The 288,358-nt window shown below is 37.7% G+C and overlaps 2 protein-coding genes across 6 annotated transcripts; one reads left to right on the top strand and one right to left on the bottom strand.

The window, feature by feature from the left end:
• The first annotated feature begins 129,576 nt into the window (after positions 1–129,576).
• On the top strand, positions 129,577–267,132 carry LMNTD1 (lamin tail domain containing 1). Of its 5 annotated transcripts, none has more exons than XM_064376732.1 (9): positions 129,577–129,661; positions 226,835–227,067; positions 229,802–229,976; positions 237,408–237,594; positions 238,143–238,262; positions 244,849–245,066; positions 245,703–245,875; positions 259,627–259,689; positions 265,649–267,132. In XM_064376732.1, the coding sequence occupies exons 2-8, from the start codon at positions 226,899–226,901 to the stop codon at positions 259,665–259,667; spliced, it is 1,083 nt and encodes a 360-aa protein (XP_064232802.1). In that variant the 5' UTR covers positions 129,577–129,661; positions 226,835–226,898; the 3' UTR covers positions 259,668–259,689; positions 265,649–267,132. The 5 variants fall into 5 exon arrangements, with proteins under 5 accessions (XP_064232802.1, XP_012312543.2, XP_064232803.1 ...); XM_012457120.2 differs by lacking the exons at positions 129,577–129,661; positions 238,143–238,262; positions 265,649–267,132 and adding exons at positions 223,451–223,669; positions 223,749–223,867; positions 263,414–263,558; XM_064376733.1 differs by lacking the exons at positions 129,577–129,661; positions 265,649–267,132 and adding exons at positions 223,451–223,573; positions 229,008–229,134.
• On the bottom strand, positions 186,942–187,378 carry LOC135275282 (elongin-B-like). Its single transcript, XM_064376735.1, has one exon. It carries the CDS (start codon positions 187,341–187,343, stop codon positions 186,987–186,989), a length of 357 nt encoding a protein of 118 aa, XP_064232805.1. The 5' UTR covers positions 187,344–187,378; the 3' UTR covers positions 186,942–186,986.
• Positions 267,133–288,358: the final 21,226 nt, after the last annotated feature.

Genomic DNA, 288,358 nt, shown 5'->3' with positions numbered 1-288,358 from the left:
TGTGTCAACACATTATTTAATTAAATAGAGTACATGGTAGTGTGAAAGCAAAATTATAATGTGCAATAGGATAATGTGATTGAAAGCTTCAGCTCTGATGGAATGGAGAGAGTAAGACATGAAAGAAAAATGATACAGTCCTGGGGACCACACCATGGACTTGGGTAGCCAATGTGAAAAATAAAACAAGAAGTAAGATAAAGAAAATGGTATTGTATTATTCAAGAATACCTGTCTATTTAGATCAACCCCTTGGGTTTAAAATAAATTTAAAAGCAATTGAGATTAAGCCATCATTTTAGATGAGCCAAGGGTCAGAAGGAGGCCTGAAAGTGGCATTAAAATGGTGTCAGGATTTGTGCCATCAGCATAAAAGTGGCAGTTAGAATTAGAAGCAGAAGTGAAATGTCTAAGATGTATAAAAGCAAGAAATGAACAGATGGTCAAGGCATTCAGCCTGCTAGGGTGCTAAAACCGGATATATTTTATATTTCATTCCAAGTTAACAAATATTAGGACATTAAAGTGCATGAATGTGGTGTGTTTTCCATCTTGCCATGTTTTTATTACCAAGTTAGAAAAAAATGTAGGCTGCATGGAATGTATGCAAATGCATCAGTCTAAGCAAATGCAGAGTCATGGAGATCAGGAAAGTCAGCTGGATTTCAATATCCTTCAGAGCCGCCTGGTTAATTGTATCCTAAGCTTCCTCTGTCCAGACAGTCCTAAGTGGCCACCTAGTTCCAGAAAGACTACAAAGAAGGTTAGATTGCTGAATGACACTTTTTAAAAAGGTGGTAGTAGCTTCCAATGATCTTTATGCATTGAAGATGTTTTTATTGAACTTTAGTATGTCATTCACCCTAAGCAATCATTAATACAAGGTAAGGTCACTGTCATCAGTGGAATATTGATAATACCAGACTGTCATTACAAGACTTATTTTTAACAGATTTTTCTGTGGAGCCTGGAGTTTTCTCTGTAGACTGATGCCACAGTTAAGCACAAAATTTTCATTGGTTTGCAAACTTACTGATTAAGGAATAGGAGTATATTTAGAGTCACTGATCTCTCCTGAACTTCTTTGTTTGATCTCAGCCTATGTCTAGGGTTTTGTAACCAGATTGTAATGCTGAGTCCCTTATGGAAAACTTGTCAAATTCCTTTTTTCATGATTTTCAATTTCTAGGCTACCAGATTCTCTTCTCTGTCTTCAGAATACATAGCCATGCATTTCTGAAAATGAAGAGCAATTTCTCCCTCTCCACTTTTCATTTTTACCTTGACTAAAATTGCACTATATTCATTCATCCAGTCAGTCACTTAATCTATATTTATTGAGTGCTGATTACGTGGTAGGTTCTGAGCCAGGAATTAGGGAATGATTTCTGCACTTATGTTTAAAAAGAGATTGACTTTCTCACAGCCTGTATTTATTAACTTTGACTCCCTTTGACATAATCTAAATGCAGTGGAGAAAAACATTCAAACCTAACATCTATGGAGGCTGAAGCTATACATATAAAGGAATACCAAAGGAAATGTGTGCCCTTCCTCTATTTCTGTCTTCTGCCCTGCTCCAAGTTATGTTCTGGAAAATACTATTAGGTTGGTGCAAAAGTAATCGCACCAACTAAATATGCACACAAAAAAGTGTCTGTGAACAACATCAATTTGCTCTCAAGTTGGAGGGGTCATTGAGAAAAGAGCATTTAGCTTCCTCTAGTACCATATTAACATCCGGAAGGAATACAACTTTTGATCAAAGAGAAAGAAACAAAATTGCGTGTATATTGTAAGATTAAATTATTTCACATGAACATATAGAAAGATGTATGTATATGTAGATGTGAGGGTCATCTGGCTGAGACATCTGTCACCCTATTGATGGCCAGGGTTGATTCGGCTGATCTGGCCGGCTAGGTGGGTGTTCCCTTTCTCACAGCTCCATGTGCGTCTCTCCTGAGGCTGCTTGGTCAAAGAAGATGACTTTCCTTGATAGAGGAGGATTATTCTTCAGTCAAGTGTATTTAAGTCTTTGTGCTCTCCTGCTAGGACCTCCCAAAAAGATATGTGTGTGTAAATTAATATGTATATATTTGATTATATATGTATAATTTAGCTATGTGCAAACAACACAAAATAACATATACTTTTTTTTGAGACAAGGGCCTCACTTTGTTGCCCAGGCTGGAGTGCAGTGGGGCAATAACATCTCACAGCAGCCTCGACCTCCCAGGCTCAAGCAATCCTCATGCCTCAGCCTCCCAAGTAGCTAGGACTGTGGGTGTGCACCACCATGCCTGGCTAATCTTTAAAGTATTTGGAAAGATAGGATCTCACTATGTTGCTGAAGCTGGTCTGAAACTCCTGGACTCAAGCAATCCTCTCACCTCAACCTCCCAAAGTGCTGGGATTACAGGTGTGAGCCACCACACCTGGTCAACACATACATTTTTAAATATGGTTAAGGCAACCCTTATGGTAGCCATGGACTTGAGGAAATGCTGTGTATGTGTGTGTTTGGATAAGGATGGAGGCTAAGGCAGGGTAGAGAGACTATGAGAAGAGATGCAGAGCACAGAAGCACAGAATTCCTTAGTGTCTTCTATCATAATTATTGAAGGGCTATGAATGATACAAGAATCGTGTCCAGTAATGATGGTGGCAGAAGGGGGAGGATGGAAAGAGATGATGATTTGAATATGGATCAGAGAAAGATGGTACCTTGAGGCCAGGTGTGGTGGGTCATGCCTGTAATCCCAGCACTTTGGGAGGCCAAGGCAGGCAGATCCTGAGGTCAAGAGATCGAGACTATCCTGGCCAACATGGTGAAACCTTGTCTCTACTAAAAAATACAAAAATTAGCTGGGCTTGGTGGCACACGCCTGTAGTCCCACCTACTTGGGAGGCTGAGGCAGGAGAATTGCTTGAACCTGGGAGGCAGAGGTTGCAGTGAGCCGAGATTGTGCCACTGCACTCCAGCCTGGCGCCTGGCGCCTAGCGCCTGGCGACAAAGTAAGACTCTGTCTCAAAAAAAAAAAAAAAAAGATGGTAGCTTGAAGATATTAATAACATATCCTGCTGCTAATTTAATATATAATATAGTGATATATATGTACACATATGCATAAATAATATATAATAAATAAATTATGTACCATAGTAAATAGAAATGTCCTCCATATTTCCAAAGTTTAGAAACTAGTGATAAGTTTTCTTTATATGGTAGCAGAGTAAAGCCAGCTTTATTTATAAACTTAAACTATGTGTCAAAGGTAATTTAAAAAGCTATCTATATAAAATTTGGTATAAAGAATGAGTATAGTTTAAAACTGATGAAATATGATATCCATATGATATCCATATTTCATCAGTTTTAAACTATACTCATTCATACCCTGCTGTTGATTACATGATTTTTTAAAAGCCAATAATTATTTCAATATTCACCTAAAATATTCTGATTAAATGAAGAGATAAACAAATCTGCTATTATAAGATGAAAGGAATATGTATATGTAAAATCATCAAAGAATGTACTTTGGAGAATTACACAAATGCTTGAGGAAAAATTATGTAAATATTATTTCTTAGAAACATGAATGTAAAAAAGTTCCAAAAGTGGCATACTATTATATCATAAATATGTATTATTCTAAAGGAAATACTGAAGGCATTAAGCATTTCTCTTTAGGATAAACACTATTTAATGAAAATAGAAAACATTTTCAAAGTAGCTTGATTGCTAAGTGTTTATTATCAGCTACAACTGTTTCAGTAAAAAATAAACATAGATATTTAGGTAGAGAAAGTAACTGAAGTATACTTTTTTTTCAGAATACATGGCCTAAGGATTCAATATTTTAAATATGGAAATAATTTTAAAGGCTTAAAAATAAGACCTATGTAGTTGACCAACAGACTCTATTTTCTAAAACATTTAATAAATATAAATCCCTATCATCAGCTCTGCAGTTATTCTTATTCTTGAAATTGTGTCTTCCTGGTGTTAGAAAACAGAGAACTGAGACCCCGTAGGGTCATGAAAGAGACACCGGACTCTAGGGTATTGCACACCTACTAATGCTAGGAACTTAAGATAAATGTAAAAGATAAATAGCCAATATTGAGTGCTTACTATGTGCCATGTGAAACCTGGTTTTCCTTCATTTAAAAAATTTAATCTTTCCAAAACACTATGATAAGTAATATTTATTATCCCCACATTACAGATGAAGAAACCAAGACTTAGAGTGGTTTATGTTAACTTGCCCAAGGTGAAACAACTAGAAAATGGGAAAGCAGGACTGGAACTTAGGAAGCAATGTCTTTAACCACTGCCCTGTACAGCCACCCATATTAAACCCAACTATAACTCTATATGATTAATTTTATCTCAGGAAGTCAGAGAACTGTAAAATAACCTGCCCAAGGTGTTTTTTTTGCAGATTAAGTGTCAGAGCAGGATTTAAACCTGAGTCTGACTTCAAAGCCATCTTCCACTGTGCTTTGCTGCCTTCATCTGAGATATTGCCAAGTACCTGTGCCACATCCCGGCACCTGTAGTTTATTAGACTGCTGGCATCTAGTCAAGGATCCTCACAGGGTGCTAACGCAGTGGTAGGGACCAGAGAAGGACTTCTGCCAAAAAGTGCATGCAGGCCTGTCCAGCTGCAAGTCTGAATCAGTTAACTTTGTGCCACGGTGACCCCTCATGGGGTCTACATCCTATACAATACAAAGCTGACTACCATATTTCAAAATGAGTAAAAATGTGTAAATAACCATAAACATGAGTGATGGAGTAAAAGGTAAAGTCAAACTAGATATATTTACAATAATAATAAGATGGACATAATAGAAATATTGAAGGTCTTAGGAATTAAAGGAACATTAAGAAATGCATCTGAATACATATGATCTATTATGCAACTAGAACTTTGACTATTGTTTAGGATCAGATTTTAAAATCAATGTAGCTTTATATGGATAGTTATCACAATACTATCCATAGTCATGTGTAGTAATTAAAATTGACATTATTCCTCAGAAAAAATATACAATGGTATGTGCTCTCTTATTGAAAAGGTATTCTGCTTTAATGCTAATTATGCAGATCTGCTGGAGAATTTCTTCAAAGTGACCCTTGGGGATCTGGACTCTTAAAATGTATGTGCATGTTTCACAATTGCTTAAATTGAGTATGCTGACAATGGAAATAAAAACTTTGTAATTACCAGAAATGAACCCCTCCAAATGGATCATTTTTAGTGAGTACAGAGGCCTTTTGAACTTTGCTAAAACAGGTGCTTCATGCAGAGAAGGCTGCTGAGACCAAATGCTAGGATTATTAAGTAATAATTAGAGAAATTCTAGGTAGAAAGCGTGCTATGGAAGGACAGACTTTGATGAGACAGATGACCTTTCAGTGTTGCTAAGGTGTTCTCACGGTGGATTTTCCCATTCAACTCAACAGCCAGCAAATAAAGCAATAAATTAGAACATGCCCAACTACTAGGAAGTCATTTCTCCTTCTAAAAGGAGTCATAATAGGAAGCAGAAGTCAGATGGTGGAGTTGATAGTGTTCTGCTCCCTCAGGGCCTATTTCTCAATGGTGAGAGCTCCCAAGAGCTTCATGGCTGATAAACTGCTCACGCTGGAGTCCTGCCCCAGCTGGTGGACATTAAGCGACCGGACACAGAGCAGACCTGTCCCGCTGCATCCGCCAAGCTCACCCTTCTTTCCCAGACAGGAAGGGACTCCAGGGCTGTGAATGTAGGTCTGATATGTCTCTGATATGTGACTTCTGGCACACACTTCTCTTTTCCCTCCATCTGTTGATTCCTTTAAACTTGAAGAGATGGAAAATATCTCTGAAGAAGTGTATGCCCAGCACCAACTTATTTTGTGCCAGGAAATACTGTAATTCAAGAAAAGTTATTTTTTCTTCACTAAGGAGTGGATGTTACTTTGATTATTTTAGGGCTGTCTGACAAAAACAATTCTGATAAAATACTTGCCACAGTATGTGGCAAAAATCAAATAAATATGTAAATAAAATAAATAAAGCCTTGTTTAATGGGTACATTAAACCCAGTATTCTCATCATGAACCAACCTACCATTCTCTGTAAGTTACTGTACTATTAAAGTCACCACCAAGTAAACTGTTACTAAGAATACAGCTATAGCTGAAGTCTGGGTCCTAGATGAAGTGTTTTGCTTTTTCCTTATTCCCATAACTTCATTATTCTGTCCTTTCAGAAAATCTAATTTGATTAGCTTTGTTGAGTTGCCTATTAAAGAAATTTTATCATGCTAAAACATGATGGGAAATGTTCTATAAATGATTTAGTTAAACCTGTAAAGGTTCTTAAATAATAGAAGAAAAGGCTGGTGAACGTCAAGTGAGATTCTTGAAGAATTAATTCACTATTAAAGCTACTATTCTATTCATTATCCACATGTGGTTATCAGGCAAACCTTCCTTTCAGGGTCCACTTTCAAAGAGTCACCACATAATCTTGCTCAGTGTGGACAGAAATAAGATCTCTGTTTGCTAGAGGCAAATGCATTACAACCAAAGCCCCAAGAAGAAATGGCATGAAGCAGTGTGTTTTCAGGAAAAACAAAACCCAAACAACAACAAAAAATGCCCTGTTTCTAATGAGGCTGATTCTTTGATCCATTGGAAGGGGCTCCTCAGGTCAACAGGGGTGGAGTTGATTGGGTCTGGAAAAGCTGGAAGGTCAACTCTGCGGAGAAACAACCTGGGGTTCTGTGCTGGAAACCAGGAAACTTGGTTTCAATCCTGCATTTCCCAGTAACTTTTTGTGTCACCTTAGTTTGTTATTGTACCCCTCAGGGTTATCGTTCCTTTGCTTATTAAATAAAGAAGGAGAGGGCTTATGAGCAGACCTTCATGGAAGTTGCCAGCTTAAAATCTCATGGCCTCAGATTGCACTTGAAATACCATGAACAGCTATGTCAGAAATATTGTTTAATATTAATGGGAAATTTACCTTTCACATCTTCAGGGGATGATGCTGTGTATATATATGTGTTTCTTTTTTCTCTGCTTATTTTGAAATAATCATGAATTAGAGTGTCAATTTATTTTTAGTTCTAAGAAGGAACAGATGTAGGATAATTTGGGCAAGTTCTGTATTTAAGGCAGGAAGTCACTTTTACTAAATTCCTACTTAAAAATCTTAAATGAAATATTATATTTCCACAGCACTAATAGTCATGCTAGATTTTATAGAATATTCCTAAACTTTATCCAAAAAGAGGTCTCATTTGAAATCAGTGAGAGTCTTTCTTAAAGTTATTTTTCTACTTTTTTATTTTAAATAAAGCAATAATCTAATTAACTTACTAATTTTCACCTTTTCTGAGTGCCTACTAGGTGCAAATCACTGGGTTGGCAACTGTAAAGATTAGAGAAATAAATGACAGCTCCTGACCTCTGGGAACTTGCTATGGATAAGTATAGGATTATAATTCCAGGCTTCCAGGCTTCAGCTATTCAAAGAGCTAATTATATCAGTTATTTCCATATTATGTTTCTTTTGTTTGTTTCCTTTCTGGAATTACCTAATTGTCAAAGAGGGGAAATATACAGATGAGGCCAAGAGCAGTGGCTCATGCCTGTAATCCCAGCACTTTGGGAGGCCACAGTGGGTGGATCACATGAGGCCAGGAGTTTGAGACCAGCCTGGCCAACATGGCGAAACCCTGTTTCTACTAAAAACACGAAAATGATTAGCTAGGCTTGTTGGTGCATATCTGTAATCCTAGCTACTTGGGAGGCTGAGGCCTAAGAATTGCTTGAACTCAGGAGGTAGAGGTTGCAGTGAGCAACTCCAGCCTGGGAGCCACAGAGCAAGATTCTGTCTCAAAAAAGAAAAAAAAGATTAATAATAATAATAAATGAAGTATACAGATGATCACAACTTAAGACGGTTGGACTTATGATTTTTGGACTTTACCATGGTACCTATACAACCATTTTGTTTTTCACTTTCAGTACAGTATTCAATAAATTACATGAGCTATTCAACACTTTATTATAAACTAGGCTTTGTGTTAAGTGATTTGCCCAACTACAGGCTAATTGAAAGTGTTCTGAGCACATTTAAAGATAGGGTAGGCTAAGCTATGATGTTCTGTAACTTTGATATAGTAACTGCATTTTCGACTTCTGGTATTTTCAACCTACGATGGGTTTATGGGATGTGGCCCCATAGTAAGTGGAGGAGCATCTGTATACCATTTTTGTAGGGAAACGCTTTACCACTAGAAAGAAAGTTTGTATGGTGCAGCAGGGAGCCTACAGTCATCTTTTGTTTGGCAATGCTAGGGTCGATATAATGCAAACCATGTCAATTTTGCAACATATCCTGCCCTAATCCCCGGGCATCATTCATGTCAGCTTGCTTTTGAAGGCTGCATCACAAAGCAGCTGGAGGGAATACTTGTGTAGGTGTGGGAGCCATGCTCTTACCTCCACTGTGACTGCTCCAAGTCTTCCTTTCATGCGTGCAAAGACGAGGGTGTGAGAGACATCCAAGCGCAGAGGGTCTGGGACACTGTGATACTGGATAGGAGTCATTTATTGTGCCCCTGGGGTGTGGACAAAGAATCCTAATCTAGAATTTCCTCACTATCCTATTTTTCACACCTAACTGCATCCAGAAATTGAGTAGCTACAACCTGCAACCTTCAGCTAGTGAAGAATGGCTTTAATTTGCACAGTCAAGTGCAATAGATTGTGGCCACACTTAGTTGTAATAAGGGGCTCGTTTCACTGTTTTTTGGTGGCAAGAATTGACTTCAGGAAACAATTTGGAGGGGAAAGGAGACAGGTTAGCAAGTAGAGAGTTTCCCAACTTTTAAAATTGTGTGGTCATGGAATTGGTCACCCATCAGGTATTCATCAACTCAGGCAAACTAGGAATGTGTTACTACATGTTGGGGATGTGGGAAATTACACAGCCACTGAAAATTTGAGCTGTCATGCATCTGTAATTCTGTGAACCAATTGTTTTACTTTTTAGAAGGTTTTTACTGAAGGAGAATTCAAGGCAGATTCATATAGTACAGATTTTCCTAAATTCTGTCCTACATGACATGAGTCTTTAGAGATTTAAGTTATAGCAGAAATAATGGTGTTCTGTAACAAAAACAGTTTTGGAAAATGTGAGACATTGGACACTAGAATCCTCCCTTGGGGATTCATAATGTACATTACCAGGGCATTTTGAAAAAGTGAAGAAATTGATTTAAACTTTGTTTAACCTAGCATTTCTTAAACATATTTATTCCAAATGTAGTATTTTTTTTTCATTTTTCATTTTTCTATTTTTTTTTTTCTTTTTGAGACAGAGCTCTGGCTCTGTCACCCAGGCTGGAGTGCAGTGGCATGATCTTGTCTCATTGCAGTCTCTGTCTACCAGGCTCAAGCCATCCTCCCACCTAAGCTTCTTGAGTAGCTGGGGCTACAGGTATGTGCCGCTTCAACTGACTAATTTTTTTTTTTTTTTTTTTTTTTTCCAGAGACAAGGTTTCAACCATGTTGCCCAGGCTGGTCTCCAACTCCTGGGCTCAAGTGATTCACCTACCTGGGCCTCCCAAAGTGCTAGGATTACAGGTGTAAGCCACCATGCCCAGCCTCAAATGCAATATCTTTTATTTTTGTATAAAGCCAGTGTTCCAAAGTCCACCACTTGACAATTGTCTTGTGGTAAAAAGAACATGACCAACTTGAGTGACAAGTCTGAGCTTGAACAAAATTTTTACTCTTTCAAGTTTCAATGTCCTCATCAGAAAAAGGAGAACTACTTACTCATGCAGGGTCTTATGAGCATTAACATATGTCTTAGAGGCCAGGTGCAGTAGCTCATGTCTGCAATCCCAGCACTTTCAGAGGCTGAGGTAGGAGAATTGCTTGAGGCCAGGAGTTCAAGATCAGCCCTGGCAAATTAGTGAAACCCCATCTCTACCAAAAAAAAAAAAAAAACTTAAAAAAAAATTAGCCAGGTATGGTGGTGTGTACTTGTGATTCCAGCCTTCTGAGCTCAAGCAATCCTTAGGAGGCTGAGGTGGGAGGACTGCTTGAGCTTAGAAGGTCAGGGCTGCAGTGAGCTAGGATTACACCACTTACTGTGTCCCAGGTGACAGAGGGAGATTCTGTGAGAGAGAGAGGAGAGGAGAGGAGAGGAGGGGAGAGGAGAGGAGAGGAGGGGAGGGGAGGGGAGGGGAGGGGAGGGGAGGGAAAGAGAAAAGGAAGGAAGGAAAGAAAAAGAAAGAAGAAAGAAAGAAAGAGAAAGAAAGAAGAAAGAAAGGAAGAAAGGCAGGCTGGGGGCAGTGGCTCATGCTTGTAATCCTAGCACTTTGGGAGGCCGAGGCGGGTGGATCATGAGGTCGGGTGGATCATGAGGTCAGGAGTTTGAGACTAGCCTGGCCAACATAGTGAAACACTGTCTCTTCTAAAAATACAAAAATTAGCTGGGCATGGTGGCAGGTGCCTGTAATCCCAGTTACTTGGGAGGCTGATGCAGGAGAATAGTTTGAACCTGGGATTCAGGAGGTTGCAGTGAACCAAGATTGCACCATTGCACTCCAGCCTGGGTGACAGAGTGAGGCACTATCTCAAAAAAAAAAAAAAAAAAAAAAAAAAAAAAAGTTCCTAGATAATGCTGGGCCAACAGCAAGTGCTGAATAAATGGCGACTATTTCCATTAGTTACTAATTTTAGGACTTTTTTTATTCACCCGAGTACCTAATCATTCCTCTTACAGTTTAAATCTGCTTCCTTCTGACTGTCTTTGATGGAAATAGGAAACCGTGTCATTAATCAGTAAAATAACAACTCCAATTATGTGATTTGGTGAAACAGCTGAGGCTTCATTGCCCAGTCTTCTCTCATGGGACAGAAGGCCTCAGCGACTGTGATCCCCAGTACCTAATTTCAGGGAAGAACTTGTCTTTTAATCACTTTTCCTTAATAGACCTAGAGCCTATGGGCACAGTATTATAAAAGGGTGCCTACGCAAGGTGCTTGAAGGTTGAACACCTGCACAAATAGTATTTTCCTATTTTGAACTGCCATAAAATGTTGTTTGAATTCCAGTTATGGGGACTAACATTTTAAGATTGTGGCGGATTGTGTACGTAATGCCTCCTGCACCTACATTTGTGGAATTTATTGTCTGTATTTTACATGTTAAATATTTGTTGTTCTGAATGCAAAGATGAACCTTCCTGGCAATCCATAATCTAGGTCCTCAGGTTTAGCCTCAGAACTTGGGCTGTCGTCTCCACTTTTGGCCTTCTCAACAAATTCTCATTGAGAAAGCCTGGTGCTGCATATCTTTTCAACAAAGCTTTTCTTTGCAGAACATGACTTCTTCCTGAAATGATGGGAGGCAAAAGAAAAAACTCTGTTATCATGGTAATGTGGTCAGGAGAATGCCTCAAAGTGGGTGTCTAATTTACTGTGGGGCTTTCAGTGGCCAGTGGTTGAGGTGGAAATTGAAAAATGTCTTACGTTGATGATCAGTCAGCTCTTGTGATAGCGCTCTTCCCTTTTTTTTTTTTTTTCTTTTTTTTATTTTGCCAAGGGCACTTTCTTTTGAGAAAGTATGGTTACTAAGGGCACAGATGGAACTGGTTCAAGTGGCCTTGGACAAGTTACCTTATCAGATCCTCAGCTCCCTCATCTGTATTAGGGGATAAAGATCTCTTGGGATCATTATCTAGGGATATTGTTAACAATAAATGTGAAAATAAAAATGCACATATAGTGATTGATATCCTGAACATATTCAAAGTCAGCTATTATTATCTTTTTAAGTTTATTTCTTAATAAATAATCAGATGACTATCATTATATAACTTCATATGTGTATCATTTTATTGGATATTGCAAGACGATTGATACATAGAAGGCTTTGTTTCCACTAGGAGTTTACCATCTTCTCTAAATGCAATGCAGACATGAGTCACTTCTCTACACACAAGGGAGGAGAGTGATTTTCTTATTTGGCTCACTAAATCTTTATCCTCTTAAGAAATCCAGAAGTCATATATCATATAACCTTTCCCATCAGACAGAAATTTAATCTATAAGGAGAGATATGTAGAAATGGCTATTTTATAAACTTCATGTTAATTTTATATGAAGGCACTTTATTCATCAGATCACATTGGTGATTATAAAATATTGTTATCCTCAGACTTTTCTATATAGGAATCAACATTTTTTTTGCATGAAAGAATGCATGACTAAAAGAAGTTGGTGATTTCTGGGTGACAAAATATATGGGCATATCTTTGGATTGTTTTTCTCTAAAGAAAAGTTTTACAGCAATAGGTAGGAGAGGGAGAAGTTGATGTTGGTAACGATCCAGATATAAGATGATTAGAGATCAGCTGATAGTGAGGAAAAAGAGACCTGGTGGAACCAGTTAGAAAGGGTTTGCAAAGGCCGAGGGCAGTAGCTCATGCCTGTAATCTCAGCACTGAGAGGTTGAGGTGGAAAGATTGCTTGAGCCCAGGATTTTGAAATCAGCTTGGGCAACATAATGAGACCCCCATCTCTATAGGAAAAAAAAAAAAGTAGCTGGGCATGTTGGTGTGTGCCTGTAGTCCTAGCAACTCAGGAGGCAGAGGCAGGAGGATTGCTTTAGCCCAGGAGTTTGAGATTGTAGTCGGCTATGATTGTACCATTGCACTCCAGCCTGGGCAACAGGGTGAGACCCTGTCTCTAACACATAAATGAAAGAAAGCAAAAGGAAGGAAGGAAGGAAGGAAGGGAGGGAGGGAGGGAGGGAAGGAAGAAAAGAAAAGAAAGGGAGGGGAGAGGAAGGGAGGGGAGGGGAGGGGAGGGGAGGGGAGGGAAGGGAAGGGAAGGGAAGGGAAGGGAAGGGAAGGGAAGGGAAGGGAAGGGAAGGGAAGGGAAGGGAGAGAAGAAAAGAAAAGAGTAGGTTTGGGTTTGCAGGGATGAGTTTTCCTACCACCATCACTACCAAATAGCTCTTTGGATTTTCACACCTCTGGGCTTTCCACTTTGAGGGAGAAATCATTCTATGTCAACTACAGCTTTTCATCGTTTCTAAATTTAAAAAACAAATGTAAATGGCCCTTAATTATTGTAATTTTTCTATAAGCCAAAATATAATGTGAGCTGTGGATGTATCTTTCGTTTTACTGATTTCCTTTGAAAATTACATTGTTTGCATTCTATTAGGGAAGTTGGAAAGATTTGTGGCATCTGGGGTCACAAACAACATTTGATAGCTTATTAGGCTAATATTGCCCATTTATTTTCACATTATAAACCACATAGAAATCCCAACTGTAAATATCTCAAAAATGAATCCATCCTGAGCTTCATTTACCCAGTGTAAGAAAATTATTTCCCATTCCCTTCAAAATATCCACTTTCCTCATGCTCCTGAACTCACATATCTTCCAAACTGGGTATCAGAACTCTTCAGCTAAAAATTATACATTGATTCTGACTCATACATCAAACCAAACTCAGTGCTTTCTCATACAGACAGCATACTTAGAGTGATTCCATATGTTTTGTATCTTTCTCAAAAGTTTGAGTTAGGACAGATTTAGCATATCTAGCCATACTGCAAAGATTAATCAGATTATTTCACCTTTTATTTTTTCTTACCCCCTACTTTATTTTTTCCTTTTTTATATAAAAACTTGCTGTTTCAAAATAACTTTTTAAAAACTATAGGTATACAATAAAAATAAAAATAATGTCATTAAGTTCTTTGGTAATAATAGGTCCTGGCAAGGATATAGAACAACTAGAACTGTCATATGCTGCTGGTGGGAATGCCATTTCAAAAAACCACTTTTCATTATGTACTAAAGCTGAAATGAGCATATACATACCACTGACACAGCAAGTTTAAAAAATGCATAGATATTCACAAAAACACATGTATAAGAATGTTCACAAGAGCACTATTCCTACTAGCCAGAAGCTGGGAACTACCCAAATGCCCATCAATATTAGAATGGACAAGTAGATTGAAACTACAGAGCAACTGAGCACCACACAGCAATGAGACTATACAAACTACCACACTCAATCACACAAATGTAGATGAAGCTCAGAAATATTAATATGTTGATTAAAAGAAGGACCTAATGGAGTATTCTATTTACATAAAATTCAAAAACAGGCAAAACGAAGCCAGGATAGTGATTCATTTTGGGGAGGATAGTTTGGGGAGGGTCTGATAGCCAGAAGAGGGCACAGAAGTGCAGTTCTGGGATGCTACACATGTTCTGTTTCTTGATTTGGGTGCTAAGTATGTGAACTGTACACCTCGTGAAAACTCATACAGCTATATACTTGTTACTTATGAACTTCAATAAAAAGCTTAAGCAATGTGCTGGTGTCAAAGTCAAGATACTGGACAGATGGCATCCAAATAATGCTATCTAAATTTATATGCAAATTGGCCATACCTTTTTTCCAGAAAATTTTTAATTGATTTAGTATATTTATGATTTAAGTGTCGTGAGCTTTTTCTGTTATGCTGAAATCATCCTGGACATTTCAAAGGTCTCCTTCAATGTACTGTGAATTACTCTGTTTTCTATCTAGCTGTGTATCTGCGACATAGCTCCCTGAGGTCAAGTTTTATAACTTTTGTTTACCAGCAATACTGAAAGGTCATGAACATGCATTTTCTCAGTCTTAGTAGAGGTAGAAGATAGAAATGATGCTCTATATGAGCCTATCCTAGCTCGGCATTGCTATAAGATAAAATGAGATACTGTATATAAAAAGTGCCTTGTAAACTTAGTGCAATACAGTCATTTGATGTGATGTGTTCCATTATTTGAAAATGTTTTTTAGTAAATACATAATATTAAGAAATCAATGAAAAAACAATAAATTTACTTACAATGAAAGGATCAACTATAAGATAAATATCTACACAGTGCCTATTCACGTACCTGTGGTGAAGGTGTTTAAACATTTAAAATAAGCGTGAAAAGAAGAAAACACATGTTCTTATTAAGTAAAAATTACTTGCCCTTTCTGGGTCTTAATTTGCATGTATGTGAGATGAAAGTTTGTATTATTGATATCTAATCTTTCAAGATCAAGTATTTCTGTTTCACAAAATGTTATTTATGTACACAATTCACAATTTCAGCATGGTATGAAGGAGAGAGCACCATACTCTAAAAGTTCTTTGCACTCCAGGCATGGTTCTATTACTAACTGGAAGGTCTTAAAAAATAATTTAGAATGGCAGAAAATCAGAGATGAAAATGACCTTAGTCACAACCGACCATTTTGCAAGTGAGGATGCTAAGACTGAGAAATATTGGGTGTTGCACCTAATTACAAAATGTTTCTTAGTAGTGGATCCAGGCCTAGCATCCAGTTCTCTAAAATCTAGTATACCATTTTTATAAAACATTTCCCAAATAAATCAATTGTGTTTGTTCCATAATGTGAAAAAAGTGAAGTCAAGTCAATCTCAAAGCATTAAAACTTATACCTAGCTTTGTTTTTTTAAAAGCACTTAAACATTCTATTTTTATAGTTCATCTCCATTTGACTCTAAACAGTTAATATACAACTATCTAGGCTTTTTCTGCTCTGCATAAAAGCACAGCTTTCTCCATATTAGAACTTAGTGCTGTATGTTGCATATTTACACAGATACAAATGTATTTGCACATGTGTTTGTTGAGCACCTTTCACTTCTTGTAGTTGAGATTTCCCATAATTTTGAACCATAATCCACTCTAGCAGTAAAGCTCAGCGCAGAGTTGAGGATCATGGAAGGACAAGTAATATGGGAGAACTACATGGTTTTTTTTTTTTCCGGATCTCAAAATTTCTTATTTACATAAGCCTCATTCTTCTCAAAAATAGAAAGGCAAGTCCCGATCTGTTTCATTGCACAGGATGGTCAATTCTTTCACTACTTTGAAGTCGTAAGAAGTTTAATTGTCAACCAAACAGAGAAACACATAACTTTTCTTGGCGTAAGAGAGGAAATAATATGAGAATAGTTTAAAATTAACGTTTTCATCTGGGCCCTTAATATGTAGTTCTTATCCACGAGATGCATGCCTTTGTGATATCTACATAATTTGAAGGCTCAGAAGTAGTGAAAAGAACAAATGGGAATTGGGTTTGAGATAGTGTCAGCCACTTTGTGATTTGGGGCAGATCACTTAGTCTCTCCTTTGCAGGTTTTTTGAGACTATTAGGTAAGATTACATCTGAGAAAAGTGCCTTGGAAAGTAGAGAGCATTGTACAATTTTAAGATGTTAGTTGTGTTATTAACTCAATATATGTGCCTGCTAAAAGGTTGATGCCTTTTTAACATTGCTGGAAAGTTTCATCTATTGTGCACCTTCCTACCTTCCTTCTAAGTTTTCTTTAGGATTTTTTGCAAGAACATCATCCTGTATGGCCCAACTTTACCACTTAGTAAAAGAAAAGGATGGATACTTAGCATTTACAGAGGAAAATAATTAATTGAAATGAGAAAATCATTGCAAAGTTTTAGGAGATCTCATCAAAACCTTCTTGAGTGAGAAGAAAACCTAATCCCTAAGTCATAGATCTACCCACAGATATCATATTGTAATTATGTCATCAAAATACCATCTATTTTGAGAGAGAGATCCAAGATGGCTGATCACTAGCAGCTCGGGCACCTAGCTCCCAGTGAAAGCACAGAGAACGAGAGGACGCCACACTTTCAGACAAATATTTCTTGCTCACGGACCAAGAGATTCCCAGCGGAGGAGCCCCACGGGTCGTGAGAGCGACTCTTGTGGCCGGCACGGCAGTTTTGCTGGCGCCTTAGAGTGGCAGTTCTTGGTGCAGAGTCTGGAGATTCCCGGGCAGAAAAGCACCATCAATCTTAATACCGCTGTTTTGGCCAGCGCAGTGGATTGCTCAGATTTCGGTGCTGGGAATCAAAAAGTTGGACGTCCGCTCAGAGACCTAGTTAGAAGGTCGGTAATTACAAAGATGACAGAGGGATAAATATATAATGAAGGGACGAAAGCAGCCTAAAAAGGCAGAGAACACTCAAAATCAGAATGCCTCTCCCTCTACAGGGGATCGCAATTCCTCATCAGTAACGGAACAAGGCTTAATAGATTACGAGTGTGTTCCAACAACAGAAGCAGGTTTCAAAATGTGGGTGATGAGAAACTTCTGTGAATTAAAAGAACTTGTTCTAACCCAATGCAAAGAAACTAAGAACCTTGAAAAAAGGTTTGACGAAATGCTAACGAGAATGGACAATTTAGAGAGGAATATAAGTGAATTGATGGAACTGAAAAATACAACACAAGAACTTCGCGAAGCATGCACAAGTTTAAACAATCGAATTGATCAAGTAGAAGAAAGGATATCAGAAGTCAAGAACCAGCTCAGTGAAATGAAACAAGAAGACAAGAATGGAGAAAAAAGGATGAAAAGGAATGAGCAAAGCCTCCAGGAAATATGGGACTATATGAAAAGACCTAATTTACGTTTGATAGGTGTACCCGAATGTGATGAAGAGAATGAATCCAAGTTGGAAAATACTCTTCAGGATATCATTCAGGAAAACTTTCCCAATCTGGCAAGGCAGGGTAATATTCAACTCCAGGTAATACAGAGAACACCACAAAGATATTCTTCAAGAAGACCAACCCCAAGGCACATAATTGCCAGATTTATTAGGGTTGAAATGAAGGAGAAAATACTAAGGGCAGCCAGAGAGAAAGGTCAGGTTACCCATAAAGGGAAACCTATCAGACTTAACAGCAGATCTCTCAGCAGAAACCCTACAAGCCAGAAAAGAGTGGGGACCAATAGTTAACATCCTTAAAGAAAAGAACTTTCAACCCAGACTTTCCTATCCAGCCAAACTAAGCTTTATGAGCGAAGGAAAAATCAAATCTTTTGCGAACAAACAAGTACTTAGAGACTTTACCACCACCAGGCCTGCTTTACAAGAGCTTCTGAAAGAAGCACTATACATATAAAGGAACAACCAATATCAGCCTTTCCAAAAATATATCAAAAAGCAAAGAACATTAACACAATGAAAAATTTACACCAACTAATGGGCAAAACAGCCAGCTAGCATCAAATGCCAGTATTAAACTTATGTATATTCTAATTGGATAAAAAGCCAAAACCCATCGGTATGCTGCATCCAGACCCATCTCACATGCAAGGATACACAAAGACTCAAAACAAAGAGAAGGAGGAAGATTTACCAACCAAACAGAGAGTAAAAATAAACAAAGAAAAAGCAGGAGATGCAATTCTCACCTCTGATAAAGTAAACTTTAAAGCAACAAAGATCAAAAGAGGCAAAGAAGGACATTACATAATGGCAAAAGGATCAATGTAACAAGAAGAGCTAACGATTCTATAGATCAACGAGACAGAAAATTAACAAGGACATCCAGGACTTGAACTCAGATCCGGAACAAGTAAACTTAATAAACATTTATAGAACTCTCCACTTCAAATACACAAAACATACATTACCACCTCACACCTATTCCAAAAGTGACTACATAATTGGAAGTAAATCACTCCTCAGTAATCATATAGCATTTCATAGGTTTAAATGAAATATTGGTTGGCTGTTTGTTTGTTATTTTCTTCCCTTATTCCTTCCTGACTACATCATTAAGTATAATTATTGGTATAAAAGAGGTTTTCAATACCCATTACTAAATTGCATTCCAGCCTGGGCAAGAAAGCAATACTCCCATTCTCTCTCTCTCTTTCTCTTCCTTTTTCCTCCTCTTCTTCATTCTTTTTTTTCTTTCTTTCAAAAAAAAAATACCATCTATTTTGTCACTGATGGATGTTTAAGATGTCATATTTGCAAGACACTCATGCATTTATTCAAGTAATATTGACTAAGTGCCTTGGCAAGGCATTATGCAAGATGCTATAGGTGCTACATATTGTATAGGTAATGGAGCACAGATTTTTCATTCCACAACATTCCTTCATATCCTTACTAACTCTATGCTCTCCATCTTATTCCTGACCTTCTCATTTGTTTGATTTAATGAGAAATCTGTCTAATTTCTGGACAGGAGTCCTGTTTTAAAGTGAAAAGAGGGAAATGATGGGAGGAAAAAAAGAACCTATTGGAAAAAGTCTTGGTAGAGAGAGAAAGAATGAAACTAAGACATTAAAAACTACAAGAAGGAAGTTATGGTACTTAGCATGATTAATTAAATTAATGATCCTATATTTAAGACAATATTGTCAAGATGCCAATTCTTTCCATCTTGATCTTTAGGTTCAATATCAAAATCCCAGGAAGTTGATTGGGTGTTCTGGCTCATACCTGTAATCCTGGCACTTTGGGAGACTGAGTAGGGTGGATCGCTTGAGGCCAGGAGTTTGAGACCAGCCTGGGCACCATGGAAAAACCCCATCTCTACCAAAAAAATATAAAAATTAACTGGGTGTAGTGGCATGTGCCTCTGTTCTCAGCTAATTGGGAGGCTGAAGCTGGAGAATTGCCTGAACCCAAGAGGCAGAGGTTGCAGTAAGTCATGATCACACCACTGCACTCCAGCCTGGGTGATAGTGAGACCCTGTCTCAAAAAAAAAAAAAAAAAAATCCCAAGAAGTTATTTGGATATCAGCAGACTTATTCTAACATTTATATGGAAAAGCAAAAGACCCAGAATGGCTAACAGATTATTGAAGAAGAACAAAATTAGAGGACTGACACTACTGCCTTCAAGACTTACTATAAAGCTACAGTAGTCAAGAAAATGTGGTATTGGTAAAAGAATCAGCAAAGATATCAATGAAATGGAATAGAGAACCCAGAAATAGACAAATATATTTAACTGATCTTTGACAAAGGAGCAAAGGCAATTCAATGGAAAAAGCGTACATAGTCATTTCAACAAATGGTTTGGAATAACTAGACATATACATGGAAAAAAAAACTGAATCTAACTACAGACCTTATACTCGTCCCCAAATTTAACTCAAAATGGATCATTAGACCTAAATGGAAATCCAAAACTATAAAACTCCTTGAAGATAACAAAAGACAAAATGTAGATGACCTTGAATTTGGCAATGGCTTTTTAGACATCCCACAAAAAGCATGATTCATGAAAGGAAAAATTGATAAGTTAGACTTAAATCAAAAACCTCTGCTGTGCAAAAGACACTGTTAAAAGAATGAAAAGACAGGCCAAGAGTGGGAGAAGATATTTGCAAAACAGATGTCTAATAAAGGACTAGTATCCAAAATACATAAAGAGCTCTTAAAGTTCAACAATAAGAAAATAACCCAATTTAAAAATGGCCAAAAGATAAAAACAGACAACTTAACAGAGGATATACAAAGCAAAAAGCTTATGAACAGGTGCTTATCACTATATGTTATTAAAGAATTGCAAATGAAAACAAGGAGACACCTGTACACACCTATCAGAAAGGCTAAAATTCAGAACACTGACAACACCAAATGCTAGCAAGAATGTTAAACAACAAGAACTCTCAGTCATTGCTGGTGGAAATGCAAAATGGTACAGCCACTTTGGAAAACAATTTGGCAGTTTCTTACACGACTAAATATATTTATATCATATGATCCAGCAATTGCACTCCTGGTATTTACCCAAATGAGTTGAAAACTTATCTCCACACAAAAACCTGCACAAAAATGTTTATAGCAGCCATATTCATAGTTGCCAAATCTTGGAAGCCACCAATATGTCTTTCAATAGATGAATGGATAAAGAAACTGTAATTCCTCTGTATAATGAAATATTATTCAGCAATAAAAGGAAACAAGCCAACAAGCCATAAAAAATGTGGAGAAAACTTAAATGCATATTGCTAAATAAAAAAAGCCAAACTGCAAGGTTATATACTGAATGACTCCAAATATATGACATTGTAGAAAAGGGAAAACTACAGAGACAGTGAAACAGGTCACAGGTTGTGAGAGGCAGGCAGGAAGAGATGAAATGGTGGAATACCTGAGATTTTTAGGGCAGTGACACTATTCTGCATAAACTGTAATGGTGGACACATGTAATTTTGTTTGTTGGTTTGGTTTTTTTTTTTTTTTTTTTAGAGACAGCGTCTCACTCTGTTGCCTAGGCTGGAGTGCAGTGGTGCCCTCACAGTTCACTGCAGCCTCAAACTCCTGGGCTCAGATGATCCTACTCCTTCAGCCTCCTGAGCAGCTAGGACTACAGTTGCACACCACCATGCCTGGCTAATTTTTCTTTCTTTCTTTCTTTTTTTTTTTTTTGGTAAAGACATGGTCTTGCTATGTTGCCCAGCCTAGTCTTGAACTCCTGGGCTCAAACAATCCTCCCACCTCAGCCTCCCAAAGTGCTGGAATTATAGGTGTGAGCCACCACACTCGGTCTAGTCAAAAATTTTAATAGTTCATGAAAAGAGAGTCTTAAGTTCTTTCCACATCAACTGTATTTACTGTTAAATCATCACATGTCTTCATGCCAGCATTTTCCAAATAAAAAGCCTGATGAATGTTAATCCTACGAAATCATCTTGGAAGCATTTCTGATCAAATTAGGGAAATACAGTACTCAATAATATTTCCTTATTGAAATTTCACAATGCATATTGGCATATTAAAAATCTCCCAGAAGTCCTGCCCAAAACAAATCTATTAACTACATTTAGTTTAGTCCAGACTATTTCAATTATTAAACCACAGATTCTTCTTTTTCAGTAAAACCTATTAAAATCTGTGGGGCATTAGTTCTGAGTAACATACTTAGAAAAGTGCTGCATAATAAGATTACAAAATTTTTTATTTCTAATGAATTGGATCCAATTTTGTTTATAGCTTTGTTGAAAATATTAATTTACAATAAATCACACATGTTTAAAGGGGGTAATTTAATGACACCTATTTATACATCTGTGAAACTATCATCCCAGCCAAGATAATGAAGACATCCATCAACCCTCCAAATTTCTTATCACTTTGTAAGTCTTCTATTCCATTCTTCCTTAACCTTATTCCCAGGGAACTTTTGGGTTGGATTCTGCCACCATAGATTTCTTTACATTTTCTAGAATATTTTATAAATGGAATTATATAGTATGTTCCATACTGAATGTTTGCATTCTAATAAAATTTATAGGTTGAAATCTCAATCTCCAAAGTGATAGTATTGGGAACCAGGGCTTTTGGGAAGTAATTAGATAATGGGATCAATGTTCGAATCAGAGGAGACACGAAAGCTTGCTCACTCTGCTCTGTTTTCTGATGTGTGAAGATGAAATATGAAGACAGCCATCTGCAAATCAGTAAACGGACCCTCTCAAGATATCAGATCTCATGGCGCCTTAATCTTAGACGTCATAGCCTCTAGAACTGTAACAAATAAATGTTCATTGTTTAAGCCACTCAGTCTATGGTAATTGGTTATAGTAGTTTGAACTGAGTGATATAAAATATGTCCTCTTTTTGTTCCAACTTCTTTCACCCAATATAATTATTCTGAGGTCCATCCCTGCAGTTGCATATATAGTTCATTCTTTTTCATTGCTGACTATATTCCATTTTATGGATATACTATTATTTTCATATCCATTAACATATTAACAAACATTTAGATTGTCTCTGGTACTTGGCTTTTATAATAAAGCAGCTATGACATTCAGGTATAAGTTTTTGTATACATATATGTTTCATTTCTCTTAGGTAAATATAGAAGTAGAAAAGCTGAATCATATAGTAGATGTGTGCTTCGCTTGTGAAGAAGCTGCAGACTGTTTTCCAAAGTGATTGTACAATGCTCTAGTCTCACAAGCAGGGTATAATGTTTGTAGCTCTTCCACATTCTTGTCAATACTTGGTATGCTAAGTCTTGTAAATTTTTTTCATTTTAGTATTGTATAGTGGTATCTCATTTTTAAAAATTTCTATTTCTCAATTACTAATGACATTGAGCATCTTTTCATATGCTTATTTGCTACTTGTATATTTTCTTTGAGGAATGTCTATTCAAATCTTTTGCCCATCTTCAAGGCACTGGGTTGCTAGAGAGTTCCTTAAATATTTGAGATACAAGTTCCTTACCAGATATGTCATGTGAAGACATTGTCACCCAGTCGGTGATTTATCTTTTATTTTTCTTCACACTGTCTTTCAAAGAGCAAAAATTTTTAATTTTGATGAAATCCATTGGGTTGTCCTTTTGGTTTTGTACGTGTTGTATGAGAAATGGATCAGAGTTTTTGTTTTGCTTTGTTTTTGCATGCAAATGTTCAATTTTCCAGAATCATTTGTGGAAAAAACTCTGTTTTATCCACTGGATTGCCTTTACATGCTTGTCAATCAAGTGTCCACCTAAGTAACCCACAAAAAACTATTAGAGTTTATAAACAATGTCTAATTGTGATTGTGGAGTTACCTCTTTCTCCTTGCAGTTCCATCTGTTTCTGATTTAGATATTTTGAAGTTCTGCTATTAGAGGTCTTAATGTTTAAGATTGTTATATCCTCCTGATGAATTTACCCTCTTTATCATTATGAAATGCCTCTCTTTAACCCCTGTTATGTTGTTTACTCTGTTGTTAATGTAAATACTCTAGCTTTATTTTTATTCACATTAGCACACTGTATCTTTTTATATCCCTTAATTTGAACTTATTTGTATCTTTGTAACAAAGCATATAATTGGATCAGTTTTATTTAATCTGAGAAGCTCCGCCTTTCGTTGGTATGTTCAGATCTTTTACATTCAATGTGATTATTATAATCTACCATCTGCTATTTATTTTCTATTGTCACATATGTTCTTCATTTCATTTCCTCTTTCCATTATTTTTTATGATTCTAGTTCATTTTCTTTGTGTATTAGCTATAAATAATTTTTTGTGTTAGTTTATTTATTGTTTGGGGGATTATATTATACATTCTTAGTTTATCACAGTTTAACTTCAAGCACTACTACATTACTTTAAGTATAAGACTCCTACAAAATAAACTTTCTTTTCTTCTCTCCTGGTCTTGGCGCCATTGTCATCATACATTTTACTTCTGTATAAGTTATAAACTCCATGATGCATTATTAATATTTTTGCTTCAATCTGTTGATTAACTTTTAAAGAGAATTAAATAATAAGAAAAATATTCTTTATATTCACAAGAGAGTTACCACATCTGGTATTCTTCTTTTTCTTTTTTGTATGTCCAAGTTTTTATCAGTATCATTTCACTTTGCATGAAGGGTTCCTCTTGACATATTTTATAGCTATGTGGTCTGGTTATTAATTCTTATATGTGTCTGAAAAAGTCTTTATTTCATCTTTGTTTCTACAAAGTATTTCCCCTGGGTAACAAATTCTAGGTTGACAATTATTTCTTTTAGTATTTTAAAGCTGTTGTTCCACTACCTTCTAGCTTGCATCGTTTCAGTAAAAAATCTGCTTTGATTTTTGTCTTTTTTCTTTATGTAGCACTTCTTCCCCACTCTGCATCATATACACAAAAGTGGCTTTTAATATTTATCTCTTTGTCTTCAAGGAACTTTATTAAAATTCATCTTAGAGTAGTTTTCATTAATTATTCTAGGAGTTTGTTGAAATTCTTAAATCTGTGTGTTTATAATTTTTATCAAATTTGGAAAACTTTCACTAGTATTTCTCCAAATATTTTTGCCAACTTTATTGAAGACTCCAATTACACATACTTTTGGCTACTTAAAATTACCACATAGTTCACTGATGATTTTATTTTTCTCTTTGTGTTTCGTTTTGGATAGTTTCTATAGCTATGTGTTTAAGTTCACTCCTCTTTTCTTCTCAAAATGTCTTACCTGCTCTTAATTTCATACAGTATATATTTTATCTCAAAAATATAGATCTCCTTTCTAAAAGTTTAATTTTTGTCTCATATATATTTAATATGTTCAGTCTTTCTGCTAGCTTTTTTATAACATATAGGCTATCATTACAGTAACTGATTTAATGCTTCTGTCTACTGTTTCTATCACCTGTGTTATTTTTGGGTCAATTTTTATTGACATTTCTTCTCGTTGTGCATTTTATTTTTCTCTTCCATTGTTTGCCTCGTGATTTTTAAAAATTGAGTGCTAGACATTGTGTAATTTGCCTTGTGGGGTGCTGGGTGTTTTTGTGTTCCTATAATAGTTGTTGAGCTATGTTCTGAGACATGGTTAAGTTACTTAGGAACAATTGATCCTTCTGGACCATGCCTTTAAACTTTATTAAGAGGGACCAGTGCAATGTTTAGTCTAGTGTTAATTATTTTCCTTACTGTTGAGGCAAAACCCTGTTAGTATTCCAACTGAGGCCTCATGAATCATGAAGTTTTCCATCTTGGCTGTTGGAATTAAGTATCATTCCTGCCCCTTTGTGAGCTTCTGACACTCTTCCCTTAATAATTTCTACTGGATCTTTACTCAGCCTTGATAGTTTCCTTACACACGTGGCTAATCAGTACTCAACTGAAGACTTATGGGGACCTTCTACAGTTCTCCACAGTTCTGTCTCTGTGCAACTGTCTCCTCTCCTGTACTATGCTCCGAGAACCTCCACCTTGACTTCCCCAGACTCTCAGCTCTGTCACCTTACCTCAGGCAGACTGCCAGACCCTGCCGGGGTTTTGCTTCCCTATGTTGTGGACAGGCCATGTTCTCTAAGCAATTGCTGTGGCAATCAGAGGGCTCACCTTGCTTTTTCCATTTGTTCCATGATGTTGTTTCCTATATTGCATCCATTTTCAAAGTTATTTTAGGTGGGACGGTAAATCCATATCCTTTTACTTCATCTTGGCTGGCCATGAAAGTCAGAAATAACTATATTTAGAAATAACTATATTTAAAAGTGTTAGTTTCTACTTTCTTTTCAAAGTTTCTGTTTTCCCTTGAAAAGAAAGTAGAAACTAACACTTATTGAGGGCATCCATGTTTTAGGCACTACATCCTGTTATCATTATCTCAAACACCAAATGAGATTAATACCATGAACTTAATTTATAGTTAAAACAGAGCCTAGGATATTTCATACAAGTCATCCAGCTAGTAAATAGTAGAACTAAGATTTAAATCTCAATCTGTTGGCACAGTCCAAACTGTTTTCTTTTTAAATACATCCTCATACTAAACATTCCATACAGACTTCTCTAATGAATTTGCCTTCTTAAAAGTTTATTTACTAGCCTGCCATCAAACAGAATTCTATCGACACCTGTGAAAGGAGCTTGTGTAATATATGATTTTCCTAATTAAGCTCAACATCTCACACTGGTCCCAAAGAAAGGATGAGTAAGAGATGGCAATGTATCTCCACCTGACCAATAAATAAATAAATTAATTAATTAATTAAAAGTCAAAACCTATTTCCTACTGATGATGCTTTACTAGTACCATCTATATACTCAACAGCTTGCATATGTCATTTTTATGATGTATGCTATAGATAATTTTTACTTCATAGTCATGTGCACATTTGTTGTTAGAAATCAAAGTGGCATGATAGATGTCTTAGGTGCCATTTAACGGAAGAGATGTCAGGATCATAACTATTCCAAATAATCTCTGGATGAAATGTTCCTGGATTTAGAATCACCTGAGAATGTAGAGAATGTATTTTATAACTGCATTTCCCTTATCATGGTAGCCTTGTACTCCCATAGGGCAGACACAGGGTTTGGCCTTACAGAATGACTCATGGGCGAGTCTCATGGGTAAAACATCATTACCATCACTCATGGGTGGAACATCACCTGGGTCCCTTGTTCTCTCATATACCTTTCCACCCATGTGACAAAGCCTGGAAATCATTTCTTCTCACTATCTATTGAAGTGCGACATTCCCGAAATTTTAATGTAGTCCTTATCTACTTATCATCTGGAGGTGAGAAACATTGAGATGAATTCTTTTTTTTCTTCTTCTTCTTCTTTTTTTCTTGAGATGGAGTCTCACTCTGTCATCAGGCTAGAGTGCGTGGCATGATCTTGACTCACTGCAACTTCTACCTCCTGGGTTCAAGCAATTATCCTGCCTCGGTCTCTCGAGTAGCTGGGACTACAAGCGTGCACTACCATGCCCAGCTAATTTTTGTGTTTTTAGTAGAGATGGGGTTTCACCATGTTGGCCCGGATGTTCTCGATCTCTTGACCTCATGATCCACCTGCCTCGGCCTCCCAAAGTGCTGGGATTACAGGCATGAGCCACGACACCCTGCCAAGATGAATTCTTAATAACGGGTGATTGTTGAACAAGTTCTAGTAAATTTTTCCTAGACGAGCAAAGTCTTTCTTGAATATTTAAATTAGTGAACAAAGATATCTTGTGTGCTAGTCATTTATACACTAACTTATACCTTCCTTTATAGCTGAGTGCATCCATATCTGGCAATTAAAAACATGCCACTTGGGGATGGGTGGGGAGCTATTGAACACAGGGTTTAGGTCAACTATAATGTGGAAATGTTCAACATTAAATAAAAGAGTTGGGAATTACTTGTCAGGGCCAATTTTCTCTCAACGACATTCCTAATGTATAAATGCAATTGTTTGCCTAATTCAAACAATACTCGTCCATTACATCTGCATGATAAAATCCATGGCATGAGTAAACTCCCTGAAAGGACAGCCCCAGCAGCCAGAGGTGCAGTTGGAACACATGTTTCATTCATTAAAATTACAAACCTTTAAATGTCTGTGAGTGGGTCCAAAGGGAATGTTTCTACTTATTCTGACCAGAAAGTTTTAATTGGGTCTGATTTCTCATCTTCTCATTTTGACTAGAGATCTTTAATTGAATCTGTTTTTAACCTCAAATATAGAATAGAGTCACATCTTACCTAAGAGGATAAAATCTTAAGTTAGCCAGCAATCCAATAATTAATTATAATCAAAATTGCCCTGGAGAAACTCCTTAAAGCATCCACAAAGTATAATATAAATGACTTTGTAAATACAACCCTATATAGTAATTATTTTTATTTTTATTTTTTTTGGCAGGGGATGGAGGGAGACAGGATCTTGCTCTGTTGCCCAGGCTGGAGTGCAGTAATATGATCATGGCTCACTGCAGCCTTGACCTTCTGGGCTCAATTTATCCTCCCACTTCAGACTCTCTAGTAGCTCCGACTACTAGAAAGCTTGGCTAATGTTTGTATTTTTGTAGGGACAGGGTTTTGTCATGTTACTCAGGCTGGTCTTGAACTCCTAGGCTCAAGCAATCTGCCTGCCTCAGCCTCCCAAAGTACTAGGATTACAAGCGTGAGCCACCATGCCTGCCTACTAATTCTTAAGAACAATAAGAATCACCAAGAGCTCTTAAAAAAAAGCAAAAAGGAGAGAGATCCAAGATGGCTGATCATTAGCAGCTCGGGCTCATACTTCCCAGTGAAAGCGCAGAGAATGAGAGGACGCCACACTTTCAGACGAATATTTGTTGCTCACGGACCAGGAGATTCCCAGCAGAGGAGCTCCACGTGTCGCCAGGGTGACTCTTGTGGCCAGTGCGGGGGTTTTGCTGGTGCCTTAGCGCGCCAGTTTTTGGTGCAGAGTCCGGAGATTCCCGGGCAGAAAAGCACCATCAATCTTAACACCGCTGTTTTGGCCCGCGCAGTGGATTGCTCAGATTTCGGCGCTGGGAATCAACAAGTTGGACGTCTGCTCAGAGACCTAGTTAGAAAGTCAGTTAGAAAGACGGATAAATATATAATGAAGGGAAGAAATCAGCGTAAAAAGGCAGAGAATACTCAAAATCAGAATGCCTCTCCCTCTACAGGGGATCGCAATTCCTCATCAGTAACAGAACAAAGCTTAATAGATTACGAGTGTGTTCCAATAACAGAAGCAGGTTTCAAAACGTGGGTGATAAGAAACTTCTGTGAATTAAAAGAACTTGTTCTAACCCAATGCAAAGAAACTAAGAACCTTGAAAAAAGGTTTGACGAAATGTTAACGAGAATTGACAATTTAGAGAGGAATATAAATGAATTGATGGAGCTGAAAAACACAACACGAGAACTTCATGAAGCATGCACAAGTTTAAACAGTCGAATTGATCAAGTAGAAGAAAGGATATCAGAAGTCAAGAACAAGCTCAGTGAAATGAAACGAGAAGACAAGATTGGAGAAAAAAGGATGAAAAGGAATGAGCAAAGTCTCCAGGATATATGGAACTACGTGAAAATACCTAATTTACGTTTGATAGGTGTACCTGAATGTGATGAAGAGAATGAATCCAAGTTGGAAAATACTCTTCAGGATATCATTCAGGAAAACTTTCCCAATCTGGCAAGGCAGGGTAATATTCAACTCCAGGTAATACAGAGAACACCACAAAGATATTCTTCAAGAAGACCAACCCCAAGGCACATAATTGCCAGATTTATTAGGGTTGAAATGAAGGAGAAAATACTAAGGGCAGCCAGAGAGAAAGGTCAGGTTACCCATAAAGGGAAACCTATCAGACTTACAGCAGATCTCTCAGCAGAAACCCTATAAGCCAGAAAAGAGTGGGGACCAATATTTAACATCCTTAAAGAAAAGAACTTTCAACCCAGAATTTCCTATCCAGCCAACCTAAGCTTCATAATCGAAGGAAAAATTAAATCCTTTGCGAACAAACAAGTACTTAGAGAGTTCACCACCACCAGGCCTGCTTTACAAGAGCTTCTGAAAGAAGCACTATACATATAAAGGAACAACCAATATCAGCCTTTCCAAAAATATATCAAAAAGAAAAGAACATTAACACAACGAAAAATTTACACTAACTAATGGGCAAAACAGCCAGCTAGCATCAAATGCCAGTATTAAAGTTATATATATTCTAATTGGATAAAAAGCCAAAACCCATTGGTATGCTGCATCCAGACCCATCTCACATGCAAGGATACACAAAGACTCAAAACAAAGAGAAGGAGGAAGATTTATCAACCAATCAGAGAGTAAAAATAAACAAATAAACAAAAAGCAGGAGATGCAATTCTCGCCTCTGATAAAGTAGATGTTAAAACAACAAAGAGCAAAAGAGGCAAAGAAGGACATTACATAATGGCAAAAGGATCAATGTAACAAGAAGAGCTAACGATTCTATAGATCAATGAGACAGAAAATTAACAAGGACATCCAGGACTTGAACTCAGATCCGGAACAAGTAAACTTAATAAACATTTATAGAACTCTCCACTTCAGATACATAAAACATACATTACCACCTCATACCTATTCCATAAGTGACTACATAATTGGAAGTAAATCACTCCTCAGTAATCGCATAGCATTTCATAAGTTTAAATGAAATATTGGTTGGCTGCTCGTTTGTTATTTTCTTCCCTTATTCCTTCCTGTTTACATCAAGTATAATTATTGGTATAAAAGAGGTTTTCAATATCCATTACTAAACTGCATTCTAGCCTGGGCAAGAAAGCAATACTCCCAATCTCTCTCTCTCTTTCTCTTCCTTTTTCCTCCTCTTCTTTATTCTTTTTCTTTCTTTCTTTCAAAAAAAAAAAAAAAGAATCACCAAGAAAGGAATAACGCTTTTAGTAATTTACATGCTGTTATTTTAAAGAGAAGTATGACATGGAATGGAAAATTGGTACAAAATATTCTAAAATACAGCATTCACTCTATTCTGTTAAAATAGTAAACCTCTGTGTCCTTAAGACATCTTGGTAGATGTGCATATTCCTATGAGGAATAAATAGGAAAATTTATGTGAAAGCATCTAGCATAGCACCTTGCATAAAGTATTAACTAAATGTCCACTAGATTTGCATCAAATATAGGTTAGTCATACCCAGGAATGATACACTTTTTCTGGAAACATGGAGAACTTGACCACTTGCCTACTGACTTTCCAGGTGGTGGCCTCACTGAACAACTCTTACTTCTATGCCTTAGGGCATTATACTTTTGACCCTTAGAGCAAAATTGTTTCAAAAATCAGTGTGAAAGTTAAATATCTGATCATCAGCAGCCAAAAGCTATTTTCCAACACTTGAATTATCCACATTATTATGACTTAAAACTTCTCTAATACTACATTAGAACAGATTGAAACAGTTCATCAAGTTGAAGTAAAAACTTAAAACCTCTTTTCAGTTACATGCAATAGTATAGTCGCTCCTTAGATGTGAGAAATGGGAAATAGTATTTCCATTCACCTTTTAGGAAAATGACCAACAAGTAGAGATGGAAATATATTTACTAGTTGATATCAACAACCATGACATATGGTTGCATGTAGGTAGCAGGTTATTAAGCCAGTGACCAAGTCTAATTCGTGAACAAATGAAAATGCATGGGTGATTCCTGGATATTCCCGAGAGGCAGACTTTGGACTTCTTATATTCAAGTAAGTAGGGGTTGGAGGCATTAGGATTAGGAAATTGAGATTACCCATTGACTGTCTTAGATCATTTTTCCATATCTGCACTGTCACTCCTTCAATTTTTTCAGACCTCTTTGCTTAAATGCCCCCTTAATAGAGAGGTCTTTCTTGATCGCATTCTGTCTCTATCACTATATATATATCTCTCTCTATCTCTGTCTCTCATACATCTGTCTTTATTGCTATCTCTTTCTCTATTTAGCTTCTGGCTCTGCATTGGTTTTCATTCTTTTTCCTTTCTCTGTTTTATTTTTCTTATGAACACTTATACCACCTAACATACTATATATTTATATTGATTAGTTTATTCCACAAGAGCAGGGACTTTGGTTCATCAGTTTTCATATCTCCAACAGTTAGGACAGAAGCACATAGGAGGTGCTCTATCAATTCATCAATCAATGTTAATAAATATAACAAAGTATGAATGAATTATTATTTATTTAGCACCTGCTCTGAAATAGGTAGATAGCATAAAACCAGAAGTTCTAGATTCTGGCTGTGTTCTGGAGTTTATCATCTTGTAGGATGATCAATAATGTCAGAATTAGACAATGGGGCCTAATATGCTTAGTTTTCTCAATAACCTCTCCTTTTATTCTCCCCTTTCAAAACTAGCACTACTGCCAGGGAAATAGTGCTCTTCCCAGGTTCACAGCTCCTCAGGCTGTCTTTATAACTTCTTTTGAACTTCAAAGCTGCCTTTGATCTTCATTTTGGTGTATAGAGAAAACTAGCACCTGGTGAGTTTTGCTTTCACTTCTGGTTGGCTGATCTTATTGTTCTGTGCTCTCTAAGGCTAGAAAATAAATAAGAAGCACTCCTGTAACTCGGGTATGGAACATTTGCCTGACTCTTCCCTCTCTCAGGGCATTCCTGTCCTGGCTTACCTAAGTGCCTTGGATCTGGGCCTACGCTATCCCATGACACAGTCTGAAAAATATTTAAGCAGTATTTCAGAGGCAGAGTCTCTTCTCTTCCTCAACATCACTATTTCTTCCCTACAAAATACAGAGTACAAATTATTCCACATGGAAACAGGAAAGCTGTAGGCCAACTGGAATAGAATCAGACTGATGGGTGAAAAGCAGAGGTTCTGTCCTGCACAGTGGGGAATAACTTCAATGGAGAGGCCAGAAGGCAAATATTTCAACTTGGTTCCACCACTCACCAGCTCTCTAACCCTGGGCACCAAACCTCTCTAAGCTTCAGATGCTCTGCTGAATAAATCTAAGCATAATAGCAGTACTTATTGCCTGTGGAAGTAGTGAGGGTTATATAAGAGAATGCTGTAAAGTGCATTTAGTACGTGGCACATAGTCTCATTTAAAATATTCACATTCAACATTAGAATAAGAGCTCAGACTTCTACATATTAGGCATTTAAAGTAAAGCATCATGTAGATAGTAGATTCTAGACTAACTCAAGCAGCATCTTCACTTCACTTTCGATTGCAGTGTGAAAAATGAGAGATTTGTGTTTCATTTTCCATTGCCATGTACCAGCACATGTCTGTAGCTACTCTTTCTATGTGAATATTTGCACATTTTTTTCTGCATATATGTTAATGAACTGATCAGTTGACCAACAGAGGCTTGTAGTCTGATGCTCCCAACCAAGTAGAAAATTCCCCTGAGATTTATGTATCTCTCATCTTGCACTTCTCCACACCTCAGACCTCACGAAGTGCCCTTCCTGCTTTCCAGAACTATGAAGACAGGGACTTTGAATTCCGCTGTATTTATACAAATTATATCAAAAGAAGAGGAAGTCAAATCTCCTATATTTTAAGGTTTATTATTTTCTGACTTGAAGTGCCTAGTGTCTCTTTCTTATCAATTACTGACTTGAAGTCACCAGTGTCCCAGAGAGAAGAAAATGTAATTTCCATGACTGTACCTCAGTTCTAGGATGGGGTACATATGATGTTTGTTTATGTGAATTACTTTGTGTTAAAAATAAATTATCAAAAAGGGAGAGTCACAGCAGGCACAACCTTTGCAACCTCTCACTGTTTAAGTGGAACCAAAATAACATTCCAGGGTAGAGAGTGTACAGAGTGCATTCTGCATTCCTGCTCTCTGGTCATCAGAGATCAAGAGTTTCTTAAGGCTGACAGAAGAAAGTACTGAAAGTTGTGTGGGATAAAGTAAATAAACTAAAGGTTGAGGTGGACATGAAGAAATATGTAGAAATATTCTTTCCTTGCTGAGCAAAGTCAATGTAGGTGATGAGGGCTTGGATCTGGCTGCTGGGAGGTACAGCTCTGCTGCAAGGTCTCTCTGTGACCTTGAGCAATTCATGTAACCTTCCTGTCTGAGTTTCCCATTCTACAAAACAGGACATATGAGCTAGGAATATGGGGCCTAGGAAAATTAGCACTTATGAAGCTATCAGAATGTAAAATAATTCTTGATAAATGTTACTTTGGTTATTTATATTAGAGGAAAAAGACTGAAAAGACGATTTTTAATCAGATAACTGGCATTTCTATTATGTATTGGAGGTTGATTTAATATGAAATCCTACTCTCCCCCCAACTTATTTTAGGATTTATGATTGAGAAGATGACAATGTTCTTCACCAGTAAATCACTGAATTTGGGAATCCAAAGACTTGAAGTTAAGTTCTTATATGCTAAGACCATGGGAAAGCCATTTAACCTTTCCTCATCTTAAAAATGAGATGTCAATTCCTCTCTCCCCCAGAGAGTTCTTGAGAAAACTAAATGAGATAATTTGTGTGAGAAGGTTTGGTATCATTTGGTGAAACAGGAAGTACCCACACTTTAGAATCAGAGAGACATTATTTCAAATTCTCCTCCCATCTCTACTTAGCCGCAAGATGCTGGGGACATAAGTTACACATTGTGAATCTATTTCTTCACCTGTAGAAGACAGTAAAGCATCTACCTCAAAAGTGGGTAAGAAGAGGCCAGGCGCGGTGGCTCACACCTGTAATCCCAGCACTTTGGGAGGCCGAGGTGGGCGGATCATGGGGTCAAGAGATCAAGACCGTCCTGGCCAACATTGTGAAACCCCATCTCTACTAAACTACAAACATTAGCTGGGCATGGCGGCGCACGCCTGTAGTTCCAGCTACTCAGGAGGCTGAGGCAGGAGAATTGCTTGAACTGGGAAGCAGAGGTTGCAGTGAGCCGAGATTGCACCACTGCACTCCAGCCTGCCACCTAAAAACTCCTTGTATGTATTTGGCCTCGGAAAATTCACTCGTCCTAATGATAAAATACTTACCTGTAGAGTTATAATGGTACAAGGAGCCTCAAAGAGACAGCTCCTTTTAAAAAAACTTTTAAAAATTAAATAATTAATAACAAGAAAATAATATTCCACATTTGTGTAAAATATTAAGAATAACAGGCTGGGTGCAGTGGCTGATGCCTGATTAATCCTAGTAGTTTGGGAGGCTAAGATAGGGGGATTGCTTAGCCCAGGAGTTCATTACCAGCCTGAGCAACATAGTAAGACCTTGTCTTTACAAAAAAATTTTAAAAATTAGTCAGGCATGGTGGCATGCATCTATCCCAGCTACTGAGGAAAATCATTTGAGCCCAGAAGTTTGGTACTACAGGGAGCTATGATAGTGCCATTGCACTCCAGCTTGGGTGACAGAACCGGACCGTGTCTGTTAAAAAAAGAAAAAACAAAGAATAAAATGAACATCTGTATACTAGCTAATCACATTACAAATATCTTTGGGGTCTCCTATGAGACTGTACCCAATCCCTTCTCATCCCCTTCCTGTAAGGTAACTGTAATGTGAATTTAGAGGTGCTCTTTTTATAACATATACAAGTATTCTTAAATAATACAGTTTAGTTTCAAAAACTGTTAAACTAATGGATTTTTACCGCATGAACTTCTCTGACTTTTTGACTCAACATTATATTTGTGAGATTCATTATGTTTTTTAGCTGCAAAGCAGTCATTTTAATTACTTTATGTTGTGTCATTATATAACTACTGTTTATTTATCCATTCGTCTACTGATGCACATTTGATTTGATTCCATTATTTTGGTAATGCAAACAATGCAGCTATGTATATTCTTATATAATCTTGTGATTTTTCTTTAGGGTATATATCCAGGAATGAAATTGCTAGTTTACAGTTTATATATCTTCATCATTACTAAAAATGTCAAATTTGTTTCAAAAGTTGCACCAATTTATACTCTCAAAAACAGCATATAAAGAGTTTTTACTGATCTACAATCTTGCTAAGATTGGCATTGTCAGTGACAGCATCTCATTTTTATTTTAAAGTGCATTTCTCTGATTACTCATGAGGTTGACTATATTTTCATATGTTTATTGCCCATCTATAATTTAGCTGCTGATATTTTAAAACTTGCCCTTTCTACATAAATAGCATGACTGACTCAATGTGCAAGCAATTCACCCTGAATCTTGTAGAAATTCTTATAAGATGAAGTCATCTTTAAGCATTCCAGTAGACTTTTCATAAAGAAGTTTGTAACATGTTGCTTTTGAACTCTCTCACATTGCTTTTAGAATGTTATAGACTAAACATCTAGCAGTTTCAGAGCATTCATTGTATACAATCAGAATATAATAAGTTACCAGTCAGGTCAAGGTTCTTGGATGCAAACATGAATGTGAACTTTCCAGAGGGAGAGGGATTCATATTTTTACAAATTATAAATGACAGTTTTGCCTCCTGACTGGCTTTATGGCTTATCTTCATAGGAGAAGTTAAAAGATACAGTGGAATATTTTACCTGTTGCAATTAGAAAAGTGAGAATAAAATCAATTTCTCTTACTCTAGGCCTGACATCAATTATTCTAGTTTAGGATGTAGTAGATAGTAGCCTACTGTAGATAGTAGATTCCAGACTAACTCAAGCAGCGCCTTATATTAGAACTACTAATTATTTTGAGTCAACCCACAAATAAAAAAGAATTACATGGTTTAGTATAAATGTCCAAAGATGCTGCATTCACTTTCTTCATCTTCTTGAACAGTTGAGTCAATTTCATTAAACTGGGCTTAGCAAAGTAGGCTTTGGGGATTGAAGTAGGCAAGTGGTTCTAGGATGGTCCAAGCAAGCATGGTACTGTCATCCAGATAGGATGAGGAGGGAATCTGCATAGGGGCAGCTGGGCTTAGAGTTTTGGAGTGAGAATATCTATGTCAGTAGAGAAGAGGGGCAGTGGTGAGAAATTGATTACACATGGATAACTAATCCAATAAGTAAGTATATTAAAGATAATGGGAGCCAGCTTCCTTACTGTTAAAGAAGGAAAGTAAAAAGAGGAAAAGAGAGAAACTAAGAGAAATCTATGGTATGAAGTGGAATTAGAATTGCCTGTTTGGACTCATTACTTTCAATATATAGAGACAGAGATAGAGAGACATATGTGTATATGTATTCATAAAGAGCACACCTAGCACTAGGGGCACCTTGGAAAAATATCCAATCCCCAATTTAAGGCAGGAAAAGTATTACATGATTCTGGAACACGCTTTTGTGCCAGAAACAAGAATGTGTTCAAAGGATGATGGGCACATGTCAAAAGGACACAGAGACCAGATTGAAGAGGCTCCTGCTGGCCAAATCTATGACAATTTGAGCTTTAAAAGAAATAATTATGGCTGGGTGTGGTGGCTCACTCCTGTAATCCCCACACTTTGGGAGACCGAGGTGGGTGGATCATGAGGTCGAGACCATCCTGGCTAACACGGTGAAACCTTGTCTCTACTAAAAATACGAAAAGTTAGCCAGGCATGGTGGTGCAGGCCTGAAGTCCAAGCTACTCAGGAGGCTGAGACGGGAGAATCGCTTGAACCCGGGAGGCAGAGGTTGCATTGAGCCAAGATTGCGCCACTGTACTCCAGCCTGTGCAACAGAGCAAGACTCTGTCTCAGAAAAAAAAATTACAATAATGGATTAAAACCAATAAATAACATATGAAGCCATAAGTCCATACTGATAAAAATAAATAAATGAAGTTGATAGTTTGATGAAGAATGGGATATTTACATAGTGTCAAAGTATCTTCCCATAAAATGCTTACTAATTTCAAAGGAGAATAAAATAGTTCTACAGTGGTGAAACCTGACAGACACTTTACTCAAGGTATTTAACACCATCAGTGATGAGATAAATAAGAACGGTGACATTCCTGCCAAATAAGGTGAATCTAAATATGAGGAAACATTGGATATACCCAGATTGAGGAGCATTCTACAAAATAACCAACTATTTGTACTCTGCAAGATTGTCAAAATTATGAAAGTCCAGGAAATACTGAGAAAAGTTTCAAGGTGAAATGATAACTAAAGGCAACATGTGATTCTGGCCTGGATCTTTCTTCTATAAAAGACATTATTGGGACAATTTGCAAAAACTCCAGTGGGGTCTGAGGATTAGTGTTAGTAAAGTGTCACTGTGAATTTCTTGAGTTTGATGGTTTGTTGTGGTTGTATATAGGAAAATATCCTTACTTAGATAGAGCTACAATATAATATTTGAGAGTGATCAGACATTCTAATTCTCAAATCAGTTCATGAAAAAGTTTTTGTATTGTTTTTGCAATTTTTCTCTAAGTTTCAGGTTGTTGGAAAAGTAGTTAATAAAATAGGGCCTAACACTCAAAGAGATAACGTGAATACAATCAAAATAAATTATTTTAATTAAACTTGTTCATAGTATTCAAAGCCCAGTGCCTAGCAAGTGCATGTATTTTAAACCAATTAATTAAATCACATCAGAGATGAGTAGAAACAGAGATTGAGATGTACTTACTGAATATTAGGTCGAGGAAAAGGAAACTATATATTTAAGTGTAGGCTAGGCAGCCAGATCATCTGGGTTCAATGTCAGTCCCATCGGTTACTAGCAATGAAACCTTGGGGAATGAATTAATCTCTTTGAGCCTCAGTTACCTTATTCATAAAAAGGGAAATGATAATAATGTTCCTTTCCCAAATATTTGTGAAGATTAAGGAGGAAAACCTTAAGTCATTAGCATAATGTCTAGTGCATTGCAAGTCCTTAAAATGATAGTTCCTATTAATCTTATTGTTTTATTTATTTTTGTACCCCCACTTTCTCTGTCAGGAAAACTTACCTATGCTTGCATTGTTCTCTTTCACCTCCCAGGTTCTGAATTTGGGGGCAGAAAAGATTATTTCCAAGTATTTCTGAACCTAGAAAGTGGTGTAAAGAAGAAGTAACGATAACAATAACCAAATCAACATGTAGCATGCATCATTTCATTTAATCATTTCATCTATGAGGCTAAAAATACTCCTTTGTATGTGGGGAAACAAATATTTAATAGTCAGTAGTTTTATGACCATCATATATAAATGTCACATAACAACCAAGGCTATATCCTTTGACTCAAAAATTTTACCCCTCTTTCTCAAATGTAAGTATGTTTGCCCCCAAAAACTGCTATTTGTTTCCAGAGATTTTGGATAGCAGTGACAAACAAAGCCTGATATGCAGTGGGAACTCCAACAATATTCATTGCATTGAATATTTATTGTGTTTAAAGTGTTAACAATCTATGTTACATATCATAATATGGATTACTTTAGCAGATATTTTATCGAGGTAGATTTGGTATGGAAGGGAAAAAGATAACAAGTGTCTCCGGTGCTTTGCAGAATGGGAAAATATGGTTATTGAATTAGTGAAGAAGCACAAAAAGCCAAAGAATAGAAATAAACCTTTCACTGGACAATTTTCTGTAGGTCTGGCATTACTGCCTACCTTTCTTTATGATACATCTAACTTGACTATCTCTTTAAGACAATTTGTATATAGTTATTTTCTATTAGTATTTCCTTGTATCTTAACTTGACTATCTCTTTAAGACAATTTGTATATAGTTATTTTCTATTAATATTTCCTTGTATCTATTCTCAATACAGAGAGAGAGAAAGAGGAGAGAGAGAAAAAAATAGCTAATCATCTTTCTCTTTACAACTAAACTTCATTTCACATGCTTGGGAACCATGTGTGAGCAAGTCCTTTCTTTTCTAAGCTAAACAAGGACAGTTGCTTTCCCCATCTGATCCACTTCTCAATAATTGAAAATGTTTACCATTTTCCTTTGGGATTGCTTCCAGACCTCCCTCTTCTTTGAATGTGAGATTCCAGACTGTCTCCACTATTCTAATAGGAGCCTTTCTCAATTCTAAATATAGGGCTTGGAGGAATAATCTGTCTTTATTCCTATATACATCTCATTACAATGTGAGCAGCAGATATGGTTTGTGATTTATCTTCAGATAATTTTGTTAAGCATCTGTAGGTGCAATTTGAACATGCTGGGGCAATATATAACAAATAAATGCATTAAAGACTTCCTTTCTAAGAAGCAAAAATAAATCAGATGGTGTGATTTAAGGGCCCCAGAAAAAAAGTAATGAGAAATTTTAAATGGTATAGAGGTAATAGAGTAGCAAACCCCTCAGTCAAGAAGTTACTGATATTAAGTATAATATGTAATTAGATATTTGTCTTCTACCTGTAACAAATAACTTTCCTGCTTCGTATAAGGATAGTTCATATTAATAAGAATGAATGATATTTGAAATACTGTCTTAAGCCATTGGAAAATAAGAAAATTAAAGCAATATTCATGAAATTGGCTTATCACGATCTTTTCTGTTTCTAATTTATTTCACAAGGAAAACACTTCATCAATGTATAAGAAAGGTTTAAAGAAATGGTTATAGTTACACATTTTAATGATGACTTTCTGAATAATAAAAATATTAACATATTTTAGATAGGAATTTCTAACAGGAAGTAAAACAAAATAAGGTCTTCTATTGTTCAAAGAAATATTTTATTTATGTTGCCACAAAGAAGAAAGACATCCTAAACCCAAGGTCACTGAACACTTGGATCTCACTTAAATGATACTAAAAACCCAAGAAAGAGAATCTACATTGTTGTAAATGATGACTTTGTTGGGATGAACTCATTCCAGGTTTTGAAGTTCAAGATACAGAGAGATACCTTGTCCACAGCAAGAATATTTCACATACACACACACAAAAACTATGCCTGTGTCCTTCACTCAATTGAAATCTAGGGTAAAGATCCCAGACAGTTAATTTTAGAGTAATAAAACCCATTTGTGGAAGTAATGAGCAATGTCATGATCATAATGTGCTAAGAAAATAATCTCTCTTTTTTTCTCTTGAAAACTGGCACAAGTGGCCTGTGAACCTTCTTGACGGGAGAAGGCATATTTAATCTGGATGTTCATTTGTAAAACATTTAGCTTAAAAGGCAAAGAAAAATTATTCCTGGGTAATTGTTCCTTGGAGAAGATTTATTGTGAATTTGAATAGACAATTTGTGTTTGTGTGTGTGTGTGCATTTGGTAGTGTTGTTTTCCAGGCACATGCAGAAGACAGATTGTTGACAGCCAATGTTTAGTCAAGGGTGAGAATATTTTTGTTTTAGTTATAGATCTTCTCTACCAGACAGATGATACGTTCTCTTTTTAATCAGTGCCACAGAAGCTTTTGTGCATTATGAGAGTGCTGCTAAATATGATAGATCAGATGCATCTCTTAATTTAGTCCCACTAGGAGAATAAGCTATTCTTCTTTTACTAGGCAACAGAAGGGGACTTTTTATGTTACTTAAAGCTCAGCTGTGTGAAGCCTTTGAAAGATGGTGTGATCACGTTGAACTTTCTTAAATCTTTTACCAGAGGCAAATGGCTGTCTCCATTTTTCACAAAGCATTGCTGTTGAATTGGAATGTTCTTTGGAAATGAGCCTGTATAGTAAACATGTACACATTTAGGACATTTTTTTGGCTGGCATTATACTTAATAGGTGTGATGGAACAAAAGTAAGTAACATTATGAGGAAAGCTCTGGCTTGGCCAACTCATTCCCTACCCTGTCCTGCACACAGAGGAAGGCTCCACCATTTCCAGACAATTCTTTGAGCTTTTATGATACAAAATTGGTGGAAGGAGGGAAGGCTAAAAAACCAAAAGCAAGGCAGATGGATCTCTGACAGAAAATCAAAAAGCATGGGGAAAAACCCTATAATGTCCAGAGGTTTGTAGGCAAGGCATATAGTTTGCTGGGGGGCTCCAGGAAGAAGTGATGAACCTCATGAAGAGAGAAATCTGGACGATGCAATGATGTGAAAGCATGAGCAATTCTGGGATAGAAAAGTGAGAAACTCCCTGGGGTTGGAGGGAGTTTATATTTATATTATAAAATTAATTTATAAGATTAAAAATATATTTTAATTTTATAAAATATTTATAAAATTGAAAGGAGAGAAATTTATTTATTCATTCATTCATCGATTCCTTTACTCATTTATTTATTTATTTAGAGACAGAGTCTCGTTCTGTTACCCAGGCTGGAGTGCAGCAGTGCAATCTTGGCTCACTGCAACCTCTGACTCCTGGGTTCAGGCAATTCTCCTGCCTTAGCCTCCTGAGTAGCTGGTACTACAGGCGCCCACCACCACACCCAGCTGATTTTTGTATTTTTATTAGTGGGGTTTCACCATATTGGCCAGGATGGTCTTGATCTCTTGACCTCATGATCCGCCCATCTCGGCTTCCCAAAGTGCTGGGATTACAGGCGTGAGCCACTGTGCCTGACCAAGATGAGATAATTTTAATGTTTTGTTGCATCCTCTTTAAGGATGTTGAAATATGTACATAAATACTGGATGTCCTGTCCAGATGGTACTTCTCTGAATGTTAACAGCTCTCTGGGACTGAGCCACATGATCAGTGCTTCCTGGGGATTATATCAGCATGCGAGTTGTAAGCTTTTATAATGGGCATTTTCTGCTTGTGCTTCCTGCTGCAGACACACTTTGAAACATTGAAAAATTACCAATAATGATAGTTTTTTGTGAGTCCCTGAATATCTTTGAACTGATAGACTTATTTATCTGCAAGGCCATTTTAGATACTCACGAAATACTCCCTGTGTTACGCAAACGGTTTGTTTGCTGGCAGTGCTGCATCATAAACTAAGATTTGTGATACTGTTGGCGGTACAAGATGGTGAGTGATGATGACTGAGTACAGCATCTTAAGAGCCTGAAGGTGAACTGGAAAAAATTAAAATCAATTTTCAAGAGATTTATTTGGCAACATAAGTCTAGAGAAAACTTTACGGGATGTGTAGAAAAAAGTAAATATAGAAGTGAGGTACCAAGTGGCTTAAGACTTCTTTTTGTTCAAAATATTTCTATTGGGAAGGACCCTGATCGCTTGGTGAATGTTTTCTTGAATCTCTGAAGTTTTTCTGGGACTTTGGCTTTACAGAAATAACAAAAGATTTTCAAAGGAAAAGCTAAATATCTCTCAAGAATGATTTCCCTTTCTAAACATGCATCTCTGATTCTATATGATTTAACTGGTTTTCTGACTTTTCAAGTTTCCTTTCCTGGCCACTTGCTGTAGGAGGCACGAAGCCTTGTTCTCTGTATAAGGTCCATTCATTGAGAGAAGCAAAAACCCATCTCTAGTCCATAATCAAACTTTGATCATCTGACATCTGCCTACCTCTCTGACTTCATTACCATTCACTCTCTTTCTTGACTGGGCACACTATCTCCCTCTTCTTTCTAGAAGATCCCAAGAGCAATCCTGCCTCAGGGCCTTTGCATTTACAGTTCCTTCTGCCTGGAATGCTGATCCCCTCATCTGCTGGACTCAGCTTAAATGTGACCTCTGTGGGAGGCCTTTCCTGAGGACCCAACCTAAAGCAACTTTCCCAGTTAATATGGTTTGGCTGCATCTCCACCCAAATCCCATGTTGAATCGCAAGTCCCACCATTCCCACATGTCATGGGAGAAAACCGGTGAGAGGTAATTAAATCATGGGGGCAGGTCTTTCCCTTGCTGTTCTCATGATAGTGAATAAATCTCATGAGATCTGATGGTTTTAAAAACAGGAGTTTCCCTGCACAAGCTCTTTCTCTGTCTTCACCTGCTGCCATCCATGTAAGACATGACTTGCTCCTCCTTGATGTCCACCATGATTTTGTGGCCTCCCCAGCCACGTGGAACTGTAAGTCCATTAAACCTCTTTTCCTGCATAAATTAGCCAGTTTCGGGTATGTCTTTATCAGCAGTGTGAAAATGCCCTAATATACCAGTTATGCTGTCTCTCATAATCCTGTTTTACTTTCTTCACAGAACTTATAACTCTCTAAAACTATCTTACTGATTTAGTTGCTAATTTTCTTTCTTTTAAACTCCATAATAATAATAGTTACTGACTTACTATGAATCTAACATTATTCTAAGTGCTCTTTGTAGATTACTCAATCTTTACAATGATTTTATGGGATAAGTACTATTAATATTCCCGTTTAATAATTAAAGGAACTGAAGTATAGAGAGATGAAGTAACTTGCCTAAGGGTACAGAGATGGTGCCAGGGTTCCAGCCTAGGCAGTCTGACTCCAACATCTATTTGTAACCACTAGGCAAAGCCTCCTTTCAACAAGGTCCTTTCCAAATGAGAGAACATGTCTGTCCTATGTGCCACCGTATCTACCCCCAGCACCGCACACAGGACTTGGCTCAATTAATGATTGTTGAACTTTGTGTGAACAAATTTGTTAAAAACAACATGACCTTGTTTTATTTTCTATAAACAGAGAAGCAAACGTTCACTTTCCCATTTAATAGAAAGGACAGAGCCCAATCTCTTGTTACAAGAGTAACTGGAGGCCGGGGCCTACCCAGGGCTGCTCCAGAAATCTGGATAGGGAAAAGTGGATCCTGCATGAAGTCTTGAGAAAATTTCTTGGGTGGCTTTTTACGAAGTTTCTGAATTAATCACAAAATAGGAAATTCAGCATCAGTTTAGCAACTCTAAAGGGAGCAAAATTCAGACACAGAACCAAAGCATAGCATGAAATAACAAATCTCCTCACACCTTCTCCATATCAGGTGCGGACACAGAAAATTAAGCTGTCTTGGATTATACATCTATGATTTGCAGCTGGGTACCAGGAAACGTCCTCCTCCCATAGTCTACATCTCTCCTATACCTCCTCTGGGCTCCCACAGCTTTCTGTGCAAACCTGTATCTCTGCACTTATCACATTACATAGAATTTAACTAGCTTTCTGTCTCCTTTCCTCTCTAAATGGTAAAGTCCTTGAACAAAATACCATGCCTCCTTTATCACTTACATATCATAGCACAGTTTATAGCATATACTTGGTAAATGTCAGCTGAGTCTGTCTGACCTGCTTTAGTTACTTCTCTGAGAGTGAAAGAGATGGTTACACTAGATGCTTGGAAGTTACCTTCCAGCAATAAGTGTTGGACTGGTCAGGCAAGGGCTATGCATTGATCTGTTTGGGAATTGAGCCCAGCTACAAAAAGATATTTCTTTGTCTATACACACTAACATCTGGTTGTGTCCCATCTAGTTTATAACTGGATAAACATGCCTTTTCTATGTCCTGTTCCTAATTTCCCATTATCTCTTCCTTGCACTGCCAGTTATTTATATATTTAATATGCAAATATGGATGCACCAGCTCATACATCAGAGGCCTGCCCTGGCAACCATGAGACCTATTAGAAGCAGATCTATGCATCTTGATTAGAACAAGTCCCTTTGAGGCCATCCATTCATCTGGGCTGGCTGTGTTTATCATCTGGGGCTGCTCTTTTTTCCTCCCCTGTTGTATAACTGATATTTGTATAACCACTATTCAATTCTCTTTTTCTGTATATAATTTCTCTGGATATTTTTTGTCCAATCAATCACAAAGAGAAACAAAACTAAACATATCAACAACAATAATCATGTTCTCCTAAATTTCAGGAATTCAGACTTATTTCTACAGAAGACACTATGATTTGTATCACTTATTTATTCTATAAAATCAACTTAATGTATTGGAAGCACTAAATAAATTCTATGATTTTCTTAATGAACTATTTTACTATTAAAAACAAACACAACACCTGAATAACCACATTCTTTACAACATTAATCTTAATATTCATGAGCTAGGTAAAATACAATTAGTTCCCTGAGTCCCTGATCCATCAAATCTTTGTTTCTTCTTCTTGCAAATTTATTCATTTAACAAATACATATTGAGTACTCTATATGTTGGAGAGTAACACAGAAAAGCCTTGTTTTTTCCTAATATTGAGTCAATTTGTTCAGTGTCTTTCAGTTGTCTAAATGTATTTGAATGTATTCTGTGCATTGTTACAACCTTTAGTCTCTTCTTTCTTTCTTTAAATGTCAGATCCAAACAATATTCCTCCATGCCCAGCACAGAATGCATAGAAAAGAGGCTTAATAATGTATCTCATTGGAGAAATGGGAGAATATTCATTTTCTGGCACATAGCAGATGATTGACAAGGAGTTATTGAATAAAAATGAATAGATGAAGTTAAGTTTAAAATACAAGTTTTCAATTGATACTGCATTAAATTCCTATTTTCTTTTTTGTTACCAATCCTTCTTCATTCCTCTTACTATCAACAGAACTATCAACCTCTCTGTGAGCTGAGAACATTTCTGTCCCATTTCTCTCCTTGTGCCCTTACAACACTGATCTTTGTGGCACTCTAGGAAAAATGTTCTGAAGCTTCTAGAAATAGAAAAAGCCTGTGATCATGGTGATAACTTTGTGCTCATTTCTTATAATACTTCTAATGAAGAACAAGTGTAAGGAGATGAGAAGCCTAAGAAGAGAAGAAAGAATAATTTGATTCAGCAAATATTTATGAAATATGTTGCATGTATCTCTGTTCTAGATGCTAAAGATAAAGAGGTAAACAAGATGAACAACATTTTCTTATAATGGAAAAAAAGACTAAGCAAACTACTATATATAGAAAAATATCAGAGAAAAAGTATTTTTGGAGAATTAAAATATAATAAAATATTGTGACAGAGTGACTGCTAATCACTTCAGTTTGGGAGATCAGAGAAAGACTCTTTGGTGGGGAGGGGGTAATACTTAAACTGAGATCTGAATGACAAGAAGGACCAGCCACACGAACATCAGGGTGAGAGCATTCTCACTGATAAGGCAGATACCTGAAACTTGGTAAGATCAAGGGACAGATAGGAGGTGTGTGTACCTGGAGTAAACTCCTCTCTCACTTCCTGCTTTTCTTTTAACTCCCTGACAACCATTGATCTCTGATACTCTGCAGACTCCCAAAAGCAAATACCTCTCCAGAAGTCAGATGTTCCACCATGCCTTTTATACAAGTCAACACTTGTATAAGTGGACAAGTGATAAGAGGAACTGAAAGTCCATTAACCCCTTTCCCATTGAGAAAAAAAAGATGCAGCTCGCTGCCCATGCTCATTTAATTTTACATAAACACACTCTGAGGCTGAAGCAAATCTGACTGATTTTCAATGTGAAAATAAAATATAAAAACTGTTCTTGGAGTTATTTCTAAACAGATCTATATCAGAATCATCTATTTGGGAAAACTCAGATTCATCAAATCAATCTTCAGCCAACAACTGTTTGAGAACAATGTTAATATCACACCTAGGAATGCTTTGCTTTCTAGGATTTGACATTTTCAGCAACAGGGTTATTACATTTTGTAAATGGAAATACCACTACTAAAAACAGAATGATGTCTTTTGTTTCCAAAGTTGATATACTAGAGTGATGTGAAAATGATAATAAAAGCGAGATATTTTGTGGGTTAAAGTAATTTACACTGAGGTGTGAAAGAATCACTGCCTAATGCATTTTCATTGAAAGAGGAAACATTAACTGAAACAAATATCTTAATCAGTCATACTCAATGGTTTTCATGTCTTGACATTATTAAAATACCCAGCACACACTTAGCAAATACATCTCTCATTACACTCGGCTTCTAGTGGGAGTGAAGTGCTGGGTGTTGTCAGGGAACAGACAGTCAAAGAGTACCCAGCCAGAACCACTGTCATCTCAGAGTAACCGTGGGCCTCAGGGAAGTATGGGATACCATTGAGTGCACCAACATACACGTAATGAGAGTACCAGAAGGAGAGGAAACAGAGAAAGGAGATTTAAAAATATTTAAATGAATAATGGCTGAAAACTGATAAAATTTATTTTAAAACACTAATTTGTAAATCCAGGAAACTCAATGAATTCCAAGTAAGACAAAGTTATCTTCAAATAGACACATCATAGTAAAACTGCCAAAAGCCAAAGACTTTGAGAAAATCTTGAAAGCAGCAAGAGAAAAATGACTTGTCATTTACGAAGGAACCCCAGTAAGATTAACAGTTGACATATCAGAATCAGTGGTGGCCAGAAGGCAATAGAATGATATATGTGAAATGCTCAGTGAAAACACTGTTATTCAAGAACCCTGTATCCAGCAGTCATTTTTACAAAATGCATGGAAATAAAGACATTCTCAGATAAACAAAATTCAAGTGAAATTGAATTGAATTGCCGGCAGAATCACCTTACAAGAAATACTAAAGGTAATGCTTCAATCTTAGAGCAAGCAAAATCAGATGGTAATTCAAATCCATATATTAAAAAAAAGGAAAGCACATTTATAAAGATAATTATGCAATATGAAAGACAGTGCAAGTGAATATTCCCCTTTCTTCTTTTAAGTAATTTAAAAAGCTATTGTATAAGATAACACATGTATAACATATTTTGGGGCCTATAACATATAGAAATGTAATATACTTGCCAATAATAGCATGAAGAAGAATAGTAGGAACAAAGCTATTTTGGGCTATAGAAATGACTTCATTTAGTAACTCAAATTTCTAGGAATAAATAAAGAAAACTGAGGATGGGGCCAGGCGTGGTGGCTCACGCCTGTAATCCCAGCACTTTGGGAGGCCGAGGCGGGTGGATCACGAGGTCAAGAGATCGAGACCATCCTGGTAAACAAGATGAAACCCCGTCTCTACTAAAAATACAAAAAATTAGCTGGGCATGGTGGCGCGTGCCTGTAATCCCAGCTACTCAGGAGGCTGAGGCAGGAGAATTGCCTGAACCCAGGAGGCGGAGGTTGCGGTGAGCCAAGATCGCGCCATTGCACTCCAGCCTGGGTAACAAGAGAGCGAAACTCCATCTCAAAAAAAAAAAAAAAAAAAAAAAGAAAGAAAACTGAGGATGATGAATATGAAGGTTAATATAACAAAAGCTGTAAGTATGTGTATATATATATATGTATATATATACACACACACACATATATATAACTATTTGTTTTCCTCTCACTTTTTTTAAAGATAATATGTATAGAATAATAATTATAACAATGTAATTTTGGATTTATAACATTTTAGATGTAAAATGAATAACAATAATACAACAAAAATGTAGAAGTGGATTAGAAGTAACATCTACAATTAGGTTAATATGAATCTGAATCTATTTTTTTTAATTGCATTTTAGGTTTTGGGGTACATGTGAAAAACATGCAAGATTGTTGCATAGGTGCATATGTGGCAGTGTGATTTGCTGCCTTCCTCCCCTTCACCTATATGTGGCATTTCTCCCCATGCTATCTCTCCCCAACTCCCCACCCCCTGCTGTCCCCCCCACTACCCCCCAACAGACCGCAGTGTATAGTGCTCCTCTCCCTGTGTCCATGTGTTCCCATTGTTCAACACCCATCTATGAATGAGAACATGCCATGTTTGATTTTGTGCTCTTGTGTCAGTTTGCTGAGAATGATGGTTTCCAGGTTCATCCATGTCCCTACAAAGGACGCAAACTCATCAATTTTGATGGATGCATAATATTCCATGGTGTATATGTGCCACATTTTTCCTGTCCAGTCTATCATCGATGTGCATTTGGGTTGGTTCCAGGTTTTTGCTATTGTAAACTGTGCTGCAGTGAACATTCGTGTGCATGTGTCCTTATAGTAGAACAATTTATAATCCTTTGGATATATACCCAGTAATGGGATTGCTGGGTCAAATGGAATTTCTACTTCTAGGTCCTTTAGGAATCACCACACTGTCTTCCACAATGGTTGAACTAATTTACACTCCCACCAACAGTGTAAAAGTGTTCCTATTTCTCCACATCCTCTCCAGCATCTGTTGTCTCCAGATTTTTTCATGATTGCCGTTCTAACTGGCGTGAGATGGTATCTCAATGTAGTTTTGATTTGCATTTCTCTAATGACCAGTGATGATGAGCATTTTTTCATATGCTTGTTGGTCTCATGTATGTCTTCTTTTGTAAAGTACCTGTTCATATCCTTTGCCCATTTTTGAATGGGCTTGTTTGTTTTTTTCTTGTAAATCTGTTTTAGTTCATTGTAAATTCTGGATATCAGCCCTTTGTCAGATGGGTAGGCTGCAAAAATTTTTTTCCATTCTGTTGGTTGCCGATTCACTCTATTGACTGTTTCTTTCGCCGTGCAGAAGCTGTGGAGTTTGATTAGGTCCCATTTGTCTATTTTGGCTTTTGTTGCCAATGCTTTTGGTGTTTTGGTCATGAAGTCCTTGCCTACGCCTATGTCCTGAATGGCTTTGCCTAGGCTTTCTTCTAGGGTTTTTATGGTGTTAGGTCTTATGTTTAAGTCTTTAATCCATCTGGAGTTAATTTTAGTGTAAAGTGTCAGGAAGGGGTCCAGTTTCTGCTTTCTGCATATGGCTAGCCAGTTTTCCCAACACCACTTATTAAACAGAGAATCCTTTCCCCATTGCTTTTTTTAATCAGGTTTGTCAAAGATCGGATGGTTGTAGATATGTCGTGTAGCCTCTGACGCCTCTGTTCTGTTCCATTGGTCTGTATCTCTGTTTTGGTGCCAGTACCATGCTTTTTTGATTACTGTAGCCTTGTAGTATAGTTTGATATCTGGTAGTATGATGCCTCCCGCTTTGTTCTTTTTGCTTAGAATTGACTTGGCTATGCGGGCTCTCTTTTGGTTGCATATGAAGTTTAAGGTGGTTTTTTCCAGTTCTGTGAAGAAGGTCATTGGTAGCTTGATGGGGATAGCGTTGAATCTGTAAATTACTTTGTGCAGTATGGCCATTTTCACGATATTGATTCTTCCCTGAATCTATTTTTGATAAGTTAAGTTCTAGAGCAATCATTAAAGGTGTAATTTAAAACTTTTTAAAAAGTATCGAAAACATTATTAAAGAAATTAAAATGCTACATTAGAAAATATTCACTAAATGCAAAAGAGAGCAGTACAGGAGGAATAGAATATTAAAAAAAGAGACATACAGAAAACAAAAAGCAAAATGTCAGATGTAAATCCAACTGTATCAATAATTACCTTAAATGAGAATGTTTCAACTATATGCTATCTACAGGAGACACACTTTAGATTCAAAGATACAAATAGATTGAAGTTAAAAGGATGAAGAAGATCTATCATGCAAACAGCAACCATTAGAAATCTGGAGTGTCAGAAAAAAACAGAATTCAAAACAAAAATATTAGCAGAGATAAAGGGGAACTTTTGTAATCATGAAAGAGTCAACCTATCAGGAAGATAACACAATGATAAACATACATATATATCTACTTAACAACAGCGTGCCACAATACATGAAGTGAAAACTCAAACAGAAAATTCAAAAATAGTAGTTGGAAACTTCAATAGCCCACTTTCAATAATGGATAAAGCAACTAGGCTAAAAATCAACAAGGAAATAGAAGACTTGAACTACAGTCTAAACAAATTATACCCAACAGACATCAATAGAACACCTCGTCCAACAACAGCAGAATATGTATTTGTCTCAAGCATACATGGAACAGTTCTCAGACCACATGCTAGGTCACAAAACAAAACTCAATAAAATTAAAAGAATAGAAGTAATTTAAAAATACCAAATATATTCTCTGACCAAAATGGAACAGAATTAGAAATTGATAACAAAAAGAAGTTTGGGAAATCTACAGATATGTAAAAATTAAGCAACACACTCCTAAATAACTAATGATTCAATTAAGAACCAAAAGAGAAATTATAAAATACTTTGAGAGAAATAAAAATGAAGATACAGCATACCAAAAACTTATAGAGTGAAGCTAAAGCAGTGCTTAGTAGGAAATGTATAGCTGTGAATGTGTATATTTTAAAAAAGGATACCTCAAATCAAAAACCTAATCTACCTGAAAACTGAAAAAGGAAAATCAAACTAATCCTAAAGCAAGCAGAAGAAAGGAAATAAGAGATTAGAGAGGAAATTAATGTTATATAGAAAAACAATAGAGAAAGTCAATGAAAACAAAAGCTGATTCTTTGAAAAGATGAGCAAAATCAGCCAAACTTTAGCTAAACTGACCAAGAAAAAAAATGAGAAGACTGAAATTACTAGAATCAGAAATGAAAGAGGGAATATTACTAGCAACCTTAAAGAAATAAAAAGGATTGTAAAGGAACACTATGAACAATTGTATGGCGATAAATTAAACAACTTAGATGAACTGGATAAAGTCCTAGAAAGACATATGGTAGTGGAAATAGGTAGACCTGTAGCTATGAATGGCAAGAAAGGACGGTGGCACAACGAGAAGGATTGCACTGGATGTGGTGAGAAGTGGTCAGTCTGGATATACTTGGGAGGGAGGACCAATGAGACCTCATAGGTTAAACATAAGAGGGCATCAAAGATGATGTCTTGTTTTTTTCCTAGAAGAACAAACAGGGTGGCTTTTCCACAAACTGATAGGGGAAAGACCATAGGTAACATTGTTTTAGGAGTGTGCAGGATATCTTTTACTTACCACTATGCAGGCACTCTCTACCCACCCTCATTCTGTTCTGTACCCTGGTAAGCCTACTGTGGAGTATGATCTTGTGTTCTCTGGGCCTCCAGTGTATGTTCAGCCGATGGGGAGCCCTGGTATGAGATTTAAAGAAAGGAAGAGTTGCTCTAAGCTGGTTACAGTCCCACAGGGGGTCACAGCTCCTGTCAGTTACCTCTATACCTCTGTCTGTCTGTCTGTCTGTCTGTCTGTCTGTCTCTCTCTCTCTCTCTCTCTCTCTCTCTCTCAGTGACAACTGCTTCCTCTCTTCACCTCTTTTGCCTCCAAGATTGGTGGAACAATAACCACTTTATTAGCACCGGGGCACTGCACTATCGTCTGTGGCTTCTCTACACTCTGTAAATAGACTCTTTATTAAACTGTCCTCAAATTATCCAATTAAATGGTGCCATTTGTTTGTCTTGCCAGAACTAGGACTGATAGGAAAGGAAGATCTGATATTTGGTTTTGGAATTACTGAGATATGAAAGAAGAGAGGAGAATGGGCAGTAGGATATTTGAATCTGGAATTCAGGGGAGAGGCCTAGAGACAGGAATTTAGGAATCACTAGCAGAAAGAAGATAGAACCAGAAGACTTGATGAGATCACCTCAGGAATGAGGAAAGAGAGAAAAAATAAGACTGAGACCTGAGCTCTAGACACACCAGTATTTTTTTCTTTTTTGGTTGTTGTTTTTTAAATTAAGTTTATGTTAACAATGTTAAATTTTTAGATATTTAGGGGGCAAAAGTGCAGATTTCTTCCATGTATATATTGCATAGTGGTGAAATCTGGGCTTTTAGTATACCCATCACCCAAACAGTGAACATTGTTGTATCCAACAGGTAATTTTTCACCCCTCACTCCCCTCCTATCTTCCTACCTTTTATTTAGAGATTCTGATGTTAAGAGATTGGATAGAGCAGGAGGAACTAGCAGAGAAGACTGAGGAAAGCAGAAAGGGAGATAGGAAGAAAACCAGAGGAGTCGGTCCTGGAAGCCAACTGAGGAAAGTATATCGAGGCAGGAGAACAATCTGCTGTATGAAATGCTGCTAAGAGACCAGTACAAGTACAGCTGAGAGCTGACCATTGCACCCAGCAATGTGGAGTTTATCATTGACCCCAGCAAGAGTGTTTTCAGTAGGGTGGGGTAACAAAAGCCTATTTAGAGTCAGTTTTAAAGAGAGTAAGAACTGGAGTGAGCAAGTATAAACAAGTCTTGAATTTTGCTACAAAGGGACCAGTATATGGTCAATGTCTAAGGAGGAAAGAGAAAATTTGTTTTTGTGTTTATTTTGTTCTATTAAGATGGGAGAAATAGCAGCATGTTTGTATGCTTACAGACATGATTCAGTAGAAAGGGAAAAATAATAATGCAAGTGAGAAATGGGAGAATTGCTGGAGGATGCTGTTGAATAGGAAAGGGTGGGATCTAAGGCACAAGGAGTGGGGAGATTGCCTGATGTAGGTGCACAGGGTACAGATAGATGGTTCATCTACAGTAACAAGCAGGAAGGCACAGTGTGAGGATTCAAATTTCTCTTCTGATTACATTTTCTCAATAAAGTAGGAAGCAAAAAGATAAACCAAGAGTGAAGATGGGAGGGAGGGGTTGAAGTTAAAGGAGAGGTTGTGAGTGGTTACCTACAAGTGAAAATGTTAGGAATTTAGGAAAATGTAGTCTGAATATTGGCAGGATCAAAGGATCACATGAAGTTCACTGTCATGAATTTAAAGTGGTACCATGTTCAGCTGGAAGGAGGCAGTTACAGAATAAACAGACAGTTCGATTCAAAGGGGAGTTGGGGTTTTACTAAGTGAATATGACAAAGCTGTGTGGCCTTGGACAACTTATTTAACCTCTCTGAATTGTAATTCCCTCATGTGTAAAATAAGCATAATAATACTTATGAAGAATGCTATATGCATTAAATAACACAAATCGAAACTTATCAAGTGCCTGGCACATAGCAAGTGCACAGTAAATTTCTGCTAGATTTATTGTTATCGGAACACCTATTTGGGCTATGAAAATTTCTTAAGTGCAAATATTTGTTTTAATCATATTTGCTATTACTGAATGCTTCTCTGGAACAAGTGCTGTTCAGTTCAATTTAGCACACATCAAAGCACATGTCTTCTCAGCAGGTGGGGGCCTAGAGACTACATTTATATTGCCCTTGTCTCACATCATTTTACTTCAGTGGGGCATAAGCCTGCAACAAACTGGCTTGGGGAACCATTTAGATAATTCTGCAACGCTTCAATTCCATTGTGGAACAACATGTGGAAAGCCGAGCCCTTTAGTTTGTTAGAGAGACTTCTAACATTTAATCTTTTTGCGAAATTCTTGGCAACAGCCTTAAGGCAAGTAAGAATTGAGTTGCTTAGATTAGTACAACTTTGAAGTTATTCCTCTGTTTCTAGCACTAGTACTCTAAAAATAGAAATTCCACGCAAGCACAGATAGTTTGTATGTCTTGCTTGCCCTTTCAGTCACCATTGCTTTTATTCTGGACATTGATTATACTTGATTAAGTGTTTATATCACATTACTTTGGCTATATTTACTCTATTATATTTGGCTATATTTATTCTATTACATTTACTGCAAAGATTTTGCTTTAAGAAATGGAAATTATCCACTGGTACATTCCTCAGGGGAACTGACATTATCTTTGCTGAGATTTTCCTTTTTCAATTGTTTCAAGAGAATTTGTACTTAATTGTTGAAGCATTTTTCTTATGCTGATTTAAACCTTCATCACATAATTCCAACATCTGATTCATGTTGAATTGGCATCAACTGATTGTCTTTGCTCATTCAAGTTACGATTTTCTTGGTTCTTGGTATGACGGGTGATTTTTTGTTGTATCCTAAACATATTGTCTATTATGTTAGGAGACTCTGAATCCTATTTAAATCTTTTTATTTTAGTAGGAAATCACCCCATTTAGATTTAGCACATGGAATTTTTTTTTCTTTTTTTTTTGAGACGAAGTGTTGCTCTGGTGCCCAGGCTGAAATGCAGTGGCACAATCTATGCTCACTGCAACCTCCGCCTCCCTGGTTCAAGAGACTCTCCTGCCTCAGCCTCCCAAGTAGTTGGGATTACAGATGTGTATCACCACACTGGGCTCATTTTTGTATTTTTTTTTTTAAGTAAAGCCAGGGTTTCACCATATTGGCCAGGCTGATCTCGAATTCCTCAGGTAATCCACCTGCCTTGGCCTCCCAAAATGCTGGGATTACAGGTGTGAGCCACCACGCCTGGCCAGCACATGGATCTTGACCTACTTTTGTGTATTGTGCTTTGTATGATATTTTAATTTTCAGAGACTTCATGGCATTATTTTGGTCTGCTTGGTTTGGTGTTGATGGGGTTTTCAGTGGTCCCTACAGGTGCTTCCTGAGAGGGTTAAGAGGTTTCCCTAGGCCAAGCCACTGTGTGTCACTTGGTCTGGAAGAGGTATAGTGGGATTTCCTCAATAGGTACCTCTAAGATGTCCCAGTATCTCAGGACAGGGAAGGAGAGTCTGGAGCCTGTGGGAACACAACCTTCCTGGGTCAGGCTCCTTGCTGAAGCTAGGTCTCTCTGGCCGGTTTCAACCTGAATGTTTCTGGGCTGTAAATAGAGTTTTGAAATATAAATGATTCTCCTTTTTCTATGCAACAAAATTTATAATTAATATTAACCCTGAAAATATCATTACACAAATAAACATTTGAAAAGCACTTTAATATTTTTATTTTAAAAGCTTTCAAAGTCACAAAGTCCGATGAATAACACTGAACGCTTACATACACCTATCTGGCTTCACCTACTGTAGTGTTAACAGATAAAATATAGGATTCCCAGCTAAATTTGAATTTCAGATAAAAAGCCAAATAATTTTTAAGGTTGTGTATGCACACAATATTTTGTACATACTTGTATTGAAAAATTATTTGCTGTTTAAGATTCAAATTTAACTGAGTATCCTGTGTGTTTCTTTGGTGACTCTGACAACCCTAACTTAACTGCTGACATCTGGCCTCACTCATTCCAGTTTTTTCTCTACATATACTTTTCCGTTGCCAAACCATCTGGGGAACACTTTAAAAATAAAATCACAAGAAGGTTTCATATGTGTATATGAAGCAGCACTGTCTGCCTTGGCTTTTTTCATCTAGTACTTGAAACTGCATTTTTCCATTGGTTATTATGTAGCACTAATTCCCCACTCTTGCCCAGACTCTAGACTAGTTCTGAGTGCACAACCATGATGTAATTACAGAAACACTTCAACTTTCATGTCAAAAAGCCAGATGCCGTCATCAATGAAACAATAATCAAAAGGCCTCTCTCTGAGCACCATCCTTCTAGAATTGATACTAAAACCATTTCAAGCTAGGGACAAGCATTCTGTGAAAACTCTCATATTGACTAAGCAGCTACCATTGCTTAGTTCTTGAAGATTTTCCAGCTTTTCTCAGTTTCTTTAGTATGAGAAATCTCACCCAAATTCTACTTTATGTGGACATACCCATATTTGTAGGTAACCATTGTAACTTCATGGTTAAGAGCACAAGTCTAGGTGTCAGGCAGTCGTGGACTGAAATCCTATCTCCTGTAGTCATGACTAATTAAAGGAAGTGATTTCTCTCATCTGTTAAATGGAGTAAAATATCTACCCCATGCATTTGTTGCAAGACTTAGGAGAGCACTGTGCTTGGCACGTAATAAACTAGCAATCATCATGCTGCTCTCCACCACAATTTATGACTTTCACCAAAGCCAATTTTATGTTACGTGTTCCTGATCTTTCCCTGGAAATAATTTCCACACTAGTTTGAAGACTTCTAAACCACAGCTACTGCTCACAATTGTCTTATTACAACGTATTTGAATACGGTAGTCATGTACAAAAGCAGAATGGAAGTGAAAAGGGATGAGGTCTCAATTGTATTCTTAGACCCCATCCACACAGATATGAGTCAGGGACCACCAGCTAGATAGAAGCATAGTAGTACATTTGGCTCCATTGATGACCTTGTGGTATGAAGGTGTTTGTCTGTGTGCATGTGTGTGTGCTCTACAAATGAGATGATATGAAAATATATGTTTATGTGTCATATATGGGAAATGATCTTTCCTTCATACTTCATGTTAGTCAGATACTTATCAGATTAATATGTGCAGTTTGGGTCATGAGACTCTTTTTTTTTTTTTTTTTTTTTTTTGAGACAGAGTTTTACTCTGTTGCCCAGGCTGGAATACTGTGGGGCAAACAGGGCTCACTGCAGCCTCCTCAACCATCTGGGCTAACGTGAGCCTCCTACCTCAGCAGGAGGTAGCTGGGACCACAGGTGCCTGCCACTATGCATGGCTAATTAACCAATTTTACAGAGATGGGGTCTCACCATGTTGCCCATGCTGGTCTCCAACTCCTGGGCTCAAGTGATCCTCCTGCTTCAGCCTCCCAAAGTGCTGGGATTACAGGCATGAGCCACTGGTGCCTGGCTCAAACCTTTAAAAAAGTGTGGAGACACTGGAACAGATTCAAGAAAAGAGAATTACAAACATGCAAATATGATCTGGCAAAAAGTCAAAATAATTGAAATTGTTTAGCTTTAAGAAGGACTAGGATAAATTGATTCATTTTCAAGAATAGGAAAGGCTTTCTAGGAAGATCCAATTCACTATTCCTGTGTTCACCAAGCACCAAACAAAGTAAAATGATTACATTGAAATTGTGTACATTTTTATTTTGTATAAGGAGGAGGTTCTAGGAAATTTTGTGGAAGTTTTGCCTTAAGCTTTGTGTATAATCACCAGTCCTGGCTATTTTCAATTTGGCATCTCCCTGAACCCAGGGGCTGTGGTCGATGAATGTGAAGGTTCTTTCTAGCATTGAAATATAACTAGGAAGAGCAAGGAGTTGCATATGGAAGATATGTTACACAATTAAAAATCTGTTAAACAATTACTGAAGAGATGGGTCAGCCACAATGCAGTGATGAGTATTTTGGCATGCTCTGGTTATTCACAGACAATTCCAGGTCAGCCAGACTGACTGGATTTTTAGTGCTGATTACATTGGATTTGCATTTGCTATTATGAAAGAAGATAACTGACAATTTCTTAGAACATAAATCATTGTGCGTGCCTTGACCCATGACTGGAGAAACAAACTTTTTAAAGGTTGCCATTGAATTAAATGTTCTCAGTATGGATGGGAATGTTTCTTTTATTAAATTCAGAATGGATTCACTCTAGGAACAATTTTGGTGTAGTGGCTCTCATTTATTATAGATTGCTGACTTTCAGTGCTTGGCTGCCAAAATACTTTGGCTCATTCTCAAGCCCCAGCAGTTGAATAAATTTTTCCTCTCCTCCTGCTCCAGAGCCATTAACAATAGTTCTAGATGTCTTTTCTTCTTATTTTATCTACTACTTTTGTCTCAAGTCCCCTAGGAATTTCTGTCTACTGTTTATACTGCAATATTTTAATGATGATTCATAGCCATGTATGGATTCTTGTGATCCTCCCAATACTGTGTGCCTTTGTCCCCCTACTTGGTTTCTGTGTCCCTCTACTTGGTTCTGAAGGTCCGTATTTCTCCTCTCACCTACACATGGACTGGCATGGATATGCTTAAATGAAATGTGTATTTTTCAATCAATGTTTATTGTCTCTGACCAGATCTAAAGGCCTTGGTTGACTGCATGAACAAAACAAAACAACAATAATAATAATGAGACAAATCAAAGCAAAAACCCTGTGATTAAATAAGCTCGAACTTTATCTTCCACCTGCAAGCAGTCTGGAAGTGGAAAGTTCGGGGTTGGCAAGGCAGCTCTAGTGTTACAAAGGTCATGGACGCTTTCCCGGCCTCATGGTCTAGTGGGTTTCCTTAGCTTCCATCATCACATCCACATTCCAGGAAGCTGGGTGGAGAAGGACATGGGAACAGGGCAGATTCACCTCTTTCAAGGAAATTTCCTAGAAGTTCCACACAACATTTCTAGTTGATTCTCATTGACTAGGACTAGGTATGTGGCCAGTCCCAGACTCAAGGGAGGCTGGGAAGTGTCATCTTTTACTCCAGATGACAATGTGGTCTACTAAAAACAAGGATTCTGTTGTCATGGAGAAAGGAATCAATAAATGATGAACTAGACAATGAACAATGTCCACCACGGAGCCCACATCGGGCTTTGGCAAGAGAGCTTCAATTCAGATTTAGTGATTTTAAATGCCAGTGTGATGTGGACATTCCCCTTTGGTAACAATACACCAGGTCCTTTGTTAAGTGCTTCATCATAAAGTCCTCATGAAAACCCAGGAAGAAGGTGCCATTATGTGTCAAAGCGAAATAGTTCCATTTCATAGATGACAAGACTAAAGTCCATACAGGATAAAGCCATGCAATGAGTTTATAGTAATTAAGTTACTATGTTCTTTACATAGTTCATATTGAAGCTGATGATTGAACCCAGGAAGTCAGATTGCTGAACATACTAGTAACCATATTCCTGTGTTGCCAGTGAAGCAGAATGGGAGCATTGCCTTTCTAAGAATTTTAGAGCATAAACTCTGGCAGAACTCTCAGGAATTCTGTGATGTTGCCTTTATTATGCTCACACAGATGTACACACACACAGAATCCCTGCATGTGAAAAAATTAATATCTCTGCTTTCATTTGGACATGATAGGCAATTTTCAGGAGTTGCTATGAACCCTTACACTTAGTTGTTGGTGCCATCCTTCTTCTACCTCATCTTTCATTTGTTAAGTGTTGTCTTTATTTTTCTGATTATAGAAACATGGAACTGTGGAAAGTTTATTTTAAGTGAGCTGCTTGCCGCAGTACATTCATTCTTTTGAAGCACTTTATTCCTATAGCTATCTAAGACAGTTGAGATCTAGCCATTATTCAAGATGGGGCTGTCAGTCCATTTGACTGGGGAAATGGCCAAACCTTTGTAAAGCCTTGTCAGTTTAGGCACAGGATTGATGACAGGGTCATTGTAGAAAATGAGATTAAAAAGATTTGGGGGACTGATTTTGGTCTAGAGAAAGATGCTCTATTGTTTTTGCAATTTTGATTAGCAAATTGGAAAATAGAACTTAGTCCTACTGAATGTCAAACGAATGAAATATTACTGTAAGGGAAAATAATTTCAAAACAATCTGCATTTTTAATCTATATTTTTTTCTAACTCAAACATTGTATTCCCTTCATATGAAGTAAAAACCTTCTAGTCAAGGGTCCATTACATAAATACTTCATGTCAGCTGATGTGAGAAATAGTCTTCTTTTAAAATAACTGATGAAGAGTAGAGATTTAATGCTTTCTAATTTATTATTATTTCACACTGTTCTGAAGAGGGATTTTTATAGTTCATTGTTTCCATAAGTCATCTTAGAGTTTTCCAAAAAGAATTGGAAAAAAATGGGATAAAGATATAGCCAGCTTTTAAAAAAGTTTATTATAGAAATTGTCACATGTATTAAAAGAGTAGAGACAATAGCATTGTGATGTTCCTTGTGATCATTACTTCACTTCAGCAGTTACCTGCACACTGCCCTTATTTAACCTCCACCTCCACCTGCATATCCCTACCCATCTACACACTGGGCTCTTTTGAGTAAACCTCAAACATCATCTCTCATATCTGTAAATATTTCATTATGAACCTGTGCAAGTTACAAGATTTTCTAAAAAACATATGCCCAAACATATTATCATGCTTGAAAAAAGTAGTAATGGTATTGAGACTATTCTATGCGTCTTCCCTCTTCCTTTATAAAAGTTAGTGTGTGTAAATTTGTTTAAGTTCCTTGTAGATTCTGGATATTAGCTCTTTGTCAGATGGACAGATTGCAGAAATTTTCTCCCATTCTGTAGGTTGCCTGTTCATTCTGATGATAGTTTCTGAAACCAGAAACCATCATTCTCAGCAAACCAACACAAGAACAGAAAACCAAACACTGCACATTCTCACTCATAAGTTGGAGTTGAACAATAAGAACACATGGACACAGGGAGGGAAATGTCACACACAGGAGACTATCAGGGAGTGGGGGGTTAGAGGAGGGATAGCATTAGGAGAAATACCTAATGTAGAAGATGGGTTGATGGGTGCAGGAAACCACCATGGCACATGTATACCTGCACAAACCTACACACTCTGTAACAAACCTGCATATTCTGCACATGTATTCCAGAACTTGAAGTATAATTTTAAAAAATTGGCATTTGGCAAACAAAAAACAAAAAACATTGTTGTTGAGTTATTCAGAAAAGACTGAATAGATGAATGAAATAGCTAAGAACAAGTATAAAACAAAAGAAAAACAAAAACAAAAAAGGTTAATGTGTGTAGATCAGGACCCTAGCAGGTTCACATATTACGTTTGGTTGTCATGTCTCCAGTGTTCTTGTAATATATAGGTTCATTTTTCTTCCTTTTTTTTTTTTTTTTTTTTACAATTTACCTATTGAACAAATTCTTCTGGAGTATCTACCACATTGTAGATTTTCATGATTTGTTTATACCCCTGTGGTGTCATTTATTATGTTCTCAGTCCCTTGTATTTCTACGATTTAATCAGATTCAAGTTTGATTTTTTAAAATTTTTGCAAGAATATTTCGCAGATGATGCTGTGTACTTCTTATTGGATCAAAATATTGTATTGAATCAGGAGGATCATAATTCTTCCTATTTTATCACATTGGGAGGAAGATAATGTTAAGTTGTCTCCCTGTTTATGATTTTAAGATTGATCAATTTTTGATAGGTAATATCAGCCAAATCTTTCCTTATAAATTTCCTCATCAGCTTTTTCCCTAATAAATTTAGTTGCTGTTCATGGTCACCACCTAAAATGATTAGTTCACTGGAGATTACAAAATTGACATAGTCCAATTCTATAATTTCTTCTGCATTAATTAGCTGGAATTCTTTTAGAAAAAATGGCTTTCCTACATTAATTATTTGGTTACCTTAAAGTGCTCTTCGTACAGAAAAAACTATAAATGCTTGTTTTTTAAAAATCAAATTTTAGAATCATGAGCATTCCTTAACAACTGGCAGAGTTCACCAATGAGCTTTTTAAAATTATTATTGTAATCAAACAATTTTAAACATATTTAATATGCTAAATCCTCAGCTGTTATTATTCTTTTCTATAATCAAATTGTCCTGACTTCAGAAGCCCTAGATCCAGAATCAAGCCTTTCTACAAAGTTCCTTTTAATGGAGAATGATATATATTTTTTTTAATTGCATTTTAGGTTTTGGGGTACATGTGAAGAACATGCAAGATTGTTGCATAGGAACACACATGGCAGCATTATTTGGTGCCTTCCTCGCCTTCACCTGTATGTGGCATTTCTCCCCTTGCTATCTCTCCCCAACTCCCCACCCCCCGCTGTCCCTCCCCTATTTCCCCCCAACAGACCCCAGTGTGTAGTGCTCCCCTCCTGTGTCCATGTGTTCCCATTGTTCAACACCCGCCTATGAATAAGAACATACGGTGTTTGATTTTGTGTTCTTGTGTCAGTTTGCTGAGAATGATGGTTTCCAGGTTCATCCATGTCCCTACAAAGGACGTGAACTCATCGTTTTTGATGGCTGCATAATATTCCATGGTGTATATGTGCCACATTTTCCCTGTCCAGTCTATCATCGATGGGCACTTGGGTGGGTTCCAGGTCTTTGCTATTGTAAACTGTTTAGAATCCCCATTATAGTTGCTGTGTTGACCAGGGTCTCCAGATCTTTTCAGTGGTCTAAAGTGGAAAAATAATCCAGGAGTCCATACTAAAACTTTCAATACCAATTTTGGTTACAGGCTTTTTACTTATTTGATTTATATTTGTATCTTTTCTTTCCTTCACTGAATGCCTTTGTTCAATGAAATAATATAAATATTTATTTGCTTTTTATTATACTAGTATCAGAATGATAATACATTAAAATTAACCTTGTGATTACTGAGAAGAGCTTTGATTACTGAGAAGACTTTTTTGCACTTCCTTTGTTCTTAGAATGTAACCCACTAGTGATATACAGCAAAATTACTGTTTTAAAGTCACTTTGAAATAACCCTTCTTTGAGTGGTTAAGCCACCAACTCAAAAATAGTTAGGTTTATTATTTTCTTTTAGCTTTCTTATTCTAAGAATTGATTTTTAAGTTTTTATTTTTTGGATGATATACATATATTTCCAGGGTAAAATCTACAAAATATTTTTTAGAACTAACTGTCATATTCATCCCCTCACTCAATTCCCATTCTGACTTAAAGATAGCCCATGCTTTTAGTTTTTAGTTCATCTTGGCATTTTTAAAGTAAGTCACTGTGTGTGTGTGTGTGTGTGTGTGTGTGTGTGTGTGTCCTTCTTCCTTAGCTGGAAGATGGCATAGCATACACACACCATACACACGGCTGTTCTCATTTAAAAATATATCTGTGATTACAGCTGCATAGTGCTCCTTTTGTGGTGTAACCTCAGTTTATTCAATTTGTCCACAATTGGTGGGCATTTGGAATCTTCCTAGTCTTTTGCTATTTCAGAACTGTTGCAATAAGCAGACTTCTTCACCATTACAATTTATTTAACTAATTTGTTGATAATGGTATGTGGGTTACTTCAGAGTTTTTCTTTTATAAACCAAAGTGTGATAAACATCCTTGCAGATGCAATCTTTGTTATCTTAATAGATTGAAGCTTCCTGAGAGCAAAACATTTTATTTCTGCTATATGCATAATATGAAATGCATCATCAGTTAAAAGGCATTCCGGAATTCTTAATAAATTAAACTAAATGAATCATGAAAGAGACATTAGGAGAACACATTCACATTTCTGGAAAACATATACAAATCAATGTATTACTAATCTTCAGTACCAACAAAGTAAGAATGCTTTTCTGCCAAAAGGATTTATATTCATATTTTGTTTATAGGAAAGTTTCCTTAAACAGAAAATGTCTCAAATAAACACTGAACAAAGTTAAAGGAAGGGAATATGAGAGGGGGTAGTATTATTTATTGAGGAGCTGCCACACTCAAATTAGTCAAACAAACCACAAAAATTAATTGAGAGCCTGCTGTGTGGCAAGCTACTGATCCAGGGGCTGCAGGTCGTGTTAAATGAAACATACTACATTCGTACCTCAGGGAGTTTGTTTTCTAGTGGACAGGCATAAGTGGGAAGGCACAGATAATGAACACATGGAGAAACATGTAATGTATCTTAGGAAACTGACAATGGTTGGAGAGAAATACGTGGGAAAGGGAATAGAGTAGAATTCAGAGACCAGGTGATGTAGACAGCTTTTAGATAAGAATGTGGGCTGGTAGATTAGGGACAGGAGAATAGAGTGGTCCCTTTAAGATTGCATATGCTTCCCCTGAGAAGAATGCAGGGAGAGTGGGTGATGAAAGGATCCTGAAAGAAGTGAAGTAATTGATTTGGAGTGTGGGAACATAAAGTTATTAGAAGAATGTCATTGATACTGTGCTTGGGACTTCACCTATGAGAAGTTCTGTCCTGCTAAAAGAAATATTATGGCCTATGGTCTGGCCAAGGTGGTTAAGAACATCTTCCCTCCATTCCCACTGTTGTAGAAAAAAAAAAACAGGTTCTTGTCACATGACCAGGAAAGATTAGGCTTGCAGACACATAGAAGGGTGAGAAGAGGAATTTATTGGGCAAAAAGGAAAAAGGGAAAACAACTCAGCAAGGTAAGATGCAGTCCTGCTAACAGGCTCTCCACCTCACTGACTGAATCCCAGATTACCACCTAGGAACAGGAGAGGCCGGGCTCCTCCCTGCTGTAAACGGAGTGAACTTCCTGAGTTTCCACTCCGTCCTCCCAGTGCTCAGGCCAGTTGAAGATTCTCTGGGGAACTTCCACCTTATCTGCCTCCTGTATCTATCACCACTAAGCTGATTAGAACAAGAATTAGCACTGGACTTGGTAGGCAAGCCATAGATTGCCATAGCTAGTGTGTGGCATATTACCTCCGACGTGGGCATACAACGAACAAACCATCAGCTTTCTGTTCTTAAATTTGGAATTGGGAAACGGAGAGAATGAAGCAATGAGAAGACAATGCAGGTACTGAAAGAGTGTAACAAGGGATGCCACTAGAGAGAGTTGGGTCCATGGCACACAAAAGTTGGAGAAAGCAAAAATTACGCTTAAGCTGAAGGAATCTTCCAGAAAGAACAGAAAGGATATAGGGAACTAGGCAAAGAAGGAAGGGCAGGGGATTAGGGTCTTTAGAGTTTTCTCATTCCTGAAAACAGTCCAGGGCCAGTTCCAATCAAGACATTTCCTCAGAAGAAATCCACTTTTACTTGAACTAGGTTGGGTGGGTACAGTGGACAGCTGCCATTTCTGTGCCCAATATCTATTTTCTCTCTTTTTGCTAACAGCACATTTACTTTTGTCTAGGAAATCTATTCTTTTTCACTAAGATCCATGAACGGTGGCTATTATTGACCCATCTATTCATTCCATCTGTGGGCACATGACCTATGTTTGGTCAATTATCACTTTCTTGACATAATGATTGATTCAATGAAGACCATAGAATTTAATAAGAGCTAGTAAAATTCAATTTGGGGGCCCTTAGAACACTGAGAAAAAGACCTTTCATTGTGATTGTTGAGAAGACAGAATAGTGGCTATTTTGCTATAATGCAAAGAGATCTCAGAACTGAGTCAAAAAGAACAAAACTGAGGTGAGAGAAGAAGGAAGCAAGATGAAATCAAGATGCTGTCAAATAAATCCCTGACATTCATATCAGATGCTGAAGAACACAACTAAATAAAGTATGGAAAGCACACGTCCCATATCACACTCCTAAGCCATACAGATGCTTTTGGTTAGAAAAATGAGATGTAAATAGTGAGAAGACCCAGATTCAGAAGCCAAAGGAGGAAATTGACACAAAGCCAATGGGACCTTATCTTTGAACCTCTTCTTCCCACAAAGTTTCTGACATTTCAGATTTTCTATATCCTCTAATAACTTCTTAAATACTCCTGATTATTATTTGCTCCTGAGTCCCTTGTTTTCCTTTGTTGGAGAGCAGATAGAGAGGACCAAAGTTTGCCATTTCTGAAACTTACCTATCCCTCTAACTGTAGTGTTGTATAAAGTGTTAGACTCTGCTCCTCATCTGAGTGTCAGGAATCATGCCTCTGATCAGCCATGTGACCTTGGGTAGCTCATCTTCCTTTTTTACCTTACTGCAACTTTCTTATTTGCAAAAGAGGAGTCACCAAAGCTGACGTCCAAGGCAGGAAGAGAAAACACCTGGTAATTGTGCTGCCATTTCCCCTACACACCCACCCCAGCCTGGTCCATGCATCACTGCACCTGTGTGGAGTCTTATATCATTCTCATCAGAGATAAATCTTGTTTGCCTTATTTGCTTTGATGTTTATTGAAGCCCTGAATTCTGGGTTATTTCTGAAGAAGATTGTGATGCAATTTAATATTTCAATATCTTTCTGTCTTTGAACTGAACAACTTCTCATAAATAACTGGCAGCATTCGTAAAATAAATTTAATCTTAGGACTTTTAAGTTTTGTCTAAAAACTTAATATCAGGGTATAGGCTGTATAAATAAATTCTTACAGATTCTACCATTAAGTACTGCTAGAATAAGGAAATAATGCAATTATCATGAATAATTTGCCAAATACTCTTTCCCTGCAGCTTTGAGATTTGAAATACAAGTCAGAGGGACTCCATCACCTTCTTGTAGTCCTTAAATATGCCGTCCTCTCTGCTGCTCTTGCCATTGAATCAATCACCAAGACCTTTGGCTACATCTGCTCTCTCAGACTTTTTCCATTGCCACCAACCTGGCCTAGGCCCTTATTATTTTGTGCCTAGAGCATTGTAGGATGGTTATAGTTCATCTCTGTAATATTTTTTCACTTCCTTCATTTGTACAACATGCTCATACTGATCTTGCTAAGATGATTAATTGTCACAGCATCTCCATGATCAAAACCCAAAATCCATGTCTCTGCTCTATGAACCTTTATGATTTTGCCCATATGTGCTTTTCATTCCTCCATAGGAGCTTTCTTCTTAGTTCATTAAATCATATGGTTAGCAAGTATTTGTCGGATTGTTATCCCATAACAGCTTCTATACTATGGCTAGATATGAAACTGTGAATAAGACACTTTGCCTATTGTCCCAGAGCTAATAATATTCTACTAGAGCAGTCAGACAGGTAAACAGATAAGCTACACCTGGGTGACCTGGACCATGGGAGAGAATGTGGAGAGTTACAGGAACTCAAGGTAGAGGTGACTCACCCAGCCCTGGAAGCCCTGGCAATGCTTCCTTGAGAAGATGGCATCTCACTTGAGCCCTGTAAAACAAGTAGACTGCTCTGCTCATTGGCCCTACATGTTGGAAACACCTTTCAAGGCCTAGCTCAAACTTCAACCTGTGAAGTAGGTCCTTAACATCTAGTTAGTACCCACTGGTCTTCTCTCCATGCTCTAAGCTACTATGGCATTCATGAATTCATTCTTCAGATATTTCTTGTCTCAAACTCCCGACCTCAGGTGATCCACCCACCTCTGCCTCCCAAAGTGCTGGGATTACAGGTGTGAGCCACCATGCCCGACCTTCTTCAGATATTTATTGTGTCCTATTATGAACTAGAAACTGTCTAGATCAAGATATAGCAGTGAATAATTAAATCCCTGCTGTCTGGAACTTACATTCAAATGGAGTGAGGCAGACAATAGCAAACAAACAAAAAATATATAATATGTCAGGCAGTGGGTAGGTCCTGTAAAGGAAATAAAACAGGGTAAGAAATTTTAGATAGGGGAAAGCCTCCACCGCTAAGGGGGCATTTGAACAGAGAGATGCATAACGTGTGGAGAGCTAAGGGATAAAGTTTCCAGGCCAAGAAAACATTGAATGAACAAGTCATAAGACCAGGAGTGTGTTTGAAGTTGTAGGAATAACATGGATTTGGTATTACTCATTTGACTTCTCCTTGGACATTTGCCTTGATTCATCATGGACCTTTCACATGAGCCTGAGTAGTTCTTCCCAAAAATGATTTTGGTTTATTGAGGCCAAGAATTGTAACTTCAGTCTCTTCATGATGTTGTTACTATTGTCTTCACCCCCAAATCTCCTGCACTAAATTCAGCATCTTTATAAGGCTATCAAGAGATGTTTGTTGATTGAATGTGAAGTGAGTTGCATTCATGTTCTTGATGAATTACATGTGCTATAAGGCACTAGTACTTCCTTTTTCTGGCTGACTTTAAAAGAGAACAATACTTCATAACCACTGAAGGAAAAGGGTGTGGTGGGGAGGGAAGGTGCAGAAACATAGAAAATATCTCAGAGAACTAATTTCAGGGGCCTCTGAGTCTGCTTCTAGGGCAAAAACTAGAATATTTCTGGCCGTGTTTCTGTAGGTTTTAATGTAGTAGGGGAGGACTGGGAACAGGATTGAATGGATAACTCCAAAAACGTGATTTCATGAATTGTAGTCTGTGGGTTGGTTAAGTATTGATCAGTGACCCAGCCCGGTTCTGAAACAGCCTCAGAACTACCCTGTGAATAAGCCATAAAGCAAAAGAATTGGTCACTGATTCTCATTTGGGGATGCTGTGAAATCCTTCTGAATAAGTTTAGAAAGTTTGAAAATTCACTTAAATATTTAACTTTTTAAAGAGCAGCACTCCCAATATCACTAAGACAAATACAATGTTAATTAATGAACAGATGGCTCTGAAAGCACTGAATTCATTCTTGTTTGAGACCCAGGAAGTGCCTGAATCACATTTCATTAGGTCGTTTTAGGGGATAAGTTTAGCATGTAAATTCTTTAGGTGCCAAGTTTGAATCGATATCACATTGTAGAGCAGCAGTGTGGTCTGTGGACCCCTGGGGCTCCTGTGACATCAAAGTTATTTTTATAATGATGCTGAGATGTTATTCTCTACTTACTGTGTTGACATCTGCATTGATAGTAAAAAGCAACGGTGGGTAAATCTGCTGGCGTCTTCGTGGGAAACACGGAGGTGACACTAAATTGTCTTCTTCATTGTCATGCACTCAGTAAGTCTCACTTAATGATGTCCTTGATAAAACCGTGAAAATATATTAAATCTCAACCCTTGAGTACACATATGTTTAATATTCTATACACATTAAGCACTTCTGCATGCCAAAGTACAATGCTTGTCTATAGGAAAAAACATTGTTTGAGCTGCAAGCTGAATGACATTTATGCTTAAAATAATGGCTATAGTTATTTTATGAAAAATGAAGTGAACCTGTCACTTCTAGGAAAATAACAGGCATTTATTGCCAATGATAAAATTCAAGCTTTCCAATGGAAATTTGAGTTTTGGAAAATTTGTGTCTACCACTGTGAGCTGGAAACTTCCCAAAACTTAAAAAGACTTTAATTATGAGATCTGTATTTATTACGTGGATATAACAAATATGGTATTTTGATGTTTGAGGAAATGTGTCAACATTCTGAAGATCTGCATAACTCAATAAACCGATATTTTTCAAATGACCAATGCATCATATTACAAAATTATACATGAGTAAAAAATTCATTCAAGGTATAACACAGACCAGTGTATTTTAATGTAACACAATATAAAAGTTCATTGATATGGTTTTGGATTTCACATTACAATAACCATTAAAAAGCTAGTATTTGTAAAGTTTTGGTATAGTATCAAAGAAGAATTATTTCAAAGGTCATTAAAACATTTCTTCTTCTACCAACTAAGGTGTGTAAGGTGAGATTGTCTCTATAAACTTCGACCAACTTAACATATTGCAGCACGTGGAATGTGGAAGGAGATACATGAATCTACCGTCTTTGATTAATCCAATCATTAAAGAGACTTGCACAAATGTGAAAAAAGACTCTCTTTTTTTCCTGAAATGTTTGTTCTGGAACAAAACAGCCAGGAACTGTGAAGTCAGAGCAACTACAACAGCCTTCAGGTGTTTTATGTGACTAATTCCTGGCATGAGGCTTTACATTTTTCTCTGCTTTTATCCTTATTATTAATGACCATGTCATTCTAGAAGCACTAACAGAATATCAGAAATAGATGAGCATTTTTAATGGGACTTGAAGAAGTCTGTCAAATGGAAGACCAACCATGGGATTTATTTCTTAATTCGAAAATCAAGCTAAATTTAATTGATCCAGATTGTTTTTCATTATAAACTCTTGCTAACTTCCTTTCTTAGAGTGATTACAATCACTTACTTTTCAGATTGGGTGCCTGGGATAAAGCCAGATTAACTCTGAGCTGTGAATTTTACAGATGCTCTTGTTTAACATCTAATCGATTTAAATAGAGCCATTCTACAAAATGCAAACATGGTAATTGGTGAAATTTTATTTTTTCTCATGAAACAGCATACAAGAATATGCTTGCTTTGACTTTTTGGATCTCTGCACAGTCAGAAATCTGGCAGAATAATCACTGAAGTTCAGATTAGAGCCCCAGATGGAAATGAAACAGGGGCCACCACTGTGCCTTTTTCATGCTTCGAATCTCAGTTCTGGATGAAAATGTGTTTTGAGTTAAAATGTAATCATTTCCCATTCCTTCTGATCACTGGATCATATATGAAAGAAACAGCCTGAGGACTGTGATTGCTTTTAATTACCACTGAGTGTTGATTGAAATGATCCTTTCCTCCCTATACATTTTTATTTTTATAGAACAAACAAGAATAAAATAAAGATATGGCCTTTTAATATTTTACATATATTTTGGGAATGATTTTGTTGGACATTACACTCTTTGGAATAGAGTTTCTTTGTCAGGTTCAGATTTTTCCAGTTTTCTTTGCTATGGATCACAGAAAGGATAAGGTCAGTTTAATATACTTGAATGGTCAAGTTTTTGAATTTGGTTGGCTTCTTTTAAAATTCAGTAAGGCTCGAGAGTTCAGCACTTCTCTGATTATATCTTAGACAAGGTTCATTTTAACTTTAGTATACTTCTACCTCCCCACCGTGTTTAAAAAATGAATGCACTCTCTGGGAGGCCGAGGCGGGTGGATCACGAGGTCAAGAGATCGAGACCATCCTGGTCAACATGGCGAAACCCCGTCTCTACTAAAATTACAAAAAATTAGCTGGGCATGGTGGCGCGTGCCTGTAATCCCAGCTACTCGGGAGGCTGAGGCAGGAGAATTGCCTGAACCCAGGAGGCGGAGGTTGCGGTGAGCCGAGATTGCGCCATTGCACTCTAGCCTGGGTAACAAGAGCGAAACTCCGTCTCAAAAAAAAAAAAAAAAAAAAAAAAAAAAAATGAATGCACTGAAATTATTGAGCAGGACAAGTAAAAGCAAAACAAAACAAAATAACTCTCTGCTTCACACTAAAATCTCATGGAATATTCAATATTTGGAATTTTATATTGATTTTGATCTTTATATGTTATGGAAGTGTTATAAATTACAATTATTCCTCTTCTTAGCTGAGACCTGAGCAAGTAGCCTAAAACCCAACAGTGAACAGTGGTACCCAAGTCTCATTCAAAATATGAATGGAGAACACAAAGATGTCACATGGCCTCCCATGATTTATTCTCCTGTGTCTCAATTCTGAACAACCATGAGACTAAATAAATGTATTTTGCTACTCTTCTGATTATTTTAAGATTTCCAGTACAAATTGGAGAAAGATGTCTTAGAAAGTTAATTCTGTTGTAGAAATATATAATCTATAAAATGAATCCTGTATTTGGGTTTCCCCAGAAGCCTTTGAAAGAAAATTTGTATATGTGTCCAGTAAAGTCTCATAAAGCAATATGTTTAACCAATCCACAAAATGTTAATTGATAGCATAAGCTGTAGAGTCAGACAAACCTAAGTGTTTCCAATCCACCTTACTAACTCTTCTAACTGAACTTCTCCATGCTTACATGTTCTCACCTGATAAGTAGCTAATTATAGTCCCTCCCTCAAGAGTTCTGGGGTGAGTTAAATAAGATAAAATGAAGTGTTTGGCACAGTACCAGAGACATAGTTAGTCTTGAATAACAATGATTGTTACTATAGTTAGCTATATGGCAATACATAAAAAGGAATATCACTGAGGTTTTGACATACATACATAAGAAGTTAAATATACTGCAAATCAGAATATGATTCAGTGAGTCTAGTAAAAGATTTAGACTTCTAGGGAGAGGAAATTGTTGTGGAATATAGTGGCCTAATATGACTTTAAGGGAGAGAAAGATTTGAACTGGAGCATAAATGAAATGTAGGATTCAGATATTGACAAAAGTGCAGTTCATTCCAAACATGAGCAGTGAAAAGAAACAGTTTTAGGCATAGGATTTTGGAGGACACTTCTAGACCAATGAATGTGTGTGTGTGTGTGTGTGTGTGTGTGTGTGTTTGGCAAGCACAGAGTTGTTCTTGTGAGGGAGAGCATGAGAGTATGCAGAAAGATGAGTTTGAATGTCTTTAAGGTCTTGGGTATTTTTGAGTAATAAAATGAGATGATTCAACAACAATTAAGGAAGACTTATTTGATTGTTTCTTGTTGAATGGATTAAAGGAAGGATCTGATAGAGAAAGGGATATAGGTTAAGAGGTAATTTGTGTGTGGACTAGAATGGAAGTTGTATTAAGCCATTCTTGCATTGCTATAAAGAAATGTTCAAGAATGAGTAATTTATAAAATAAATTCCTGGACACTTACACCCTCCCAAGACTAAACCAGGTAGAAGTTGAATCCCTGAATAGACTGATAACAAGGTCTGAAGTTGAGGCAGCAATTAATAGCCTACCAACCAAAAGAAGTCTAGGTCCAGATGGGTTCACAGCCGAATTCTACCAGACATACAAAGAGGAACTGCTACCATTCCTTCTGAAATTATTCCAAACAATACAAAATGAGGAAATCTTCTGTCACTCATTTTATGAGACCAACATCATCCTGATACCAAAACATGGCAGAGATACAAGTAAAAAAGAAAATTTCATCCATGATGAACATTGATGCAAAAATCTTCAATAAAATACTGGCAAACCAAATGCAACAGCACATCAAAAAGCTTATCCATCATGATCAAGTAGGCTTCATCCCTGGAATGCAGGGCAGGTTTAACATACGCAAATCTATAAATGTAATCCATCACATAAACAGAACCAAAGACAAAAACCACATGATTATTTCCATAGATGCAGAGAAGGCTTTTGACAAAATTCAACAGCCTTTCATGCTAAAAACTCTTAATAAGTTAGGTATTGATGGAACATATCTCAAAATAATAAAAGTTATTTATGACAGATCCACAGCCAATTTCATACTGAATGGGCAAAAACTGGTAGCATTCCCTTTGAAAACTGGCACAAGACAAGAGTGCTCTCTCTCACCATTCCTATTCAACATAGAATTGGAAGTTCTAGCCAGAGCAATCAGGCAAGAAAAAGAAATAAACAGTATTTAATTAGGAAAAGAGAAAGTCAAATTGTCTCTATTTGCAAACAACATGATTGTATATTTAGAAGACCTCATCGTCTCAGCCCAAAATTTCCTTAAGACAATAAACAACTTCAAAGAGTAGTAGAATAAAAAAAAAAAGAAAAAAAAAGAAGAGATAATAAGCAACTTCAGCAAAGTCTCAGGATATAAAATCGATATGCAAAAATCACAAGCATTCCTATACACCATTAACAGAGAGCCAAATCATGAGCGAACTCCATTCACAATTGCTACAAAGAATAAAATACCTAGAAATACAACTAACAAAGGATGTGAAGGACCTCTCCAAGGAGAACTACAAACCACTGCTCAAGGAAATAAGAGAGGACACAAACAGATGGAAAAACATTCCATGCTCATGGTTAAGAAGGATCAATATTGTGAAAATGGCCATATTGCCCAAAGTAATTTATAGATTTAATGCTATCCCCATCAAACTACCATTGACCTTCTTCACAGAACTGGAAAAAACTGCCTCAAACTTTATGTGGAACCAAAAAAGAGCCCACATAGCCAAGACAATCCTAAGCAAAAGAACAAAGCTGGAGGCATCACACTACCTGACTTCAAACTATACTACAAGCCTACAGTAATCAAAACAGCATGGTACTGGTACCAAAACAGAGATATAGACCAGTGGAACAGAACAGAGGCCTCGGAAGTAATGCCACACATCTGCAACCATCTGATCTTTGACAATCCAGACAAAAACAAGCAAAGGGGAAAGGATTCCCTGTTTAATAAATGGTGTTGGGAAAACTGGCTAGCCATGTGCAGAAAGCTGAAACTGGACCCCTTTCTTACACCTTATACAAAAATTAACTCCAGATAAATTAAAGATTTAAACATAAGACCTAACATCATAAAAACCCTAGAAGAAAACCTAGGCAATACCATTTAGGACATAGGCAGAGGCAAGGACTTCACAACTAAAACACCAAAAGCAATGGCAACAAAAGCCACAATAGACAAATGGGATCTAATTAAACTAAAGAGCTTCTGCACAGCCAAAGAAACAATCATTAGAGTGAATCAGCAACCAACAGAATGGGAAAAAGTTTTTGCAAGCTACCCATCTGACAAAGGGGTAATATCCAGAATCTACAAAGAACAAAAACAAATATACGAGAAAAAAACAAACAACCCCATCAAAAAATGGGCAAAAGATATGAACAGACACTTTTCAACAAAAGAAGACATTTATGTGGCCAACAAACATATGAAAAAATGCTCATCATCACTGGTCATTAGAGAAATGCAAATCAAAACCACATTGAGATACCATCTCACACCAGTTAGAATGGCAATCATTGAAAAATATGGAGGCAATAGATGCTGGAGAGGATGTGAAGAAATAGGGACAATTTTACACTGTGGATGGGAGTGTAAACTAGTTCAACCATTGTGGAAGACAGTGTGGCAATTCCTCAAGGATCTAGAACTAGAAATACCATTTGACCCAGCAATCCCATTACTGAATATATACCCAAAGGATTATAAATTGATCTATTATAAAGACACATGCACATGTATGTTCATTGTGGCACTGTTTACAATAGCAAAGACTTGGAACCAACCCAAATGCCCACCAAAGATAGGCTGGATAAAGAAAATGTGGCACATATACACCATGGAATACTATGCAGCCATAAGAAAGGATGAGTTCATGTCTTTTGCATGGACATGGATGAAGCCAGAAACCACTATTCTCAGCAAACTGACACAAGAATAGAAAACCAAACACTGCATGTTTTCACTCATAAGTGAGTGTTGAACAATGAGAACACATAGACACAGGGTAAGGAACATCATACACTGGGGTCTGCTGGGGGTTGGGGTAGCAGGGGGTGGGGAAATTGGGGAGGGATAACTTAGAAGAAATACCTAATGGAGGTAACAGAGGGGGGGATGGAGGAAGCAAACCACCATGGCATGTGCATACCTATGTAACAATCCTACAAGATTTGCACATGTACCCCAGAACTGAAAGTAAATTAAAAAAAAAAGGTTTAATTGACTCATGGAGGGGCTCAATATAAATTTATATTGTCCCATATAAATTTATATTGGTGCTAAACCATATAAATGCACCCCTCCCCCTAAATTTCTTGTCCTCTTAACTCACTTCAACATAAAGTTGAAAATCCTAAATCTCATCTGAGATTCATCTCCTTCCACCTATGAGCCTACAAAATCAATTTATTTGCTGCTCATATACAATGGTGGTACAGGCATTAGGTAAACATTCATATCCCAAAAGGGAGAAATTGACCAACAGAAAGGGGCAATAGGCCCCATGCACATCTGAAACCCAGCAGGGCAGTCATTAAGTGTTAATGTTCTAAAATAATCTCCTTTGACTCCATGTCCTTTGATTCCATCCAGGGAACATTGGTACAAAGCATGGGTTCCCAAGGTCTTAGGTAGCTCTACCCCTGTGGTTTTTCAGGCTATAGCCCCCACAGTTGGCTTCATGGGTTAGAGGTGAGTATCTGCAGCTTTTCCAGGTACAAGGTACAAGCTGCTGGTGGATTTACCATTCTGGGTTCTGGAGGACATCAGCCTTCTTCCCACAGCTGCACAAGACCGTGCCCCATTGGAGACTCTGTGCGGGGCTACAACCCCACATTTTCCCTCCACATGGCTCTAGTAGAGGTTGTTTATGGGGCTTCCACCCCATAAACAAAAAGCAGGCTTCTACCTAGGCACCCAGCCTCTCTCACACATCCTCTAAAATCTAGGCAGAGGCTGCCAAGCTACATTTACTCTTGACATCTGTGTACCTGCAGGCTTAACACCACGTGAGAACTGCAAAAGTTTATGGCTTTCATTCTCTGAAGTGGCAGCCTGAGCTGTACCCCTTTGAGACACAGCTGGAGCTGGAGCAGCCTGGATGCAGGGAGTTTGTCCCAAGGGTGTGCAGGCAGCAGGAACCTGGGCCTGGCCCAGAAAACCATTCAGTCCTCCTAGGCCTCAGGGCCTGTGATGGTAGGGGCTGCATGGGAAATCTCTGAAATGCATTTGAGGTCCTTTCCCCATGGTCTTTGTTATTACCACTTGGCTCATTTTTAGTCATACAAATTTCTCTAGCAAGTGGTTGCTCCTCAGCCTGCTTGAAATCCTCTCTTGAAAAAGCATTTTCTTTCTTTGCCACATGGCTAGGCTGCAAATTTTCCAAACATTTATGCTCTGATTTCCTTTTAAATACAAATCCCAACTTTAAGTCATTTATTTGCTCCCACATCTGAGCATAGGTTGTCAGAAACAGCCAGGCCACATCTTGAATGCCTTGTTGCTTAGAAATTTCTTCTGCCAGCTACCCTAAATCATCACTATGAAGTTCAAACTTCCACAGATCCCTAGAGCAGGAACACAATGCAGCCAAGTTCTTTGCTAAGGCATAACATGTGTAACCTTTGCTTCAGTTCCCAATAAAGTGTTTATTTCCATCTGAGACTTCAGCAGCCTGGACTTCACTATCAGCATTTTGGTCACAACCATTTAGTTAGTCTCTAAGAAGTTCCAAACTTTCCCTCATCTTCCTGTATTCTTCTGAGGTCTCCAAACCCTTCCAATCTCTGCCTATTGTCCAGTTACAAAGCTGCTGTCACATTTTCAGGTATTTTTATAGCAATGTCCCACTCCTTGGTACCAATTTTCTTTACTAAGCCATTCTTGCATTGCTATAAATAGTTACCTGAGACTGCATAATTTATTTAAAAAAAAAAGAGGTTTAATTGGTTCACAGTTCTACAGGCTTTATAGGAAGCATGATGCTAGAATCTGCTTAGCTTCTAGGGAGACCTCAGGAAGCTTCCAATCATGGCAGAAGGCAAAGGGGGAGCAGGTATATCACATGGCAAAAGCAGGAGCAAGAGAGAGAGAGTTGGGGGAAGGTGTCACTTTAAGTGACCAGATCTTGTATGAACTCAGAATGAGAGCTCACTTCTCACGAAGGGGAAGGCCCAAGTCATTCATGAGAGATCCACCCCCATGATCCAAACACCTCCCACCAGGCCCCACCTCCAACATTGGGGATTACATTTCAACATGAGATTTTGGCATGAACAAATATCCAAACTGTATCAGAGGTCATAAGGTTGGAAAGAGAAGGTAATGATAATACCAAATTAGATAATGTAGTCACCTAGTTTAATCTCTCCTATAACCCTAAAGAATAGATACCATTATTTTAACCATTTTATTGATGAGAAAAAACCAAGGCTTTCAAAGCCAAGCAATTATTCTGATAAAATACAGGTAGAAAGTAAAAATGATGAGATTTGAAGTCGGATTGGTTTTCTAATTCCAGAATTCAAGTACTTAACCATTGTGGCATACTGCCCACTACATATGAGAAAAAAAATGGTTTCAGAAAATAACATGTCTTCTTTCTTTCTTTCTTTACCAAATACAGTTTATTTTCAGATAAAATGCTACCTTGATAAATAGTGTGGAAATAAAACCAAATGAGAAAAGCCAAGGTTATTTGCTCTGAGCTTGCTATAGTAAAGCAGTTAGCCATCATTGCTTGCACTTTGGCAGAAACTCAAAGGCAGGCAGGGGGGTGAGAAAGCTTTGTAGCTGAAAAAGGGAAAGCCCTGATTGGAGCCTGTTTCATGGGAAGCTGTAAGCAGGCTAGATAGGGGTGGGGCACCTTGTGTGATTGGTTATGGGCGCGTATTTAACTTTCTCTGATTGGTAATCACTTGGAAATTAAGTGGCAGAAATTAGGAAAACTGTCAGCTATTAATCAAGTCCTGGCCATTTTGTGTTGATGTTACAAAAGTTATTGTTTAGCTTCCTAGTTCGTCACTGGAGATAGCAATGTAGCTTCCTGTGAATTTGACTTTTAGCAGGCTGGCTTCCTGGGTTGTTTATTGCATGTAAAGGGGTTGGTGTCCTAAGCAGGTTGATGCAGATTATGGGTCAAAATTCTAATTTTGTATATGTTCTGGCTATTGCCTGTTTGAATGTTCAGTCTTAATACTTTTTTAGGGCTCAATGGCCTTTAAACTTCTTAAGATACTTTTTGATTCTGGTGAAAGAAACAGTAACATCATTCAAAATATAAATGTTAGAAATGTAATTGAAAAATATATTTGGGAGTGCAAAATTGAAACTGAGTATTTGAGGTTTACAACCATATAATATTTTACCCCAGATGCAAAAATATGCCTAATACACACATATCTAGGCATATATTTCAACTTAGCCTGTGGCCACTTTTCCTTGCCTTGCAGGGGAGGAGCCTGGGAACTACACTTCCCAGAACCCCTGCCCAGCAGGTTGTAGATTAGATTCTCTGATGTTCTCCCTTGAAATATAGAAAGAAGAAAAGCTATGACTAGTATCATTTCTTATTTTTCTTTATCTTCCCAATGTTTAGCATAAAACCTAGCACAAATTAGTCACTCAATAATGACTGTAAAATAAAATCAAATTAAATAAACAGATGAACAGATAAAGAAACAGGAATTTTGAAGCAGAGCAACACAGAAAAGTAGTTGATCAAAAATAAAAGTAAGTATAAGAAAGAAAATAAAATCCTAAGTGATTGTTAAAATACATAGCCTGCCAATAAGGCCCTTCCATAAAGAGAAAATTAAGGACCAAAATATTAATGAGGAGCATTCTTAGAATTATCTTACGGTTTATTTCTGTTGTATTTTGCCTTTTAATGCTTTCCTTACATTCCTTCATTTGTTTGCTCTTAACTCTTTTCAAGCTAATCTCAAATCTGTTTGCTTTTGGCCATCTCTATTGTTACTATCTTAATCCAAGCAACCCTTATCTTTCTCAGGGACTTCTGAAGTAACCTCTGAACTGGGATCTGCTTCCACTTCAGCCCCCTCCAGTTCATTACATTGAGCTTGTCTGTCTAGTATGGTGGCCACTGGAAATGCTGCTAGTCTGAGCTAGGAAGTGCTGTAAGTGTAAAATATACACTAAATTTCAAACACTTAGTATGAAGAAAGAATAAGATGTCTTTTTTTTTTTTTTTGAGACAGAGTTTCGCTCTTGTTACCCAGGCTGGAGTGCAATGGCGCGATCTCGGCTCACCGCAACCTCCGCCTCTTGAGTTCAGGCAATTCTCCTGCCTCAGCCTCCTGAGTAGCTGGAATTGCAGGCATGCGCCACCGTGCCCAGCTAATTTTTTGTATTTTCAGTAGAGACGGGGTTTCACCATGTTGGTCAGGGTCAGGCTGATCTCAAACTCCTGACCTCAGGTGATCCACCCTCCTCGGCCTCCCAAAGTGCTGGGATTACAGGCGTGAGCCACCACGCCTGGCGTAAGATGTCTTAATAATAAAATTTTACATGGATTATATAATGATACAATAATACTTTGGGTATGTTGGGTCAAATAAACTATATTATCAAAATTAATTTGGTATGTTTCATTTCCCTTTTTAAATCTAACCAATAGAAAATTTTAATTTTCAATGTAGCTTTCAAAATATTTCTATGGGACAGCTCTGCTATGAACAAAAATTAGTGATCTTTTAAAAGGAAAGAATAGTTGATATTATTACCCTGCTTTAAACCTTGCATTTAGGATAAAAACCACCCATATGTTGGAGGCGGTGCCTGGTGGGAGGTGACTGGATCATGGGAGTGGATGTTGATGCTATTTTCATTATAGTGAGTGAGTTCTCATGTGATCTGGTCATTTAAGAGTCTGTGGCACCTTCCCCCAATTTCTCTGTTGCTTCTGCTGCTCTGGCCATGTAAGTCCTGCCTGCTTCCCTTTTGCCAACAATATGGTAGAACAATTGTTCTACCATGATTGTAAGTTTCCTGAGACCTCCCCAGAAGCAGAAGTACTATGCTTCCTGTAATCATGAGTTGATTAAATCTCTTTTCTTTACAAATTGCCTAGTCTCAGGTATTTCTGTATAATAGTTTAAGAGTGAACAAATACAGCATTTTTATTAGGTTAATGTAATTTCAGACAAACAAGGAATATAAGCTATCACCTAGACAAATATTGTTGCTTTAGATATCAAGAAATTGATACAGTTTTAATTTCAGTAAGAAAGGGGGGAAATTCTCTTTTCTATGGTTTGTATATTATGGAGGTAGTATTGAGAAACTGTAACGTATGATACATAAGATGAGATGATCCTTCCACACCCCTGTGAGGAATGCACAGGTTTGCCACCTACCATCCTATTGTTTGGTATGAACCCACGCTGGGGCGCTATGTGTGAGAAAAAGTGGGAGAGGATGAGGCTATACATTTCAGAAAAGCCTGGGCCATCCTTTGCTAATTCCAAGTAATGCAAGTGTTCATTTGTTTTTTTTTTTATTTCAAATAACGTAAATTATATTAAGGGAGTGAAGTCAATTGCAGATGTGTTATTTTTCATCTTTGAGAAAAGACTTTTTTAAGGGCTGATTTCTGAAAGATACTTTCACTGTTTATAGAATTCTACGTTGACAAGTATTTGAAAGATGTAAATTGTTCTCTTTCTTATCTTTGTTTCTCTGTATGTTGTCTGTCTGTTTTTCTTTGGCTGCTTTAAAGATTGTCTGTTTTTTTTTTTTTGCTAGCTGTCACAAACTTGATTCTGATGTGACTTGTCGTGGTGTTCTTTATGTTTATTCTGCTTTGGGTTCATTGAGCATCTTGGATCTGTGGGTTAATAGTTTTCAGCAAATTTGAAAAATGGTTAGCCATTCTTTCCTCAAACAATTTTTTCTGCTCCTCTCTCTCTGATCTCCTCTAGTAATCTAATTATGCATATACTAGGCTACTTTACTGTCTCATTGGTCATTTTCAGTTTTTGAAAAATCTTTATGCTTAATTTTGGATAATTTTGTTGTGATGTCTTGACACTGATTGCTTTTTTTCTTTAGCAAGGTCTAATCTGCTAAAACTATACAATAAAGTTTTTCATTTCAGATAATGCATTTTTTAATCTCTAGAAGTTCTATTTGAATTTTTAAATATCTGCCACTTCTCTCCTTTTCATGATTATGTTTTATTCTATCATTTTCAACATATGGATGACATGTATACTAGCTATTTAAATATTCTTGTCTGCTGGTTTCATCATCTCTGGGTCTGCTTTCTTGATTGATTTTTCTCCTGGTTAATCATCCTTTTTTGCTACTAAAGAAGTAGAAAAGAGCATATTGGTAACTTTTAATTGAATGCTAGAAAAGGTGAATTTTACAGTGTTGGTGCTGGATTTTGTTGTAGTTCTTTAAATAGCATTTGGTTTTTATCTGCATATAATTAACTTAGTTGGAATCAGTTAGTTTCTTTAGAAACTCATTTTAAGCTTAGCTAGAGTAAATTCTGAGCAGCCTTTGGTCTTGGATTAATTTAGCCCCACTGCTAAGGCCTTCTGATAATTCTTCTTAATGCTTCATATGTATGGCAATCTTTTTACTTAGACTGGTGGGAACGCAAACTATTCCCAGCCCTGTGTGAGCTCTAGACGTTGTTATGTCTATTCCTTTCCTTTCTTGTAGCTTGTGCTTTCCCTAGCCTTGAGTATTTTTTCACATGCATGTACTGATTAGTACAGAGCTAAAAGACTCAAAGGGAATGCTCTGCAGATTTCTAGAGCACTCTTTCTCTATTTCTCTTTGCCTCTCTCTGTGTCTTCTGTCTCTCTCTCCACTCTGGCACTCTGTTTCATAAATTCTAGTCGCCTTAGTCACCCGGAACTGTGATCTATGTATCATCAACATAGCAAAACTACCATGCTATGTTAGATCTATCCCTGCTCTGTGTCTGGGACACCTTCTGTGGGCAGTAAGCTAGTGCAGTCCTAGGGCTCATCTGTGTCCCTTCTCACAGGGAACATAGTCCTTCGGTTTGGTTTGTTGTCCAATGTCTGAAAACTATTTTCTCACATATTTTACATTTCTTTCTTTTTTTCTAGAGAGTGTTTTGCCCTATCGCCCAAGTTGAAGTGCAGTAACACAATCTCAGCTCACTTCAGCCTCCACCTCCTGAGTTCAAGCCCCTCTTGTGCCTCAGCCTCCTGAGTAGCTGGAATTAGAGATGTGCACCACCACTCCCTGCTAATTTTTGTATTTTTAGTAGATATGGGGTTTTGGCATGTTAGCCAGGCTTGTCTCAACTCCTGCCTTGGGCTCCCAAAGTGCTGGGATTATAGGCATGAGCCACTGAGACTACATTTATTTCAAGTAAGGAAAATCAGTTCCTTGGTACTTTGCTTTGGCCAGGAACTAATATCTCCAGTTGTTTGTTTTCTTTAGAGGAAACCATGTCTTTTGCACCTCATAGTCTCCAAGAATTTTATAGCTCACGGGACTCCTAGTCTAATTGATGTCATTATAGGTAGCTGGTAAGTGATACTCATGGAGGAAAAAAACACACAAAAATATGGCTTTATGCTACACAGGGAGACATTTTACTCCAGCTGTGTAAATAACAACAGTCATAACACAATTATTAAATAGAATTGATCAATGATGACATTAAGGTAGTGTAAGAATGTTCTGGGCATTGTCACCAGTTACACTGTCTTAGGAGGTTCTAGTAATTATCTGTATAACAAGATGTTTCTCCTAAAGGGTTTAAAGAAGAACAAAATCACAGTTTAGTTCTGTTGGCTGCTAGTTTCCATTTCCATCCAATGTTTGGGCATAGGACTCCTTTCCCTTTCCAGGAACCATTTAAGTAATTGGACAACTCCAGTCCCCGGTTGCATTCTTGCTTCTTTTTACCTTTACAGAGGTGCTGGTGATATTTTACTGGTGCTTATCTGCCTGCTATCATAAAAGTAACTTCAGTTTGGTTTAAAATGCACCTGAATCTAAAATCTCTTTACTGCTAGTCCTCCTTGTTCATTACCCTGCTTCTTACCAGATGGTATTCTCTTTAATACCAACATTTTTGAAAGTTTGAGAGCAGTCTGCTAAAGTGAAAACTGGAAACCTGAGACTGTTGTCAAATGCTCATACTAAAAGGGTACTGAAACTTGGGATGGCCCTACTCTTTCTTTTTTTACCATAGAAACTCCATGATGCACAATGGACTTCTATTGCAATCCCATAAAGAGCTTATTAGTAGTGTATGTTTTCCATTACTAAATATATATATATATATATATATATATATATATATATATATAATGGTTTAAGATGACTGCAAAGAATTCCAATAGGTTTTCTAATTCTTTCCCAATCCCTGCCTTCTCTTTTCCAATATGCACAGGTTTTAGAGTCAGTTATTGTCATGGTATCATTTTTTTAAAAAAGAAAGTTAAAATCAATGAGGAAATGATGCCTCCATAGTTTTGCCTATTTTTCAACCCCCACCCCTTTTAAAATATTATTTCGATTACTCAATTGAAGGACTTTGGGGAAAATTCAATTAAATTATATATTAAGCCACTGTTATAGTTATTAAGAACAGGTAGTTTAAACATGAACATTTCAAACAGTTTCTATCCACCAGCAATGTCTGAATTCATGTGTTTTATTCAGAATGAGTGCCTCTTGAGCATAATGTACAGCTAATCTTGTTCATCACCAGTGACTCACCTCTTATCACACAAACAACATCTCTTTTTAGACCAAAGTATAATGTTGGTAAAAGAAGTCTTGTCATGTCTCTGATTGTCTGTAATACATAGTGTCAATTTTAGAGATTATGCTGTAACACAGAATACCATCTGGGGTGCCTGAAAAATGACCATTGTACATGCTAACACATAGCTATAATGCATATTTTAGTCTTAAGAGTTGGTGTGCATTTTGAACACATATCTGTAGTCTGCTTATGTGCATGAATGTGTTATAAATCAGAACTGCAAGTATACATATAGCCTGAAATTTTCAAAACTCCTGCATGGGGTTAAGTTTTAGCATGGGAGATTGTCCCTTTGTCACAACCTAAAATGCTAACAGGCCTTGAGGCATGGAAATGAAATTCCTGTCCCTGGAAAGGGATAAAAGAATGAAGCGATCCCCATCTGTGGATCTGAAGCAGTGAGGAAGACTAAAATCTACTTGCATTATATATTCTTCAAGTTGGATATTATTTATAAGTACCCCATCTTTTTAATAGGAAATTTCAGGCCAACTATTCTATTATGTTTTTTCTTTGCCAGTTTTCCCCCCTTTCAATATAGTTGTGGTTTTGGCTTTTCCATGTAGTTTCTTAAATGAATTGTCAGCAAGATTTGCTCTCAATTGCTTCACCCCTAAGCACTGTTATAACTCTATTTCTCTTTACTCCATCTCATCACAAAAACCTGTACTAGTGACCAAAGTCTATTTTCATCATTCATCATTCTATCAGCAGTCTTTTGATGACCTAAGGGTCTAACTGTACTACACAGACATAGATCCTAAGCTGTTGGTCCCACTGTGGAATCTGCATCAAAATATTCCAGGAGGCAGATACAACCTCAAGGTTAAATGGAGCCAGAACAACTTGGTACAACCAAGAGCATTATTATGCTCTCTTTTTAAATATACAGCCAAACAACTTGGTATAACCACTGTATAAATTATGTGCATATCTGCCATCAAATAGGAAAAAAAAGTGTTCTGATTATTTTAAGAGTCAGAAAATTATAATATTTGGGTTTAAAATTAATATATATTATATATTATATAATATATTTATTAATATATATTATATATTTACAATATATTAATGTATAAATATATATCATAATATATTAATTTATAAATATATATTATAATATATATTTATTTATATATTATATATTAATTTTAAACCCAAATATAATTATATTTATGTATTAAAATTAATATAGATAATATATAATTTTAAAATATATATTAATATATAAATATAATATAAATATATACAAATATATATTTTAATATAAAAATATATATTAATTTTAAAATTAATATATATGATATATATTAATTTTAAACCCAAATATATATATTATATATATATAATTTTAAACCCAAATTTTGTAATTTTCTGACTCTTAAAATAATCAGAACACTTTTATTTCTTATTTAATGGCATATATATATTTATATATAGAGAGAGAGAGAGAGAAATTGATGAGGTCTCCCCCTTTCACCCTTCACCCAGGCTGGAAGGCAGTGGCAAACTCTGCTCACTGCAACCTCAACCTCCTGGGCTCGAGTGATCCTCCCACCTCAGCCTCTTGAGTAGTTGAGTCTACAGGCGAGAGCTATGATTCCTGGCTATTTTTTGTACTTTTTTTTAGAGACAGGGAAATTTGTCTCCAAAAAATTCTAAAATTTCTCCATGTTGCCTAGGCTGGTCTTGAACTCCTGGGCTCAAGCCATCCACCCACTTTGGCCTCTCAAACTACTGGGATTACAGGCATGAGCCACTGTGCCTGGCCAGTGTATGTTATGCTGGGTCCTTCTAGATGTAGATGCCACAACAGCTTAAATCGTTAAACAATATATAATATGGGAAATGCCTGCAATGGGAAAAAGGAAAGAACCCAGAGAAGACTGAGCCTTCCGGCCACAATGTAAGCAGAATGAGTGAGAAGGAGTGAAGAGCAGATGCAAGTGAAATCTAAGGAAGGTTCAGGAAGGCCAACAGGGAGTCCTCAAGGCAAAGTTGACTGTCAAAGCGGAGTCTTGGGTCCCAGGAGTGGACTGTCTTAGTGCCCCTGCTGCACTCAGTCCTCACCTGGGAGCAGCCAGTGGGAAGGACAGCTTCAGTGCAAACATAGGAATGGATTTCAGTGAAAGGCAGCTGGGGCCCTTATCAATTTAACTGTAGTCAGAGGTCTGCAAGGTGCATCCTTATAAGTACCACAATTACGCTCTTAAAATATTAAATATAGCTCAGAATTCAGGAACTTGTTTCATATGAAATATCCAAGTGCACCTAATTATAAGTTCTATCATAACAGGACTTTGTTATAATTACTTTAAATAAGATTTGACACAATATGAAATACATCTAGGTCTCAAAACAACATGTACTTCATATATCTGGAGCAGAGGAATTTCGTTGCCAAGGTCTCAGTGATAATGCAATTTCATTTATACTTTGAATCTGATTATGCTTAGCAGCTTAGGCAAAAAGAGGAACACATTTCTTTTTATGACAAAAGAAAGTCAACTAATTTAACATCAGAGGCCATCTTTTTTGCTGGAGCTAAACTCAAGCTGTAAAGTGTTACTCGTTCTGCTTGTGCAATGAACACTCAATAACATAATTGGTCATATCTCCAGTTGCAGGTTTACAAAAGGATCAGAAATGCAGTTCAAGGAGATGATTCTTGCCTTGACCTTCTCTAATGGTAAAAGACACAACATTAAACTGCAACTCAGTCAAGGAATTTCTATGTCTGGCTGTAAGAATATGACTCAAAACCTATCCCTTCAAATATAATACTTGGACAGAAATTAAAGAATTTAGGGGCCGGGTGCAGTGGCTCATGCCTGTAATCCCAGCACTTTGGGAGGCCGAGGCAGGTGAATCACCTGAGGTCAGGAGTTTGAGACTAGCCTGACCAACATAGTGAAACCCCATCTCTACTAAAAATACAAAAAATTAGCCAGGCACGGTGGCAGGCATCTGTAATCCCAGCTACTCGGGAGGCTAAGGCAGGAGAATCACTTGAACCTGGGAGGCGGAGGTTGCAGTGAGCTGAGATTGCGCCATTGCACTCCAGCCTGGGCAGCAAGAGTGAGACTCCATCTCAAAAAAAAAAAAAAAAAAAAGCAATTTAGAAGAGAAGCTTGCTCCTTAGAATGGGCTAGACTTTCCCCATTATGTAATATCTTAGAGAAATCTTTGGCCAATCCTTGAAAGTGGTCAATTCATAGCAGAATTTGTAATCACTGTGGTATGCATATCACTCATATCCCAGCAGATGTTGGAAGATCAATGAAACTTTTTTATTTTTATAATTAAACTGTTACTTTACTATGTTCTAGAAAAAAAATATAACTAGCCTGTTGAGTTCACAGATAAGATGAAGTAAAAAACTTTTAAGATAGATATTAAGCAAATGGTATTAATAGCATATTGGTAAGCAGACACAGCAAAAATCAAATGATGAGGGTGATGTGGTAGATTAGATAATGGGCCCTGAAAATGTCCACAAACTAATCCTTATGTGATGAAGGAGACATTGCTGATGTGATTAAGTTAAGGATATTGAGATGGGGAGATTTTCCTGGATTGACTGGGTGGGCCCAGTGATGTAATCACAACGGTCTTATAATAGGGAGGCAGGAAACTCAAAGACAGTGGGATGGGAGTTTTTGGTTTTTTTTGTGTGTGTTTTTTTTTTCTTGATACAGAGTCTTGTTCCATTGCCAGACGCCAGGCTGGAGTGCAGTGGCTCAATCTCGGCTCACTGCAACCTACGCCTCCCAAATTCAAGCAATTCTCCTGCCTCAGCCTCCCGAGTAGCTGGGACTACAGGTGTGTGCCACCACGCCCAGCTAAGTTTTGTATTTTTAGTAGATACGGGGTTTCACCATGTTGGTCAGGATGGTCTCAATCTCTTGACCTCGTGATCCGCCTGCCTCGCCTTCCCAAAGTGCTGGGATTACAGGCCTGAGCCACTGCACCCAGCCAGGAATGGGAGTTTTGATGAGGGAAGCAAGAAGGTTAGAGTGATTGAAGGAAGAGGCCACAAGCCAAGGCATGCAAATGTCCTCTAGAAGCCGAAGAAGACAAACAATAAATTCTCCCTTAAAGGTCTCAGAAGGAACCAGCTCTGCCAATGCCCTGATTTTAGCCCCGTAAGACTGAACTTTAAATAGCCATATATGACAAGCAGCTACCCTATGGGATAGCACTCTCTAGATGATGCTATCAGATTGATCAGTAGTGAGTTGCTTTGTACAGCAGCCCCAAGGGACACACACTGGAAAGTATATAATTGCACTTTTGTATAAAACTCAACCCAGCAGCTTTATATCCTGTAACTGCTGTTATACTGACAAGGCTGTATAATGAGGTTATCCAGGAATATTGATATGATCCATCTTTATCACACTCAGGGGATCAAAAAAATAGAATCCATGATGCCTCTCAGAGAAACATATTATTTAAGTTATGTTTTAAGTCTGAGTTTCAGGAGGCAGATAATTACATCCAAATGAAAACCCTCTAGTAGTTGGTTCTTTGTGGTGTTCCTACTGAGATGTAAGCAGCTGTGGGTTTTAGGTGTATGAACAATGAGCCCTTTTGACCTAGCATGGTGTTTTAGTGAAGTTAGGGATATTTTATCAAATTAAGTTTCAACTTGGAATGAGAACTGTTGTAAAATTTTCTGCTTTAAGAGAAACCCAGGGAACTGAAGCTTGCTTTATTATATCAAAGTAAGCAGTCAGCAGAGAGAAAAACATATTACATCCTAAAGGAGAAAGAGAATTTTCTTGAATTGCAGAATGTTGACACCACACATCTGTCTGACATCAAAGCTGTAGGTTATAAATCTTGCAGATAACTGATCATCCCAAATCCACAAAGGCAAAAGTTGAAAGAGAAGTTGGAACATCAGAAAAGGCACAAGAAATTCCGCAGCCCCTGAAGGAGTTGAAGCCGGTTCCAGTGTGACATATATCATGAGGTTTCTGTAGGACTTGGCTGTCCATTTAAATGCTAATGTGCAATTCTAGCATATCCTCGGAATGAAAGTGCTGAAGCAAGCAGCAGCACTGGAAATTTCAGAACGTTGTTGAATATTCAGTATCCATGCACTAAAGAGCTCAGGTAGACTTTTAAATGTCAGACGACAAACCGCAGTTCTCAATTCCATATGCTTGCCTAAGAATTCTTTGGCAACATGCTATTTTTTAAAGAAAGGGTGAGTGAAGTTTTGCATTTTCAAGTGATTTTTTTATGAAGTCAATCTGACAAGCAAAGCAAGAGGTCATCGGCTACAATTCATACATAAGGTATATAATAAAAGGAAAATTCAGAAGTTCTTTCTGGTTGTTTTAAGTCTCAGTCGTATTCAGCTGTGAAAACTGAACATTGTCAGGCATTGGAGGCAAATTTCAAGATTTTGCCTCATTTTCTTACTCTATTTATGTAGTGCATCAAACCATATTAATATAACATCACTGAGCCCACCATAAGCAGGCACACTGAGAGGTAGTAATAATTGTTATTGAAATTGATGCCTTGAGAAAAAGAAGAAGCTATTCAAAGATGGGGAGTGAGTTTCCAGAAGGACAGTTATGTCGGAAACTTTCATTGCTATGTGGATATTTACTACAATCTCTAGAAACAATCCTAGTATTAATTCAACACATATATAATCTTCAGGTGTTAGGCATTAAGGAAGGTGCTGGGGATGTACTAATAATAATGGTGAACATCAATATACTGATTTTCCTGTAAATAGCACTATGTAACTGTTTTACATATACAGTAGTCCATAGTCCCCCCCTTATTCACTGGGGATATGTCCAAGACCCTCAGTGGATGCTTGAAATAGCAGATAGTACTGAACCTTATATATACTATGCACACATTTTATTTCGCTTTTCACAATTTTATGGATAGAAGATTTAGTCTTTCTATAAATCACGGCAACCTCAGCATTAGAGAACTTTTACCTTTTCACTTAAAGGAAGTATATGGACTACTGTATATGTATCTACTGTATATGCATCTGTATTTATATAGTGCATCAAAGCCATATTAATATAACATCACTGAACCAGTCCAATAAACAGGCACACTGAGGGGTAATAATAACTGTTATTGAAATTGGTGTCTTGAGAAAGGAAGAAACTATTCAAAGACGGAGAGTGGGTTTCTGGAAGGACAGTTATATAGGAAATGTTAATTGCTATATGGATATTTACTACAGAAATTTTACACCAGTGTAGAGTTTCTCTTTGGCATATCTAAATTGCCATCATCACTACTCTTGTGCTTTGGGGCCATTATGAAGTAACATAACAGTTCCTTAAACACAAGTACTGCTTTATTGTGACAGTGGACCAGATAACTGAGACAGAGACTAATGACTAATGGGTGGGCAGTACCTACAACAGGGATATACTGGACAAAGAGACAATTCACAACCTGGGAGGGCTGGGCGGGATAGCTCCAGATTTTATTACACTATTCAGAACAGAGTGCAATTGAAAATTTATGAATTGTTTATTTCTGGAATTTTCCATTTAGTTTTTTCAGACTGTGATTGACCACAGGTAACTGAAACCGTGGAAAGCGAAACCATGGATAAAGAAGACTACTGTATTAACTCATTTAATCCTATAAGGGTATAATCCTGTAAGAGTGTAAACACCCTTATGAGATAAGTATTTATGAATGGGGAAACTAAGGCACAGATATATCTGTAACTTGACAAAGGTGACACAGATCATAAGTGATGGGAAAAAAAATTCAGACTCAGAAGAGACTGAACCACAAGGTATGCTCTTAAAACCACTATGCATGGTGACTTAATCCCACTTTCCAGTGACATTTTGAACAGTCTTCCATTTGAAATTTCTTTAGAAATTTACAAAAATAAAAGCCTGCCTCTCACTAGCTTATAAATACCTTGAGGTTTTCCTCACTGTGTGGTGGCTTGCCCATATTTAATGTTCCACAAGTGTTTGTGGTGTAGGCAGTATAACAGCAAAGGTTTGGGGACTGAGGAAGCTGAATTGGAAACTCTGCTCAACTGCTTCCTCAAGCGGTAAACTCAGTTTCTTCAACTACAAAATGGGAATCATGGAGTTATTGTGAGCACTAAACCCTACAGTTAAGGAAAGTAAGGGCCAGTCACACTAGAACTCTGACCATCTCATGTCTACTCAATTTTCTTTATCCAAGAGACCTTCTCTCCTTTCCTTCATCTTTTCCCTCCTTCTGTTACTTTATTCACTCATTCAATATACTTTTTATTAAGTGTCCACTTTGTCCTGGGCTCTGTGATAAAAATAAAGCAAGTGGTAGGTTTCCAATTCTGACTCAATTTCTGCTCTAGCAGTAGCTCTTGGAGCATGGATCCTGGACAAGCAGCATCAGCATCGCTTGGTGTGATGGTTCATTTTAATGTGCCAACTGGGCCATAGGATATCCAGACATTTGGCCAAATATTATTCTGAGTGTGCCTGTGAGGGTGTTTCTGGATGAGGTTAACATTTGAATTAGTAGACTGAGTAAAGCCCATTGCCCTCCCTCATGTGGATGGGCCTTATCCAATCAATTAAGGACCCAAATAGGACAAAACGGATTTGGAAGAGAGAATCCCTCCTACCTGCTTAAGCTAGAACACTAGTCTTTTTCTGCCTTCAGACTCAAACTGAAAAGTCATCTCTTGAGTCTTGAGCCTGCCAGCCTTCAGATTGGAATGTGCACCATTGGCTGGTTCTCAGGACTGTGGCCTCTCCTAGGTCTCCAGTGTGCTGACTGCAGATCTTGGGACTTCTCAGCTTCCATAATCGTGCAGGCCAGTTCCTTATAACAGATCTCTTTAATACTCTGTGTATCTCCCATTGGTTCTGCCTCTCTGAAGAATCCTGACTAACATACTTGAGCAGTGAGTTCAGGCTCCACCCTGAGAGTGAGGCCCAGCAAACTGTTTTAGCAAGCATGCCAGGTGACTCTGATGTTCCCTAAAGCTTGAGAACCACTCTACTTGAAATATTCTTGACTGGCCTCACTAGTGAGAAACACAGCATTTCATCATCAGCAGAGTTAAACTCCTGAGTCATGACTTCTTTTCAGATATTACAACTGAAGGTCAGTTCTCTGAATGAGTTCACTTTGACATCATACCTTTCCTACAAGAGCAAATAGGAGGCCCTGGTTGTCCAATCTCTTGATGAGCTTGGATTATAAATATAAATGTAAATATGCTGGCTATTCATTGTTGTTGCTCAGCATAACTATATTCTAAAGACTGACTGAATCAGGTGAGAAAGCTCTCCTCAAACTCTTCAAGGACTATAATTACTTCCCGTGGATGATGGACCTTATCTAAAGAAAGCAAGCTACAGGGACAATAAAACATTTTTACACTACATTGCATCGAGTGGAGTCTGCCAGAGTTCCTCTGCACTCCCTCCCCAGACATCTGATCTCTATTATTTTTTCTCCATGATTAAACGGGTAGGTCTGCTTTCCAGCTCCTCAGGGACATTCAGAGGGGCTGCAGGAATTCACATTCTGCTGTTCCACTGTGAAAACACACTGTCCTCAGGGCTAGTCATGATTCCTGTGAACCGTGGGTGGTGAATGTTTGCCATCTTCATCCAGAGTAAGATCAGTAATGAAAGTCAAGGGCTTTTCTTTTTTTTGTTTTTTTTTTCACCAGGGGTAAGGGCGGTTTGCTTCAAGAAAGATCATCTAGAGATTCATTTCTTTCCTATCAGTAGGGGAACAGGAACAGAAAACAGACCTTTTGTTCCAAATGCATTGTACCAGTCAGTACTTGATCCAGGTATGTTATTCCCCTAGAAGTGAGACAGACCTCCAGTCAGAGAGCATGCTCTGGAATTCTTTGAGGCAGAGCAGCAGTCTATTTTTTAGTAAACTCACACAACAAATGGATTATTACATGTTATGAGTAATTAATCAAGTAGTTCAAACATACATTTATTATCTGTAAATATTCATTGAGTGCTACTATGTACTAGCCAGTGTCTGATGGCATGGTAAACAGATACACACAAAGATATTAAATAATCACCGTAATCACTTGCTATATGGTGAGGGCCTACTGTGTACAAGCTAGTGTCAAGCTAGTGCCATAGGCAATTGTGCACAGACACACAAAAAATAAAAAGCTATCTATTGAGTACCCTTATATACTGAGTGCTTTTATTAAGACACTGTATTAATCCATTCTCACACTACTATAAAGAAATACCTGAGACTGGGTAATTCATAAAGAAAAGAAGTTTAATTGGCTCACGGTTCTGCAGGTTTTGCAGGAAGCATAGGGGCTTCCTCTTCTGGAGAGGCCTCAGGAAACTTACAATCATGGCAGAAGGCAAAGGGGAAGTAGGCACTCCTTACATGGCAGGAGCAGGAACAAGAGAGATGGGGGGAGGTGCCATATACTCTTAAATGACCAGATCTCGTGAGAACTCATTCACTATCATGAGAATAGCACCAAGGGGGTGGTGCTAAACCATTCATGAGAAACCACCCACATGATCCAATCACCTCCCACCAGGCCCCACCCCAACATTTGGGATTACAATTTGACACGAGATTGGGTGGAGACAGAGCCAAACCATATCAAGCACTATATGTATCTCTTACTCATCACGGCCTCTCAACATCACTATGAGGCAGGCAGTACTGTCACCATTTTATAAAAGAGAAAGTAATGTACTGAGATGTTAAATAATTTGCTCAAAATCACTTCGTTTGTGAAACGGAAGAATCAGATCCTAAATCTATTTCTTTCTAAATCCAAGCGCTGTAACATTTTTTTCTCTGTGCTTCCAGTTTTTCTCTAAATGAGAAGTCAGAACACATACATTTAAAAACTTCAATAATAATGTAAATCTGCAAATACCAAGTGGCAGGAGTGGGGATATGAAAAGTAAGCATTAAAGAAGTAGAGATGGATATGGGCACTGTTCTACCAAAGTCCAGTCAGGAAAAACAGAAAGGATACCAGGTATTCTAATGAAGAGATTTGTCCAATGGATATCTGAGCACTGAAAGTATGAAAGGGAGCCACAGGTAACCGTAGGAAGCAGCTCCCTATCCTAGACTGTGGGAGCAAAGACAAGGGGTTGGGGCTATTAGGACTTAGCTCGGAGGAGGGGTCCTGCCAAGTTGAAAGCCAGTCTTGTTGGTGGGGCGATGACTGGCAGGTGATGGTAATTCTGAAATGGTCTGCTCAAACTTGTCCTGGAAAGGTGAGTGGGGAAACCTGAAAACTGCAACCTCTGGAACAACTGCTGAGGGTGAAAAAATGCTTCTGATGAGACACTCAAAGGAATAGGAAGCCACTAGGATGCTAAATGGAAGCAGATGGAGGAACAAGTCCCCTTTTCCTCCTTCTGTCTTCCAGGCTGCCTCTCAGGCCTGCTATTGGCAGAGCCTGGCATGGGTCCAGCTGGCAGAGCAGCAGTGTCTGCTTTGAAATCCTCACTGCTCCTGGCTAAGTCCACCCCTAAGAGGAGGGTAAACCACACACCGCCGCACCTCTGTACTGATTAGTTCATGAACTGAAGGAGAGGCCCCGTGTGTGCAGAAGTCACTCTCACTTATACACTTGGCTCCATTTGGTGTGACTCTACTCATGATCTTTGCTGATTTCACTCTCGTGGGCTCAAGAAGGAGCATTTGCCAGGTTGTCCACCTCAAAGGCAGAAGTTTGTCAGGTTTTCCGGGACTTAGTGACTAATATGTGAGTCCACTGACTTAACCCTTTTAATTTTATTAGTTTCTCTGGAAACGTTTCCCCCTCTAATAGAATGGATTTCACCTCCATTTAGTACATCTCCCTGATTTTCATCTCTCTATAAAGAGAATTCCACCTCTGTTTATTTTTTCCTTTTCCCCATTACTACCTTCTGATTAGAACTACTCATTCTTATCTCAAGTTACAGATGAAATTCCTGTGAGATGGGATTTTAGAAAGGTAGTTCCAGCAAAAATAATCCTCAAGTAAAATAAATCAGTGTTCCCCAGACCTGGGAACGGTCCTGGTCCAAGATGAAGTTTTCTCTAGTGCAAAATAAAAGCAATGCCAAGAACTATAAGAAGCAACAAGGTATCAGGGTTAAGGGTAAGGGCTATGGAGCCAGCCAGCCCTGTATGAATTCTGCCTCCATGATTTTTTGGGAAGTTATTTTATATCTCTGTGCCCCAGTTTTCTCATATTCTCTTATTATTACAACGAATCTACAAATTAGTCATTAACAATCAGTCATTAATAAGCCCATAGACCACTAAGTGCTCAATAAAGACTAGATAATATTATTTTTGGATAGTTCAAGGATGCCACCTGTCCTTTCATGAGAAGGATTGAGCTATATTCAGAGATGACATCAGTCTTAATTTTTAAAATTTGAAAATGCTTCCTTTATAAAATGGCATTAACAGTAAATGCAACAAAACCTAAAGGTCTGAAAACACTGCTATAAAAGATTCCTAAATCATATAAAGAAATGTATTAAAAAGCCAAACAAGTGTTTTATTAAGGCTATTGAGTTTATAAAAGATTAATTTACTAGTTCAACAAAGACATGTTAGGTGCCCACCCTGTGTGGGGCCCTGAGACGGTGCTAGAAACGCATGATGAGTAGGTGTCTGTCCTCAGAGAGGTGATACCTAGCAGGGCTTTTCACATAACTTATTTAATTTGATCCACATAATCAGCTTTGGAAAGGGTATTATTATTATTACCTCTGTTTTAAAGAGAAAATTGAAGTCTCATGAAGGGAAATAACATTCTTTGCATCGTACGGCAGACAGTTTGGGTTCTTTTCCCTGTAACACAATGATATGCTGTATGCAGGCCTAGTTCTTCTCCCAGGAATTACATCTCTGCTCTTATAATGAAAACTGTGGGGAAAATGTGCTTAAGAAACATGTACAAAGGCTCACTTTTTGGAACACACCTAGTCTGTGAAACAAGACTGGGTATAGGTTTAGAAGCCCTCCATCCCCCAGGTAGAATACTTAACTCAGGAATTTAACAATCAGATCTCTAATCTTTTTGCTTCTTCTCATTTGTTGAGTATAGGGTGTGAACTGTACTTTTAATGCCTCTAGCCTATCTTTCCACCCTCTTTGTGACCTTTTTACTGATCTATTCCCCAAAAGGAAACTTTACTATTGTAATATGCCTTGTAGGTCTTTAAGTAGGAAAACAAAGCAAATATTGTTCCTCTGTCCTTCTACTCAGTTGTTTTTTCTTCCATTATCTTTGAAGCAATGTGTGCTAAGGGTTCATTTGATAACCGTTTAAGACAACAAAAATGTTAAGTCTTAAAGGAAAGGAACTGTGAAGGGATAGGCAAGGGCATCAATGATTTTATGTATGTACCGTCCTCAAATCATAGCACGCATTGGCTTCCTGCTTTTGGTTTTAGTCTTGTTCCATTGATCTATTTCCACTGGAGTGAGATTTTCACTATGATCTTTTGAGGTAGTATAGCAGGTGTCTTTCATGCACAAGTTTATAAATCCTTACAACAATTCCAACAGGTAGGTACTTGCTATACAAAAGAGGAAGCAGAAATTGCCTTTAAATCCCTCATCTCAGCCAGGAGCAGTGACTTACGCCTGTAATCCCAGTACTTTGAGAAGCCGAGGCCAGCGGATCACAAGGTCAGGAGATTGAGACCATCCTGGCCAACATGGTGAAACCCTGTCTCTACTAAAATACAGAAAATTAGTCCAGCGTGGTGGTGCGCAGCTGTAGTCCCAGCTACTCGGGAAGCTGAGGCAAGGGAATCACTCGAATCTGGGAGGCGGAGATTGCAGTGAGCCAAGATCATGCCACTGCACTCTAGCCTGGGCAACAGAGCAAGACTCCATTTCAAACAAACAAACAAAAACTCTCATCTCCTCTCCATTTTTTAAAAAATAATAACATAGAAACTTAATTAAAGAATTATAGATAGGTTAAGCAAATTATCCAAGCCACTCAGCTAAGAAGCACTGGAGCAAAGATGTGAATCCAGAGCTCTCTGGCACCAAGGTCTGTGTTCTTCTGTTTACTAGCACTTCCCAAACTTTATACAGCTAGATGTAAATTTTACCAGGTATTAACGTTATCCCTCCAAAGGCATCCATGATCAAAGATATTTGGGAAATAGTAAATATACTTGATTCCTCTGAAGTTCACACTGTATGTATATTTAACAAATTAAGACTCTAAGAAGCTCTGAAGAATGGGGAAAAAAACCTGTTTATTTGGCTTAACTTAGCATTTGGGTTTCTGCTCCTTTCCTAGGTTAAGCACTTAAAACAATTGCTGTAGGTTGGAGAAAATGAGACACTGCAGTACATCAGTCAGAACAGTGAGAAAATCAGGATGACTGCTAGACTTGGATAAAAGACATCTCCTTGGAGCCAGAGTTGCTGTCTGGGACAAAATGACCCGCTTGATTCTAGAAAACAGTATTAAGAACAGTCTCAGAAACAGAAAATGTCATATGGAGAATAGAAAAGGTTTGTTTTTTTTTTTTAAAGGGAGAGAGGTCTAAGTAGAAAAGACCCATAGAGCTGGAAATATTGTGTAGTTACGGTGTGTATGTGGGCAAAAAGAGACTATAGTTAACAAAATATTATCAGGTTATAATTTTATATATAGTAATAATTGAGTCCTTTGTCATTTTACAGATCAATGCCATTGAGAGAGATGAACTCATTTCCAAGGCTAACCACCCATCTCAGTTTGCAGGACTTTCAGTGCTAAAATTGAAAGACAATTTACTAAAACTTGATTATTTGCAAAGATTTTTGCTAACACTGAGGTACCACATCTATGTGATCTTAACACATTTTTAAAGTTCCTTTGATACATTAAAGGAAAGTTCATTACACAGATTATTGATAGTGTAGTTTTGATGTAGAGTGAAGCATTCTTGTGCATTAGATGTTAATAGTATGGTTTGGGATCTATCAGAGACACAACAAATATTTATTCTCAGCAAATCAGAGCAGAGGGCGGTGTTGTTAATCTGATATTCACCCCTTAGTCATATAGGCTTGGCCCAAGAAGACCTGTGCCAATTCTAGGTCTGATAGGATGGATCCACCCAGGAGACAGAAAACACAAAGATTCAAAGTTGTAGCTGCCTCCAGCAAATGGGCAGCCAGTGAAGTCCATGATGCAAGTCTAGAGAGATTAACAGCCTGCATCCAGTTGGCCTGTGTAGAGGAGTTAACGTGCATGCAAAAGGAACTGTGGTTTTCGCTTTGTTGGAATTTGCCGTTTTATATTAGAATGCATTCTTAAATAAATGTGCTTATGTTATACATCATTTTAATGGGCATGCCTCCCTTTATGATTTTTAGCTAATGACCTACTACTTGCTGTTTATTTTATGTTTATTTTTGACTATGGAAATAATGTTAGACAAATAGCAAATTCAAGTGATTTCCTTATTCAAGTTCAAAATGGGTTGTAAAGCAGCGGAGACAGCTTGCAACATCAACAACGCATTTGGCCCAGGAACTGCTAATGCACATGCAGGGCAGTGGTGATTCAAGAAGTTTTGCAAAGGACACGAGAGCCTGGAAGACCAGCATAGCGGCTGACCGTCAACAATGACCAATTGAGAGCAATCATCGAAGCTGATCTTCTTACAACTACATGAGAAGTTGCTGAAGAACTCAACATCAACCATTCTACGGTCGTTTGGCATTTGAAGCCCATTGGAAATGTGGAAAAACTTGATAAGTGGGTGCCTCATGAACTGACCTAAAATCAAAAAAATCGTCATTTTGAAGTGTCGTCTTCTCTTATTCTACGCAACAAGAAGGAATCATTTCTTGATCAGATTGTAACATGCAACAAAAAGTGAATTTTATATGACAACCAGTGATGACCAGCTCAGTGGCTGCACTGAGAAGAAGCTCCGAAGTGCTTCCCAAAGCCAAACTTGCACCAGAAGAAGGTCGTGGTCACTGTTTAGTGGTGTGCTGCCCATCTGATCCACTACAGCTTTCTCAATATTAGTAAAACCATTGTATCTGAGAAGTATGCTCAGCAAATCAATGAGATGCACTGAAAACTGCAATGCCTGCAGCTGACATTGGTCAACAGAAAGGACCCAATTCCTCTTGATGACAACGCTCAAATACACATTGCACAACCAACGCTTCAAAAGTTGAACTAATCGGGGTACAAAGTTTTGCCTCATCTGCCATATTCACCTGACCTCTTGTCAATCGACTACCAATTCTTCAAGCATCTTGACAACTTTTTGCAGGGAAAACACTTCCAAAACCAGCAGGATGCAAAAAATGCTGTCCAAGAGTTCGTCGAATCCCAAAGCATGGATTTTTAGGCTGCAGGAATAAACAAACTTACTTCTTATTGGCAAAAATGTATTGGTTGTAATGGTTCCTATTTTGATTAGTAAAAATGTGTTTGAGCCTAGTTGTAATGATTTAAAATTCAGTCTGAAACAGCAATTACTTTTGCACCAACCTAACAGAAGGGACCTTGGCCCTGAATTGAAATGCAGGGCAAAGCTTTAGTTCTTAGGTTGTAGAGTCAGCAAGAGCAAAAGCAAGGCAAGTATGAGAAGGCCATTGTCAGAATAGAGACATCACAGAGGAGTGAGAGGCAGAGTGTGGACCACTATGCTGGGGTCTTGCACCATGGTGGAGGGCAGGCAGTGAGACAGTTACCAACATAAAAACAAGCCAATGGACCACATCCTGGGACATTTAGCATTACATCTTTCCTGAGTTTGAAAAGATCAAGGGCCGCAGGTCCTTTAAATACTCTCTATCTGGGAAGGGTAGGAGTGAACATCTATGCGGGAAGATCATCAGAACCAGCCAGAGGAAGAGGGGAAGACAAGAAAAGGCAAAGTGGGATTCACTAATTGCCAGGTGCAACAACCACTCCTTCAGTTCCTGAGGGCTTGGGAGTTCTGAGAATGGAAGAGCAGAGAGGCCAACCCTGGGGTCACAGGAGACTTCCACCCACTCACTCAGTGAGTTATGTATATGGAGTAAATGTAAAATACTGCATTGACACACGTCACCCTTATCCACTCCCCAACCTCAGTTCTGCTGGACAGCAGGCGCTGGGGGTAGGTAGGATTCCTCACGGGACAAGGGCTCGAAGGCTGTGAGACTTGGGCACAGAGCTCCATGTCATCTGACATGATGGAGGCAAATATCAATAGGTTTTTTATCCCTAAAGGGAGAGGAAACAAAGGGACTTGGCAAGGCTCTCATCCTTCTTTCTCATCAAGTAGAATCTCTTTTACAACAAGGTCAGCAGTCTGTTTATTTTCCCGTTAACAAAAAGTTTGGGGTGGGGAGGAAGGAAGCTGTGCTTTGTAAAATTTCAGTCTTGGGGTTCACAGTGCTGTGTATTTTTTAAACCCACATAAAAACATCTGATTTGAAGTAGGCCAGTGTTGAATTATGATGCTGTGAACCGCACCACCACACACGAAAACCTTGTGAGATAAAAGGGCCTGTAAAGTCCCAGTTAAAATTCTATGTTTTGTACAAGGGCATCTTACAGAACGTTTCAAATGACTGGAGGGGAATTACAGAGATTAATCATTTTCTAAGCACCAATTAATGTGACTCTATGTTATTGGTGTCTCACTGGGCAATCAATTTTTAAAAAGAAAGAAAAATTTCTGGGAGTTACATTGCTACGCCTTAGCTAGTGACTGTTCATTATTCCTTGGCTGAGCTACTTGCTGATTTTTATCCTTAAAACAGAATCCTTACAATTGTTTCCTTTATTTGGAAATCCAGTTGCAGATTTAATACTCTGCAGTCAGTTTTCTTAAAGGGAAGATCTAGAAACAAAGATTAATATAATTTTCCAGAATCAACTCTGTAGATTAAGTTTTAAGTGTATATTCTTTGGGCATCTACTTCTCCAGATTTCCTTTCACCCCCAGGCTTCCCTTGTTTCTCCAGTGTCCTGCACCTTTGCTACTCCTTTAAGGTAGACAATCCTGGGGTGTTACTATCTTTTTTACTCTCTTCATCTGCTTTCTCTGGACCATCTACTCAACAGCCATTGCTTCAGCTAACATCGCTAAGCTGATGACTCTAAATTTATAGTTCTACCCTAGATGCTCTCTAAAGCTCTCAGCTGCCTTTTTAACACCTTCCCTGAGAAGTGTCATTGGGACCTGAAATTCAACATGTCCAACACCAGACTGGTCATCATCTATTTCTCTTTTATTCCCTATTTCATGAAACGACGTCACCACTTGTTGGCTGGCCAGGCCAGAACTTTGTGAATTGTCTTAGACTTTATCATCTTTAAAAAAATAACTTTCGATAACAAGGATTTTTTTACAGTCCACAGTGAGGGCCTCATAAGAGGTCTTGCAAATCCCCTCCCACCAAGTGTGGCCCCTGATCCTCTTCACACTAAAGCAGTAGTGTTCTTGCAGTGCTAAAGCACTCTCTGGGTCATGGTGCCTTAGAGAGATATCAAAGTGAAACTTTCTTCCCCCACCTCATTTTCTTCTTTTCTTATCCAGATATGAGCTCATGAGGACAGAGACTTCTGAGGATAGCCACCAAACTGCATGCATAATTATTCCTCTCTTCTAACTGCAAATGTGCTTCTTGATCAAGCTGATCATTCTGACTTTTCTGAAAGATGTTTTAGGCTGTTGCTTTCTCACACATGTGCAGAATGTCTGAACCCAGTTTGGGTTCAGGCTGGGATGTCAATCTTGGATGTAGATAAATGACAGGTGTACTTTGAGGCTCTAGACAGCTCCTGGATATTCACGTTTACCAGATATGGAACTATGATTCAGGGACTGGTTGGAAAATGACATTTACCTGTCAAATAACAGCAGTTCTGGTAGATTTCCTCACAACAACAATGCTTTGGCATCTTACATCAAAAAATCCGAAAGAGGCTCCTTTCCCAAGAGCCCTGGAAGTACGGCTCTTTGCTAAGCAATCAAAGTCATTTTAGATGCAGTTCTTTAGCGAGCTCTGTCCAGTAGAAGAAAGGATTATGAACACTTACTTCGTATGATGTGGTCTTAGGCGGCAGTAACTTATCCCTAAGGCTCTGTTGAACAAGGGCTGTGTCACCCACTAAATAGGGAAATGTGAAAACAACTATTGCACAAAGTGATTTCACTTTGAGTCATTGCTGCATTTCAACCAACTTTCAAGTGACTTTTTTGTTCTTCAACAACTACCCTAAATATTACACTATTGTCATAAAACAAAAGACCTGAGAATCCTTTCTGGCATTTTTGTATGAAAGTAATTTAAACTTTGCAGAAATCTGTGGCCCTTTTATATTAACAAATATGTATCATCTTCAATACCTCAGTCATGTCACAGCCATATTTTGAAATATTCAACTTAAGATATTTCTAATTAAATGGATGAAAACTACGGATACAACTAACTAAAAATTGGTTTTTCTCTGACAACTTCACTTGAATCACAGTACTTTCAAACAGAGGTCATTTCACTTTTCCTCCCTGCTTCTTCTATCAAGTTTAGGAATCTATGTCAGCATTTTTTTCCTTAAATTCGACCATTTCCTCCTCTTTATCTGAGTATCTCTCTTCCTTTTGAAGTCCATGGTGTTTGATTATATGACACAGCCCCTATCTTTGCCTCTGTTGGTCCTTTATCATTTCCATGTTTTTGAAGAACAAGAAGGCCATGTGCTCACAGAATAGAGAGTGTATTATGCCAGGTAAGTTGGAGATGTTGGAGGGCTAGATCATAAGGACCTGGTGGGTTGTGTTGAGAACTTTGGTCCTTATTTTAAAAGCAGTCAGAAACCTTTTAAGGGTCTTAAAAGAGTAAAATGATACCTGATATGATTTTTATTTTTATTTTTTTCTGAGACAGGGTCTTATTCTGTCTCCCAAACTGGAGTGCAGTGGTGTAATCTCGGCTCACTGCAACCACCATCTGCCAGACTCCAGTGATCCTCCCATTCTAATTGCAACACAAAGTAGGAATTGAGTAGGGTAGGAATGGATGTGGGGGAGCAATCCGAAGTCAAGGCTATAAACAGAGCAAGAGGATGACAGTGGCTTTGACAAAGGCAGTAGCATCAAAGGTGTGCAGTGTTGGGATAAAACATGGGTGGAAGCTGCAGATTATTGAGATGGGGTTCAACAAGGAGAAAGAAGAATCTAGGATGACTCCAGGGTTTCTGCAAGGAGGAACAGAGGGTGTGGTGGTGATTGCCTAAGATGGACAACACAAGAATGGAGCACCTTCTCCTGGGAGTGAGGGCTACCTCAGAGCTCCTCCCCATGAGCTCACCCGATACCTGCCTGGCAAGTGCTAACTGCTGCTGCTGTTCCCAGACAGGTAAGTGTCACCAGGGAAGATAATGCAGTAACTGGCTTTATCTTGTCTATACATCATGTCCAATGCCAGCTGGGCCTCCAGGCTCTTTGGAAATGTTTTTACCAATTTCAAATTAAATCTTACTCTATTTCCTATGTTGGGTTTTAAAATGTTTTTGCTCTTCCCATATTTCCAGTCCTATTTTTCCTTCTCAGTTTTAGCCAACCACTATGTCTCTTAGTTTACTGGAAAAAAAGAGAGACCAAATGATGTGATTTTCTCAAATTCTCTTATCCCCAAATTCTCTTATCTCAAATAAATAAATTCTTTTATCCCCAAATTCTCTTATCTCAAATTCTCTTATCTTCTCTTAAAATTTTTTGGAACTGTTAATCATTCTCTTTTCTTTCCTGTAAGAGATGCATTCTTTTCCCCCTTTCAAGCCATATTCTCTACCTGTTTCTGATAGTGCTCTATTCCATTTTTCCAGTACATTGTTTCAGAGACCATCCTCAATTTCTTTTTTAATTTGTTTTTTCTTTTTTTTTTTTTTTTTTTTTTTTTTTTGAGATGGAGTTTTGCTCTTGTTGCCCAGGCTGGAGTGCAATGGCACAATCTCAGCTCACTGCAACCTCTGCCTCCCGGGTTCAAGAGATTCTCCTGCCTCAGCCTCCCGAGTACCTGAGATTACAGGTGCACACCAATATATCCAGCTAATTTTTGCATTTTTAGTAGAGATGGGGTTTTGCCACGTTGGTCAGGCTGGTCTCAAACTCCTGACCTCAGGTGATCCACCTGCCTTGGCCTCCCAAAGTGCTAGGATTACAGGCATGAGCCACTGCACCCAGCCGGACCATCCCCAATATCATATCTCATATGGAAGAAAATAGTTTTTTCAGAACCCAGTGTTAATATACTACTTGTAGAAAATTTGAAAGGTACAGAATGGAGCAAAGATGAAAACAAAAGTCACCTACAATCTTACTTTACAGAGAAAATTACTTTTCATTTCTAATTATAAAAAAAAATTCTCTTTCCATTGGTTCCCTTTCTCCAGCCTGAAAACATGTTTAGGTCTTCTTTTTTCTGAAGAAGACACCCCTCAGTTTTGCTTTCCTTTCAAGCTACCAGGAGAGCTCTTTCACAGCCCCCTACTCTCCTAGCACTACCTGGAGAGCTTTAAGATGCTTCTGGAGTGAAAAAAACCTGCTCCAAGCTCTGGAGTCTGAGCTATGACAATGAGAAAGACATAGGTAAAACTCACTGAATCACCTAAACCTATATCTTTATCTCCTGGACGTGTCCTGTTTCCTTACTGCTCCAGCTGGTTCCTACTGGATCTGAGATTTTGCCTCATTTGTGTATGTGACTGTGCCTGGCCATTACCAGCCCTCTGTGTTCCTGCTCCCTTTCCGCCCCATCCAATCCCTTCTCATATCTTCCTTTATATTTATATATGGGTGATATCAAATTGGTATCACTAGCCAAGACCTCTCACTGGAAGCCAGAAAAACATTTCCAGCTGTGCTCTGAATGCCTCAATAGGATGTCTCACCAGGAAACTCAACACATCTAAAACTAACTTTATTATCTATTCTGCCAAGCCTATTTCTCCTCTTGTATTTCCTATTTCCATTAGTGGTACTATATAGTTTTTTCAACCAAAGTAGAAAATGTGGTGTCATCTTTGACTCTGCATTCTCCTCAATTCAACATCAAATGCTATAATACTTTCTTAATCATATTAATTACTTACTTGTTTCAGGCACATTGCTAAGTATGCATGAGGTACATTTTCTCAATTGATTTTTCAACCACATGCTGTGTTACTCTTATTTTACAGATAAAAAGGGTTCACAGCTAAGTGATGAGGTCAATATTTGACTCAAGCCCGTTTGTTTTCAAAGCTAGTGTCTTGATATGTCTTTTCAATTTATCCTCTCCTCTCTGTTTCCATTGCTGGTGCCCTAGTTCTGGTCGTTATTGTAGAAGCTCTGTCAGCAATCCCATTATTCAAGTCACCTCATTAACTACCCTCCCATCCTCTTTCACACTCATCACTGGAGGCTGGTAGAGAGTGGTATGTTGGGCTTTCCTGGGTCTATCAATTCAGCTGTGAGTTTGCAAAGAAACACTTGTATTTTATTTAGAAACTGGTCTATGCAGTTGTACTTATTATGTTACAAAATTTTATTATTATGTAAAACAATACATATGAATGTAAATGAGAGTTGTTCCTTGAAAATTAAGTGGAAGACTTTGGAGAGACTTGAAGAGAGTGAGTGGCTTAAAATATTATAATCCAACTAAGTATTGGGAAAGAGAAACCAAAAATGGTTGAGAAAAACAGTGTAAAAATGTCTGGAAGATCTTTCACTTGGATTGCCTTTGGCTGCAATTTAACAAAACAGAAACAAAAACATGAATGTAGCTTATACAAGAAAAATGGTAGAAAACTCCAAATAGTAGACCTGTATTCAAAGTAAGATTCTTGGCATTCTGTCATATAATTACTGGATGAATGTAGCCATATATGTCTTAAGTGAAAGTATAATGTGTAAGATATGTATTATTTTATTCCCTGTTTTAACAATTTTTACAAATGACTGACCACATTCAGTTCCCAATTTCATTTAATGAGAGACCTTCTACCTTATTTTCCATTATCTTCCAGACAGTAACAGTACGTTTTATCTGAACCTCTAGTCTTGAGTCATCATTTCTCCATTCAGTTAACAAATATTTTTAGCAGTCTACTTTGCAGACACTTTTAACCAGAATTACCTGCTTAAAACTCAGATGTATGACCATCACTCCCTTATTCACAAAAACCAAATGACTTCCCATTCTCTACCATGAAGCTAAAAGTACTCAGAATATTACAGACCGCAATGATCTGATTTCCCTCAACCTTTTTGGCCTCAGCTCTTAAGACAGCACTCCATACGCATTGAGCTTCAGTCATTCATACTCTTGCTGTTGCCCACATACACCATGCCTTTCAGCATTCATTCAGAGAGCGCCTGTGGAGACCTCCACATTGGTATCTCACATACTCTCACTATTGAAAATAGTAGTTTATGGTGGGAAATATATTGTTCATAGAAATTATGCCTTACAGAAAATGCTGAAAGCACTGAATAAATTTAATTGAATAAATTTCAAGTTGTAATGTCAAGAATATTGCACAACATACAGGGTGGGGTGGGGTGAGGAAGTGCTAACTTGTCTTCAATAATCAGAACTTTGGATTTTCTTCATACTCAAGATAATTAAGTAAAGGTTTCAAAGTCTGCAGGGAATGCTCCCTGGATTGCCTTTATCCAGTTGTCCACTCAGGTAAAGTGTCTGGTTCCTGGGTGACAGATATCAATGGACTGTTGTGTCATCATCCTTATAAGTCTTCTCTTGCCCTCGTTCATTCTTACCCGAGGAGGCCTTTGCTTGTTGATGGTCTTCGCTGCCACTGATGCAGAGAGCTCTTTAAATGCCATCGAGCCAGAGCACGTTTGCTAGCTCTATCCTTCTCTTCCAATTTGTTTTGTATATTTTCACTTGGCAAACTGTCATCTAACATTCCAGAGTTTAAAAGTGAACTTCCCCAGCAAACTCATCTTCCTCTGCTTTCTGTCTGTGAAACGGTCATCTCCAAGGTGTTGGAGTTATCTATGGCTCTTGGGTGGGGAGCATGATTTGCTCTTTGCTCTTCCTTAGCCCACGACTAGTTGCCAGTTATTTCTTCCCATAAAAGCTGAATGTCTAAGGGCCTTGAAAACTGTAAGAGGACTTGCCCCCTTATGGTCAAAATATTTGTCTACACTCATTGCATCATTTTGCCTCCTGTTTACATCTTGGCCAAAGTAATATGACTTCTGTTGCATAAATTTTACTGAAGCTGTCCTTATCAAGGTCTCCAATCATTTTCTTAGTGCTAAATTTAGCAGCCGTCTTTCAGTTATTAACCTAACTTGTTGTGGAGTTAGATATTTAGACCAGTCTTTGTACTTGAAATGAATTCTGAGCCTCTATGACACCTCTTTACCTCCCAGGCTGCTTCAACATACGCACTTCTTTTTAGGTTCCTGTCTTCTGCCCTTTTGAAAAATGTATCTGGTCTTCACAGCTCTAATTCTTCTTGTCTCCTCCCTCTACACACTCCTCTAGCAATCTCATCAGTTTCCTGGGTTTAATTCCCACCTCTATGCCAATGAGCACTGGCTCTGCGTCTCCAGCCCTGTTATCTACCTGACCTTTAAAATGCAACTATCTAACTGCCTGTGGCCGTCTCCTTTTGGATGTTGCACAGGCACATGGATTTCAATCTATCTGAAACTGAATTTACAAAAATGCAAGATGCTCTTCCTCTTATTTCCCTATCTTAGTGAATGCTACCATTGATTATCCATTTGTTCTAGTCTAAAACACAGATATCAGTCTTGACTCCCCCTCTTCCTCATCTTCTTTCCAATCAATATCAAAGCTGTGTCAATGATAGTTTGAAAAATTTCTGAAATTTATCCACTGTCTCCATCATTTCTACACTATTATGGTTCAGCTACAATAATATCTCCCATAGATTTCTGCAATAGTCTTCCAAATGAGCTCCCTGCCTCCATGCTGGCCTCTCCCCAAACTTTTCCACACAGTGGCAAAATACCTCTGTCTTAACATACACATTTAATCACATCGCTTCCTACCTTTTCTGTTCCTGTCTCTGCACTTCCCTCAGAGTTAATTCTAATCTCTTTCACACAATTTAAGGAGCCCTTTGGAATCAAGCCTGCCCTCCCATTGAGACCCTCTCTTGCCACTCTCTCACAATCTGTGATGCATCTTAAGTTCCCAGACTGCTCGACTTCTCTGCCTGTGGACTTTGACTGTCCCCATGAATCTGTTCTCCTTTATCAGGCTCTCCTCTCTGCCTATGGTCTCTGCCACCTGCCCCTGCAAATTATTCGTTCAACCCGATTATGTCCCAGATACTGTTCCAGGACCTAAGCCCACCACAGAGAGCAAAGCAGGCCCATCACTGTACTCATGAGGCTTAGTGTCAACTGGACAGATGGACAAACAATCTTAGGTCATTGCAGATCTTCATGATAAGGGGAGATGGGGGACCCCCACAAGCTTGGATGAAGGTGTCTCACTCAGGCTGAGAACACAAGGCTGCTTCCTAAGGGCAATGTTATTTAGAGTGTTAGACTTGAGACAGAGAAGTAGAAAGGCAAGAAGCCAGTAACTTTAAGAAAGACCTTAAAATGTAATCATTATGATTACTTTAATTTTTTCATTTTCCTTCTCACTCTTCTTAAGTCTTGTCCCCTTTACCTCCCACTCCATAAATAAACACTTCAGTTGATTCTTAATGTATCCCTAGAAATTAACTATTTTTTCTTCATTTGTAGCAACCATGTTCATACAAGCACTCCCTGGTCTGTGGCAAGCCCACCAGCTCTCTTTCTTCAAGTCTCTCTTTAAGGTGAAAATGAAGAGACTTCATCAAGTATAACAACCACATCATCTTCCATCTCTTGAAGAAAGATGTCCATTAACTTATAGCTAACTAGGGTCATGCACAGATGTTCCTTTCCTTTTCATTCTTCTGCTGTACCCATTTTCCAATTGTCCATCTGTCTTTCCACATTTTCAAATTGTCTACAATGTCAAATTGTCCAAATAATTTATCTAAGAGGTAGACAACCCATGATATCCTCCCTTGGTCCAAAATGATACAGCATAGATCAGGTTTAAGAAGCCTTTCCATATAGCTTTGAAATTCACATCACACGTCAGGCTCACCAGAGTAGCATAATGGTGAGACTTGCAGAATTTTTTGAGCTTTATTCTAGGCTAAGCTTGTCTAACCCACGGCCCCTGGGCTGCATGCAGGCTTTGAATGTGGCCCAACACAAATTTGTTGACTTTCTTAAAACATTATGAGACTTTTGTAGCTTTTTGTTTTGTTTTGTTTCTCATCAGCTATTGTTAGTGTTAATGTATTTTACATATAGCTCAAGACAATTTTTCTTTCAATGTAGCCCAGGGAAGCGGAAATTGGACACCCCTGTACTAGGCCACAACAGCACCTTTTACATATGGTAAAACTTATTAATAAACTTATCTCGCCCCACAAATCTCTTACCCTTTCTACTTTTAAGAAGACATAGCATATTAAAAAAAAAAAAATAGTTCCCTGAGGAATTGTTAGTTTACATAGCTCTCCCAGTCAAATAGTGGTCCCCATTTTAAAAGATTTTAATAAAATAAAAAATATCCTAGGACAAATTTTCAGTCACCCAACCTCTTATTCTTCTGGTGGTAAAGAAGGTGGCGGGCGGGTGGGGAGGGGTTGGCCAGGCACCATGGCTCACTCTTGTAATCCCAGCACTTTAGGAGGCCAAGGTGGGTGGATCACCTGAGGTCAGGAGTACAAGACCAGCCTGGTCAACATGGCAAAACCCCGTCTCTACTAAAAGTACAAAAATTAGCTGAGTGTGGTAGTGGGCGCCTGTAATCCCAACTACTCAGGAGGCTGAGATAGAAGAATTGCTTGAACCTGGGAGGCAGAGGTTGCAGTGAGCTGAGATCACACCACTGCACTCCAGCTGGGGCAACAAGAGCAAGACTCCGTCAAAAAAAAAAAAAAAAAGAAAAGAAGAGAGTGGCCTTACCTGTGATTGGTCAGTGGCTGCAGGTGACTCTGCCTTGCATGGAGAAGGTCATTATTTTCCTCAATCACTACTTCCTAAAGATTCTGCAGCAGTGAGGGTGCTTATGTATAGCAGGAAGCTAATTACTTCATTTCATTCTTTCGTTGACTCATTTTCCTACTCACTTGCAAATAATCTTCCCTTTTCTTTAACAGCTTCTCTCTGAGGAGATCAACAATAGCATATTCATCAAAAGAGCTGCAGTAGGAGCCCAGGAGACAATGGAAGGCTGGAACCAGGGAAGCCAAGCTAGAGGTCAGCGTCCACGTCCACCGCTGCTCTCCAAAGGGAGCTCTTAACAGAGGTAAATGGAGACCTCCATTTAATTCCTTGTATGTAAAAAATATAAGTAATATGTAATTGTTTCACTCATAAAAGGAGCCATGTTTTTATAACAATGGCAGAATTCAGAGCATTCGAGAGTCATTATTGCTAGTTCTTGGGGACTTTATGAGCAATCATTTCCTTGATCTGAAGCAAGAGAAAAAGAATCAGAACATAAAGCTGCCCTTAAAATGTTTGTTTCGGGGGTAAAAAAGACTGCACCTGAATTTTTTAGCCAAAGGCATCTTTGTGATAACCCCAACACAAGAGGCTCTGTGCATCCATGACCTGTAAAGCCAGTAACACTTTGGCTGTTTCGGGTGCCCTTTCACAGAGAACTTAGTCAGTAAAGACAAATCTTGGCAAAGGCAGTTAATAATACCAAGAGGCAAATACTTTTAAATACTATCTGGCAACTGTTGATACTATAAAACAATGGGACATTTCAAAAAAAGGCTTATTCATTCTGAGACAGAGTCTATGCATATTGTTCTTTAACATTTCTAGTATACATTTGGACATTTAAGAACAGAGCTGCCAAGGATGGGATTTCATCAGAGAAGTGAGTAGGGGTGAACAGGGCCCAAATCCAGCCAGTGTCCCCAACAACAATTTCCATGGCCTGACTCCCTGTAGTGCATATGTATTGACTAGTGAATACTACATTTAAGAGACTGAATACTAGAAATAATCTAAATAATCCAAATATCCAATAATAAGGTACTTGTTGAAAATATGCATAGAATCTTTAAATGTAATCATGAAAACAAGGGTATATTTGTATATAACTAAATGAAAAGGCAGGTTATAAAATAAAATATATGCCAGGCATGGTGGCTCACACCTGTAATTCCAGCATTTTGGGATGCTGAGGCAGACGGATTACCAGATGTCAGGAGTTTGAGACCAGCATGTCCAACATAGTAAAACCCTGTCTCTTCTAAAAATAATTATAAAAAAAAAATTAGCCAGGCATGGTGGTGTGTGTGCCTGTAATCCCAGCTACTCAGGAGGCTGAGGCACAAGAATCGCTTGAACCTGGGAGGCAGAAGCTGCAGTGAGCCAAGATCACACCACTGCACTATAGCCTGGGTGACGGAGTGAGACTCTATCTCAAAAATAAAAATAAAATAAAATAAAATATATAACCCCATTTTGTAAAAGTATATGTAAACACACAGAAATATAGACATAAACATATGTATATGTGTCTGTGTGTAAGTATACACACAAAATTTCTACCATCTGCCTATTCAGGGGTAAAAATGGAAGAATACATACTAAAATGTTGACTGCAATTAACACTGATTAGTTTGGAGTGACTTGGCTTTTTAGTTCTTTTGATTAAAATGTACTGGTTTCATTTGTGTGTGTGTGTGTGCGTGCACGTGCATGTGTGTGTGTGTGTGACACAGTTATTTTTATGTAATAAAAAGTAACAAGTAATGATTGTTACTTTAAAAGAGATAGGTACTATGAGCTAAAAATCTGCAATAGCTTTTAAAATCATCTGGGCAAGTTATAAGGGCAGTCAAAACAATCCAAGGACAGAGTATTATTCACTGTTTGATTTGGCCAGTTTTCCAACTATAATTATTATAGCTTTATGACAACACTTTCATAAGCCAAGAATAGGTGTTAAAGTGAACCATCAATTTAGAAAAGTAATTATAAAGTAATTCTACTCTGATATTGATTGCATTTAATAATCCCATTCTGAAGAGTAATACTATACTTCCTTCACTGTGAGTGATTTGTTACTATTCTGTCCAAAGAGATATGGTATATAAAAGTTTTAGGCATTTGGGACTCTACCTTAATTTTATTAGGAAAAAAAGCAGTGTAGATGTGGCTTGTATTCCCTAACTTCTCTCTTAGGGATAATTACATTCTGGTTAATCCTTGAAAAAGAGGCCAAGGTTAATATTCACCAAGCACACATTACAGTATTTTTGGGGCATTGTGCTGGTATATTTAACAGTCACATGATCCTGTGAGGCAGGTTTTTACATTTTAAGAGACTGAGGCTCAGAGAGATTTCTAACTTCTCTATGGCCACAAAGCCAGTAAGATAGTGATACCAAATTCAAACTCAAGGCTTTCTGACTCCAAAGATTCTGTTCTTTCCAATCGGTCAGAGTTGTAACATCCCATGGTGATAGATTGTACTATTTTTCAGAATCGTGATAATTGTACTATTTTTCAGAATTATTTAATCTCCCTTTTACCATAAGAAGATCATATCTCCTGTCTCATTTACTCTGAGCATGGCCATGTAACTTGCTTTGACCCTTGGAGTGTGAGAGGATGTGATGAACAGCATATCATTTTAGAGGCAGCAGCTCACTTGCTCTTTTCCCTGTGCCATATGAATTAAATAATTCTGAAAAATAGTACAATCTATTACCATGGGATGTTACAACTCTGACCGATTGGAAAGAACAGAATCTTTGGAGTCAGAAAGCCTTGAGTTTGAATTTGGTATCACTATCTTACTGGCTTTGTGGCCATAGAGAAGTTAGAAATCTCTCTGAGCCTCAATCTCATAAAATGTAAAAACCTGCCTCACAGGGTCATGTGACTGTTAAATATATCAGCACAATGCCCCAAAAATACTGTAATGTGTGCTTGGTAAATATTAACCTTGGCCTCTTTTTCAAGGATTAACCAGAATGTAATTATCCCTAAGAGAGAAGTTAGGGAATACAAGCCACATCTACACTTCTTTTTTTCCTAATAAAATTAAGGTAGAGTCCCAAATGCCTAATACTTTTATGCTAATACTAGCATATATCATTTACTGAGTGCTCAACGCATGCCAGAGGTTGTGTTAGGCACTGCTTTTCGTATATTATCTCATTTAATTCTCATAAGAGCATTTAAGATGACAAAAATCAATGCTTAAAGAGATTTAGTAACTTTTCCAAGGTGGACCAATTAGTCAGTGGTGGAGGTGAATCTTATACCCATGTCTAACTGATTACAAAGTTTAGTCGACTAAAGGAGGCCACCTTGCCTTGGTTGTTCCAAGATGATATTTCACAAAATCCTTCTTTATGTATCTACAACTGACATTCCAGGGAAAATGCAAACCCTCAAAAGTCATATGGAGCCAATACAATCCTTAAGTAATATTCATAAACTCACAAATTTTAAGGAATTTAGCTGTATACAATGCAACTCTACAGAGTTTTGTGGGTTTTTTTAAAACAGTATTCTGAAACAACATTCTATCTTCTGACTTTTATATTGGGGAATTAAAGTTGTGGCTCTTTAATCTTAGGTGCAAAACAAATTCCAAAATCTCTGAGTTATGATATAGCTCTTCACATGAAATATTTTCTAAAATTAAAATATGGTTCCATAGTAATTATGTGAGTCACATTCAAACTGAGGACTCTGTTTAAATCCAAACCTGTATCTAGTAAATGAAATTTTAAAAGTTGGTCTTTGCTATTTTTATCAGGATAAAAATGTGACAGCACTTTCCAAGTCTACAATGAAATTAAATTCAGGAATATGAAACTGCTATACATTGTAGAATATAAGAGACATTTACCAAAAACAATGAGCTTCTATTTTCCAGGTGCTCAGATACTCCAGGAATAAGCATCAACACACCGGAGTTTCCTGGGTGTGAATTATAAACTAGTATGAGCTGAAAAGGAGATATCAGTATTTTTTGTTGTTAAATCATAAAAACATTTATTTCCCAGATGTTATGAAATGTTTTCTGTGCCCTGTGTAAACAGTACCAAGTTTTCATATCCACAAAATATGATTTGAGGACAGATTGCTAACAACATCTGTTAAAATGAGAGAGAATGTGCACTCGAGCACACAAGCACATACTTCCCAGGGGCAGAATCTTACCTACTAATAGGCAAAAGACTGGCAGGTGTCCTTCAGTTACAGCACTGCGAAACAGAACATTCTCCATAGAACCTCTTGTTAGCTGCATTGTATTGGTGCCGAGCAGCAGCTCTGGAGAACTACAGGAAAATGTTAGTTTTGGCACACACTGCTAAAGACTTTGGGGGAAAAAAATCACATCTGAAAGACATAAAGTTTGGAATTACCCAGACTTTGCTCAGTTCGGAACTATGAGTAGCCAGAAGCAAAAGGGCAGTGGAAAACGAAGCATTTGCAAGTTTGTCAAATTGCTATTTACGTATGCATCAACATACGGACTTTTTGGCAATTCATAAATATTTTTGAGATTATATATTTTTGTAAGAAATGGAGAGGACTAAAAATGTTTCCCAGGATGACCACAATATATTATTGTCACACTTGACAGATCATGAAGTGGGTAAAAGTGTGATTTGTTTAAACTATTGTTCACATTCTAGACAATGCCAACTAACATTATGATTGTTAGTAGCTTGGTAGATATAGCTTATCTGACTGAACAACACCAACCATCCTAGTTTTCTTGGGACTGAGGGGTTTCCCCAGGACAAGGGACATTCCGTTCCACTGAAATTGCCACTAAACTCGTACAGTTCCAGACAAATGATGGGTGGTGACCCCTATAATAAGACAAAATGTTTTAGTTTCTGTTTTACATGCCAAATTCATATGAAATTTAAAAGTGCAAAGGAAAACAAAAACCTTACTCTATTATTTTTGAGTCACAAACTTCTTCTGTTAAATTTTTAAAATTACAAATTTATTTAAAAAATTTAAGTGATTGTTTTAAAAAATAAAATAATGCAATAAAATATTACTTTCTTTAGTAAACTGAAGATGTTTTTCATAGCTCATAAGAAACAGAATCATTTCATCGCTCTAAAGAGTTTTAAAACTTTTGCTTTAAGAATAAAGTAACAAAAAAAGGGTGAAATAAAATGACTCCTGAAAATGAATAGAGCAAAGGAGAGGCTATAGTGATATGAGCCAGAGTCAATGCATTGGTAAAGCTGGTGGTGATTTTGATTTGGGCTCTGACCCAGGATAGATTAAAAAGAAGGTCTCAAAGAGGCTTTAAGGCATTGTTGTATTTGGGGATAGAGAAGATAGCTGTATATGTGAATTGCTGAAAAAAATGATGGAACAGAATGGGATGAGCCACTCTGTGCCACTTCCTTAAACTGAAGGCTCCTTGACAAAAGGACAAGCCACAACTGAAGTGGAAAGAAGAGGTCAATAGAACCTCAGTAAGATTCACCAAGACCTGAAGATCATCCTCTTTTTGTACATAAGAGCACAGCTTCAGGCATTTCTGTTTATTGCATCAGAGCTGAATAATAGCTGAGTGGTTTGAAAAAATACCTTTTAGAAGGAACACTGCACATGTTTGTGATTAATTCCAATTTAAAATATAAGGTGTTATATATATATATATATATATTTTTTCTTTGAGATGGAGTCTTACTCTGTCACCAGGCTGGAGTGTGCAGTGGTGCAATCTCGGCTCACTGCAACCTCCGCCTCCCTGATTCAAGCTATTCTCCTGCCTCAGCCTCCCAAGTAGGTGGGATTACAGGTGCCTGCCACTGCGCCCAGCTAATTTTTGTATTTTTAGTAGAGACGGGGTTTCACCATATTGGCCATGATGGTCTTGATCTCCTGATCTTGTGATCCGTCCGCCTCAGCCTCCCAAAGTGCTGGGATTACAGGCGTGAGCCACTGCACCCAGCCAGGTGTTCTATTTTAATTCCTTGCTTTTATGTTGTGTCTGCTGTGGGAAAAATGGAAAATGACTAACTTTTATCAAATGAAAGAAGGTGGATGCAAAGCCATATGGCATTTGAGACTTTTATTTTTTTAAAGTGTATTTTATATACACTGAGAGAAAAGAAGTAAATTAAACATATCAAATGTTATTAATGTAAGTTATTTCTGGGTGGCAAAATAATAAATTTTTATTTTATTTTTTATTATGTCTAATTTCTCTAAAATAAATTATTTTTAGAGTAAAATAATAATTTATCAATGTAATAATAAAGTATAAGTAATAATTTACCAAACATTATTTTCCAAGGAAAATAAACCACTGTGATTACTTTCAATATCTATTAGGAAAGCGAGCAATTAGTAAGCATTTTTTGACTGTTGGGTACAAATAAAGAAGAATGCATGACCCATACTCTCAAAAAGTGTAAAATATAGCAAGGAAAGAAAAAAATCATATATATTTATGATGATAAAGGCCAATGTGATTCATTTTGGGATTACAAAGGCTATTGTCATTCAAGTTTATGTATTAAAACATTAATTTTAATATTCTTTTGTGGCATACACTACTTTATATATTCATTGAAAGTATCACTGATTATCAGAATCTGCCTAGAGTATGAAATATATTTCAGAACCCCCTTCCAAAAAAAGCTTTATGCATAGTTTTTCAAAATAGCACTCAGTCCAAATGCATCCAGTTTGCCCCAAACATTTATGAATGCTCACCTCCCTTCAATCACTTTTACTCTCTTCATTTGTTACTCATCTTACTAATAGACATCTATGTTGAGCCTCCTTATTTTATGGAGTCATTGGAAAACTGAACTAAATGGGAAGAGAGAAAAAGATTATACGTGCAAAGCTTTAAAAGTCACTTTTGAATTCTAACTTAATCCACTGTGTCTATAATTCCAATCATTGGATTCAGTCATTTTCATTTTAGACTGAACTAGACTAACCATGTGACATTTTTCTTTACTCTTCTGTAAAATGGGAATAAAGCTGATTATGTCTCTTCCTTAAGGAGCTATCAAATGAAGGTGATGTTGTTTTCCTCTTGCTGATAAAGGGTATCTGCTCTAAAACAAAGCTTTGTTAAACATCAGGAGATTTATAATAATTGGACACTACGTCTTTTAAGGATAAGACAGTCTTTTCTTCTGCATGAAAAAAATACAAATATAAAAAACAAGAGACCATTTTCTCAGTTTTCAACTGAAAGAACTGAATTCTTGCCTTGTTAGAAAGAAATCAAACTTGCTATTGTTACTATGGCAACACATTGTCAGTATGAACACTAGAGTTTCTCTGGCCTGGTTGATCACTAAACAGAAGGCAACAGAAGAACAATTTATTAATTTTTTAAAAATTAAAAATGTTTTGCTTAAGAATCCATGTCTGTAAGATCTCCAAGATTAGGAATACAGGTGCAGTAGTAAGAACCACGTTGCAAAAGTAAGTTAAGCCAGAGGACATCAACCAAGTGAGTTAGCCATGGCGTGTGTATGCCTATGTAACGAACCTGCACATTCTGCACATGTACCCAAGAACTTACAGTATAATTTAAAAACATGTGGTATGGCGAAAAGACCATGAACTTTGAAGTCAGAGCAATCTGGGTTCAATTCCAGCTTCACCATAGACCTGCCGTTTAATCTTGGGTAAGTTGTCTAATTTCTGTGAAATCTAGGTACCCTTATGTTAATAAAACTGCTTATCTCAAAATATGAAAAGTGAGTTAGACCTTGGGACACCAAGTTTGCCGTTTGTAAACTGTTGGTGGCTGGGCTGACACCTCTTGTTGGCCTAACTGGACTCTGATTTCCTTTACTCGGCCTTGTTGCCCTTTCTCTGATATTCATATCTCAACTGGGGAATTCTGGGTTGGTAATAATATGTAGATAAAAATCCATTTATTCTTTAGAACCTAAAGTGCAATAAAATATAAATAAATAAATAAAAATAGTACTTCTAGTTTAAAAACTTTAAGGAAGCTCCATACTGTTTTTTAAATATATATAATGGCTGCACCAATGGACATGCTCAGCCATGGTGTACAAGTATTCTCTTTTCTCTGCACCCTAACACTTTGTATCTTTTGACTTGTGGATAATACCTCTCGGAATACCACGATAAAGTAATATTGTATTGTGATTTTGATTTTAATTGCTCTGCTAATTAGTGATGTTGAGAACCTTTTTATATGCCTGCTGGCCATTTGTATGTCTTTAGAAAAATGGCTATTTAGATATTTTGCCCAATTAATCAGGGAATTAGCTTTTGTTTTGTTCTGCTGTGAGGTTGGTTTTTTTCCCCCTGTTTATTAGTATTACATACATTTTGGATAGAAACATATTATCCTACATATGGTTTACAAATAGTTTCTCCCATCCCATATAGTATCTTTATATTTTGATGATTTTCTTTATTGTTCAGAAACTTTTTACTTTGATATAGTTCCAAGTTTTTAGTTTTGCTTTTGTTTATTGTGTTCTTTATGTCTAATCCAAAACATCATTGCCACATCCAGTGTCAAGAAGCTTTTTCTCTATATATAATTTTTAAAATTACAAACTTTTTTTAGAAGATTCATGATTTCAGTTCTTATATTTAAGTCTTCATATTAACCTCATTTTTGTAATGATATAAGAGAAGGGTTCACTTTTTCTGTGTGCATATCCAGTTTTTCCACACCATTTCTTGATGTGTTTGTCTTTTCCTAATTCTGTGTTTATCTCAACCTAATTCAGTCGACTGAATATGTGTACATTCATTTCTGGGTCCTCTATTCTGTTCCAGTGGGTTTTATGTAGATATTATACTATTTTGATGACTATAGCTTTGTAATCTGGTTTGAAATAAGGAGGTTTCAGGTTTTCAGCCTTTTTCTTCTCAGTATTTGGCTATGTGTGGTCTTTTGTGGCTCTATACTAATTTTACAATTATTTGTTCTACATTTATTTTAATGACATTAAAATTTGATAGAAATTTATTTAACTCTGTAGATGACTACATGTAGTATAGCTATTTTAACAATATTAATTTTTAGAATCTATGAACAGAGGATATATTTCCCATTTTGTATTCTTCAATTTCTTTCATCAACATTTATAGTTTTTAGTATGCAGATCTTTAATATTCTTGGTTAAACTCATTCTATTTAATGAATTAAATATTTCATTCTATTTGATGATATTGTAAATAAAATTGTTTTCTTTTTAAAAAAATCCATTTATTCATCAATTAACAAGTGCTTGTTGAGTGCATGCTGTTTACCAGGCAATATTCAGCACCAGGTGGCACAGTGTCTGAACAAAGAAACAAAAATAATGCCTTCATGGACTCACATTCATGTGAGAGACACAGGCCAACGATAAACAGATAAATCCATACGTAATGTCAGATAGTAATAGCTGCTATAAAAAAAAAAGCATATGAAGATAGTTGTAGAAAAATGTTTGAAAGAACAGAGAAATACTAAATCTTACACTATTTTACCTTACCTATAACTAGGCCTGATAGACATAGATTACATGTGAATATATTCATTCGTTCATCTTTCTAAATAAATATGGACTGGATGGGAGTCTTCCGTTTGCCAGACATTGGGATCACTTCTGGAAAGAGGGAAACACTGACCTGGTTTCAGAGACTGAAATATCATGAGCCCTTAATAAGGCTAATGAAAGCCTTAAATTTGAGACGTTTGATTTTTTTCAACTCCATATTTTATAACTTTCTTGAGTAAATTCCTTGACATGTTCCAAATATGCTTTATTGCTCTAAAAAATGCCCGTGGAATATTTTAATGCAGTTTCTTACAGAGAAAAGAAGGCTTAAACATTTTGCTCTCTGGCTTTGTGGAACCCATGACCTCAGGTGGTAGTCATGGAAGAAAATGTAAATGGATTTGGGGAGAATCTGTTTATATTTTCATAAATGGCAGAGCCATTCCAACAACTAAGGGGAGCTTAAAGGTTTGGAGTGTGTATTCTGCTAAGGAGCAGAATTTTGTAACAGAGGCCCTGCCATGAGGTTAAGAGAACTAAGAAAGGCCCTCCATTTAGGAGGGATTACCAAGCCCTCCCTTCCCTGCTGAGGCTGGGCTGGCAACAGTGACTGATTTGCATACCCTCTGGACCACCCAGCATGACAATTCCTGTATTCTTCCCAGGTTATATTTATTTTTTATTGTCTCGTAAAGAGCCTGGCACTGACTTGGGAACTTTGCAGGACAGCATGTTAGCATTATATTTTTGTGTTGCCGGAAGCATCTCCAATGATTGTGGTAGAGCAGGACTGCTCTTTTTTGATGATCAACATTTAGCATGGATTATAATTGAACTGTTCACTTTCTTTACCTGGATTTAAGATCACATTCCGTAAATGAGTCGAAGGTGCTTTATAAATATGAGTGCAACCATATTAAAATGTTGGTTTTTACAGTAGCCAGGATTAAGTAAAACAGTGCAGGTTGATCACACAGAAGTCTTCGGAAGTCACATAGATGAATCTCTAAGGATTACCAGCTGCTTTATCCTTCCTCTAAAAGTTGTTTTGTTTTGTTTTTAGTTTTATTTTAAGTGCTTGTTAATCTTCAGAATATCAGAGTTATGCTGTCTTGCCCTTGGGTTAATCTATACCTAGTTGGAACTCAACTCTATTGTGTCAAGTGACCTTGAAGACCTCATCAAGCTGAACAGTTGACAAAACGACACCCATAGAAGTTCTGATGAAACATTAAAAAACAATCTGCAGGATATTGGCAGTGGGTGTACCATCACATTAGCATGAGCCCTTGGTGCTGGAACACCTTGTTTCAGCCCATTTTTCTTGACAGTACAGCCTGCATCAAAACAGGCAGCAGGAGCCTTTTGGAAGATCCGTTAGTGAGTTAATTAGTGGCAGAGCTCAGATGTGCTCCAGGGATTTTATGACATGTCCTTTCTGAAGGGTTATTTCTATTCACATTCTAAGCCTTAAAAAATTGAAGTCAAAATGTTAATAAGCTAATAAGCCTGACTGCAATTTTTTTCAGGTTTAGAAACAGATTTTTCTTAAAACTGCAGAATTAACACATTCTCCCTTTCATTTCAAAATTAATTAGTTTATTTTGAAATACCATTTTTAAAAGGGCATAAGTGGGTCTTTGGAGTTCTAACTGCAGCATGGAGATCGCATAAGTTACAATTCACACATCTCAGCATTGCCCTGTGCTTGCTGTGGGCTTACAGCATTTATCTGCTTCTTTCAAGTTCTCTTTGTTTTCCTTAATTTCCAGCTTAGCCTGCATGTGGGCTAATTTGCCTTTCTCTTTTATTTATTCACATTCCACAATCCACACTAAGGATCAGCTATTTCCCTTAACTGCCATTCAGTCCTCAGAAGAGCAAGGTTCTACCTTCATTTTTGAAATATTTTGTCTGTCTTTAATACTTTACCGGTTTATATTATTGTGGTCAGGTTATCTTGACATTCGGCATCATTTCTTTAGTTGTTTTCTTACATCCTTGCCTGTGACTCTATTTGACTAGATATAAATCACAAAGTAATTTGGGCTCACATATGAACAAAAACCTGTGTGTGTGTGTGTGTGTGTGTGTATTTGTGGTAAAGGATAGTAGTGGGCTAAAGGGGTAAAAGAGACATGTTGGGGTGGAAATCTCATGCTGGTGGTATCAGCAGATTTTCCCAATCCAAGGAGGGATTTGAAATAATCCCTCAACCCTGAGGAACTCCATAATGTACCTGGGCAATTTCCCACGGGGATTTCCCAGGAAACAGGGAGGTTCCCTGAGAAACTGCTGTACAGGCCAGGCTAGGTTTCTTCCCAAATCCAGAGAATCTTGGGGCTGCATGGCAAATAAAAGCAAAGAGAGTTCTGGAAATAGGCATTTACTTTGGTAAAGCCCAGTACCCATCCAGATTTATTTTTTAGTTGTCATGCTGGTAAAAATGGTTAATCTAAAAAAAAACATCTCTGCAAGAGCCTATTCTGTGTGTGGAGGAGGGATCTAGTAGACTGATGGAAGAATTATATAGATATTTAACTGTTATTGACTTGAGAAGTAGGAAAGTGAGCAGGTCAAGAGCTTTCTTTTCACTGATAGCATATTGAAGCTGAATGAACTGTACACAGACACTCAGAGAATGTTTGTTTGTTTATTTTCTTAGTAGATACAGGGGTCTAGCTATGTTGCCCAAGCTGGCCTCAAACTCGTAGCCTCAAGTCATCCTCCCACCTGGGTCTCCCAGAGTGCTCAGATTATAGGCATGAGCCACATGTTTAATTAAAAAATATGTTTATTGCTTACTAAAAAGGCTTCTGGTGTGTATAAAAATATATAAGCTAAAATATTTTTAAAGTAGCCTCCAAAGCTCTGTTAGCAACAATTAGGCAGAGAGATCTACTAACTACTGTTCAGCAGGCCCCAACAAGGAACACAGGATTATCCTGTTTGGCGAGTTCTTCAGAGGTCACCAGCTGGCTGGTGAACTGGAATCTCCCATGTTCCTTTTTAATTTCGTTCTAGGACCCCAGGCTTTGAAGGGTCACCATGAAAGGTGATCCATGCCCCAGGTGCCAGGGTCGCTGACCTGGCATGACCCTTCCCACACCTGCTTGAGCCCCTGAGCAGTTCCAGGTCCCAGTAACTGAGTCCTGGCCAGGTTTTGCCTGCAGGCTGGCATTCTTATTGAGCCACACCTGCCTGTAGTGAGAAGCGAGGCAGAAGTTATTTCTCTTCTGTCCACTTCTAGGTTCCTTAGCCCCTCTCCTTTGTACTCACAGAAGCATTTTCCTTAAAGAGGTAGCCTGGCCCATGCCAATCAAACCAGGACAGAGAGAAGCTGAGGAGTCCTTGCCCTCTCCTACTCACCAGCCTCAGCAGGTGAAGTTTGGAATTAGTCTTGCAGGTCTAAATGAGAGATCCAGAAATCTAGGGCTAATCTCTAGGCTGTATTGTGCTGCACTGGCCCCTTCTGTATGACTGCGTTTATGCCTTGGACTTCAACTGAACACATCAGTTCCTGAAGTCTTCTTTTCTCTTATGGACTGAATTGTGGCCCTCCCCACCACCAAATTCATTTGTTGAAACCCTAACCCACAAGGTATTAAGGCTGGGTGCTGTGGCTCACACCTGCAATCCCAGCACTTTTGGAGGTCGAGGTGGGTGGATCGTTTGAGCTCACAAGTTCGAGACCAGCCTGGACAATATGGCAAAACCCTATCTCTACAAAAAATATAAAAAATTAGCTGGGTGTGGTGGCTTGCACCTGGAGTATCAGCTACTTGGGAGGCTGATGTGGGAGAATCACTTGAGCCTGGGAGGCAGAGGTTGCTGTGAACCATGATCACACCACTGCACTCAAGCCTGGGCAGTAGAGCCTAGGCAATACCATTTTCCTCAAAAAAAAAAAAAAAAAAAAAAAGGTAATCAAGGTTAAATGAAGTCATAAGGATGGGGCCCTAATCCCACCCGACTGCTGTCCTTATGAGAAGAGGCAGGGACACCAGGAGTGTGCATGCACAGAGGAAAGGCCCAGAGAGGACACAGAGAGGGCGCCACCTACAGGCCAGGAAGAGAGGCCTCCAAGAAACCAACCTTGCTGCACCTTGATCTTGGAATTCCAGCCTCTAGAACTGTGAGGAAATACATTTCCATTGTTTACACCCCTTGGTCTGTGGCATTCTATTATGGCAGCCTGAGCAGACCAATACAATCACATCTCAGCTTACGTGGCTACCCGGGCCCTGCTACTCTCCTAACTTTTTTTCTTAGCCCTGTGGCTGTTGCTCAGACCTGTTGCTTTGTCTACAGTCCTTAAACAGCCTGATAGATCCATTGCCACAGGAGACTGCTCTTCATCTGACCTCAAGAGTCCTCCCTGCCTGGAATCCCACTGAATACCTATGTGGGCTAGAATCAGACTTGATTTGGCCAAACCCACTTTTTGGGGATGAGGCATTATTTTTTAATTATCTTTATTTTCCCAATCCTACAGTATAAGCTCTATGAAGACAGAGATCTCTTATTCCATTCACCACTATATTTCCAGTCCATTTTTTTAAGTTCAGGGGTACATGTGTAGGTCTGTTACATAGATAAACTTGTGTCACAGGGTTTGTTGTACAGATTATTTCATCACACAGGTGTTAAGCCTAATGCCAATTAGTTATTCTTCCTGATCCTCTCCTTTCTCCCACCCTCCACTCTCAGGTAGACCCCAGTGTGTGTTGCTCTTCTCTATGTGTCCGTACACTCACTTTTGCCTGTGTGTTTGGGCCATTGCTGGGAGGCAAGAGCCACAGTTCTTGTTTCCTCTTCCTGCCAGCTGGCATATACAGGCAGCATGCATGTGTTCATCGCATCTGTGTCTTAGATGAGAGGACACTTCCTGCTTTTCTGCTTGTTAGTGTCATTACCTTGACCCACTGCCCAGACCTCAGGCTGCCTCATCTCTGCTTCAGTACTTCCCAGACAGACCCTCACTCCCGCCTGGCTGGTCCCTGGTGCCAGCCCTCCTAGCTGACCCTTTCCTGGAACTAGTTATGTTCTGATGACAAGAAGTCCTTTCAGGCCGTTGTTTTCTTCATGATTTTTTCATTTACCATTAAATGTCCTGATACACTCCACCGTCTTTACATAACCAGATGAATCTGGCCAAGCTATAACAGGGATGTCAGTGCTCAATAAAGATCCATTGCCACTGATTTGATTTGATTTGATTTGCCAAATTTTAGAGTGTCTTGTTACAAGTCAGGCTGTCTCTAAGAAAACTCAGTGAAAAACAACTGAACTAAGACAAATGAATTGCATGAGTTAATTGGTTTAAAATTGAATTATTTATGGAAAAAACCCAAGTGTCCCTTCATATAGAAGCTTCCCGGCGCATTTCTTAACTACTGAGAGCGACAGAGGGACAGAGAAACAGTGTTAAGAATATTACTAATTGAAAGTTATGCAGACCTAAGGACAAAGCATATTTAAGCAGCAGAGTTTAATTTCCAAAGTTCATTCAGCCACAGCTATCCAGTAAGAGCTAGATTAAAGTAAAACTACATGAGAGATTCATTTGTATATATTGCAGATGAGAATTTCTAGTTTCCTAAACCTTCAGTTTCATGTCCTCTTAATGCCAGGACCAAAGTAAGCCTCTACCAATCTCACCCTACATTTCTTTGTCTATCCTACAGTCTGTCTCTCTCCACCAACTCCTCAGCTTTTTTGTCTGGGAGACAGTGTAGCAAAATGGAGAAAAATCATGGGTTTGGGGCCAAAAATTTTGTATCTGTCACTTATTAGCAGAATGACATATTAATAAATTATTTCAGCATAAAATAGATTTGCTTAAAGACTTCTGTAAATCGAGGACTACCATTTAACTCAGGATGCTTGTAATGACCAGTTGATGAAATCTACTTACAGTGCCATGCAGAGTGTCCAGCTCAACAAATATTTCTTATTCCTTCACTCCCCTTTTTTCGTCTTTTTTCAAAGGAAGGGGAGTCCATCACCAAGGCTGTTGTGCCTCTAGCGCTGACCTGTTGCTTCCGGCTCTCCCACATCTGTTCCCTCACAGGTTTGCCCTATCTTCAGTATGAGCAATATCTCCCTCTTCCTGGGCTCCTTCTTTTCTGCCATTGATGGGCACCATACATTAGATTCTGGAGAATAATTTGTACCTATTGATTTTCACATCCTAATGATCTTCTTTTCAAAGCCAATATACTAAAAAGAGTGGTGTGTTTTCACCACCCATTTTCTTACCACCTGTCATCTCTTTTAATCTTAGCAGCTTGCAGATTCTTTCAAGTCCCTTCAGAAGGAAATTCCCAGAGTCTGAAATGCTGTCCTTCTGGCTTGGTAGGATTATCCATAAGTGAAGCATCCTCCATGCTCATCAGGCTATAGGAGTGCTTTCACTGTGTAGGAAGTGAAGTGTGTTAACACTATTGCACTGAAAAAGCTGCCCTTCAAAAAAAGGAACACACAAGAAATTCAGGTAATAGAATTTTTAAATTATGTAATTATATATTTTCATCAACACTAAGAATAATTTTTTTGCTGCAAGATATAATCTCTCAATTGCCCAATACAATATCCTATAGGAAGGGAACTTTAGATATAGATTATTGAATTGTGTTAGTGCCTCTTGAAGAAACATCTGTTATTATTTTGACCTGTGTTGCATAGACTGAAACCCTTCCAGAAGCCTCATACATTATACATTTGGTAAATTACAGCACTTTTACCTAATTGCTCCTTTAGGAGTTAATGACCCCCTTTGCTGCTTTGTCCCAGACACCTGATGCAATCAGCATGGAAAAGGTTTGCTCAGTCTCATCTGTTGCCTCGTAAATTCATATTTAGTTGAAAATTAAGTGCAATTTCAAGGTGTTTATTTTAATTTTAATCAATCTAGTGTTCTGTAAGCATTGCTTAAACTTATACATTTGCTAAAATTTGCGAAGGTGACTTTGGTGAATGAATTTCGGCCTTTAAATAGATTCAGCTTGCTGTATATGCAGAATAACTTGTGCAGAATCAACCATGGAAATTCACTGAATATGCCATTTGCTCTCATAATATTGAAAATCACAGCATAACTTGGAGGACCTTGTTCAGTTAATAAATCAGTGTGTGATTTATAAAGGTACAATATAGGAACCTGGTAACCATTGGCTGGTATGTTTCTGTATTATTATTTGTAGAGGGAGATTTGTAGATTGAATTTTCTTTAATTTCTGAAAATAAAATAAATGCATACTTGATTTCTTAGCCAATTAAAAATGTGTAAGGCTAGGCGTGGTGGCTGATGCCTGTTATCCCAGCACTTTGGGAGGCCGAGGTGGGTAGATCATGAGGTCAGGAGTTTGAGACCAGCTTAGCCAACATGGTGAAACTCTGTCTCTACTAAAAATATAAAAATTAGCCGGGTGTGATGGGATGCACCTGTAATCCCAGCTACTCAGGAGGCTGAGGCAGGAGAATTGCTGGAACCTGGGAGGTAGAGGTTGCAGTGAACTAAGATCATGCCATTGCATTCCAGCTCTGGCCGACAGAGCAAGACTCCATCTCAGGGGGAAAAAAACAATAAATAAATAAATAAATATGCGTAAGCTTCATATGGCTTAAAATAATTTTCTACAAAAATATGAATAATGTAGTTTAAAAGCACCCTCTAGTCTTAAAAATTGGAGTTGGAAAGCACCTAAAAAATAATATATTCCAACTCCCTTATTAGACAAGGGAGCAAAGACAGGCCCAAGGCCCTTAGCAAGTGACATGCTAAGGTCTGTTTTCCCTGCAAATTGATGACTAAAATAGGACAAAAATTGAGTTTATGAAAGACTTGATTTTATGGAAAAAGAGAGGCACAGACACACTTATGACAAAATTTTTAAAGAGTTAAAAAATAACTTTGCCCATTTCCTAGTGATATAATACAGAAGAAAACAGATATACCATGGAAAAGCATTGTTCTAATCAGCTGATTTTCTGGATATATAAATCCATGTAGCATTCTTTTTTACTACATTTTGCATTTGTTGTCATATTTCTTTTAAATGAAAATGAGTAAATCAAGAATTCTCTTCATTTGGAGTTTCACAAATTGGAGATTGAATTAGTTCCATTGATAGAAAAGAAATTTATGAAGCAAGTATGATGTTTGAAATTTATAATGGGAAAGTTTATCTACTTAATCTAATCATTTGCAAGTGTTCTCTGTTTATATCTAAATATGGCCACAGCCACAGAGGTGGAAATCCAGCAGTACTAAGGTGGCTTGTTGGTCTGTTATTTACAAACTACACTTATCTATTCATTATAAGAGATTTTCTACTATGCTTGTTAAACCTAGGTTTTGTGGATGCTTATAACTGAAAATAATGAAAGTGGTGGAATTCAATATAGACTATTCTTGATTCTAACTTTACACTCATACCAGTCTGTATCACAGACATATGACAAGTAGTTGGACTGAGATTCAAAATTATCAAGAAAATTATTGAAATATGGATTTATATCAACTGTCATTAATGAGCCCTAAGTATATGTACTGTGCTTTCAAATATTAACTGACAATAGCACATATTACTTATTATTAATGCAAATATATGGAGTGATTGTTTTAAAATGCTTCCTATAATGGTGGACAATTATAGCAAGTTTGGGGACTTTGGAGGCCTGCCTAGACAACGAGCATATGCTATTCATCACTCTCTTCCTAAAGCTTATCTCCTTAAGCTTCCTTCCAGAATAGTTTGGGTAATTACAAAACCATCACAAAAGAGAATTATCAAAAAATTTGGAAAGATGGATCCAATTTTATAGATTCAGAAACATAATTTATTAACAGCCATGATATTTTCTTAGTATCTCCACCAGCACCGTCCAGTGGAACTGTATGCAATGACGGAAATGTTCTGTGTCTGTGCTATCCGGTATAGTAGCCACTAGCTACATGTATCGAGCACTTGGAATGTGTCTAGTGTGAGTAGGAAAGTAAAGTTTTAATTGTATTTAATTAATTAAAAATTAATTTAAATAGCCACATGTGGCTAATGCCTACAGTGTCGGGCCAGTCAGTTCTTGAGAGAGATTACAGAGTCCCTTCTAAGATCCCCTAGCACTTAGCACAGTGCCTGATACATATTAGCAGCCAGATGAAATGAAATCAGGAAATATAGCATATATACAAGAAGATAAAAACCCCTAGGCACACACACGTGGTTGCAACGACACTAAACTCATTAACCTAATATGGAATGTAGAAGGGATTCACTTAGGAAAATAATCATCGAAAGTTCTTCGCTTGCTGGCTAATTCATATAGGGTAAGAGTAAAAAAAAAACAAAACAAATTTTCTGTATGATTAAACTGGGTTACCAAGCAGATAAGAGCCTATAAAACCCATAAAAGCTTGTTAGATCCCTGCCAGGGCATGAGATCTGTAAGCCCATGGAGTGACTTCCTTTTAAGGCCACAGCTCCTCTGTGTGAGATAGAAGCCATTCCCACCTCCTGCTGTGTGTTCCAAGCCTCCTCCCTGAATCAGTGGTAGGCACTTTGGGGCAGCGTCCTGTCCTGTCACTAGTGTGCAGCTAAGGAAACCCAGCTGAGTGCGTTGTTACCATGGCTCCATGTGCCAGGTCTCCAGGGCTGAGCATAACAGAAGAAGCCTAAGGAAATTACATGCAACAGCCAGCGAGAGCAGGAGGCATCAGCGTTTCCAGGGTCCAGACCCACCAGAGTAAGTGAGAAATGAATGTGGATTTTCCCTATCAGGCAATTCACCGGCTCACCTCATTTTCCTTCTGTACTAACACCTGACACTTTAGAAAGTGGTCATCTTTGTCATCACTGAGATATAAGAACAATATTCTTTCACAAATGTGAAATTTCTAAAGTAATAAAAAATGGCATGAATTGAGATGCTGTTTTTGAGTGAAACATTGTGAAGTGAAAAAAGAATGTTTAAATGGTATGTGTACCATGAGCCCATGATTGTAGAAATGAGCATGTATGTATAGAATACACAGGAATGACATATTAGTGTGTAAAAAGAGGTATCCCACAGTAACATTTTCGGTGATTTTTATTGTTTATCATTATTATTATTATACATTAAGTTCTGGGGTACATGTGCAGATTGTGCAGGATTGTTACATAGGTATACACATGCCATGGTGGTTTGATATGCTGTTGCATCCATCTCCCCCATCATCTACATTAAGTATTTCTCCTAATGTTATCTCTCCCCAATCCCCCCAACCCCTGCTATCCCTCCCCTAGTTCCCCAACCCCCAACAGGTTCTGGTGTGTGATGTTCCCCTCCCTGTGTCCATGTGTTCTCATTGTTCAACACCCACTTATGAGTAAGAACATGTGGTGTTTGATTTTCTGTTCTTGTGTCAGTTTGCTGAGAATGATGGTTTCCAGCTTCATCCATGTCCATGCAAAGGACATGAACTCATCTTTTCTTATGACTGCATAGTATTCCATGGTGTATATGTGCCACATTTTCTTTATCCAGTCTATCTTTGGTGGGCAATTGGGTTGGTTCCAAGTCTTTGCTATTGTAAACAGTGCCACAATGAACATATATGTGCATGTGTCTTTATAATAGAACGATTTATAATCCTTTGGGTATATATGTCAAGTGGGTCAAGTGATATGTCTATTTCTAGATCCTTGAGGAATCACCACACTGTCTTCCACAATAGTTGAACTAGTTTACACTCCCACCAACAGTGTAAAAGTGTACCTATTTCTCCACATCCTCTTCAGCAACTGTTGGCTCCAGATTTTTTTATGATCACCATTCTAACTGGCATGGGGTAGTATCTCAATGTGGTTTTGATTTGCGTTTCTTTAATGACCAGTGATAACGAGCATTTCTTCTTATGTTTTTTGGCCACAAAAATGTCTTCTTTTGAAAAGTGTCTGTTCATATCCTTTGTCCACTTTTTGATGGGATTGTTTGTTTGTTTGTTTGTTTGTAAATTTGTTTAAGTTCTTTGTAGATTCTGGATATTAGTCCTTTGTCAGATGGGTAGATTGCAAAAATTTTTTCCCCATTCTATTGGTTGCTGGTTCACTCTAATGATAGTTTCTTTTGCTATGCAGAAGCCCTTACGTTTAATTAGATCCCATTTGTCTATGGTGGCTTTTGTTGCCAGTGCTTTTGGTGTTTTAGTCATGAAGTCCTTGCCTATGCCTATGTCCTGAATGGTTTTGCCTAGGTTTTCTTCTGGGTTTTTATGGTGTTAGATCTTATGTTTAAATCTTTAATCCATCTGGAGTTAATTTTTGTATAATGTGTAAGGAGTTTTTCCCAACACCATTTATTAAACAGAGAATCCTTTCCCCATTGCTTGTTTTTGTCCAGATTGTCAAAGATCAGATGGTTGTAGATGTGTGGTGTTACTTCCAAGCCCTCTGTTCTGTTCCATTGGTCTGTTTTGGTACCAGTTCCATGCTGTTTTGATTACTGTAGCCTTGTAGTATAGTTTGAAGTCAGGTAGCATGATGACTCCAGCTTTGTTCTTTTACTTAGGATTGTCTTGGCTATGCTGGTCTTTTTGGTTCCATATAAAGTTTAAGGTGGTTTTTTTCAGTTCTGTGAAGAAAGTCAATGGTAGCTTGATGGGAATAGCATTGAATCTATAAATTACTTTGGGCAGTATGGCCATTTTCACAATATTGATCCTTCTTAACCATGAGCATGGAATATTTTTCCATCTGTTTATGTCCTCTCTTATTTCCTTGAGCAGTGGTTTGTAGTTCTCCTTGGGGAGGTCCTTCACATCCCTTGTTACTTGTATTCCTACGTATTTTATTCTCTTTGTAGCAATTGTGAATGGGAGTTTGCTCATGATTTGACTCTGTTTGTCTGTTATTGGTTTATAGGAATGCTTGTGTTTTTTGCACATCAATTTTGTATCCTGAGACTTTGCTGAAGTTGCTTATTATCTTAAGGAGATTTTGGGCTGAGAGGATGGGGTCTTCTAAATATAACAATCATGTCATCTGCAAATAGAGGCAATTTGACTTCCTCTTTTCCTAATTGAATACCCTTTAATTTCTTTTTCTTGCCTGATTGCTCTGACCAGAACTTCCAATACTATGTTGATTAGGAGTGGTGAGAGAAGGCACCCTTGTCTTGTTGCCAGTTTTCAAAGAGAATGTTTCCAGTTTTTGCCCATTTAGTATGATACTGGCTGTGGGTTTGTCATAAATAGCTTTTATTATTTTAGATATGTTCCATCAATACCTAGTTTATTGAGAGTTTTTAGCATAAAGGGCTGTTGAATTTAGTCAAAGGCCTTCTCTGCATGTATCAAGATGATCATGTGGCTTTTGTCTTTGGTTCTGTTTATGTGATGAATTCTGTTTATAGATTTGCATATGTTGAACCTGCCTTGCATTCCAGGGATAAAGCCAACTTGATCGTGATGGATAAGCTTTTTGATGTGCTGTTGCATTTGGTTTGCCAGTATTTTATTGAAGATTTTTGCATCAATGTTCATCATGGACATTGGCCTGAAATTTTCTTTTTTAGTTGTGTCTCTGCCAGGTTTTGGTATCAGGATGATGTTGGTTTTATAAAATGAGTTAGGAGGATTTCTTCTTTTTGTACCATTCAGAATAATTTCAGAAGGAATGGTACCAGCTCCTCTTTGTACCTCTAGTAAAATTTGACTGTGAACCCGTCTGGTCCTGGACTTTTTTTGGTTGATAGGCTATTAATTGCTGCCTCAACTTCAGACCTTGTTATTGATTTATTTAGGGATGCAACTTCTTCCCAGTTTAGTCTTGGGAGGGTGTCAGTGTCCAGGAATTTATTCATTTCTTCTAGATTTACTAGTTTATGTGCATAGAGGTGTTTGTAGTAATCTCTTATGGTAGTTTGTATTTCTGTGGAATCAGTGGTGATATCCCCTTTATCATTTTTTATTACATCTATTTGATTCTTCTCTCTTTTCTTTTTTATTTGTCTAGCTAGTGGTCTATCTATTTTGTTGATCTTTTCAAAAAAACAGCTCCTGGATACGTTGAGTTTTGGAAGGGTTTTGTGTGTCTCTATCTCCTTCAGCTCTGCTCTGATCTTAGTTATTTCTTGTCTTCTGCTAGCTTTTGAATTTGTTTGATCTTGCTCCTCTAGTTCTTTTAATTGTGACATTAGGGTGTGGATTTTAGATCTTTCCTTGCTTCTCATGTGGGCATTTAGTGCTATTCTAGACACTGCTTTAAATGTGTCCCAGAGAATCTGGTATGTTTTATCTTCATTCTCATTGGTTTCGAAGAACATGTTTATTTCTGCCTTCATTTCATTGTTTATCCAGTTGTCATTCAGGAGCAGGTTGTTCAGTTTCTATGTAGTTGTGTGGTTTTGAGTTGAATTTCTTATTTCTGAGTTCTAATTTGATTGCGCTGTGGTCTGAGAGACTGTTAGGATTTCCGTTCCTTTGCATTTGCTGAGGAGTGATTTACTTCCAATTATGTGGTCAATTTTAGAGTAAGTGTGATGTGGTGCTGAGAAGAATGTATATTCTGTGGATTTGGGGTGGAGTGTTCTGTAGATGTCTATTAGGTCCACTTGGTCCAGATCTGAGTTAAGTCCTGGATATCCTTGTTAATTTTCTGTCTCGTTTATCTGTCTAATATTGACAGTGGAGTGTTGAAGTCTCCCACTATTATTGTGTGGGAGTCTAAGTCTCTTTGTAGGTCATTAAGAACTTACTTTATGTATCTGGGTGCTCCTGTGTTGGGTGCATATATATTTAGGATAGTCAGCTCTTCTTGTTGCATTGATCCCTTTACCACTATGTAATGCATTTCTTTGTATCTTTTGATCTTTGTTGGTTTAAAGTCTGTTTTATCAGAGACTAGGATTGCAACCCCTGCTTTTTTTTTTTCTCTCTCTCTCTCCATTTGCCTGGTGTATCTTCCTCCATTTGGCTTGCCTATGTTTTCCAAATTTCCTCCAATAAATATGCATTACTTTTATAATGAAAAACTTTATATTTTTAAAAACTACATTCTCTATCTTGACTAAATAATGCTTTAGTAATAATAATAGTAACATAGTAATAGAGCAGGGAAGGAAGGAAAGGAAGAGAAAGAAAAAAATCCTCAGTTAATTTGTCCTTAAGTCTCCACTTTTACCAGTTTTAAATATTATTTGACAATTCCTATGAAATTGGCTGTTTTTATCAATCTGTGAGAGTCAAGAGGAACCATTTTGGTCAACTAAAGACAGATTATCCAGTTTCAAGATTTCAAATGAAATAAATTTAATTCAATATAATAGCAAATGCTTCTTTGTATGTAATACTGAGAAGTCAGAAGATGATGAATTAATAATTGATGTATTAATGTATTTATTCAACTGGTGAGTGTTAGAAACTGTGCAACATGCTAAAGATAATAGCATGAACGAATGAACACAGATTTAACTATATATTTTATTTTTTAAACTTATATTTTAACTACTTCCAAAAATGATTTATGCTATATTGTAGAAATTTTATTTTTTCATGTTTTATTTTTATTTCTTTTTGAGACAGGATCTGGCTCTGTCACCCAGGCTGGAGTGCAGTGACTCACTCTCAGCTCACTGCAACCTCTGCCTCCCAGGCTCAAGCCATCCTCCCATCTCAGCCTCTAGAGCAGCTGGGACTACAGGCACAGGCCACCATGCCCAACAAATTATTTTGTATTTTTTGTAGAAATGGGGTTTTGCCATGTGGGCCAGGCTGATCTCAAACTCCTGAGCTCAGAGCAATCCGCCTGCTTTGGTGGGAATTATAGGTATGAGCCACTGCACCCAGACTGTAAAAATTTTTTTAGAAAAATGTTTATTATTGTAGACAACACAACATTATTAAATAGTCAAATGATCTATTAGATAAAAAGGCATCAAAAACCTATTCAAACATTTTAGAAAATGACATTGTAAAGATTTGAGAAGTCACCAGAAGAAAATCCAAATTATTCTCATCCCAGAATACAAGGAAATACATTTTAAGAGTATACCATTTTATTTTTGCTTTTTTTCAGTTGGTAGGTCTTAGACAAGGTATATTGACCACATCTCAAATTTAATAGATTCATGTCATAGAGCAATTTTCATATTATTTGAATTTTGAAGTTGAAAGACTAAAATGCAAATAAGCTGAAAGCAAAATTGCTGGCAAAAAGCTGGTTTGCATTTACAGTTTCTAAGCTCCAATAGATCCTTATGTACCTTTTAAGGATTTTCTAAGGCCATCAGGACATTATATTTTTAAACATTGCAGCTTACTACTGTTGGAATTTTGTTCTGGCCACCTCGTGGTGACCTCTCTCTGAACTATCGTTGATGCTTCCTTTCTGCATACTTTCAGGCTACCTTTTACTTCAGCAGTAATCAAAACCAGGAAGTACTGAAGAACCAGAGACTTTGGGATAACACACTTGAGTGGCAGACATCACCCCTCTCAACCCAGCTGCCCATCTAAGGGGCTTTGAGAAAATCACAAGAGAAAAAAAAAATGATCCTGGGGCTAGGGTGGATACTGGGAATGCCTCAACAGGAAAGCAGAAGACTCTTGAAAAGGGAGATCAGATGCTGGAAACCAAGATGAATCTAGGAAGACAGAGTAATCAAATGACAAATCAGGTTAGAGGCCAGAGTGATGGGAGAGGGCCAGGAGAGATGAGAGGGACCTGAGAGGAAGGTAAAGACTAGGATGGTTTCAGAACACATTTAGGGACACTGAGCTCTACTGTCCATAAGCTTCTATAAACAACAGTCTTGTCCTTGCTGGGCAAGGGGTAGGTCTTCCATCCCATACCATCTTGAACAATGGCATGTCTCCTAGCATGGGGTTTACTATTTTTTTCTTGAAAAATTAACCCAGGTATTGTGATTTTATTTTGACCTCTATACTGTCAATAGCCAACAAACAGGACTTCAATCCTATCATCAGAACTGTTAGATACAATGCAATAACCAACTCAGGATTTGCCCTCACCCATGAGGTCCCTACAAAGAGAGTCCTTTCATTGTCCTTCTGGTGTCACACCCCTTCAACACCTACACGCTTCCCAAAATGACTCCAAAACTGTCCTGCAGCAGTAGGAACATGGCTCCTTATTTTCACAGTAATTAATATTTATTTACTGAGAACCTATTATTTATAGGCACTTTACATACATTATTCTTCTTCGTATGCCTAACAACCCTGTGAAGGAGGTAACCATAGTCCAGTTTAAAAGGATAATCCAAAAGGCAGAGGGGCTCAGAAAGTCTGAGACACAAACAGCTGCTACATGTCACGGCTGGGTTTGAAGCAGGCTCCAGCTCTTTTCCCTATGCTGTGATGTTGCTCTATTGTTCAGATCTAATGTTTTGTGGCCTGTTTTACCACAGCATCACTGAAGTAGCACATTATCAATTCCCTAATCACATGGCTGCTTCTTAGCCACACATAATTCTACTCTTATGTTAGCAAGCTGGGCTCAGCAGTAGCTTTGATATTTTTAAAAAGGCTGCAGTGACTGCCAAGTAATAATGTATGAGCAACCTAACCTTTCAAAGTGGAAATATGTCTAATGGTCCTGACCACCTCTCTTCTCAGCTCCCTACCCTCACATCTCCATTGCAATTATTCCTTAATTATTGAAGCCTCTAGTCCATTGATGCTGTCACTCTTTCACAATTTTCACTACTCTCCTAACCTTGCTTCTCTGTTTGCCCAGCTTACAATTCATGACCCATTGCTAAAATCATTTAATTGAAAACATGCTGAATTTTCTGGCCCCACATCTCCCCGTACCTGGCTAGACTCCAACTCTTCCTGAGCCCAACTAGCCATTTTCTCTATGCCTAGATATTAATCACATCTGTTGTCCTGGCTGCACTTTCAATTTGTAATCTCAGGCCTCAAATAGGCCCTTAGTACTATGAAAGAGTCCTATTAGTTTTCCTAATTAAGTTCCTGTTGAGTCTTTGAAATGACTATTTCACATTTCCTCTCTCCCCAAACCTCCCCACACTCTCTCCCTCCTATTCATAGCTGATGACTCATACTTCATTGAAAAATAATTGAAGATCAGACAAGAGTGCCTTCATCTCGTCAAATCTATGTACCTCAGTCTCTGTGCCCATATTGTCCCTGCCTTCCCTGTCGTTGAAACAGGAGAAATGTGTCTGCTTCTATCAGAGGTGAATCCTTCCAGTCCTACTCTGATCCTTCTCATCCTCATCTTTCCAAGGATTCTTGTTCTTACAGTTAAACTATTTCTATTCACAGCATCAAGGCTTTCTCCACATGGTGTCATTCTAGACAACATACATGCAAGTTCTGTGAACTCCCAAATTACAAAAACCAAAAAAAAAAAACCCCTCAAAATACTTCTTGGTTTTCATCATTCACTCTTTTGGTTACTCTATCAGGATTCTGGTTTGTTTTGTGTTTTTTGTTTGTTTGTTTGTTGTTGTTGTGGGGGGGGTTGTTTGTTTTGAAACAGGTCTTATGCTTCCCAAGCTGGTATGCAGTGGCCGCCCCCTACAGCCTCAACCTCTTGGGCTTAAGCAATCCTCCTGCCTCAGCCTCCTGAGTAGCTGAGACCACAGGTACATACCACCACGCTTGGCTAATTTTTATTTTTTTGGAAAGAAAGGGATCTCACTATGTTGCCCATTTCACTCTTGAACTGCTGGGCTCAAGTGATCCTCCTGCCTTGGCCTCACCAAGTGCTGGGATTACAGGCATGAGCCACCACACCTGGCTTCAAGCTTCTACTTAACCACTCACTGAATCTGCTGTGAGGGCCACCACAGTCTCATTATTGCTGGATCCTATGTGCACTTCTCCTGTTTTCATTGTACTCACCTTCTTCACAGCCACATCTGATCCAACCGTCCAGTTCCTTCTTGGAAAACTTTCTCTCTCGACTTTTATGATGAATGCTTTCCCATATCTAGCTCTGGCCAATCCTTTCTTTATTTCTTTTCCTTTATCTGATCTCAAAATACTGAGATATGCTAAAGCATATCTCCATACTGGACTGACTTCTAAATCTCTATGCAATCTCTCTAGGTGATCTTGTATAGTTCCTGACCGTAAATGTCAGCTATGTGCCATTTGCCATTAATCCGACACCCTGAATTACGGACTCAAAATCAACTGTCTACCTGGTACCTCCACTTGATAACAAACATTGATTTTTTCTGGCACTCTCCATCAGGAGCCTGTACAACAGCCACTCCTATCTTCTTCTTTGCCATCAGAACCTTGATTTTGTGCAGTTCCCAAGGGGCCATAGTCTTTGGGGTGATCGGTCATCGAAGTGACACTCGACTAGTCATGGCTCCAACATGGTAGCTCCATTCCTATTGTCAGCAATTGGTTTAAAAATTGGCATGTGCACGTGACACAATTCTGGCCAATGAGTTGAAAGGAAAACCTGGTACAGAACTTCCTGGGATATTTTCCTTGCTATTAAAAAGGAATACATAAGTCTCTTCCTTGTTTATCTTATATCCTACTCTCTATAAAGCCCTCTATCATCAGGCCCTTGCTAATCTTTTTCATCTCATGCCATTCTTTCTTTGCTTACTCAGCACACTGCCCTCCTCTTTATTTCTCAAACACACCATGTGTCAGGGTCTTTGGCCTTGCTGGTTGCTTCTTCTGAAAGCCTTTCCTCCAGTTCTTTGCATGGCTCGCTCCTTCTTGTCATGCAGGATTCAACTCAACTGTCATCTGTTTAGAAAGTCTTCCCTTGCTCATCCCATTATAATCATAATGTAAATTATATTTATATTTCTATCATGACTTGCCATATAACTCTTATCACAATCTAAAATTACCATTTTATATGTTTATTTTCTGTCTCACTCACTATAATATAAGGTCCTAGAGAAGCATATTCTTAAAGGACTGTTAATCATTCTTCAAGGCTATGATCTTGTGCTATATTTTCAATGCCTAGAACAGTGCTTGGAATGTTGCATTAACTGAATTGTTGAATGCATACTGACCTCTAATATTTAAAATATATCATAGACATGGCACGATTAAATAGAAGATTTGAAAATACAGTCCTGAGAAATCTGACCTGTGGGACGTATATAAAATTCCAGTTGGCTGTATTGAGCTTAGGTTGGGGGTGTGGCACCAGAGTGAAGTTAATCCACTGAGCATCAGCTAAGGCAGCTCTGACTCAAAATAATTTTCTTAAGAATCAGGATCTCAATGCTTTTTTTTCTTCTGAAGTGAGGAGAAAGATGATTAAAAGAGAGGTTTGTTGTTTAAATATTTTTTGAAAGGAGAAGGAAGTTATATTTGGAGAACAAAGCTAATGTTTATTTTTTGGTGCCTTCAGTACTAAAGCAGAGATGGCCAAAAAGAGATGGGGTGTTTTAGTCCATTTGGATTATTTTAATAGAGCATCACAGACCAGAAGGATTAAACAACAAACATTTCTTTCTTACAGTTCTGAAAGCTGGGGAGTCCAAGATTGGAATGCAGCATGGTTGAGTTCTTAGTGAGGGCCCTCCTTCTGGTTCATAGGTGGCTGTCTTCTCATGGCATCCTCACATGGCAGAGAGAGAGCTCCAGTCTTCTCATCCCCTTATAAAGACATACTTAATCACATCATAGGGGCTCCACCCTCATGACCTCATCTAAACCTAATTACCTCCCAAAGGCTCCACCTTCAGATACCCTCATAGTTGTGATTAGGGCTTCAACAAATGAATTTTGGGGGAAAGATCAAACATTCAGTTCATAACACTCATAATGAATTTTGGGGGAAAGATCAACAAACATTCAGTTCATAACATGGCAGTATTGTGAACAATAAGCCTCTTTCTCTCAAGGCCCAAAATAAAAGTATAGCTCCTTACCTGGACTCTTTGACATATATTATTTTTTAAATGGAATCTAAATCATAAAATTCATTCTACTAACTTTGGGGAAATGTTTTTTAAAGATTTGGATGGAGCATGGTTGAATTAATGAGGAGACTGTACAGTAAGAAAAGCTCTTGGGTTGCTGAATTGAATTTTAGAATGTCTGATTGCAAATTCACACATTTGTTGTAGTATAAATAATTTCAAGCTACTTTTTAAAAAGTGAAAAATCCTACTATGGTTGAAAGTAATAGTATAAATAATAATGATATATTTATTATTAAGAGTAAAGAAAAAATTAGAATGGGAAAGCAGAGAAGCCTAAATGAATAAGACCAGGTTTTCAGCAGTTGTAACACAATTAACATCCAAATTGTGTATCCTATATTATATTCTGTGGAACCTCAGAGTTTCATAATGTTTATTTTATTATTTATTACAAAGTTTGATGTACATATTAAATATATATTTTAAATGTTTACCCTTATGGATAAATAATAGTACAAGCAGTTATTACATTACTTTTATAAAAAGTGAATCTATTTGAAGTTAAGCTAAAGAATCATAACTTCCATTTATTGACCATTATCCTGCTTTCTAAATATGCATTATTAATAATCTTACCAAGTAGGGAAGATGTTATATTATTCCCCTTTAACTGAACAAAGGCATAAATAACTTATTTCAGGTCACATTGGTAGTACGTGCCAGAGACAATATTTGAACCCATTATTTTTTTCCTGACAATAAACCCCAGGACCTTTCCATGGCACGTAATTTACTGTATCAGTCAATAATTTTGTTATTGTGTTATTGCTGTTCTTTTTTTTTTTTTTTTGGCCAAACTGCTGCTTTATACATTCACCTTATAAAGGAAAGGAAATCAAGGCATCATTGTTACCTAGTCTTGGTAAAGTTCAAATTTTGATACATTAGTACAGCTTTATGAACATCAATAAAAACAGAACAATACTACCTTCTTGCACTTACCAGATCTGTTCTATAGTCATACATCCATCTATCCAAAACATATTGGTTGAGTACGTACCATATGCCAAACACAGTTTTAGTTGCATAAATTATTTTTCATCTGAGTATTGCTAGTACCAAGCACTTTTCGATGTCCTGTAAATGTTTGTAGTATGAGTAAATGAACAGAAAAAAAACTAAGTATACTTTAAATTAAAGACACTTTTCTTCAATAAACTGGTTTTTTATTATAATTGTAATGTTGTGGATAACTGATAAACTTTTAAATAACATTATTTAATGCAATTAATGATTCTTAATATATTCACAGAGTTGTATGGTCACCACAACATATTTTTAGATTTTTTTCTTTTTTTTTTTAAGACAGAATCTCGCTCTGTTGCCCAGGCTGGAGTGCAGTGGTGCAATCTCAGCAGACTGCAACCTCTACCACCTCAGCTCAAGTGATTCTCCCACCTCAGCCTCTTGAGTAGGCTAGGGCTATAGGCATGCCATGCCCAGCTAATTTTTGTAGTTTTTGTAGAGATGGGGTTTTGCCACATTGCCCAGGCTGGTCTTGAACTCCTGGACTCAAGCGATCTGCCTACCTTGGCCTCCCAAAGTGCTAGGATTACAGGTGTGAGCCACTGCACCCAACCTTAATGACCTATTCTATTTTCTATCACCTCTAAAAGAAACTTCGCACTCATTAGCAGTCACTTCCCATACCCCTCCCCCAAGTCATCTAGCTTGAGGCAATCGTTAATCTATTTTCTGTCTCTTTAGATTATTTGCCTAATTTGGACATTTCACATAAATTGAATCATATAATTTTTGGTCTTTCGTGACCATCTTCTTTCACTTAGCATGTTTTCAGAGTTCATCCATGTGGTAGTATGTATCAGTAGTTTCCTCCCTCCCTCCCTCCCTCCCTCCCTCCCTCCCTTCCTTCCTTCCTTCCTTCTTTCCTTCCATCTTTCTGTCTTTCTTTTTTTTTGATGGAGTCTCCCTCCGTCACCAGACTGGAGTGCAGTGGCACAATCTTGGCTCACTGAAACCTCTGCCTCCCAGGTTCAAGTGATTCTCCTGCCTCGGCCTCCTGAGTAGCTGGGACTGCAGGCATGTGCCACCATGCCCAGCTAATTTTTGTATTTTTAGTAGTGCCGGGGTTTCACCATGTTGGCTAGGTTGGTCTCCATCTCTTGACCTCATGATCCATGTGATCTTAAACAGAAAACATTCTGTCTTTCTGCGTATCACAAGATCAAGAGATGGAAACCATCCTAGCCAACATGGTGATCTCTCACCTCAGCCTCCCAAAATGCTGGGGTTACAGAGTGAGCCACTGCACCGGGCCAGAGTAGTTTATTTCTTTACTGCTGAATAATACTCTGTTGGATGGATATGCCATATTTGGTTATTCATTCATCAATTTATGGACATTGGATTGTTTCCATTTTTTGGCTATTGTGACCAGTGCTACTATGCATGTTCACATGTAAGCTTTTGTGTGGATATGTGTTTTTATATTTATAGTGTATAGATCTAGGAGTGGAATTGCCAAGTCATAGGGTAACTGTATGTTTAACACTTCCAGAAACTGCCAAACTGTTTCCCAAAGTAGTGACACCATTTTAAAATCCCACAATGTACAAGGCTTCCAATTTTGTTCACATGCTCAACAAGACTTGCTATTTTCTATCTCTCGAAATTATACCCATGCTAGTGTTTGTGAAGTAGTATCTTATTGTGGTTTTGATTTCCATTCCCCTAATGATTAATGCTCTTCTTGTGTGCTTATTGGCTATTTGTATATCTTTTTTGAAAAAAATGTCTATTTGACTTCTTTACCCATTTTTAAATTGCATTGTTTGTCTTTTTATTGTTGAGTTGGGGGAGTTCTTTATGTATTCTGGACATGTGATCAAATGGACATATGTCCAGGTTGCTGCAAATGCTGTTAATTCATTCCTTTTTATGGCCTAGTAGTATTCCAGTATATATGTGTGTATATATACATATATGCCACAGTTTTTTTATCCACTCATTGATCAAGGGGCATTTGGGTTGGTTCCACAATTTTGCAATTGTGAATTATGCAGCTATAAACATGCATGTGTAAGTGTCTTTTTCATGTAATGACTTCTTTTTCTCTGGGTCGATACCCAGTAGTGAGATTGCTGGATCGAATGGTAGTTCTCCTTTTAGTTCTTTAAGGAATCTCCACACTGTTTTCCATAGTGGTTGTACTAGTTTCCATTTCCACCAGCAGTGTAGAAAGGTTCCCTGGTCACCGCATCCAAGCCAACATCTACTGTTTTCTGATTTTTTGATAATGGCCATTCTTGCAGGAGTAAGGTGATATCACATTGTAATTTTGATTTGCATTTTCCTGTACATTAGTAATGTTGAGCATTTTTTCATGTTTGTTGGCCATTTGCATACCTTGATGGGATTGTTTTTTTTTTTTAATCTTACTGATTTGAGTTCTCTGTAGATTCTGGATATTAGTCCTTTCTCAGATGTATACATTGTGAAGATTTGCTCCCACTCTGTGGGTTGTCTGTTTACTCTGTTGACTGTTCCTTTTGCTGTGCAAAAGCTCTTCAGTTTAATTAGGTCCCAAGTATGTATCTTTGTTTTTATTGCATTTGCTTTTGGGTGCTTGGTCATAAAATCCTTGCCTAAGCCAATGTCTAGAAGGGTTTTTCCAGTGTTATCTTTTAGAATTTTTATAGTTTCAGGTGTTAAAGTCCTTGATCCATCTTGAGTTGATTTTTGTGTAAGGTGAGAGATGAGGATCCAATTTCATTCTCCTACATGTGGCTCGCCAATTATCCCAGCACCATTTGTTGAAAAGGGTGTCCTTTCCCTACTTTATGTTTTTGTTTGCTTTGTTGAAGATCAGTTGGCTGTAGGTATGTGGGTTTAATTCTGGGTTCTCTATTCTGTTCCATTGGTCTATGTGCCTGTTTTTATACCAGTATCATGCTGTCCTGGTGACTGTGGCTTTAAAGTATAATTTAAAATCAGTAGTGTGATGCCTCTAGATTTGTTCCTCTTGCTTAGTCTTGCTTTGGCTATGTGGGCTCTGAATTTTAGAATTGTTTCTTCTAATTCTGTGAAGAATGATAATGGTATTTTGATGGGAATTGCACTGAATTTGTAGATTGCTTTTAACAGTATGGTCATTTTCACAATACTGATTCTACCCATCCGTGAGCATACGAGTGTTTCTATTTGTTTGTGTGTCGTCTATGATTTCTTTCAGCAGTGTTTTATAGTTTTCCTTGTAGAGGTCTTTCGATTCCATGGTTAGGTGTATTCCTAAGTATTTTATTTTATTGCAGCTTTTCTAAAAAAGGTTGAGTTTTTAATTTGATTCTCTGCTTGGTCACTATTGGTGTATAGAAGAGCTACTGATATATGTACATTAATCTTGTAACTGGAAAATTTGCTGAATTCTTTTATCAGTTCTAGGAGCTTTCTGGAGGAGTGTTTAGGGTTTTCAGTGTAAACAGCTATATCATCAGCAGACAGTGACAGTTTGACTTCCTCTTTACTGATTTGGATGCCCTTTTTTTCTTTGTCTTGTCTGATTGCTCAGGATAAGATTTCTAGTACTATGTTGAAGAAGAGTGGTGAGAGTGGGCATCCTTGTCTTGTGTTAGTTCTCAGATGGAATGCTTTCAACATTTCCCCATTCAGTATTATGTTGGCTGTGGGTTTGTTTTAGATGGCTTTTACTACATTGAGGTATATCCCTTGTATGCCATTTTTGCTGATAGTTTTAATCATAAAAGGATGCTGGATTTTGTCAAATGCTTTTTCTGTATCTATTGAGATAATCGTGGGATTTTTGTTTTAAATTGTTTATGGGGTGTATCACATTTATTGACTTGTGTATGTTAAACCATCCCTGCATTCCTAGCATGAAACCCATTTGATCATGGTGGATTATCTTTTTGATATGTTGTTGGGTTTAGTTGGCTAGTATTTTGTTAAGGACTTTGGCATCTATGTTCCTCAAGGATATTGGTCTGTAGTTTTCTTTTTTGGTTATGTCCTTTCCTTGTTTTAGTATTAGGGTGATGCTGGCTTCATAGAGTGAATTAGGAAGGTTTCTTTCTTTTTCTATCTTTTGGAATAGTGTCAATAGTTTTGGTACCAATTCTTTGAATGTCTGGTAGAATTCTGCTGTGAATCCATCTAGTCCTGGACTTTTTTTGGTTGGTAATTTTTTAATTACCATTTCAATCTCACTGCTTGTTATTGGTCTGTTCAGGGTATCTAATTCTTCCTAATTTAAGCTAGAAGGATTATATTTTTCCAGTAATTTATCCTTCTCTTCTAGGTGTTCTAGTTTATGTGTGTAAATGTGTTCATAGTAGCCTTGAATGATATTTTGTATTTCTGTGGTGTCAGTTGTAATATCTCCCATTTCATTTCTTTTTTTTTTTTTTTTTTTTTTGAGACGGAGTTTCGCTGTTGTTACCCAGACTGGAGTGCAGTGGCACAATCTCAGCTCACCGCAACCTCCGCCTCCTGGGTTGAAGCAATTCTCCTGCCTCAGCCTCCCGAGTAGCTGAGACTACAGGCACGTGCCACCATGCCCAGCTAATTTTTGTATTTTTAGTAGAGACAGGGTTTCACCTTGTTGACCAGGATGGTCTCGATCTCTTGACCTCGTGATCCACCTGCCTCGGCCTCCCAAAGTGCTGGGATTATAGGTGTGAGCCACCGCGCCTGGCCTCCCATTTCATTTCTAATTGAGCTTATTTAGGTTTTCTCTTTTCTTGGTTAATCTTGCTAATGGTCTATCAATTTTATTTATCTTTTCAAAGAACCAGTTTTTTATTTCATTTATCTTTTATACTTTTTTGTTTCTATTTCATTTAGTTCTTCTCTAGTCTTGGGTATTTCCTTTCTTCTGCTGGGTTTGGGTTTGGTTTCTTCTTGTTTCTCTAGTTCCTTGAGGTGTGACCTTAGAATGTCAGTTTGTGCTCTTTCAGTCTTTTCAATGTAGGCGTTTAGGGCTATGAACTTTCCTCGTAGGATGGCCTTTGCTGTATCTCAGGGATTTTGATAGGTTGTTTCATTATTGTTGATTAGCTTGAAGAATTTTTAAATTTACATCTTGATTTCATTTTTGACTCAATGCTCATTCAGGAGCAGGTTATTTAATTTCCATGTGTTTGCATGCTTTTGAAGGTTCCTTTTGGAGTTGATTTTCAGTTATATTCCACTATGGTCTAAGAGAGTACTTGATGTAATTTTAATTTTCTTAAATGTTTTGAGACTCTTTTTATGACCTATCATATGGTCTGTCTTGGAGAAATTTATGTGTGCTGTTGAATAGATACAGTTGTTCATGAAATATTCTGTATATATCTGTTAAGTCCATTTGTTCCAAGATGTAGTTTAAATCCATTGTTTCTTTGTTGACTTTCTGTCTTGATGACTTGTTTAGTGCCGTCAGTGCAGTACTGAAGTCCCCACCATTATTGTGTTGCTGCCTATCTCACTTTTTAGGTCTGTTAGTAATTGTTTTATAAATTTGGTCTTAGGTGCATATATATTTAGGATTGTGATATTTTCCTGTTGGACCAGGCCTTTTACCATTATATAATGTCCTTCTTTGTCTCTTTTAACTGCTGTTGCTTTAAAGTTTGTTTTGTCTGATATAAGACTTGCTACTCCTGCTCACCTTTGGTGTCTATTTGCATGAAATGCCTTTTTCCACCCCTTTACTTTAGGTTTATGTGAGTTCTTATGTGTTACATGTGCCTCCCAAATGCAGTGGGTAGTTGCTTGGTGAGTTCTTATCCATTCTGTTGTTCTGCATCTCTTAAGTGGAACATTTAGGTCATTTACATTCAATGTTAGTATTGAAATGTGAAGTACTATTGCATCCATTTTGCTATTTGTTGCCTGTGTACTTTGGGTTTTTTATTTTTTGTTTTTGCTTTTTAACTTGTATTTTTGTTTTATAGGTCCTGTGTGACTTGTGCTTTAAAGAGTTTGTCTTCTGATGTGTTTCCAGGTTTCATTTCAAGGTCTAAAACTTCTTTTAGCAGTTCTTGTAGTGGTAGCCTGGTAGTGGAGAATTCTCTCAGCATTTGTTTGTCTGAAAAAGACTGTATCTTTCCTTCATATATGATGCTTCGTTTTTCTGGATACAAAATTATTGGCTGATAATTATTTTGTTTGAGGAGGCTGAAGATAGGGCCTCAGTCCCTTCTAGCTTGTAGGGTTTCTGCTGAGAAATCTGCTGTTAATCTGTTAGGTTTTCCTTCATAGGTTACCTGGTGCTAGTGCTTATGTTTCACAACTCTTAAGATTAATTCCTTTGTCTTAACTTTGGACCACCTGGTGACAGTGTGCCCAGGCAGAGATCTTTTTGCACTGAATTTCCCAGGTGTTCTTTGTGCTTATTGTATTTGGATGTCTAGGTCTCTAGCAAGGCTGGGGAATTTTTCCTTGTTTATTCTCCCAAACATATTTTCCAAGCTTTTAGAAGTCTCTTCTTCAGGAACACCGATTATTCTTAGGTTCGGTCATTTAACATAATCCCAAACTTCTTGGAGACTTTGTATTTTCTTTTCCTTTTTTCTTTGTCTTTTCTTTTTCTTTGTCTTCGTTTGATTGGATTAATTTGAAGACGTTGTCTTTGAGCTCTGAATTTCTTTCTTTTACTTTTACTTTCTTGTTTTGCTTTTACTTTTTTTTTTACTTTTTTTACTTTGCTTTTTTAACTTTCTTTTTACTTATCTTTTTTTACTTTTACTTTCTTTTACTTGTTCAATTCTATTGCTGAGACTTTCCAGAGCATTTTGCATTTCTATAAGTGTGTCCAATGTTTCCTGAATGTTTTATTGTTTTTTCTTTAAGCTCTCTACTTCCTTGAATATTTCACCCTTCACTTTTTGTATCTTTTTTTGGATTTCCCTAAATTTTTATCTTTTTTGGGGGGGTTTCCTTAGAGCTTTGCCTTTCTCTAGTGCCTCCTCGATTCACTTAATAACTAACCTCCTGAATTCTTTTTCAGGTAAATCAGGGATTTCTTTTTGGTTTAGATCCATTGCTGGTGAACTAGTGTGATTTCTGTGTGTGTGGGGGGGTGGGTGTTGAAGAGCCTTGTTTTGTCATATTACCATGGTTGGTTTTCTGGTTCTTTCTCATTTGGGTAGACTCTGTCAGAGGAAAGGTCTAGGACTGAGGGCTGTTATTCAGATTCTTTTGTCCCATGGAGTGTTCCCTTGATGTAGTATTCTTCCCCTGTTCCTATGGATTTGGCTTCCTGTTAGCCGAACTGCAGTGATTGCTGTCTTTCTTCTGGGTCTGGCTACCCTTCAAGTTTACCTGGCTCTGGGCTGATACTAGGGGTTGTCTGCATAAAGTCCTATGATGTGAACTGTCTATGGGTCTCTCAGCTGTGGATACCAGTGCCTGTTTCCAGGGAGGTGGCAAGGGGCAAATGCAATGGACTCTGTGAGGGTTCTTAGCTTTGGTGGTTTAATGCTTTATTTTTGTGCTGGTTGGCATCCTGCCAGGAGATGGGGCTTTCCAAAGAGCATCAGCTGTGTTAGTATGCAGAAGAACCAGTGGTGGGCAGGGCCGTAGAACTCCCAAGATTATATGCCTTTTGTCTCTGCTACCAGGATGGGTAGGGAAGGACCATCAGATGGGGTCCTTCCCTATCTGTCTAGGGCTAGACATGTCTGAGTTCAGTCTCCTTGGGCAGCTCTTGCTGCAGCTGCTGTCGGGGGAGGTGGGGGTTAGTTTCCCAGGTCAATGGAGTTGTGTACCTAGGAGGATTATGGCTGCCTCTGTTGAGTCATGCAGGTTGTCAGGGAAGTGGGAGAAAGCTGGCAGTCACAGGCCTCACACAGCTCCTGAAGGGCTGGTCTCACTCCCATTGTGCCTCCGCTAGGAACCCTGAGTCTGTTTCTGGGTGGTGGGTGAGCCAGGCTTGAGAAATTGCCCCAGGATACCTGTCTCCCAGCTGTGAAAGTAAAAAGCTTGGTTCTTCCCCTGCCTGTGGAGTCTGCTCACTGGATTTGCGCCCTCCCCTGAGTTCTGGCCACGAGGCTTCTTGCCCTCTTCAAATTGTTACAGAGTTCAGCTGGAGATCTCCTTTTCCCTGTGGAGTTTTATGCCCCCTCCTCCTGCTCCTCTGGTCACCCTCCTGATGGATCCCTGTGGTGCCAGGCAGGAATGGCCTGATTGGTGGCCCAGTGAGCTCCAGGACCTTTCTGCTACTTCTTCTACCCTTGTATTTCACTCAGCTCTCTAAATTGACTCTGCTCCAGGTAAGGTTGAAAACTTCTCCTGCAAACAGACCTTCAGCTTCTCCAGTGGGTGTGTGTGTTCAGGAGAGGAGGCTCTCGCTTTCCAATTTTTGCATTTGGGGCACTCAACAGTGTTTGGGGTGTCTCCTGGGTCCTGCAGGAGCAGTCCATTTCCTTCAGGGGGTCTGTGTGTCCTCTTGGGATTGCTGGTTTGTGCTCACAGTTGATGCGGAGCTAAAATTCACAGTGCGAGCCTCCGCATGCTGCTCTGTCTGTCCCATTCAGAGCTGCAATGTTATCCTCAAAAATGGAACATTTTAGATAATCTATTATAGCAACTCCATATACTGATCCTCCCCCAGGGCTTATTGTTGTTGTTTACTTATTTGTTTGATTAGCTTGTTGGATTAAATTTCTTTTTTCCAAAGCTTTTGGATGCTCCATAACCTTGAGCATGTGCCGTCACCCTGACCACTACTGATTTCCTCTTACCCACAAAAGTGGCAATGGTTTTAGCCAGAATCTTTTTTTACTGCTTATTTCCTTTATATCTGTATTAAGCTTCTAGTTGGTTGGCTTCTATAGGTAGCATCCACGAATTGCTTGCTAATTACTCTATTGTTTATGGCTGTGTCCTGGGTCACAAATTACTTCACAGTCTGATCTAATTAAAGTCAGGTTTCTTTGGGGTGAGTTTTGTGGCTTACTCCAACTCCATCAAGACTCTTTTCAACTGTCTCCCTCTATATATATTTCTCTCTCTGTTAAACTTCTACCTGGTCTGTCATTTGTTTATTGCTATCATGGAGTTAATTGCCATGATAGCAATAAACTTAATTGCTCAGTATCAAAATTTCCATTATTTTCAGTAGAGCACTTAGGCTTGAAATTCTTCACACTCTGTTCCAAATAAAATCAATCCCCTAGAGAGAGATACAGAGCTCTGTTTTTACAGTCTGCCTAATCCCCAGAGGCATAACCTCTGCATCACTTGATTTGGAACTGGAGGAGGGACAGCATTGACTTCCCTTGGATTGACACCAGAGTCTATGAACAGGGTACTTAGTGAGGGTGGTAGCCACTGGTCCTCTTGGACTACTTCTCTTGGTATGAAACTTTTTATCCTAAAAGCAACTTGGATAGAGTCTGATTAGGACTCAGTAGTCTTGACTTATCAAACCCGAGGTACAACTTCCACTTTACAAGTTAGGGACTTGGTGAAGAACAGGAGCCCCAGACCCCTTGTTTGCACTTATCTAAAGTAGAGTTTCTGCAGTAAGGAGATAGGAGAGAGTAAGAAATATTGGTGGCCTGGGCCACTCTGTGAGAAACTGTAACTCTACCATCGTCTAGAAGAAGAAAGAACTCATGTTCTTGGCCATGCCCAATAGAACCTCCATCACATTGAACTTGGAGGCAGAGAGCAAGTTATGGCTCAAAGGCCAAAGAGTCACTTTTCTTTTTCTTTCCTTTTTTTTTTTTTTTTTTGAGATGGAGTCACGCACTGTCTCCTAGGCTGGAGTGCAATAGCATGATCTTGGCTCACTGCACTCTCCACCTCCTGGGTTCACATGATTCTCCTGCCTCAGACTCCTTAGTAGCTGGGATTACAGGTGCCCATTTTTCTTAATAAGATTGAGTAAATTTTGGCTGGGTGCAGTGGCTCATGCCTGTAATCCCAATACTCTGGGAGGCCAAGGCGGGTGGATCACCTGAAGTCAGGAGTTCAAGACCAGCCTGGCCAACACGGTGAAACGCTGTCTCTACTGAAAATACAAAACATTAGCTGGGTGTGGTGGTAGATGCCTATAATTCAAGCTACTCATGAGGCTGAGGCAGGAGAATCTCTTGAACCCAGGAGGCAGAGGTTGCAGTGAGCTGAGATCGCGCCACTACACTCCAACCTGGTCAAAAAGAGTGAAACTCTGTCTCAAAAAAATTTAGTAAATTTTCTTTTCTTATACATATATATATATTATTGCACTTCAGGTTCTGTGGTACATGTGAAGAACATCTGGGATTGTTGCATAGGTACATACATAGCAGTGTGGTTTGCTGCCTCCATCCCTTGTCACCTCTATCTGGCATTTCTCCCCATGTTATCCCTCCCCGACCTCCCTACCCCACACTGTCCCTCCCCTAGTTCCCCACCACAGACCCCAGTGTGTGATGCTCCCCTCCTTGTGTCCATGTGTTCTCATTGTTCAATATTCGCCTATGAGTGAGAACATGTGGTGTTTGATTTAATGTTCTTGTGTCAGTTTACTGAGAATGACGGTTTCCAAATTCATCCATGTCCCTACAAAGGACACAAACTCATCGTTTTTTATGGCTGCATAGTATTCCATGGTGTATATGTGCCATAATTTCCTTGTCCAGTCTATCATCGATGGGCATTTGGGTTGGTTCCAGGTCTTTGCTATTGTAAACAGTGCTGCAATGAACATATGTGTGTGTGAGTAAATTTTCTTTAATAAACATTTTTACATCTTTAGTATGTTGTTAGGATACTTTCCAGAGACTTTAAATGGTTGTTGTTTTTATACTTTTCATTATTTATAGTTGTTATGCTGGGAAGACTGTCCATAGAGCTTCTCATACCACCTTTGGGAAGTGCATCTCCCTAACATGGTAAATTAGCTTTCATGGCTGCTTTAACAAATTACCAAAAGCTCAATATCTTAAGACAATACAGATTTATTCTCCCACAGTTCTGGAGGTCAGAAGCCTGGAATCAGTTTCACTAGGCTAAAGTCAAGATGTTGGCAGGGCTGGTTCCTTCTGGAGATGCAAGAGGAATTCATTTCTTGCCTCTTTTAGCTTCTAGAGGTTGCTGGTATACCTCAGCTTGTAGCCACATAACTCAAATCCTTGCTTCCATTGTCGTGTGGCCTTCTCTCTGACTCTGACTCTTCTTGTGTCCCTCTCATAAGGACTCCTGTGATTATGTCAGACCCACCTGGGTAATTCAGGAGAGTCTCCCATTTTAAGATTTTTTAACTTGATTACATCTGCAGTTTTCCCCTTGCCATATAAAGTAGCATTCTCGGGTTCCAGAAACTAGTATGTAAACATCTTGGGGGAAGTGATTATTAGAATCTACAATTTTAATGTTTGGAAGGTGATTTAGTCTTGGTAGATGAAAAAACCATAGCTTGGATTGGTTACAAGCATACTGAAAATCATTTAGCTAGTGTGAGGCACAGCTAGATTCAGGCCTCTGAACTCCTGTTTGGGGATATAGTTTGAATGATCCAAAAAATAATAAAATCTGTATTATTTATGAATTCTAATCCATAGACATAGATATAAAAATGGTGAATTATAGAGGCACAGAGTGGTTTTTATCAAAACTAACTACCTGAAGTCAACCTAAAGTAATATATACAATTCAATCACTGTATTCAAATTTCACCTTTTATAACATCCTTTGCCTTTTAAAGAAAAGGATTGGTGGCAAGAAAGATGTTTTCCCCAAAGTTAATTTAATTCATGTTTATGAATATATGCAATAAAATGTAGTTATTGCCACAAGTGCTGTGGAATAAACATGCACATTTAGATAATTTATGGATAATGTGTCCTGTGGTGATACCAGATAAGAGAAAACATCCACACGTTCAGAAGGAAACTGGAAAATTTAGGTGAATTTACCGTGTGTGACATGTGAGGATCTCTTTCCCAAAATGTTTTCACTGATTTGAGTTTACGAAGTGTGATCCCTTCCAGCACTTTTCTCTAGGGTTGTTTTTTCCCCCAGCACCTGAAGGACGTTCGGGCAGGCTAACATTTCTCTTGTGACATAAAATGATCCAAGAGAAGAACTGATCATTGATTACACACAGTACTTTGGGGAAAAAAGTCATCATGGAAGTTGAAACAGCTCCTTTTCACAACGTCTGCGCTTAGAGTTTTTCAAAGTCATTTCACTAAAAACAGAAAAAATAATAAGCGAAAGAAAAAAAGAACAAACCTCCCTCCATAGATGACTTTCAGAGGCTCATCATCATCATTGAATAAGAAGGTGAACAATAAGTTATTGTGAGTTATAAACAATAGTCACAGAGAAAGAATCTGGCCCTTGAAAGGGCTAGATTACACTGCCAAACAGATTTGCTCCGACCGTCTTGTTAGCATGTACAATTCCCTTCGTGGTATCAGCTCAGAGAGTGGAAAAAAAGGTAGTATAAAGGTGTTTTCTGGGTGTAGAACTGGTTTATGTGGAATAGATCCTTTTTTATTGTAGAATGCTCTTTGCCTGACTTACTGATTTACTACTATTCTATAAAAATAGTGCAAGAGTGCATCAAACGTTTTCTTAAACGACTGCATTTAAAGGCCCCCTTTAAAAGAATTTTTTCTTTTTAATCAAGAAAAAACATTATTTAATATATTCTTAAGTGATGGTCAAGTTCATTGAGAATAGGTTTTTGAGGTTTCAGCTTGAGTAGGAGCAATCTTTTATGTTTATTCTGCTGAAAGTTCTATCAACTACCTAGAACTCCCCAGCCCAGAAATAAATATGTAGAAATAGTAAAGTGCAAAACATGCTAAAAAAAATTATAGAACAAGGTTTCCAATCTCCATTGTACCCTATCTGATAAATAGTTTGTAGATTCCCTTTTCAGGAAAGGACAAAACTTTTAGCTTCCACCGAATACTCTTAGGAAATTCAGCCTAAAGAATCACTAGGCATATTAGTCGAATTATACTGAATTCAGTTGACAAAAAAAGTCATACCAATCCCTTCTCTTATGGAAGTAAGAGTTATACTTACTGTTTAAGGTGCATAAGGGAAAAATGTCATTGATAGCCAGCATTTTCAAATCATGGTCTGTTCACGTAACTTTTAAGAAAGTTTTATTGAGGGATAATATTTATATACAAAAAATAGCGATATCATGAATATTCAGGTCTGTTAATTTTATCAAACTTGACATATCTGTGGAACCAGCACCTAGATCTAGAGACAGCATCTCAGGAGCCTCCTTCATTAAATCTTTTAAAAAGGAATTTGATGTTGATTTTTTAGAAATGTGCAAAGCTAATCGGATAGCTGTTTTTCTGACACATTTTTTTTACACGGTTTAGAGAGACCCAAAGTATGTGTCATACACTTTCAAAGAGATGAAAAAGTACAGCCCCAAGCTACCTTTTATTTTCCCTGAAAGCAAAGAAGAGATAAATGTAACACTACTTTTTTATTCAGTAAAGAAGGAAGAATTTATAGAAAACCACAAGAGAAATAACCGATGTGTGAAGAGGCCCGAATTATTCATTTTAAATTGAAAGTCCCTTTAAGTCTGTGACCTTAAGGAACAGGGCTGTGCACAACCCAGGCTACAGGAGGCCACCATGGGGGGAGGCAGAGGTGCCACCCCAGGCTCTGGGGCTGTCTCTCCAGCTGTCATTTGGGCCTGTCTTGGTGGTGGTGAGACCAAGGCCCAGCAGTTGTGGGTTTCAACAATCCCCAGCCAGGCAGGGCTCTGGTAACCACCAGGTCAGAGAAAGCTTTTGGGACAAAGAAAGTCCTCTACTTAGATGATGACAGAAAGATAGTAGTCAGCCTGGGAGTCTGAAAAGAACTGGCTGAATAGGCTATGCAAGACCTGAAGGCACTTGAGCAGGGAGCTCAACTGGAGAAGGCACAGAAGGTTCTAGAACCCCCCAGAGACAGCAGACCAGCTGTGAGGTGTAGGACCAATGATTGTTCAGTGATCACCCTGACGTCATAGATACAGAAACACAGGCCTAAGGGATGTCCCCAGTTGCAGGGGTGTCAATGGTGAAACCACCCAGAATACCAATTTCCTGGCTTTTAGAGCTTATTCTGTTCTTTTTATTACTGAAATGGAATCATTTTTACCATTTGGTACTAATGTGTTGTGGTGGAAAGATGTTATTTATAATTTAGGGGCCTGAAAAATGCAAGTTGAAACCAAGGATGAGGCAGTGTTGAAAGCTATTGGTTGAGTGAATTTTGAAGGATCAGTGTGAAATCATGGTCATATTATTACTCAGAGTTCATCATACTCACTTTATCCTCAGTTGATAAGAAAAAATGAGGAGTAAGTGAAAATGAAAAGGACCTTGCTCCAGACCTATGCCTGTTAACACTGCCCATGTGTGTGCATGTCTGTGCCTGGTATATGTGTGAATGTGTGCATGTGTATACATGTGTGCCAACACTCTTAGTTCTATTGTGATCATTGTAATGTAATTCGCTTTTGGTCTACAGGACTCGGTTTTTCCATATAGCAATGAAAAATAATGAAAAGTTTACATTGCAAGAGCAGTTTGTGAATGCCGGGATGCTTGCTTTTGTATTTGCTTTTAGACAGAGGATACCAGGAACTTATTTGTAGAAGTGATTTTGTGGTCTCCAGGTATTTTAAAACCCAGGTCATATGGTTAAATGTAATTAATCCTAAGCTAATGAGTACACAACTAAATAATGCAAATAATAATAGCTCAACCTCCCTTTACCTTGAACAACAATTATAATAACTTCAGAAACTTATAAAACTTACCAAAAACCTTATACTCTATTTGAATGTGCCCAGTTTATATTAATGACTCTACACCTACTCAAATGATAGGCAATGACTCCTAAAAGTTCTCTAACTTAGAAGTAGTACTTTATTTTCCAAATAAAAATGAGTGATGTGGGCTGTTTATATAGCTCCACACCATCAGGCTCTCTAGCTGTGGCTAGTGAGCTCTTTTTTTCTACTTTAATAGCCAAGGTCATTGGTTTAATCCTTATATTAATACTTTAGCTTTTCTTTATATCACAGTCATGGAATGTGTGCCTTTTTCTAGTTGTCTGTTTCATAAATGAATGTTTCTGAAATAAGGAAAACCAGTGAAAATCATGAGAGTTTAGTAGCTTTGTAGGCAGTATTTGGATTAAGACTAACGGCAAACTTTAAGGATTCTTTTAACTCTAAGATTTATGATTCTATGAGTTAAATACTTCTTAAAAGAACAATTATATTTGAGAACAGTTCATCTTGCATCCCTATTGATAGTACAAGGGTTGTGTCTTTTTCATATGTGAACGGTGTTTTCAGTACATGTTGAATATCAGAACAGTCAATGAGCAGTCCTGGAGGTCCAATCCAAGTATAAGCCAAGTATAGGCCAAAGATAGGTTGGGCTCTGAGGCACACAGGCCCAGGGGGAAAGGATGATTAACACCTGATGTGCACACATCATACTCAAGGTATGATGAATTCTGAGCACCCAAGGCAGAACCAGGGAAGCCGAATTCTGCCATCAAGTTGAACCTGTGAGTACAGGGAGCAAAGGGCAGGCCATGGCAGTCAGGTTCAAAACTGGCTATACCCTGGAATGCAGATGGGAGAGAGGAAGGAAGCAGGTGATACAAGAGGGTCTCTGTAAGCAGGAAGACATGTCCAGTGGTGTGTTTTTAGCATCTGTTGGCCATAGGTATGGCACACAGATAAGAGTGTGGGACGGTAGCAGATATCCAATGTTATTGGAGAATGTAAGCATTTCTCTTGGGTGAACTTTCTAAATCCCAGAACAAAATCCTTTCAAATGAATATATTCATCAATTTCAGGGATGCCTTTTGAGTGGATTGCATGCTTTCTCTCCTTTATTTTTATTTATTCATTTATTTTGGAGACAGAGTCTCGCTCTATCATCCAGGCTGGAGTGTAATGGCGAAATCTTGGCTCACTGCAATCTCCACTTTCTGGGTTCAAGCAATACTTTCACCTCAGTCTCTGGATTAGCTGGGATTACAGGTGCATGCCACCATGCCAAGCTAATTTTTCTATTTTTTTAGTAGTGATGGGGTTTCACCATGTTGGCCAGGCTAGTCTTAAACTCCTGATCTCAAGTGATCCACCCGCCTTGATCCCCCAAAGTGCTGGGATTATAGGTGTGAGCCACTGCACCCAGCCTTTCTCCTTTTTAAGCAGAGTGTATGAATTTAATGTAAACTTTACTAGATGACCAGCCCTGACTGTACTGTGCTTTGAAATAGTAACACCTTCAGGTTTGTTGAGCTCTGACAGGCTTCTTGTCCATACAGGAAATCAGAGCTTTCTCAGACTGCCACATTAAAAAAAAATTCTTGTGTTATTTGTGTGTCTAATTTTTTTTCCTCTGGCAAGGAGACAGCATTTCTTATATCTAACTCTTCTCAGTGTGCCCATCTCTATCAGAGCTTTTCGCCTTCCCCCTCATCTACCAGTTTATTTCTGATTTATCTATTTGGGGCTAGAAAAATAAATGTTTAGGTTCATTAAGATGGTGTATAAAATAAGAGTGGCCATCCTGGCAAAATGTCTTATGAATTCAACACAGAAACTTTGGTGTATGGACATCAGACTTCAAACATCTGTTTTAACTTCTCAGGATCCTTTTGGCACCTTTGTGTTTTGTTTTGTTGTGTTTTGTTTTCATAGTTGAGCTCCAGAAGGATCATCTCTGAATATGTGAGGTCAGAGTGTCATCTTAAATGTTATTGGACACTATGCATTTGCTGTCATGTCTTTTGTAAAACTGTGACTGGCACAGAGTAAAGGCTTCCTAAATATTTGTTGTACAAATAATATAATGATGAATGACGAAGAGTGTGCACTTTCTGCTCTACCAAATTCAACTGCATACACAGTTTAGTAGAAGGCAGCAGGTACATAAGCATTAAGGACAATATGGATAAAAGCTAGTGATGCTGATATTATTTTGCAGGCAGTCACAAACTCAAGGTCAAGGGCAACAGTGGCCAGCACAACTTTTCATTTTCTGTCAGGGCCTGTGGGTCATGCATGAACTCTCCAGTTCGCAGGCTGCACCACTGCTTTATTGTTTTACACTTGACTAAGTCATACGGCGAGGTTAGCAGCTCTGTTGGGTGTACCCTGAGGGTGTTTGGATTTACAGGACCCTAAGGAGCTAATAGAGACATTATTGAGTGTTTTTATCATATAAGGCAATACCAGATGATGAGAAGCATATTTGAAACCCAAACTCTTGACTACCCTCCAATCCCAAGCTTATTCCTCTGCAGCCTTCCCCTGGGATATCCCCTTCAAATGCCCAAAACCTTGGGGCTGCTCCTCTCTTTGTTTCATATCCAACATTCACTTCATCAGCAAATCATATCTTTGAAAGGCATAGAATTTAAATATTTCTCATTATCCCCACTGCTACTACCTTGATCCAACCCACTTGCCTGTAGCTCGGAATGTTGCAGTAACTTTGATTGTTCTAACAGCAGCCAGGGTGATCTTCTTACTATGGTGGCAGTCACATCAGTTTTCTGTCCAGAACCCTCTGTTGATTTCCAATCTCATTCAACGTCAAATCTCAAGTCCTCTCCATGGCCCACTTCCCTTCCCTGTCTTTGCTGACCATATTTATTAGTCTGTCTCCTGACTCAAGAGTGTAATCTTCTTGACAGAAGAGACTTTGATTGCTCATTATTACATCTGAAGTGTGTAGAATAAGACTGTGTTTTAGGGGTTCAGTAAACATTTGTTTAAGGCAAACGAATAACTGAAAAGGAAAATAGGTAAAGAGAATTATTCATTTAAGAAACCAGAGGAGGTGTTGGTCAAACAATACAAACTTTCAGAGAAAAGATAAACACGTTTTTGGGATCTAAGGCACAGCATGGATGGTGATGAATGTGCTTATTAATTGGATTGTGATAATCTTTGCACAAAGTAAACATATATTATCAGCTATATACCTGGAATATATACAACCCTTATTTGTTAATCAAATATTTAAAATAAAATTTGTTTTAAAAACTATTTGACTGGGCACAGTGACTCACATCTGTAATCCCAGCACTTTGGGAGGCTAAGGTGTGAGGATTGCTTGGGCCTAGGAGGTTATGGTTGCAGCGAGCCATGATCACACCGCTGCACTCCAGTCTGGGTGACAGAGCGAGACCCTGTCTCTCTTTCTCTCAAAAAAAAAGTTACCCCTGCCACTGTATTAACAAGTTAATAAGTGTAGTTATTAGTTAACGTGTATGAACTCTAAGCCAAGTACTGTTCTAGGCCCTTGGAATACTCCAGTGAACAAATCAGAAGAAACCTCCTTTGTGAAAGTCAACCGGCAATGAATAGAGATGAAGACAGCAGATAAGGACAGTAGTCAGGAGCCCAGTGTCTGACAGCCATTCACCTGTGTTTGAATCTCTTCCTTGCCACTTACCAGACTTTATTCAGTAAGTTACTGAAGCCTCAGGTGCTTTGGTTTCTCTCCATCTGTAAAGTTGGGGTAACACACCTATTGCATAGTGTTGGTGGGAATTATGATAGAGTGATGGTAGAACGAATGTAAAGCACTTGACATGTGGCAAGAATTCATAGATACTGACCAGTAATAGAGGAAATGAAGACATGGAAGCTAAACAGTAGTGGCTATAGCTGGAGTACCATCCACAGGAGGCTTTAGAAGAGAAGCAAGGACCCAGTGCCTGAAGTTGCAGTGTTGAGTTTAACATTTTCAAGTTCAACCTAAGGAAAGAAAATCAGTTCATAGAAAAGAAAACTGGTCATGCTCTGTGAGAAACTAGTGTATACCTGGATCACAGACATACAGAAGAGTCACAGAATAGCAGCAGAGTTTTTGATGTGGCAGAAAAAGCTAGAAAATGTACTCATATCTTATTGAAGAAAAGAAGCATTTATATTGAAAAGGTACACTTTACCACCTTTCTCATCCTTCAGAGAAACAATAAAAAAGAAAATAGAAATTTAGTTTACAATTTTTAAATTATAAAGTGTATATTTAAAATACTTGCATTTTAAAAGTATGTTTTATAATTTTTTTAAGTTATAACATTTGTTTTGCTCACTGTAAAAATTGGAATTGAGAATAGAATTAAATGGTATTAGAAAATTTTGGAGTTCCGCTAACATTAATAAAGGCCTTTTTTGTTGTGTTGAAATGCTTTTTGAAAACATTGCATGGAGAATCACTGTAGGTGTTGCTATTCCATCTAAAACACAATCACTTGTGGGAAAATATAGTTTCCCCTGGAAAAGCAGCTCTGTTGTAATTTAAACTATGACAGTAGCTAGTCCCTTTTTGCCCTTTTAAGGTAGTATACCCGAATTTAAAGCAGAGTCAAAAGAGAGTCTAAATTATGAAATAACATGGTCACATATGTATATATTGTACATCTGAATATTTATAAAGCTAAGGCTTTTGGAGATATCAATATCTCCAAAAGGATTCCCTTGAGCTGGACACTTCTATTCAAACTCTGAGTTATTAAAGCCAGAATTTACATGTAAGATAAAAGTCTTATAACCAGCGTTTCAAAAAAAGGAGCAATTGGCAAATCTGTGATCAGTCTTGGTGAGAATTCTTTCCCATTATTTATGTCCAAGACAGCTTGACCATCCATTTGGCCAAAACTAGTCCATCCCTGGAAGATGAACAGGGAAGGGACAGGCAGAGATGGCCGTGGGGGCTCCAGGCTTCCCCACCCACCATCCCACCCACGGAGTGCTGGGAATCGGCTTTGGGAAAATGGCAGAACAAGCACCTGCAGTCTTAGATCATTCTTTCCTGGATCACAACCTGCCTACCATCAGCCAAGCTGCCCTGAAGAACCACTGGAGATGGGAATATTCTCTTAAACTTCACAGAGCAAATGCAGACAAGAAAAGAGGGCCCAGGCCTCTCCCAAATGTCTTGTGAACTGATTATAAAAGGCAAACTTGGAACTCGAAGCTTGTTTACGGTGCATTTTACATGCATTGGAAAGAAGTGAAAAGGGCTATAATGTGTTTTAACTTTGTTGTATGTTTTGCATATAGAACTTTTACATTTTAAGTCAAATTGATAATGTTTTCCTTTAGGTTTTGCTTTTCGTGTTTTCTTTGGAGTAGACAGTTGGAAAGCTATTTAGCTGTATATAAAGCTATATATAGTTGAAAAGCGTGTGTCCCTGACCCAGCAATTCTACCTCTACAGATATAGTCTAGAGAAACTCCTGTGGAAGTACACAGGCAAACACATACAAAGACGCTCTCTGAAGTATTTTTTTAATAGTAAAGAAATTGAAAATTATCTAAATGTCACTGAATGGGAAAATGAGTAAATAAATTGAAGGAAATTATAGAATGTTCTTACAATGGCATGGCAAAGACTATTAACCCATCACCAAACCTGCTTCCATATTCGGGTAAATCATTTCACATTGATTAAGTCAGTTGATGACTTTCACTCATTCAATGAAATTCAATGAATGACTATTAGGTTTTAAGTACTGCGCCATGTACTATTCAGCAAGAAGCTCATAGCCTAGCCATCTTTGTACTTTACTAGCCAAAATATGATGTTGAAGCTTATTTAGGCTTTCATAAATTAGACAGCAGTTGGTTTGGTCTTGGAGTCAATTATTAAATTATTGATAATTATTCAAATTGATGTTAAATTCTTTTACCAAGTATAGAGCAAATTCTTGCTTTCTGTTCAAACTTGGCTTCTCCGATTCCTATGTTCCCTTTCCTTTCCAGGCCTAGGTATGCTAATGCCAGTCCCTCCCACAGGTCTCATCACAAGGAGAAAGCAGAGTTATAAAATCACTCCCACTAAGGCCTTTGTAGAGTCTTAACACGTTGCTCCAACCTAAAGAGCAAACTACATTTTAAGGAGAAAATTCTTAACCAAAGCAATGGTATTGCAAGTATCACTAAGGATACTGCAAGTATCAAATTCTTCTATCTGCCCAATAAAACCCTTCTCTTTCACCTGATGAGTGGATCTCACTTGCAGCTGCACAGTAGAATCACCTGGGGAATGATTCTAGGAAGATCAATGCCTGCACTCCAATCAAGAGCAATTAAATCAGAATTCCTAAGGGTATAGCCTGGCACTTGGAACTTTCTAAAATCTCCCCTAGTGACTCTAATGGGCAGGCTTGGCTGAGATCAATCAAAGTGTCCATTGTAAGTAAAATCCCACACTTATTTTACTTACACAACCACAGAGAGACACATAGGAAGTTACAAAAGCAGTTTTTAAATTTTGGGGATAATAGTCTGAAAAAGCAGAGATTGGGGAGATAATTGAGAGAGCAGGCTCTAGGGTCAGCTGAGATAAGTTTATGTCAGCACTGCACACCCCAGCTGTGTGAGCTTGTACCTCAACTTCTTTCCTGTACAATGGGTACACCACCACCACCTACCTCTCATGGGACCCTTATGAATATTAAATATGTAGAACAGTGCATCTTCATTACTGTTGTATCCTTCAAGTACTGCTTCACATTTCACCTGCTCTGTAAAATCTCTTTTGTCTCATGCAGGAAGAAGAAACCACTCCCTTCTCTGGCCTCACACACCCTCAATCAAGGTTAATATTATTTACCTATGTATCACTTGGCATTGCAATTGATAGAGTTTCTTGCCTATCTTCCCGTCGTGATCGTTTTCTGTTAAGCATGGTGATCTTTTGAAAGAAAGATTATTTTGTTATGTTAAGGAAATATAGATCAATTCTTACTGTTTTGAATGATTTTTTTTGTCCCCCTTCCCCATTTTCACTCTCTAGAAAAGTAGAAACCATCAGATGAGCTATATTGTGCAAGCTCCCAGCACCTCTACCTGCCACTTGGCTCTGTGTCCTTGTACCCTGCCTTCTCTCTATTACCATGGATAAGCTGCCCATTCTCCTGCTAAAGGCCAACCCCTCCACTTGTCCGAGAGATCACATCCCCCTCTTGTCTACAGTAGACACATACCTTGCGGGTTTGACTGATGTCAGTGAAGTGTCTGGTTTTGGTGGCACCTCAGAACCAAGAGGCAGATGGTACCCAAGACTGCACAGGGACACTGGAGCTCTGTGAAATTTACCTGTTACCTAGGCACTACCCACTAAAGTGAATAAATAAATTCTGTGCCTACCTTAAAGTTAGCATTAATATTAAATATTATATCTAATCAAAGTCAATATTAGCAGCTAAGAAAAGAGCAAGGCTGACTCAAAGCTTGTGTCTTACTAGTCATGTAAGTTACTGAGAAAGTTATTTTACTTCTCTGGGCCTCCGTGTCCTCCTTTGTAAAACAAATTAGTACTTATTTTAAAACAGCTATATCAAGTTACATAATATAAATTGTATTGAGGTATAATTTACATACCTCATATGTTTATATACTTCATCTGTTTCAGTGTACAGTTTTGAGTTTTAAAAATCCTATGTTCATGTAACTATCACTAGATTCAAGATATAGAACATTCCTCTCACTCCAAAGAATTACCTTGTGCCCCTTTGCAATCAGCTACAAGTCAGCCTCACCCCTAGCTCCTGGGAAACAAATCTGTTTTCCATCCCTATAGTTTTGCTTTTTACAGAATGTTATATAAGTGAAATCACAACATCTGTGAATCTTTTTATTTTGAAATAATTGTAGATTCACAGGCAATTTAACAAATAACTCAGAGAGATCTCCCTTTACCCTTAACTCAGTTTTCCCCAATGGTAACATCTTACAAAACTGCAGTATAATATCACAACCAGGTTACAGATACTGATCTGGTCAAGATACAGAACATTTCCCTCACCACCAGGATCCACTTCCCTTCTACTCTGCCCACTCCTTAACCTCTGACAAACACTAATCTTGTCTTCATTTCCATAATTTTGTCATTTCAAGAATGTTATGTAAGTGTAATCACAGGCTGGAGTGCAGTGGCATGATCTTAGCTCACTGCAACATCCGCCTCCCGGTTCAAGTGATTCTCCTGCCTCAGCCTCCAGAATAACTGGGACTACAGGCACGTGTCACTGTGCTCAGCTAATTTTTTGTATTTTTAGTAGAGATGGCATTTCACTGTGTTAGCCAGGATGGTCTTGATCTCCTGATCTTGTGATCTGCCTGCCTCATCCTCCCAAAGAACATAATTCTTTGGAGATTCATCCAGGTTGTTGTATGTGTCAATAGCTCATTCTTTTTTATTGTTGAGTTGTAAAATAAGTTATTGCAAGGATTAAATGATACAGAGCTTAACACAATGTCTGCCTAAATAAATATTGGCTATTATTATCAATTCATTGAAATCTTTAAATATTTGTCTTAGAGACTCTTCCTCTACCACCCTGTCTAAAAATAGTCAGCTATGTTATCCTCTTTCTCTTACCCTGCTTTATTGATTTACTTTATAGGCCTTCTCACTATCTCACTCTCTCTCTCTCTCTGTGTGTGTGTGTGTGTGTGTGTGTGGTAAGGCATAGTTTGTCTCCCATACTATAAGCAGACTTCATGAAGACAGTAACTTAATGGGTTCACCACTGGGTCTGGAGTGGTGCCTGCTATCTGGTAGGCATTTAATAAATGTGTGTTGAATATACAGGAATGAATAATGATCTTCCACATACTCATAACTTTAGGCAGAATGGTGCTAAAATCACTGAAATAAAGAATAATTTGTTTTATTTTTTAAATCTACCTTAATAAACTCCAGTTTTAGTAACTTACAATATTATGACAACTCAATTTCTAACATTAAGAAATAATTCATGACAAATCAAAGTTTCGTTCCCTTCACTCTCTATAGATTGAAGAACAACTGGTCATTCTCTTCCAACCGACATTTTTTGAGTCAAAGAACATTAATAAATCCGTCTCAGCCTCCTCATTCCTGAGCAGATAAATTTCAGAATCTTTACTTTCTATTGCTTAAAATTATATGGTTCTAGGCCAGGCACCATGGCTCACACCTGTAGTCCCTGCACTTCAGGAGGCCAAGACAGGCAGATCGCTTGAACTCAGGAGTTTGAGACCAGCCTAGGAAACATGTTGAAACCCTGTATCTACCAAAAATAGAAAAATTAGCTGGTGTGGTGGCACATGCCTGAATCTCAGCTCCTGAAGAGGCTGAGGCAGGAGGATCACTTGTGCCTGGAAGGCGAAGGTTGCAGTGAGTCCAGATCATGCCACTGTACTGCTGCCTGGGCGATGGGAGTAAAGAGTGAGATCATGTCTCAAAAAAAGAAAGAACAAAAGTATATGGTTCTATATGGCTCTCTTCTGAACATTGTCCAGAATCTTCATATCCTTCTCTGGCTTGGAGTTCAGAATTGGAAAGGTGCTTCCAATTACTGCAAAGGGAACTGAATTTCTTCATGTGCTTTACTCTGCTTCTATTTCTATATCCAGAAATTGTGCTCATGTGTTTTACTGTACTATGTTGCTGACTCGTGGTCAGCATGTGACCACAATGACCTCATCTTCTCCATTCACCCATTCTATCTCTCATCTGGTGAGCAAGGAGCTTGTTCTGCTGCCCAAGTTTCTCCCTTTTAGTTGAGCCTCATTTTGTTTGGCCACTATTGTGAGCTGGATTGTGTCCCCCTACATTTATCAGTAGATTGTGCTTTCCCCCAGTACCTCGGAATGTGACAGTGATGAAGATAGGGTCTCAACAAAGGTAATTAATTAAAATGAGGTCATTGGAGTGGGCCCTAATCTAACCTGACTAATGTCCTTATAAGAAGAGGAAATTCGAACCCAGACATCAACAGAGGGAAGACAGTGTGAAAACAGGGGAAGATGGCCATCTATAAGCCAACAAGAGCCTCAGAAGAAACAAAGCAAACCTGACAATACCTTTGTCTTGGATTTTCAGCCTCCAGAACTGTGAGAAAATAAATTTCTGTTGTTTAAGTCACCCATTCTGTGATACTTTGTTGTGGCAGCCTTAGCAAACTAATACAGGCACTTTCTCTATTTACCAAGCACACTTTCAAATCTGCCAAGTCGATTCTACTGCAGTTAACCTCTGGTTCAGAAACCCTGTTCTCTTCTGGGTTTCTGAAAACTACCTTTAGAAGAAAAACACCCCAAAAGGAATGTGCGCAAAGTCTATTGCATATGACGGTATCGTGGAGGGTAGATTAAACTCTAGTCTTGAACTCAGTTCATGGATGACTACTCTGCAGGATGTCTGGAGAAGCAGCTTCTCCAGATGTGCTGAGCTGGAGGTCAGCATTTAGGGTGTCACCCAGAGACCTGGTAATTGAGGATTTGGGATGAAGTGAGCTCATCAAGGGAATGTGTCTGTCCAGAGCACAGATACTGTCTGTGCTCGGTACCAAGCACTGAGCTGTAGAAATCACCGGGGCTGGTGGAGGCAAGAGCAAGAGAAGTTGTAAATGGAGCCAAAAGAAGCAACTGATGCCGCCAGAAGAGAACTAGGAACATGCATCGGAAGCTTAACAAGGAATAGGCAGAAAACAAAGAGGACATCCCTCTCCCCACCCTTCAATCAATCTCCCTACTCACACTGGCCACTGATGACTTGCCTCGATAAACCCAATGGACACTATCTTTTTTTTTTTTTTTTAACCCACCAGCAGCACTTGAAATTAGTAATCATTCTCCTTCATTTTGGAAACCATTCCTCCTTTGTCTATGATACTCCTCTCTGCTTCTCCCCTGTCCTTCTACTTCCTCTCCCAATGCTTCCCCTTTTCTTCTCCCTTAGTTGCCCCTCAGCTGCCAGCTTTATTTAGGAATCTGCTTTAGTCCTATTACTGAAGGAGTCGCTTTAGACTCCACACCGGCCTCCCACATCATCCATCTCTATTATAGGTGGGGTCCTGTAAAAAGTGAAAGTATTTCCAAATACTTTCTCTCTTGCCAGTATTTACTTTTCCTATGATCGGTTGCCAACAAGATTCTATTGATAATAAACATTTTTTCTAATAAGCTAATTTAATTCATGCACGCATTCAATCATCTGTTCATTTCCTTAACAAATATGCATAAGGTTTTACGTGCCAGACACTATTCAGAGCACGGCACTACAATGTTAATTATCGAATGAGGCTCATTTACATTTTGCCAGAAGCCTTCAATTCCTAGGTCCAAAGAAATAAGTCATAGTCATATAGTTAACATTTCTGCTGCAGTTTACATAATGCTTTTGTGTAATTTATGCTGTATAATGCTCATAACAACTGCAAGAAGTAGATTGGGCAGGTATCGTTTTCACCTTAGGAAACCCAGGCCCAGTGATTCCCACTAAAAGATCTGTCTAAAAACTGGTAGAGTCAAAACACACACAGGTCTTTTGGCTCCTAAGCTCATCTTGATTTCATTTCTACCTGTCACAATGTCAGAAACAGTAGTAAGAGTGCCTTAAAGTCTAGAGGCAGAACAGGACTTTCATGGTGTATTGACTTTCTGTTGCTGCTCTAACAAATTACCACCAACTGTCTCTAAACAACACGCATTTATTCTCTTAACGGTTTTAGATGTCAGAAGTCCAACATGAGTGTCTCACTGGGTTGAAATCAAGGAGTCTTCAGTGCTGCACTTCCTCCAGAGTTTCCAGGGGACAGTCCCTTTCCCTGCATTCTCCCAACTTCTGGAAGCTGTCCTTGTTCGATGGCTCATGACACTGCTCTTTCTCCCACCACTGCCATCATCCCATCACCTTCCTCCTCTTCTAGCAAATCTCCCTCTGTCTGCCTATAAGACCATTTGAGACTACATCACAGAACCCACTCAGATAATGCAGGATAATCAACTTACCTCAAGATCCTTAATCTAATAACGTCTGAAAGTTACTTTTGTCATATGAGGTAACTTTCTCAGTTCCAGAAATTAAGACCTAGATGTCTTTGGGGCCATTATTCAACCTACCACATATGGTATCCTTGAAACTCTATACATGGGGGACATTTTAAAAATATATATAAAAAGTCATTCCAGCTCCAGGCTCCTTTTTCTATTTCCCTGCATTTAGATCAGTTCATCAGAGCTTCATTCATTCAGTCAAAAAACATCATGGAGCTTCAGGCACCATGCTAGGTACTGGCACACAATAAGCAGATAACATTGGTGATGGGAAAAATAAGGTATGATTAGAGTTTACGTTACCTGAGTGACTCAGCAAAGGTTTCCTAGACATAAAATTGCTTGATCTAAGTCTCGAATAACAGTAGGAGTTTGTTAGGCAGATATCAAACAGAATTCTATAAAAAGGGACAGAGATGGTCCAAAGCCTAGAAGTATGTAATCCATAGTGAATTCCAGGCTGTGAGTAGTGGTTCACTGTTGTTGACAAAGTGGTGTGTGTGTGTGTGTGTGTGTGTGTGTGTGTGAATGTGTAAGAGACAGGAGAGAAAAAGAGAAAAGGAGTCCATCCTCAATCATATGTTGGAAGCATTTTCATTAAGTTTTTGTTCTTTAAGGCAATATACTATAAGTGTTCTTAAATGGAACACTGGAGCTAAACCGTTATACCTGAGTAAAATGATGAGTGGGATTAAACTGAATCATCTGAATTCAGCTACATGGTCAAGGATTCCAGTGTGGACAAACTTCTTTCATCCTAGTACCTCCTCACCACCATATCCTTACAGCCTGTGCTTAAGTGTCCCCATCCTAAATAAAACAACCCCTTCTAAAACCATCAAAACACCAAAGGCTTCCTTTGATCCTGTAAATCATCTCCTTGCCCGGATTAGTAATGTTTTTAAAAATTATTTATCTTTGTGGTCTCCTCATCCTCATGATCTAATCATATCCTAACACCTAAACATATGATTTCTGTCTCCATTATGCCACTAAAATTACCCTTTAATGATATCTCTTCTTAATCACCAAATGCTATAGCTTTGCTGCAATTTTTATCCTCTTTAACTTCTCTGGTATTTGAGGATAAAACTTTGTCCTGCCCTTGACGTCCTGCCCTTGACATCCTGCCCTGCCTTATATAGGTCGTCTTTGTTCTGTTCACTTTCCTTCTCTCCTTCTTCTGACTCCTGTATGCCCCTAAAAATAGGTGTTACCCAAGGGGTCTCTGCTCTCCTTAAAGATGTTACTTGAGAATCTCTCACCATCACAGTTGTGACTGTTAAAGACAAGTAGCTTCCCGATTTTCTGACCCTCTGTTGTCCTCTCAAACTTCTTATGCCCAAACAAAACCCAACACCTTCTTCTGAAGCTAGTTGAGCCCTGAGACTTCCTTGTATCTAATCAACGAGTCTACTATTCTCCCCGTCCCAACTAATAACCTTGGAAGTTTCTGTGGTTTCTTCTTAACACCTGATTAGTGAGATGCCAAGCCCCAAGGTGTCTCCTTTCCTCTACCCCTTGGGTCCTCTCTGCTTCCATCTGTATGATCACCGCTTCAAATCAGCCTCTCACTGCCTTTCTCTTGGACTATGATCCTACTTTCCTAATCATCTCCTCATCTTCATTCTTCTCTTTCTTTGATCCATCCTCACCCACTGCCAGCTGTAAAAAACATGAATGGCCTTGTGTTGTCTAATAAATTAAATCCAGATGAAAGTGGCCATAAAATTGGCCAGTTATACTATGATATCTGGAATAAAAGAGATAGTAGACTGCTCTACTGAACTTACTGTCATCAGAATTGTGTCCAATGGGGGTGTTTCACTTAAAGGGGTATATAAGAAACACTGAGTTTAATTAGAGTACAGTGATGAAAATGGGGAAAGATCCATGATCATGGTATATAATGAGTGGTTAAATAAACAGAGACATTCTGGCCATAAGAACCATGATATTTTAAATGTTTAAAGTTGACTTCAGAACTTGAGTAATTGTCCTTTGGAAGACAACTTCTTTTGTCCTATGTGGCCATAAGAAGTAGAATTTAAACAAAGAAGTGAAAGCTGTAAGAAAAATGATTTTAAGTCAATATAATGAAAAAATAAAAGTTGAGATAGGTACTCTCAAGAGGTAGAAGATTCTCTGCCATTAGAGGTTGCCATTTAAACTAGATGGCTTTGTGGGACTGTTACAGGGTTGATTCACAAATATGATTCTTTTCAGTCATGCTGTTCTTTTTGTTTGTTTGCTTGTTTGCATAGCTCTTTATTAGCCTGACATGTAAAACCAGTCCACCTGTCCAGCTTTCCCTCCCAATTTTCATATGTGTCTCTGCTATTTCTTATATCTGCAATTTTCCAGGCTTGCAGTTTCCCCTTTTAAAATTTCATCCCATTTTTCAGTGGTCAAATCGTATGTCACTTTTTGAAAAAAATTCCCCTTCTCCTCACATCAGATACCACCACAAATAGATGGATTCTATTCCAAAACCACAGGACTTCATTTACGCATTTTAAGTTGCTTAATATTCGCCCTGTGTTATTTGTGTATATTTGTGCATATTTATTATCTTACATACTAGCATGTCAGCTTCATGAGGGCAGGAATTGTCTCTATTGTTAGACCCCCTATGGGACCTAGTATAATAGAATTTTTTTTGTTGTTTTTTCAACAATTTATTTTTCTTTAGAATGAAAAGACTATACTTGCCTCTTAGGGGTCTTCAAATTAAAAAATATGTATTAATCTGGTTCTAGAACTTATTTCATAATTAGTAATACAAAAGACCTCCTTGTCCCCATATTGACTATGTATACAAAGAGTCAGATATACCAATGTCAAAGTGGTCCTGTAAGAAAGTGTTTCTTCAAAACAAAGTGTTTAAAATCTGACTCCTGTGCTGATCGGTAGTAGAATTGCACCTGTGAATAGCCACTGCACTCCAGCCTGGTCAACATAGTGAGATCCCATCTTAAAAAAAGGTAGATAACTATTTTTCAAACACTTTTGCAACATTCCTATTGAGATATTCAACACACATGTTCCTGACAGAATTTTGAATATTAAAAGAATTGTACATCTGGTTATATTCTTGTGAAATTAACACTATATCAAGTGCTCCACGAAGTTAAAGATAATATAATTAAGAACATCATCAAAGAGGTAAGCCATGAACTCTGGCAAGACTTAAGAGAGGGAACATCTTATTGTGATGTATCAGAATTTTTTACCACTCACCTCTACCATTTCTTCCTGCACTTCGTAGTCTTACAGAACATTTCCATTGCTGCAAGGTTTCTGTTTGGCAAATTGCTGCCAAGACTCCAGATGTTTTTCAGTATGAATTTATAAAAGTGTGCATTGTACAAAATTCAAAGGAAGGGCTGTTAGAATAGATTAGATAAAACAAGAAGAAAACCAGAGCAATTAACACTGAAAAATAGGTCGAAATTCGTTTGTTTCAGCTGATTTTTTTTTCCTCTCCTCTTCCCATTTGCCTTTAGCTCTCTGGTGACTGAAATTAGCAGGGACTAAAAGTCATATCACAAGTTGGCATGCTTAACTGTAGCCTCCAGAAAAATCCAAATATATTGGAGTCTAAAGACAGTTACATCAGATCAGAAGTAAGAGTTTTACTCTGGGTATTTCTTGGGAAATAAACTGGATCTTTTGACTGTCAGCAATTAAAAGCCCTTTAGGAAAATTCCCAGAGAAAGCTCTTTCATGTGGATCTGAAGCAGTTATGGACTTGTCAAGAAAAGGAAGTCCTATGACTTTCTGACCATGTCACTACCTGGAGAATTATCAAAAATCAATTATTTCCCTCTTGGCACATTTTGGGCTTTCTGCTACTTTGCCCTTTTCTCAAAATGTCCCCTTTCCTTCTCCACCTAAACAGGAAAAGTCAATACAATGTAAGTCAAGAACAGTCAGCGGGAAGGTGGAGGGTTTTTTTGTTTTTCTTTTTTCTTTGGATGCCTGAACCCTAAAGAAAGAAAAATTTAGGATTAACAAGTTGCAACCAGAGTCATGCTGCCTAATTACAGATCTGATTTCATGCTTTTCTGAGAGACTTATGAAGAGGCTAAAAGATATTAAATCATAGCACAGGTAGTACCCCTTCTTTCTGGTATCATTAATTAATTAAGATAAATTTCCAAATATAAAAGAAGCATGGCTAGAAATAATCAATTTTTTTGACATGATTACCTGAAACATGGTTTCTAACATTATAGAGTAGGCATTAAGACTTTGTTAGAAAAGTTATAATTAACAATAATTTATTGTCTATTTCAAATAGCTAGGAGGAAATATTTATAATATTTCCAACACAAAGAAATGATAAATGTTTAAGGTGATGAATTTACCAACAACCCTGATGTAATTATCACACATACAGGTATCAAAATACCAAATGTACCCCCAAAATATGTACTATTATATATTGATAAAAGGTAAATAAATTAATAAATAAGTCAAAGAAAAGGATTAACTTATTTGGGGCAATCGTGAAGCATAAGGTGATGGTTAAGTATTGATTTTCTTTCTTTATAAACTTGTATCTTGTGTTCCAAATGTATTAGGTTTGTTTTAGAATGGAATCTTCTCTGGGATTAAAATGAAGTTTTTTATTTTAATTTTTGTGAGTACATAGTAGGTGTATATATTTGTCGGGTACATGAGATGGTTTGATACAGGCATGCAATGCTTAATAATCACATCATGTAAAATGGGGTATCCATCTTCTCAAAAATTTATCCTCTGAGTTACAAACAATCCAAATATACTCTTTATTCTAAAATGTACAATTAAAATATTATTGACTACAGTCACCCTGTTGTGCCATAAAATAATAGGTCTTATTCATTCTTTCTAAGTATTTTTTTTTTTCACTCATTAACCATACCATCTCCCTCAACCCCCACCATCCCACTACCCTTCTCAGCCTCTGGTAACCATCCTTCTACTCTCTAACATCCTGAGATCAACCGTTTTTGATTTTTAGATCTCACAAATAAGTGAGAACATGCAATATTTGTCTTTCTATGCTTGGCTTATTTCACTTAGCGTAATGATCTCCAGTTCCATCCACGTTGTTGCAAATGACAGGAGCTCATTCTTTTTATGCCTGAATAGTACTCCACTATGTATAGTATCACATTTTCTTTGTCCATTCATCTGTTGATGGATACTTAGATTGCTTCCAAATTTTGACTGTTGTGAACAGTGCTGCAACAAACATGGGAGTGCAGGTATCTCTTTGATACATTGATTTCCTTTCTTTTGGGCATATGCTCAGCAGTAGGATTGCTGGATCATATGATAGCTCTATTTTTATTTTCTTGAGGAATCTCCAAACTGTTATTCATAGTGGCTGTGCTAATCTACACTCCCTTGTATACTTTTGGTGTACAAGGGTTCCCTTTTCTCCACATCCTCACCAACATTTGTTATTGCCTGTCTTTTGGATAAAAGTCATTTCAACTGAGGTGAGATGGTATCTCATTGTAGTCTTGATTTGCATTTCTCTGATGATCAGCGATGTTGAGCACCTTTTCGTATGCCTGTTAGCCATGTGTATGTCTTCTCTTGAGAAATGTCTTCAAATCTTTTGCATATTTTTTATCAGATAGTTAGAATTTTTTTCTATAGAGTTGTTTGAGGTCTTTATATATTCTGGTTATTCATCTCTTGTCAGACAGGTACAAATATTCTCTCCCATTCTGTGAGTTGTCTCTTCACTTTGATTGTTTCCTTTGCTGTGCAGAAGCTTTTTAACTTTATGTGATCCCATTTGTATATTTCTGAACTTGTTGCCTGTGCTTCTGGGACATTACTCAAGAAATTTTTCCCCAGACCAATGTCCTGGAGAGTTTCCTCAATGTTTTCTTGTAGTAGTTTCATATTTTGAGGTTTTAGATTTAAGTCTTTAATTCATTTTGATTTATGTTTTGTATATGGTGAGAGATGGGGATATAATTTCATTCTTCTGTGTAGGAATATCCAGTTTTCCCAGCACAATTGATTGAAGAAACTGTCTTTTCCCCAGTATATGTTCTTGGCACCTTTTTCAAAAATGAGTTCACTGCAGGTATGTGGATTTGTTTTTCAGTTTTCTAACCTATTCCATTGCTCTGTGTGTGTTTTTATGCCATTACCATGCTGTTTTGGTTACTAGAGCTCTGTAGTATAATTTGAAGTCAGGTAACATGATTCCTTCAGTTTTGTTCTTTTTCCTTTGCATAGTTTTGGCTATTCTGGGTCTTTTGTGGTTCCATATAAATTTTAGATTGTTCTTTCTATTTCTGTGTAGAATGTCATTGGTATTTTGATAGGGATTACATTGAATCTGTAAATGGCTTTGGTTAATATGGACATTTTAACAATATTTATTCTCCTAATCCATTAACACAGAATATCTTTTCACTTTTTGGTGTCCACTTCTACTTCTTTCATCAGCATTTCATAGATTTTATTTATTATAGCAATCTTACACTTCTTTGGTTAATGTCTAGGTATTTAATTTCTGGCTATTGTAAATGGAATTATTTTAAATTTATTTTTCAAAATATTCACTGTTGGCCTATGAATATGTTACTGATTTTCGTATATTAATTTTGTATCCTACAACTTTATTGAATTTGTTTAGCAGTTCTAATAGTTTTTTGGTGGAGTCTTTAGGTTTTTCCAAATTTAAGACTATATCATCTGCAAACCAGGATAATTTGACTTCTTCCTTTCTGACTTGGGTATCCTTCATTTCTTTCTCTTTTCTAATTCCTCTAGTTAGGACTTCCAGTACTATGTTAAATAACAGTGATGAAATGCTTGTCATGTTCCAGATCTTAGAGGAAAGGCTTTTAGATTTTCCGTATTCAGAATGATAGCAGCTATGGGTCTGTCATGTTTGGCTTTTATTACATTTAGGTATGTCCCTTTTATACTCAGGTTTTTTTATTTTAGGGTTTTTATCATGAAGGGATGTTGAATTTTTATCAAATGTTTTTTGAGCATCAATTGAAATGAACATATGGGGTTGTTTTTCCTTCATTCTGTTGATATAATGTATCATATTGAATCATATGTAAATGTTGAACCATTATTATATCCGAGGGATAAATCTTACTTGGTCATGATGAATGATCTTTTAAATGTATTGTTGAATTTGGGTTGCTGGCATTTTGTTAAGGACTTTTGCATCAATATTTGTCAGAGATATTGGCTGTAGTTTTCATTTTTTAGTATGTCTTTGCTTGGTTTTGGTATCAGTAATACTGGCCTCATAGAATGAGTTTGGAAGTTTTACCCCCTCCATTTTTCAGAATAGTTTGAGTAGGATTGGTATTAGTTCTTTAAATTTCTGGTAGAAGTCATCAGTAAAGCCATTGAGTCCTGGGCTTTTCTTTACAGGGAGACTTTTTTTTTTTTTTTTAATGGCATCAATCTTCTTACTTGTTATTGATCCATTCAGGTTTTGGATTTCTTTCTGGTTCAGTCCTGGAAGGTTACACGTGTCCAGTAACTTGTCCATTTCTTCTAGATATTTCAATTTATTGGCATATAGCTGCTTATAGTAGCCACTAATAATTTATTTTTATTTCTGCAGTATTAGTTGTAATGTCTCCTTTTTCATCTCTGACTTAATTTATTTGGATCTTCTCTTTTATTCTTAGTCTGGCTAAAGGTCTGTCAATTTTGTTTCACTTTCAAAAAACCAACTTTTTGCCTTATTGATCTTTTGTATTGTTTTCATTTCAATTTCATTTGTTTCTGCTCTGATCTTTATTATTTCTTTTTTTTTTTTTAATTGTACTTTAGGTTCTGGGGTACATGTGCAGATCATGCAGGATTGTTGCATAGGTACACACATGGCAATGTGGTTTGCTGTCTCCATCCCCTCATCACCTACATCTGGCATTTCTCCCCATGTTATCCCTCCCCAACTGCCCCAGCCCCCTGCTGTCCCTCCCTTGGTCCCCCCAACAGACCCCAGTGTGTGATGCTCCCATCCCTGTGTCCATGTGTTCTCATTGTTCAACACTTGCCTATGAGTGAGAACATGTGGTGTTTCATTTTCTGTTCTTGTGTCAGTTTGCTGAGAATGATGGTTTCCAGATTCATCCATGTCCCTACAAAGGACACGAACTCATCGTTTTTTATGGCTGCATAGTATTCCATGACGTATATCTGCCACATTTTCCTTGTCCAGTCTATCGTCCATGGGCATTTGGGTTGGTTCCAGGTCTTCGCTATCATAAACAGTGCCACTATGAACATACGTGTGCATGTGTCTTTATAACAGAATGATTTATAATCCTTTTGGTATATATGCAGTAATGAGATTGCTGGGTCAAATGGAATTTCTATTTCTATGTCCTTGAGGAAGCACCACACCATCTTCCAGAATGATTGAACTAGCTTACACTCCCACCAACAGTGTAAAAGTGTTTCTCTACATCCTCTCCAGCATCTGTTGTCTCCAGATTTTTTAATGATCACCATTCTAAATGGCATGAGATGGTATCTCAACGTGGTTTTGATTTGCATTTCTCTAATGACCAGTGATGATGAGCATTTTTTCATGTTTCTTGGCCTCATATATGTCTTCTTTTGAAAAGTGTCTGTTCATATCCTTCTCCCACTTTTGGATGGGTTTGTTTGTTTTTTTCTTGTAAATCTGTTTTAGCTCTTTGTAGATTCTGGATATTAGCCCTTTGTTAGATGGGTAGATTGTAAAAATGTTTTCCCATTCTGTTGGTTGCCAGTTCACTCTAATGATTGTTTCTTTTGCTGTACAGAAGCTCTGGAGTTTAATTAGGTCCCATTTGTCTATTTTGGCTTTTGTTGCCAATGCTTTTGGTGATTTAGTCATGAAGTCCTAGCCTATGCCTATGTCCTGAATGGTTTTGCCTAGGTTTTCTTCTAGCGTTTTTATGGTGTTAAGTCTTATGTTTAAGTCTTTAATCCATCTGAAGTTAATTTTAGTGTAAGGTGTCAGGAAGGGGTCCAGTTTCTGCTTTCTACACACTGCTAGTCAGTTTTCCCAACACCATTTATTAAACAGGGAATCCTTTTCCCATTGCTTGTTTTTGTCAGGTTTGTCAAAGATCAGATGGTTGTAGATGTGTGGTGTTGCCTCCGAGGCATCTGTACTGTTCCATTGGTCTGTATCTCTGTTTTGGTACCAGTACCATGCTGTTTTGATTACTGTAGCTTTGTAGTATAGTTTGAAATCAGGTAGCGTGATTCCTCCAGCTTTGTTCTTTTTGCTTCATTGTCTTGGCTATGTGGGCTCTCTTTTGGTTCTATATGAAGTTTAAGGTGGTTTTTTCCAGTTCTGTGAAGAAGGTCATTGGTAGCTCAATGGGGATAGCATTGAATCTACAGATTACTTTGGGCAGTATGGACATTTTCATGATATTGATTCGTCCTAACCATGAGCATGGAATGTTTCTCCATTTGTTTGTATCCTCTCTTATTTCCTTGAGTAGTGGTTTGTAGTTCTCCTTGAAGAGGTCCTTTACATCCTTTGTTAGTTGTATTCCTAGGTATTTTATTCTCTTTGTAGCAATTGTGAATGGGAGTTCGCTCATAATTTGGCTCTCTGTTAGTCTGTTATTGGTATATAGAAATGCTTGTGATTTCTGCACATTGATTTTGTATCCTGAGACTTTGCTGAAGTTGCTTATCAGTTTCAGGAGATTTTGGGCTGAGATGATAGGGTCTTCTAAATATACAATCATGTCATCTGCAAATAGAGACAATTTGACTTCCTCTTTTCCTAATTGAATATGGTTTATTTTTTTTTTCTTGCCTAATTGCTCTGGCTAGAACTTCCAATACTATATTGAGTAGGAGGTGAGAGAGGGTATCCTTGTCTAGTGCTGGATTTCAAAGGGAATGCTTCCAGTTTTTGCCCATTCAGTATGATATTGGCTGTAGGTTTGCCATAAATAGCTTTTATTATTTTGAGATATGTTCCTTCGATACCTAGTTTATTGAGAGTTTTTAGCATAAAGGGCTGTTGAATTTTGTCGAAGGCCTTCTCTGCATCTATTGAGGTAATCATATGGTTTTTGTCTTTGGTTCAAAAAGACTATATGTAGCTATAAGTGCCTACATCAAAAAAGAAGAAGTTTTTCTTCTTCTTCAAAAAAGAAGAAGTTTTTGCCTACATCAAAAAAGAAGAAGTTTTTCTTCTTCTTCAAAAAAGAAGTTTTTCTTCTTTTTTGATGTAGGCACTTATAGCTATAAAATTCCCTCTTAGTACTGCTTTTGCTGTATTCTATAGGTTTGGTAATATTGTTCAAGAAATTGTTCAATTTTCTTTTTAATTTCTTCATTGAGCCAGTGGTCATTCAAGAGCTTATTATTTAATTTCCATGTTATATTAGTCTGTTCTCATGCTGCTAATAAAGACACACCTAACACTCGGTAATTTATAAAGGAAAGACGTTTAATGGCCTCACATTTCCACATGGCTGGGGAGTCCTCACAATCATACTGGAAGGTGAAAGAAGAGCAAAGGCTTGTCTTACATAGTGGCAGGCAAGAGAGCATATGCAGAGGAACTCCCTTTATAAACCATCAAATCTCATGAGACTTATTCACTATCCCAAGAACAGCATGGGCAAAACATGCTTGCATGATTCAATTACTTCCCATCAAGTCCCTCCCACAACATGTGGAGATTATTACAATTCAAGGTGAGATTTGGGTGGGGACACAGAGCCAAACCATATCACATGTATTTGTATAGTTTCCAAAATTTCTCTTGTTATTAATTTATAGTTTTATCCCATTGTGATCAGAGAAGATGCTAGACATTATTTCAATTTTTTTTTAATGTCTTAAGATTTGTTTTGTGACTTAACATATGATCTATCCTTCAGAATGATCCATGAGCTGAGGAAAAGAATGTGTATTCTGCAGCCATTGGGTGACAAATGTCTAAGTATTTATTTGATTCTTTTGGTCTATAGCGCATATTAAATCTGATGTTTCTTTTTTGATTTTATGTCTGGAAGATCTGTCCAATGCTGAAAGTGGGGTGAAGTCTCCAACCATTATTGTATTGGAGACTTTCTCTATCTCCAATTATAGTTGCTTTATATATCTGGATGCTTCAGTGTTGGGTGGATATATATTTTAAATTGTTATAATCTCTTACTGAATTGACCCCTTTATCATTATATAGTGACCTTCTTTGTCTCTTCTTATAGATTTAATCTTGAAATCTATTTTGTCTGATGTAAATATAGGTCTGCCTGCTCTCTCTTTGTTTCCATTGGCATGGAATAACTTTATCCATCCCTTCATTTTTAATCTATGTGTGTTTTTATATGTGAAGTGTTTCAGCCACTTTATGTCTTTTTGATTGGAGAGTTTAGTCCATTTACATTCAATATTACTATTTATAACTAAGAACTGACTTCTACTATTTTATGTGGTTTTTGGATTTTAGTGGTCTCTTCTTCTTTTCTTTCTGTCTTCCTTTTAGTGAAGATTATTTTCTCTGGTGATATGATTTAGTTTCTTACTTTTTGTGTGTGTGTATATCCATTATCTGTGTTTTGTTTTGAAGTTATCATGAGGCTTGCAAATACTATCTTATAAGCTATTATTTTAAGCTGATAACAACTTAACACTTGTATAAACAACCTAACAAGCAAAAAGAAAGCTAATAAAGACTCTGCCTTAACTTTGTCCTCAATTTTTTCACATTTTCTTGTTTCACATTTTGTTTTTCACATTGTGTTATGTTCTGTGTTTTTCTGTATATTTGCTATTACCAATGAGTTTTATGTCTTCAGATGATTTCTTTTTGCTCATCAACATTCTTTTTCTTTCTATTGAAGTACTCCCTTTAGCAATTCTTATAGGACAGATCTGGTGTTGAAATCCCTCAACTTTTGATTGTTTGGGAAAGCCTTTATTTCTCCTTCATGTTTGAAGAATATTTTTACTGGATATACTATTCTACCATAATTTTTTTTTTCCTTCAGCACTTTAAACATGTTATGCCACTCTGTCCTGGCCTGTAAGTTTCCTCTGAAAAGTCTGCTGCCAGACCTGTTGGAGCTCCACTGTAAGTTATTTCTTTCTTTTCTCTTAACTGCTTCTAGGATCCTTTCTTTGGACCTGACCTTCAGGAGTTTGATTATTAAATGCCTTGAGGTAGTCTTCTTTGGGTTAAATCTGCTTGGTGTTTTATAACTTTCTTGTTCTTACATATTGCTATCTTTCTCTAGGTTTGGGAAGTCCTTTTTTATTACCCCTTTGAATAAACTTCTACCCCATATCTTTCTCTACTTCCTTTTTGAGGTCAATAACTCTTAAATTTGGCCTTTTGAGGTGGTTTTCTTGTTCCTATAGGTGTGCTTCCTTGTTTTTTATTCTGTTTTATCTTTTGTCTCTTGTGACAGTGTATTTTCAAATAGCCTGTCTTCAAGCTCACTAATTCTTTTTTTCTGACTGATCAATTCGGCTATTAGAAGACTCATGCATTGTTCAGTATGCCAGTTGCATTTTTCAGCTACGTAATTTCTGCTTTATTCTTTTTAATTATTTCAATCTACTTGTTAAGTTTGTCTGATAGAATTCTAAATTCCATCTGTGTTATCTTGAATTTCTTTGAGTTTCCTCAGCACAGCATTTTGAATTTTTTGTCTGAAAGGTCATATATCTCTGTTTCTCCAGGAGTGGTCCCTGGTGACTTATTTAGTTCATTTGGTAATATAATGTTTTTATTTATTTTTTATTTTACTTATTTTTTTAGACCAAAACATTTTAGTTTATTGATTATTTAGAAAGATACAGCTGTCTACTAGTTTTAGTCCATTGTTAAGCCAATTGTTTTCTAAAAATTAAAGAATAACAATTGAAGAATCAAAAATGAATGTACGGTTTCAAAATCAACAGAAGAAAGATGAGTGGGATTATCCTCTACTAGAAATTAGGAAGGGAGAGAAAAATATGTAAATGCATTTATACTTGACTTCATTTATAACCCAAGTACAGTGACTTAAAATAGATCATATTTCTCACATAATAGGAAGACAAGAGGAAGCTGTTAAGTTCTGTCCATGGCTAACAATGACTCTGCTAATTTGTGTGTGTGTTTTTAAAATTTTTTTCCTATAGGTTGTTGGGAAACAGGTGATGTTCAGTTACATGAGTAAGTTCTTTAGTGGTGACTTGTGTGATTTTAGTGCACTCATCATTCAAGTAGTATACATTGCACTCAATTTTTGGTTGTTTATCACTCACCTTCTTCCCAACTTTTCCCCCTGAGTCCCCAAAGTCCATTGTGTTATTCTTACGCCTTTGCATCCTCATAGCTTAGCTCCCACTAATGAGAGGAAACATACAATGTCTGGTTTTCCATTCCTGGGTTACTTTACTTGGAATAATAGTCTCCAATCTCATCCAGGTCTCTATGAATGTCATTAATTCATTCCTTTTTGTGGCTGAGTAGTATTCCATCATATATATACATAGGATACATATATGTATATGTGTGTGTGTGTGTGTGTGTGTGTGTGTATCTCCCAGTTTCTTTATCCACTTGTTGAATGATGGGCATTTGTTGGTTCCATGTTTTTGCAATTACAAATTGTGCTGCTATAAACATGTATGTACAAGTATCTTTTTCATATAATGACTTCTTTTCCTCTGGGCAGATACCCAATAGTGGGATTGCTGGTTCAAATGGTAGTTATACTTTTAATTTAAAAAAAAAATCTCCACACTGTTTTCCGTTGGGGCTGTACTGGTTTACATTCCCACCAGCAGTGCAGAAGTGTTCCCTGTTCACCACATCCGCACCAACATCTATTATTTTTTTATTATGGTCATTCTTGCCGTAGTAAGGTGGTATTGCATTGTAGTTTGATTTGCTTTTCCCTGATTGTTAGTGATGTTGAGCATTTTTTCATATGTTTTTTGGCCACTTGTATATCTTTTTTTTGAGAATTTTCTATTCATGTTCTTAGCCCACTTTTTGATGAGATGTTTTTTCTTGCTAATTTGTTTGAGTCTGTGGTAGATTCTGGATATTAGTCCTTTGTCAGATGTATAGATTGTGAAGATTTTCTTCCACTCCGTGGTCATCTGTTTACACTGCTGACCATTCCTTTTGCTATGCAAAAGCTCTTTGGTTTAATTAAGTCTCAGCCGTTTATGTTTGTTTTTATTGCATTTGCTTTTGGATTCTTGATCATGATATCCTTGCCTAAGCCAGTGTCTAGAAGAGTTTTTCAAATGGTATCTTCCAGAATTTTTATATTTTCAGGTCTTAGATTTAAGTCCTTGATCCATCTTGAGTTGATTTTTGTATAAGGTGAGAGATGAGGATCCAGTTTCATTCTACTTACATGTAGCTTGCCAATTATCCCAGCACCATTTGTTGAATAGGGTGTCCTTTCCTCACCTTATGTTTTTGTTTGCTTTGTTGAAGATCAGTTGGCTGTAAGTATTTTGGCTTATTTCTGGGTTCTCTGTTCTGCTGTTCCATTGATCTATGTGCCTGTTTTTAAACCAGTACCATGCTGTTTTTGTTAGCCTTATAGTATACTTTGAAATCAGGTAGTGTGATGCCTCCAGATGCTCCAGATGTATTTTTTGTTTTTTGGAGGTTTTTTTTTTTTTCTCCTTAGTCTTGCTTTGGATATGCGGGCTCTTTTTTGGTTCCATATGAATTTTAAGACTTTTTTCTAACTCTGAGAAGAATGATGGTGGTATTTTGATGGGGATTGCACTGAATTTGTAGATTGCTTTTGGCAGTATGGTCATTTTCACAATGTGGATTCTACCCATTCATGAGCATGGGATGTGTTTCCATTTGTTTGCGTCATCTGTGATTCCTTTCAGCAGTGTTTTGTAGTTTTCCTTATAGAGGTCTTTCACTTCCTTGGTTAGGTATATTCCTGAGCCTTTTATTTTATTTATTTATTTATTTATTTATTTATTTATTTATTTATTTATTTATTTTGCAGCTATTGTAAAAGGGGTTGAGTTCTTGATTTGATTCTCCACTTGGTCATTGTTGGTGTATAGGAAACCTACTAAAGGGGCCAAGATACAGTTCAGGCATGGCTTCAGAGGGTGCAAGGCCCAAGCCTTGGCAGTTTCCATGTGATGTTGAGCCTGCGAGTACACAGAAGTCAAGAATTGAGGTTTGGAAACCTCTGCCTAGATTTCAGAAGATGTATGGAAATGTCTGGATGCCCAGCCAGCAGTTTGCTGTAGGGGTGGGGCCCTCATGGAGAACCTCTGCTTGGGCAGTGCAGAAGGGAAATGTGGGATTAGAGGCCACACACAGAGTCCCTACTAGGGCTCTACCTAGTGGAGCTGGGAGAAGAAGGCCACAGTCCTCCAGACCCCAGAATGGTAGATCCACTGACAGCTTGCACTGTGCACCTGGAAAAGCCACAGACATTCAATGCCAGCCCATGAAGGCAGCCGGGAGCAAGGTTGTACCCTGCAAAGCCACAGGGGAAGAGCTGCTCAAGGCCATGGGAACCACCTCTTGCATCAGCATGACTGGGATGTGAGACATGGAGTCAAAAAAGATCATTTTGGAGCTTTAAGATTTGACTGCCTTGCTGGATTTTTGGACTTGCATGGGGCCTGTAACTGCTTTGTTTTAGCCAATTTCTCCCATTTGTAGTGACTGAATTTACCCAGTGCCTGTACTCCCATTGTATCTAGGAAGTAACTAACTTGATTTTGATATTACAGGCTCATAGGTGAAAGGGACTTGCCTTGTCTCAGATGAGACTCTGCGCTGTGGACTTTTGAGTTAATGCTGAAATGAGTTAAGACTTTGGAGGACTGTTGGGAAGACATGATTGGTTTTGAAATGAGAAGACATGGGATTTTTGAGGGGCCATGAGAGGAATGATATGGTTTGGCTCTGCATCCCCACCCAAATCTCATCTTGTAGCTCCTATAATTCCTACCTGTTGTGGGAGGAACCTGGTGGGAGATGATTTAATCATGAGGAAATGATTTAATCAGGGGGTGGGTATGATTGTGAGGCCTTCCTAGCCATGAGGAATTGTAAGTCCAATTAAACCTTTTTATTTTTATTTTTTATTTTTGGCAAATTGCCCAGTCTTGAGTTTGTCTTTATTAGCAGTGTGAAAATGGGCTAATACACAAATGTACAGCTGTCAGGTTAGGGTGATATTCCCATGATTTTGTTCCCATTACCCAGCATGGTGGCAGGCCCAACAGAGCTATAAATGTCTACTTACTATTTATGAATAAGAAACAAAGGAAATAAATTGAAATTCAAGAGACCAGAAAAAAAAAAGCTACTGATTTTTCTACATTCATTTTGTATCTGGAAACCTTGATGAATTCTTTTATCAGTTCTAGGAGCTTTCTGGAAGAGTTTTTAGAGTTTTCTAGGTAAACAACCATATCATCAACAAACAGTGACAATTCAACTTCCTCTTTACTGATTTGGATGCCGTTTATTTCTTTCTCTTGTCTGATTTCACTTGCTTGGTCTTTCAGTACTATGTTGAAGAGGAGTGGTGAGAATGGGCATCCTTGTCTTGTGCCAGTTCTCAGAGGGAATTCTTTCAACTTTTCCCTATTCAGTATTATGTTGGTGATGAGTTTGTCATAAATGGCTCTTATGACATTGAGATAAGTCCTTTGTATGCCAATTTTGTTGAGAGTTTTAATCATAAAGGGATGCTGGATTTTGTCCAATGCTTTTACTGCATCTATTGAGATGATCATGTAATTTTTGTTTTTAATTTGTTTTTGTGGTATATCATATTTTTTGACTTACATATGTTAAACCATCCCTGCATCCCTGGTATGAAACCTCACTTGATCATGGTGGATTATCTTTTTGATATACTGTTGGATTTGGTTAGCTAGTATTTTGTTAAGGATTTTAGCATCTATAGTCATTAGGGATATTAGTCTGTAGCTTTCTTTTTTGGTTATGTTCTTTCCTGGTTCTTTTATTAGGGTGATACTGCTTCATAAAATGATTTAGGGAAGATTCCTTCTTCCCCTATCTTGTGGAATAGTGTCAATAGGATTGGCACCAATTCTTTGAATGTCTGGTAGAATTCTGCTATAAATCTGTCTAGTCCAGGACTTTTTTGTGGGTAATTTTTAATTACCATTTCAATCTCACTGCTTTTTATTGTTTTGTTCAGGGTATCTAATTCTTCCTGATTGAAGCTAGGAAAGTTTCCTGTCCAGGAAAGTATCCATCTCTGCTAGGACTTCTAGGTTTATGCCCATAAAGGTATTCATAGTAGCCTTTAGTTTATGTGCATCCTTAAGTGTTAGGTGATTCTCTTGAAGGCAGTAGATAGTTGGTTGGTGAATTCTTATCCATTCTGCAATTCTGAGTCTTTTAAGTGGAGCATTTAGGTCATTTACATTCAACATTAGTATTGAGATGTGAGGTGCTATATTCCATTCACCACACTACTCATTGTCTGTATATCTTGGTTTTTTAATTGTATTTTTGTTTTATAGGTCCTATGAGATTTATTCTTTAAAGCATTTTCCATTTTGATATGTTTCCAGGATTTTTTTTTTCCAAGATTTAGAGCTCTTTTTAGCAGTTCTTGTAATGTTGGCTTGGTAGTGGCAAATTCTCTCAACATTTGGTTGTCTGAAAAAGACTGTATGTTTTCTTCATAGATGCTTAGTTTCACTGTATACAAAATTCTTGGCTGAAAATTGTTTTGTTTGAAGAGGCTGAAGATAAGGCCCCAATCTCTTCTGGCTCATAGGGTTTCTGCTGAGAAATCTACTGTTAATCTGATAGATTTTCCTTTATAAGTTACCTGGTGCTTTTGCCTCACAGCAGCTCTTAAGATTCTTTCTTTCATTTTAACTTTAGATAACCTGATGACAATGTTGGGAATAAGTGCTTATCTTCTGATGTCACAGAGAAGAATCAGCATTCAGACAAAAGATTTCTTAGCAAGACTTTCTTTTAGTTTCTGCAGAAAGGGAACTGCTTGCTAGCAACCTTGCCACAAGAGTGCACTGAACAAAGGAAGAGCAGGCATATTTATATCTAACGCATCCAGCCTTATTGCTGTGTCCTAATTCCATTGGCTGGAACTGGACCTCACATTCTAGGCTATACTCAATTGGCTAACAACTTAAAACTTTGCTAAAGAGATAGGGGCAGAGGAGAACAAAGGAAAAAAGAAAGTAGCTTATGGAATGCTGAGAGAGGCAAAAATACTTCTAAATAAGGAAAGAGGAATAAGCTATGACCTAAGGCTTGCCTGGGCTTATCCAGGCATGTCAGGGCAGATATCTAGGCTAAAATGTAAGAACTAAGAACACAAAATACACTGATTTCTTCATTTTAGCTCGCAGATGTAACAAAGGCCTTTGAATAGATTAATCTAGAGAGACTACTACCTCTTCTTAATAGGCTTAAGAGAATTTGAAGAGGAACCTTTATTTCACTTTCTACAATAATGTACCTAGGCGATGATCATTTTGTGATGAATTTCCCAGATGTTCTTTAAGCTTCTTATATTTGGATATATAGGTCCTAGCAAGACTGGGGACATTTTTCTTGATTACTCCCCAAGTATGTTTTCCAAACTTTCAGATTTCTCATCTTCCTCAGGAACACCAATTATTCTTAGGTTTGGTTGTTTAACATAATCCCAGACTTCTTGAGGGCTTTGTTCATATTTTCTTATTCTTTTTTCTTTGTCTTTATTTGATTGGGTTAATTCAAAGACCTTGTCTTTGACCTCTGAAGTTCTTTCTTCAGCTTGTTCAATTCTGTTGCAGAGACTTTCCAGAGCATTTTGTATTTTTATCAGTGTGTCCATTTCTGCAAGTGTGTCCATTGTTTCCTGAAGTTTTGATTGTTTTTTGTTTATGCTATTTATTTCATTGAATATTTCTCCCTTCACTTCTTGTATTATTATTTTTTTTTATTTCCTTAGATTGGGCTTTGCCTTTCTTTGGTGCTTCCCTGATTAGCTTAATAACTAACCTTCTGAGTTCTTTTCAGGTAAATCGGGGATTCCTTCTTGGTTTGGATCAATTGCTGGTGAGCTAGAGTAATTTTTGGGTGGTGATAAAGAACTTTGTTTTGTCATATGACCAGAGTTGGTTTTCTGGTTTCTTCTCATTTCGGTAGACTCTGTCTTTGGGAAAGTCTAGGACTCAAGACTGTTCAGATTCTTTTGTTCCACGGGGTATTCCTTTGATGTAGTACTCTCCCCCTTTTCTTTTTTTTTTTTTTTTTTTTTTTCAGACTCCCACATCTCTTTTATTGAAGGGAATGGGCCTCTTCGGGGTCCTCACTGCACGGCTTGTTCATTGGCACTGCTTCCCGAGTCCTGGGGCTTCATCACGTCGGGCAGCTCAGGCGGGCTGGAGAATGGCTCGATGCACAGGGCCTCAAAGGTGTCCTCTGCCCGGAAGGCCAGCCCCACTGTGGCTGGGGCCTGTGGCCGTGCTGTTTGACTGGTGAAGCCACACTCGCCCAGTGTCTTGCCATCATCCAAGAGTTGGTCATCCTTGTACAGCCGCTGCTCGTCGGGCGGCCACTTAAGGATGCCCTCGACGATGCGCTTCAGCTCGAACACCGTGCTGGATTCCTTGGCGTCCGTGAAGATGGTGGTCTTGTGGCGCCGGATCATTAGGAACACGTCCATCGCGGCGGCTGCCTCTCCCCTCGACGCGCCGGCGCCCTCTCCCCCTTTTCTTAGGGATATGGCTTCCTGAGAGCTGAGCTGTAGTGATTATTATCTCTCTTCTGGACCTAGCTACCCAGGAAGTCTACCAGGCTCTTCGCTGGTACTGGAGATTGTCTGCACAGAGTCCTGTGATATAAATCATCTGTGGGTCTCTCAGCTGTGGATACCAGCACCTGCCATGATGGAGGTGGCAGGGGAGTAAAATGTACTCTGTGAGGGTCCTCGGCTTTGGTTGCTTAATGCACTATTTTTGTTCTGGTTTGGCTCTTGCCAGGATTGGAGCTTTCAAGAGAATATTAGCTATGGTAGTATGGAGAGGAATAGGTTGGGGGATGGGGCCCTAAATCTCCCAAGAGTATATGCCCTTGTCTTCAGTTACCAGGGTAGATAGGGAAGGACCATTAGGTTGGGGCAGGGTGAAGTGTGTCTGCGTTCAGACTCTACTTGAGCAGGTCTTGCTGCAGCTGCTATGGGGGCTGGGGGTGAGAGTCTCAGGTTAATAGAGTTATATTCCTAGGATGATTATGAACTGCCTTTACTCTGTCATGAAGGTTGTCGTGGAAGTCAGGGAAAGCTGGCAGTCACAGGCCTACTGAGCTCCCATGCAACCCAAAAGGCTGATCTCACTCTCACCATGCTCACCCCCCTCCCCGCAACAGCACCAAATCTCTTTTCAGGCAGTGGGCAAGCAGGGCTGAGAACTTGCCCCAGGTGACCCACTTTCCAGCTGCAAAAGCAAGTAGGACATTCATTTTTCCCAGGCCTATGGAGTCTGCACGCTGGATTCACACCTTTTTCCAAGTTCTGGCCAGGAGACTTCTCAATCAGTTCAAATTATTACAGAGTTCATCTGGAGTTTTCGTTCTCCCTGTGGCCTTTTCCCAGTGCCTCTGGCTGCTCTCCCCAAGGACCCCTGTGAGGCAGGGCAGAAATGGCTTGCCAGAGGACCCAGCAAGCCCACAGGACTTTTCCCGCTGCTTCCTCTGCCCCTGTATTTTGCTTGGCTTTCTAAATTGGTTCAACTCCAGGTAAGGTCAGAATCTTCTGCTGTAATCTAGGCCTTCAGGTTCCCCAGTGAGGCGCATGTTCCAGGGTGAACGATCTCCCTTGCCCAATTCCACAGTTTGGATACTCACAGTATTTGGGGCATCTCCCAAGTCCTGCAGGAGCAATCTGCTTCCTTCAGATGGTCTTCGGGTTCTCTTAGCTTTCCTAATATATGCCTGCAGTCATTCCAAACAATAGTTCACGATGCGAGCCTTTACATGCTGCTCTGTCCATTCAAGTGGGAGCTGCAATCTAGTTCTGCCTCCTGTATGCCATGATCCTCTCCTGATATCATGTCTTTCTGGATGATGTTGATGCTTACAGATATTCTTCAGTGTCTGGGCACTGAAGACGTAGGTGTTTCCTGTAATCTTCTCACTCAGGCTTGTTTGTACCTGTCCTTGCTGGGAAGGCTTTCTGGATATTCAAAAGAACTTAGGTGTTATGATCTAAGCTGTATCTGCTTGAGGAGGCACCAGAAGCCCAGTAACTCTGTGGTTCTTGCAGACTCATAGAGGTACTACTTTTATGGTCGTGGACAAGATCTGGAAGAATTATCTGGATTACCAGGCAGATTCTTGTGATCTTTCTCACTTTCTCCCAAATAAATAGAGTCTCCCTCTCTCTATCTCTCTGTTCTGAGCCATTAAGAGTCAGGGGGTGTGTGACAGAAGCACCTCTGTGGCCACCACTACTAGGACTGTGCTGCATCAGACCTAAAGCCAGTACACCACTGGGTCTCGCCTAAGGCTTGCTGGAACCACTCCCTGACTATGCCCTAGGTTTGCTAAAGGCCCTGGAGCTTTATAAAAGCAGGTGGAAAAGCCAGCCAGGCCCGTGTCCTTCCCTTAAGGGTGACAAGTTCCCCCACACCCTAGGCATGTCTAGAGGTGCCATCCAGGAACTAGGGACTAGAATAAAAAATCTTAGAAGTCTATCCAGTGTTTTATTGTTCTGCAGATGAGTGGGCACTCAAACCACAAGACATAGTCCTTCCCCCTCCTCCCTCTCTTTTCCAAAGGCAGAGGAGCCTCACCCTGTGGCCACTACCACCACAAGCCCACATGGAGTACTCCCCTTAAAGCCCAAGGTCTCTTCAGCCACCTTGTGCTGAAGGCAGCCTGGCCTGGGACTCACCCTTCCAGTGCAGAGCTAGTGGTGGTAGCCACAGGGGTGCTTATGTCATACCACCTCCTGCTCCAGCTGGCTTAGAACAGAGAGAGAGAGAGACTCCATTCATTTGGGAGAAAGTAAGGGAAGAGAACAAGGAACTTTACCTGGTAATCCCCTCTGGCCTAGGGCAGGTCCAGAAATGCCATCCAAGAGCCACATCTTGAAATCTAGGACTCTAAGAGCCTGCTTGGTACTCTACCCTGCTGTGACCAAGCTGGTACCTCAGGTACAAGATAAAGTCTCCTTTGCTTTTCCCTTCACTTTTCTCAAGTAGAAGGAGTCTCACTCTATAGCCATTGCAGCATGTGCTAAGTCTTACCTGTAGCCAGCCAGTCTTGGAGTCTTACTCAAGGCCCTCAACATAGTACCTGGGTATTGCTGCTGGTTATTCAGGGCCCAAGGGCTCTTCAGTTAGCAGGTGATGAATTTTTCCAGGACTGGGTCCTTCCCTTCCAGATAGCAGATTCCCTCCCAGTCCAGGGTCCTCCCTTTCCTGGAGTGAAAGCCTGGCCTCACGACTCTGGTGCTGTATCCTACTGTGGGCTGAGCTGCCTATCACAGCTCTATCCTGCTGTGGCTGAGGGTCAAGATGCCAAACCAAGTCCTCTATACTCTTCCCTCTCCTCTCCTCAAGCTGAGGCAAGGGGTCTCTTTCTGAGCCACAAGCTATGCAGCCTGGAGCTAAGGAAGGGGTGATGCCAGCACTACCTGAGACACCGGGCTGGTATCTCAGTAGGTCACATGACCCCCTAGTCCACTGGATCTAGGCCCAGTTCAGCACGAGGACTCGCCTAGGGGTTGTAGTCTTTGTGGTCTAGACTATCTTTTCAAGTTTCTTAAGGGCCCCAAGAACTTTAGCCTGCAGTGGCAAGGCTTCTGGGAACTCAAGTTCGGACTGCTGAGATGGCCAATTCCCCTCTGGCTAGGGCTGCTTTAAATGCTCGCTCCATGGGTGGGCATCAATAGAGTTGGTCCTTTTTTTTTTATTTTACAATAAGGCAGCACTGAGTTCAATGCCTCTCTAATGCCATGATCTCCTTCTCCTACGCACACTGAAACACTCTCCTCACCACACTGCTGCTGCCAGGAAATGGGCGATGGTTGCTGTCGGTGATTACAGACTGCTTTTTTCTACCTTTTCAGTGCCTATTTCAGCAGTATGAAGTTAGAACCAAGTTCTGTGTATACTCACCTGATTTTTTGTTTTTATGGTGGTGCTGTTTTTGTGTGTGTAGCGTGTAGATAGTTGTTAAACTGGTGTCTTTGTGGGGGGCATGATTGGTGGAGACTTCTCTTCCACCATCTTGCTCTGACCCTTCTCTGGGATTGTAATTCCCACAAATGTGCCAAATCCCTGTACCTAGTAAGCTGGTTGAGACAGGTGGTAGCTACTTCAAGCTCAGCCTTGGTGAATAATTCTTTTTCTATGAATGCAGATACTCACAGGGCAACTGGTTCTAAGAGATCTACACAATGAATAATTAAGTTATACCATCACACTCTCTTCAACCTAGTTTATAGGTAAGAAAGCATTTTTATAGTTATTCTGCAGAGAATATTTCTGCCATAAAGATTTTAAATTTCATCATCCTTCTTGGTAATTTGGCTGGTCTGCAGGATCAAAACATAATCAAATTCCTTATTTTTAATGTAAAAAATATAAAATGAAATAGATAACATATTGAGAAAAGTATATGTAAGGTATGTGTAATGTTAAAATAAGTAAAATGAACAAACTCATACCTACCCCCCAGCTTAAGAAACATAACAAATACAGCATTAACTGTCTTGAAGTCACCAGTGTCTCCCTCCATCCCCAATCCCAGGCCCTATAAAAGGCAACCTCAACCATTATCCTGAATTTTCTATTTATCAATTCCTTGCCTTCCTTTGTAGTTTTACCACTGTTGTATGTATCCCTAACATTTGCATATATCTGTGTGCATATAATTTTGGAAGTTTTTAATTTTATGTAAAATACGTCATATTTTTCATATGTTTTCATTCACATGTTTATGAGATTCATTCATGTCGGTGGTGCAGCTCTAATTAATTTACTTCTGATTATTATATATATAGACACTTTATTCTTTCTCCTATTGATGAGCATTTGGGTTGTTTCCAGAATTTTGCTGTAATAAATGATGTTGCTATGAACGTCACTGTACATTTACCTTGGACAGTAATTTTTGGGTTATGGGTATCCATATCTCCAGCTCCGCTACATCATCCTTAGTTGTTTTCTGATTTGGCTTCTAGCAATATATGAGTTTCTGTTCCTCTATAGCCTTATTAAGATTTGGTATCATCTTATTGTGACTTTTAAAACATATTTTATGAGTTTTAAATAGTATCTAATTGTAATTTTAATCTGAATTTCCCTGGCTACTGTTGAGCATATTTCTTATATTAAATGAACACTGAGTTCTGATGTTTTTCCTATTTTCTTATTAGAGTGTTTGACTTTTGCTTACTGATATATAGGCTTTCCTCCCTTTCTAATTGTGAAATAATGTACAAAAATACATAAAACATCTACGTACAATTTAATAAATAATTTAAAGGAAATATCTGTGTAAAGACAACTAAGTCAAGAAATAAATATTTCCAGGACCTCAGAAACCCCACGTTTTGCTAATTCAGTCTCATCTTTTGCTCTAGAAGGAATCATTACCTTGGTTTTTTTGGACAATTACTTCTTTCCTTTTTTTAGTTTTACTATGTATGGATCCCTGAACAATATAGTTTAATGTGGTCTATTTTGAACTGTATATTATCTTTATACTTTTGGTTTTTACTTCTTTATATCAATGTTATACTTGTGAAACTTAGCATGATTTCATAACTCATCTTGAAGTGTCCCGAATTTGTGGTCTGTCTTATTTTAGCCCTACAGCTTGGCCTATGACTCAGATTTACATGGGATTATCTGAATTAAAATTTAAATAAACTTAAAGTAATACTCACTTAATTCCACTTACATCTCCCATTTTATCCTAATTTACAAATCTCTCCATGTTAATTCCAGATGAGTCAGGAGATTTGATTAAATTTCTAGTTAGTTGCTATGGTAGCAGATTTATTTTTGTTTTATTGTTACCTTATTCCTGAACATTTTACATTTAGTGTAATCAGTAATTAGCTTTTATACACCCACACTTCACATTTACTATCTCTGGGGCACAGCCAGTTCTTTTATTTTCTTTTTTTCCTTAATACCACTAGCCTATGTACCTTAGAAGAACTTCTGGTTCTTAGTATGAAATAGCCAGATAAGTTATAAATAAACAAATTTGCTGCCCAAAACCATGTTGCTTCGTAAATATTAATAATTAGGGCCAAAGGATATTGCCAATTATATATGAGCTAATTTTTTTAAATTTACTGATACTCACCTAGTTTTTATGTTCTCTGATCCTCTTTCCTAAAACACCCTCTGAATTCAATACATATTACTTCAGTTCAACAAGTAATTATTGAGGGCCTAGGCAATATGCCCTCTCTTAACCATTAAAAAGGAAGAAAGAAGAAAAAAATCATGATTTCTTCTTCATTGGATTCATAGTTGATATAGTTGGATGCCTCCTCCAAATCTCTTGTTGAGATGTAATCCCCAGTATTGAAGGCAGGGCCCGTTGGGAGGTGATTGGATCATGGGGGTCAGATTTCTCATGAATGGTTTAGCACCATTCCCTTGGTGCTGTCCTCACAAGAGTGAGTGCGTTCTCACAAGATCTGGTTTTTTAAAAATGTGTGGCACCCTCCCACCTCTCTCTTGCTCCTGCTCTTGCTGTATGATGTGCCTGCTCCTGCTTCCCTTTCTGCCATGAGTAAAAGCTTCCTGAGGCCTCCCTGGAAGCCAAGCAGATACTGGCACCATGCTTCCTTCGCAGCTTGCAGAACAGAGAGCCAATTAGACCTCTTTTCATTATAAATTACCCCACCTCCTGTATTTCACCTCCCAACGGGCCCTGCCTTCAACACTGGGGATTACATCTCAATAAGAGATTTGGAGGAGGCATCCAACTATATCAACTACAAGCCCTTTCAAGAAGAAATCACTATTCATAAATTACCCACCCACTACTTTAAAAATCTAGTCCAGAGATCCAATAAAAGAACAAACTGACACAGAAAATAGTCCAGGAAAGAAAACATATATACAGACAACATAGACTACAAAGGCAATAATAGAAACAAGAACAGGGGAAAATCACATAGAGGAGATAGAAATTAACTCTATTAGAGTTCAATGTGTTAAGAAATGACATCACAGAAGAAGGAGCCATCCAAGATAGTTTTAAATGGATAAATAGCAACTTTCCACCTGAGAGAAACAGGATGGGCAAAAGCCAGAGCTTACAATGAGTTAAATGAGCTACATGTGGTTCAATGCTGCTGAAGCTTTAATCACAAGGGGAAGCATAAAGACAGATGAAGCTACAGAGAGGTTTGAGATCAGGACACAAAGGGCATGCTATGGGGTTTGTCAAGGAATTTGTGTTTTAGAAATATAACCTTCAAGATGTTGTGGAATTTAGGTCATCAGCTGTACAGTAAGTATTAGGATGGGCTTGACTGACAGTAACCCACCACTTTAAAAAGCTAGTCTAGAGATCTGGTTCACCATGGCCTCAGAGACTCAGTCCTTTCCTATATTGTTGTTGTCACGTCAGCCTCAATCTAACATCTAGGATGGCAGAATCTGCAGTCCATGCAGCAAGCTTAACCAGGGGCAAAGCAAAAGAGGGTAAAGTATGCCTGCCAATGGTTTTTCTGGGAAGGTCCTCAGAAAGCACTGCATGACTTTTCAACCTACCTCCCATTGGCCAGCACTTAGTCACACCCAATGGCAAGGTAAACTGGGAAGAGAAAAAGTGAAAGTGGTGGACCACTGGCAATTTTTGCTACTAAGAAATGACACTACAGTATTTCAGTAAGCAATAATAAGGGCTGCATGAAGGCAGTGTTGGTGAGAATGGAGAGGGAAGAAGGATCTGACAGCTGTTTAGGAGGCAGAGTGGTTTAGAATTGGGGATCTATTATGCCTGTAATCCCAGCACTTTGGGAGGCCGAGGCGGGAGGATCACGAGGTCAAGAGATCGAGACCATCCTGGCCGACATGGTGAAATCCCGTCTCTACTAAAAATACAAAAATTAGCTGGGTGTGGTGGTGGACGCCTGTAGTCCCAGCTACTTGGGAGGCTGAGGCAGGAGAATTGCTTGAACCCAGGAGGAGTTTGCAGTGAACTGAGATTGAGCCACTGCACTCCAGTCTGGCGACAAAGCAACACTCTGTCTCAAAAAGAAAAAAATTGGGGAATCTAGTGGATGGGATGATGGCTTTTGACTTTGGCTTGAGTAGCTGAGTAGGTAGAGGTATCACCATGGGGAATTTTCATCATAATACAAATGGAAGGGAAACAAAACAAATATTAAAATAAGAAAAAAATCAAAATAGTACTTTTATTGTATAACGTCTACTGCCCTTTAACACTACCCTTCCCCTAGTGCTTCCTCCAAAGGTTTAGATATTCCTTACCAGCAGAAGGGGAGACAACAACACCCAAATGGCATAGAACACGGGGCCTTTTCCTTCTATTCAAGACAGTGAAATGGGAAAACTGAATTCCAGACCTAACTGTCACCAATGGGACCAATGACTGAGGGCAAGTGAATTTATCCTCTGCAACTTAGTTTCTTCATCTGTAAAATACAAAAGTTGAACTAGGTAATGTTTATGATCTCATTCAGCTATAGAATTCTTGGATTCACTAATCATAACAATTACCTGTGCTAATCAACATCACAAAAAAAATGAACAACCTTGTGTCACCCCAGCCATGCCTAACTTGCCAATGATAAAAGACAATTGAGACAATAACTTGAAGTTCAGGTAAAACGCAATTTCCTAATTAGACATCACATCTCTTCAGTTGCCTGTTGGAAACCTAGTTTAGTGTGGTCTGTTGGTATTAAACTTTGGCAGATTTACAAAGTATTTTATTAAAGAGAAGGAGCTTTTGCCCATTGCATTTCAAAATTACTTTAAAAGGTTTTACCTGGGGGTAAAAGGATTACTTTTCCTATTATGTGCATAAGCCGACATGTGGTTGCTGAAAATATCTCCCTTGAGTTCAGAAGTTTTTTCTTTTGGTTGGTCAAGTACATAATGTTCCACCTACTACAAAGGATTAAAATGACTTGTTTCATCACAGAGTAAGGTAATCGTGGCAGCATGTGATTTTTGGCAGAAGGAACACTTTGTAATTGCTAATTTCCTACATCTAAATTCAGCTGAAGGTTGCAGCCCAAGTCCATAGTATATTACAAGTCTTAACAAGCAGAACCCAAGGATGCTGCCAGGTTTTTTTAGACTGCCAAAGAAACTAAGATGGAAGAGAGTTTGCTGAGGGTGACCCTTTTGGAAGGAATGTTTTAATCCAAGACCCTAAATGTCTTACAGACACATGAAAGAGTCCATGGGACACAAATGTTAGACTCAGGTGTTTATTTTGGCCCCAGACTCTCTTCTCATCTCCTCTGTGCTTTCTGCCAACTGGCAGCTGTCCTCAAGGTCAGACCCTTTATTAAAAAATCAGCAACTTAAATAAAACCAGTTATGCTTTCAGCAAGTATAATCCATTTTACATGGGAGGTGCTTCAACTAGTATTTCTTTTTAATATAAAAACGTTTGAAAATTTGATATAAATAAAATATTTTAGAACTCATGTCTAGAACCAAATTTGTATTTTTCAGCCAAAGAAAAATACTCCTCACTGAATAAGTATTAGATCCCAGTCTATGATGAAAATATACATTTTCCAGGTGGCCAAAAGAAAACAAATGCAAATAATACCATCATGATATAACTGACTTTGAAGCACGACTTTATGTTCCTTAAGTCTCCAAGTAATTTTTAATCCTGTTAGTTGTATTTCAAATGGAACCATTCTTTGCAGATGTCAAGCCAGATGCTAAAATGCATTTCTTTACTATTTGTCAAAGCATTACATGTAGTCACATTTGCAAGATAGGAGACCTGGAGTTCTGGACTTGATGCTGCATACTTAATTAGGACAATAAAATGTTCTCAAGCATATAAAATCCACACTTAAGAAGTGAATTCTTGAAAGTCAAAACGTCATATAGGACTTTTGCTGAACGAAAACTTAAGGTGTATATAGGAGCTGATGTGCCATAGGTTAAACAGAACAGGTTCAGCAATTACACTGAGCAATGCTTAAGGCCAAGCTTGTCCCTTCTTGTCAAGGTAAACTTGGGTCAACCAGTTAGCCTCCTTCACATTTAATTTCTGATTGTTTCAATTGCACTTGGTGAGAACAGTCATAAACATATTGTATACATCATATATATTCATCACATATATCACTGATATATATAAATTGGCAGCTCAATTCCTCTTGTTGCTCAAGCCTAAATCCCTGGATTCATCTCGTCTCGTCTTTTCCTCTTACACCTCATATCTAATCTGCAAGCAAATTCTGCCCCCTTTGCTTTCAGGCTATATCTAGAGTCCAACCACATCTCATCACCTCCATCACCACCATTCTGGAGGTTGATGCCATAGGCTCTCCCTGGATGATGGCAGCAGTCTCATCTCTGGTCTCTCTGCTTCTTATTCTCTTAATTTCAACACAGAAGCCAAAGTAGTCCTTTAAATACACAAGCCAGATTGTGACACTCATTGACTCAAGGTTCCCTGGCTTGTGATTTTCCTTCTCTCTCAGAGGAAAGCTGAAGTCCTCCCCATGGACTGATAAGACCCTGAGGCTCTGGCCTCTCCATCGCCTCTCACTCATCCCTTATCACTAAGTCCGTCCCCATCACTCTCTTTACTCCCTCTCCCAGCCTTACTAGGCTCTCTGCCAGGCCCTATCTCAGATCTCTGCACTTGTGGCTCCCTCTACCAGCAGAGGCTGGTACATTAACCCAAGTACAAGTTTACAAGGACAAAGTGTTAAAATTGAATTATTGTGATTCAAAAAGATAAAGGAGATCCAAGCCATATTTAAGAATAAGATATCACATATCAAACAGGAGCAAGGGGATTAAAAAGGGTAAAAATCTGTGTTCCTATGTTGGCTAATGATATTTTTGGCTGGGTGTGGTTACCTGGTAATCCTAGCACTATGGGTGGCAGAAGGAATGAAGATTGCTTGAGCTCAGGAGTTCAAGACCAGCCTGGGCAACATAGTGAGACCTTGTCTCTACTAATTTTTTTTAAAATAATCCAGGCATGGTGGCATGAACCTGTAGTCCCAGCTACTCAGAAGACTGAAGTAAGAGGATCATTTGAACCCTGGAGGTCAAGGTTGCAGTGAGCCATGATCCTGCCACTGCACTGTAGCCTGGACAATACAGTGAGACCTACTCTCTAAAAAATAAACAAACAAACTGTTTAGGTAACTTATTATATATCATGTGACAAAGGTTTTCAGGTATAGGTTTGGTGTGCATTTCAAAGTTAGCATTGCAAACTATCTCCTAACTAAAATTCTGTAATTAACAGATACTATAAAAATGATTATGTAAATCAAATACAGATGTTTTCTCACATAACTCTGCTTATATAATATTAACCCAGTCTTATTTAAATACCAAGTTTAGGTCGTTATATTTTTTAAAAAAATTTCCAGATGTGTGGTTTCCTGGAAAGCCACCTGCAATTTCCAGAAATTTATTCAGAGCCTGTGAAGTTTTAATGTTTCTGTACTTTGAGGTCTCCTATTGAATATTCCCCTTCCTCTTGATCTAAGTGTTTTGTTTGCTTCTGAGCAAGACCATTGTTTGGAAACTGACTTATCTAAGCTGAGTTATAACTTTGTATGTAATTTACTGATGAACAGGTATGAAAATAACAGCTGATTTAATTATTACATCATAGGATGATAAGCTTAGAAATCAGCTTTGCATAACATCCCCTGTCGTGACCACCCTCTATTCACACAGATACATAGACAGGGTTATTTTTGGCTGTAGAAAATGTGAAGCAGACAGTACTTGAAGGTGAAGGGAAGAAACCACACCAAGATCTTGCCTGGAATTCTTTTTTTGGTCACTCTGGCATCCTAGTTAGATCTTGAAAATCCATATGGAGTTATCATATAATCTTCCTCTTCCTCGGTGAAGAAAAATTTCAGACCTGTTGGCTGTGGGATCCATGATACCAGGTTTTCATCTCTTCACATGGATGAGGATGAGATAGAAGTAGAGGAATAAAGGAAGTCAGGTGTAAATAAAAGTAAATACAGCCAAGTTTTGTTTAATGACCATTTGATCAATGGCAGACTTCAAATATGACAGTGGTCCCATAACATTATATTGCATTTTTACTGTAATTTTTCTATGTTTAGATACACAGACACTTAGATTGTGTTACAGTTGCCTACACTATTCAGTACAGTAACATGCTATACAGGTTTGTAGCCTAGAGGCAATAGGCTATGACAATTAGCCTAGATGTGTGAGGTAAGCCATACCATCTAGGTTTGCATAAGTACACTTTGTTATGTTCACACAACCAAAATCACCTAATGATGCATCTCTCAGAACTAGAACATATACCCATCATTAAACAAGGCACAATTGTACATTTTCTAACCTAGATTTAACTCTTTATAATATCAATTATTTCTGTCAGTTTTTTACATCAGAATTTGATACCTATGATAATAAAGTTTAATCAAAAGAGTGATGTATTTGAAACATAAGGGCTTCATTATTAAATTCTGTGATTTAGAGGTGCTCAAATTCTTGTCTCAGAAATGCCTTTCCTAATCCTAATAGTTTCAAAGAGTCAGAGCAACATCATAACTATGATAACATTACCAATCTTGACAGCTGACCGGCCAACCACATTACCTTGTTGCTCCTCATATTTTATCAGCAAAAGGGATGCCTCCATTGAAACTGAATCCAGATGTTTTAAACCCAGATGCTTTGGAGATAAAACACAGTAGCTCCTGTTTGACAAAAAAAGCACTGTCTGGGGCCTTTAGTTTATCCCTAGTACATAACCCTGGCTGTATGATTATTTCTCAGCAGCACAGACAGCACTGGCTCATGATAATAGGCATGCAGTCCATTGTGATGTCTTATGTGTGCTGCTACAGGATGCTTCTAGGAAATATATGCCTTATCTGCCATTTCCTCCTCTCTTTTGATTGGAGAGATTGCTGTTCAGAATAGAAAGCTTCTCTACTAACTTAAATTAGTTCCAAGTAGGCTAAAGCTTACTGTTCATGGCGGATTATATGCCATGTCCTTAAATACACGGTCTTACTTGTTCTCATAACAACCCTGTAAGGGAAGTATCCATTTTCCCATTTCAAAGAAGAAGTATATCTCAGAGAGGTTAAATAGCTCACCAAAGTCTCACAGGTTTGAGAGATTGCTCTCAATTCAATTTTGGGTTTGTCTGATTTCAAAGTCCAGACTTTTCCCACCCAGGTTCAAAGAAGGAAAAGTCATGAAATTACCCAAACCAGAGGCTACTGTATCTGACCCCTGAACTTATCAAACCCATAGGGTAGCTTTGGTCACTAAACAGGTTGATGATAATCTTGGTATAGATCAAACAAACTTCATAATTATTTAGATAAAAGTAATTATGTTTTAGAAAGAATTATTATAAAGACTGTCTACATTTTGTTCATTTCATCAAATATATAAGGGGCACATCTATATGAGAATATTATGCCAGTCCCTAAAAATAGGATGAATAAAGCACGGCCCTTGCCGTTAATCTCACAGCATCATGATAAAGATAGATCTGAAATAATGCCAGCAATTGGGAGTGTTATTCAAAATATTTAACACTTGTGCCAAACAAGTACCCACCAATTGGAATGGAGACTGGCTACGTGCAGCTAGTATGGATGGTCACAGTGCAAATGATTGCACATCAGCTTTGCTTTAGTAATCAGTACTAAAACAGAGATATATGAAAACATCAATGGAAAGGTGAGTGGAAGAAGAGACCAGAGGGGGTCATGAAAAACTACAAAATAGAGATGACGCATGATCTGAACCTTGACAGATAAGTGGGAGTTTTCCATTGGACAAAAGAGGACATGACATTCTAGGCAGAGGGTATAACTAAACTGAACAAAGCCTGGGTGGCATAGGGAAGTGTCTAGTAGCCTGCTATGGTTAGATCACAAGACTTCCTGAGAGTAATGGCGATGATAATGAAATTTATCTTAAATAAATTTCAGGGGAAGACCACTCAGAGGCTCCTTGGGTAGTTCAGGAGAGATGTGATGGGAGTCTATACTGGTATTGTTGAAAAGAAAAGGAGATGAATGCAAGAGGCATTTTATAATGCACAATGGTTGGTTGAGTATGTTGAGAGAAAAAAAGGAAGAATCAAGAATGAGTCCAAAGCTCTTGGCTTGAGCAATTTAGTTGGTTTTTGCAGAGATAGTGCAGTCAGATGGAGATAACATCTCCAGGATGTTTGGAAAGTGAGCAAGATAATGAGCTTGGTTTGGGGCACAGTGTGTCATACAGAACACCTAGACAGGAAATCAAAGAGGCAATTAGAAATATTACAGATGACTGATATTACCTACCCTGTTTAATTAGTTGATGCCTTGTATAGTCATCTTTTGATGGGGGATTGGTTCCAGGACCCTCTGCAGATACCAGAATCCTTAGATGCTCAAGTTCCTTCTATAATATGGTGTAATATTTGCATATAATCTACATATACCACCTGTATACTTTAAATTATCTCTAGATTACTTATAACACCTAATACAATGTAAATGCTATTATATATAGTTGTTATACTGTGTTGTTTAGGGAATAATACTAAGAAAAAAGTCTGTACATGTTCAATACAGATGCAACCATCCATTTTTTTAAAAAATAGTTTTGATCTGCTGTTGGATGAATCCACAGATGCAAAATGCACAGAAATGGAGGGCTGACTGTATATTTACACTTAACTCACAGCCTAAGAAGGAAACACTTGAAAACTAAAATACTAAAAACTAAATTACTTCTCCTTTAGGAGAAGCTGGGTTGAAAATAACATGTATTAGGTTAGTCCTTTGAGCATAATGCTATCTTTTTACACCATGCTTTCATTTGTCCAAGAACAGAACTGGGATGCTGAACAGATCTTCCTAAATTAGATCAGCTTAATTTGGTTATATGTTTTGGGTCAATTTATAGATTTCATATTATATTTGATAAATATCAACATGTATTTTAAAACTTAATTTGGCTTATTTGAATTTCACTGTGCTGTTAAGGCAAGAGTTAGGTTTTAACTGCTTTATAGGTGAGTTCGATATGCAAAGATACCTGAAATAGGTCTTTAAAGAATGTTTTCATTATTTTGCTTTAGTGAATTTCAAGATTGCATATGCTGTGATATAGTAACAGGCTGCAAATGAAACTTCAACGCTGACTCGGCCAATGGCAACTGTGGGAATTGCCAAGTTTTAGTTCACAGTCTCAATCTGCACTAGTCTACACAGTGGTAGTGAATCTTCCTGTCAAGGAGCAGTATAGTATTAAACAGATCCCTCATTTACATAGTTTTGCATTAAACTGATTCACATACATATGTAATACATTGTGTGACTGTATTTCAAATCACATTGAAATCATATTTTATTTTTATTTGGTTACTTGTTCCCACAAGGATCCCCAGGAAAAAAGCTACGGAGTTGAGTAATTTATTTTTGGTACATTCTCACCTCCTGGTGCCACTATTTTCCCAACCTGCAGCCCTTAAACTAGCTCTGCTTGCCCAGTAACCATCACTGCAGTATTTCACCCACATACACAGATCACTTTTGCTCCTCCTCCCTGGTGTCATTTAAACTCATATTTAAGGTAAATGCTATATTTTAGAGATTTCAGTTTATTCACAGCAGTGTAAACATGATTAGACAATCTTCCTAAAGTGTGTGTGTGTGTACACGTGTGTCCCGTAACATGGAATGTCTGTTTCCATGAATGAGCTGCTTCCTGTTGTGTTCTGTGAAATGCGAGAAAGCCAGACAAATAAGCATGTGGACAACTAGGCAAGTGAACAAGGGAAGAAGCCTGTCCATGGAGTGAAGTCAAGGTGCCAGTAGGTAGGAGGATTCAGTCCAGTGGGATTAGAGAAACCCATTCTCACCACCTGCTACCAACGCCATATATGCTCCCATCATAGACATGATAGGTTAGGGCAGTGGGAACCAGCACAGACCCTGATGCGATGCCTCACACACTCAGAATCTATTTACTGAACTTAGAAAATAGGGCTGGAGTTATTGCCTCACTGGTTGCTGGAAGAGAGGCAATTGGCCTGGTCAAAATGTCACAGATGCAGAGATTTGTTTTTATTTTATATCTTCCCCATTGAGTTGTCTGCAGACTTTCCTTTGTCCTTAATGGAAGCAACATATAGCATTAATTGTAAGATGATATTTTTCCACAATTTAACACCTCTGACATTGGGATGCATGGTACAATCAATGGCATTTTATGGTATTGCTGTTGTCCTGGACTGAATTTCTTATGGAAGCATTTATTTCCAACAGTTAACTAGGAACACTAACAGTCTGAGACCTCTTCAAATTAAATTCTCTTCTAGAGGTTTTTCATCACACTGATAGTGTATATTCAGACTTCATGCTTATGTGACTGATGGCTTAAGGTTCAAATCTCAGAGGAGATCTTTCTTTTCTCCCCTTCTTCCAATGCAAATGTTGAGAAATACAAGTCCCTGGGGGTGCAGAACATCCTAGCTTTATGCCAGAATTTCCTATTAGACTCCCTATTTTGGGGCTTTTTTTCTTGGTAGTTGATAGAATAATGGTACATCTTATAGTCAAAAGAATGGAAGAAATTCAATATAAGAAGTAAAAAAGTTCACCAGGGACAAAAAGCCTTTCCAGTTTCTTACTTCTGAGCAGCAGCAACGCCTTCTTCAGGTCTTTGCCTGTCTTTTAGAGCCTGCCAACACCTCTCAAAGAGCCAGGTAATCACCCTCCAGATGAATGATTCACTATGTAATTTGTAAGTATAATGGGATTTGTTAATTTGTAATTTCATCAAGATGTAATTTGTGAGTAAAGATTGTACCAAAGCTATAATTACCACTATGGTGATTTTGTTCCTTCTTTTTGCAAATACTTACAAAGTGTCTATTCTGCGCACTGGAGAAGGAACAAAGATACTCAATAAATGATCCACGACTGCAGGGAGCTTAGGACCCATTATAATAAGACACACACAAAAACAACAGTAACAAAATATACAAAGTGATGGAATAGGAAGTGCCGGGGACGGAATAGGAAGTGTGCCCCATGGATGTTCAAGAGAGAAAGGAATTTTTTCTAGTATGGAGAGAATCAGAAAACACTTTATGAAAGAGATGAGTGATAATTGTATTAACATTAATAGTAACAATAATTATATTTCAAGTGCTTTACTCACCTTATTTAATCCTTCATGACATAGGTATTAATTTCATTTTACAGATGAGAAAATTGGCTCTGAAAACTGAATACATCTTTGGAGTCAGAAGCAGTGTGGGAAGAATGTTGTCATCCGTGATAACAGTCAGAATAAAGGCCTGGATGTGGGAGGGCAAGGGGCACTGACAAAGACACCACACAGATTAATTTGCTTAGAGCATGAGCTGGGTCAAGGCAAGTAATGAGAGATAAATCAATATTTTGTATGAGCTAGGTAATGGAGGAACACATGGGAGTTGTCATGGAGATGGAAGAAAATGACGTGGCAAAGGGTTTGTTTTAGAGTTGCAAAGAAGTTTGTCAAAGATGAGGAAGTGATTTGAAGATTGGGTGTCTGGGAAAAAGTGATATGAAGTGAAGAAATAGTAAACACAAGAGAATATGGGACATTGAGTTCTGTCCTCAAGAGCTGAATTATAAATGTCCTGATACTGGCTGTGCTGGTTGAGAAAGGGCTTAAGGGGAGAGCCAAGCAAGGTCTGAGTAATAATCAACAGTGGTAGGTTTATAAAAGTTTTGAATATCAAGGATCGAGTCTCCATAGAGGCGTAACTAGTGTCCGGCGATATCTAGGACAGGGTGAGGCAAACTCAAGTCCAGTTTAGGCAGCTCCCACGATGTTCCGAAAGCGATCCACATAGCATGAGACATGGAGACTCATGTGGTAGGTGAAGATTAGCTCATCAGGGAAGATTTTCAAAGCCTGGTGAAAAAAAGTAAAACTTCAAAATCCAGCCACAAGGAAAAGGATTGATTTAGGGTAAGAAGTCAGTTTTATCCTCCTCATTACAAGTTGCCGATTTCCTAGGGAACAAGGATACTCCCAACTCCACTCCTAGTGAACTGGCAGAAAACAAAATGGGCATCACAGATCTGGGCAAAAAGACCAGCTAAACACCTAAAGACCTTAGACATGGGGAAGCTAAAAGACTGAGTTGTTTCTAGATCCTCTTTGTTCGTAGGGAAAGTGGCTGACATCTCCTGTCAGTCTGAATTCTCATTAATTCTAGGATGGGGCTGGGCTCTGTTGCCTCTAGTGAGGTACCTAATAATTGGAGACAGCTGAGAAGGGTTGGAAAAATCTGGAACTTGCAGTAGGCAATTGGAATTGCTGTACTAGAGCTTAGGAGCAACATATAATCAGACATTTTAGAGTCAAAAAGATGTAATGGTTGAAGATAAGAAAAAAAAGTGATATTACTGAAATAAAGGAAAATAAGACAGAGAAAAGGCCAAGGATTGACCAGATGGATTCTCTGAATTTGAGAAAGAGAGGAGGGCGCCTGTAATCCCAGCACTTTGGGAGGCCGAGGCGGGTGGATCACGAGGTCAAGAGATCGAAACCATCCTGGTCAACGTGGTGAAACCCCGTCTCTAATAAAAATACAAAAAAAAATTAGCTGGGCATAGTGGCGCGTGCCTGTAATCCCAGCTACCTAGGAGGCTGAGACAGGGGAATTCCTGAACCCAGGAGGCGGAGGTTGTGGTGAGCCGAGATCGCGCCATTGCACTCCAGCCTGGGTAACAAGAGAGAAACTCCGTCTAAAAAAAAAAAAAAAAAAAAAAACAGGAGGGTAGGGAGTTGGACAAGAATTTAGAGGAGAAAAACAAGAAAGAGTGATATATGCGAACAGAGGAGAAGGTGCAAACAGAAGAGTGATCGGTCGTGCCAGCGCTCCAGAAAGAAGGCTGAGAATTAAAGTCATTAGATAGATCTATTAGGAGGAAACTGTGACCTTGACAGCAGGCACGACTTGTCTGCAAGAGAAGAAAGCATAGCACAATGGGAAATGTGAGTGAGCAGTAAGGAAATAAAACAATATAGCTCTTTTTTTCCCTAAAGTTATCTGGCAGAAGGAAGGGAAAGGGAAAGTGTAAGGGGAAAGGAAGAGGGAGGGAGGGAGTGGGGGAGGGAGGGAGAGAGGGAGGAAATATGCTAGCACAGTAGTTCTGAGGGGTTTTTTGTTTTTTGTTTTGATTTTCAGATCTCTGTGCTAAGTCTGCAACCTCTAACATTGTCTTACTGCCTCTACTTCATGTCACATGGTATTTTTGTTAGTACTCATAACTCTCTCCCTTTTTCATTCCTTGCCCTCTTCCCCAGTATAACCCTGCAGGTTTGAACATTGTAAGTTTGGATTGTTTGCTGACTGGTGTTTTCCATACATGGTCTTCATTTGACTAGTGACACTACTAGAATGATGGATTTCTGTATACACGTAGGTCCCTCAATGGGATTTTAATTTATATGGATGCTTTGGAAAGAATATTAAAATATTCTTGTATGCCATCAAATCATTTAAACAGTCTCATAAATAGACGTAACTTAACCTTTTGCACCAAATAAAGTTAAATCACAATACTCTGAATATAATGGAAGGGGAAATTCTTTTTTTAGCACTAAAGTTAGTAAGATGGATGATTAAATAATAGACATAAGTTTTTGAGTACCTAATTTATGTCATATTCTTATAACAATGCTCTTTTTATCCCCATTTTACATAAGAAGAGATTGAAACCTAGGAAGTTATTTTACATAAGTTTCTCATAGCAAATCAATGGAGGATCTCTAATTTGTACTCAAAGGTATCTGGCTCCAAAACCTAAGGGAAGAAACTCTGGTCTCCATTCATGCCACCTCCACCTTTCCTACCTTTATAGAAATCTGCATGGTTGAGCTGGGTGTGGTAGCTCATGCCTGTAATCCCAGCACTTTGGGAGACTGAGGCAGGTGGATCAACTTGAGGCCAGGAGTTTGAGACCAGCCTGGCTAACATGGTGAAAGCCTTTCTCTACTAAAAATACAAAAAAAATTAGCTGGGCATGGTGGCAGTCACCTGTAATCCCAACTACTTGGGAGGCTGAGGCAAGAGAATTGCTTGAACCCGGGAGGCAGAGATTGCAGTGAGCCACGATTGCGCCACTACACTCCAGCCTGGACAACAGAGTAAGACTCTGTCTCAAAATAAATAAATAAATATTTTTTGAAAAAAAACAAATCCCCTTGGTGACTGAAGCTAAAAATCATTTCACATTAATATGAGAACAAAATCGTTCAGTCTTTTTATTTTTCAGGAATGTCATTTACCTTAATTTCCTAAATAACTAAATTTATTTTTTATTTTCATTTGCTGAGGTAATTTGTCTCCTATCCTAATGGGGCAATTTTAAAACTGGTCTACTCAGAACTAGTCATAGAATTTATGGGGCCCCTTGTTAAAAATTATTAAAGATTTTAAGACAGCAGCACCAGATCATTAAACCAGGCATGGGGCACTACTAAGCACTGAGACAGCCATGACTGCACAGGTCGCAGGCCCATAAAGTGGGCCCTGGGTATACTTCTAAACATAATTTATTAATTCTGCTCAGCATTTACTCCATCCTATCTATTCCTAATAACAGAAGAATGAATTTTACTCTTACTGAACTAGTAAAGAGTATCTTTCCCATAATGTGCAAATGATTGCTTGTAGTATTAATGCACTGCAAAGTCTTTTTTTTTCTTTTTTTTTTTTTTTTTAGACAGGATCTTGCTCTGTCACTCAGGCTGGAGTGCAGTGGTGCAATCTCAGCTCACTGCAAACTCCGCCTCCTGGGTTCAAACGATTCTCCTGCCTCGGCCTCCTGAGTAGCTGGAAGTACAGGTGCACATCTCCACACCCAGCTAATTTTTTTTGTATTTGTGGTAGAGACAGCCAGGATGGTCTCGATCTCCTAACCTCATGATCCACCTGCCTCAGGCTCCCAAAGTGCTGGGATTACAGACATAAGCCACCACACCAGGCCCACTGCAGAGTCTTTTAAAGAGATTGCTTCTAGAGCTACCAACCGAAGAATGAAGTGGGCTAGCAAATGTTTCTTTTAGTATCCTATAATTCATCTAATTATTGATCCACTAGGAACAAATACATGGTTACATAATCCATTCAATTCCTAGGCCTGGTGTTCAAATCTCTCCACAGTCTGGTTTTCCCTGTCTCTGGCTCTACTTGGCACTGCCCAACCATGCCATCTCTTGCCTCAGCCAATTAGTTTGTCTTTGCTGTATCTGCTTGTACTTTCTGTCCCTGCATTTTGATGCATGCCAGAAAAGTACATATAACACTGCCTAGTCACTGCACACATTTATTATGTGTATTTGTTGATTGAATGCATGCATAAAGATATGTCAACAAATGCTTTCCTTCCTGTTCGTTACCTTTCAAAATTCTATGCTTTTTTTTTTTTTTTTTTTTAGATTTAGCAGATTTAGCACAATTCTTTTTTTCTTTTTAATTGTACTTTAGGTTCTGGGGTACATGTGCAGATCATGCAGGATTGTTGCATAGGTACATACATGGCAATGTGGTTTGCTGCCTCCATCCCCCCGTCACCTACATCTGGCATTTCTCCCCATGTTATCCCTCCCCAACCTCCCTACCTCGCACTGTCCCTCCCCTAGTCCCACCCAACAGACCAGAGTGTGTGATGCTCCCCTCACTGTGTCCATGTGTTCTCATTGTTCAACACCCGCCTATGCGTGAGAACATGCAGTGTTTCATTTTCTGTTTTTGTGTCAGTTTGCTGAGAATGATGGTTTCCAGGTTCATCCATGTCCCTGCAAAGGACACGAACTCATCGTTTTTTATGGCTGCATAGTATTCCATGGTGTATATTTGCCACATTTTCCTTGTCTAGTCTATCATCGATGGGCATTTGGGTTGGTTCCAGGTCTTTACTATTGTAAACAGTGCCGCAATGAACATATGTGTGCATGTGTCTTTATAATAGAATGATTTATAATCCTTTGGATATATACCCAGTAATGGGATTGCTGGGTCAAATGGAATTTCTATTTCTAGGTCCTTGAAGAATCGCCACACTGTCTTCCACAATGGTTGAACTAATTTACACTCCTATCAACAGTGTAAAAGTGTTCCTATTTCTCCACATCCTCTCCAGCCTCTGGTGTCTCTAGATTTTTTAATGATCACCATTCTAAATGGCATGAGACAGTATCTCAATGTGGTTTTGATTTGCATTTCTCTAATGACCAGTGATGATGAGCATTTTTTCATATGTTTGTTGGCCTCATATATGTCTTCTTTGGAAAGTGTCTGTTCATGTCGTTCACCCACTTTTGAATGGGTTTGTTTATTTTTTTGTGTGTAAATCTGTTTTAGTTCTTTGTAGATTCTGGATATTAGCCCTTTGTCAGATGGGTAGATTGCAAAATTTTTTTCCCATTCTGTTGGTTGCTGGTTCACTCTAATGATTGTTTATTTTACTGTACAGAAGCTCGGGAGTTTAATTAGATCCCATTTATCTATTTTGGCTTTTGTTGCCATTGCTTTTGGTGTTTTAGTCATGAAGTCCTTGCCTGTGCCTATGTCCTATATGATTTTGCCTAGGTTTTCTTCTAGAGTCTTTAAGGTGTTAGGTTTTATGTTTAAGTCTTTCATCCATCTGAAGTTAATTTTAGTGTAAGGTGTCAGGAAGGGGTCCAGTTTCAGTGCTGGAAGCACCTGTATTTCCAGCTACTAAGGAGGCTGAGGCAGGAGAATCATTTAAACCCAGGAGGCGGAGTTTGCAGTGAGCTGAGCTTACACCACTGCACTCCAGCCTGAGTGACAGAGCAAGACTCTGTCTCAAAAAGAAAAGAAAAGAAAAGAAAAAGACTCTGCAGTGCATTAATACTACGAGCAATCATTTGCACACTATGGGAAAGGTCCTTTTATGAGAAATCATTTGCACATTATGGGAAGGATCCAGTTTCTGTTTTCTGTACATGGCTAGCCAGTTTTCCCAACACCATTTATTAAACAGGGAATCCTTTCCCTATTGCTTGTTTTTGTCAGGTTTGTAAAAGATCAGATGGTTGTAGATATGTGATGTTGCCTCTGAGGCCTCTGTTCTGTTCCATTGGTCTATATCTCTGTTTTGGTACCAGTACCATGCTGTTTTGATTTCTGTAACCTTGCAGTATAGTTTGAAGTCTGGTAGCGTGATGCCTCCAGCTTTGTTCTTTTTGCTTAGGATTGTATTGGCTATGTAGGCTCTCTCGGTTCCATATGAAGTTTAAGGTGTTTTTTTCCGGTTCTGTGAAGAGGCTCATAGGTAGCTTGATGGGGATAGCATTGAATTTATAAATTACTTTGGGCAGTATGACCATTTTCACAATATTGATTCTTCCTAACCATGAGCATGGAATGTTTCTCCATCTCTTCGTGTCATCTTTTATATCCTTGAGCAGTGGTTCATAGTTCTACTTGAAGAGGTCCTTTACATCCTTTGTTAGTTGTATTCCTAGGTATTTTATTCTCTTTTTAGCAATTGTGAATGGCAGTTTGTCCTTGATTTGGTTCTCTTTTAGTCTGTTACAGGTATATAGGAATGCTTGTGATTTCTGCACATTGATTTTGTATCCTGAGACTTTGCTGAAGTTGCATATCAATTTCAGGAGATTTTGGGCTGAGAAGATGGGGTCTTCTAAATATACAATCATGTCATCTGCAAATAGAGACAATTTGACTTCCTCCTTTCCTAATTGAATACCCTTTATTTCTTTTTCTTGCCTGATTGCTCTGTCTAGAACTTACAATACTATATTGAATAGGAGTGGTGAGAGAGGGCATCCTTGTCTAGTGTCAGATTTCAAAGGGAATGCTTCCAACTTTTGCCCATTCAGTATGATATTGGCTGTGGGTTTGTCATAAATAGCTTTTATTATTTTGAGATACATTCCATCAATAGCTAGTTTATTCAGAGTTTTTAGCATAGAGCGCTATTGAATTTTGTCAAAAGCCTTTTCTGCATCGACTAAAATAATCAAGTAGTTTTTGTCTTTGGTTCTGTTTATGTGATGGATTATGTTTATAGACTTGTGTATGTTGAACCAGACTTGCATCCCCAGGATGAAGCCTATTTGATCATGACAGATAAGTTTTTTGATGTGCTGTTGCAATTGGTTTGCCAGCATTTTATTGAAGATTTTTGCATCTATGTTCATCATGGATATTGGCCCAAACTTTTCTTTTTTTTGTTGAGTCTCTGCCGGGTTTTGGTATCAGAATGATGTTGGTCTCATTAAATGATTTGGGAAGGATTCCCTCGTTTTGGATTGTTTGGAATAGTTTCAGAAGAAATGGTACCAGCTCCTCTTTGTACGTCTGGTAGAATTCAGCTGTGAATCCATCTGGACCTGGGCTTTATTTGGTTAGTAGGCTATTAATTGCTGCCTCAACTTCTGCCCTTATTATTGGTCTATTCAGGGTTTCAACTTCTTCCTGGTTTAGGCTTGGGAGGGTGCAAGTGTCCAGGAATTTATCCATTTCTTCCAGGGTTACTGGTTTATGTGCATAGAGTTGTTTGTAGTAATCTCTGATTGTAGTTTGTATTTCTGTGGAATCAGTGATATCTCATTTATCATTTTTTATTGCTTCTATTTGATTATTCTCTCTCCTTTTTTTTTATTAATCTAGCTAGTGGTCTATTTTGTTGATCTTTTCAAAAAAAACCATCTCCTGGATTTATTGATTTTTTTGAAGGGTTTTTTTGTGTACCTATCTCCTTCAGTTCTGCTCTGATCTTAGTTATTTTTTTGTCTTCTGCTAGCTCTTGAGACTTTTTGATTTTGCTCCTCTAGCTTTTTCAATTTTGATGATAGTATCAATTTTAGATCTTTCCTTGCTTCTCATGTGGGTATTTATTGCTATAAATTTCCCTCTAGACACTGCTTTCAATGTGTCCCAAAGATTCTGGTATGTTTGTCTTCCTTCTCATTGGTTTCAAAGAACATCTTTATTTCTGCCTTCATTTCATTGTTTATCCAGTCAACATTCAAAAGCCAGTTGTCCAGTTTCCATGAAGTTGTGTGGTTCTAAGTGAGTGTCTTAATCCTTAGCTCTAATTTGATTGCACTGTGATCTGAGAGACTGTTATGGTTTCCGTTCTTTTGCATTTGCTGAGGAGTGATTTACTTCCAATTATGTGGTCAATTTTAGAGTAAGTGTGATGTGGTGCTGAGAAAAATGTATATTCTGTGGATTTGGGGTGGAGAGTTCTATAGATGTCTATTAGGTTTGCTTGGTCCAGGTCTGAGTTCACTTCCTGGACATCCTTGTTAATTTTCTGTCTCATTGATCTGTCTAGTATTGACAGTGGAGTGTTAAAGTCTTCCACTATTATTGTGTGTGAGTCTAAGTCTCTTCGTAGGTAGTTAAGAACTTGTTTTATTTATCTGGGTGCTCCTGTATTGGGTGCGTATATATTTAGAAGAGTTAGCTCTTCTTGTTGCATTGATCCTTTTACCATTACTTAATGTCCTTCTTTGTCTCTTTTGAACTTTGTTGGTTTAAAGTCTATTTTATCAGAGATGAGAACTGCAACTCCTGCTTTGTTTTTGCTCTCCATTTGCTTGGTAAATCTTCCTCCATCCCCTTATTTTAAGCCTGTGTGTGTCCTTGCACATGAGATGGGTTTCCTGAATACAGCACATGGATGAGTTTTGACTTTATCCAATTTGCCAGTCCGTGTCTTTTGATTGGGGCATTTAGTCCATTTACATTTAAGGTTAATATTGTTATGTGTGAATTTGATCCTGCCATTTTGATGCTAGCTGGCTGTTTTGCCCGTTAGTTGATGCACTTTTTTTTTCATTGTGTCATTGGTCCTTACCATTTGGTACATTTTTGGAGTGGCTGGTACTGGTTGTTCCTTTCTATGTTTAGTGTATCCTTTAGGAGCTCATGTAAGGCAGGCCTAGTGGTGACAAAATCTCTCAGGAATTGCTTGTTCATAAAGGATTTTATTTCTCCTTTGCTTATGAAGCTTAGTTTGACTGGATATGAAATTCTAGGTTGAAAGTTCTTTTCTTTAAGGATGTTGAATATTCGCCCCCACTCTCTTCTGGCTTGTAGGGTTTCTGCTGAGTGATCCACTATGAGTCTGATGGGCTTCCCTTTGTGGGTAACCCGATCTTTCTCTCTGGCTGCCCTTGGCACTTTCTCCTTCATTTCAACCCTGGTGAATCTGATGATTATGTACCTTGGGGTTGCTCTTCTTGAGGAATATCTTTGTGGTGTTCTCTGTATTTCCTGGACTTGAATGTTGGCCTGCCTTGCTAGGCTGGGGAAGTTTTCCTGGATAATATCCTGAAGAATGTTTTCCAGCTTGGATTCATTCTCTCTGTCACATTCAGGTACACCTATCAAATGTAGATTAGGTCTTTTCACATAATCCCATATTTCTTGGAAGCTTTGTTCATTTCTTTTTTCTCTAATCTTGCCTATTTTCTCTAATCTTGCCTTCTCATTTTATTTCATTGAGTTGATCTTCAATCTCTGATATCCTTTCTTCTGCTTGGTCGATTCAGCTATTGAAACTTGTGTATGGTTTGTGAACTTCTTGTGTTGTGTTTTTCAGCTCCATCAAGTCATTTATCTTCTTCTCTAAGCTGTTTATTCTTGTTAGCATTTCGTCTAACCTTTTTTCAAGGTTCTTAGTTTTTTTTGCATTGGGTTAGATCATGTTCTTTTAGCTCAGAGAAGTTTGTTATTACCCACCTTCTGAAGCCTGTTTCTGTCAATTCATCAGACTAATTCTCCATCCAGCTTTGTTCTCTTGCTGGTGAACAGTTGTGATCCCTTGGAGGAGGAGAGGCATTCTGGTTTTTGGTGTTTTCATCCTTTTTGTGCTGGTTTCTTCCCATCTTTGTGGATTTATCTGCCTGTGGTCTTTGTAGTTGGTGACTTTCGGATGGGGTCTCTGAGTGGATGTCCTTTTTATTGATGTTGAAGTTATTTCTTTCTGTTTTTTAGTTTTCCTTCTAACCGTCAGGCCCCTCTGCTATGGGACTGCTGGAGGTCCACTCCAGACCCTGCTTGCCTGGGGATCACCCACAGGGGCTGCAGAACAGTAAGGGTTGCTGCTGGTTTCTTCTTCTGTTATCTTCATCCCAGAAGGGTACCTGCCAGATGTCAACCTGAGCTCTCCTTTATGAGGTGTCTCTTTAGATATATGGGGGTTAGGGAGCTGCTTGAGGAGACAGTCTGTCCCTTATAGGAGCTCAGGTGCTAATCTGGGAGCTCTGTTGTTCCATTCAGAGCTGCTGGGCAGGTACGTTTAAGTCTGCTGCAGTGGAACTCGTAACTGCCTTTTTTCCCAGGTGCTCTGTCCTGGGAAGGTAGGGCTTTATTTATAAGTTCCTGACATGCTGCTGCCTTTTTTCAGAGATGCGCTACCCAGCAAGGAGGTAGCCCAGTCACAGTCTGCCAGCAGAGGCATTGCTGAGCTGCCGTGGACTCTGCCCAGCTGCTGTGTGAACTTCCTTGCAGTTTTGTTTACAGAGGTACAGTTAGAACTGCCTCATTAATGGTGGTCACAGTAATGGTGGACTGCCTCAGTAAAGGAGGACTGCCTCGGTTATAGCAGACTGCGTCAGTAGTGGTGGACTGCCTCATTAATGGCTGACACCCTTCCCCTAACCGAGCTGGACTGTCCCGGGTCCAGCTGCACTTGCTGTGAAACTCTTAATCCAGAGCATTTCAGATTGCTGGTCTTTATTGGGGGATGAGTCCTGCTGAGCCAGATCAGCTGGCTTCCTGTTTCAACCCCCTTCCTTTCTTTCAGTTGAATGGGCAGCTCTGTATCCCAAGCATTCCAGGGCCTGTTGAAATGGTCATCTGGATTTGTGTGAGCTTTTGTGCAGAGACCTACAGCACAGGCTGAAACAGCCATGCTGGAAACTCATGGCACTTTTCAGCCCAGGAATCTCTTGGTCTGTTGGCAGTAAAAATTTGTTTGGAAATGCAGTGATCACTACCCTCTGCGTTCTTCTCATTGGGAGCTGCACTCACACTCCAGAGCTGTTCCTATTTGGCCATCTTGGATCTTCCCCAATTCTATCTAAACTTTGAGGCCAACTCCCAGGTCACCTCTTTTATGAAGTCTTTCTAACTACAACAGCCAAAGTAATTGCTTCCCTGAGTTCTTCAAGCTCTTGAAAAAAAAATGGTCCTTTGATTTTTATCACATTCTGTCATGCACTATATTTACTTTTATACTCACAGATACTATAGTTTCAACTAAATAACAAATTCCAGAAGACCAAAGAGCATGCCTGGAACATGTTTATATATTACAGAGTATCTGTTCAATTGCCTTGTAAATGATGGTACTCAGTATTTTATAGGAAATGGTATAATATAATGGTTGAGAATGCAGCCTCTGAAGTCAGACAAAACTGACCTCTTGTCCTGGTTCTGCCACTTTATAGCTGTGTGGCTTTTGGCAATTATCTGACTGCTAAAGGCATCAATTGCCTCATTTGTGAAAGGCAGACAATAATACATCATATATTAGGCTGCTCTTGCATTGCTATAAATAAATATTGGAGACTAGGTAATTTAAAAGAGGTTGAATTGGCTTATGGTTCTACAGGTTGCACAGAAAGTATGGTACCAGTATCTGCTTCTGGCGAGGGCCTCAGGGAACTTACAATCATGGTGAAAGGCAAAGGGAGAGCAGGCATCGCACATGGCGAGAGTGGGAGCAAGACCGTGAGCAGGGAGGTGCCATACAGTTTTAAACAACCAGATACCATGTAAACTAACTGAATAAGAACTAACTTACCACCAAGGAGATATTGCTAAACCAATCATGAGCAATCTGACCTCATGATCCAATCACCTCCTACCAGGCTTCACCTCCAGCACTACAGATTCCACTTCAACATGAGATTTGGAAGGAACAGATATCCAAACCATATCATTCTGTCCCTGGGCTCCCAAATTTCATGTCCTTCTTACATTGCAAAACACAATAATCTCTTCCCAACAGTCCCCCAAACTCTTAACTAATGCCAACAGCAAATCCAAAATCCTTTCTGTCCCTGGGCTCCCAAATTTCATGTCCTTCTTACATTGCAAAACACAATAATCTCTTCCCAACAGTCCCCCAAACTCTTAACTAATGCCAACAGCAAATCCAAAATCCTAAGTCTCATCTGAGACTTATCTCCTTCAACCTGTGAGCCTACAAAATCAAAACAAGTTATTTACTTCCCAGATACAATGGTGGTACAGGCATTAGGTAAACATTCCCATTCCTGAAGGAAAAAATAGGCCAAAAGAAAGTGCCAATAGCCCCATGCAAGTCTGAAACCCAGCAAGGCAGTCATTAAATTTTGAAGTTCCAAAATATCTCCTTTGCCTCCATGTTCTCCATCCAGGACACACTGTATAATGGGTGGACTCCTAAGGGCTTGGGCAACTCTGCCTCCATGGTTTTGTAGGGTGCAGCCCCTACAGCTCCCTTCATGGGTTGGAGTTGGCACAGAGTGCAAGCTGCCAGTGCAAGCTGCCATTATTACCAAATGAACTAAATAATGCACTGGGGTCCAAGCCTGGAGAAACAAAGATATATGACCTTTCAGACAAAAAAATTCAAAGTGCTATGTTGAGGAAACTCAAAGAAATTCAAGATAACACAGAAAGAATTTAGGATTCTATCAGACAAACTTAACAAATAGATTGAAATAATTAAAAAGAATCAAGCAGAAATTCTGTAGCTGAGAAATGCAACTGGCATACTGAACAATGCATCAGAGTCTTCTAATAGCAGAACTGATTAGTCAGATGAAAGAATTAGTGAGTTTGAAGATAGGCTATTTGAAAATATACTGTCAGAAGAGGCAGAATAAAAAAAAGAATAAAAAACAATGAAACACACCTATAGGAACTAGAAAATAGACCTGAAAAGGCCAATCTAAGAGGTATTGGCTTAAAGAGGAGGTAGAGAAAGAGATAGGGGTAGAAAGTTTATTCAAAGGGGTAATCAAAAAAGACTTCCCAAACCTAGAGAAATATAGCAATATGCAAGTACAAGAAGGTTATAGACCATCAAGCAGATTTAACCTAAAGAAAACTACCTCAAGGCATTTAATAATCAAACTCCCAAAGGTCAAGGACAAAGAAAGCATCCTAAAAGCAGTAAAAGAGATGAAATAACCTACAGTGGAATTCCAGTATGTCTGGCAGCAGACTTTTCAGTGAAATGTTATAAACCAGGATAGAGTGGTTTAACTTATTTAACGTGATGAAGAAAAAACAACAACAAAAACATTTACACTAGAATAGTATATCCAGCAAAAAATATTCTTCAAAAAGGAAGGAGAAATAAAGACTTTTTCAGACAATCAAAACTGGAGGAATTTCAACACCAGATCTGTCCTAAAAGAAATGCTAAAAGGAGCACATCAATCAGAAAGGAAAAGGATGTTGATGAGCAAAAAGAAATCATCTGAAGATACAAAACTCACTGGTAATAGTAAATATACAGAAAAACACAATGTACTACACTGTAACATAGGTATTTAAGCTACTGTTATGTAGAAGGACTAAAGGATAAACCAATCCAAAATAATAACTACAACAGCTTTTCAAGACAGTAAAATAAGATATAAACAGAAACAACAAAATGTGAAAAAGTTGGGGACAAAGTTAAGGCACAGAGTCTTTATTAGTTTTCATTTTGCTTGTTAGGTTGTTTAGACAAAAGTATTAAGTTGTTATCAGCTTAAAATAATAGGTTATAAGATAGTATTTGTAAGCCTCATGATTACCTCAAAACAAAAAATAGATAATAGATACACACAAAAAAAAAAACAGTAAGAAACGAAATCATATCACCAGCGAAAATAATCTTCACTAAATGGAAGACCGAAGGAAAAGAAGGAAGAGGAGACCACAAAGAAACCAAGAATCACATAAAATAGCAGAAGTCAGTTCTTAGTTATAAATAATAATATTGAATGTAGATGGACTAAACTCTCCAATCAAAAGACATAGAGTGGCTGAAACCCACTTCACATATAAAAACACACATAGACTAAAAACGAAGGGACGGATAAAGATATTCCATACCAATGGAAACCAAGAGAAGAGCAGGCAGAGCTATACTTATATCAGACAAAATAGATTTAAGACAAAATCTATAAGAAGAGACAAAGAAGGTCACTATATAATGATAAAGGGGTCAATTCAGCAAGAGATTATAACAATTTAAAATATATATGCATCTAACACTGAAGCACCGAGTTATATAAAGCGAATATTATTAGAGATAAAGAGATAGACTCTAATACAATAATAGCTGGAGACTTTACTCCATTTTCAGCATTAGACAAACCTTCCAGACATAAAATCAAAAAAGAAACATCAGACTTAACATACACTATAAACCAAAAGGATCTGATAAATATTTACAGAACATTTCACCCAATGGCTGCAGAATACACATTCTTTTCCTCAGCATATGGATCGTCCTGAAGGATAGATCATATGTTAAATCACAAAACAAATCTTAAAACATTCAAAAAAATTGAAATAATGTCTAGCACCTTCTCTGATCACAATGGTATAAAACTATAAATCAATAGCAAGAAGTTTTGGAAACTATACAAACACATGTGATATGGTTCGGCTCTGTGTCCCCACCCAAATCTCACCTTGAATTGTAATAATCCCCAGGTGTTGTGGGAGGGACTCGGTGGGAAGTAAGTGAATCATGGAGGTGGGTTTTTCCCATGCTACTCTTATGATAGAGAATAAGTATCATGAGAGCTGATGGTTTTATAAAGGTGGTTCCCTGCACATGCTCTCTTGCCTGCCACTATGTAAGACTACCCTTTGCTTTTCTTTCACCTTGCGCTATGATTGTGAGAAATGTGGAAAGGTGAGGCCATTAAATGCCTTTTCTTTATAAATTACCCAGTGTCAGGTATGTCTTTATTAGCAGCGTGAGAACAGACTAATACAACATAGAAATTTAACAATATGCTCCTGAATGACCAGTGGGTCAATGAAGAAATTTAAAAGAAAATTGAAAAATTTCTTGAAACAAATAATGGAAACAAAATATACCAAAACCTGTGGAATATGGCAAAAGCAGTACTACAAGGGAATTTTATAACTATAAGTGCCTACATCAAAAAAGAAAAATTTCAAATAACTGGTCCAATGATGCATCTTAAAGAACTAGAAAAGTAAGAGCAAACCAAACCCAAAATTAGAAGAAAAGAAATAATAAAGATCAGATCAGAAATAAATGAAATTGAAATGAAAACAATACAAAAGATCAATAAAACAAAAAGTTGGTGTTTTGAAAAGTTAAATAAAATTGACAGACCTTTAGCCAGAGTAAAAATATAAGAGAAGCAAACAAATAAAGTCAAAGATGGAAAAGAAGACATTACAACTGATACTGCTCTTTCTTACTCCTTTAATCCTGTGCTTCTCTCACAGGTTAAAAATTTTACATATTTTAACCAGAGTTCCTGGGGGCGTTAGTGTTTCATAAGCTAGAGAATCAATATTTGGCTGTTATGTTGAATAATGACTGCCTTTATCCTGTTTGCAGAGGGAATAAAAGCTAATGAATATAATTTCTCAATTCAAATTTTTCTCCAATAATGTTTTACAAGGCTTTGGCTCCAGACCACTTTTCTGCTAGAGATTTCCCATATATGACAGAAGAAAATAAAATTGCAAATTTATGTCAATAGAAACCTCAAAATTAACCATTTGCTCTTGGTTCAACTATTTGTTGAGTGTTATTTTAAGACGTGGGCTGGTGGTTGTGATTTCATATGTTATACAAATGATATAAAGTAGATTAAAGTGTATAGGTGAAATAAAAAATGTATTGATTTGTATTTTTTTTAATTACTACAGAGAATATAGTGTTCTGCAAATAAGAGCAAACGTTATGAATCTCTGTCCCCTGAACAAGTCTGAGGTGTCCTGACTTCACTTGGAAAAATAAGTGTTATATTCCTCTAAAGAGTGAATAGAAAAAATTTGTGGACAAAGGCTACACCTAAAACTCATGTAATGTGTCAAATAATTAGACAGTTATTTTGAACTATTGCTAAAATTGGTATGTCTGAGGATTCAAACCAGTATTTGCATTTCATTTCTCAGCCTCAGAATTGCAGATCTAAGACCTTAGTGTTGTTTTTCAACAGGATTTTGCGATTGGGAAGGCCCATGAAAATTACTTTGGACAAACTGTCTGAAACTTGAAACTCCCAATACATGTCCTTTAGCCTCTCTTTGAATACACCTAGTAGAACTTTAATGTGACCCTAACTTTGAGGTAAAATAATAGCATCTGTGTCTGAGGCTATCATTTACATGTGGATCTATGTGAAAGAAATGAATTGTTAGCCAGGCATCGTGGTGCATGCCTGTAGTCTCAGCTACTTGGGAGGCTGAGGCAGTAGAATCACTTGAACCTGGGAGGCAGAGGTTGCAGTGAGCCAAGATTGTGCCATTGCACTCCAGCTTGGATGACAGAGTGACATTTCATCTCAAAAAAAAAGATTATTGCCCTTCATGCAGTGTTTCTGCTTCTCCCTTTCAGCTCTTGCTGACCCTTTCCTTCCTGAGCAGAAACAGTCATGTTGATGACACCATTAACATCTGAGTCTGTGCATCCCAAACTGAGCCTTCTATTTTAATCTTTTTGCTATGGAGAAATTCAGATATTTACAGCAAAAAAAAAAAATCATAAATCATATAACTGTGAATCTCCATATAACTATTTTTCAGCTTCAATAATTACAAGTCATGGCCCAACTTTTTCATCTACATTCTCGTCTGCTTCCTACCCTCTGTATTAATTAGAAACGGAGGACGTCATATCATTTTATCTATAAATGTTTTAGTATGTAGTATCACTAAAAGATAAGAACCCTTTTCAAAAAGCATAATCATGATACCACATCACACCTAAAATATTTACCAGTTATTTCTTAATATCATTAAATACCATGTGCTTAAGTTTCTAAATTTTACAGCTTGCTTGAATTAGGATATGTTATATCCACAAATTTTAAAAAGTGTCTTTTAAATCTCTTAATTGACTAGCTAACATGCTCTTCTGTTCTCTGTATTACATGTAAAGTAGAGGATTCATCAGATTGAGGTTGATTTTGTTGCTGTTAATGGTATTATTGCTACTCTCACTCTCTGTCCAATAAGTTATGTCAACCACATGAATACTACCAAGTGGTTTAGTTATTGATGATGTAATTTTTTCCAAACTGAAAACAATTCTTGGAAATGTCTGAACAAATCAATATACAATCTTTCCTCAATTTAAACAATAAATAGTTACATCCTGAAGACTCTGGTATATATTAAAACTGCAAAAATATTTTGTATTTATATGAACTATAGAGCTATGCTTTAAGCTCAGATAATTCTAATCTTTTTTTTTTTCTCGTGACAGAGTCTGACCCTGTCACCCAGGCTGGAGTGCAGTGGTATGATCTCAGCTTACTGCAATTCTGCCTCCCTGGAGGTGATTCTCCTGCCTCAGCCTCCAGAGTAGCTGGGATTACAGGCACCTGCCACCATACCCAGCTAATTTTTGTACTTTTTTTAGTAGAGATGGGGTTTCACTGTGTTGGCCAGGTCAGTCTTGAACTCCTGACCTCAAGTGATTCACTTCCTTTGGCCCCCCAAAGTGCTGGGATCACAGGCAGGAGCCACTGCACCCAGCCAGATAATTGTAATCTATTTTTCACCTGCACGAATGTATAGAAAGGCATATGTTACATTGGAATATTATTTACTAAGTAGGATTATCTGCCACATTGTGGAAAGTCTAGCATCTCTGAGTCCTGTCTACCAATGCCACTAATACCCAACCCAAATCTTTATGACTACTATCAACATCCTCTTATGTTTACAAAATGTTCTCTATGGTTCACTTTGTCCCCTGTTGAAAACCACTAAATTAGTTTAAGCAAAAATAAAACAGGAAATTGGTTTTCATTGCATGTATGCAGTAATTTTAGAAAAGGAAATAAGAAAAATGTCTTGCATGGGGAATGAATATTGAAACACTCACAAATTCAAAACCTTCACGTTTTTCTCAGCTGACAGAATTTTATTTCTCCAAAATATGTTGGAAAATATGAGCGGGATCTCTGATAAAACCAGTGAGGTCATAACAACTTCATGCTAATATATGCAATTCAAGTAGAGAAATTTTTAACAGCTAGGAAACCATCCAGACTGGCACAAGTAGGGAGACTGGGAGAGTGGAAAGAAATGACAAGCCCATTTTTAATTCTTTGCTAAGCATAGGTAAAAATTTATAGACCTTCTGATGCTATATATATATATTTTTTTTTTTTGAGACGGAGTTTCACTCTCGTTACCCAGGCTGGAGTGCAATGGCGCAATCTCGGCTCACCACAACCTCCGCCTCCTGGGTTCAGGCAATTCTCCTGCCTCAGCCTCCTGAGTAGCTGGTATTACAGGCACGCGCCACCATGCCCAGCTAATTTTTTGTATTTTTAGTAGAGACGGGGTTTCACCATGTTAACCGGGATGGTCTCGATCTCTTGACCTCGTGATCCACCCGCCTCGGCCTCCCAAAGTGCTAGGATTACAGGCGTGAGCCACCGCCCCCGGCCCTGATGCTATATTTAAATAATTGGCCCATAATGTTCATAAGGAATTGTGCTACATCTCTGAGATGAAGGAAATACAGTCAACTGTTTACTTTCCTTTAACTTACCTTAGTATATGATATACATCTTGCCTTTGTCTTTTGGCTTTTTAAAACAGTTCCTTTATTGTCTCTAAAAAATATTTTCAGATCTGTATTTGAAGATATTTTAGTGTTATTTTTGAAAGCAGGTATTGTTTATTCATGGTACCTAGCCAGTTTTTAATAAATAGTAGAATCTTATCAAATATTTTTAATAAACTCACTCACCCAGTAATCACCATTTATATATATCTTACTGTATGGAATCATGGCCTTTCATATTTGCTAATTTTATTGTCATAGTATCATTATCATGAAATACTAAGTGCAGGTGTTTTACACAGAGCAGAAACTGAATTAAGTGGTTTCTTCTAAATCACACTGCTGGCATAACTAGGAGAAGAATTTAGGTCTTCTGGCTTTGATTTTACTATTTCTACCGGTAGACTTTTTGCATTGAAGTTTTATGGTTTCTATTCTTGCTGCCTAGCTGTTTCCATGTGTTCAAAGTATTTGTCGAGAGAGAGAAAGAAAAAAAAAAGAGTTGTGATTAATTTCTCTGGTATTTACATCCTGGGCTTGACTCTTACACAAAGCAAGATATCAAAAATTTTGGTGACAAAGTCTGGTGGAAGATAGGGCTCTCCTAAGAGCAAGTTACATTGTTTAATGTCTGCAAACTGCAAAAAAGGTGCAGCATCAACATAGTAATTGTTCAGAAATGGGAACTTGGTTACTATGGAGACATTACCTCATAGTTCTAAGAGGCAGTGTTGGCCAGATGCAAAATTGTAGTCATAAAGTTCTCTTTGCCAAGTTACTGCCCTGTCTCTCAAACTGCTTCCGGTGAACGCTAAACACCTTCACTGTAGTTTGTCTGATACCCTTAGACAAGATCAGGATTGGCTATGTTGGTACTTACACATTCACATGAGAATTCTGGTTCTGGTACCAGTTTGGTAAAGAAATTATTAAACCTGGCTGATGCTTGAAGGTAGTTGGATTAACAGGTGAGGTCACTTTCAAAAGAAAAATCTGCCTTGAACCTCAGCGATATTCACTGTCTGATGTCATGATCTGCTTTCCTAGGAAAGAAGAGAGACTTCTCTTCTAGCCAAGAAGAAAGATACACAAGACATTCAGGAAGCTCCAGAGGCAATGCAGAATAAAGTCGACAAGCAGGAAGATAAGATGGAGAAACAAGAGCAGTGAGTATGCATAGATGAGACAAGAGCAGAGCTGAGTTATAGAGAAGGAATGATGGTATGCTTGACCTCTTTTGTGAAGCAGTTAGAATAGAATAGATCCCACAAATTTTCTAGAAATAATGAACTGTAGCATACAACTACTTCCACAACTACTGTTTTATAAGATTCTAGTCCTTGAGAAGTATAAAAACCCACCTGGACAGAGCCCTATCATATAAGACCTAGCTGAGATTCCAAAGTTCCCATTTAATATGTTAAGGCAATTTACAGAAATAGTTCCTGTCTAGAACTATTTTACAGACCTGGGGACAAAAAGAAATTACCAGAATATTGGTTTTGTAAATGTCTGTGAGAATGTTATATAAAATTATAATCCCTATTTTTACATTTAATATAAATCATTCATCAACTAAAGTATTACCATTGGTTTTCCAATGTTTTCTTTAAAATTGACTTCTTATTGAGTATACAGAATTTAAAGCTATTGTTACTTTGGACCTAGACGTCCTATGTTTATTGTTCAATCCAAGTCCATTTTTAAATATTTGTTCTTAGAGGTCCTCTGAGAAATGATCATTGTCAATATTATCAATGCAGCATCTCCTGAAGTAACATTGAAATGCTAGAACTGAGCTTTTGTAACTGCCCCTGGTTTAATGTTAACCAATTACAGAGAAACTGAAATACCAAAAAGGGCTTAGAAAATTACTTTTGCTTAAGGGAAAGTTAACTAAGCACTGAGAAAAATCAGTCATCTTCCAAAAGGAGTCTAATAGGTTGACAAGTGGAAGGTTCAGATGATGGCCTGTATCACATGAGTTTGTTCCTGAAATGTCTCAGCTCTTCCAGAGACATGTGCAGCCATTAGAAATTTCTTATTCAACCAAGCACAGTGGCTCATGCCTGTAATTCTAGCAGTTTGGGAGGCCAAGGCAAAAGAATCACTTGGGGCCAGGACCTAGAGACCAGCCTGGGCAACATAGCAACACCACATGTTTACAAAATGTTTTTCAAAATTAGCAGGCATGGCGCCATGTGTCTGTAGTCTCAGCTACTTGGGAGGCTGAGGCAAGAGGATCACTTGAACCCAGGAGTTGGTGGTTGCAGTCAGCCTGGATGACAAAGCAAGACCGTCTCATAAAAAAAAAAAAAAGAAAAGAAAAGAAATTTCTTATTCACCTACCAAAATAAGAACACCCTATATCTCCAGGACAGGTTTCTCTGATTGCAAAGATTTTGTTAAGGCTTACTGGGAATCTTTTGTGGAATTAAATTTATTTTAAAGTGCTATTGTTTACTAGAGGAAAAAATTGAGAGCTTATAAGATGAACATGCCGAAAAGAATAGCCAGTCAGTTATGAAACCCAGATGTAAGGGATGTCGAAAGAGAAAAGTGCTTCTCTGCTGTTATAGTCAATGTCAGGGAGAAGTCCTGTCATACAATCCTGCCTCATGTTGAACAAAGATGAAATATCTGTAATCGGACAATTTACCTCTAAAGTCTCCTTCCCACTACCTCTACGGTCATACTCAATAGTGTATCTTTATGGGTTAGAGCTTTTCTGGAAAATATTAATGCTTAGAGTGTCAGCAGGATGTTAAGTGTACATGCTTATTAAGCACTGGGCCAGTAGTCATGACATTTTCAAAGCCAATGCCATTTAATTATTTTAAAAATTTGCCTGAGACATCTGTGTCTTCTGAGAGGCACATATAGAGCAGTCTAGTTTTGAATAAAAATCTCCAGGTATAAGATTTCTGATAAAGGAACTTTCAAATTGTAGAACAAAATGATTGTGAATACCTCTTGGCAAACAAAGAGATATTGAGGGTGACAGCAGCAAGTAGGAAACTCCAGGCCCTCATTCTCCTGTAAGAACCTAAAAGAAACTAGCTAAAATAACTTTATAAGAGCTCTGGGAAATAGATCAAAACAGAGATCATTCATGGAGGCAAAATAATTAGTTCCTGACTTACAGTGGATAGATATGTGGACCCCATAAAGGAGATGGTTGAACTGGCCATTTGTCCCGTTTTTCAAAGAAATAAAGGGTTTGGACTCGAGGGCTTTGTTCACAATTTAATTTAAGCATTGAACACATGTGCACATATGCACCCACCAAAATTACTTTGAGATCACCAGGAAGAGCCTCAATTTGACTCATAAAATGAAATGTCCTAAGTCTTTTCATGGTTCATGTAATGAAAGTGTTGTTTAACTTGTAAAATACTACTACTGTAGCTTATGGACCTTGTTCAAATGATTGTGCACCAGTTAACAAATGCTTTTATAGTTATAAAAAAGAAAGGAAAATCTTTGTTCATAGTAAGAGTCACTTATAAAAGTAGTATATGAAAATGATCTTCTCCCTGTTTTCTGTCATTCCCTCCAATACACATACATACACAAACATGCAGAGTTTATTTGAAGGCAGACATGAACTAAACAATCTTAATTAAATAGAAAAGTTGGTTAAGCAGCAACAGGAATTAAAGGAAAAGTGTATATAGGAAACAAGGATATACTAAACCAGAATTATAATCATGATTTTATGATAATGGAAAGGGGAAATATGATAAGTGATCAAAGTGGAGGTATAAATGGCTTATAAAGTCCCAACTTAGAGTGAAACATACATTTAAAAGCCTGGAAGGAGATAGTAAAATGTCTTATTGGTGGCATTGTAGTGATTATTATTATCTTTTTTCTAGTTACACGCTTTCAGAACCATCTATAATAGGAATTTATTAATTTTCAAATGTTTTAAAAGCATATAATAAATTGAGAATAAAGTGTTTTATTTCAGTTGTTAAAACTAGAAATACAAGATGTTATTGTGCTTGTGTTGGATGCAGACTACCTTTGAAAAGCAGAATTCTGAGTAATAATAGGCCATGCTTCTTTTATTCACAGCCACTTTGACTTTCCAATTTATTTATTTTATTTATTATAATTCTTATACACAGAAGAGAAGACAAACTTGGAGATCCCCCAAAACATTCTTCAGTACATTTTCAAAAACCAAAGATAATGGGTTCAGTTGCCACAACACTGCCATTGTCATCTTCATTATCCAGTGGAATAACTCTTGGCTACTATCTATCTAATCCTCGGATTAGTGGAGTAACTATATCAACCACTGGACAATTGACTTCTAAAGCTACTGAAGGTAATGATTCCCAAGAGGAAAACAGCTTGGGTAAGCAAAATATGGACGTCATATTTTTAGAGTACTTTTAAAGCATATATTTCAATAGATTGTTTATGTGACTCTTAGCCAGAATGATGTTTTATTATAAGCACCCCAAAATGCCAACTTCTCAGCATCCTATGAAAAGTAACTTAACTATGATCATTACTGATCCTAGAATTGGAGTCTTAAATTCAGGCCACGTACATGTATGTGCCAAATATATCATCCTTATAATTAAGATATCTTGAGTTATCATGATGGTTCATGAGTTGACTAACATACATCAGAATTGCTAGAGAATTAAAAATTCCGATGTATAGCATTAACTTTCCTTCCTCTGAAAACTACAAGAAGGATTAAACCACATCTTGTGTATTTTGTGCCTTTAGTTGATATATGGCTTAAGTAAGGAATAGAAAGACAGATTGAGAGAAAGAAGAAATATAAAGTAGGTATAAAATAATGTAGATAAAATGGGAAAACAGTAAAGAGAACTTGAAAAAAAGGAAAATGAAAACAGTACTAAAATAACAAAAAGTAAAGTTTTGAGTGTTGTTGACAGTGTGCTCAGCAATACCCACGCTCCAGGGTGTTTTTTTCTCCCCATGTTTAGGGAACTTTGAGGGTATGTTTTCATGGTTTACTGAAAACACTAGTGTCCTTTGAAACACAGGACCTACTGTTTTTCTACAGTGTTAGGCTTTAGGTAGAGTACTTAACATTTATGTATCTCATTTTCCCCCACAACTGCAAAATAGGGATTAAAATAGAAATGTCACAGGGCAATCCTAAGGATTAAATATTTATGAAAATTACCTAACACATAATAAGTACTCAATAAACATTAGTTGTGCATCTGAATGTACCTGTAATCACCTTCTTTTAAAATAGACTAGATTTGGGGTCTGTGTTTCAATTGCCAATTAACTAAGTTTCAAAACTAATAGTGCAAATAGTCCAGTGACTATCTGATGCCTCCATTATCCTCTACTATTATGTGCCCATTTATAGCCTGGCTGCCCTTTATCTATATTTCATTTTGTTTTTAATATATTTCATTTTGTTTCTGATATTTAAAAAAAATTGACATGGGTTAAATAGTGTTTTGTTCTCCTGATATTATGGTCATATTCCTTATGTTTCATTTTTTGTATAAAGAGTATAAAATTTCCCAAGAAGACTCCTAAGTTTACACTGACCTTTAAGATGACCGAAACCCATATACTGAAAACACAAATACAAATTTTAGACCTAGGAAGAAAAGATTTTCTATCATTTGTTATTATATCATCATGGCATATGTTCTATATTTGGGTTCAACTTTTTCTTCTTGTAATGGGGCAAAAAAAATGAAATATAGTGGCTTCCCCTTACAAGATGGGAGCTGAATCGGGATGTAGTCTTTTCCTTCCATTATTGTAGATTCTGCTTCTGTAGATAGATGTCTAGTTTCACTGAGATTTGTTGCACTTGGTTCATTGCCATCTTTTGTTCTAGACAAAATAACAACAGGGACCGAAATTAATGTGTCTTCTTTTCTTTTGGAATACCAAGACTTTTATCTCTCAAGATGAGCTGTTAGGAAATATACCATATATTATCCTTCCCCAAAGAATTTAAGGATTAAGGAAGTACTCGACTGAGCATGAACTAATTTAATTCCAACAAAACATTTAGAGAAATCTTCTTTAAATGTGATGATTTTATTCCTTTATATCTTTCACCTTGTTTTGGTTTTGCTAAAGATGTAAGATTCAAACTCTAGATTGTCTTAATCCTTTGAGGATCTTGGACAAAGAGTCACATTAACCAAAACTCTTGTACTGTAATAATAGCTTTCATTTATTATCAGATAAACATTAAACATTATCTAGACACTTATCTACATGATCTCCAACTCTCTTATCTTTTTGCATAAGGTAGTGGTACCTTTATTTTATGTTCAGGAAAGTGGAAACTTGGAAAATTTATATCACTCGGCTTAGTAAATGGCAGAACTGAAATAAAATTGCAAGTCTGTCTAAATGCAAGACACGTTGTTCTTTCCACTTCATCATGATGCATCTTTGCAGTGTAACTCTTTCTTTGCAAATATATTGTTAGATTTGTCCAGAATGGCTCTTTCTGTTCAAAATTATGAAACCTATTTTGTATTTGAATCAAAGTAGTGAGAATTTAAAAAAGCAAACTTCTAATAGGATACTATAATCTGATTCCTCATCACTTTATCTTTCTAATAAAGTATCTTAATTAAATAGAAGTTTAAGTATTTACCTGGCAAAAGTACTAACCATTGCAGGAAAGGATTCATATGAGGCTTTAATTTATGGGTAGCCATTTGGGAAGTTTAGCAAACATAAAGTAGAATAAGGCTATATTTATATGTAACATATCCAAATTTGATAGACTCAAATGTTTTCCCTATTCCCAAATTGATGATGCTTCTAGCACAACTAAATAATCAGTTAAATAGTCATTATGCTAATGATAGAATTTATTATTTAAGATAACTGAAATAATCTCTAGGAATTGAAGATGCCACTGTAACTATTCACTTACTGATTATTTTAAAGACTTCTGTTTAAAGCTTCTAACTATTCTCATTAAGTTTGATAGTGATATTAAAATGTAAAAATATAATTTTGTAGAAGCAGAGAATAAAGATAATGGCTTTGGATCCTTTTAATGTCATTTTACTTACTTCTGTCCTGGTTGCTTCCTTCTTTGGTTTGCTTGAAAGATGCCTTCATAGTTCCAAAGAAACAAGATGAATCACCCATAATTGGGGATGGAGAAGATTATTTCCTCTCTTTGTTTGGTGATTCAAGAAAACGTATAGCACACTCAAGTTACACTGAGAAAACTTTCAAATACTTTTCTATGATTCTTGAAGAAGTTGGCCAATTTACCTCCAGGTACATATTTTATTTGAACTACTTAACATCTCCTGTTGGGGTAGGACCAATAAATCAGCAGAAAATAAAGTTATAATCTGTTGTTATATGCATTATCTTATCTAAAACACTAATCAGTTCATTGAAATATAGCTGTTTCATCTTCTGATCAATTAAAATAAATTGATATAATGGTCTAAAGAACCAAACAAGAAATGTGAATTATTCAAAGATGCCAGAATAAACAGTGCCACGTAATCTTTACTAATTGGGTCAACTCAATTGTTCAAGATACTTTTTTATTGTTGGTTGATTATTTAGATGGATCTAATATATATATTTTTTCTTCTAGTAACTCTTGAGTTCAAGACAGAAGGAGAAAGATAAATTTTTACCTCATTGATCCATTTTTATGACCATTAGTATCTATGCAAAAAAAATTGATCAGGAAGTAAGTTAATATTAGGACTAAAATAAAAGAGTTAAGATCTATTCATTTATGTTAATATAACCCTGCTTTACTTATTACATGAACAACATATTGAATTTGAAATGTTAGTAATAAGTCCATGTTAATAGAAGTCATTAGATGGCTAAAAGAAAACAGAGTTGAGGGTCAGATATGAAGGAAATTTTATCTCCCTTTATGCCATGTTTCCTAAAATCAATCACTCATGCCCTATTACAATTTAACAGTGGAGAATACCTAAACATTTGCTCAACTGTCTAAAAACACCTCATCAGATCCTTCATTCAGTACCTACTGTGTTAAAATGATGAGCAATTTGGAACAACATACAATGTTTAAAGATTCTGTTAAAATTCAATCATATTAAAAATGGTAGTGTGGAAGCAAGCTGTCTTCAATCCCTATCTAGCCACCCCAGAAAACAAAAACAAATATACAGTGCCAAGATTATCATTATCATCAGCAGTATCTCAGAACTCAAATATGAGGATGAGACAATTCCTGAGGCCACAGAGAAGTGAAAAATATTCATATAATAATTAAGCTCTCCAGAGGTCAAGGACAAAGAGAAGAGCCTAAAAGCTGCAGCAAAAAAGAATTTGTCTAACAACAGACTTCTCAGTGGAAACCATGTAGGTCAGGAGGGAATGAGACAATGTTTTCAATGTGTTAAAACCCTGCTATCCAAGAATAGTGTATTCAGCCAAGCTATTTTCCAAATATGAAGAGATAAAATCCTTCACAGTCAAAGAAAAGCTAAGAGAATCCACTACCACCAGACCTATCTTATAAGAAATGCTAAAGGGAGTTATTCAACCTGAAAGAAAAAACACTAATGTTCAAAAAGAAAACATTTGAAGGTATAAAACCTCTGGTAAAATTAAGTACATGGAAAACTCCATGATTTTGACTGTGGTATGCAGTCCACTCATTAGCATGAATCCCAAAAAAACAATTCTATCAAAAACAGTAATAGCTATAGCAATCTGCTAAGAGATAGGCAGTATAAAAATATGTAAATTGAGAAAACTAACAGTCAAAATGTGGAAGGATGAAGTTCAAGTCTAGAGGGTTTCTTTCTGTTTTGTTTTTTTCTTTGTTTCTATTTTTTTCTATTCTTTCCTTTGTGATTTAAGTATTCATCTCTTTAAAATAACTTGTTATAGCTGTAAGATTTTTCAAAAGCCTCATGTAACCACAATCCAAAAACCTATAATAGATTCACAAAAAGTAAAAATCAATGAATTAAAATACTACCAAAGAAAATTACTTAACCACAAAAGAATATAGTAACAAAGGACAGAAGGAAGAGATGAGTTATAAAACAACCAAAAAAAAAAAACAAATAAATTCTTCTTATCAATAATAATACTGAATGTAAAATGAACTCAATTCTCAAAAGGCATAGAGTGGCTTAAGGAATAAAGAAACAAAATCCAGCTTTGTGCTGCCTACAAGAAACCCACTTCACCTACAACAGCACATATAGACTGAAAGTGAAGGGATGGAAAAGCATAGTCCATTCAACTGGAAACCAAAAAGGAGTAGGAATAACTATACTTATATCAGATAAAATAGACTACAAATCAATGACTATAAAAAGAGACAAAGAAGGTCACTGTATAATGATAAAGGGATCAATTCAGCAAGAAGATATAATAATTATAATTATCTGCGCACCCAACATCAAAGCTCCCAAGTATATGAAGCAAACATGGATAGATTTAAACAGAGATATAGACTGCAATAAGTAGTAGGGCACTTTAACATCCTATTCTCAGAAATGGACAGATGAACAAAGAAACAGCAGAGGTAAATTGCACACTAGACCAACTAGGCCTGACATTTGCAGAACGTTTCACCCAATTGCTGCAGAATACACATTCTTTTCATCAGCACATGGAGGATTCTCCTGAATAGACTCTCTCTTAAGCCACAAAACAAATATCAAAAAAGTAAAAATTCTATCAAGTATTTTTGTGACCACAATGGAATAAAACCAGAAATCAATAACAAGAGGAACCTAGGAAAATACACAAGCACATGGAAATTAAGTAACACACTTCTGAGCAACCAATGGATCAGTGAGGAAATTGAGAAGAAAACTTCAAAATGTCTTGAAACAAATGGAAATGGAAACACAACATACCAAAATCTATGGGGTACAATAAAAGCAGTACTAAAAGGGAAGTTTATGGCAATAAACATCTATATCAAAAAAGGAAAAAAGCTTCAAAAAACTTCAAGTAAACAACCTAACAAGGCATCTCAAGGAACTAGGAAAGCAAGAAAAAATCAAACTGAAAATTAGAAGAAAATAAATAATAAAGATCAGAGGAGAACTTGGAAAGCAAGAAAAAAACAAACTGCAAATTAGTAGAAGAAAAGAAATAATTAAGATCAGAGAAAAATAAGTGAAATTGAGACTAATAAAGATCAACAAATAAAAAGTTGGTTTTTATCTATGATGTTGGATTATATCAAATACTTTTTATGCATCTATTGAGATCATATGGTTTTTCATTTTTAATGTTAAATCATCCCTGTACTATTAAAATAAACACTTGGACATAATGTTTATTTTTTAATATACTGTTGAATTCTATTTGTTAAAATATTGTTTCAAACTTTTGCATCAAATTTTTTTTTTTTTTTTTTTTTTTTTGAGACTGAGTTTTGTTCTTGTTACCCAGGCTGGAGTGCAATGGCGCGATCTCAGCTCACCGCAACCTCCGCCTCCTGGGTTCAGGCAATTCTCCTGCCTCAGCCTCCTGAGTAGCTGGGATTACAGGCACGCACCACTATGCCCTGCTAATTTTTTGTACTTTTAGTAGAGATGGGGTTTCACCATGTTGACCAGGATGGTCTCGATCTCTTGACCTCGTGATCCACCCGCCTCGGCCTCCCAAAGTGCTGGGATTACAGGCTTGAGCCACCGCACCCGGCCAATGTTTTTAAAGATTATTGGTCTGTAGTTTTCTTTTCCTATAATGTCCTTGTCTGTTTTGGTATCAGGATAATCCTGATACCAAATATATATTTGGTATATTAGAAGTATCAACTGTACCATAAGAAACATTATAGATGAAGTTTTTTAGAAGTCTCTTCTTGCAGAAAATATGTGCATATAATTAAATACTGTGCTATGAATACCACAAATCAATTATAAAAATGTAAATTCAGAAAAGTGAGTGAAATGATATGAACGGGTAATTTATCAAAGAGGAAAACTGAGTGGCCAATAAGCAGCTTGTGTAACTGCCCTATAATCTGTAGGGAGCCCCACATGTTAGGTGCCAGAATGTAAGCAACCAGCCCCACATCCCACCCTTGGGTACCCCAAGTTCAGTGGTGACAAAGAAATGAGAAAAAGACAGATTAAGAATACATGTAGTGGGACCAGGGAGCCAGTGCGTAAAGGAGAGTGCAAAGTCCCCGAGCTCTGATCTTCCACAGTATTTATTGGTTACAATCACTTTGATCTATAGGGCAGGTGGTAGAGTGATGGTAGGGAGAGGGTGACGTGGTGGTGGGGTGAATCAGCGAGCCAGAACTGATGTGTCATTCTAAAGATTGCTTACAGTGGCAGTTTGGGGGTTTCACAAAACAAGAACATGTGGTTATCTTCAGCCTATTATCTATGTGCAGCTGGTGGAACGGGAACCTTACAAGGAGCCTACAAATCTGGTTACATCTTAGTGCTATGAAGGGGTTTTACATTCTTGAGCACAATGTTTATGGTAACAGAGCCTAGGTCACCCTGCACCAGAACATGAGGCATGGAGAAGTTTGCCTCCCTAGTGGCCTCCCTTAGTTTGCTGCGGTTTGTTGTTCCCAGTTTATGTGTTACTAATAACCAATTTATGTAGGCACTCTGTAAGTCCTTTCTCCTTTGCTGCTTCCCCCAACATAATCAGGAAAAAACAAAATACAATGAGATTCCATTATGTACCTGTGATAGAAAAAAAATAAGGCTGAAAATTTGAAGTGTTTATAAGGATATGGGGACCAAGAAGAGGAAATAGTATGTGTGCACATGGTGAGTGAAGCCTGTAGCAGCATGAATTATGCTTTTGCAAGGAATTCTTTATGATTGCAGTTTAAGCATAAGGTAGGAAGTGAGGAAAAAGGGGTTAAAGAAGCTGACAGATTATGCAGGGCTTTGTTTGAATGCTGTGATGTTTGTGTTTTCTGTAGAAGGAAATGGTAAGATATAGAAGGATTTCCAGGAGGGAAGCAGAAATGTCAGGTTTGGATTGTACAAAGATTGTTCTGGAAGCAAAGTGGAGAATGTTCAGAAGGAGGTAGCTGAAGACAATAGTTAGGATGCCGATTCAGTGTCTCACAGAGACTATGAGGGCGTGATAAAGGCAGTAGCCATAGGGATGGAGAGAAGACGTAAATAGATGCCACTAAAGAGGAAGAATCAGCAGAACTTTGTCATGGACAAGGAATGAAGGGTAAGAAACTGGGGCAGTAATGGAAGTTTCAGGATTAGCCAACAGGGCAAATGATGCAGCTCACTGGAAAAGTTTCCTGCTTGGGAAAGTAAAGTTGCAACAGACCAAAGTGATGAATTCAGAGGTACCTTTTGGGATCTTATAGTCAGTTGTTTCTGTGGGTCTGAAGCTCAGTAGGAAGGTCTAGGCAGGAGATTTAGTTTTAGCAGTCATTGGTGTATTAATGGCTAGTAAACACTGTCCATGGATAACATCACCTATAAGGATAAATGCGGGAAATAAAAGAGAGCTAAGAACAGAATCCCAGGGCTCAACATCTGGGAGATGGGTGAAGGGGCTGGGTAAAATCTGAAAAAGGGGCTGAAAAGGAATAAGACTGATAGAGGCAAAACAATGGACTTCAAGAAACAAAGGGAAGAGTTTCCAAAAAGAGGACACATCTGGCAGAGGCCAATACTGAGGAGACATGAAGACATAGACTAACGGTTGACACTCAGTTTCTTGATTGTAAAGGGCACTGGTCATGTGGGTCTCTAGTAGAGGTAGGTGGTTGTGGGTTGAGAAGTAAATAAGAGGTAATTTTAATTAGTGACATAGCCTTCTCCAAAAGCTAGGTTGTGATGGCAGTAGGAATTGTAAGTTGAAGGACTGTTTTATTTTTTCTTTTTTTAAGGTGATAGCCCCTCAAGATATGTACCTTTTTGGGGGAAATAGGTAGTCCAGAGGGAGAAGTTGGTGTTAAAGGAGAAAGGAAGGACAGTGAGGGGACCAAGTTGCTGAAGCATCAGGAGGAGGTGGTGACCAGAGGGCTTCACTGCAGATGCAAGAAGGGGCCTCTTCCATGGAAATGGGGTGGGCTACAGAGAAAAGGTGGGCTCAGCTATAGGTGAGCCTGTTTCTAAGTGGGAAGTGGGGACATGTACTTCTCTCTGACGGCCATGTTTTCTTAGTAAGATAATTTTCCAAGTAAGAGAATAAAGATATGGGACAGGGATTTGAACATTGTTGAAGGATAGCAGAAGTTACTGACTTGGCTTATGAAGATGACAACTTGCTGTCAATCAGCAAAGGCCCAGGTGTGGTTGGAGACCACTAATTTTTTGGTAGCAGCAATCTGTAAGTGTGTGTGTGTGTGTGTGTGCATGCACACACACGCATTTGCTAGCAGTGCTCAACCACGATGGTGTTTACAGAATTTAAGCAGTCTGAATGTTTAGGTCAAATCTATTTTGAGATTTTACTAGTTGAGTGAGGCAGAAGGACAAGGATTAATATTTATGGAGTGGCCTTGGACATGGGAATTAATCTCTCTAAACCTCAGTTTCTCTATAAAATGGGACTAAAAATACTACCTAACTGAGTTGTTTTAAGAATTAAAAGAGATAATACAGCGTTCCTCACGTTTTTTTTAATGTGATCCTCAATAAGAAATGCGTAGAAGTATTTTAACAAGAAATATGTATGTTATTGTAGAATTATAAGAGTTACTGTGAGTCCGCAATGCCTTCACCAAAATACATGGGAACTTATGTATTTCCAAATTCAGAATTTTAGGAAAGGAAATTTTAGAACACATATTATATAACACTCTGTCAGGGATTACAGAAGTATCAAAAATGAAACATCAAACTTTTCACAGAAAAACATATATTCACATAAACTATGAACAAAGACTGTAAATAGCTTCACCTTAGTTTTGGACCAGATTTTTTTGGGTTTTTTTTGGAGCTTTTTGGACTTTGGAACTGCGGAAAAGAAATTGTGGAGAATTATATAGAGAGATAGGTAGATAGATAATATAAACATAGACATAGATATACATATAGAGATATTAGATACATAGTGTTTTTCAGTGCCTGGCATATAAATAGTATTGTTATTATTAGTACAGATCTATTTTATTTTTAAGTTGGGGGTCCTCACCTACCAAAGTAATTTTTGACCTACTAATAAGTTGTGACTCACAATCTGAAAAATGATGATATATAATGATATATAAATGATTAGCTTGATCCCTGGATCGTGCATAGTAAGCTCTCAACACAAGTTAAAAGGTGAAAAGCGCCATTTTATGTTTCTATAACGTTTTTACCTTTCAAAAATCTTTTAATTACATAGTTGCTGTTTATCTTCAGTCACTTTATCAGAAATGAAGTAAATGATTTGTCTCTTGATCTACTTTTGAGACTTCATGTTTCAATGATTTTATCTTGAACAGTAGGAAATTTAAATTATTTTAATTCACAGCTTCCTGTGACTTTTATACCTTGACACCTAAAGTACTTTTTAGGTTTTCTTTATTTTATATGAAATAGATTATTTTATTGCACAGATAAAGAAATAGAACTAAAAACTCAAGCCATTTGTCTGAGGTTACAAAATGTACTATTTCTGTGTAGAACTTGCCCAATAGTATATACAGTTTAAGAATAACTCTCAAGCACTTTGTTATTCACTTCTCAAAGTGAGTCGAAGACACTCCTATCTGAATGCCCCTTATAATCTTTGTGTTTTATTTTGTAGTTCTCTTGGAGATGTTAAAATAGCTGAAGTGAACGTCAAGGGTTTGTTCATAAAGCTCGTTAACTCTTCCCTTGACAAAGAAATGGCAATTGGAGATCATATTCTCCAGCAAAATGTGAATGGACAAACAATTTCTTTGTACCAATTCCTTCCAAATATTGTAATGCAGGCCAATTCCACAGTAACCGTGAGTATAAGAGTATAAATACTGTACATTAGAATTGTACACGACAAACTTGTTGACACTGTCGGCCTGTGGCTCAGCACTGTCTCAGTATCACTTGATCTGGATCTGAATATAAGATGTGATTTTGTTGTTGTTGGTTAGTTACACCACGCTGCCCATCTTCTGGATGTAAATTAATACCCATAGTAAAATTTCCACAACTGTCTTCAATTTTGTATACAACATTTTGTTTTTATAATTTAACTATTAAAATGAAATTCCGTATTTCCTGAAACCAAGTAAACAGAGACTTGAAAAGACAAACGAAGAGATTATTTGCTTAGAGAACAGATAATTGGCTGATGCAGGAGGGTTCCTCTCTTTCTCGTTTTTTCCTTTAAGCCCTGTAGAGTAGCTGTTTGATGTTACATAGCTTAACATTGTATATGATAAAGTCATTATATTTTAAAACCTCATCTGTTTAGAAAGATTATATCAGAGTAACCCTATGACATTTACAAAATTGTATTGGACTCCAGTGGTATTTGTCATTAACAATTTTATTACAGGTGTGGGCAGCAGCATCTGAAGCAAAGCATCAACCTCCATCAGATTTTCTTTGGAAAGAACAAGACAAGTTTAGAGCAAGTCCTGATTGTATAACAATCCTGTGTGAACCAAATGGTCAAGTTAGTTTCTGGTTCTTAACAGTCTTTTTATTTCTTAAATATTGTGTTTATTAAGCATATCTGTATTTTTTATCTTTATTTTGTACAATGTGTCTAAGTGCATAAATGTCAGTAAAATTGACTTTATGCCTAAAAGATTATTTTATTTTATTGTCAATTTCTTACAAATTTACTTAATTTTTTATTTCAATAGTTTTGGGGGAACATGTGGTGTTTGGTTACATGGATAACCATGTAGTCAGGTGGGAGAGCGCTCATTAGTTCTTAAGTGGTGATATTCCATATTATGTATATACCACATTTTCTTTATCCACTTGTTGCTTGATGAGCATTTGGGCTGGTTTTTCACTGAATGGATAGTTCTCCTTATGTTCCCCATTCTTTTACCTCACTCAATTACTTTTTCATCCTTAAAAGCTTGAATAGAACCATCACTAAATGCCACAACACATTAGGCAAGTCAACAGCATTCTCAATGTCAAAGGGCCCAAGAGCTACTTACAATTTAGCAAAAGTAATTTTGATATCTCATATTTCTAGGAAGGATCTTCAACTTTCAAAGTCAAGGGAAGATTTTATTTGTGATATTTAACCTGAAGAGTGGGATAAGGAAGGTACTCCATACAGGTCTTTTCTATTTATTTTTTCATTTCTCAAATATTTATTGAGATTCTTCTCTATTTTAGAGCTATGCTAAGTACTGGGAATATAACAGATTAAGATATAGTATCTGCACTCAAAAAACTAATATTCTAATGAAAGAGCTTACAGTATTAATTTGAAAGGAGTATACTTTACTCCCTACAAAATTAAGGGTTTTAGCAATAGCTTTGTGTAATTTGTTCCCAGTACTTGACAACTTTATATTTTCATTCAGCCTTTCTTTTGGTATAATATTAGCATAAATATATACCCATGGATGCACCATTAAGATTCAAAGGTATTCCTTTTTACAACAACAAAAAAGTTAACCATTTTTCAAAATGGTTTTTAGATCATTTTTACATACTTGTCTTTTTCTTATCCCCAGTCCAACTTAGTATGCCATATAACTACTAACCCACAAAATATGTTAAGCATAATCTATCTCTGAGTTTCTTTTTTGCTGCATTTTAATCTATGTTGAGATGGACTTTCCCTTTAAAATAGACTTGGCTAATTTCTTTTTCTTTTTCTTTTTCTTTTTTTTTTTTTTTTGAGGCAGAGTCTCACACTGTCTCCCAGACTGGAGTGCAATGCCAGGATCTTGGCTCACTGCAACCTGTGTCTCCTGGGTTCACATACTTCTCCAGCCTTAGCCTCTGACTAGCTGGGATTATAGGTGCACACCACCATATCTGGCTAATTTTTTTGTATTTTTAGTAGAGACGGGATTTCACCCTGTTAGCCAGACTGGTCTCAAACTCCTGACCTCATGATCCTCCCACTTCTGCCACCCAAAGTGCTGGAATTACGGACATGAGCTACCGCCCCCAGCCAGGGCTAATTTCTCAAGAGTCTTTTTGTGGGAACAGTTGTTAGATGGAAAGAGCACCCATTAGATGTAACTTAGCAGGCTTCACCCACTCAGCTTTAGATCTCCTTATGGGCTCGAACTGAATTCTATAATACTTCTCTGATGGAGAAAATAAGGCTACACAATCTAAGTTATTTACTTAGATTAATTTTAACTGATGGGGAAAATATGACTAAGTTATTTACTTAGATTAATTTTCACTGATGGTGGCAAATAAGGATATACAATCTGAGTTATTTACTCAGCCTCATAAGAGATCATTAGCAAAACCCAGTTCAGGATTAAGGCATTCTTGTCTCAGAACTTTCTTCATAGTTATCCACTCTGCAAACTGGTTTGTGGTTTCTACTTTGTATGTGTGTTGCTCTAGGCACTGAGTGTCAAACCAGACAGACCAGATCCCTGAGCTCCTGGAATGCAGATTTTAATAAATTTTCGTTCCTTGCAACTGAATTAGGCTTTATACTTAGACTATTCCTTTTACCTAGTGATTTGAATAACTTTGCACATACAGAATCAGACCATTTCTGTGGGGTGATGTAAGCACAAATAACTGTGCCTGCTTCTGAAAGACTGAACCTGGTTGATTGAGCCATATGGAAAATATTTAAATATATTTTGTATCTGTCAGACATGGTACTAGAAAAAAGAACATAAGTATTTCACACTCCTTGTCCTCAAGAAACTCAGAGTCTACTAGTAGAAATTGTTATGTAATAATAAATAATTGCAATACAGTGAAACAATGCTTTAATAAAGTACATGCAGCCCAGGTCAGAAATATCAACTCTGTAAAGGAGAGCATGAGAAAAAGCATTGAGAGGAAGAGCCATGTGTTGGGAGTCTGTAGAGGAGAGGAGTTAGCCCACCTCACCTGAACCACAGTGATCTTACCCCTTTTCACCTCTTGGACTCTCCTCTTTCCATGCTTCTCCAAGCACTCTGCTCTAGCCACACTGGCCTCCTCAAACTACTTTTACTTTCCAGTGCTTGACTGCTCCTTCACACCACAGGGCCTTTGTGCATGCTCTTGCCTCTCCATAGACTCTCTTCCCTGAGTTTTTACCTGTTAAATCCTACCTGCCCATCAGAACTCACTTTAAGCCTTTTTTTTCCTGAGTCACATCTCATTGGAAATTCTACCCCATTGTAAAGCCATATGCATTATTTAATTCAACCAGAAAATATTTTCCTTAAATAGGCAGAAATGTGTCTTTAAGTCAGTTTGAAATCCTGACTTAAAGAAATATGAAGAGTTCTTTTTCTAATAAATTCGTTTTCATTCTCACTTTAATAGCACTGGATATTACTATCTGCAACCCCCAGGTAAATTTTCCTTAAAAAGACAGGTTACTGCCTTTCCACAGACATGCTGAAAAACAGACCTAAAGTATCATCATGACCCTGGAATTGCTTTCTATTTATATAATTTGTACGTAGGAAATAATCCATATCTTGTGGAAAAAAGTCACAGAGCCTGTAATCCACTGTCTAACATAATAGCCAGCTATACAGATCAGAATAGACCCTGTTTCTGGACTTGAATAATATTGTAAGATGGGGCAAAGAGAAGTTATATTATGGGTCTTTTTTTTTTTTTCCTTGAGACAGAGTTTCAGTCTGTTGCCAGGCTGGAGTGCAGTGGCACGATCTCAGCTCACTGCAACCTCTGACTCCCTGGTTCTAGTGATTCTCCTGCCTCAGCCTCCTGAGTAGCTGGGATTACAGGAACATATCACCACGCCAAGCTAATTTTTGTACTTTAAGTAGAGATGGGGTCTCACCATGTTGGCCAGGATGGTCTCGATCTCTGGACCTCATGATCCACCTGCCTCGGCCTCCCAAAGTGCTGAGATTACAGGCGTGAGCCACTGCACCTGGCCTGGGTCATTTTTAAAAAGAAGCCTAAAATAAAGTATCTCTTATACTACTTTTTGAGCCATCTTGTCACTAACATGGCAATGGTTAACATTCAGTACAGCTACAAATCTTATGGCTTAATATAAAGGTGGCTTTTAGTTTTGCTTTGCCATGTGTTAACTATATAATAGTTATTCTACTTTCTCATCTGTAAAGTAAGAGATTGTATAATATAATCACTAAGATCCCATGAGTCTATGGACCTTTAAAGCAGGGATAGATTTTCTTTTACCAGTCACATTGTTGTCCCATTGGGATTTGGAGCCTCTAAATTACATGTGAAATAATTAACAAGTGTCTTATGTTTATCGATGCCTGGTACTTTCCCAATGTATTGTTTTGAATTAGAGATCCAGATGTGGAACAGACCAGTCCTATACAGTAGGAACTCATTGAAGGACTGTTTATATATGCCTTATTTCATTTGATTCTCAGAAATGTTTGAGGATTTTACAAAGGAAAAAAAATGGGGCTTGGAAAGTTAAATGGCTTGTTCAAGGTCACATGACAAGTAACATGATCGAACTAAAAGAAAACCGTATCTTCTAGCTCCCAATAATTTTTCCGTTGTACTAAAAATAGTTTGCAAGTTTCACATGGCCAACATTCTAGAGCTGAGGCTAAATTTTATCACATTATCATCATTAGTGAGTATTTTTAAGTTCCTACAATACGGGGAAAAATAAAATACTGCCTTGTCTAGGAAAGGCACACATCTCATTAAGGGAGATCATACCAAAAAGATCATGAACGTATTTTCAAAATATAATATGTTTGAGCTACTAAAAGGGAGGATACCTAACTAATATGAAAATAAACTTTTTTAAAAAGAATTCATCTTTCTCTGCTGGAAGCTTAGCCTAGCTGAACTTGCCTTGTGTTGTCTTTATGTTATTTGTCAAGCCAAGCAGAGGGGTGTTCAGTGGTTACAGCGTAAAGTCCAAACCTCTACTTTGGTAAACTAAAAACAGATCACTAGAACAAGTAGAATGTTAGAACACTTTTTCCATGTTGAATAGAAATAGCTGTTAGTCTCTCTACAGGATTTTCCTGAAGAATTTTGGCACATGTATGTTGTGCACCTGTCACATATTCAGGAAATCCCAACAAACTCCAGCTTTAGTGCTCATGGGTCTCCTTAATACTCCCACCTAGGATTCTAGCCTGGAGAACGTGTTTTCTGGTCCATGTCTCTAGTTCTACTGCCCGTTTTACCATCTCAAATAAGACACACACACACACACACACACACACACAGTGTCTTAAATGTTTAAAATCTTAACTTACTAATATTACCATTACTTTTTGCACAGTTCTTTACAGTTATAAAATTCAGTAGCTGGATGAATTTTACAATACCTTAGTAAAGCAATTCCCACTACTGCCCTCTCAGTTTTACATAGAAAGTAACTTACCTATCTGAGGTTATGCTGCTTATAATTTTCAGAACGGAAAACTAAGGCCAAGATGTCTTACAATATCTTCATCATGTAGTTCGCTAAGCCACACACATAGGTAAATCACATAATATAGTTCTTTTTTTTTTTTTTGAGATGGAGTCTTGCTCTGTCACTAGGCTGGAGTGCAGTGATGTGATCTCGGCTCACTGCAACCTCCATCTCTTGGGTTCAAGTGATTTTCCTGCCTTAGCCTCCCGAGTAGCTGGGACTACAGATGTGTGCTGCCATGCCCAGCTAATTTTTGAATTTTTAGTAGAGATGGGATTTCACTATGTTGGCCAGGAAAGTCTCAATCTCTTGGCCTTATGATCCACCCACCTTGGCCTCCCAAAGTGCTGGGATTACAGGTGTGAGCCACTGAGCCCAGCCCATTTTAAAAATTCTGTTGGACCGTATCTCACACTGTAAACAAAAAACAACTCAAAATGGATAAGAGACCTAAATGTAATACCTGAAACCATAATCCTGCTAGGAAAGAACACTGGGGAAGAGCTCCTTGATGTAGTCCATTGCAGTGATTTCTTGGTCTCACACCAAATCTCAGGCTACAAAACCAAAAATAAATAAAAGGGAGTATGGAGTATGTCACACTAAAAAGTTTCTACACAGCAAAGGAAACAATCAAGAAAATAAAATAGCAACCTACCAACTAGGAAAAACGTTTGCAAACCACATATCTGAGAAGAAGCTAGTATTCAAAATGTATAAGGAACTTCTACAACTCTATGGCAGAAAAATAACCTGATTTAGAAAACAGGCAAAAGACCCGAACAGACATTTCTCCAAAGACATTAGAAAAAGGGCCAACAGATCTATTAAAAGGTGCTCAACTTCACTAAGCATCAGATAAATGCAAATTAAAATCACTGTGAGTTATCACTTCACACTTCATAAGGATGGTATTCCAAAAAGACAGAGATATAGTTACAAGTGTGAAAGTATGGAGAAAAAAGAACCCCAGTACATGGTTGGCAGAAATGTAGATTGGTGAAGCCTTTATGGAAAACAATATGGAAATCCCTAAAGAAAGTGAAAGTAGAGCTGCCATACAACCCAGTAATCCCTCTTCTGGGTACATAACCAAAAAAGATGAAATCACCACCTTGGAAAGGTATCTGCACACCCATCTTCATTGCATTATTCATAATAGCCAAGATACGGAAACAACCTAAGTGTCTGCCAACAGAAAAATGGATAAAGAAAATGTAGATATACACGATGGAATATTATTCAGCCTTAAAAAAGAACATGGAGGGACCTGGAGGACATTATATTGAGTAAAATAAGTCAGACACAAAAAGAAAAATGTTGCATGATCTCACTTATATGGGGAATTTTTAAAAGGTCAAATATTCAGAGAAAGAGAATAAAACTGGTTCACAGGCTGGGAGCAGGTGAGAAAATGGAGTGGGTTAAAGGATACAAAGTAGCAGAGATTTGTAGGATGAGGAAGTCTAGGGATCTAGTCTACAGCATGAGGACTATAGTTAACAAAATTTTATCATATTGGGGATTTATGTTAAGTAGATTTTGTTAAGTAGCTCTTGTCATAAAAGAGTAACTATGTAAGACAGTAAATATCTTAATTTGTTCCACCACAGTAACCATTTTACTATCTATGTGTATCTCATAACAGCATGTTGTAAACCTCAAATACACACAGTCGACATTAATAAATCATTTTCATTAGGCCATTGCCTGGTACACCCCTATACACTGGAAGCAAGCATGGGAGAAATTAGAGACTGACATTGAATTTAACAGATGTTCAGTACTATCTCCAACATTCCAAAGGCACAAGTTTCAGTGGGCAGCGTCTACAACTACAATAACTAAAGAAAAAGGAGTTCAACCTAAGAACCACATTTCAAATTATCAGGTGGAACAAGCTCAAGTTTTTCTTAAGAGGTAAATGTTGTTTGGTTTGTTTGTTTGAATGGGTCCTTCCCACAACTGGTAACTGAGCATGTGGGAATGACTAGATGACAAATGGATGTGTGATATATAAATTAATAGTGATTTTTGGCAACTAATATTTTGGATAGGACTCAGGAAAAGCAGAAAAACAGAATGAGCAGGCAAATACTCATGGGGCAATGAAGGCTGGTGATCTTCACTAGCACAGTGATCTTTCACTAGCTGGTGATCTTTCACCTTCACTAGCTGGTGATCTTCACTAGGTAGTACTGAGACCTCTCTGGCCATTTCACTTTTCACAGGCACTGTTATTAAGAGGCAAGGCTGCTGCAGAGAGGTGAAGAGGTGAGGTATCCCCAAATCTTTAGTAGTGCTTAGGTGGAGGGAGAGGTGTACCATCCAGGAATTTTATCTTGGATCAAGAGCTGGCTGTGGACAGAGGTGCAGAATATCTTATTCATTTGTAGGCAAATGCTTCTGAAGTAATAATAAAAGTTCTTCCCACAAAGTCTAAAAAGTCATATTCTCTTGGTCTTGAAATATGCTTTCACTTTAATTGTGCCTTCAACACTAACGCCACAGCATAAAATGGCTTTTGAGTTCCATTTAGGCTTTTTTCTTTTACAGAGAGAAGGAAATCCCACCAACTGTTTTCCCCAATCGCAGCCCTTGGTGCCAGAATCCCTATGCCTCTGCACATCCTTACTGTCCTCTGATTGAACCACACAATACATGCATCACTGGAGGCAGCTTGGATAGACAGCCCAGGTCTCGGTCAACCAGACCTAATCGAGCCCCAGGTCAGTTAAAAGAGTACTTGTGCCAGTGGAGAGTAAGGAGTGTGTGTGTGTGTGTGTGTGTGTGTGTGTGTATGTGTGTGTGCATGCGCACATGTGTGCACGTGTTAACTAGTGGGTTAAGTGATTAAAATTTGCTAAGTGTTAAAGACGATTCATATTCTCAAGAATAGCTGGCACTTAAAGCAAGTATTGTCAACCATTCACTTACATTTCCCCTAGCACAGTGTCTTCCACTGTGTCTTCCACTGTGCTAGATAAATACCTATTCTTGATAAATATCTGTTGAATGAATCGATGAATCAAAAGAACAGTGTGGCCAGCAAGAGTACGTATGATTCTTGAAGTTCAACGAAAAATACTTTTTGTTTTTTCATCAGGCAGCAAAAATTGGTCTTACAAGTTACGGTGTATTGAAAAAATTCCATCTTTTCCAAACTTTCTCTATTGGAAGTTTCTTAAGTCCTCTAAATAAAGCTTTTAGAGTTAGTATGATTAACACAGGATTTGTGAATAGATTTTAGGAAGTCCATGTACTTGCTACATTTGGCACAAAATTGTGTGGTGTCTGTATGATTTTTTCTGGGGAGAGAGTCCATGAAGTTCATCAGATGTCTACAAGTATTTGACAAGAACTGGAGTAGAAGAACATAAAGCCAAGAAGGAACCAGACCCTCAACTATTGGAGAAAGCCTGTTTAATACACCAGCAATATCCCGGTGAAGTTGTCATGACTCACCAACTTTGATTTAGGAAAGAAGAGCTTACTAAAAAGAAAAAGAAAAAAAAAAATGAAATCTTAAGCAGAATCCCAATATATAAAATGCATAAAAATAGATCCGCCCAAGGTGAAGAGGATGTAGCAATTTCCACTGCTCATGACCCCCTTATTCTTCCTTTTCTCTTTGCCTATGATCTTTAAGACACCACAAAATCACAAGGTTCTCCATAAAACAGTATGACAACCATCGTGTTATTTTGTGAGCACATCATTGGGAAATAGCACCCCCAAAACAGTACCTTTCAGAAGTGGAATGATGAAAATTTTGTAAATTACTGAAAATATTTCTTTTTTATAAAATTGTGTACTATGTAGCTCTGTGCCTGAGTTTCCTCATTTGTAAAAATATGGGTCTGAAATTGAAGGCCTCTGTCAGCAATAAACTCTGTGCATGTGTGTGAGCTTTAGATATAGATACATTAGATAGATGTAACGACTTTTGTCCTTTATAATCTTTAGTACTTTATGACTTAAATTTGAAGCTCTCAAGAAGTACATTAATTTGTTTTTTTAATGACAGCCTTCGCTATTTTACTTATTCAGAACAACTTATTTTCCAAAGAAATTTGATTTCAAATTTTTTGAGGCACTTTTCTATAATATAATGGTGGCAACTCATCTTGATTATTCAGTGACATTTGCTATTCAACACAAAACACTTCACTGTATGTGTATATTTTGTAGTAGTAATTCAAAGATAGTTGCTTTGATGCCTCTATAATCTTTGTACATCGTTACATAACTTTTTAATTTTCCATTCACTAAATTTTCAGTATGAACAGATATACATCATAATTGTATGATTTTTTTTTTGATTTCTACAGCAAAACATGGCCCCAAAGAAAAAGATGTTATGAATGATTGGTTGCTGATTGATTGAATCAAGTGATCTCTGAATTACCAGTTCATCTCCTTGAAAGGATATGTAACATGATTCTTCAAGGGAAGGTTACATGGTTTATTAATTACTCAGTATCTCTTTAATTTGCCTGCTACTGGAATATTTGCTACCATTAGCACGCACTCAATAGCTGGCAAAGAAAAAAAAACAGACAAAACAAAAAATAATTGTACTTGGAAGCTGTTCAATTCTGCTCCATATACCCTACATTAATAAATAGGCTAGTTTGCTGAGTTACAGAGGAATCTTCGATAGAAAGAAATCTATCTTCTATCTGAAAATTGTTGCCTTGTTTTAAATTGTGTCTTTCAAACATGCTACAGAGGAGCCTAGAGACTAACAAATAGGATAATTTTAAAGAAACATCTACACGTCATACGTCCAATTTATGCTAAACACATTTTGTTTTTAAAAACATGTTAAAATACAGAAGGCATAATGTTAAAAGCACCCATATATTAATCATGCAGAATGAATGCATGTTAACATTTGTTGTATTGTTTCACATTACCACAAGGAAAAATTCATAAATTTAAGTTTCCTTTGATTGTCTTTGCAGTTCTGATATGATATTGGAATAAATCAATCATTTTGGATCTCATTTTATGCTTTGTTTACATGCATATGGATCCACATATACATATATTTAAAATAACTTGTGTGTTTTTAAGTTACATAAATGGCATCATGCTAAATGTCCCTGCTCTTTTTGACTTAGTATAATTTAGGAGATTTAACTATAGTAATATAGAGAGATCTAATTCAGTCACTTTAACTACTGTGTAGTATTTCATTATACAAATTTACTGTATCTTGTTTATTCCTCTATTAATGTTTTGCTCTTCAACAATGTAGATGAAAAAATGGTTTTAAATTTTTTTACTTTTCTTTTTTGCTTTTAAAAAATTTACCAAGTCTTTGAATGCATCCAAGAAAATGTTATATCTATACCAACGATTATCATTGTGCATGTCTACTTGTACATACATACAAAGATTCCTTTGGGGTTCACACCTAAACTTTTTAAATCTTCTAAAATTCATACAGGTATTTGTTCAGTTGTATGGTACCTGTATCTTCAACTTTATTAGATTTTGCTAAATTGCTCTAGGAAGAGTTTTACTAATTTATACTCCCACCAACATAATAAAACATTTCACATTCCCTTTATTCTCACCTAACTTTATATTGCCAGGATCTTAAATTGTGTGCCAATCTGATGAATATTAACTAGTAATTCATTATCCTAATGTGAAGTTCCTCTTTAATAGTGGGGTTGTGCATCTTTTCATATGTTAAAAAAAGGAAAAATTTCCATATCTCATAATGATAAATTTATGTGTTTATAATTATTAATTTTGTGCGGGTATCCATTCCCTCAAGCACTTATCTGCTGAGCTACAAACAATCCACTTACACCCTTCAATTAGTTTGAAATGTATAATTAAGTTATTATTGACTATAGTCACCCTATTGTACTATCAAATAGTAGGTCTTATTCATTCATTTTTTTTTTTTGCGTCCATTAATCATGCTTACCTCCCTCCTTCTCAGCCCCAACTACCCTTCCCAGTCTCTGGTAACCATCCTTCTACTCTCTATGTCCATGAGTTCAACTGTTTTAATTTTTAAATCCTACCAATAAGTGAGAACACTGTGTGTTTATATTTATTTCTGATAGTTTTTCCAATTTGCTTTTTGTATATGTCTTTAATACATTTGAATTTGTTTTCATGTAGGATATGAAATAGTGATCTCAGACTTTTTCCATATAGTAAATCATTTGTCTCAAAACCAAACAGAGGTGCATCCATCATGTGCCCACTGATTTCTAGTACCACCTCCCTCCTATGCTTGGGCCTGGCTCTGAGCTCTCCAGAGTGTTCTATTGATCTATTGCTGTGCCAATAACACTCTTCCCATTGTTATTGGTATGTAATCATTCTTTTGCTCTCTTCTTGCTCTTCTCTTTTAGTGTCATTTGGCTTTTCTAAAACATTTTATTCCTCTTTACAAGAATCATTTTCATCAAGTTTCACATAAAAAAAATCTTGTTGGTAGTTTGATTAAAATAGTAAGAATTTTAAAGATGTTGAGAGAAAGTTGATACCTTTATGATATTGAGTCATCGTATATGAAACTAATTGTCAATTTATTCAGATTTATTTCATGGCTTTCATTGATACTTTGTCATTTTTTTCCATAAAATTCTTGTAATCTTTTGTTAGATTTCTCACCCAGGCAAGTATATTGATTTGTTGTTACTGTTGCTTCTGCTTTTGAAAATGCTATCTCTTTCTATAACACTTTTTTCACTTTTTTAAAGAAGAGGAAAATTATCTACATATATTGCTCTTGTTTCAACAAACTTCCTGAACTTTTTAGTTTTAACAACTTGTAGTCTCATGGGTGATTTTTTGTCGTTTGTTTTTGAGACAGAGCCTCACTCTCTCACCCTGGCTGGATTGCAGTGGCATAGTATTGGCTCACTGCAACCTCCACTTCTCTGGTTCAAGAAATTCTCATGCCTCAGCCTCCTGAGTAGCTGAAATTACAAATGTGTGCCACCACACCCAGCTAATTTTTGTATTTCTAGTAGAGTCAGGGCTTCGTCATATTGGCCAGCTGGTCTCAAATTCCTGACCTTAAGTGATCTGTCCTTCTTGGCCTTCCAAAGTGCTGGGATTACAGGTGTGAGCCACCATGCCTGGCCACATGGGTTGTTTTTTCCTCCTCTGTATTGTACAAATGTGTACAAATGATATCCTTTCTTTCCAATGCTTACGTATTTATATCAAGTTCTTGTATTATTGCATTGGCAATAATGTGAAATACTTCGAATGAGAATGGCCAACTTTGTTTTATTGATATTTTTAATTGGAATGTATCTAAAGTGATGTCATTTAGTAGAAGATTTGCTGAAAGTCATCACTGATGACTTTCATTTTGCTAAGAATTTGTTCCTATGGGAATTAGCAGAAATTTGGGGGAATGTTCTGAAATCTACAATGTATGGAGTTAGGAATTTTATTCAATATAATGCAAATCAAATGCACAGGGCCTCTAGCTAACTTTGTAGCTATGAATTATTAGAGGATTAAATATAATGTGACACTCATCCTGCCCCTCAGTGTTCACAACAAGCTAAAATGCCAGAAACCACTCGTGGGCAGTTAAATATTTCTGATGATTTGGTAGTCATGAGTAGAGGTTTCATTAAAGCCCCTTCCCCATAAAATAAACCAAAAACTTGTGAGTAGATTCTCCTTAAGAATCCTTTCAACTGGCCCCAAGAGGGATTACCTTTGGCCCCTCATGCTATGCACTACCAAAGCTCTTGCCATAATTGCCCTCTTTGTCTCTTTCAGAAGAGTTCTCACTCCCATAGCTTCAGGAGTCACCACACTTTCTACCAAAAGCCTGTTAAGGTATCCTCCCCCTGTCCTAAGAGGAATCTGATAGCAGATGTCAAGAGAAAACATTTTTCAGTTCCTTATAAACTCCACTATTATTTCAACTTCACAAATAAGAATTTAGTAACTGGTGGAGCTAGAAAATATTCCCCCTTTGAACCTTTTCTTAATATTATAAAATACAACAAGAACAAAAAAGACACACCTCTACCCACTTCCTCAAGTGAAAAATATTAGTATGTTGTCATATTTGCATTAATTATTTTTAAAATAAGCATTACATGTCAAACAAAAGTCTCCTAGATTTCTTTCCCTAGTCCTGGTCCTATTCCCCTCCTTCATTCCCTGAAGCAATATCCATGAACTAGGGATATTTTTCTTTTTGCTTTTGTCTTGTTTGTTTTTTGTTGCTTAATTCAAATCTAACTTCAAATTCAAAAATTTTTCCACTATCAACTGTTGAAGCTCAAAAAAACTCATCTGTAACTAATATATATTCCAAACCTACATAACCAAAGCAAACATTACAAAAGACAATACTGATTTTTCTGAGTATGGTAGATTCTGATATTTCCTGCTCTATTCTTTTTTATTTCATTTTAAAATGCTTCTCATGACCTCCTAAATTTATTTCCTAACCAATAGAGAAGGCAGGATTTGCTGTTTAAGAAATATTGCATTAGAAATATTTATGAAAAGACAATAGCAATAGACAAGGCTCAGGGGAGATAGCATTGGAACTAAGGTATTGAAGGTTGAATAGGAGTTACTCAGATTGAAAGGAGGGTGGACAAAGCATTCTGAGTAAAAGAAACAGTATATATTAAAATCACAAGGAGGTAAGAATAAACTTTAGGTTCAGTGAACAGTGAGAAATTGTATCCAACTGAAATATAAGTAGAAATTGAGGCATTAGTCCAGCAGATTTGGTAAGGACTAGATGTTAGAGGTATTTGTAGACCACCATGTTAGTGTTTCAACTGTTTTATGAAAATACTGATGAGGCACCAATTGGATTTTAAACAGGTGTCTCATATAGTTAGATCTGTGTTTGAAAGAGAACTTTAAAAGCAAAAGTGAAAAATGAAATGGAGTAGGAAAGAGTCCAAACGGTTTGTCTCCAGCCCAACATTTTATTCTGAACTTCCGATTTATGAGGCTAATTATTTATAATCTCTAGTTGGATGCCCTACAAGTATCTCATTCTCAGAATGTTCATAACAATTCATCATTGTCTTTCCTTCAAAGTGTGTCATTCCACTGATTTTCCTTATATAAGTGAATGCCATTCAGAAACCCCAGGTATCCTGACGGTCTTTCTCTACTCCCTTTCCTTCCTCATGTCCCAAGTATAATCAATCTTGTTTATGTATCCTAAACATTTCTTATCTTACTTAAAAATCTTCATTTTCTCCCCATTATCCTCATGGTGAAGTTCAATCCCATAAAGTTGTTTAAGTATCTTTGAGCCTGGGCTGGCCTGTCTCATCACACATTCGCCTTCTTGCATTCTATGCTTTAGCCATTTTGAAGTTCTTTCAGTTCTTCAAACACACCCTGACTACTTCTAGGCCTTCACACATTCTCTCACCCCTCCTCTTCTGATGGATAATGCTTATTCATTCTTAATGTTTCTACCTATATGTCACTACCTCCAAAGAACCCATCTCTGGTTCCCACTAAGTGACTTTTTGCTCCTGATATGTGTTAATATACTGTTCAAAAAAAGCATTTATTGCACTGTATTGTAAATTCTCTTTATCTCTGATGAGTGTTAAATTGCTTTTATTCTGGTCATCTTTTTGTCACTTGCACCAAACTCAATGCATGACACATAGGAGTTAATACATGTATACTGAAGGACAGACTGAAAAAAAGACACTGACGATTTTTAAATGGCATCTCATAGAGTTAGACTTGTATTTTAATGAGAATTTTTGAAGCAATATTAAAAATAAAGTGGAATACAAATATCCCAAAATCTAGGGGAAAAAAAAGCAGTAAGGAAGCAAAGGACAAGGAAAGAAAGGATCAACAAACAAAGATTACAGAGTAAGACTGAGCACAAGTAATCTAGTAGAGTTGTAATTTGAATCCCAAGAGGAGATGATGGAGAGGTTCAGACAGAAACAATATTTAAATAAATCATGGCAAAAATTCTCAAAAACTGATACAAAGACATCAAGCCACAGGATCAAGAAAAATCATAAATCCCAAGCAGCATAAATACAAAGGAAAAAACACATCTATATACCTCATAATAAAACTTCAGAAAACCGAATAATGGAAGTCATAAGGGAATGATAGCCTCAATGTGCTAACAGAACTTCTAATCCTGAGTTCTATATTAGGGAAAAATATACTTGAAAGGATGAAGATAAAATAAAGACATTATCTGACAAAAACTAGAAGGATTCATTAGTGGCAAATCCACACTAAGGAAATACTAATGGCAATACTTCAAATAGAAAGAAAATTATCCCATATGAATGCACAGAGCTACAGGAAGAAGTAAAAAATGGAAACAATCAAAACATGGATAAACATAAATGAATATTTACTATACAAAATAATACTGATGTTGTCTTACAGAGTTTTTAATTTATATAGAATTTAAGTACATGACAGCTGTATAAGTATATCCATCCTAGGGAGGGATACCTTAACAACGCACCACAAACTTGATGTCTTAAAACAATAGAAATTTATTCTTTCACAATACTGAGGCAGAAATCTAAAAGCAAGGTATTGGCAAAGCCATGCTCACTTTGAAAACTTTAGAAGATGATCTTTCCTTGCATCTTTCTAGTCTCTAGTCATTGCCGGCATTCCTTGACATTCCCTGGCTTATAGATGCATTGCTGTAATCTCTGCCTCCGTCTTCATATGGCCTTACCTCCTGTGTGTGTGTCCAATTTCTCCAGTCATTGGGTTAGTCCACCACGACCTCATCTTGACTTTATACCCTATGTCTAAATAAGGTCATGTTCACAGGTCACAAGGGTTAGGACTTCAACATATCTTTTAGGGAAACAATTCAATCCATTACGACATAATAGGACAAAAGTTGAGAGAGGACTAAATGGAGTTAAAGTACTCCAAATTTTCTTTTTTGTCCAATAAGTTGTAAAAATAACAACCTTTATTAGACTTTAATAAATAAAAAATACATGTCGTAATATAAAATGGACAACAAAAGAATAGTGTAAGAATGTCAGCCAGGCACAGTGGCTCATGCCTGTAATCCCAGCACTTTGGGAGGCCAAGGCAGGTGAATCACCTGAGGTCAGGAGTTCAAGACCAGCCTGGCCAACATGGTGAAACCCTATCTCTACTAAAAATACAAAAATTAGCTGGGTATGGTGGTGCACACCTGCAATCCCAGCTACTCAGGAGACTGAGGCAGGATAATTGCTTGGACCTGGAAGACAGAGGTTGCAGTAAGCCAAGATTGCACCATTGCACTTCAGCTTGGGCAACAAGGGCAAAACTCTGTCTCAAAAAAACACAAAAGTCATATGTCATAATTTCATTATCATTTGGTTAAAAATATATAATTTCCAATGTAATATCTTCTTTGATACAACATATATTTGGGGATAATATATCACCAAAAAATTGGGTTTATTTCAGGAATGCAAGGCTGGTTTGAACTTTGAAAATTAATTGAGTTTAATCAACTTAACAGAATAAAGAGGAAAATTATATAGTCATCTCAATAGTAAAAGCATTTGGTAAAATATTCACTCCATACCCATGAGAGGAGAACCATAAAATATTAGGACTAGAAAGAATTTACTTAACCTGACAAATGATATTTGCAAAACTCCTAAAGCAAACGATGTCATATTTAACAGTGAAGTAGATGAAGTGGTCAAAGTTTCTTCCTTGATATCCTGAGCAAGACAAGAATTCTCTTTATAATGACTTGTATTCAACATTGTACTAGAAGTCTGCATGAAATAATACAAGAAAATGAATATACACATACTAATTACCCCATAAACCAGCAATTACATTCCCAATAATGTTCAGAGTGAATGTATTTGTAGTAGCCAAGAACTAGAAACAATCCAAGTGTTCATCAAGTATTTAATGGACAAATAAGTTAAAATGTGTTCCTACAATCCATAGGCAATGAAAATGAATGAATTACTGCTGCATGCAATAATATCAGTGAATCTCATAATCATACTATTGAACAAGAAATGTCAGACAAGAAGAAATGTATATTGGATGATTTTGTGTACATAAAATTCAAAAACACACAATATTGAACCATGGTGTCAGAGGTCAGAAAAATAGTTATCTCTAGAAGAAGTAAGGAGTAATATTTAGAGGGTACCAAAAATGCTTCTAGAATACTGATGTGTTCCATTTCTTGATCCAAGTGGTATTTACAAGTATGTTTTACTGGTTTTACCATGCTGTAAATTATAATTTGTGAACTTTCCTTCACATATATTGTACTTAAATAAATTTTATTTTTAAAAACTTAATGAGAAATAAAAATTGGAAAGGGAAGAAAGCATGGTTCCATTAATGAGCATGGATAGCTTATACATTGACAAGAAAGGACAAAGAAAATCTAAAAAAAAATACATTGATGAACTCAAAATGAACATTAACATGAAGCTTATTTAGTATAAGAGAAAAACAATCTTAACCATTAATAAGCTTAAACCCATCATTATGTTGCAGTGTGTTGGGAATTAATTTTAATATAGTTTGTCATAGCTCAGTCATTTCCAGAAATACCTCATAGCAGAGAAAGCTAATTGCAGTCCTTAAAATATTCTTCCTATATACACAAATTTGCAGGTCCACGGAAATCTAGACACATGGTCTCTGCTGCAAAATAGTAGGATTATGTGTCAACATCCTGTACAATGTAATGTGAACAGAAATCATGTCTACAACATCTGGATCATACCCAGGGAGTGGGTGCTCCCCTGTGACTTCTCTATAGCATGACCATAGGGGCTAGAGCTGCCATATTTCAACTGAGAGATGACGCCATGGGCTGAGGATGGAAGAGCCACCCAAATTGCCTTATATTGGCACAGCTCTAGATTGTTAAATGAAAGAAATAATTTTGTTAATGCCATTCTTAGGTTGGATTTTTGTGTCTGAGCCAGATGGCCCATTTTAAGATTTAGTTTCCCTTAATAGGCTACTGGTTAAAAAGAAAACAAAAATCACAGCCCGAACAGACATTTTAAAGACAATTAGGTGAATTTGAATACAGAGTGAATATTAGACATTGAGTCATTGCTCTTTTCTTAGGTGTGTTAATTGTGTTGTGGTTATATTTGTTGTTCTTAGGAGATTCATACTGAGATCTTACTCTCTAATGGTCTGGTGATGTAGGCATATATGACAGATGTAAGATATGTGGCCAGGCATGGTGGCTCACACCTGTAATCCCAGCACTTTGGGAGGCCAAGGTGGGTGCATCACCTAAGGTCAGGAGTTAGAGACCAGCCTGGCCAACATGGTGAAACTCCATCTCTACTAAAAATACAAAATTAGCCAAGTATGGTGGCACCTGCCTGTAATCCCAGCTACTCAAGAGACGGAGGCACAAGAATTGCTTGAACCCAGGATGTGGAGGTTGTAGTGAGCCAAGATCGCGCCATTGCACTCCTGAGCAACAACAGCCAAACTCTATCTCAATAAATAAATAAATAAATAAGATAATGCAAATATGGCAAAAATATTAATGATTGAATCTGGGTGATAGGTATACAAATTTGGTTGTATTATTCATTGACATTTTCTTTACGTTTGAATTTTTCACAGTAAAAAATTGAAATAGTAAAATAAACAAGACAGATATTTTTGATGGAATGTAGTAAGTACCAGGAGCTGTTAGAGCACAAAAGCTAGGCCCTGAGCACAGCACAAAGGAGTCGTCAGAATGAAGGCTAACAGCCCTTTAACACAGCAGGTGGATTTGCATTGTGTTGCCATTATTCATTCTATACCTAGAGAGAATGTGCTTTCTTCTTGCTCAGATTAGCTTGCAGATTGTCAACAACTTTGTCAGTCTTCTTCTGTAATTCAGCTTAAATGACAGAAACTAGTCTGAAGATAGTATTTTGCATTGTTTTGAGTTGATATTGTGAGCATGTTCGATTTAACACACTTCATTTTCTCTTGGTTGAATGTACTTTGCCTGTCTTTTGTGATCCATCTCGTACACTGCAGTGGAATTCATCTTAATTGTGGACTCTGCACCTGCTACTGTCTTCTATGCAAATGTTATCATAGTAATAATAATGATGATATTTATTTGTTTCTGAGTGTGGCAAAGCCACACTATGAAAAACCAACTGCTAGACAATAAATGAAAGCAGACATAGACAATCTTATGCAGGAATGAAACACTTAAAGTTTCATCAATGTGAGCTCCATATTAAGATCACATCTATGGAATTTTACTTAAGCTGGACTGTGGGCTCATTATAATTCAATAGATCTGACTTATCTGCCTTAGGATCAAACTATCTTTTTTCCCATAAGAAATTGCCTCCAATACAAGTTTGAGATTTTTGAGATTTTCTTTATATATTCTTCAGATTAGTATCTGTTCTGTTTATTGATGTTTGCCTGTATTGCATGGTTTAAATTTGTCAGACTAGGAATTTGGAATAACATCATGTTTCTGTGAATAGGCAGAATATTAGTCAATATTACATACATATAAACATATATGGCAAAATTGGACAATATAACTAGAAATTAGATGAGTCAATGTATAAAAAATTTTAAAGGAAAAAATCTGACTATCCAGACAAGAGAAAAAACTAATTACTATATTGGACCACTTATCATCAGACTGAGTAGAAAACAATAATTTGAAGGAACATTGCAAAATGCTAAAGGGTCCTGTCCATATTCTATTATCAAATAATTATACCAAAAAATTAGGAACTTTTATATAAAGGAAAATTTCACTATATCATATATTCAAAAGTAATAATTTTTCTCTTCTCTTGCTTTCAGAAAATTTAGATTAAAAATTCACCATATATCTGCAGGACTTGAAAAAAAAAGAATAGACAAGAACAATTTATGTACTTCTTACAGTTGAAACAAAGGTTTCTTTAATGGCTGAATAATGAATTCCAAAATGTTAGTCTTAGTAACAGAATAATTAGGTAACATTTTATGACCACATATTTTATGTCAAAACATTTTAATATTACAAAACAAATGTTTTAAATTGTCCTTTAGTTATGAAAGGTTGTATCCTTCTTTACAGAAATAGATGTCCATTTCTTCACACAAGTAAAAAAATTTGATTTCAGGATTCAGGGGATTTAGCTTAAAGTTACTAGTTGCTAGATGCTTGAGGCTCAAAAAAAAAAAAAAAAAAAAAAGAACACCGAAATTGCCATTACCCACTGACACGGAAACAGACAGACACCACTACCACTGAGAGTTCTGTCATTCCGTTTCAAAAACTTACAGATGGGAATTCATTCTCAGTGAATCTGTAAGGACATACATAAAATAATTACAAGGTCTGTTTTGTGCCAACAAATTGCTCTAGAAGATGAGCTAGATTCTTCTTACATCTAAGCTACTGCTTATAGTAAGGAAACTATCTTAGAAGCCTATTTATATTCTAGGTGCATAACTTACTGTTTAGTAAGTTTATGCTGTAATGTGCCAAACAGCATCCTGATTCTTTAGACTCAGAATCCTATTTGTGGCTAAGAAAATCACTGTGATAACCAGAAACACTCTTCATTTTTGTTAATCTTCCTTGCAGATCATATTTCACTTCCAGCTTTGGATATTGTTTCTTTCTAATAAAATACCAGCAATTTAACTTGATAATTCTTCTGAGGTTGCATAGAAAAAGAAAGGCTTAGGTGTGACTGAAGAGCTTTTCCTGTTTGTTTGTTTTTCTCCCAGAGGAGCTCATTATTGTCTATGCCTAGGATATTGTTTTGTTTCCTTGCCTTTTGTTTTACAGGAATAAAAATAACATCCATATTTGTTCTAGAAGTATTTTGTACTTGGGATCATTCAATTCAGCAATATTTCAGTTTGATACACTTGCTTCATACATGGAAATTATATTTAAACAAAGTGACTTTCAATTCCAGCTTAAGTAGATGAGAATGAGGAAGACCACCGTATCTGTCCCCTCATTCATCACCAGGCTGGAGTTGACTGACATAGCAGGCAAGGCATCATCCCCTCCTGTCCACATTCCTTCTGATGCAGCCAATTGCTGGACTTCCCTCCCCTAGCTACTTTGTCAGTATGGCAGTTCTATGTCTAGAAAGCATTTGAGGAATTTTACAGGCTGGTAAAATTATTCTGCAAACCTCCTTTATAAAAAATATATCTTCCAGATGGATATTTTTTGTCTCAAAATTTTGACTAATTATGTCTTGAAATATATGCCTCCTTTTAAAATGATTCGTTGGAAACTTAATAAGAATCAAATAATCCTTTTCAGGTGGTTTTTAAACCACTTGGTTCAAGTCTCCACTAAATACTATCCTTAAGCCACATATTTCTTCTTCAAGTGAAAGAAAATGCATTTGTTGTTATCTTATTCCAGGATTTGTTTTAACATGAAAAATCAATACTTGGAATACTGGACTGAACTCTTCTTTTTTTTTTTTTTAATTTTCAGGAACTAAGAAAAAGAAGACATCTGAGTCACAAAAGCAATAGGCAGTCAACTCAACCTTTAAAGGTAAGTAACAGTATTGCAAATTTGCTTTCTCCGCAGAAAAATAATACAACTAAAGTAATTGGCAGAGATGTCTTTGAAAGTCATCAGAACATGGGTTGTCCTTATATATTCCATAGTCACTAATTTTCTGTTAAATATTTATGTTGTCTTTAGAGTCATCAGTTTTTATCTTCATGTTGAATGATAAGCTTTCAAAGAATGGGAAATTGGAAATGTCACATCCTTACTTTTTGCCCCATATCCACAATTTATCCTTGTTGATGGATAAGTAATGAGCCCTTGCATTCCAGAGTCACTTCAAACACTTAAAAAAAAAAAAAAAAAAAAAAACTCTGCAACCACGTCAGTACATTTTAATTCCTACGAGCAAGAGAATATTAATTACATCACAGAAATCATTCTGGCTAAAGAGACTGCAGCTGTTCTCACTTTCTAAATGATATTGTATCATTTAACAACTCAATGCCTACATTGCCTCATCTCTTTTTCATTATGATATCAACTAAGTAATTGAGGAATATCTCAACAAAGGTGGTTTTCTGTCTTTTCAGTGATTGAGTGTAAATGTTTTCCTAAAAATCTAATGACAAGGTAGTATTTTGATGAAGATTCCTTTCGGTTGCTGCCTTTCTCTAGTTCACGACTGGTCTATTTACATGTTTCCTTGTTCTTTTTTCCACCTATTTATGTTTCCTTCTTCTTTTTATTCCTTAAGATGAAAACTACAGCCACCTGAACCCTAACTTGTTGGTATTCTGGATTCTGCTGTAGAAATGACTTAATTTTACTACCCCATACAGCCTGCAGGCTCTCAGGGTTTCTCTAGTTTCCCTCATTTATGCACCAGCCTTTCAGGTTCTGTCTGATTGTTCAGCTGTCCAGTTTCTTTCAGCCTGTCTCTCCCTAAATTTTCCCTAATTGTCATCTTCTGTTTTTCTGAAAGTCAACTACTCTTTGACAAGCCCACTCTCTTCATTCCTATAGCATCATATCCTTGAGCTGCCAACTTCCTAAAAATGTGATAGCCACAACTTCCCTATCAAAGCCTCCTTCGCAGACACTCATAGGATATTGGGACTGAAAAGGGACTTATCCAACCATTTTCCTTTAGGGTAAAAGAAACTGAAATCTGAAGAGGTGAATTACCAAAATTAAGCAGTAATTAATCACAAAGCCAGAACTAATCCCAAGATATTTTAAAGGCTAAGAATTACATTACCGGGGGCCAATAATTCAGACTTGGCTCCTAGTGATATACTTCTTGCTCCCAGAGATCCTGAGTTATGTCTACATAGTGATCGAGTTCCTTCAGTTACCATAAGCTTTAGTAGTGCGCAATTGAAATGCAAAGAATGAGGTCTGAAATCTGCCCAGGCATTTAGCAACAGCACTTCCATAATTTGATTATGCTTCACTCTCTGTAGCCGGAGAGAATTCTACTGAATTTGCAGATGAGTTGGAAAGGGGACATTTTATTATATACAAAAAAAAAAGGAATTGTTTTGCTTTGGTTGGAAAGAATGTTCGAATCATCCCATTGGATATTAAATAACATAATTGGCAGAGGTTTTTAGCCTTGGTTGATCTTCCCCAGTTATTTTGCTTAGCTACTATGGTAAAAGACTTGTTCATAGATCCTTTCTGTGGCATATTATTTGGTAGCTTTGATTTTAAAAAAAAATTTACCACCCTGTTTTGAAAAGTTCTGGACCTCTTAAGATGCCTTCTGTTTTCTCAGAGCTCCCACCCCCATCTGGTGGTATCTTCAGGATTGATCATCAATATCCTTTTCACTGTGCCCTTCTGAAGCTTAGTGGGAGCAAAATTTTATTCAGTTTAACTATTCATGAGTGAGTGACTTATCTATTGCAATCAGCTCCTGAGTCTGACTTGTCAGTTTGTGGAAAGTTGTTCAGAGATGCAGTCATTGTTTTTTTGGTTCTTCTTGGTATTCGTGGGCATCCTTGGCAACTTGTAATGCTGTACACTTGGATAGCATTTTGTGCCTTTACATTATGTCACTTGAACCTTTGAGGTAGGCATGGCTGATACTATCTCCAGATTATAGCTAAAGAATCTTTAGCTCAGAGAGATTAAGTGACTCGCCCAAAGTCACTTAGATAGTAAGTGGCAAAGTTAAGACTGGAATCTCCACCTGACGCCACTGCTCTTCCACACCACTCTGGTAATTAAACTTTCAGATTGTCTTTGTCTTTTTGCTCCACTCAAATTTGTCTGAAAGAAAGAGACACCAGACATTTAGAAGCAGGACCAGAAGAAACATTTTCATTCACAAAAGGAGGAGTGAGCTACCACTGTTCTATACTGCAAAAAAGATTTAGGTTCTACTTCCAAAATTGCTAATTTAACAAAATGCCAGTTACAGAGACAAATAAGCAAATCAAAGTTTGATCTCATGGCTGCGCACAATGGCTAATGCCTGTAATTCCAGCACTTTGGGAGGCTGAGGCAGGCGGATCACTTGGGGTCAGGAGTTCAAGACCAGCATGGCCAGCATGGTCAGCATGGTGAAACCCTGTCTCTACTAAAAATACAAAACTTAGCCGGGCGTGGTGGCACACACCTGTAGTCCCAGCTACTCAAAAGGCTGAGGCAGGAGAAATGCTTGCAGGCAGGAGAAAGGCTTGAATCCAGGAGGCGGAGGTTGCAGTGAGCTGAGAGCTCACCACTGCATTCCAGCCTGGGCGACAGAGTGAGCCTCTATCTCAAAAAACCAAACAAACAAAAAAACCAAAGTTAGATCTCAAGTTTCTTTGACCGCCAATAACATTTCTATGCAACAACTGATTAAAGCATGCAGTATGCTCAGAGTCAAGCTCTCAAATGCCCTCCTTACTTAGTACCTTACAAAGAACATGTGGGCGTTCTGTTGTGTGACTAATGAACAGTGTCTGTGGGCAATGCTACAGAATGCCACAGAAACAGAGCTTTTCGCAAGTTAGAGAATTCTGGAAAGGCCAGGTAATTTTCCTATGTGGCTGCCACCTGTCATATGAACTTTCAGACTTGCTAGGAAACACTGAGGATTCTCGAAATAAGTATAAAAATGGAAGAAAGAGCAGGGGAAGAAATGGGTCTTTTACAGATCACCAGCACTGTCCTCAAGAGTATGCAATTGTTTGGATCCATAGAAAGCACCAACTTTGCAAACACAGCATAGAAACTAACAACCAGTAAACGCTCTTACACACACAAGGCATTCCTAATAAAAGTACTGGTGATGGAGTCTTTCCATGAACTGAGCTATGTTCACATATCCCTTACTATCCTCAGTGGTCTAAACTGGACAGTCCAAACATGGACTGTCCTTCTAGCCCTCCAAGGAGTGTTCCTTAGGACATGACAAGAAGTTTTTAGAGCAATTTCTCCTGGGGCCACTTTTTGTGAGTGGGAAGTTGGTATGTAACAGCCCAGAGAGAGAGACTAATATTTAATGCTCTTTAACGTGAAACCTGCCCTAAAGGAGTTTCAAAAGTCTAAGTTACATTTTCTGATGTCGGTGTTTTCTGTCTATACTTTGTGGTATATTCCTTCAATCTCTGTACTGATAATATCTTTCTCCTCTCAGCCCCAAACTGATCTATCAATTTCCAAAATTCTTCAGTCAATTGAAATTTCATGAGTATTTTTCTCCCACAACCTCCTTCTTTCAAAGAAGTATGGTGTGCCCTTCTTGTTAGTTATCCTGTTCTTGTTTTCCCAGCTTTATCTTTATGGTGTTACGGTTCAGTTGTATGGAAGAGTAAAAAGACCTGCAATCTAGGCTCCCCATCACACTGATCAAAGACATTTCATAACTTAAAGAAAATCAAATGCCTAAGCAAACGTAGTGGGTTCCACTTTCATAGAGGAGGCATAGAACACAAACATCTCAGACTGTAAGGCCTCCTGCTAAGAAGTCTACAGAAAATTCAAGCCTGTTGCACACAGGAAAACAGTGCTTGCTTTTTTTTTTTTTTTTTTTTTTTTTTTTTTGTCTATTGCACTTTAAGTATGTTACCTGGTTTCTTTCAAGTCTGGGGCACACCTGAAATATTAAAAGGAAAAGATAATAATTAGGCACCACTCATGTACCACCAAGAAGAAAATGAAGGGTGTGAACATTTAAAAATGAGTCAGTAAACTGGTTGCCTCAAAACCATTTTGATCCCCATATTCAAGACCAGAAGTAAACAGTATCCATGTCCAGATAATGAAATATAATAGCTAAGCTGCTTAGGCATCAAAGAGGCCTGCGCATCATAAATCATTATAAACTGTAACCTAAACAAGTACACCTTACAGAGTTGAGTTCACAGGGGAAAAAATGAATAATCCTTTCACCTTCGCAAAAGTTCAGGTCTCATAGAAATAATTTCCTCCCATGGCTGGGCACTGTGGCTCATGCTTGTAATCCCAACACTTTCGGAGGCCAAGGTGGGAGTTCAAGACTAGCCTGAGAAGCACAGTTAAACTCTGTCAACTACAAAAAATTTTAAAAGACAGCCAGGTGTGTTGGCACATGCCTGTAGTCCCAGTTACTTGAGAGGCTGAGGCCAGAGGATCATTTGAGAGGCTGAGGCCAGAGGATCATTTGGAGTATATGCCATTGCACTCCAGCGTGGGCAACAGAACTAGATCTTGTCTGAAAAGACAACAACAAAAAAAGAATTTCTTTCCTGCTGTTACTGTCATGCATCTATGAGTATGATCAAGACCTGCTGATTGTAGTTCTTAATTTAAGGTTAATATGAATGGAAAGACTCTGAACACCTCTCCTTCATATTGCCCTCATAACAACTGAAGCATGTTTCCAGTCAGAATTACATTTCACCATGCATTGCCATTTATTGTTTTGCTCAGGACAATAACATCCAAGTCTAGAGAAAGTGAAGGTGCCTAGCATGTTGCAACTAACCTTCATCACACAGGAGAGGAACCCAAAAGCAAGCAAGCAAGAAAATGGTTTCTTTTAGAAAAAAAAAAAATTCCTTAGGACTTTACTGTCACCATTTCTGAAAGAAAAAGGTAGAGTTAGTGGACAAGTTAAAGTATTTGTTTTCTAAGCAGTTGAGAAGAAAAACACTGGTCAAAAGCATAACCAGCACAGTCTTTATTTTGTTCACATGAAGTGCCCTTGTGACTTCAGTCTTTTATACCCTGCCCAACTGTTAGGTCTACGACTTCCACAATTTCTGCAGATGCATTTTCCAAAAGCATATGTGTCAGTAATTATAAATCTTGGAGTCTATCTGATTCTCTACAGTTGGAATCTATCTCCTTGAAGTATGGGTAATTCAGCTTCCTAAAGAAATAATGAGTGAAATTTCTACGGAGTAACCAGCTGGGAGTTTTTAAACCTGCCTACACTTATCACAAATTTGCCAAAAGAATCTCACCTTTCAGTTTGTGATATTATGTGTAAAATCTCATGCACAGGCACAGGAAATCCCAAAGGAACAAAAATATTTTAATTAAATAATGTAATAGCGCTATCTTTTAAAAATGCCATCCTTAGTACTTCTTCTATAGCTATCTTTTCTATACCTATCAACAGTCTAAAAGTTTAAAACATAAAATATGCCCATTATTAATGTTGACCTTATTTGTAGTGAGACGGTATAATTGCTTCAGATTTTGTGATAATATCCTGCCTATACCTTATAGCCCTATTTAATTTAAATTGATTTATGTATATTTATATAGCATATACAGGAAGATATGGTACATACTTTCTTGGAGTCTGAGGAGAGAGAGAGAAGTAAGAATTTTTCTCCAATATCTTCTTTTAAAAGACTAAGAGTAAATACCCCAAAATCTTATTGGTGACCATGAAGAGAAATTCAATGAGTTTTGTTGGTTTATTTCATCCAAACACCAAGAGCTAAAAATATTTTTTTAAAATATACCAGGGGATCCAAACATATGATTTGTTGTTTGTTTGTTTTTGTTTTTTGAGATGAGTCTTGCTGTGTCACCCAGGCTGGAGTCCAGTGGTGTAATCTCCATTCACTGCAGACTCCGCCTCCCAGTTTCAAGTGATTCTCCTGCCTCAGCCACCTGAGTATCTGGGATTATAGTTGTCCACCACCCCACCTAGCTAATTTTTGTATTTTTAGTAGAGACAGGGTTTCATCATGTTGGCCAGGCTGGTCTCGAGCTACTGACCTCAGGTGATCCAACTGCCTCAGCCTCCCAAAGTGCTGGGATTACAGGTGTGAGCCTCCACATTCAGCCCCAGCATATGTTTTTGTTGCAGGACTTTTCCTTAGTTTAGCTAAAGACAGAGTTACTGTCTGTCCCACGGCCACAAAAGACCATGAAAATTTAGGCTCCAAGATGGTTTAAAGCATGAGTAAAGCAGGGTTTTATTGAGTGAGAAGGGGAAAAATGGGGGAAACAGGGATCCTCTGCAAGGCCAGAGTCTCCTGCTAGAGGACTTCCCATACTGCCATTCGAATACCAGTTTCCACACAGGAAGAGGCAGGGCCGTCTTCTCCCCTCTGCAAAGGGCACGAACCCAAGGCTCTATCTCAGTAGGCAGGCTGATTGGAGTTTCTCCAGGGACCTCCTCCCACCTGTCTGCCTCGCTTTTATAACGAAGTTCATAAAGCATTAGTCACAAAAGCCCAAAAATAGAAACAACACATGTCCATCAACAGATGAATGGATTTTTAAAATATAGTGTATAATGCAATGAAATAGTATTCAGTTATTAAAAAAAGAATGAAGTTCTAATACATGCTACAACATGGATAAACTTTGAAACATTATGTTACATGAAATAAGCCATACACAAAAGGACAAATATTATATAATTTCACTTATCTCAGTAAAAAAATTTAAGGAGATGGAAAGTATAACAGAATTTACTAGGAGCTGGGCTGGGAAGGGGAAAACAGAAAGTTATTATTTAATGGGTATAGCGTCTCTGTTTGGGATGATGAAAACTGTTCAGGAAATGGATAGAGGTAATGGCTGCACAACATTGTGAATGTACTTAATGCCACTGAATGGTACAATAAAAATGGTTGAAATGGTTTACAAAGTACTTCTAATAAAATATGGCTAGTATTTCCAAGATGGAAAAAATCATATTCTAGTCTCAAGCATCTGAAAAGATAGCCATTGCTCAACAAAATAATTTTACATATACTTTTCTGCTTATGATACAGCATAAATATTTTCTAGTTGCTGGGCCACACAGTTCACATTATTTCCTCATTCTTTGGACACCCAGGAGCAGACTTGTACATTTTCAGGAAACTGTCAGTAACACTTTGCACCATTAAGTGTTATCTTTGAATCATGTGTTGGCTAAATCGTGTAGACTGTTCTGTTTTTTTCATGGTTACTATAGAAACTGCAGTCACGATGTTTTGAGGAGACTAGCAGGAAATTCAAGAGTGTACAATAAAAGTTAACTTATTTCATGGTTGAAAATTTCTTCCAGCTGTCTCCATTTGTGATGATTATCGTGTTCACATTGGGAGAATAAACATACAACAAAAAGGGATCTGGTGACTATGGCCAATAAACCATCTCACCCCTAACACACTTCCCTCCCAACCTCTTTTCCTCAAAGTTTTGTAATAGGAACATATGAAACAAGTGGTATGTAAGGTTCAGGTGTTCTCAATTATTTCTCTCATATGAATAGAGGTTTCCTGAATCCAAAACATGTTTCAGCACAAAGGGTTTTCCTTATTTTTGAAGATGGTGTCGTCTTAGGAAAATTTCATCTATATATCTCTGATTCACCGATGCTTCCTCAATAAAGCATCTCCTCTGAGCTCTTCTACACAATTATTTCCTCCATGAGTGGCCAAAAGTGTGGTACATTTAACTATTTCTTTTGTGAAGTGTGCTCTTAGAAAGTATATAACCTTTGCCCTTGCAATAAAGAGATAAATGAATGCTCAGCACTGGGATTTGTAATAGATTCCTTGTCAGTTACATCACCACAGAACATTCCAGCACAATGCCTCCACTGTCTTCCTGCTCAGGGACTGTCACTCTATCTCTAGTATGGCATAGGTGAGGGAAGATAGACTCATCTCTGATGGCATAAATAATTAACTGCCTAAATGTTGACAGTCATGCAAGACTATTCAAGGATTATAAAGAAAGAATGTGTTTTTGCAGCATTTTATTTTCCTAAGTTTCTGTGAATAAAAGCTAAAAGATTGATTTTTTAGGTTTCAGCAGCCTTAGATAGCAATGGGCTTTATCTTATGGTGTCAGAAATTTGCCACTTCATCATTGCCCTCTGCAAGTTAGCAGCAGCACTCTATTCATAAATATCTTGCAGGAATTGTGAGCATTACTTCATTAACATTTTAATGAGCATCATTAATAAATTCATTTTAGGGAAACAAATTCATCTACAAATGAACTAGATGAATACAATGAAAAATAAATCCAAAACTTTACCTCCTGCTTTATACCCCAAAATAGGTAAACATTTTAATGTATCCTGCCTACACACACACACACACACACACACACACACACACATTTTATGATTTTGGCAGGAAATAGTAAAATATGAAATGGTAAACACTAGTCCTACGATAATGTTTTTGATTAATTGAAGAGCTTTGAAGAGAAATCCAAATTTTCAGATAAGTATCAGGGCTAGAGTTCTTTTAGAGGGTAAACTTTTGCTATTCTTGGCCCTTACTTCAGTGTCTAAATAGAGGAGACATTAACATTTAACCAATCTGAGTAAGTTTTACATTTATAATAACGATACAACTCTGCAGCAGTTGTTGTTCAAAGGGTACAAAGTTTCATTTAAACAGGATGAATAAGTTCTGGAAATCCATTGTACAGCCTGGTGACTGTTAATAATAATGTGTTGTATATTTGAAAGTTGCTAAAAGAGTAGAGCTTACACATTTTCACCATAAAACAAATGTTAAGTGTGTAAGCATAAATGTTATTTTGATTGAATTAATCATTTCATCCAATATATACATACCTCAAAATACCATGTTGTACACTGTAAATATATACTATCTTTGTCAATCCTGTCTTAATAATGCTGGGGAAAACACTAATACAACTTTGTGCTTAGACAATATAGATGGTTACTACTCAATTATCTATGTTTATGAGAGTACTGACTTAAAATACACCTATACAAATTTATTCGTAATCATATTATTTGGAATACATTATGGAGACAAACCAGAGACAAGGAGAAACTTTGTTTTATTTTTGAAGTTTTGCTTTCCTAAAATTTTACTTTTCTTAGGCTAACCATAGTTTCAGTATATTCAATGTCATGAGATTACCAGCCTGTTATTTAAATTTAACAGCAATATGAAAAAATGTGAAACTTTAGGAATTATTTGAGAAGAGTATTATGCTGTCCTAAATAAGTTATGTATGTGTCTGGATTGTGGTCCTGAAAATGAGGGAGAAAGCTTCCCTAAATAAGACGTCAATATGATTACGAAGTGACCAAATTTTACCTTAATATCAACAGATTACAAAGGTCAGTAATAAAACTCTTCTCTACCTTCTATCTGCATAGCATGTTGTATTTTATATTAGTCAATGAATAGAGTTCAGACAGAAGGAGCAACATAGTCACCAGGAGCATAAGTACCACAAGAAATATTTTTCAAGTTTATGTCTTATGCCTTCTACTATGCAGAAAACAGTTGGAATTATAACAAGCCTCCTGGGTAGGTTGGGGTGGGGAAGGAATCCACTTCCAAGACACCCCAGGTTGGCAAAGTGGTCCTGACAGCACATTCCTATCCACATCGTCCTCATCTTAAGGCAGCTCGGGCTTCCTCACTCCTGGTCCCTAGGTTCCAAGGGTACGTGGCCTAAGAAACAGAAAGTGGGAGCTGCCCATTTCTTAGGGTATGGATGCAGAAACCAACAGCATCACTCAGACATGTTCTATTACTCAAGCAGTTACAGAGCCCAGATTAAAAGGGAGGCAATATAGACTTCGCTTCTCTATAGAACACCTGTCAAAGGATTGTGTGCCATTTTAAACCCATTATTATTTGTAAATTGCCAAGCAATTACACACTACTTTGCAACTTGATCTTGCCTTTCTAAATGCAACTGGGAATGGGAATGTCTGCCCCAATCACTGACAATAAAATATATTCCAAGTCCACCCCAAATTCAGTTGGTGGACCCACTGAATCCTGATGTTTCAAAGAATCAGAACAGGCAAGAAACTATGGCCTTTTATGTTTTGGGTGGGTATATTTTGAATTTAATTGAAGCAAGAAGAATTTGTTTGAATATTTCTCTGAAGCAACAATTGGTTCTATAGATTATAAATTAACTCTTAATTTCTTCCACCACCTTTCCAGGGCTCTTCAACATCTTTCCCTCTTCCTTTAATCTCTAAAATCATTGGGGTTAGCTGGAGCTATACTGTGAAGGGCTGGTAGTTTTGTTTAGCTTTTACCTTTCAAGTTTATTTTTCCCTGTTATGCATTGTAATCACCAGATATTTTTGGAGTATCTATTATACACGAAGCATGAAAATAATATATAAGAATAATACATTGTTCATGCCTTCATGGAAGTCATAGACCAGTGGGAAAGATACTTGTAACCAATTATTTAAAGAATCATAGAAGTACTACAACAAAACTAAATACAAAGTCCTGAGGGTTGTTTAAAGAACAATAATTGCAGATAGGTGCCAAGGAGCTGATTTTAAGTGACAGGGTAGATGTTTCAGGCTAATGGAAGAAAGGAAGGCTGATCAGGACATGCAGCAAATACATGGAATGCACTGGGCAGCTTTAAGGAATGGTCATTTATATTGGTACGTTTAGAATAAGGAATAAAAGAAGGAATAAGGAAATGAGTCCAGAAAGGTAGACTGAGTCACATCATGAGCTTTGCGTTCTGGGGCCAAGTGTTTGAACATGCTCCCATAAGTTATAGAAGAGAAAGAATAATCCTAGCTTCTCCTTTGGAATCCAGCAGCCTGTAGGATAGTGATGAAGATAGAATTTGTTCCACTATAAAATAGTGGTTATTTTTCTAAGAAATGTCAGCTTTTTCAATCTTGCTTTTTATGACTTACTTTAAAAAGGGTTTAATTTAAAAAATGGATCATAGCATTTCTAGCTCACATGTATAGTTATAAAACCTAAAAATTATTGATCAAATATAGTGATGACATCTAGCTTTGGCTTCAGAGTAAATGTCTGCCTTTGCTATCAGCATAGACTTCTTAAAATTCTTCTCTCCTTTATCATCTATCAGAATGAACAAAGCATAAAATATTCAAAGTAGCCATAGTTTGTATGACAGCTTTTTTTCCCCTAAAAATTCAATGTTAAGCCAATATCAATCTATACAATGCAACTCATCATCATTAATTAATAAATTACATATTGTTCCATCTCCACTATGAAAATATGCTATAGGGAAATTGACATGTGCAAGGAGTTGTCTCAGGAAGTAAGAAGGACATCCTTTAAGAGTATCAACCTAAATTGAAAGTTGGCTCGATTTATTATGCTAAGCCTATGCTATAAGATTTTCAGGTAAAAACTTGAAGGAGGATGAGGAGATATTCTAGTCTTAAGACTTTTTTAAAAAATGTGTTCATAAGATTGACTGATAAGCTCTTCTAAACTTGTCCTACTGGTTTTGCCAAAATGATGCACCCTTTCGTTCACATTACTGTCCAAGATCCCACAATGACTCTTACTTCCCATCGTTTGAAATCTAAAGTAAACTCTAATGTATGTTAAGTTTTCGGGTTGATTTCTGGACAGGTCTCTCCCTCCCTTCTGTATTTATTTGTGCAATCACTGCCTCAACACCTTATTTTATGTAAATTATCACCTCCCTAAATGTTCCCAAGGACTCCAGCTTGCTGGAATTGCCTTATCCTTTTAAAAAGCTAACGAAAAATTGGCTTGTAACCTGCCCCTACAATGGGAAACCCATTGTCTCTCCTAATAACTCTGAGGAATGTGGATTGTTTAGGGGTTGAGCTTCTCTGGTCACTAATGACCTCCTGGTGAATTCTCCATGGTCTATTCTTGTGTTGCCTTCTGTGCATTCTGTTCTTTCCCAGCAGCACGGCACCATCAGGCTGGCACCACCCCAAATCCTCCAGCACCAAACTACTTTCCACACAAGACTGTATGTGTCCAGCCCACATTGCCTTGGGGCAATAGAGAAAATTTATGGTACTTGGTCTATAGCCCAGCAAATAACTTAGAACTGAATATTTATTGTCTCTGAAGTCTTTTGGGCATTCCCATCTCTAGCAACTTCTCAAGGACTTTCTCCCCATACAGGCACATTATGTTGCTCCATCAACCTTCCTTTCTTATCTCATTTCCTTAGCTTCATAGTCCACTTCTAGCCCCTCCCCACCACCACTCTGTAGAGTTTTCTGTTACTTCTCTTACAGAAAGTTTCTTTTTCTGGCTTCTTTGGTTAAATAAAGTTAGTCTTGTTCCAAAAGAATCACATTTCATATATAATGTCTGCTGTATACTGCATTATACCTGTACCCCACTCTCTTGATCAGCATTTGATTTTATCAGCATAAAATGCTATGTTTCCTTTGGTAATTATTTTATTAAAAAAAAAAAAAAAAGGAAAAAATGGTAACCAGCCACTGAACTAGATACTTTAACTAGTTCTCATTTCATCCTGAGGCAGCACTGAACCTCCACACCAGTAGCCAGCTAGAACTCATCTATAGCTGCTCCATCTGTATCTGGCAAGAGTCGTATGGTTTGCCTCAGTCAATTGTTGATTTCACTTTCATAAAGGCATGCCACTTTGCCTTTTGTCACCCTGGAGTTGTGTTAGTCAAAGACTAGTCCCTACAGCAGTTGCACTGCATTAAATGGGAGCTTGTTAGGACTCCAACATCTTAGAACCCACCCCAGACCTACCAAATTAGAACGCACATTTTAACTCTCTCCCTAGGTGGTTAGTGTGCACATCAGATTTAGAGAAGCACGAATCTCCGTATATTACTAGGTTCACAGAATCTTTATAGATTCTTGTTGATTAATGTCTGTATTCAATCAGGATTACTGGCTCAGCGTTAGGGGACATTGATGAACCTTTATTTCCAGAGGAAAAAGCAAAATAATGGTGCAAAAATAAAGGGAAGGCTTTAGTTCTGAATTTAAACTATCTGCAAACATGATTTTCATGTTTACAGTTCTCTTCCACACCTCTGTAAAATGAAGTTTCCTTTTTCCATACCTTAAATGTAAGAACGTAAGGGCTTCACTTCTAACTTTTATGAAATGATCCATTCCACCTAGATAATAGATTTACTACTTTTGCTCATTGGCAACTAAAGAATATATACCTTGTTCAGATTTGTAATTGCCAAGTGTTTCAGAAATGATGTCCTTGAAAAAGCGTATTAAAGTTTAAACTTCACTTAATCTTAGAAAAATGTTTATGGTTAGTAGACCATCTTTGAAATTCCCAAGTGGAGTTTTTTGCTAGTTCTTTTGCAACTAGCAAAAAACCCACTTTGAATATCTGTCATTTTTCAGAGTCTCTTTGCTAGCTGTAGGTTTGTTTGCTTGCTTATTTCTTGCTAACTTTTTAAACAGGAGGGATTAGAGAAAAGTAATGGATAGTGTTACAGAAGAATACATTACACATTATAGGCTTATCCAAAGCCTTCAGATACTGAACAAATTGTAGAGTGGAGGAGCAGGGAGTTAAAAAGGGTATTTGCTGAACCGGTTTTTATTTAAAGTCAAATAGTTTAAAAAGAAACTAAGCCTTCTGGTTTCCTTTAGATTTTATCAGTACAGTTTTACAGTTTCTCTTTGGCATCAAAATAAATCTTTCTAATATATTACTTCAAATGAAACCAATAAATTTATAGCCACGACATACTTTGGAAGCTCTTTCAACATAAAGATTTTGGAAGCGCTTTCAAATACTTGAAATCAGTACATACAATCTTTATATCCTGAATCTTCATTCACCTTTTTATTTTTCAATAATATCATGAGATTTTCTTTTATAATTCCATTTATTTTGTAATTTCATTACAAGCATGTTTCTTCATAACTACTTAAAATGGCTATTGGGTCAAATCTCTTATAGTCTACTCACCCATTCACCTACGGGATATTTAAATTCATTACCAAATGTTTCTTATTATAAACAATGCTGGGCCAGGTGTAGTGGCTCACATCTGTTATTCCAGCACTTTGAAAGGCCGAGGCCAGAGATTTGTTTGAGCTCAGGGTTCAAGACCATTCTGGGCAACATAGTGAGACTCTGTCTCTTAAACATGCTTCAAGAAGCATATTCATGCAAATTATTTTTCTACATAAACATTTTTATTTTAAAAATACAAATAATTTAGAAAGAAATTGACTTTAATTGAAAACTCTAATTGGATAAAGTATATTTTCTAAATATGTCTCTTTAATTCTCATCTCTCAACATTTTTTTTAATTTACAAAAGAAAAACACACAGTCATCTATCCAGGTGACTTAAATACACTTGCTGTTTTCTCAATTGTCTGTCAAGTTTGAGGTTAATTGCTTTTTTGGCTGAACTTTGTGTAAATAGCCATAACTACTAAAGGTTAGTTAGCAAGTTAAAGCTCTTGGTCCTCTGTCATATTTAGCTCTTCAGACTATTTATATCCACAAGTGTTTTTTTAACCAAGGAGTTAAATGGTCAGATTTTTCATTCATAAGTTGTTTGGGGTTATTACCCAAGGAACTTAAGCTTTAACCATTAACTATTCTTTTTTCTTTTTTTTTTTTTTGAGATGGAGTGTTGCTCTGTCACCCAGGCTGGAGTTCAGTGGCACAATTTCTCACTGCAACCTCCGCCTTCTGAGTTCAAGCAATTCTACCTCAGCCTCCCGAGTAGCTGGGACTATAAACCAGCCTGGCCAACATGGTGAAACCCCATCTCTACTAAAAATACAAAAATTACACCCGGCTAATTTTTGTATTTTTGGTAGAGATGGGGTTTCACCATGGTGTCCAGGCTGGTCTCAAACTCCTGACCTCAAATGATCTACCCACCTCGGCCTCCCAAAGTGCTGGGATTACAGGTGTGAGCCACCACACCCGGCCTAACTATTCATTCTTAAAGGTACACATTGATGTATTTTTTTAATAGTTGTTTAAAATAAATTTTTTGAGACAGGGTCTCCCTTTGTCATCAAGCTGGAGTGCAGTGGCATGATCATAGCTCACTGCACCCTCAACTCCCGAGCTCAAACAATCCTCCCTCCTCCACCTCTCAAGTAGCTGGGACTACAGGTGCGCAGTCACAACCATACCTGACTAATTATCGTATTTTTTGTAGCAATAGGGTTTTGCCATGTTTCCCTGTCTCTGGCCTCCAACTTCTGAGTTCAGGTGATCCTCCCATCTCAGCCTCCCAAAGTGCTGAGATTACAGGCATGAGTCACTGCACCCAGTCCACGTTAATACTTCTTAAATCCATTTGTCTCTATGTCCTTCATTTTTAAGGGTTGTGTTAAAATGCAAGGTAAGCACAAATGCTCAAATAAGTGATGAGCAAATACCCTAAAGTAGGAGGCAGAAACTACTCAACTGTGTGGCAGTTGTTTTATCAAGCTATTGTCACTGCTTTGAAAACTTTAACCTTAAATATACTCTACCAAACTAGATGGGTCCTGTAAGTGAACACACACTTCAATGTGCACTGTGGCCCGACAGCATTCTTTGGCCTGACAGCATTCTTTTCCGTTAACACAGACTTTCTGTGCCTCCGAATGCTGTTAACAAATGATAATTAATTTAATCGTGAACAGCTGTTTCCTAAGCACGTGCCTCTTCAAGTGAGAGGCAGGACATAAACACACTCATAAGCTCGGCACCAGGAGGATGAGAGAAGGGTCCTGCAAACATTCTGTGCTTACTCTGGACACATGAGGCTTCTGGAAAAATTGAAGATAAGGTAGATACCACTTTACTTCCTGTTTCTTCAGTTTAGGAGCAGGCACTTGTTTCAGACTCTTGAATTTTATGACTGTCACTTGGAAATATTTTTAAAAACCTATTCAAAATGTAACTGATTTGTTCAAAAGGAAAAGAGACATCCCCAAATCATTGTCAAAAAACATAATAGGTCAACAGATCTGTATTAATAATCCCTTATTGTGGCGCTTAGATTTGTGTTAAATCCAAGGCTTCAGTTTCTTTTTTTCTCCTTGTGAAAGTAGATTGACTATCTTAGAACTTTAAGATTAACTGTCTCTGACAACTATAAAAAGTATAATTACGGGAAATGTAAAATTAAAGCTGCTGGAGACTGCTGAGGTTAATGTGGTTCTGGGACTAACATGCAGGGTTATTTGGGCTCAACGTGTTATCTATTGATTATAATCAAACACAGCCAGTTCATCACTTTACCTCATAACTTTCAAATGTGTACATGCTGATGACAAAAATGTTATAGCCTGAAGCTTAAAGCAGAATGTGAGAAATCGCTTCTTGATTTTTTGCCTCCATTTTATCCTTATACTTATTCTGAAATATTTTCTGAATTATTTCACTTCTATTGAGTCATGTAGTCAGCCATTTCCAATTACCACAAGAAAAGGAAAACATTATTGAAGAGACTTGGGTTACAAAGAAACATTATTGCTTGACTGAGGGTCTTAAATAAAACCTAGAGAAATTTTTCAACCCTTTTACTGTGTGTGTGTGTGTGTGTGTGTGTGTGTGTGTGTAAAGACAATATATTACTATATGTTGATGACCTCACTTATTAAGTAAAGTGGGTAGTTAGGTTGTGATTTGAAAGAACCTGAGTGCTCCAGAATGTGTCACAGCCATCACACAACATATCCCCTTCAGAGATTTAAATAATTTCTATTGGGATTTAGCCTGTTGTCTATCCAGCTACAATTTACCAATGAGAAGTCTATATTTTATAGAACTAACCTGATTTCAAATCACCATTCTATTGTTTTTGAATCCTCAAAATTTCCCCAAAATATGGCAGCATTAGTGCCAAAGTCTATGTCAAGTATGCCCAGAAATCTGGAAGTGACTTTAAAATGTCAGACACATTTATCAAATGTTGGTTAGAAAATACTTTGGTTGTTGTACACACAGTCTAGGAGAGTAATGTATGAAGTTATTTGCAAACAACAACTTAAACATAGAATGACTTGCCTGCTGTGTTCTCTGTGCTAGGGAGATCCTGGACTGGGGCCAAGGGCAAGAAACAGACAAAATTATCTGTCTTCATGAAGCTTATACTTCTGTGATGAGAAATGAACAATATACAAAATAAATACATTAAGATGGCATGTTAGAAGGTGGTGATATGCTTCAAAGTAAACAGGGAAGGATAATAAGGAACTGCTGAAGGAGGTTTACTGTGATTCAAATAGGATGGACAAGGAAGGTGTCACTAAGAAGGTGACATGTCAGCCAATACTGAATAAGGCAAGGGAACAAGCCACATGGGACGTGGAGTGAAGAGTTCAGTAGAAATGGCAAGCCCAAAGACTCTGTGGTGAGAGGAACAAAAGGGGGTTATAACTGGGACCAGTCAGTATGGGAGGAGAGTAGAAGATCAAAGAGGCAAGTGGTGGAGCAGTTCTTGTAGAGTCATGTGAAATAAATTACCTTGATGCCTAAGGATTCTTGACTTTAAGGAATAGCACAGGCCTCAGTTATTTGGACAGCAAGCTAGACAGGCCCACCTGTGAGGATAGGGTATCTTTAGCTCATTGTCGACCCACATGGATCAATAGTGCCTTGATAGCTTGACTAGCTTTCCTGTTATCTGTGGATTTCAAATCATTTAGGGGCTATAAAGACATACACGTCTGAAAATATAGTAATAGTAATACAAGGTAGTACCCATGCCTATGTCCTAAAGGGTATTGCCTAGGTTTTCTTCTGGGTTTTTATGGTTTTAGGTCTTATGCTTAAGTCTTTAATCCATCTTGAGTTAATTTTTGTGTAAGGTGTAAGGAAGGGGTCCAGTTTCAGCTTCCTGCATATGGCTATCCAGTTTTCTCAACACCATTTATTAAATAGAGAATCCTTTCCCCATTGTTTGTTTTTGTCAGGTTTGCCAAAGTTCACGTGGTTGTAAATGTGTGGTGTTATTTCTGAGGCCTCTGTTCTGTTCCATTGGTCTATATATCTGTTTTAGTAGCAGTACCATGCTGTTTTGGTTACTGTAGCCTTGTATTTTAGTTTGAAGTCAGGTAGTGTGATGCCTCCAGCTTTGTTCTTTTTGCTTAGGATTGTCTTGGCTATGTGGGCTCTTTTTTGGTTCCACAAGAAATTTAAAGTAGCTTTTTCCCAATTCTTTGAAAAAAGTCAGTGGTAGTTTGATGGGGGTAGCATTGAATCTATAAATTACTTTGGACAGTATGGCCATTTTCATGATATTGATTCTTCCTAACCATGAGCATGGAATGTTTTTCCATCTGTTTGTGTCCTCTCTTATTTCGTTGAGCAGTGGTTTGTAGCTCTCCTTGAAGAGGTCGTTCGCTTCCCTTGTAACTTGTATCTCTAGATATTTTATTCTTTTTGTAGCAATTGTGAATAGGAGTTCACTCATGATTTGGCTCTCTGTTTGTCTGGTATATAGGAATACTTGTGATTTTTGCACATTGATTTTATATCCTGAGACTTTGCTGAAGTTGCTTATAAGCTTAAGGAGATTTGGGGCTGAAGCAATGGGGTTTTCTAAATATACAGTTGTCATCTGCAGACAGAGGCAACTTGACTTCCTCTTTTCCTATTTGAATACCCTTTATTCCTTTCTCTTGCCTGATTGCTCTGGCCAGAACTTCCAATACTATGTTGAATAGGAGTGGTGAGAGAGGGCATCCTTGTCTTGTGTGTCTTGTGCCGGTTTTCAAAGGGAATTCTTCCAGTTTTTTTCCCATTTGGTATGATATTGGCTGTGAGTTTGTCATAAATAGCTTATTATTTTGAGATACGTTCCATCAATACCTAGTTTATTGAGAGTTTTTAGTATGAAGGGCTATTGAATTTTCTTGAAGGCCTTTTCCGAATTTATTGAGATAATCTTGTGGTTTTTGTCTTTTGCTCTGTTTATATAATGGATTACGTTTATTGATTTGCATATGTTGAACCTGCCTTGCATCCCAGGGATGAAGCCAACTTGATTGTGGTGGACAAGCTTTTTGATAAGCTGCTGGATTCGGTTTGTCAGTATTTTATTGAGGATTTTCCCATCGGCATTCATCAGGGATATTGGCCTAAAATTTTCTTTTTCAGGTGTGTCTTTGCCAGGTTTTGATATCAGGATAATGCTGGCCTCATAAAATGAGTAAGGAAGAATTCCCTCTTTTACTATTGTTTGGAATAGTTTCAGAAGGAATGGTACTAGATCCTCTTTGTGCATCTGGTAGAATTTGGCTGTGAATCCATCTGGTCCTGGACTTTTTTTTGATTGGTAGGCTATTAATTGCTGCCTCAATTTAATAACTTGTTATTGGTCTATTCAGGGATTCAACTTCTTCCTGGTTTAGTCTTGGGAGGGTGTATGTGTCCAGGAATTTATTCATTTCTTCTGGATTTTCTAATTTATTTGCATAGAGGTATTTATAGTATTCTCTGATGGTAGTTTGTATTTCTGTGGGATCAGTGGTTATATCCCCTTTATCATTTTTTATTGCGCCTATTTGATTCTTCTCTCTTTTCTTCTTTTTTAATCTGGCTAGCAGTCTATCTATTTTGTTGATCTTTTCAAAAAAACAGCTCCTAGATTCATTGATTTTTTTGAAAGTTTTTTCGTGTCTCTATCTCCTTCAGTTCTGCTTGCTCTTAATTATTTCTTGTCTTTTGCTAGCTTTTGAATTTGACTGCTCTTCCTTCTCTAGTTCTTTTAATTGTGATGTTAGGGTGTCAATTTTAAATCTTTCCTGCTTTCTTCTGTGTGCATTTAGTGCTATAAATTTCCCTCTACACGCTGCTTTAAATGTGTCCCACAGATTCTGGTACATTGTGTCTCTGTTCTCATTGGTTTCAAAGAACATCTTTACTTCTGCCTTCATTTCATTGTTTACCCAGTAGTCATTCAGGAGCAAGTTGTTCAGTTTCCATGTAGTTGTGCAGTTTTTAGTGGGTTTCTTAATCCTGAGTTCTAATATGATTGAGGTCTGAGAGACAGTTAAGATTTTCATTGTTTTGCATTTGCTGAGGAGTGTTTTACTTCCAGTCGTGTGGTCAATTTTAGAATAAGTGCAATGTGGTGCTAAGAATGTATATTCTGTGGATTTGGGGTGGAGAGTTCTATAGATGTCTATTAGGACCGCCTGGTCCAGAGCTGAGTTCAAGTCCTGGTTATCCTTGTTAATTTTCTGTCTTGATTCTCTAATATTGACAGTAGGATGTTAAAGTCTCTCACTATTATTGTGTAGGAATCTAAGTCTCTTCGTGGTTCTCTAATGACTTACTTTATGAATCTGGATGCTCCTGTATTGAAGGCATATATATTTAGAATAGTTAGCTCCTCTTGTTGTATTGATCCCTTTACCATTATGTAATGCCCTTCTTTGTCTCTTTTGATCTTTGTTGGTTTAAAGTCTGTTTTATCAGAGACTAGGACTGCAACCCCTGCTATTTTTTGGCTTTCCATTTGTTTGATAAATCTTCCACCATCCATTTATTTTGAGCCTATGTGTGTCTTTGCATGTGAGATGGGACCCCTGAATACAGCACACAGATGAGTCTTGACACTTTATCTAGTTTGCCAGTCTGTGTCTTTTAATTGGTGAATTTAGCCCATTTACATTTAAGGTTAATATTGTTATATGTGAATTTGATGCTGTCGTTATGATGCTAGCTGGTTATTTTGCCTGTTAGTTGATGCAGTTTCTTTATGGCATTGATGGTCTTTATAGTTTGGTATGTTTTTGCAGTGTCTGGTACCAGTTGTTCCTTTCCATATTTAGTGCTTCCTTCAGGAGCTCTTGTAAGGCAGGCCTGGTGGTGACAAAATCTCTCAGCATTTGCTTGTCTGTAAAGGATTTTATTTCTCCTTTGCTTATAAAGCTTAGTTTGGCTGGATATTAAATTCTGGCTTGAAAATTCTTTTCTTTAAGGATGTTGAATATTGGCCCCCACTCTCTTCTGGTTTCTAGGGTTTCTGCAGAGAGATCCACTGTTAGTCTGATGGGCTTCCCTTTGTGAGTAACCCAACCTTTCTCTCTGGCTGCACTTAACATTTTTTCCATCATTTCAGCCTTGGTGAATCTGATGATTATGTGTCTTGGGGTTGCTCTTCTTCAGGAATATCTTTGTGGTGTTCTGAATGTTGGCCTGCCTTGCTAGGTTGAGGAAGTTCTCCTGAATATATCCTGAAGAGTGTTTTCCAACTTGATTCCATTCTCCCCATCACTTTCAGGTACACCTATCAAACATAGATTTGGTCTTTTCACGTAGTTCCATATTTCTTGGAGGCTTTGTTCGTTTCTTTTCACTCTTTTCTCTCTAATCTTGTCTTCTCATGTTATTTCATTGAGTTGATCTTCAATCTCTGATATCCTTTCTTCCACTTGATCAATTTGGCTATTGATACTTGTGTATCCTTCACCAAGTTCTCATGCTGTGTTTTTCAGCTCTATCAGGTCATTTATGTTCTTCTCTCGGCTGGTTATTCTAGTTACCAAGTCATCTAACATTTTTTCCGGGTTCTTAGCTTCTTTGCATTGGATTAGAACATGCTCCTTTAGCTCATAAGAGTTTGTTATTACCCACCCTCTGAAGCCTAGTTCTGTCAATTCATCAAACTCATTCTCTGTCCAGTTTTGTTCCCTTGCTGGCGAGGAGTTTTGATCCTTTGGAGGAGAAGAGGCATTCTGGTTTTTGGAACTTTCAGCCTTTTTGCACTGGTTTCTCCCCCATCTTTTTGGCTTTATCTATCTTTGATTTTGGTAAAGTTGACACTATTCCTTTTTGTTTGTTAGTTTTCCTTTGAACAGTCAGGTCCCTCTGCTACAGGTCTGCTGGAGTTTGCTGAAGGTCCAATGAAGACCCTGTTGTGGCAAACATCTTTAATGCCTACCTCCACCAATTTTCCCATCCCTCAGTATAGTCCAATGAAGACCCTGTTGTGGCAAACATCTTTAATGCCTACCTCCACCAATTTTCCCATCCCTCAGTATAGCCCCAATTTATATAGATGGTCATATTTCCCAATAAAATTGTGACACATGAGATGTAAATGGAAGTACATATGGCTTTCAGGAAATCTTTCTAGATGGAGGTAGCATGCCCTTCTTTTTTTCCCTCCTGCTTCTAGCTTGTAACATGAACATATTATCAGCTAGATCATTAATAACCACGCTGAACCATGAAGTGACCACAGAAATGGAAGCCATGTGCTTAAGATGACAGATAAGAAAGATAAAAGCTTGTATCTCTGACATTACCTTTAAGATATCATATGACATCCCTAGACTGCTTAAGAAAAATACACTTCTGTCATGTTTAATCCAGTTTTTTTGTTTGTTTCATATTGTAATTTTGTTATATGGAGCTAAACTTAACCCTAACTGACACATGGAGATCACCTGCAAATTATAGAGTATGGGGAGAAGCAGCAGTGAGTTAATACTCATTCATCATGTGCTTATAGAGACAAGACCAGAATTAGAACATATTCATGGGAAATAACAGTTTTGAATGAAACTTTAAGATACAGTTATAATGTATTATGAATTGGTTTAAGAATTCTCTATCATGAAAAGATCACTCAGATTATAAATTATAATGAAAGCAGAAAACTACATTATTAGTTTGTCTTCTCAACTAAAGAAGCCCCACCCACAAATGTAATTTTATTGCCACTTAATACTTTCTCAGTCCCTTATTGATGTGTTTGTGGGTTTCTCCCACTATTTCAAATGTAAAAAAGAAAATTGTGTTTAATTAATAAGATTATGCTCATTATATTCTTACAGAAAAAATGGTATTGCTGAAATGTAGCTCCTAGTTCTAAAAAATATTTTGCCAGTTATTCTACATTTTTTCCTTCAATAAAAATAGTTGAATACTTTTCATAATCATATGAAGGATAAAAATTACTTAAAAAATACCTAAGTTTATAGCAGCATCACCTGTGATAGCAAAGAATTGAGAATAGCTAAGTGGTCTGACGACAGAATAGAGGATATGTGGTGCGTTCATATGTTGGAACACTATACAGTAATGAAAATGAACAGCTACACACAAATACATGGATGAAGGACAGTGTAATGCTAAAGAAGATTTTTAAAGTATATATTGTATGGATCCATTTATATAAACTTCAAAAGTAAGCAAAATGAACTTGATTTGTTAGTAGTTAGAATAGGAGTCTCCTTCCTGGGAAGCAGTGATCAGAAGGCAAAATGGGACCTCTGAGGAACTGTGAATGTCCTGTCTTTTCATATTGTGCTCATTTTGTAAAATGACAAGTTTGCTTTTTGAAAATTCACCTAGCCATTCATTTATGATATAGTACTTTCGTGTATGTACAATATACTTCAATAAGAAGTCCACTTTGGAGCCTGGCATGGTGGTTCACACCTATAATCCCAGCAATTTGAGAGGCTGAAGAGGGAGAATCACTTGAGCTTAGGAGTTCAAGACCAGCCTGGGCAAGACTTTGCCTCGACAAAAACTAACAAAAAGTTAGCTGGGCATGGTTAGTCCCAGCTACTCAGGAGGCTAAGGTCGGAGGGGCTTGAGCCCAGGAGGTCAAGGCTGCAGTGAGCTGTGTTTGAGCCCCTGCACTCCAGCCTGGGTGACAAAGCAAGACTCAAACAAACAAAAAAAAAACCCGCCGACATTTACTTGAAAAAAAGACAAAACACCACCTGATTCTGGTTTTCCTATCCTTGCTTCTTAAATCCAGTTGAAAGGTTAGAATGTTCCTCATCTACTATAGTATAAACGTGTCCCTCAGAATTTATGTGTTGGAAATTTAATCACCAGTACAACAGAATTGGCAAATGGGGCCTAATAGGAGGTGTTTAGTTGACGAGGTCTCTGCCCTCATAAGTAGATTAATGGCATTATTTTTAAAGTCTTTTGAAAATGAGTTTGCTTTCTTGCACTCTCACATTCTTGCCTTCCACTATGTGATGATGCAGCAAGAAGGCCCTGGCCAGACGCTGACACCTTAGTATTGGACTTTCCTACCTTCAGAACTGTAAGCCAATACATTTCTGTTCATTAGAAATTACCTAGTCCCCGATATTCTGTTATAGCATCATTAAACAGACTAAGACACCATCTTACCCTACAGTCAGTACCAGGATTTTGAGTGACAGAATGATAACCTCATCATCCTTTAATTTTCCTGACCAGTTCCATATTTTGAATGAAAAGTACTTGGTTCCTGTGAGTTCTTTTGTATCCTCTGTAACTTATCCTTCAGTATCAAATTTGGAGGATTGTTTGAGGGGGTCTGAAATTTTCAATTTTTGCTCCATCTTATTTCTCCTTTTTACATTTTTTTTTCCATTTGTTCCCATTGACATACATGGACCCTCAATTGTACTTTCATCCCAGTCAGCAGCTACCCTAAACAAGAAGACATGCCCCATCATTAGTGGTGGCAGATGCTGGCTTAGCAGAACTTATTCTAAATGTGACTGATCAATGGCTTATGTATTATTCTAACAGTTTATTACACTTAGAGCTCTCACTTTAAATTAGCTCCCCTAGAGGGGTAAAAAATGTATATATAGACACAGCTCTGTTACAGCTGTGGCTTTTAAAGGTCTTTTTTAATTGTAAATGTTCTCTGGACCCTTATGACATTTTTAATAATTGACAACAGCATTCTAAAAGCCTCCATATCTGTGCTCAGGGGACCTTATAATCAAAGGACATAATCTAATCCATGACAGCATCTCCTGGGAGCCTCAGGAGGCCTAACGATGCTGGCATGGTGCTAAAAAAGAACAGATCAGCAGTATCTGAGCTGCATCATCCCCTTCTTTAGTGAATAAGAGGATTTTGGCCTACAAAGGGGATGCCCTTATCCTCACATAAATTCTTCTGCTGATAAAACAAATGACAGAGCAAAAGTTGTGGTTGATCATGGTTGCTACTGTGACATAGAAAGTGATTTGAAAACCTCTCTTGACCTTGGAATCTTTCTGCAAGTATTGTTAAGCAGGAGGGACTTGTCTGGTTGAATGAGAGGCAGGTAAGGAGCCTTACCATCTGAGCTTCTCTCTTCCCATCAACACCTTCTAGATGGGCTCTGCTGGGTCACTTGGATAGCACTGCACTGAATCTTTGTCCTCATACAGTGCTATGATTCACAGGCCATAGGAAGAGCCATCCCAAATCCAACCCTCCAATGGATGTCAGACTGGTACATAATAGTTACTTAGGGAGTTGGTGAACATTCTGATTGCCAGGCCTGATAAAAGTCAATAGCTAGTCCTAGGAATCTGTGTTTAATAAGATCCTCAGGTAATTGTGATGCACAGACAAGCTTGAGAGCCATGGTCATGGCATGGACAAAAACCTATACTTGTGTTTCTGCAAGTGAGAAGCAAGGACCATCTGCATCAGAGTCACCAGCATGTCTGCGATGTGCACATTAGGACGTGGAAGTTTCATTTCACTGATAAGTGGAACACTGGGAGCTGCTCTGCCTGAATTGAACAGAAGTTCAGGTCTTCATCATATTCAAAGTAGGAAGATTTGCAAATATTTCTGTATGGATCAAAATTCATATCCACAGCTTCTCTTATGGAGTCTCTGAACTTAAAGCAGGACCAGTGGCACTTCTGGGAGACTCACCAATGTCTGTGCACCATTTACTTACTGTCTTCTGTCTTCCCTCTCAACAAGAATCCTTTATCAAGACTTAAGGTTCAAAATATCAGCTCAAACTGATTCATATTCTTCCAAATCCCTTGTCCGATTTTTGGATTTCTGTCAAAAACTAAAGCTCTTTTTTTCTACATCTGCTGACATCTCCTTTTCCCAAGGCATGAACGTGGAAAATCCTACATGCTTGAGGTGGAGAAAGGGCCTTGAGATACAAGTAAATTCAGAGGAGATACATATCAGTGCTGAACTGGGTTATTAGGCACACAAGTGTGTTCAGCTTATAGAAACACATTTAGCATACCTGTGATTTGTGCACTTTTCTGTCTATATGCAATACTTCAATAAAACGTATAGTAAAAAGTGATAAATAACTCAAAATGTTATTGTGGTCATGGATCAATTGGTAGATCAATAGAGACAAAGATAAGAATACAGAAAAAAATCTGAACAAAATGTATTAATGGAGCACAGTGGCTCACACCTGTAATCCCAGAACTTTGAGAAGTGGAGGCGGGCAGATTGCTTGAGCCCAGGAGTTTGAGACCGGCCTGGGCAATAAGGCAAAACCCCATCTTTACCAAAAAAAAAAAAAAAAATTAGCTAGGCGTGGTGATGCATGCCTGTGGTCCCAGCTACTCTGGAGGAAGAAGTGGGAGGACAGCTTGAGCCAGGACACACTTTTATCAAGAACATTTAACATTGTAAATCAAGAAAAATAGTTCTTAAAGTTTCTATTCTAAATGAGGACAATAATTTACATAAAAAGAAATTTCCCAATCATGTTACCTAGTGATGATCCTCCAGAGAGCTTTCAGTAGTGAATTTTGAGAATTATTTTTTGTTCTGACTTTGTGAAGTTAATTTGCACGGGAAAAATTTCCATCTCTGGATATATCTGTATACACTTGATGTAGCCAAAAGAAAATTTCAAAGAACTTGGAATAGAATGCTTTTCAGAGATGCTTGCAAAGTCAGAACTCTGTAAGTATTTATATAAGAAACCACTTAATGTCTACTTGACTGATGGGTATTCAAATTGCAGTAAGACAGCTGCTGAATAGAAAGTAAAGTGTTTTTAAAGATGAAAGAAACAATGCTCCTGTATGTTCTCTTCTAAAGTCAGTGTTGTACAACTCACATGCCAAAAAATCACGAGGTCTTCCTGAATGCCGTTACCAAGGCTGCGTAAGAGAAATTAGAAGCCAGCAGGATTGTCTTTGGTGCTCCAGGAATTTCCCTCTCAGATGTCCTCTTTCCCCATCCCCATCCTTTCTCTCACGCCACCCATCCCCAACCACACGCACCGTTTAGTTTCTCATTCTTCTTACCTTTCTTGTCCTCAGCTGGATGACATTAAATTTGATCTTTTCAACAAATATACATAAAGCAGCTACCCTGTGGGGTTAACTGAAGATAGTTAAACATGGCCCCTGTGTCCTTCCCTTTGTAACAGGAAATTCTGGAAATGGAGAGGTTTTTAGACAGGTAGTAAGATGGATATTTCTGGACAGAAACAAGCCATCGCTGACTCATCTCAGTGTTGTAGTGAGAGGCATGTACTCTACAAAACATGATCCATCCCTTTCTCCCTTGATTTTGTTCAGTTCACCCTAAGGCCAGGTACCCACGGTTTGGGAAAGCCTTCCTCTGGCATCTCCTTAGCTAATAGGCTCAGTGAGGTGGCCTCTTGAGACAGTGGCTTCTTGGCAAAGGGGTAAGAAATGTGCCTGCAGACTCTCACTACCACATCTGGTCCCCTCTGCTAACAAATAAATGACTTTGCAAGAGCTTAGCATGCCATCTCCCCCTCCAAGACCAGACTGCTGCCTCCTGATCCATGGCCCAGCATTGAGCATGTGAACACTATCATTGAGTGAGCTCTGTACCCTGTACCCTAAGCCACATTTGTATGGCCCTTCCGTGTAATGAGTCATGCTGAGTGCTTAGAGGAATGGGTGCTTAACCTCTCTGTGCCTCAGTTTCCTCATCTGTAAAATAGGAAGAACAATAGTACTTACCATACAGCATTAGTATGAAGATTAAATAACATGGGGAAAGTGCTAACATGATGCCTTACAAATAATACATGCTGGCTCTTTAAACACCCAAACCCATTCTTGTCAAAGACTTCTCTACATGACAATAGTGAGCACTCCAGGTCTCATGCCTTGTTAGTATTTGTATTAGGATCTACTCAAATGCTTTTCCTCGCGGTGTCATAACTACGTTTTATAAGTGCTCATTACATGCCAGGCACATTTTATATGCACTGTTTGCTTTCATCCTCGTGACTATCCTCTGAAGTTGGTACTTGTTTTCTTCATTGTTCAGAAACTGAGGCATAGGAAGTTTAAGTAAATGCCCAACATTACACGGCTACTAAATGGCCGGCAATCTGGCTCCATAGTCCTTGTCTTAGCCACTGTGCTAGCCCATATGCACAGCACACCTTTGTGGTCTGAGAGATGGCCTAGCTGTAACAGGTATTGATCCAAGCTGCACTCAAATCATGGCCCAGTGATGAAATGTTTAACATTTTGAGTGCTTTAAAAATTATAGATATTGCTGGGATGGTGTCTCATGACTTCAATTCCAGGACTTTGGGAGGCTGAGGTGGGTGGATTACTTGAGGTCAGGGGTTCAAAACCAGCCTGGCCAACATGGCGAAACCCTGTCTCTACTAAAAATACAAAATTAGCCAGGTGTGGTGGTGCATGCCTGTAATCCTAGCTACTTGGGAGGCTGGGAGGGGAACCACTTAAACCTGGGAGGTAGAGGTTGCAGTGAGCCAAGATCACACCACTGCACTCCAGCCTGGGCAACAGAGTGAAACTCTGTCTCA

This window comes from Aotus nancymaae, unplaced genomic scaffold (assembly GCF_030222135.1).
Source record: "Aotus nancymaae isolate 86718 unplaced genomic scaffold, 86718_ANA_hifiasm-v0.15.2.pri h1tg000016l, whole genome shotgun sequence".
Classification (NCBI taxonomy): Eukaryota; Metazoa; Chordata; class Mammalia; order Primates; family Aotidae; genus Aotus; species Aotus nancymaae.
Note: the sequence above shows the minus strand (reverse complement) of the source record. Positions and strands in the feature narration are given on the sequence as shown.

What these genes read in the sequence shown, in the direction of transcription:
- LMNTD1 (XM_012457119.2), top strand. Translation starts at nt 223,818, where the DNA reads ATGCAGAATAAAGTCGACAAGCAGGAAGATAAGATGGAGAAACAAGAG. An exon ending in CCAAGAGGAAAACAGCTTGG is followed by an intron (nt 227,068 to 229,801) that starts GTAAGCAAAATA and finishes TTTGCTTGAAAG; the next exon opens with ATGCCTTCATAGTTCCAAAG. An exon ending in GCTCAAGTTTTTCTTAAGAG is followed by an intron (nt 245,067 to 245,702) that starts GTAAATGTTGTT and finishes TTTCTTTTACAG; the next exon opens with AGAGAAGGAAATCCCACCAA.
- LOC135275282 (XM_064376735.1), bottom strand. Translation starts at nt 187,343, where the DNA reads ATGGACGTGTTCCTAATGATCCGGCGCCACAAGACCACCATCTTCACG.